Genomic DNA, 241,562 nt, shown 5'->3' on the forward strand with positions numbered 1-241,562 from the left:
CCCCAATTCCAGGTGAAGATACCAGAGGAAAAGCCCCTGGATGGATCAGAGGGACTAGGGTAAAATTCAGAGATTTTGGAACCTCTCTTCAGCTTTATTGCAGAGCAGGAGTCAGTTGAAAGGCATCAGCAGTCACTGTTGAGTCCATGGGATGAATCTACCACCTCCTGCTTCTTATCCAGGTTGGCTAAGGATGTATGTGTGTTGGGTGACCAGAGCAGACCAGGAAATGGAGACAATCCCACCTTTGTTCATTACTAGCCCTAAAGAAATGTTCCCAGACCCAGGAGGAGGCAAACTGGAGCAGCTGTGCATGGAGGGCACTTTGCACAAATCCTGCCTAACTCTAGAAAGGGAAAGGTTTAATCACAGATTTGCTGTGATCACAAAAGAGGTCCCACTCTTCTTTCCACCATGAGGAACATGTCCTGGTCCATGGTCAGTATCAATCTCTGCCTTTCTCTCAAGGAAAGGGGGATGTATCTGTGGGGAGGATGACACAGAAGCTCAGGCAACAGCAGCAGCAGACAAACGCAGTGTTGCTGTTGCCTGTCTCAGGACAGACACCAAAGAGCTGAGGAGAAGAAAAGCTGAGAAAAGAAAAGGGAAGCCCAAGAGGACCAACAAGTCAGTGAGTGTTTCTCTGCCAATTTAACAACAGGCAGGCATCCTACAAGGTGAGCTCGTTTTTTCCCCCCATACAGCCTTTGCTTCATGCTCTCACACAAGCAATATTTACAGAATCTCCTGCCTGGGTTTGGTGAGCTACATCACCAGTGTGCACCTTTGCAGTGCCTTTGTAAAGCTACTTCTACACGCGCCATCCACTGTGCCAAAGGAACTGCCACCAAGGTGACACATCCTTCTCAGTTCTGTCCCTGCACTGTCTGTCCTCAGGTGGTCCCACCTGGTCTGAGCTGTTCTACAGCCAACAAACCAGGTCATCATGCAGTCTGTCCCACCATGAACTGTCCCCACCAGTGGAGAAGCACCAGTTCACACCAGCTGCAACCAGCTTGAGGTTCTAATGCACTCTGACCCTCTTGCTACCCACAATGACTGTGAGATAGACATTAGGCCTGCCAAAAATTTCCTGCCTGCCTCTGCTGCGAGGGCGCTCAGCTCCTCGGGGCATCACTGCCTGTAGTGCACTTGCTGAGCAGTGCACTCCAGAGGACATTGCACTGCAATGGCACTTGTTCCCTTCAGCTGTTCTCATTCTCTTCCCAGGGCTTTTCTTTCTCTGCTGGATCTCCAGGAGGGAAGGAGCAGCCACAGAAGAGCTGGCTCTGCTCAGCAGGGCCTCTGCTCATTTCCTGAGCACTTTTTGACGCGTTCCGTTTGTGACCAAGCTTGGGCTGGGATCCCAGCTGATATTTTAACTTCAGCCACTGTAAATAATTCCCTGACATGCACTCTGCCTGAATTTTGGCACTTCTGCTTGTGTACAGTATTTTTAATTTTTTTCTAAAGTTTCTTAGCATTCTCTGTGTCAGCTGTAAAGAAGAATATAGCATATTGGTGAAACTGCCTGATCCTTGGTGAAGTCTAGAGACACCAGATTGGTTTGACAATTCCATGCATAAAAACAATCACATTCTCTACTTAACAAGAGACAGATAAAGTGTTGTGCCATGTTCTTAGAGATGTTTACAGGACAGAGAATACTGGAACAACCACATGGCTTCAAACCAGGGAGAGATCAACATGAGGAACCTTGTTTCAGCAGTCATCAAGACCAGAAACTAAGCAGTCTGTAAACAAAAAGGGATGTAAAAATCCTCCCTCTGTTGAGGGAGTCAATAAGAAATTCTACCCTCTCAGGGTGCTTATTTCTAAGTCTTCTCAGAGTTGACTTATGCCTTAAGACATCAGAATTCCTCACTGAGCCTTGCAAAGCACTTAAGTATTTATTTAGCTTATGCTTATTTTTACACATGCAGCCAGCTCCAATGGGAAAATTAGTGTGTTAAAAGTTTGTCAATTCATTGCTAAGAAATCATCCAGTCTGGATTCTGCTTAACAAGTGAGAGATATTTTACACTTTCTTCTATGTTTTTATGTTTCTGTCATGTTTGTGATAGATGAGAATGAATCCTCTCATACAAAGTATAGATGGATACAGACCACCTGGCTCAGCCTTTACGTTCTGCCACGGTGCAGGTGACAACACTGGGGAACACAGCACTGAAGAGGTTAACAGACACTAGCCTTCCCCTCACAACCACCTTTCCTGGCCATCACAAGGAGGATTAGATTCTCTGGAAACAAGGATTCCACAGCAAAAAGCAATCAGAAGGGCTGCACATGCCTTTCATTGGGTATCATCCATCCCACTGCCTCAACCTTTCATCAGGGGTCCTTTCACAGCATATATGAGTTGTGCAGACATCTGAGGCCTCCTTCCAGGCTCTCCCTTCTCCTGGGGCTTGATCTGAGGGCAAAGAGTGGAAATTCAAAACAAACAGTAAACAAAACCAAGCTCTCCTAAGTGTAAGCCACACATTTGTTTGGAAGATTCTTGGCTAATTTTACTTGCTGTTTCCTGCTCACTCTGGAATCTCTTTTTCTTTTTTTTTTTTTTTTTCCCCTTCCCTGACTTGGTTACAAGAAAAACAAAGGGAAGTGGGGGAACCCAGAAAAACATTAAAGGAAAAAAAATATGTGTATACTCCCTCAAGAATCTCTTGTCCTATGTAAGGGGCCTACCCAGCTCTGTAACTCTCTGTAACTGTACAGTTAGTGGACACATCAGGGTAGTATTTTCTCCTCCTGCTTGTCCATCAGGAGGCAAACCCCTTCAAACATTGCTGTTTCTTCCAGATTCAATAGGTAGATCTATTTATGGATGGCCCAAGCCTAAGCCCCAAACATCTGCAGGACTTGGCTCCAAGTCAAGGTCTGATCTGAGCTATCCTAGAAACTCCAGTTTTGTCTGACCCCAAAGTTGTTGGCCATCTGCAGAGTGGAAATATGACTGGAAACCTGTCATCACAAGATAGGGGGAATTGGAGTGAATTGTAGGCAAGCTACTTTAAGGTCTTCAGGATGGTTCCCAGCTGGCAGAAAACTAGCTTAGCTGCAAGAATCAGTAAAACCACATTGGGTTCACATCACCAAAGATTCTAGCCTGCTTCAGAAAAATTCATGGAATTCCAGGGTCCAATGGACAGCTGAGAAAAAACTTGCTATTCATTAAATTTAAAATAAAAGTCTTATGCTTTCAGGTTAGAGCGGGAGGATATTCCTGGCACCCATGAGAAAGCTCCAAGAAGGCCTCCAACAAGTTCAAATTCCTGACACCTGTACCAGGCACATCATCTGGGCACTCAACCCCTGCTGTGCTCACTGTGTCTCCAGCAGAGAGGAAATAGATTCTCCTCCCAGAAACTGAAAACCCAATTTACAGGACATTTCTTTGTACATCATAAAGAAGCAAAGAAATACAGAACCCTCTCCTCTTGTACCAGTGGCATGACTTGAGGACCTGTCAAACAGTCCATGCCCATGATATTGAACCATTTCCTTAAGGGCATTGTAAAGGGGGAAAGAAGGCTTTTGAGGCAGCTATTTTTAAGCCAGGAGAGTGTCAATCACATTGTATTACTTCCAGTTTCAGTCAAAGGTCAAAGCATTTTGGTGTCACCTTTTTCATATCTCTTATAGCTTGTACTGTCCCAGGTGAAGCTGTCACAACCTTCATGTCTCCTAACCCTTTTTCCGTGATGGGAAGGATTATTTGAATGAGGATTCTCTGACACTAAAGAAAATCTCTAAGGTCTGACTCCTTAAAATAAATAAACAATAAACAATAAAGCAACTAACTATACAAGGTGACTCTCCATTAAGGCCATAGTTGTTTGCACAGTTAAGACATAATTAATGTACAGAGTCAGGAAGAAAGGTGCCTGTCATTGAGCTGTCATTGAAGTGAAAGCACAAACAGAGGCAGCAGTGTTGAAAATTAAAGGGAATAGAGTGTGCAATGATTTTTTCCAGGGGTGAAGGGCAAGCCAGCAACATATCAATGCCACTCTCACAGGCCTTCCTGGATGTCCTTCACTACATATTTCTGTGTCAATAGCTTCTTTCAAAGTTTGGTCACCAACAAAGAAGTGCAACTGTTTGGTCTGCCTTGGCATTCTATTGCCCATGGGTTCTGGAGGAGAGTCCTAACTGAGATCTTTAAAGTACCTAAGCCTTGCAGAAGTTGTCATAAGCTGTTTTCCATTATCCCTGATTCATCAGCAGGGAAACTGAGGCAGCAGGACGTAATGTACAACACGGTGGTAGATGAGAAGAGAATGCCTTGCCCCAGACTTCCAGCCGTTTGGCTTTGCCTACCAGACAATGTTGGATCCTGGGTAAATAATGGAGCTGTCACACCCAAATGTTATTTTTAAACTGCGGGTATGGGGTTTGGCTCAAGCTCCAGCAAAGCACAGCAGACCAAGGGAGTCCTGAGGAACAAGTGCCCTGCACCGATGGAGCTGCTTTGGGGAAACCTTGTTGTTGTGCTACATTTATGCAATCAGCTGAATGGGAGCCCAGGCCCCAACCTGTCAGCAGCAGCAGCAGAGCAGGGAGAGCCCAAAGGGGAAGGACATGGCAGGACAGAGCAGTTGGCTCCACCAGCCACCACCTCCTCCACCCTGGTGCCCTGGCCCGGGCCGCGCCAGTCAAATCCATAGGGGGGCAGCAAACCCTTTGCAGTCATGGGACTACATTCCCAAAATGATCCTCTTGCAGGCTCGGTCCCTGTGCAGCTGGAGAGCCCCACACACAGAGCACCCTTTGGAAGGCCAGCATGGACTCTGCAAGCTCGGGGGAAGGAAGATGGCCCTCCAGAGTCTCTTTGAACTGGATGTGGGCGGCCAGCTCAGCTCAGCAACCCAGCTGGGGGGGCATGACTTGTGCCTGAGCCCATCAGCTGGGCTGGCAGGGCTCTGGAGAAGCAGACAACACACAGCTAGTTTCAGGTTTTGATAGGAAAACCTACACTTCCATCTAAGACTGCCAGAACCCTTTCGTGGGTCAATGGAAGCAGAGTCACTTTAGAGATTTGGGGCATGGAGGATCCAAGGTGCTTGAGGCTTTTACAATTGCACTGGAACGTGACAGCACAGGGACAGCCACGCTGGCTCTGCACAGAGGTCCCTCTGGCTACATGTCCAGCTTCCATGGTGGTCAACAACAGGAATGGAGGAAAGACCATAAGAAAAAAAGCACACATGGACTTACTCCACCCCCAGGTTGCTCCCTGCCTCCAGAGGTACACAACTTCAGTCAAATTTATGGTACCCCATGTCCTCATGCCCCCCTCTCACAGCTGCAGCTTTAGCATAAAGCAATCCTGAGTTTAAGGAAGGGGCCAGAACTTACATTTAGTCTGTTCATGTAGACAGAGCTCAGATGCAGAAGTAGGTGAAATTGTACCCCAGTGAGCAAAAACCCCTTGTCAATCATAACTAATTAGCTCTTTAGTGACCTTGAATCTCAGGGCACCAACTTTGCTTTGAAATCCACACTAGCCCTGCACACCCCCCCCCCCCCCCCCTCAGATTTCTGGTCAAGCATCTCTACAAACTTACATTTGTGTTATACTCAGTCACCCAAAAAAACTGAGAGACCGATTTGCTCTCGGACAGGTCAGGGAGAACAGACTAGAAAGGCACACAGGTGACTTACCCAGTATCCCACAGGCAGCCAGTGGTGAAGCTGGGATTAGCCCAAGCATTTTCCACTTCTCCCCTCCCAAGCTCCAGCCCTTTCCTGCTTGATTTTTGCATTCTCCACCCAGCTGTCTTTACTGAACAGTGCCTTTTAGGCAGCTGTCAGGTTTGGATGAGTGTCTCCACTCCATCGAATGGGCTGTCCCCCTTTCTGCTGTTAACCCTGATTTCCCACTGGAATGAACAAAGTAAAACAAGGCAGATACCTCCATGGCAGCTGGATAGGAGTTCCCCTCTCTCTGTCTCTACTGGAGACAATTTTCTCCTCCTTTCCCCCTCTCCACTAACAGCTTTCCTAGGGACCCTTTTGACTTCAGCTCCCTCCAGAAAAAAAAAAAAAAAAAAAAGAAAAAAAAGAAAATTTCCTTGTTTTCCCTCTATCCTTCTAAAAAAAGAGTTGGGACTTCCAGGTCTTAATCCCTCCAACAGCCCTAGGGAGTGGTGGACAGGTGAAAAACAGTTCAGCCCTTGTTTCTACTTTCCTCCTTAAAGAGAAAAAAAAAAAACTTTGTAAATCAGTTCTACCCATTCCTTTAAGCTGCTCCATCTTAACACAGACATTTCCCATTCCTCAGCCCCTGAGCACCCTCTCTTCTTGCCTCCACTTATAACATCCCAGACTAAACAACTCCATCCCTCTTTCAGTGGTTCACCTGCCTGCCCTGGCTACTGCCTGCCTGAGCTCAGGGAAGAGACACCAGTTGCTAAGCTCTACACAGCTCCCAGAGGGGAGGGGGAAAAAAATCCTGGGAAGTGAAAAGAAAGGAAAAGGAAGAGGATTTGGTAGCAGGTTAAGAAATGGACATGCAGGTACAGGGAGATGCAGCCCTAACAGAAGAGTGCCTTATAAAAAACCTCAACCATGCTGGCCTTTAGCAGGGGAGTCCCTGATTTATGCCAACAGATTAATCTCAACATCTCTGCAGCAGTAACCTATCCAGCCACACCTCCTTCTTTCTTTTACCTTACAACAGCATCCTTCCCTCAGGATCCCAAACAGTGAGGTTTAAAAAGCCCTTTGTCAGGCCCAGCTGCCAAATGAACAAATGTAGAAGCAAAGGGGAGACTGCCTGATCCCAACACAAACCTCTGTGATCAGTGCTGCAGTGTGTCAGACTAAATGATCAGACTTTGTGATCACTTCTGGCCATGAGGATCATCACTGAGGGAGAGGATGGGAATCCATGCTGGAAGCTTGCAAAGCATTTGCCTGAAGATACCTGAGTTGTAATTCTCCAAAACTTCACAAGCAGAAAACTGTCCAGAGAAATACTAAAACAACAAACCCTGAGCTCTGAAGTTTAAATAGCAAAGGTAGGGCTAGATAAAATTTTCCTTGGTGTTACTCCCTGTGGTGAAGTATGAGGCTAGCTACCTGATGGATGGAGGAGAAAACAGGCTCCAGAACTCAACTGTGAAAAAACCTGGGGTTGGATCCAAGAGGAGGGCTGTACAGAGTCCTCTGCAGGAAAGGAAGTTTTATCAAGGTCTTTTCTGTCTGCTCAGAAGCTGGTTTCGATTAAAGAAAGAATCGCCACCAGCTCCCTTGCCTTACCCCAGTAACACATAACATACCATCCCTGTTTCCTTCCCTGCCAGTTTGCTCTAATAAGAAGCAGAATTGTGCCTGAAAAGCATGCTGCTCAAAGATGGCCCCGCCAGGCAGTCCAGGAGATGCACTCGCCAGCAGCCAGTCAGACACACGCACACCCAAATCCCCCACTCGCCTGTAAACAAGACAGATCGCTTCCTCAGCTGCTCTATAGCAATTTCAAGCTGCTGTAGGAGAAACCTCTCTCCTCCTGGCTTTTAGTGCTGTGTGCAAGGTGATCAGGGAGGGCAGGCATAGCTGTCTTTGTAAATCTGAGGTGGTGATACCTCCTGGTCTGTGAAAGCTTTCCATGAAGGCCAGTGTTTTAATTTCAGATGCTAGCATTTCAATTATCTTCCCCTGAACGACCATGCAAGTCAGCAGCAAGCAGACACCACCTCAGTGGCATTTATGTGACACCTGGCAGTGTCAGCCCAATATTAGAACAACACCACCAGTGATGCAGCAAGACCTTGCCATCATATGAAGCAGGCTTAGTTAAGTTAAGCACTTAAAATGTCATGCTTCTCAGACACCAGCTATTTAGCTATTTATTATACCAAGAATTACAAAGGGGCTGAAAGGAAAGTGAGGGATGGTTTCCTCCAGGGCTCTCCTGAGTAACTAGCAGCAGAAAATCTGTGACAGAGTCAGATAGAGTAAAAGCCTTGACAACAGCCATTTCCACCGTGCTACAAGTTTACAGCCTTGGGTTTAACATTTGAAAACCATTCAGCAGCATCTGCCAGAGAGAAAAGAGGAACGAATTGTGCTGAATCCAGACCCGATGACACTGTAATGCATGACAGCAAATCAACGAGGCAGAGAACAGACTCTAAATTATTTGTAGTGATATGGGGGACAAACATGAAGCAAGACAACCAAGTGGCACGAGACCTCCCTGGTGAGGAACACCTGCACAGACAGTGGCAAGCAGCAGGAAAACTTGGCAGGACAGTGAGTGCTCCCACCCCAGGCAGGCAGAAGGAGAGAAGACTGTGAACCATGCACACTCCCAAGCACTGCTGCTATCCCAGAGCAGTCTGCTCTCTCCAGTCACCAGTGGGGATAGAGCCACTACAGCAATGCAGAAGAGATGCTCTAGGAGCACGTGCCAGCTGCACAGCACACAGACAGATTCACAGAACCTGTATTCTTTCACTCAGGGCAGCCAGCAGCTCCTTGTCCCTCAAAGGCCACCAGTAGAGAAGTAGCTGTCCATCACCTGGAGGTGGGGACAATGGCTAGGAGGGGCAGAGGCTTGTGTGCAACATAGTGGCAGTGCTAGACACACCAAAACCAGCATAAAATAAAGAATCAGACAATTTGCTCTGATCTGTGCTCCTGCCCTGGACCTCAGACTCATGTCAGGCACAGCCCAGCCATGGGCAGTTGAAGGCTAAGGGAGGAAGGTCTGGGCAGCCCAACTGCAGAGGCTGTGGGGGAGCCAAAGCAACCCTGAGAAATTGTCACATCTTTCCCTCCAATCCTTTCCGGCTCCTCTCCCCCCCTCCTCATCAGGAAGCATATCTGAGGGGTCAGGAACACATCAAAGCCCTCCGTCCAGCAAGCCAGCTCTCCTCCCGTGGGACAAGCCCCAAGGACCACTGCAAAGGGCATTTCCCCCCTCCAGCCACCCTCTGCTGCACGCAGGCAAAAACAGTGGCTCTTCCCACTCTTTCATCTCCCTGTTTGATTTTCCTTGCTCTGGTTCTCAGAGCTTGAAGTCAGTGGATGGTTCGCTCAAAGAGAGGGAATACAAGCCATCCCAATGCTTGCATGGCTTTACAGCAAGACTCCCTCATGGAAAGCATGACTGAACATATGAGAGGTTTTTTAATCTAGCTTTGAAACGTAGGTGAGGGTTACACCCTGGGTTTTATTATACTGCCTACAGCAAGGCATGTTCTAGGGAGCAATCTAGGTATTTTATAGGTGCCTGGTCAGCATTGCCAGTTCCACCCATCCAAATGTCACAAGACACGTTCAAAACACAGAGACCAGCTTTAAATAATCACAAGCCCTTTATTATTTAAAACCCCAAAAGACAGACCTTCCTTTCTTTGCCATCTGTTTTTCTGAGGTTTTAAGATTTATGCCATCAAACTCTGCGTGTATAAAGGCGCGGTTTGGTTGCTTTTTTTTTCTGAACTCAAACGTACAGATCTCATATAAATCCTTTGACCCCAGGAACTTAGTCTTTGGAGAAGAAAAAACATCAAACACAGGAAGATTGCCCCAGAATTGACAACCCTTGTTGCTAGTTTCCTTACCAATAAATTTTTTTGCATCTTTCTGACAGCAGGTCACAGGTTGCCCTAATCATACAGCCACAGCTATCTAGGAGGGGAAGGCATCTGGGACAAGGTTTTGAAGAGGAACACTTATGGACCATCCATCAGAACAATGAAGTTGACATGTTCACCCAAAGGGTATCTCTCCCTCTGCTGTTCCAAGACACATCACACATGATAAGATTATGCACACTGCATACATCCTCTTAGTATTTGGGTGTGCCTAATTTCCTCTCGACATTGCAATGGCACCACAGATAAAAGGAGAAATCAAGATGGACTCTGCTCTCACTGCTACTACTGTCCTACTGGAGAGCTCCACAAATTGTCCAGCCTTACACTGGTTCAGGGAGCATAAAATCCACTCTGCCCTGGACAACATTGCTAAACCTGGCCACAAACAGGACACCCACGTGCCTTAAACAGGATTTGGCCCTGCCTAAACCTTGCAGTCCATTTTCAGAAATTTAGAGACAAGTGTTGTAACAAGACCTGGGCAGCAAAAAGCAGACACGTAATGCTGTCTTCCTCCATAGGTCAAGGATCTTCCCAAAAAATAGAAACCAACAAGGCATAGAGTCACTGTGATACCTAAACTTAATTCAGCCCCAGAAAAGAAAAGAAGCTGTGGCTGAACTGTTTTTTTTATTTCTCTTTGATCTGTGTCTGAGTCTCCAGGAGTCACCAGTAACCAGGAGTAATTTATAATAAGCTTTAGGCTGATCTGATTTATTCTGAGCACTGAAGCCAGGTGCAAGGAAGTTCAATAGCCAGCATTTCTCGGCTTTCATTGGGGGGAGCAAAACACTAAACACTAAAAATCCCCAGTGTGGCATACTTTGGTCTTCGATACAATGGGCAAAGACAGCATATTCAGAAAGCATGTAAAAAGGAATCAGACTTTTTCCAAGTAGGATGCACTAATTGCTTCTTGAGAGCCCTTTTTCTAGCTGCAAATCCTGACCCTGAAACAGCACTCAAATCACACTGTGGCATTAGCAACAGAAAAGTAAAAAACATTGACAAAATTAAGGGTGGAAAACAATAACCTTGATGAGTTTCAAAAGGAAATGAATGAGGTGGATGCTCCCCATCTATTTTCAACTTCCTGACGTGACATGCAAAAAAAAATGGGCAACCCAAAGTTTGATTCAGAGAGCAGAACTGCAGAAGTTATTCATTATCAGCAGGACTGATGGGAAATTCAGCCACTGGCTGGGCTTTTCCTTACACTTACAGATTGTAAACAAACAGATCCAAATTCTGCCCAAGTAAATCTACAAATTTCAAAACTATATCCCCGCAGGTTAGGAAGTCCACAACTATAATGGGTCAGCGTCACCTAACTCCCTTTGACTTCTTTGAATAACCCAGCCTTCACCAGCCCATTGAACAAACCCAGCTGCTCCCTTGGAGCTACTCACATGCCTTTTTTGCTTGGATTTTCACTTCTTGCTACTCAGGGCATGTGGCTGCTCACCTGCACTGCATGGTTTGATTCTACGGCACAAATGGATGACTAAAGACTTTTAATATAAGAGAACAAACAAGGCTGAATGATGAAGAAGTCACAGTTCACTTTTTTTTTTTGACAAAAAATGCTTTTGTGCTAGAGTTTGTAAAGCCTTTTAGATTCATAAACATTTTCTCCACTGCCCAAAGGTCATCTGCATACTCATAAAGAGCCAATAATATAACTCTTGGAGACCAGCAAAGCCAAGTCAAATTGAGATTTTGCCAACATGTCCACAACACTGTTTACTCCATTAGTGCACCAGACCCTGCAATTGAGCACTTGACTCTGTCCCTTCCAAATTAAATGAAAGAAATGTAAAAAAAAAAAAAAAAAAAAAAAAAAAAAAAAGCAGCAAAGAGAAACCAAAATCCATCTGAATGAGTCAGAGCACCATGTGATAGCTATAGCTGTCCCCTTGCAGACCGCTCCGCAGCATGTGCTTCCACCAGACTGTATATGAGATGTCAAACCATTCAGTCTATAAACCCACTTTATAATAAAATACCAGCATCCTCTCCCAGTGGATTTGAGGTTGATTTTCTTTTTAAGTTTTAATTCAAGCCTAGCTCCATCAAAACAGCAATGCTACAATATTTCAGATGCAAGTGGGTTTGATTTCAAGCACGCCAAAAGGCAGAGGGAGGGAGATTGTAAAGGGGAACAGCTAAATCTTTTCGGTTTTTCTCCTCAGCACCATTGCGAAATCTTTCTCCAAAACATAAGAATGAAGTCAAGTTTCCATGTTTTAAACAAACCATGGTGTGTTATTGTACTACACTTCTGCAACAGGGAATATAGGTCAAGAACTTTTGGACCTTTCAGATTTTAAGGTATACAAACTCTGGCAGCATTGCTATCTGTACTTTTCCTTTTCCCTTCTTGCCCCAGCCTTTTTCTCTCCACCCCTGCTCTTTTCCCTCTACTCTGTTCCTCTTTTCTCTCCCTATCTTATCCTAACACTGGAAAGCTGCTTCAAGAGGCAGCTTCAAATCAAAGGCCCTGAAAAGCTCCCTTATGTTTATCAACACATTTTCCTCTCTCGGGTTTTCATCCGGTGGGATACAAGTATCCAAAAAATGCATATGTGTGTGCAGATGAGCAGGCATAAATGTCTGCATGCACACGTAGTGTGTGAAAACACATGAACGGCGTGTTTGCGTGCATGTCCTTATGCTTGCAGGTTATTTTTATTTTTTTCCCCCCCTTCTGCAGCCTTGGGGAAATTTGCAGGCTGGATGCCGCAGGCTGGCTCTGTGCATTGCGAAGTGTGTCAGGATGAATAATGGGGGCAAGCGGCTCTGCCAGCGGGTCAGGGAACAGCAAGTGCGTAAAGAGGCGGGATTGTCCAGGAAGCGCACGCAATATCGGCCGGGGCTCAAAACGCGCGGCCAGGCAGACACCAAGATCGAGCCACGGGCCCCCAGGCCAGGAGAAGCACGCTGCCCATTTCTGCTGACCCCTTGCACGGGTGTGAATTACAGATTGCCACCCAGGAATACCAGTAACTTTTTCCCAGCAGCTCAAAGTACAAAAGCACTTCAGCAGATGTTTAAAATCAAGCTGTACCTTGGACCTTGTAACAGGCTGCACTTGGTCTCATTGAGCTGGATGATCAGGGGCAGGTCTTCTGCTCTTTAAAACTCCTTGATTTTAACCATTTGCTTAATAATCATTGAGATGAAGATCCAGGCACAATGCTGACACCCCACACAGGGCTATCAGCTGTAAAGGAATGATTGTTTCCTAATGAAGAGGTGACAGGCTCGTCCTGATACTTTCAAGGGTATTTTTCCTGGAAATCATTTTCATACATACCTTTACTCCAGTCAGTGAAAGATGAGCATGCTTCTCTCAATATTTCAAACCATTTGAACAGCGTATGTTTGAGAGTTCAGCATAAACCTCTTGGGCTCAAAGTTTGCTCATGAAAGGCTAGAAAAAGCAGTAGAGAAAAACAACAAGGAAAGGTTAGTGCGAGAAATAGAGTGGAGAGAAAAATCCAGATTAAAATATATATTCAGTCTATACAGTATTATATCCACAAAGAACATTATATCCCAAGAGCTAGAAGTCCCATAAGTGCCAAAATCCAGGCTGCCACTCACATAGCAGTAACTGGTTCCCCTGAACATGGTTGTGACACAGTCAGTGTTTTCTACAGGACACCCCCAATCATTCTTCCCTGGTGCCCATTCAAGTCTGAATTTTTCTGCCTGTCTGCCACAGCCTTTGTCCTCCTTATTCTGTGCATCTGCCTCCACAACTTAATTTCTCATCATCTAGGACTTGGTCTTTCTTGAATTTTGACTCTCTGCTTACTATCCTGAAATTCCTTGCCCCCTCAACAGCCTCAGATGCCTTCCCTTCTCACATGTGCAATTCCCATCTCACTTTCCATCTGTACAGTTCCTTTCCTGGTATCAGTCTCCCCTTCCCTTCTCACTTTCAGTAGCATTTCAAGTCCCAGGCCTCCTGCAGGTCCTCACTTCCCCCCTTGTTTTCCCATGCCACACTTGTTGTGTCCAGCTGCTCCCTTTGCTTCCTTCTCCCCCACATTCAGCTCCCAGCAGTCCTTCTGCATTTGAAGTTTGGTTGCACACCTCCTCCCTGCCTCCTGGGCACCACCAGAAATGAAGCCACCGAGACTGTAGGAAAGACAGACAATTTTTTCACCACCTCCCTAGAATCCTGGTGCCATGAGAATCATTAGGAAGGTTCAGGGATGAAATGCACTCCCTTGCTTTTGGGATAAGTGCCACAGCAATGCACTATTCAAGTGGATTCATCAAAGCGTTTACCAGACTCTCACCACCATGAGCAGACTGAGATATATTTTTGGTTTTCTCTTCTCCAAAACATATAACACAGCTGAAAACAATCAGCTTTTCATAGGAAAAACAGCAGGCTCTTCCTCAGTCTCAGAGGGTTGAACTCATCTGTCTAAAAATGAGGAGTCTGTTTTAATCAATTTTTCTAAACTACCTCTGTCATGAACCCCCAGGATGCAATTCATTTCACTACTATTAGGTACCTATTTTCACATTGGCTGATTGAACACCCTCATCTTTCTCCACAGAGGATGGAGAAAGCTTAGTTCAGACAAATTACATGTAATGAATGTCTAATAAACAGCCAGCACTAAGAAGGAGACGAGTTCTACCTCCTAGTGATTCCTCAACAACATCTCAGATTCATTCAGAAAGAAGAAATCAGCTGCCTCGGTGAAGCAACAAAAAAAAAAAAAAAATCTTGCATTTTGTCTTCAATCACAAAAGGAAAACTAATGGATGGAATTTTCTCCTCATCTTGTTCCTGGAAATGAGCGAACTATTTCAGATTACACCATCCCAAGAAAAATCTATCCTGAGTCATATGTGTGGCACTGTAAGTGACAGTGAGAACAGTTTGAGATTGTCAAAATCATGAGTAAATTAGAACAGGATCTTATGATAAGTATGGAACAACTTTCCAAGATATATCAGTCCCATTTGCAGCTCAGGTAGGATACAAGGAAACAACTCTCCCTTGCTTTGATTTACAATCATTCTTCAATGTCACCTTCGCTTCCCTTCAGAGAGAAGATGGCTGTATCTTCCTTTAAATGTCCCTTTAGGAAAGGTTAGCCTTTAGGAAGGTACAACCATCCTTCCCTTTAGGATGGTTGTATCTTCCTTTAAATGTCCCTTTAGGAGAGAGGGATGAGGACAAGAAAGGGGAGGCAGAGTTGCTAAAAAACTTGGAATTCAGTTACAGGAAAAAATGTGCCTGAAAAGCGATTTTCCAAAGCCAAGAGCTTCACAGCATTCAACAGTTCTTCCAGAGCTATAGGATATACAGATACATATCACTCACAGTAACATTCTGCAGGCTCCAGACTCCACCAAATTATCAGGCAGTCTTTCCAACAATTAATGAGGGGGTTGTCAAATATTTAAAACAGAGCACAGTGATTCCTTCCAACACAGCCTGCAGAGGTGCACAGCACATCTGCATATTTCAGCATGGGGAAAAGAGCAAATTTTGTCTCTTATATGAAACTAAAAGACTATTATCTTTTAGGACCAAGGAAACAACATTCCTCCTTACTCCCTTCTGAGCTAGGTCACTACAGTAAGTAACAAAATGCAACACTGCAGGCCCACCCCTGCCTTCAGCTTCACCAGGAGAGGAGTTCTGGCTTTAACCTCAGGTTTTTTTGTTGGCAATGGCTTTGCCAGATACTTGGCCTTCCTCTGCAGCACTGTGGCCCACTGGCAACACAAGCATTAGCCAGGAGAAGCTTTGGGAAACCTAAACCTAGAATCAATTCAAAAGAGACAAAGAGCAAGAAAGAGCCCTCTTTGCTGCCTTTCTGTGGAGATGGCGCCAGACAAACACCCAGCCACGGTGGTGAGTCCTATCCATAACTTCCGTGGGTATCCATCCCTTGTTACCAGTAGGAAATGGAAAGTCCATGACATGCTGATTCTGGATGTTACCAGACAATATCAGACAGCTTTACACATGCCTTGCCAAGGCAGGACAGCCCTGGCCCTCAACAGCAGCTGCATACAAGCTGCTCTGGCAGCCAAGACTCAGCTACCAGCCTTCTTAGCTCTTCTTCCTACTGAAGGGGACCAATAGTGGGTCTAAGGTCTCCTCTACAAGAAGGGACACCCAACAGCATTACAGGGGAAGGTGGAGAACCTGGGAAATCCATAGATGCAGGCTTATGGCAGGTTTGAAACACTTCTGCTTCACAATAACAGAGCAAGACAACAGGTGTGTGGGTAAAAGTCCAGAGAGCTGAGCTGGGAGAAAGCAGTAGATGCCAGGGAGAGGGGAACACCTGCCAACATCACAATCTTGCACTAGTGAAAAAGCTTTGGATATAACCCTTGCCAAGAAATCCCTTTTGGAGGAATAGACCTGTTCTTTTAGCAGCCTTCCCCTAGCAACCTTGGCTCTACACTCTGTAGCTGGTCCAAAGCATTTGTCTTAGAAGATGCGGCCTTTGACAATCAAATTACCAGACACTTCAGGTTTTATTGCAAGCCCTCCTGTCTTGGAAAGAGCTAATGAAGATCCCACTGTGTTCCTGGGCCTCTGAGCTCCAATACCTCATGCTTGTGGCTTGGTGGAATGTAGGTCTGCTTATAGCAGCCACGCTTTGCAGCCTCACCCCACCCTCCCTGTAATCCCACAGCCTCGGGAGGAACCCTCTTTCTGACTCACAGCAGACACTTCTTTCTCTCTTCTCCCTCTTTCTTTTCCCCTGCATAGTTTGCTGACTAACTATGCAGAAAAAGGGCTTTTACGTCCCAGAAGACAGGGCATTTCCCAAGGGCTGCCAGCTGCAAGCATGGGATGACTTCCCTTCCTGTCTCAACAACCGGTGACAAGGCGTGGGTGTGTGGGGATAGGGTGGGGATCACCGGAACGCCACAGCTGCTCTTCAGACAGTGCAGCAAGCTTTCACAGGCTGTGCCTGGGAGGCACATGCAGGCACACTTGGTGGGACCTGGCACCTGACCAACACCTCACAGAGCCACCAAGAGATTGTCCCCAGATCACAGCTTTCATGGAACCCTCAAGGGCAGCACTCTCCATCCTCTTGCCAGCTCTGCTGGCTTATTTTCTCCCTGGATTTGGGAGAGATGCAAAAAGGCTAGATCACCACTTGCCTTGCTCAAAGGCACGGGTCCTTCACCTAAAGCTAAACCAAGCTAACCCCTCACCATGCTCTTGGAATTGTCTGGAAGCAAAAGAGCCACATGCTATGCCTATGCCCTACTTTTTGACATCTCCAAGCCTTCCTCTCCCAGATCTGCTCTGGTTATTATGTTCTTCTACAATTCCCTGAAAGGAATATTCATTATGCAAGACAAGGGGGCTGTGGGAAAAGCTAACATTTTAAAAGGAAAGGGCAACATCTTTAAGGTGTTGGGTTTTTTGGTAATCGCTCCAAACTTCCCTAGGTATGAACTCTGGGTAAGACCCTCCCTACTTCACATTGCTGGAGTCAGGGACCCTCTTCATCCTCCAGAAACTGTGCAGCTTGCTCCCCCCTAGCAGGTGGGAAACTTGCCCAGTTGAGTGGACAAAAACTCAGCAAGGGTAGAACTGTCACAAAGCAGGGATCTCAGGCAGTTTTGTAGCCAAGCTCCACCATGACTGTCACAGGGGAGGTCACTGTCCTGAAGGTCACCCCTTGATTCTGTTCTATCCAGAGCACGCCATGAGCTGGAGGCAGAAGGAGGTCTCTACCCATTCCTGCAGGAGCTTAATCCCAATCCCTGCACTACCCTACTAGAGGAGCACAGGCTGCAAACAAGAGGCTGTCGGGAGAGGACTCCCCAGCCACACAGTGTGGGCATCTGTACCGCAGGGAGGCTATTCCTCGTCAACAACAGCCACCAAAAAAAAAAAAAAGGTCATTTTTCTTCTCCCCCCGCTCCTCCCTCCTTCCAGAAAGCCTTGGTTTCATCCCACTGTGGAACAAAAACAAATGCTCTAAACCACAACATTTTTCACAAACCGGAATTTCTTGCAGTCTGGCCAGCCTTGGTGGATCAATACCAGGCATTTCTTTCCTCCTCTGCTCTGGCCTTTCCCTTCCAGCCTCCTCCCCCCCACCCCACTCACCGAAGGGAATAAGGGAGCCAGAGGTGTCAAATGGAGGAGTCAGGAACACTCCAGCTTGGTTTAAAAAGGGACAGAAAAAACACTGGCGTCAGCCAGAGCACCAGGGCAGGCGCTGAGACCTTGTTTTGGATTTTGCAGAGACTATCCCTCGGGAGAGCTGCCTTTTTTTTCTTTTCCTTTTTTTTTTTTTTTTTAATGCATGGTTTTGTTTGTAAGTTAAAAGTCTCGGGATTTGCAGTCTTTGAAGCATGGTCAGCCTGCCAGATGGAATTAGTCAGTGCCTTTCTGTCGGAAATCCCAGGCAGATGAAGCGGGATGGAAGGACAGCGTTTTTCTCATTTATCAGGAAACCCCCTGCGTTGACACCCACAAATTCAGCCAGAGAGCTCTGCAGGACCCAAAAAGCAGGCAGGACTGAAGGCAGGAAGGCGAGCAGAGGCCCAAAGCTTTCATGTGCATAGATCAGTGTGGCACCACTGAAGGCAGTGGCCCCCAAGCAGATTTACACTGCTCAAGATCCAGCCCAGATGTTTTTGCTGGTCCTTGCCTGAAGCTATAAGATGTCAGCGGAGTTTCCTCTACTTAAAAGTGGTGCTGAATTTGGCTGTCCCTGCCTCTGACTCACACCATCTTTCCATTTCTTCCCACCATGGCCTGTTTCAAATCTTCCTATTTGTGCACTCCTCACAGTGAGCACTCTCACTCCCAGGTGAGCAGTCTCCTTCTGCCGTATTCCACAGCGAGCTTTTGCCTTCCTTCACACACACCCTCAATCTCACATCTAAGCCCAAGAACCCAAGGGTCATCTTTGGCATTCTACCAATCTCTTTTCTCCTCTCCTATTTGTCTCTTTCCTGAGCCCACCATTTGAGTGGGGCTCAACTATTCAACCACTGGATCTCTTTCCTGAGCTCCCTATGTCTCTGCTAAAAGCTTCAGGTCATTCCTCAGGCAGACTGCTGACAAAATTACACTTGGAGAACATGCACTTATTTCCACATCACCTAAAGCACCACCCAAGAGGAGAGTTAGTACCGCTTGTTCCAAACACGAAATGTATGGGTGACAGCCCATCACAAAAACATCAATGGTTGTGGGAAGAGTTCCTGAGTGCTAGACTGGAACTGACAGTCTCCTTGCAAGAGAGACCAGAGCTAATCACTCACCAGCTGGGACCTCAGCTTCATTTCTCACAAGGTCTGGAAGGGGCAGAGAGGCTTGCCGTGGTGTTGGTGCACAGCAGGGCTGTCAAAGCAACCATGCAGACAAATGCACAGAGCCTGCACATTTCACCTTTGAGCTCTTCAAATCTCCCAGCAGCACAATGGTTACACCATCAGGATGGTCCAAGAAGCACATCGCCTAAGTGACCACAGTGCTCAAATACTTGAGGAATGGATGGATCTCTGTGACTGACGGATGGATTCCAGTGATGGGTCTCTGAGCAAGGTCTTTTTTAACAAGAAAGACGCAGTATCTCAAGAGCAACAATCATGAGGCAACTAGCATATGCAATTTATTACTGGTTTTATAATAAATAACTGAACAACCAAAATCAAGGCCAGTTTTTGAAACCATTTTCAAAAGCCTTGCAACTCCTCTACCATCACACTAGCAGCAGCCAGTCTGTGGGATAAATGCTGGCTATCTGCAGTGATGAACATCTTCCTTCCAGCTCCTACCACCCTCTGTACCAGGCCCTCTGAAGCCCACAGTACATCCACAGGGTAACACTGCCCTGTGGTGATTAAACACAGCTCCAGTCACCTGAACAACCACATCCCAAAGTCACCTGCACAACATGTCCAACCTCCCTGCTCAAGCAGGGTCAGCCCAGAGCACATGGCACAGGATTGTGTCCAGATGGTTCTTGAGTATCTCCAGGGAGGAAAACTCCTCAGCCCCTCTGGGCAATCTGTTCCAGTGCTCAGTCACCTGCACAGAAAGAAGTTCTTCCTCATATTCAGGTGGAACTCCCAGTGCATCAGTTTCTGCCCATTGCTTGGCACCACTGAGACGAGCCTGGTTCCACTCTCTTAACACCCTCCCTTCAGATATTTACAGACATTGATGAAGTCCCCACTCAGTCATCTCTACTCAAGACTGATCTGGCCCAGCTCCCTCATGCATTCCTCATAGGAGAGATGCTCCAGACCCTTAGCCATCTTTGCACTCCTCCACTGGACCCACTCCAGGAGCTCAATGTCTCTCTTGTACTGGGGAGCCCAGAGCTCAGCACAGTATCCTAAGGGAGCCCTCACCAGGGCTGAGCAGAGGGACAGAACCACCTTCCTGACCTGCTGGCAATGCTTCTCCTAACGCCCCCCAGGATACCATTGGCCTTCCTGGCCACAAGGACACACTGATGGCTCATGGACAGCTTGTTGTCCAAGCAGGACTCCTGGGTCCCAGTAGTGGAGAAAGCCACACCTAGGCAGGGGCTGCCCTTACCAGCCTGCAGAGGGGCCCACATGGGCTTTGTTTCATTGCTGCAGACAGAAGGGGACACAGACAATGGGAGTGATTTCATTTACTGGAGGTCTGGCCCCATTATGTACTACTTTGTGCATATTTAAGGGATGCTATGAAGCTGCCAGCATGGCCCACAGCTGGGCAGAACATGAGTAACCCTAGTTTAGAGGAAGAGGTAACAAAAGAAGCTAAGAGAGGTCTGAAACCAGGAAAACAGGCTTGTTTATGAAGCCAAAAAGAGAGTGCAGCATATTCCAAGACCAAGGGAATTTTTCTCGCAACATTACTTTGCCTTGGCTACCTGGCCACTCTCACATAAACAATGGAGACACACCAAGAAAGCAAGGAGACTTCACAGAGGTTATAAAAATATCACTTGTGTAATTAGACTGAATCAAAACTCATGACTTTCTGGTTGGAAGGAATGCGTGTGTTTCCCCTCTCGTTTCTTTTTCTCCTCTTTTCAGTTTTTTTCCCTCATAAAAATCTAGATAAACAAAAGCCCTAGGATATTGGATGGTTCCCTGCATATTGTTTTAAAAGCAGAAACAACAACAACAGCAACCACCGTGGTGAGGAGGAGAGTCCGCGACTGACGCTGCGCAGCCCCCGTTTCCCTCTGTTTGCAGGAACTCTTCTCACCCTTGCTCTGCCCCGCACAATGTCCATCCATGTGTCCTGTCCCAGGACAGGATGAGGCACCTTCCCATTGCTATGTGCCTTCCCACTCTTCCCTCAGCCACAGCAGCACTCCGTCAAGGGTCACGTATATAACTAAGTGTGGCAAATTGGATTTACATTCCTCCCTCTCTCCTCGGCTTCACGGGCAGTTCACTGCCTCCGTACAGACAGATAACTGTAAACAGAAGAGGGGAAAAACACCCCCCTAGACACCCTTGCCTCCTCCATGACTAGTTCATGAACTCTGCAAGGCAGGGACTTCCCACTGCCATGCACAAGGAGCCCACGGGGCTGCGAGACAGCGCCTGCAAGGTCACCCCCACACATTCTCATTCACGATAGCCACCAACATTCACCCACTTTCTAAAATGCTTTGGATAAAAAGCATGAGTGTTGCCAGCTTTCAGCTTCAAAAATGTTGTGTGTGGCCCTAGAACAGAACGATATAGGCTTCAAAATAATAAGACTTAACCAACCCAAAAGTATTTGGAGTATTTTTCATCTGTTTTCTTATTTGGACCCTTGAGGCTTCATATTTTCAAGTGAAGTTGTTTTCTTCCAGGATCAAGAGAGCTGGAAATGCTAGTCTGAAAAAATAAAAATAAATAGAAAGCTGAGAATCTCATTCAGCCTCTTGATTCCAAGAGCTCAAATAAAGACCACAAGTCTCAAATAAAATCCACAAACACCATAAGCTTCACGATGATATTCAACAAGGGATGCCAATGTTTAGAAGCATGAAATGATAATTCCCACCTCACTGGATCTGGTTCTATTTTCTTTTTCTCACCTCAAATTCAATGACTGTTTTTCTGTTCCTGTAGGGACTCTATTTCTAGACAAACAAATCAATTTCTTCCCATACATCAGAGGGTGTAATCTATCTGCTAACTGCTTTTGAAATTCTTTAGTCCTTGATGCTTCATGAAAACAAAGAATTCAACAGAAGAAAAAACCCAAGTAATGGTCTTAAGGATAAGCATGCATAAGTTCCATGTTTATCCTTTCTGTTAGTTTACTACTGTTCAATCAGCTCTTGTGTGCCCCTAGGCTGTTCTCTCCTGAGCCAACAGAAGATGGATATAGAGTCAGGGGACTGGAGGGCAAACTCCTAGAAAACAGAATGGGAGAAACCCCAAATTCTTCTGAGCCTCCCAAGCTTTGGGGGGTCAGAAAAAGATAGTGGTTTTAGCAGGAAGCTTCATGGTTCCCAGCACCACACAAAGGATTTATTTTTTTCTTTTCTCTTTTTTTGGCCCAACTATCATAGATAAGGACAAAAAAAAAAAAAAAACACACCAAAAAAAACCCACAAAACTATTTAGAACAACAAACTTCCTTTTTTCCTCCTGTCATCAGAGTAGCCAAAGCTCCCTCTTAGAAGAGGGTTTAGAAAAATGGTGATCCCTGCCTCCTTCTTACATTTGCTGTAAACACACTCTAAAATCATGCTGTGTTCCTTTGGTGCACATTTGGCAGTACACAGATAGAGGACCTACGTTGAGAGGGGCATAGAGGCACACACTTCAGTTGGGTGACTGTGTGTAGACACATCATCACTGCCTTCTAGAGGTGAAACCAAGAAGAGATAGCAGTGTGACACACTGTCGCCAACTATGCAAATTCAAGCAGCTTCAACTGCTCTCAAAAGGTGTAGATCCAAAGAAAACATGAAATAGAAGTCAATGGATCTGAGTGGAAAATATTATAGCAGTCAAACAGGCTGCTCCAATAACACCACCTCTACCCACAGGTATGTTTGAAGGGGATGGGGAGAGAAGGGGAAAAGAGAGAAGGTTCTGTACTGAAGATCTGAGAAGTTTGGGCTTGTTTGGGCATGAGGTTTTTTCCTGCAGAAATCCCTACCGCTACTAGGGAGCTGTGCAAGTCCCAGAATGCCAGAGGCTGAGATGGAAATATACGTCATGAACTGTTGCAAGCAGCCACAGGGCTTTCCATAAATCACTGCAAGCTCAAATTGGGGTCATTAACATATAAGGAGGTCATGGCCCCGTCATTACTGAATGCTCACAGCAGAGCTGTGATGAGTAAAGTGATGCAGCATCACACTCCACTACTGGTTATCTATGCCCACCAATCCCCAGCATCCTGCCAAGGGGCAGCCCTCTGGATAGAACAATCACGTGCAAAAACTTGTTCCACAAACAAATCAGAACAAATTTTAGGGCCAAAAAACTTCGTTTACAGGCTCTCTCACTCCAGGGAGCAACAAAATCAGTTTTGCAACCAGTAGAAGTCACCCACTTTCTAATATCTTCACACACATGCACAGATATCCACACCAAGCCAGACACCCCCCCAGCACATGCCATGTGTTTGCATTAAGACATCCAGAGAGCAACTCTGCAACAACCTCCGGGATCCATCGGCCAGCAGAGATGGCCGAGACACTTTGCAAGAAGAAAAACTCTGCTTGTGCAGCAAGGAAGCACAGCTGCTGTGGCAATGGCATTTCAGCAGGTCAGATCCGAGTCTGGAAAGCAACATTCCCTCTTGACTCATCCCTGCCTGGAGGGTTAGCAGTTCACAAGAGGCCTGGTAGCACGAGGCTGCAATAGTTGTGCAGCACATCTGCTCCGTTATCTCAACACATGGACAGCTCCCACTAGTACGATCCACCCCTTATTTTTTCATCCACCAAAATACATTGAATTCCTTCCTTCCCCCTCAGAAATCCAGTGCTGGCCTAGCTCACCACCTTCTTGTTGGACAGCTCAATCACTCCAAATTCATCCCGCCAATGCTGATGAGAGATGAAACCAGATCCTGGGGCTCCAGAGCCGAAAGCTGGTCCTCCTCCAGGTCCCTGAGAAATCCTTTGCGGTCGCAGGGACGTCACTGCTGAGGTGGGATCTACCTCAGACTGAGGAGGCTGCCTCTGGTTGTTATTAGCTGTACTAAGGATTTGAAGGACATGGAGGCATCAAGCCAGCTTCTACTCCAAAATGCAGAGAGATCCTACATTTGCAGAACATGCATCTGGCCTTCATTAATGCTTAAATGGTCCAACGTGGAATCGGAGTGGGGGGCAGGGAGGGAGCTAACACACTCCACACTGAACAAGGGACATTCAGGCAACAGGACATTTGGCTTTGAAGATGTTTCTGATCGGGGAGTGTCTTATCCAACAAGTTCCTGCTGCAGCATCAGCAGGACCATGCATGGCCCCGGGTTTTGTGTGGGACAGATAGCCTCCAGCAAGGGCTTGCCTCAAAGTTTATCATGGTGGTCATCACACACCTTAGGATGTTAGCCAGGGGGCCAGGCCAAGATGGGAGATTGGAAATTCAGCCATGAAAAGGTGATGAGATGGTCTTTTACCCTGACAAAAGCAGGAGCTGGACTCAAACATATTGCCAACCCTCGAAGAGCAGATCTCAGAGCATGGGCAGGCTAGAGAAATGAGGTGTCAACATTCATCCTTTCCCTCCACACGTCTGAAGGCACAACCATCTTTTCCCTAAGGACCTGAGAATAAACAGATAATTAAACAAACACACTACAAAGATCTATGTTTCCCCCAAGAGGGAAGAGCATCCCCTGTCTGGAAGCCACAGGGGTGGCAGATTGAAGGAGAGTTTCAGTCTGGCTCACAAGAATCAGAATCCATCTGTGAGCGTGGCTATGAGTGTACACGAAGAGTGATTCAGCACGTATGAATATCTAGATAGGTGGGTCGCTGAGCACGCAGCTGAGCATGCTTGTGTGGGCAGCACAGCACATGGCAGAATGTCAGGACACAAGCAGCCTGTGGATAAACAAGTGTGTCAGAAGTGAAAGGACGCAGCAGAGCAGGGGATATGTTTGGAGGAAGGAGTCAAGAACTGTGCCAACTTCTATCTTCCATTAAACCTGGAACATTCCCTCACTTTGCTGTGGCACAGCAGCCTACAGGGAGAAGCAGCCAATAGCCTGTATCTCGTTGGTGGCATCAGATAGTAACACTTTCACTGATTTGGTGCTCAGAAGTGGGGCAGACCTTGGGCTGACCTGACCTCTAAATGAGCAGAACAGGAACTGCGGGGAAATGACGGTGTAAACAGGAAGAGATGAGATAAATAAGAGATGGGAGGGAAGACATCCATTTAAAGTGGCAGCTGCTTTTTAGCTTCATTTCACCTCTTCTGCTCAGCTAGAAATCAAGGCTCCCACCCTTTTTTGCTCACCTGTCAGAACAGCATACACTTACTACTTACAGCTCTTTCCTAGCTGGTGCAAAGCTTGCTCCACACCCCTGTTAACACCACGGCTGAGGTTGTCCAGGAAACTGGGGAGAACATGTCTATGTGCCCCAACAACTTGAAGGAGAAGACTGGCTACAAGGTTTCCAGCTAGCTGCTGTCTTGGGAGAGCCAGAGCTGTTATATGCAACACAACAATGCCCAGTGATCTCTCCTCCTCCTCCAGCTGAGATTGTGGTAGATGCTGGACAATCATGTGATATGAGGCCTCCTCCAAAGCATTTAGGGCAGTTAGAGGGAACAAAATACATCAGGGAGGAGAGATCAGCTCCAAGTGATGTAGTGTAATGGAACAGAGGGAAGAAGTGGGAAAAAGCTCTCTTCTAGCTCCAACCAGGGCCAGGGTCTCTAGGAACTGAATGTTGCTGAGCATCAGTCCAACCTCACCTTCTGCAAGGTGTAATCTGTGCCTTTTAGGGACAGTACTCTGCCCTGGTGGTCTCAGAAGAGAGATCACACTTTAGTTTCTGCAGCCTGATGCAGCTCCATTTTTAAGCCACTTTTAACATAGCAAATCTACATTTAGATATTAGACATTCAGAGCTCTGTGCTCCCACTCCCAGGTCACAAACCCGCTTTTCCCATTCTGATGGCCTAATAACCAGTAAAAAAGGATGGGGAACCTTCTGGTCAGCCTAAGCATTTTTGTTTTCTCTTCAGAACTGAATGTTCCTTGCCTAGAATGAGATTTTAGTCCTGCAATTTCTGATCACTCCTACTGGCAACCTCCTTTCCGTTTGCTCAGCTCTCCCCTTATCCCTTCTATTAGGGAAGTGGCAGAAGGCTGTGCCCTCCATTTCCAGGGCAAAATACAGAACTGTCACAGGACACTGTAGAAGGGATCAGCCCCATTTATCTGGAAAGGAAAAAAAAAAAAAAAAACCAAACCCAACCAACTCAGCCCTGTTACAGAAACCCAGTTAAGTACACAAGCTAAACAAAACACAATTAGGTTTCCTTTGGCCAGCCTGGAACATATGGTATTCGTCAGCCAGTCGTGTTCCTCTCTCAGTTCTGGCAGGAGATAGCTAACTTGTTCCAAGCACTGAGAAAGCTCCTGGAAAGTCAGCATGCTGAGCAAACTTTTGGAGGGGGGCTAGCTGGGAATATAATAGCTCACACAGACTCAGATTTGACAGCATTTCTTCCACATTGTTCAGTGCAGCTCTAGGTTACAGTGCCTCTGGCTTTAGTACATTCCTGGTTCACATTGTTCCCACTGGTATTGCATCTCTACACCCTCATTTGCTAAGCACACACACACAGTTTTGGGGTTGAGGGCTCCTATCAAGTAGCAAGACAAAGGTGTGGAAGGAAGAGAGGTTCCTGTGGATTTGGGCTCATAAAGAAACCCCAAAAGGACAAATTGCTTCCATGAACAGCACAGCAATACCTTTTTTACCCTACCTTTCCAATGTAGGCTGAAAATGGCTGCTGCCATCCAAAATGGATTGATGAGCAGTTTCCCAGCAAGAAAATGACAATAAATACTGTGGTGTCACAGAGATTGGTGGCTGCAGAAAGAAATAGCCTCTGAATTTGGTCATCAACCAGAAAACTGCTTGAGGAGTCTGGCTCTGTGCTAGGCATAGTCTGCTCTGCTGCAGTTTACAAAGCAGTTAGCAAAGAGCTGATTCACAGAGGAATGAGCCCATGTTCTAATACAAGGAACTGGAAAGTGTGCTGCAGTACAGTAATGTCTGCAAAACAACTGTCACAGCAAAACCAGTTATGTCTATGGGAAAAGGAAGATGATAAAGGACCACTGATTTATTCTAGTTTCAGACTGGAAGTGAGCAGAGTGCTTCCCACTGCACAGTCTGGGCCTGCATGAGAGTTTCAGCTGGTTTTTGTGTCCTCATAGTTTAGCCTCATCCTTGCCAGGGCTGATCTGATACCTCTTGCATAGGTTTGCTTGGTCTGCTGGAGGCCTTTTGTCAGCAAGGAAGCCAATTTATTCCCTCCAGTGCAGTTACAAGCCAGCACTGCCTCCAAGTTTCTGCACTACCTTTTATCTTCCCATACACCCTTGGCCTTACTGCAGATCTGTTCCTCCCCTGTCCCTGTTGATGGACAGCCTGGTTGGCTCAGGCCACTACAGACTCAGCCTAGCTTTCTTCAGGCAGTAAAAAAGTGGGAAATGTGGTTGCAAAGTAGAGCAAGAGGATTTCTTCTCATCACTTCTGTGCTCTTTGGCCCACCTGTTTGCTGCCAGAGTCTGGCTTCCTTCCTCATTTACCTGCTAGGCACAGCCATTCTTGTTCCTTCATTGCAGAAGACCAGGGTATTTCAACTCCCTAATACACAGCTTTTCAGGGACATTCTTGCCACATCAGTAGCACTTCAGAGTTGCATGGGTTTTTTTTTACATGCCCCTTGTAACCCTATACTCTCTGTAGCAGGAGGTATTCCCTCACTTCCATTTCCAGCTTTTTGCCATCTAAGATCTGGCTTGGGCAATAAGCTTCTGTGTGTCCTCACTGCATTCACCACTTGTCAAGTTTACTGGAAATAAATGCATTGGGAAAGGATATTCCATTATTTTGGGTTGCTCTTATAAAGCAGCCATGCTTGTCATGCTGACCACTTATGTGCTGGGGCACATCAAGGACTGAAGTGCCTGCAGAAAATGTTTGCATTTGTTTCTCTTAGCCCCACCACATTCAGAAATTTTGCCGGAACTCACAGCTCCAATGTGGCATTGTGCAGGTGCCCTTGGTCAGCTCATCTCTGGCCTGACAGACATTTTGCTCTTGCCCTACATTAATAACAACAGGAGTGCATCTCCACCCAGCTCTGTGGAGTGAAGCAACAGTGCATCACCATCCCCTCCCCACAGCAAGGACAAGTGTGGCTGGCTTGTGTTCTTATCCACATCACAGACTTCAGTGGGGCCTGATCACTGAGGGCCATTCATCTCTTTTGCTCTCAGGTCCTGCTCAGCAATACCCTGCTGGGCTTTCCCCATCCATCATTAGTGGCAATTTCATCTCTGTCCCTTGCTGGGCACTTCCTCCCCTTGCCTTTGAATCAGAGGGTTTTTTCCCCCTTCCTCAGAGGAGCTTGTAACATTTACTGCATAGTATTGGAATCTTTGGACTGAACCGAGTCACAGTTCAGTAAAATTAGACTGGTTTCAGCTTCCTCACAGTAGGAAACTGGTCATCCTGCAGCTGTCTCTGTTTTCCTGTTTAAACCATCCCATCTTCTTAAGATTCTGTCCTCAGTGGCAGAGGAGTTTCGTGGCTTGAAACAGGAGATGGCAGTTGCCAAAGGTCATTTGCAAAGCCATTAAAAGCAAGAGGGTGCTTCACAATGTTTCCATCAGTAAGCAGAGTTACAGCATTTGGCTCCTTCCTGCAGTCTCCCAGTATCTCTCATTAACACCGGTTCACTACTGCTCCTCTGGGAGCCAAGTGAAATTTCTCTGGCTTCCAGGATGGAGCTTTCTAATGCAAACCTGGAGCAATGTCCCTGCATGCCCTGTTCCAGGCTGTGTGACTTCCCCAGCGCCACAGCAGACCGCAGCATCCTTCGCTTGCTACTTTCAGCACCATAGGACTCCTTGTGTTATTTAGGTTATCTCAGATGTTGGAAAGTATCACACAGTATTTTACAGGTCTTCAAAACCGTCCAACAGACAAACAATGAAACCACACATACACAGAGATCTCAAAGGGCGCCGTTATGTTGCCTAAGCCTCTGCTGACAGCTTTCAACCTGCCATGCATCCAGAATTCCTCCCCTTCCCTGTGAGTTCATTGAAGCCACACAATTTTACATGAAAGAGCACGGTGCCAAATATTCAGGGCTGCCCAGCACAGGTTACTCATTGGCACGATCCAGATAGGCACAGCAGACAAGCTGTCCTTTCATGCAGCAGTGAAGAGAGCTCTCAAAAATGGACATGTGCAAACATATGCCACGTTTGTTTTCTTGTACTGGCATTACTCAGTAGTACCTGCTACGGGAGGAGCACTTCTGTGCTGTGAAAACACCTAAGCATGAACATTACTTTTATGTACAGGAACACAAGAATTTGAGAGCCCGTGTCAGCCACTTGTAAATGAGTGTGCCCACCTCGCTTGAAAAGCTGGCGCAGCATGCAAGTAAATGTAAGCATAATAAAAAATAATAGGAAACAGACAGGCAATAGAATTAAGAGCAGCAGCCAGCTGGGATCTTCTAACCAGTGACATCAAGGGATTGCTGAGGTAATACACTGATGGGTTTTAAATTAACTGTAACCACTCAGGAAAAAGATCTAGGCGTCACTGCGGACAGCTCAATGAAAACATCTGCTCTGTGCACAGAGGCCATCAGGAAAAAAAGAACCAAAAAATGTTAGGTTGAATAGGATAAAGAACAATACCAAAAACGTTATAAATGCCACCACATAAATCAATGACACATTCACACTTTGAGAATGAGCTGAAGCCTGCTCACCCATTTCAGAGCAGGGATAACAGGAACAGAGGCCAGAGAAGGATGCCAAAAAATCGTTAGAGGCACAGAAAGGTTTCCAAGGTTGTTAGGAGGAAAGATCAAGGTCCAAATGGTTCAATAGCTTGCACTAGAAGTGCATAAAATGATGAGTGAGACAGGGCGAATTAAAATAAATGGTGGCCACTTAAAAACACTCCAAAAACATTATTGCAACAGGAAAAAGAAAGCCCATGAATATTTTGCAGATTGCCCAGTTAACATGTGGAGCTCGATGCCACAAGATGTCAGAGAGTTAAGTTCTCACCACATTGCCATCACAAAACAGTGAATGAAATGTATAGGATACACACATGCATCCTGGCTGGAGGGCCTGAGCAGGCACTGAACTCCTGGGCTGGGAAGAGACAGTGAAACCAATGGCAGTGAAGAAAGCCAGGGAGGAACTTGATACTAGCAGGAATGCAAGAAGAAGGTTAAAGAGAAAAAGGTGAATGGGAGATAAAGTTCTTGTAATAATCTGAAAAAGGTTAAGAGAGGTGTTTTTTGGGATTTAATCTTTCAGTCTCCAAGTGATAGAGGGGAAATTTTTTTAAGGTACTGCTGGGCTGTGTCAGAGCATGTGCTCCAGTCTCTGATTAGAGGAAAAACGGAGGATGCTGATCACAGGTGAAAGTTTACAGCTGCAGCCAGCTGGGCTGCAGACAGAGCAGCCAAGCCATGAAGAGCTGTCCCATTCAAGCCTATGCTCCAAACACCAACATCCTGGTCCATCCCCAGGTACTGCATTCCCCTTGCAACCCAGTTCACCATTCAAACTTCAAAAATAAACATCTGAATATCCTGCAGATGGGGAATTTCAGGCAGCATTGAGTAGTTTCAGTCTATGATTTGATTTAGGCTGGCACAGAGAGACCAGCCACAGTGGTGCACATTTTGAGCAGCAGGAGGAAAGAGTATTTTTTCCTGTGTTATCCACTGTGCCTCCAGCTCAACCATCCTGGAGCCTCAGAGCCTAAATGTATTTAGTATGTATAGAACTGGGGGATTTTCCACCACAGAAGGACTTGTGACAGCACAAAGCCTCATCAGGTGCCTGCAACTCCACAAATGGCAAAGCTTGCAGATCACTGAGCACAATCTGAGCAGGTACTCCAACTACGAGGGCTAACAAATCTCTTCAGACAGTATGTTTGTTATGAGGGTCATCCTGATCTGCACGTGGCTCTGATTTCCTTTTCAAGAGCAAGCAGATGGACAAGGACAACAGAAATGGACTCTTATGGCCACTGAAACAGAGCAATCTTTCCTTCATGTTCAGGCATTTCACTCAAGTTCTCCCCAGCTGCAGTAACAAGAGCAGTTGGGGTGGTAACTTGAACACATGGGAAGCATTAAAGCACAACATCACACAGCACTTGGGCCCATCCAGACTACTCATATGTTACAGGGCACGAGGTTGCCTGCTCCTCTGTCCATCAATGTGCCTGCAGGATGCCCACTGCAGGGCTTTCCTCTGCTTATGCAGGCCTGGCACTGGGGATTTTTGCTCCACTATGCATGACTGGTGGTGTGGATGCCGAGCCAGACATGGGCCTAAGCTGGAAATGCGACACCAGGCAAGCAATCACACAGATTTATGGCAGTGGATGTACCAGCACGGGCACATCGAGCAGCAGTCCTAGTATTGGAAACAGCAGATGGGTAAGAATTTGCCCTACAGTCCTGGGGCAGTAGGACATATTTTTCTGCCTTTCTCTCCCAAGTGTTCCCCTCCACCTACCCTTCTCCCTGGAAGCATGGAGCATCACAACCAGAAATTAAATAAACAAAGATGCAAAACACACCAATAATGCCATGGCTACTTGCACAACCTTTGACATCAGCTGCCTGCTCCTGGTCTCCCTTTTCAGCATGGGAAGCAGGAGCCCCAGCACAGCAACCACAGCACACATCACCCACTGCTCCAGCTGCTTTTCTCCACACCTCCTACTCCCAATCCCACCCACCCTCCTTCCCCACCCAGTGGGGAACCCCACCACCAACATACTGTGCACACAACATAATAAAGCAACAGAGTACAGTGTTAAGCAAGGCTTTTATGTGCAGCCAACATTTCAAAATGCACAGTACACGCTGTATGCTCGGTGCCGTCAGACTCCAAGACTGGATTCTCCAGTGTTTTAGGAAAAAGGTAAGGCAGGAGGAGAGTGTGAGGGGGGGGAACAGACCAAGCTTTGTGGAATTCTTTTTAAGAGTGTATGCATGAGTGTATAAAAGGGCATTTTTTTCCTGACCTCAAAGAGACAATATTATTTCACACAGACCTGTTTCCAAGCACTGCCAAGCTATTTCTACATGAACCAGTGCCTGGTTAAGGCAGTGACTGTGAAGGGGAAACCCTCTCTCCAAGTACGACATGGAAATTCCTTGACCTCAGCTGCAAAGCCAATCAACACGTGTGCAACGGGCCAATGAAAAAGAAATTAAAATACCAGAGTGGCCAACACAGATGAGGGCAGGTGTGTAAGGGAGAAGGCACAGCCTGCTTTTTCCAGTCAAAAGGCCTGGCAAAAAAAAACAGGGACATGCCAGGCAAGGAAGAAGAGGAAAGCAGGGCAAAACCAAGAGCACTGAGACATTGGTTAGAAAAGCAAAGATGTAAAATGCCAGGCAAACAGGTTCTGAATCATATTCTAAAGCCCAAAGGTAGAAAGGCAGGGCAAACAGGCATGGAAGGCAGAAATAAATATTTATCTTAGGCCATGCTATCATTTGCTGTGCTTCACGGAAAAGTTTGGGTGTTCACGACGAGCCCAGACAGAGCCAAATAAGTTCATCATCAGTCTAGACCTGGTCACACCAAGTAGTGACTACACCACAGACCTGCACCCTACTCTAAAGCTGTGTTTGCTTCCTCCAGGCCATTGGAGAAAACACCTCCAGAGTGAAACATTAAGGACACACCAACATACTGTTTCCAGCAAAAGTCCCACAAACAAGACACCACTGGACAAAGAGTTGAACAGCAACAACTGACCCATGTCAGCTTTCCAGCCAGGGGAGACAGAGCCCTTTAGTTTCTTTCTTGGAGAGCTGGACAGCTAGAATTAAAGCATCTGAACCCTAGAAAACACTTGTGATCAGGGCTGAACCCTTTAGGCTAGGCAAAGCAGCATCCCCCCCACAGCAGCAAACTGATGCCTAACCCAAGCCCTCCATGACTCCACAATGGGATTAATAATGTTCCACAGTCAGGTGTGAACATGAGCTCACAGCACTCCTGTGCCACACCAGATGCACAGCCTGCTCTCACCATGGGATAGATGTCAGCCAGAAGGGATCTCCCACTGCCAGAATAATTTGTCTTTTTCATGGCCCGCTCCCAGGTTAACAGCAGGAAAGATGACTGCAAGGTCTGGGCCACAGACCTTCCAAGCAACCTGCACGCAGCAGAACAGCAAACATCAGAAGTACTCGTGGAATCCATGGGTCAGTTTAAGTGCACACACAAAGATGGGGATGCACAGCTTTTTCAGGGCCATGAGCCTCTAAGATCAGCCATGGATACAAGCCACAGCTACAAGCCTTATTTTAACAGTGTCTGTTTTTAGGGGAAGTAAGAGCAGTCCATATACTTTCATCCTTTTCAGAGTCCCAAGAAGCTCCACTTAACAAAAAACATTCACTCCTTGCAGCAAGGGTGACATGCACTGAATACAACAATTTTGCTGGTGCTTAGATACTCTATATTAAAGATAAAAGCAATCAGACCCGAGTGACTCCTGTGCTCCAAGACCTAAAACTGGGTCATAACCCACTCCATCCTCAATTAGTTCTCAGGGACCCCAAACTGCTGTAGTTTCAGTGCCTGCTGGGTTTTCCCAGTCAAAGATAAGCCTTTGAAAAACAAGGGTGACATCCAAGGAACTTGATTCTTACTGATCTCCAACATGAATTTCTTTGCACACAACACCAGTTTGGGATATATGGCCTTTCCTATTAGACATCTAGAGGAATCATGGGTGCCAATCCAGTCTCTCCTCTTCTCCCCTGGTCACCTGCCCTTCTCCTGCTAACGTCAAACTTTCCAAGGTCCCCCAGCACTCGTGGTCTAGGACAGAAATGTATTTATTAGGCCAAAATGAACAGAGTGTGCATGGATTAGAAAATGAGTCCTGTCTGTTCAACTAGGGTTGGGCAAGCTTGTTTTGCCTGATTTAGAGGCCATTCAAACATTGTGGGTTTGAACATTACTGCATTAGTATTTCACTTAGGAAAAACTGTGAAAAAAAAAAAAAAGAAACGTGAAGAGAAGGGGAAAAAATCCAGTGGAAACACAAATAGTGTATAACGTATATGGGGTCCCCACTTGTGCCAGCACAGATCTTCTAAGCCCTAATACATTGCACAGGCTTCCCGTCAGATAGACGTTCCTTTGGTGGAGGCAAAAAAAAAAATTAAAAAAAAAAAAAAAAAAAAAATCCTGAATCACCGTAGAGAGATGGAACAGGTCAAAAGAAATGGATATACATACCCACTACAGCTGGTCCTAAACTCTGACCTGTCTTCATTTAGACTTTGAAATCAAGACCATGTAGATCAAGAAAGGAGAACTAATTTGCAAAGCTCCAAGCCACTCAGACCACCTTGACTGAATCACTACAGCCTTCTGTATCAACAGGACATGCTGCAAACTCCTCACAGCTCCACAGCTCCTGCAGTTGGTTCATTAGCTTCTTCCTCCCTCAGCTGCACCTGGCTGCATGTAGGACTCCCAATAGCTCAGCTTTCTAGAGATAATTAGCAGTGGTCATTTTAAATCCCTCTGGGGACAGGACTCCCTGACAGGTGACATTATATTAGGGCTCATCAACTAAAGAACAAGTCCTTCAGGTTCAAGCGCTAACCCTGAGAGGACAGGTGGTCTCCTTCCAAACTTCACCTCAACAGCAGCAGAAGGGAAAGGTGTGAGACATTCGTAGAGCAGGGAGTAAAAGCAAGCAGAGGATACATGATGGAAAAGAAAATTGGGCACCAGGGAAGAAACTTAAGGTACTGAACAAACAAGGCAGCAAGGCTCTCTTTACCAATCTGACCACTTTAAACCACCTGCTCTATCACCCATCTCCATTTCAAAAGCAAAAAACCCATAAGGAACCAAGTGGAAACCAAACTGAGACTAGCCTACCTCCAGAGGCATTGACTCCAAATCCTGACGGTTGATTTAGGTGAAAATAGAGGCAAGAAACAAAGGGGTGGGATGCTGGCAATGGACATTGCTTACCTGCATGCAAGCAAGATCCAACAGCAGAGAGCATATCCTGACTGAGCAGTACCCCCAGCACCCTGCAGCCTGAGATCTGCCAGCCCCAGAGAACTCACTCAGGTGATTAACTCCATCTAAAACACCATTCCCTCTGCCTCCCCCTTCTCCATCAAGCACTTCAAAGCACCACAACTATATGGGTTCATCCTCTGCTCCTCGCTAGCAGGTCCCATAAGCTGCACTAATGAGAGAGAGGTTGTGTTTGTATCAAGAAACCACACACAAGGTACCACCATCATGCTGGGCCATCTTTTCACCCTGTCTCTGGGCCCCCTGTGCCCAGAGGATAGTCTCAAGACAAGCACAGTTGCACAGATGTCAACAGGACTGCCCTGGCCCTGCCCCTGCCTGCAGTGCAGAGGAAGATGCTGTGAGCCCTATATGGCATTGACCTCGCACAGGAGGAATCCCTTTTCTTCTCCATAACATCTCTGACTTCCCCCCCACCTAATCTATATTTTTTTTCCGGCCCATGTATACTTTCCAGCTCGTTTCCTCTTGCGGTTCTCATTTCCCGCTCCTAGGAGGTGAGCTCATGCGTTTCTCAATTACCAGCCAAAGAAAGAGAGAGGGAGAAAGCAATCTTATGGAAACAGATGAAGTCACGCCTGTATAAGGCCACATTGCAACTTGTGCTCACAGAGCCATGATGCAGACATTGCTGCCCCCCAACCCAGGCAGGGCAGTCCAGCTTCCCAGTCCACAGCTGAGCTTGTTCCCCCTTGTACCGAGGGAAGATGCTCCACCAACATGCAGGGAGCACGGCGCGAGTTTCTCTCGCTGGTTTTTCCCCCTCGTCCCCCCTCCAGCCCTGCTTTCGATCCTGCCACCCTTTTGTCCACCCCCAGCGATCCCCATGGATCTTTGACTCACTCACAGCACGCCACTGAGTCAACAGCGAGCCCACAGACCATGTGCAAGGCTCCCAGCACTGCGTGCTCTGCCTACGGCTATGCGGACGCCGGAGAACTTACACCAGGGAAATCTAAAGGCAATTAAAAGCATAATACAAGTGGTTGTTTAGAAAAGGTGGTGGGGAGGAGAGAATAAAATTAAAATAAATAAAGGAATGTTTTAATGAGTGCAGCAGTGAAAGCGGGATTAGAGGTGCCTGAATGGCATCTCTATATTTCCCGTATGGAAGGGAGGGCCGCCCAGTGCAACCAGAGCTGACAAAAAAAATTAGCTGGGCCTCAGGCTCAGAGAAACATTTGGCTAGAAAGGAAAGAAGGTAATTGCTGCAAATGTAGACTAATTCAGGAAGCAGCCAGCCCTACACGGGGCCGGTTTTTATGCTGCTAGACTGCTACGGACACTTTGTGAGTGCTGGCTTGAGGGGTGGAAAAAAGCACAAGGAAGTAGTAGGAAAAAACAAACCAAAACAAGACAGAAAACAACAAATTTCTCCTTTCCACAGCTCACGCGTGCTTAGTGTTTTTCTTCCCTCGTCTCTCGCTCTCCAAGGACACTTAGGACCTGCTGTGTGTCCTACTCAGCCTTGCCTTCCCCAGTCTATCCGATGGCCATGGAGGGAGCGATCCCAGTGGCTCCCAAAGTGTGGACCATATCCCTCCCTCCCCCCTGCCCCAGGAGAGGAGCGGGCTGGAAGGTGAGGCGCAGGGCACGGAGGATGTGTTTACTCTCATAACACTCCTGTGAGGTGGGGAAGTCATAGCCTCATCTGACAGATGAGGAACAGAGGCAAAGTGAGATTAAAGGATTAGCCCAAGGTCACACAGGAAAAGTTTGTAGCAGAAGTGGAAATTAAACCCAGGTCTCTCGGTCCAAAATCAGTGCCTTAAGCGCAAGACCAGACTTTCCTAGAGTTGGTCAACCTTTTATATTTGATAGTTTAATTTCAAACAGAAAAACAGTTTATTTTCTAAATACATATTTTCATAGAAAAGGGAGATGGAGGAGCTCATTTCCTGGAGGCAGGAGCTGCTTAAGATCTTATTTATTTCTGTTTAAGTTAATTTCTTTTAGGCTTTAGCATTTCTGATGGTAAAAAAAATGCTGCAGAAATTTCAAAGCACAGGAACACATTTCTTTTTGTTAATAATTCATCACGGGAAATATTTTCCATTTTCCAGCCAGTTCTGCCGTGCCTCTCTTTGCCTTACCAGGTTTTTAATACCTTTTTATTATTATTTTTTCATAGCCTCAACTAGCTTAGAAAGCCCACATCTAAACAGAGGCCTTTGTGGGACAACACTAGAACCCTGTGGCTCACAAAGGTACTTTACTAATGAATACAGGCAACAAGTCCATGCCTGGACATATGTAAGCTGCAAGACAAATCTTGAGTTAGACCCCAGCTGCTGCTGACTCTGCTCATCCAGTCCCTGCCCAGACCATGCCTCCCTCTGCTTCTGGCTCTGAAACTCCCTATTTTCTTCCTTTTTATTGTGCTGCCAAGCCCAGTCCTTCCAAAAAACATCTTCCTCTTGGCTCTGAAAGCCCCCTGGCAGGGGAAGGCAGTCCCACACCTCCTCACACATGGGCCAGCTGAGGTCCATGGAGGAGCAACCACTTGTCCACAACCAACTAGAAGACCGTCAGCCGAGCAGGGGAAAGTAGATGGGTTTCATTAATACAGAGCCTCTCTCCATTTAGACATGAGAAATCCAGCCCTCACAGAGGCCCCTCGGAATTTACCATCTCTATCCAAAAGGGGAGGTTTTTCACCCTGAGACACTAAACAGCAAGAAAGCTACATGAAGCAAACATGACCTGAGGCTGGCATATTTAAAGGTGACTTAAGGACCCAGACATTCAATTCCCATGAAAACAAATGAGAATCAGTTGGCAGAAAAGGGCTGTCTTATATTCATGCCAACCAAACGGTTAAAATTAGTTACAATTGGTAAAGCATTCTGAAGAAAATGTGGAACACTTATATAAAAGCTGAGTGTTGCTCAGAAACAAAGATCTCTTTTCCTGTAATTGTGTTTAATGATCTCTGAAGAACAAGCAGACAATCCACAAGGATGACTAGCACCATCACATATGTTCCTGTGACAATGAGGGAATTAGGCTGAAACAAAGACTAATATGCTATCCTTACAAGGCAGTTTTCACTTCTAGTCTGGCTCCCTCTTTACTTAAATACTTATTTATAAAAGCAGGCAAACCCTGTGCATCAATGATGAAGTATTCTACCAGCACAAAATTAAAGTATTATGACTGGTATCAGTCCAGTTTGCCCTGAAGTATCTAAACACTCACCTACCACACAAAAAAGATTTCAGTCTCCTCTCTCACTCCCAGCTGGGTTGTGTCTGGTCCACAGTAGCCACCTCTTTCCTCTGAGCTGGGGAAGGCCAACCTAAGAGCAGAGCTTCAGCAGCATTGTGAGGGCAGGTCCTGGATCATTTCACTGACCTTCATGCACAGAAAACTCAGCTTTGAGCTCCTTTTTGACTTGTTTCAGTCCCGAGGAAGGGCTGTTTGTCCCCTCTGGGACAAGCTCTTTGAGGCTGGCTGACTTCTGCAGCAGTCCAGAGCACCCTGCACTGCCAAACTAAGAGCTCACTCACAAATTTTGACTCACCTCTGTCGGCACAGATAACCAGAGCAGCATAGACCAGTGTGTGCTATCCAAAAAGATGTTCAAGACCACCTGGATATTTTTGCATCTGGGCTGTGACTGAACCCTCTTTTTGTTTCACTGCTTCCCCCCATTATCACCTTAGTTAACCGTGGGTAAGAAACTAATTTTACCTGTAAGTCCATGTGCTCACACACAGGTAGCACAAGGGCAGGGTTCTTCGGCAGCCCAGATGATTTGTTGTGGTTTGTCCCGTTTGGTCAATGTTTATCAGCTTCCTGAGGATATGCCCACAGGGAAGAGGTGCAGAGAGGCCTGAACACACCCACAGCCCTGCCTGGAAGCTTTGGGTGCAGCTGGTCCAGGCAGGTGCTAATGAGCTGGTCTTCATCCTGTTTTACAGGTCAGGTCTGAACCCAGGACAGAAATACCCAGAGGAAAACTCCTCTAGGCTGGAGCTAACATTATACAGGCAGAATGTGGTTTTCACTTCTTTGTCGCAAGTTCTGGGTAAGGTGAAGCGAATTCCTGGAAACTGAAGGGTTTGGCCACTGGAGTTGTAGACTTGGAAAAATACTACTTCTGGCTATGATGATTTATTTATAGTTGCAATTAAAGACAAAAAGCCTCTTCAGAGAGGGAGGATGAAGTGGAAACAAGGCCAGGCCTAGAAACCTAAGACTACAGGGATTCCCAGAGCAAAATTAATCAGGGAACTGAGTTGTTTTCTGGGGTTTTGTTTTTTTTTTTTTTTTTTTCCTAAAGGGCTATCTCTTTATTTTGCTTATCTGACTCTCAGCTTTGCAACAACCACATTTCTGGACCTTCCCCACGAGCTTTGGAAACAGGCCAAACACTAGAATTGAGGCTGGGGATGGGTGTCAAACTCCCAAGAAAGAATTGTAAGCCTTCAGCCACAAAGGCTGTCCTACACCTTACCCCTGGAGCTGTTGTCTGCCTGGCCACAACAAAGGTAGTGACAGCTTTGGGATGCGGCAGTGGAGGCAAAGAGGAGAGCCCAAAATCACCAGCTGCTTGGAAGAGCAAGGAAGTACAAGAAGGCAAGAAAGAGGCCAAAAGTTCTTACATCTACAAAAAGAAATGTGTGTGGTAGGATTTTTCTCTGTGCCGGCCTTTGATTTACAGCCTGTCAGGGTATATATTATTCCAGCTCTTAAAAGAGTGGGTGTGGTGCAAACCCCCAGACAACCTTTTGAGAAGGAGCTCTGTAGATGTCTCTTCATTCCTTTTAGATCCAGTTTTCGGCCCTTTTATTCATCCCCTGATGAATAAAAGATCTGGCTCCAGCCACCATGACTTGGATAACAAATGAGGTGGGGAACTGCAGATCAATTCAAACAAGCAAGATAAGTCAAAGGGGGTTCTTCTTTGCTGTCCCAGTGCTCTCCCACTCCTTCTGACCAGGGGCTCCAATCAAGACTTCCAGGCTAGACAGAACCTCTGATCACTGCAGCAATCAGAAAAGTGCCCAGGCAGACCAAAACTAGGGACAGTTTCTCACACAGAACAGCCAGGGCTGCTTTGCTGTAGGAGACACTGAAGTCAGCTCTGTCTGTTCATCCCCAAGTCTGGACTCTCAGGCCTCAACTTCCCTCTCCAGACTGCAGCAAGAGCCCTAGACAGCCTCCCATGCCATCACCATGTGTAAGCACCTCCAACTAAAAGGCTGCCACAGGTTTCCCCTTCAGCCTGCATTGCCCCATTTACTTACTGCATTCCAGCCTGGAAGAAGAGTTTGCTACTCCCTGTTTACATACACTTTGCTCCAAGAGAGGTTTTTCAGTCTCTTGGAGCTGCCTGACTTTCAAACTGTGACAAGGAGCTGCACTGCACCCCCCTTCATGCAACTTTTCATGCAACTTTCCCCCACTCTGCATCTACTGAAACATGCATGGTCTACTAGCAGCAGTTATCTTTAGACAGGTACAAGAAGCACAGCTAAAACCCATGGCAGAGAGGCAGTACCTCTCCCTAAAATGGGGAAGAAGCAAGAGTGGATGAACTTTAATTCACAGGATTTATAGGACTAGCTGAAAAAATTAGCAATTACCTATTTGTCTGTTATCAAGGATGTCTGAGGTGCATAACAGAGAGAGCAAAGCAAACTTTATGCCTAAAATTAAATAAGCTTGTGGATTGCAAAAGGAAGAGAAGTCAGGTTAGCTACAATTCCCAGGAGAAAAAGTCTGAAACATAAATAAATAATGAATAAATACCACAAAGTATTCATAAGCATGGAAGATAACAAAGCAAAGTCTTAGGCTAATATGGATTTAATCAGAACTAATTTGGATCCAGCTAAGCTAATTTCCCTCTATGACAGGCTGCATGGATAGCAGAGAAGCCATTACATGTCTTGACTTATAAAGCTTCAGATGCATAACATCCTCTTAAGAGATGAAATAAATGGTCTCAAATAAACTTTCACAGAGCAGATGCAAAAGTGACTAGAAATATGATACTTGGATGCTAACTATCGATGGGTCACTGTCAAAATGGAGGGATTAACCCAGCAGAGCTGTACTGTGTTTGTTGTGAGTCCAGATTTCTTCAAAGTTTTCTCTAACAACTTAAGCCATTAGATAGATTGCACGCTTGTAAAATACACAGCTGCTATGTAGCTGGGAAGAACTGCCTAAAGACAGGCTTGAATTCTGATCTTGACAGTGGGGAAAATGCCTGAAAAAAAATTGGACCCCATTCAGTACAGATAAGGATAGGGAAAACCTGTCCACAATTCCTCAGAAAATTATGGAGAGCTTTGAGATGGACTGCAAGCTTAATAGGAGTCACCCATGTCTCATGACTATAGACAAAAGACAAATGTTGTCCTGGGTAGTACAAACAGCCTGACCCCAGCCTGTAAAACATGTGCCCTTCTGCTCTGGTCCACCTGGCAAGGCTCCAGCCAGAGAGTTCATCTAGTCTCAGGACAGTGAACTCCAAGAAGATGTACATTGACAGGAAATAATCTGGAGGAAAGCAACACAATCAAAGACTTAGGACAACCTCACCTGTGTGGAGAGCTTTGAACAAAATGGGATTGTCCATCACAAAAGAGAAACTCATAAAGAGATCATATACAACGAGAGTTTTCAGATTCCTGAAGGTCTCACCTGCCTTTCTAAGCCCAGGCACTGGACACCCTTCACTTCAGAAACACGGAGCAGGTAATCAACACACACTTCAGGAAAACATGGCATGGGATGGAGGGTGGTCCAGTGAAGACCACAGTGTGAGCAAGAACTTTTGGCCCACAAAGAGCAGAAGCTACTGAATAGCCTTTGCCTCCAACAGCCCACCCAAAAGGCATCACAGTGGAAGGCAGTTTCTGCATCCTGCAAGAGCAGCTGGGCCAGAGTGCGTGTGAGACCTTGATTAAAAACAGGCTGCTGTTCACATTTCAGCTCTGCTTCTGGCAATCTGTGAGAACTTCCTCATTCCTAGAGGGTCTCCTCATCCCAGATGAGGGAGCTGGTGTCTGGGGAAGACCTTTAGTATTCATTACAAAAATGTTTCAACCCTCTTGTCGGTCTCTCCTCACTTCCCCAAAGCATGCAGACAATCCTGTTCTTCAGAAGCACCCACCAGCTCTCCCTTGAATGGCTCTGCTGCTCAGATGCCTGACTCACCCCTACTGCTGTCAAAGGAAAACGCTTCCATCCATGTAAAGCACTCCACAGGTTTCAGTGGAACCTGTACAGGACCCCAGAGCAGTGGTACTGAAACGTGAGGAACCCACAGCTTCCACAAGTGACTCATGAGACTGAAGAGGGGGGAAATCCCTGAAATACAAGTGGGAGAGCATTATGCTGGACCACAATCATGCCGAAGGCACAGCAAGAGCAAACCACAGAGCTCTGCAGGTTTGGGAGTGATGTCCCCTCCCCAGGCACACCAAAATGCAGAGGCAGCATGGCTGCTCTCCTGGGGAAAAGATGGAATGCCAGTCCCTGGTAGAGCTGCAGGTTCCCATCTCCAGTGACAGTGGGTGAAACATGCCATGCTCCCAGCTAGAGGGAGAGAAGCATCCCCAAACACCCAGGGAGGGGCATCTCCAGTGCCTAAAAAGCCTAGAGGAAGGTCCAGACAACAAGAACAGCAAACACCAAGCAAAGCTCTGTGGAATATGAAAGGAAGAAATAAGTAAAAGCAGATGGAGTTGTGCCACAGAGGGCTTTTCCCTTACATCTCTGGCATTCCACAAACAGTCACCTCCCCTGCCCAGATGGTCTCTGTCCTCACTGAACTGGGCAACTCTGCTCTCAGCTCTGTCTGGCAGCCCTTGTCCATGGGGAATGCTAAACCTCAGAGTCCCAACACACACATTGCAGACAAATTTTTAACTGCTTCCCTCGCTCCAAAGCAAAGCCAACTGCACTGGAGTCCCAGCACAATGAAAGCATAACATGGGTACAAAGTTGAACAGGCCAAAAACCTTCGAAATTTCATATATTTTGTTATCCCCCTTGTTTTTTCAGGTAGGTTCAAACGTGGTCACATGTATTATGATCTAACCATTAATTCAAATAACACTTAATGCAGAAGTTCACATTGGTTCAGTTACATCAGGGCAAAGACTGATCTGAGCAGGGTCTGCAGGGTCCATTTGACCCAAACCATTTCCTGATTCATCCACAGAGTGTTACTCAGGGATCTAACTGAGTTCTTTAATAATAACTTCCACTTAACAGATGAAAGTTTTCATACAGCTCAATTCTAACCAGTACCTGGTCTGGACTGGAAAGGTCTCTGCATGTTGCATACCCTGCTGTAGACCTGTTTCTAGTATAAAGATGGCATCCCAAGCACACACAGACCATGCTTGTACTCTCAGTGAAATACTGGTATTACTGCATCATGAAAAGAAGTTATACTGCTTTCAAGGCAGCAGTACAGAGCAGTATAAATTTTTGCACAAACTCTCAGATCTTTCCCTGAAAGCAGGGGACAGCAATTACTCCTGAACCAAAACAACCATGCAACAGTGGCAGTAAATTATTTTATTTGTTTTTTGGAAAATGTTATGTGCAAGCCACGCTAATAAAAGTGATGTAGTATCCAAGGCATTTTTGCCACTTGTTAAAAATGCCGAATTGTCCTTCCAGCTAATTTACTAGCATAAAATCCAGTACATTTTAATTGCTGAATAATTTGCAGAGATCTTACTGGGTCTGTTTCTTAGGTCTGCTCTGAAGAAAGAAACTAACAAAAGTGTCTGGGAAAGACCAACATGGCCTGCAGCCATCGGGAAGACACCTCACCAGCATGAGAAGTTTGGCTGTATCTTGTTGGCAGCTGATGGAAGTCCATGAAGAAGTAAGTGCCTTCATGAATGTAACTCCACACAAGTCATTGCCCAGTTGAAGGTGAGGAAACTGCTGCACATTGCAGAGCTGACAGACTTCTTCAAAGAACAGACACAAACCATTCCCAGGCTGAGCATTTTATATGCACACGCAGCATTGCAAAGTCCACTATTATAATTTGGTTTCAGTAAAAACAATGGCTTCTGAGGGATATAGATGTGGGCTCCAAAAAAAAAACACTAAACACTCCCACTTGGCTATTAATCATTTTTAGCAGATTTTAGGTGACAGTAGCTATGACTTTTCTGATCATGACTTAACACACCCCTTTTACCAAAAGATGACTAGCCAAATGTCAGGCTAGAACCAATTGCTGTCGTTCCACCGCCTTTGTTGCTGATCCCCACTAACCATCAATACAGGACAATGTTTTACAGGACAAATAGAGAGCAGCTGCTCTCTATATAAACAACGTTTTCAAAATGGGCATACAGAGAAATTTCAGGTATGACTTATGGTTATCACAAGGGTGAAGGTAATTGACATTCCTGATGTTGCTCACTGCTATGCAGATGTGGAAGAGATGAGTCCGGGTGCATCAAGCCTAGAATATATATGTGCCTGGAAGACAAAGCCAAGAAATAAACAGCTCAGGAGAATCACCTACCAACTTCTGGCCACCAGGGATTCACATGCTCAGCTCACAGGAGCAGCAGCTCCTCACTGAGATTCCCTGAGCTGACTCCAGACAAGCTGGGACAGCCATCTGGAGTGACAGAGGCCTGTGTGGAGAGACCAGATTACTCTGAAGAGCAAGGAGAGCCACATCCACATGGCCCAAAGCCGAGCCCAGCCAGCCTCCTGAGCCACTTGGCTTAGCTGTGGTGTCACACTGACACAGCCACAGCCCTCCGAGGGCTGGAGCCACTCTGGCACTGCATCACAGCAGGCAGAGGTGCTCAGAGGGATCACATCTAACAGAGAAAGGGCTGGGAAAGGGAACAGGGCCTTGGAGTCACTTACCTGGGTTACAGAGCTGGTCAGCCACTTGGACAGGTGCTGCACCCAGCCCCAGCCTGCTGTCCACTTGCCCACGCTGTCAGTCTGCCAGTGGAGAGTCCAAAGGACAGTTTCAGCTGCTCACACACATATGGTTGCTGACACGTGGCTCAGGAGGAGGAAAATAATAACAGATCATCTAAGGATAACATAGTGTGTGTCAGATCATGCTGAAAGGGGCCCAAGAAAGTAAGCTTTCTTCCCCTCTTCAAGGGAATTTCCTCGTGCATGCATGTTTTATTCTGAAGATGACATTTGCCTAGAAGAGAAGATTATTCTGCAGACAATTTTCTTTAAAGAAAAAAAAATTAAGAGTCTTTCAGAGGTTACTAGAAAAATTTACAAGTTTTTTTTTTTAAAGGAGGGACCAAATGCAAGAAAGGCACATAGTAAGCATGAAGAGAAATAATGGGAATAAATTAATCCTTTAGGTTTGGAGATTAACCCTGCATTTCTCAGCCATGCTTAATTCATTTATGTCTTAATATCTTGGTTCTCTTCTTCATCTAAGTCCACCTGGCACTGCTAGGGAAGTTCCTACCACACTTCCCCTGAACAGAGAAACACAGGTGAGAAGTTTTCATGGGTTTTATATTTTCAGCCAAAAGCACACCTTCTACTCATTTATCTCTAGTCCCTGTCCCCATAGTCAAATCACAAACTCATCAGGGACAGGCATGTGCATGGGAATAAAAAGGCCATAAGAACAGTCTCCCCCACAGCACTTTACCGAGGTCATTTGGGCTGCACCCTCACTGTATCTCAGCCTGAAGAGTCCTACTTGATGTTTCAGTCCTTTTTGACTGCTAAAGGTTCTTCCAGTAGACACATCTTCTGCAAAAGGAAATTCACAGACAATATATTTACTTTTCTTTTTGTCAACCTTTCACCCCTAAACTGAAGGCTTTTCAAACACAAGTCAAAAACTGCTTATCTAGTTTCTTTCCCTCACATCCTTCCAGTGCTCATGCTTGTCAACCATGACTGAACCTTGTATAACTTTGCAATTAAGAACTATTTGTGATCTCAGCAGATTCATCCTCTACACCCCAAAAAGTGGTGCACCTTGGTATCAGAGACCATTCCAAGCCTCAAATGACCCCTTGAAATCATTCAGTCCTACATCGTGTTTGAAGCAGGGCCAGCTGAGAAGAGTTTGTGCTAGACCTTGCCCATTCAGGTTCAGAATATCCCCAAGGATATCAATCCCACATCGTCTGTGGGCTCCTACTCTTGTGTTCCACAATTCTTGAAGTGGCAGGCATGTTTTTCCTAATACCTAAAAGAAGTTGCTAGTTTTGGAACTTGTATCTGCTGCCAACCATATCACTGTCCATCTCTGACTCAAACAGCGTGGTTTTCCAGGCTCCTTTTTGGGTACTTCTAATGAGTATAATGCTCACACAGCAATTTCAGTCTCAAATTTGGACTTGACTAGGAAATTAGAGCAGTTCTTTCCACAGCAGCAAAGGAAAGCTGAATAGTAGAAGGACAATGAAATCAAAGTTAGTGAAGTATCTAGGAGTCCTCCCATCACAGTCAATGAGCCTGGAGTTAAATCTAGGAGGTGGACAGATAGCACAGTGAGAGAAGGTTTGGAGATACATTTTCTTAATGGCTTGAGGCAAACTGGTTTTAAAATTTGTCCCTGCGTGCACGGATTGGATATCAGATCCCTTTTTAATTCCTACTGCAAAACCAAGAAGTAAAAAAAAAAAAAATCTTCCAAAATTCTCATTTGGTACTCAAAGAATGCTTGGCATAAGTTGGAGAGGATATGGTATAATTTTTCATGAGTAATGAATGTTTAAGTCATGCTTGAAGCACAAAATTCAATTCAGCTTTAATTAGAGAGGCGTCACTAAAGCTCTTATTATGATTTTATAGGCCACAGAGGAGATCAGATCAAATTCTCGAGTTACGCTGAACAGGGCAGGAAAGGCAAAGGAGAGATCACGTGCAGGACGACTCAGCTCATCCACTCTCTGCTATTTGTGTGTTACTATTAAAATCTGCCTGATTCAGAGATGACTGATTTTTCAGGATCCCTAGTACAGGCTGTAATGTAACTACACATTAGGGCTTCAATAGTATTGTCCCCTGGCCTACACCATGCCATGGACTGAATCTTTGGGAGGAGCTGGGGCATGCTGAGCAAACTCTGCTAGACTATTAACCAAGTATGATCAGATACCTTTCCAGCTGCAGCAGCATCAGCTTTGCCAAACTCTAAGGCTGTTCGTATGTGTCTCTTTTTTAATTTTTTTTTCCTCTCCCCAAAATAAAAAGGACAGACCTGCAGAGCAAAATCAAAAACAATCGAGGTGATCCTCCAATGTGCAGAGTCAAAACCCCAGCAAATGCTGTCAAGGGAAAGATATAGAAAATTTATCACAATTCACTATCTGGATTGTTTGCTGAGATTGGGAGATAATATTTCTGTTTAAAAATTAAAAGCTGGGACCACAGGGACACAGCTTCAGGTGTGACATCTCTCGTGACCTCCAGAACTCAGGTGTTAGAGGGAAATATGGTTCCATCATTTTTTCTTTTCTTCTGCCACTTAAGGCAATAATTAATCTGTTAACACTGGCTGAAGACACATGATTTTACGGAAAACACAAATCAAGACACTACAGGTTTTAAAGGCAGACAGGATTTTTTTTTAATATTAAATATATTTATTTTGAAAATATTTGCAGCAAAATGGCCATGGAGCCACATCAAGTCCTGCAATAATTTTTGTTCACTTTTTTGCATGTGTTGCAAGAATAGCTGGAGTATAGGAAGAAAAAAGAAAAAGAAAGCAGAGAAATGTATAGTAAACATAGAAAACAGCAGAAAAATGGCACAGAAAATACACCAGTAGGTGTAACTGTGACCCAGACAGGCCAGATATGGTAAGAAACCATCCCTTGGACAGGTCCCATTAAAAACAGAGGGGTTCATGTTGCACAGGCCTATTCTGCAATTCTTGAGAAGTCAGGCAGTGAAGTGGGCTATCCCTGGCTCCTGGGCTCCAAAAAATGTAACAGGACAGCTGAAACAAAACAAAGATTGAAGGAAGGGAAGACTGGAGGAAAAAAAAAAAAAAAAGAGGAAAACCACACACTCTCTGCTATTAATGCCTTGAAAGACACTACATAAAGAGGTGGAATTGTCCACAGGTAAAATCGGGGAATCACAGATTAAAATCCTTCCCTTCATGATAAGGGCAGACTCCTAGGAGCAGCAGTAGTACCACAGCCATGGAGTCTAGAGAGCAAGGTGTGGGAGGAGATACAAATAACTTATTTTGCATATAGGTCACACCTGCATGCTATGTCCACGGTCTTTACTTTGAAGAAGCCATCTACAAGGAGAAGACACTGAAGACCATACCAGGAAGGATGTTTCCTTTCAGTTACTCCCCTTTCTCATCACGCGCCTTTGCAGTCAGTGTTTGCTCAGTGGCACAATCCCTAGCAAGTAAGTATTGACAGCAGTGTAGATCAGGAAGGTTATTCCCACGAAGATTTACCTTGGAAGAAGCTGGCCTCCAAGCTGGAGGTGCCTTGTCCCATTCCACACACATATGCGTGTTCAGCACGTTTCCTTGGCAAAGGAAGATCTGCAAATTTTGCTATCAAAACAGGTAATAAGGCACCAGGGGTTATCAGGCACCAGAGCCAGGAGGAGAACTCAGTGCTTTGATCCATCTCAGCCATCTAGATCCCACTGCAACTTACCACACTTCATGGTGTCTTCAAGGGTAACTTCATGGTGTGCCTTCCTTCTCCCATCCCACATGCCGTTCTCCTCTCGGTTAAATGCTGTGCTCCTACATCCCCTCTCTGCTGCTTAGATGAGGACCAATTAAAGCAATCCATTGAAACAATTAGGCAACTTGCTCACCTAATCCAGGAGAGATCGCTAGTAAAAGAGGACTAATGAAAACTTTGCAGACAGATATGTAAGAAAGATCAGTGTTTCTTACCCAATCTTTCTCCTGGGATCAGAGTACAGTTGTGAAATATATCAGAATTCTGTTTTCTTCTTTCCTTTCCTAAGTTTGTGTCTGAGGGCTTAATTTTTATTGGGATGGTGTTGCAAACAAGCCAGCCAGGGGCTTCAGAAAATGTCTCTATCCCTGATCCTTCACAAGTGAGTCCAAACATTCTTCAGATGGTCTTTGGAAATTATCTGAAGCAAAGGGGCTCTAACTCTGATGTGGACGTGGTTAAAAGCTGTAAGAAGCTCCCTGGGCTGGAATGGCACCTACAGGCTTAACGTATTTACATTAATCAAGATTCAATCAAAGGCTTATTGGCACTCTCAGTCTGTGTGCCTGCATTACAAATAGCAATACAGATTTCTGGGAAGGTTTAGTCAAGGCCTTAGCATAACTTGCTGCTACAGTACAAAAATACATAAACCATATAAGGTTACACAGTTCATTAAATGTTAGCAATATGCTTAAAACTAAAACTAAGGCATGCACTTTATATACAATTTTGATTGTCTATAATCCGTGTCAACACAGCTGTGCTACAGACCTCCTAAGTCACTGTTAGCAAGTCCATCTGCTTCACTGAACTGTGTCTAGTTCTCAAATAATAGCAATTTCTTTAACATTTTATGATTCCTGACTGTGAAAACTGCCTCTTGCGTGAGCCTGTGTCAAAATCTGACTAATGTTGCAAACTGTGTGGTGCAATGAGATTTTGTTGGCAGTTGGAGAAACATAAAAATGTTAAGACACTTCGCAAAAGTTTCACAAAGGAGTCACTGAATAAATCTTTTAATCTCAAGTAGCACGTACTTCATTACATCAGCATTTTTCAAGGAATGTTCCTATTGTCAATGAAAATTAGCTCCAAGAATCTGAAAGCAGGAGGACTTAACAAGGGAACCAGAATCCCAGAATTATGGCTTGTGTGTCAAGCATTCTGTAAAAAAACAGACTTCTGAAAAGCTGGCTCTTCCGCTTTACAAACACAGGCCTTTACTACCCCAGTAAGACCAAAGCAGATAATCTTTACTGGAAGGTTTTGGATAGTTCTCAGTTAGAGAAATGTCATCATTCCCATCTGTTTTGCTGTGTACTATATCCACGGAAACTTCCCATCATTGGTGACAGGACTAGCTCTGGGACCTTAACTCCCAGGCTAGATTCCCTACACGTTCTGTAAGAGTGAGTGAGGATTTATAATGGCGCACAGATTTTTGTATTCTCCTCAACAGTAGTTACTATCCAAGTTAATGAGGAGATTTAACGATGCAAAAACCTTGAGGAGCTGGTGATAAGTTGTTTCTGAGTAGAATGAACACAAATATCAGATGCCTAAATCAGAATAATTTTTCATAACTTACTGACTGATGAGCTACTTTCTTCCCTCCCCTGACTTCATTCAAGTACTGTCATTTGCCTTCAGAATGGTCTGGCAAGTCTAAAACAAAACCTGGTTTTCCCAAGGACAGAGAAAAACTGTAACAGAACACTGCATACAAGCAGGTTGTAACCTGCCTTACAGAAAAGTCAGCATTTCCCCCTAACATTAAGGTCTTTAAATAATTCAGTCACATAAAACAAGAGGCCACGTAGCTGCCACCTCCTAAAAGTACCCTTTATGTGGCAAACAAAACAACAGATCCAACCTATTTGCAGACTCAGCAATGGCTGTTTCCTCTGCCTGATGTACGGGCCCTAGTCAATGCTGTAGGCGTGTTCTTAGACAGTCTCTTGCACATTTACCTTGTGCCTTTTGGACTTCATCTGTTCCTTACAGGAAGCCTAGACATTTATATGTTCAGCAGACATCTCAAATAAAATGAATAATATCTGGCCAGCTCACTGCTGAAATGAGAAAACCAAGAAAAGTGATGTGAGTGAGTCAGCAGCTACAGCTATTGCTCATATGTGGATATCGAGTCTACGCCTGAGCCCAGGGTAATGCACGCATGGAGGGAGGTCTGTCTCTCTGTGCCATGCACATGGTGGGCTGATCATTACTAAAAGGGCCTTTTTCCTTGCCAGGGACTGACCTGCAGGGTGACAAAAGTTCTCTTGGTGTGAAGGCCAAGATGATGCTGCAAGAGCTTCACAACTTGGCAGGAGGCACCATCAAGCACAGAGCAACTCTGGGGGAGAGGGTGTTTCAGCCACCCCTCCGCTCTCACCCCATTTCCTTCCTCTCAAGAGAAAGACTCCATTGCTTCACCCTTTTATGCAAAACAACTCCCCCCACCAGGCCCTCTACTCTTCTCCTTGGGAAAAGAGCAGCAGAGCAGAGGCCGTCTTCTCTCCTGCACCCACGTGACTCACAGTCAGGAGACATCCTATCCGTCCAGCTGTGCTGTGACCAGCCCTGTGCTCAGAGCAGGAGAGCAGAGGTAGCTGCTGTCCAGCTGGCACAGCTGTCAGATGTCCCAACGCAGCCCTTTACTACATCTGCTTTGTTGCACCCTAATTTCTTCCCTGAGTGCACACAAAGACAAGCTAGACCATTAAAAATGGATCATTCAGGGAACAAATTACTTAAATGTCTACCTCTCTTGTGCTCCTCTACTTTCTCCACCCTTCTCCCCTGGGAATGAATCTATCTGTAACTTCCCTTACCCTAACATTTTGGACACTCAAGGCAAACAGCTCCAGGGGATCCCAGCATGACTGGGTGCTGGGAAAACATCAAGCACCCAGCTCTGTCACAAACCATAAAATCACCTCACCAAAAGGCTCTTGCAGTTCTCAGAAAGGGGATGTACTTGGAGTAACTGGAAAGACCTTGACCTGGATGCAATGGCCCAGTGGTACTGCTCAGGCTGGGATCAGAGAGAGGCAGAGGCAGCACTCCAAGAGGACAGTGCTGCGAGCCAAGATACACACTGAGACTTGGGACCTGTTTTAATTATTGTTTCATTTTTTTCACTGCTCAGGAACATGTAACAAGCTGAAATGTGCGTTGTGCCTGTAAACATTTACTTTCTTTTGGTCTTGTGCAATGCTATGTCTCATTCTTTTGGATGGTGCCTGGAATGCAGGAATAGCCATAACAGATCAGCTGAATGACTGTCAACTCAACCGTCCATCTCCAACAGTGACCAGCACAAGCTGCTTTGAAGGAAGTTGCTAGAAACCCCACATCAGGCAGCTGTGGATTAAGTTGCCTCCAAGGGAAGTTTCTCCTTTCTGCCATGCAATTTGTGTTTGATTCACGCTCCAAAAACATCAGGGAAGCCTGCCTGCCCATCCAAGAACTATTTTTTTTCCCCCATGCCAATTCATGCACTCGGGGTGCTGTGCATGGTGCCAGCTCCTGTTGGTGGAGCACGACACGGGGCTGTGCAGGTTAGTCACAGCCCGTAGAACCGCGGCCGTCGCACGGTCACACACGTGGGGCTGCAGTTGCTGTAAGCCTGATGGCTCACAGACCCAGAAGGCTGAGTCAGTGCCGGCACACTCTCTGCAGATGCACTCTGGCCCTTTGTACTCACAGCCTGGGAGCACGAGGCGTTTGGGGATCCTGCCCCTCTTGCTTGCAGGAACAGTTGTTTTTGAACAGCACAAGAGAAGGGGCAAGCACGCCATCAACTACTTGTGATCTTCCCCAGGCCTTTGGCAGAGAAATTATCCTGCAATTTGGCAAAGCTCACCAGATGCACAAGAGGCCGGCTGGGGCTACAGCAAAGAGTAGGCCAGTCCAGGAGAGCCAGCCTCCCCCAGCCCTCCGGCTGCAGGGCTATCTGCTGTGCACCATAAAGGAAAAGAACCTTTGCCCCTTCTTCTGGGTCCGAAGGAGCATCTGCAGGACTGAAACCAATCAAAGCCAGCTGTGAAAAATGAAGGGGAGAAGGCAGGGAAGCACTGATTATTATGACTAGGAAAAACGCTATTAAAAAAAAAATAAAGAAAAGGGAAAAACTGATCCCATATGGGAGGCAAATGAAATACAAATTCAAAACAGGCCATTACACAGCGTCTCTCATAAGGCTGCCACACTGGGGGCTGTGTTCACGTGTGGAGATGCAGTGCCCCTGGGACCTCAGGAGACACCCCTCTGCTCGGCAGCAGGATTAGTGTAACCTCAGAGCATCCTGGGCTGAGACTGACACAGGACTGTTGATTAGGCAGCCCCTGCAGATTGAGCAAGGAGTTACTTGACTCCCCCGCAGACACACATAGAGTAACCTCAGGTCTGATCATTCCACCAAGCCTTTTCTGCATCAGCCTCATATTCCAGGCAATTTTGCTGCTGAGTCCTTGCTCCTTTTGAGATGAGTTCTTCCCCTCCTCCACTTTCACAGGGTCAACCACACGGCTGCCCTTTTGTCACTCATCTTCTCATTCCACTCTTCTCTTTCTTCAGCAGATCATCTCCATCACCCACTCCATCTGCCTACCTGACACGTGCCCTTAAAGCTGTTTCTGAGCTACAGCCAAGCCCCTCTCAGGGGAAAAATATCTTCACTGACAAGGAAGCTTTTGGGGTGCAGTCTGAGCTCAATCCCCTTTTACACTCCTAGGAGGGAGGGAAATGCCCACCCTGTATCAGCCATACTGTGAGGCTCATTCACAATGTCACTGGACCAAAGGGGCCAAAAGCCAGTTCTCTTTTTATTCTCAGCTTAGAATAAAAAGAGATGTTTCTTCCACTGCTCTTGAAGCACAAGGACATTCAGCACAATGGGGGCTTATTTCTTTAGATAGTGCTGACAATTATTCAACAACACAAGAAAAGCTGGAGGACTGCAACATGACTTCCCATGTCTGTGGCCTGTGCTCCTCAAAGATAACAGACTCTCCAGATCTTGAGGGACAGGTGGTTAAAGGGTGCATTGCTTAGTCTGCCCTGCTCCTGTGATTCTGTCAAAGATAGAAAATATTTGGTACTTACTTCTTTTTCTTTTTTTTTTTTCAAGAGGCCCCTGCTCATAAGTGAGTCTCAGTGTCTATTTAAAAGACAAAGTAATTTCTTGCATACTGTAATGGAGAGAAAACATACAAAAATGTGAACTTCAGGGTTCAAACCACAGAAAGAGAAATTAATCCCTTTAAGAAAATTCATAGGAAAACCTCCCACTACAGGTCAGTCTCACATTTTTGGAGTCCAGCTCAGATGGAGTAAAATCCCCATGTCTGCTAATATGAGAATAGGATGCACCTCAGCTATTCAGAGCTCTACAGACCTCCCCCAGCCTGGGCTTCTTTGCCCACCCTGTGCCAGGGCCTGGGCAACATGGAGCTGCTTTTTGAGAGCCATCTCTCTAGTGTCTGAATCTTGGGGAAAAGCAGGAAGAGAGGGGGCCCCGAAGGCACTCTATTTCTCAGTAGTAGAGTGATCCACAACATACCCAGGGCCACAGCCAAATGCATTAGTCCACAGCACTCCCAGATCCTACTCAAGAGTCTTCATAATTCCTCTTCTCAAGCCAAGAAAAACAGAAAGCAGAAAACAAATAACAGTGGGCAAGCAGGAGTATTTGTCCTTTACTACAATGTCCTTAAGCAATCAGAGAGGTAGGGCTGATGAACCTTTAATTACTTGTGCAATAATGACCTCTGTTTCCAGCATTCCTTGGCAGGCAGGAAGTGGCTGGAGCAGTCAGGGACCTGTTATGCTCTCTTCTCCACAGGCTTGAAATTGATATGAAGGCCCCTCACCCAGCTGGTCGAAAGTTTCAGGATATGCTCCACACAGAGGTTGTTTATAGCTATTAAAAGCAGTGAAAAGAAAACACAATAAAAACAAAACAGCTCTTTTACTGAGAAGTTAATGTTGAACAGCACAGCCCTACAGCTAAGGTGTTCAAAGTTCCTCTGGTACTTTTTTCAGATAGCTAAAAGAGTGACTTTTTAAAAAAAGCAAATTATGAAACCAGCTTTCGACCTCAGTACATCAATATTTTGTGTGGTGTGTCTTACTCCACCAAAGAAGGAAAGGAGGGGCCCTTTTCTAAGGACACCTAGATCTTAGCCAGAAAGACAAGAGGGGTCCAGAGGACAGTGATCACCACTAGATAATTTCTATGGCACAAAGTGAAGGCAGAAAGATGTTATGGAATTGACTCAAGCTCAGCTGAACCCAGTTTGGGAGTTCACTCTCCCCATTCCCAGGCCACAGAAACAAGTTTCTTCTGGGGGCAGGGGGAAATCATGACGTTCACAACTGGCAGCTGAAGAATGCAGAAGGGTGCTCTACCTCCCCACAGGGTCTACCACATCACTGGATGTACTGTAGCTGAGACAGCTGCCAAGCCTGATGTCTTTCCCAAGCTCCATCTCGGCTGGGATTCTGCAACACAACAGAGGCTGATCCAGAGGTCAGAAAAAGAAACCCTGCAAGAGGCAGCTCACAGACTATTTCACTTCCGAAATAAGTAAGTCTCTTCCTATCCCCATCTCCCATCTGCTGGAGTCAGCTTGTGCCTTGACGCACGTGGCACCGACAACTTCCCAAAACTCTTGTTCTTTTAATATTACCATTAGCTCTCTGATATCTTGGTTATCCACAGAAACAGTCAGTGTGTCTGCATCCAGCAAAGTTCTTGGCCCTGATATTTTGTGGCAAAGAATTGCACAACACTAATCTAACCCACTCTTGAGTGAAAACATTTTATGTCAGTTTCTATCTTCTTTTTTGTTTCTGACAGTCCCCATTCCCATCTATCATAAAGGGACTTCTGCATAGTCCATCTCTAATTATAATTTCTTCTCATTTTTCCCTCTTCTAGAATTAGTATTTTACAGGCTTTTCAATGTCTTTTCACAAGGGGTCTTTCTACAATCACAGCTGGCTTCTTCACTCCCCCTCCTCTTGGAGACAAAGTGGCCAAAACAACACGGTGTGTCCCGGTATTTAAGGGAATGTTTGCAACAGAGAAAGATGTCCTGGGATTGCTGAGCAGCTTTCCCATCAATTAAAACAGGGAACATGGAAATGAAAGGAGTCAACTCCTTCTGTTGATTGAAACCTCTGCTCTGAGACACATTAGGGCAAATAGAACTGACTTGGGTCAGAAAACAGCTGCTTTGAACATAAGACTGAGGCTATAGGCAGATCCATCAGTTCCTTTCCTCTTTCACCAGTCAAAAAGGATAAGAAAAATTCCAAATGGCAGAACACCACTTAGCTCTAAAGCCTGCTCCAGTGGAATTATCCATTGCTTTCATGAGCTGTTCCCTTGCCCTGCCTCACACTGCAGAACTCTGCTGGCCACAAGCCACTGCTTTCAGTGCCCAGAATGTAGGAAAATGTACATGCAAAAAATATTGGATGTGCCCATTTGTTAATCTAAAGGCATTCACCCCGCTTGTGCAGCTTCCTTAGTTTCTTTTCTAGTTGCTTCAGCACTGTAAGATATGAAGAAGATCCAGCCAGACAAAGCAGCCTCATCCACTGAGATGCCAGCAAGCAAAAGCAACAGATCTCCACTTTCCTTCCTCTGTTGGATCTCCAGTCAGGTCACAATCACTATTAAGCCCATCTGGAGAAACTGAAGCATTCAGAAGTTCACTGAGTCATCAAAAGCAACAAAGAGCAGCAGCAGTCTGCCACACAGCTCTGGAAAAGTCCCCTTCAAAACACTAAATCCCTGGAATGAAGGGCTGCCTTGCTTCATCCATGACATTATTTTAATGGCACGTTCATGAATTCATCCCAAACTTCATTCAGAAGAGTCAACAGGGAGGTGCTGGGAGAGAGGAGCATCATCTCCAGTTTGAAAGCAACCTACCAGGAGAGATCCCATGGGCAGAGCGGGAGCACCACAGTGTTAGAGCAACTCAGAGATTCAACATCAAGTCTTAGGGCATCTTAGGCCTCCTCACACTCACCCTGTAGAGATTTGCCTGATCAGCCCTTAACAACAGGACCCATCTTCAAAGCCCAGGGCCCAGCTACGTCTGCACGAGCAGTAGCAGCATCAGGCCCAACATACATTGGGCAAAGAAGCAAAAGAAACAGCCCACCTCTGCTCCAAAAGGCTTGAAAGTTCCTGCCCTTCTCTTCCTCTAGCCCCTTCCATAAAAACTTTGCACGCAGAGCAGTGTCTCTTGGGTCCCTCATTCTCTTGAGCAAAGTAAACAGACCTCCAGTGCAGTGACAAATGAACAAACAGAGGGAGAAGAAGAAAAAAAATCTTGCTGCCAACTCGAAGTTTTTTTTCTTGGCATGTTTAATTAAAAAAAAAATTAAAAATGTGCAAGCTATACCCCAAGGGTGACCCTGCATAAAGCATTCTGGCAGCTCCAATGTCTGCCATTTTCCCCTCACATCACCACAGACACCCCATCTCTTCCTGTGCTCTTACCCTGATGCACACACACATACAGAGAGAGCCCTGAGAATCCTGGCACCCAGACGGCTTTTTCTTTTTCAAGCATGCCAAAACAAGCTCAGCTCCTAAATCCCTTTTAGAATTTGGGCTTGTGTGGAAATGTGTTTGCCTCCATTCTATGTTTATTTTCTTTTGTTTTCAGGTTTGTTAGCCCAAGGGCAAATGTTGTTCCTAGCACCAGTTTTGGGGTTGGGTTTTGTTTTGTTGTTGATTTTTTTTCTTTTTTTTCCTTTTCTTTTTTTTTTTTTTGGTATTTATCTTTCAATCAAGTGTTCCTCCTTGCAAGGATAAACAGGATGTTTAGAGACTCTGGGTATGATGACCAGTCTTTGACAGCTGTTGTGAGACACCACACACTGGGTTTACCATGTGTGCAAGCACTGGCATGGCTCAATCTGCAGCAGGCTCTTTTCATGACCTAAGAAACCTTCAGCAGCTCTGTGTTTTCAGCACAGGCTCATGAGAAGTGCACCACACAGACATGATCCAGAACAACTCCCTGGCTTCTCCCTCCATTTAGGAGGATAACACCTGCCCACATCACAGCCATTCCCTTTCTAGGCTGCTCATTTCACTTTTTTAGCTACACTAAACTATGCTCTGCCTCTGAGAATATTTTCTTTTCCAGGTGCATACAGACAGGCAAGAGTCAAAATACTTCTAAATCACAAATCAACACAGGGAGTTTCCCAAGCCTTTTTTTTTTTTTGGAATGGAAGTTTTCCAAGCCTTGAATCACTGACATTGGTCGGACTCCTAAAACAAGAACTTTGCAAAATGAAACATAGATAGCACCAAGGGCCAGACTCCAAGCAAGACCTACCTGTCTAAAACACTGTGTGTGACCTCTCCAACATCCCAGTCACCACAGAAGAAAATGCACTGCCTAATTCTCCACAGCACAAATTCTCCAAAATCTTAATCACTTTTTATTTGCAGCATTTTCTAATAGCGGAAGGCAGAAAAGGCTAAGAGACTGAAAATTAGTCCTGTTTTGTAATTAAAAACAATGAGTTTTGGACCAGGCCCTAATTACTATGTTCTCAAGCCACAGAATAAGTGACTGTGATATATTTCCCAAATTCTGAAAGCTGGGTGTGTCCGCAACAGCAGCACACACTTTGATAAGCCATACTATACACAAAGAGCTAAACGCTGTCTAAACAGTCATAAATCACTTCAGAAGAAATGGCTCAACCACTATGTCATCTTATCTAGTCTAAAACCTTTTGCATTTAAAGAAAATAATATTTACAGAAATTACTTCCCTTCTCTACAAACACATGATTCCTGAGCAGCAACGCTCGGTTTTCCCTTTTACCACCCCTCTGCGTAATTCACAGGACAAATGACAACATGCTGGTGACTTTCATGCTGTTTGGGCCCAGCTTATTCAAGGAAAATTACTTGGTCCTGCAATGCTGGTCAAGTTCAAACCTTGAAATCTATTCCAGGTAACACTCAACCACAAGCTTCTGGCCTATGCACAGAAAATACAGCATGAAATTGTATGCGTGTGTCATTCAGGAGGTCGAAAGGGATTATCACAATGCTCCTTTTAAGCCATGGTACCTACAAGCCTTGGCATAAAAGCCACCCTGGAAAGCCATTCTCAGACAACTGCTTTAAATTGGCTTCCTTGGCCAATGAGCAGTCCTTGAACTCTACTTCAGGAGAAAGCAGCATTGTCAAGATAATGGTTTTACAAGCTTTCAGAACTCCCAGGAAAAATAGTGTTTGTTTTATGTCCCCTGCTCTGTTGCACACACTGAGCAGACATCCCCTCTCCAACCCTCACCACTCTCCGTGAGCCATTCCACAAACACAGCAGAGCTGAAGAGGCAATAGTCTGTCCTACAGCCTGAAAATTCAAATAAGTCAAACAGTTGTCCTGAAATAAAAACCTCAGGTTTGATACCACTGGGATAGCCTGGAAGGAGCAGGAATTCCCCAGCCATGAAGATATTTTCCACAGCAAATCCACCTTGGATAAAGTAAGCCAAATTTTCCTACTGCTTCATTCACTCAGCACTGCTAATGGCAGTGGGTCAAGAGTAGATCAAATAGATCAAATCATTGACTCCATTCTTCTGTCACCTGATGCATAATTTGGGGGGTCACAGTTGGGGCTCCCAACTAATTTGGGAGCTGAGTGATGCATTGACAAACCTGAGGGATGGGATGCCATTCAGAGGGATCTGGACAAGATCAAGAAGTAGGAATCTTGTGAGATTCAGCAAGACCAGGTGCAAGGTCCTGCTCCTGAATTGGGGCATGATGAGATTAGATGGATGGACCACCTCTCCCGTGAGGAAAGGCTGAGCGAGTTGGGGTTGTTCAGCCTGGAGTGGACTCTGTGGAGACCTCACTACAGTCTTTCAGTATTGAAAGGGGGCATATAAGAAAGATGGGGATAGACTTTTTAGCAGGGTCTGTTGAAATAGGACCAGGGAAAATGACTTGAAACTAAAAGAGGGTCAGTGCAGATTAGATATAAGGAAGATTTTTACCATGTGGATGGTACAGGCTTCCCAGAGGAAAACCTGTGGTGGATGTCCCATTCCTAGAAACATTCAAGGACGTGTTGGACTGCGCTCTGAACAACCTGATCTAGCTGAAGACATCCCTGTTCATTGCAAGATTGATGGACTAGATTTTTAAAGCTCCCTTCCAATCCAAACCAATCTATGATTCTATAGTCTGGGTAACACAGAAGATAAAGCTGCCACACCTGTCTAACCATTTACAGCTGTCCTGAACCTTTTGCGGTCACATAGCAAGGCTCAGGTGATAACAAATGGTTACAAGACTTGGTAACTTTGTTATCTGCAGGAACCTGCCCCTAGCGCTTACCACAGCACCATCTACAACCCAAAACTCATTTCTAAGGTGTAATGTTAAGGGAGTCACTTAGATAGCACTGTCTCTGCAATTCATTTTGGTTTGTTTAAAAAAAAAAACAGAAGCAATTGCACGTTCCCTGTGAAGTGTCCTGGTACTGCTGGGATAGTTGGATGGTATTGCTGGGATAGCACCCACTTAGCAAAGCCAGATGCCTTTCTCCACCAGACCAGCCAGCACAGCCAACTGCACATCTGCTGGCTGTTCCAGCACTTTACTCTCTTTGGGGGGTTGCACACGTTCAGAGAGGAAAGAAACTGCGTTGAGCACCTCCCTTGCACGTCAGAGAAAGCAGCAGCTGCAGAGCTGCGCACGCCAAGGGCAGGACCTGGCTTCTCCTGCACCACAGTGAACATCACTCTCTTCAACCAAGTCATTACTCTGGCCCTCAGAGAAGTTGTTCATGTGTATATGCACATCCTTGGCCCACAGGTATGGACACTGACATAGCCAAGGGCAGCTCAACACCTCAGACAGCAGGGCTAGATGTGACTTCAGGAGCTGCTGACCCTTTACATCACCCAAAAGAAACATCAGGATGTGCTGGAAGGAGCACACACATTGAACAAAACTCAGAAAAAACTCTGAATCCCTGTCCTAGTTTCAGCACTGGTTTGCTGTACTTCTCTCTGGTACACCTGATACAATCTGTGCCTTTGTATAAAAGTATCCTCTCCGTTATCTTTCAGCCCACCTGTACAGCTTGGGGGATGGGATTTGTGAAGCACTGAAGCACCAGATCATATTAACCACTAGCATTTCCTCAGAAACACTGCTCAACAAGGGACTGGGAAAGACTCAAATTTTTTTAATCCCACTTCCATAGCAATTGGGAGCATTAAAGCAAAATAATGCTGGCTCTTTTTTTTTAATCCTACCTTAATTTCACAGGAATACTGTTTTAGAGGTAGCTGGTAACATCAAGGAATGAGTCCCTGCCCAGTAACAGTGGCTTGGAACTAGGTGATTTTTAGGTTCCTTCCAACTCAAACCTTTCTATAGGATTACATGATTGCTCTCTTATGCAGCTCAAGTATTTGCCAGAATTTGGTTACAGCAGCCTCATACAGATATGGATGTATTTGCATCTCTTCCCTTTTGTGCTACTCTAAACAGAAACCCGCCTTGAACATGAGCTAGAAATTAATTGCCCATGGAGAAATCACAGAGTAGCAAAGCATGGTAGACCTGCACAGAGGCTTTGGATACTCACAGAGCCTAGAGCGCATTTGGGACTGCAAATAAATTTCACTCATCTTGGGTCCTCAACACCAGTACAGAAGCTGGCAACTCCAACATCTCCTGACATTAATAGGGAAGGCAGAGGATGATGGTTCAATCTATCTTTGCTGTTACTCCTAATGCAGCCTCATTGATCCAGAACTAATATACCTGAATGTTTGCTTGCTGACCAACCACTTAGGAAGATGTATGGCAGCACTAGATGAGCCCTTACTATCTTCACTTTCTATCTTCAATGTGGATCAAGTTATCTACATTGGAAATAACCACAAAGGACAGTGAAGAACAAAGCAAATTCCATAATATTATATTGAAGGAACATAGCCCAAGTTGCAACGTAGGTCATCTCCATCCTGATCTCTGAGTTTGAGAAACAGATCCTTTAAAAAATGTATTAAACAAAAGAAGGGGGAGGAGGAGACTGTGTACAGCAGAGAGACCCTTGTACCCAGACAAATTCAGTCACCCTACTTTAAATCTGCAGGCCAGCTCCTGATTTAACCTGGAGTTTCATGTGTCACTACAAAACTCTGGAAATGTTGCCTTTGCAGATATGCCAAACACATGAACTGTTTTCAGTGAAGTCAGTATTTTTCCATATCTGTTATTGTAACTCTGATGGCAGGCTGGGAGTAGCAAATCCTCCCTTATCTCCCTCCTCTCTAAGTGCATCTCTCTGTTTAACTACCAGCTAACTTAGATCATACACGATCCCCCTTGGAAAGTGGACAAAGAGGGGGGTGTAAGCAACAAACCACAGAAGGAGGTGGACTGTCATGCACAAGGAAAGTAGCAGGGATAAAGAGGTGACTAATGAACAGAAGGGGGTGCATAAAATCCTACTTGGATTGACTCTCTGGAGAACAGCTGTTTCCTTGTAAACATCTTGCTAGCTGTCCAAACAAGAAGTTCAGACACAGAACAATAAAGGAGAGCACCCGGGTAGAAGCGTTGAAGGCATGGGCTCACTCACTATCCTGCCAATTGCTCCAAGTGGCAGAATTCAAATGCCAGGGGAACATTAGCTATACATTTAACCCTGCATGTGCTGTGTTGCAGCAAACAGCCTCCCGAGACACTCTTCTCAATCTGTGAATTCCTTCCTAGCCCTCCTTTTCCCCCACTATTTCTGACACAACAGCAGAGCACATTACTTGACAATGAAAAAGTGGAAATACCCTCATCAGAGCGAGGAGAAACAGCCACAGAGCCAAGAAATGAAAACACTGAACGTGGCAGCCCAGAAGGCCGAGAAAAGTTCTACCACTATGTAGAACTTGGAAGTACAGGGAGTTACATGAGAAAAAGTAAAAAGAGTCTTTTTATTAGTCCTCAGCACAACACAGGCTACACTGGCAGAAGCATTTCTATGCCAATACACTGTGTCCACACAGGACACTTGCCAGTACTGCAAGGTAGCTGTGGAGTGGGGAAGGAAACCAGCACAATTATGCCAGTAAACATTCCTAAGGCAGGCTGGTCACAGAGGACAGCTACCTTGCACTGCACAACAGCAAGCAGAGACATGCATCACCTTTGTCTGCTTCTTGATGCTTAAGGGGATCAAACGCATATGTGTGCAATCACAAACCTGTCCTATAAACCCTGTCCCCAAAATGCCACACAAATGTTACAAGAGTACACTAAGATCACATGCATTTCTTCAGGACAGGAGGGATTACTGCAAGGAAGGCAATAAGAGTAGGACACATTAAGTGACAATAGGAGAACCCTATATCCTGAGCCTATAGTCCAGTTTTGTACACTTTCATGTCCACCCCTGGCTAACCTATTCTGTCTTTTAGACATTCTAGTCAATACAAACTGCACGTATCCTAGGAAATTAAATACCCTATTTCTACTCAAAACAACCCGCAGCAGCACGAGAAAGGTAAGCAAAATGACACTCTCATAGTCAGAAATGACAAGGAATTCCACATTTTAGAAATAGTCCACAAGTTCACACAAAAGACCTGGTGCAGTCAGATTTATTTTACCTTTTTATTTCTTCAGGGCCATTTTGTTGTAGTCATGTACAAACAGCCAGAAAAAAGACAATGCTAGCAAGGGCTGCTCAAGAATAAACATTCGGTCATTACAAGAAGAGAAGAGTGCAAGTTGTGCTAATCAAAATCCCTCTGAGCCTAAGGAAGGCAGCTGGCTTGTTGCATCAAAGTCCAAACCAGTCAGGGACTCCACCTCGTCTGGGATCACCTTCCTGCTTCTGCTCCTCTTTCTCCATAAATTTATCCCTGAAGTCATCAAAAGAGCGAGTTTCTGCGTCTTGTTCTTTCTCTGGAAATAGGTTGGGAAACTGAAAGGTTTGTCCTTGGCCCTAAAGAGAAAACAAATGGTCAGAGAGACATTCCAGCCTTTCTGCTGTAGCTATGATCTTAGGGTGAAACATTACTCTGAATTTTCAGCTAGTGCAGAATGGTACCTCGTGACCTCCCAAAATCTCTTTCCACCCATGTCCCCAAGATATATGTACGTCCCTTCTCCTCAAAAGCTAACTTTCAGCCTCTCCTCCTGAGTGCTACTTAAGATACTGACATCTTGGTTTTTTTAACAGATGAATGATCAGGAGATGGACATCTCTTCAAAGACTTTGAATCATTTCAGAGATGTTGTGTGAGTCATACAGTAAAAGCAAGATGAGCAAAATAAGTGATTTTGTTAAAGTACCACCACGAGGGAAATACACAGTGGAGCAGGCATTCATTATGTTAACACTCAGGATATGAGTAGTGGTTGTAGTTGTTTAGATCTCAGCTAAGGATAAGAGAGAGCAGTCCTAGCAGCTGTTATTGGAGGATGTAATGTGGGAATACAGAATAACAGATATCAGAGGTCTCTTATCAACAGACATAAAGACTATGGTGTAAAACAATTATAGTGGGAACAATCTGTCTAATATATCACTAATGAGATTAAAGTGATTACATCTGCATCAGTCATTCTGCCTAACAGACAAGTCATTTTAGTGAAACATCATCATCAGATCTATGTCTCCCACTTGGAAAATAAACATTTGCTTGGTCTCTGGTTTTTATCTAACAGCAGGAAACCATTTTTCTGTGGAAATGTACTATCCCTATTAACATTACCTTCTTATTTTTAGTGGTGTTTTCTCTAAGCATTAAACTCAACAATATCAGCCCTTCCATTCTGTATGGGACTTTGCATAATAAAACTTGTAACTGGTCGCCCATAACTCTAAAATTACTCTCCAAAACACTTACAAACATTACAATACATTAACTTCTTTGGCAGCATTCTACATACAAAATGCTCAAGAAAAGCATTTATCTGCTTCAGATGAAAGCAGGTGGGTTTGGCTTTTTTTCAGATCAGCCAGTCTTTAAATTTATTCAGTAAATACATCCAAACAAGAGGCTCAGTTATGAAATGGTTCCATAAAGGACATGAAAGGAGCATTCCCCAGCATACCTACTCTGCATTCTGGGATCAGAAATATGACATAAATAAATCCAACAGAGCCATCACCATGTCTCTGACCCAGCCGAATGTCTGCTATGTTTTATTTAATCATATACACTCGACGTGGCAAATAACAGGTGTGAAAAAATCTAAACATCATATGCTTTGGAGAGAAAAAAGCATGTGTTATCCCAGATGAGATTATCCAGACTGGAATCTACAAAATTCCAACTCTACCCAGCAATGCTCCAGTTGTTTTTGTAGTGCATACTTCTTGGGGGTTTCCTAAGAGCCTGACCATACTACAAAAACAACAAGGGAACTGCTGTGTACATTGCTTTTTCCTTGATTCTAGCCTGGATAAGCTCAACTGGAACATATCAAGGTTTTCCTTTCCACTGGTGTACACTCTGGGGTTTCAGCTCTTTTGTACCTTTAAATTACCAACAGGTATCCTCATAATAGCTGTCCTTTGACAGCTAAAGCACAGTCCTATTTCATGGCACAGAAACTGGCCTAACCAGGGCCCTTGAGCAAGCCCAAAGCTGCAGCCTACTGAACCTCTTCCTGCAGTAGGATCAGCAACAAGTACCCTTGAGGCCAAGCACTGCCCTTGATTTTAGCACACTGAAGCATTTGGAAAGGAATTTGCTAGTATTACAAAAAATTGCTGTGTTTTAACTGCGCTGTGGGCAGGTCACTCAGCCCTGCAGGAGCTACAGAACAGACAGGGCCCATACTAGAGACCTGTGTGTCCTGGAGAGGAAGCCATTTCAGTTAAACAAGTCAGAAAACAACTCAGGCTAACATGGTAGGCACACCACCTCCACTGAAAATCTGAGAACTATTTATATTGGTAACAGTGTAGTAAGGGACTGTTCTTGTTATGCAGCTCTTTCCTTCTGGTATGCTTCCAGGACCGATGCATTTCCCTTATTGGAGAATGAAGGAAATTTGTCCCTAAAGCATACTAACAACATCCACGGTAATTCACTAAGCATTGCAAAACAGTTTTTATTTTAAAAAGAGGGAAGAAAACAAGAAAGATACACACAGAGGCTGTAGCAAAACCAGACAAACCTTTAAACTGTTTATCAAAGTGCTCACAGTTCCCATTTCAAGGCCGGTGGAAGTCAAATATTGAGCTGAAAATGTCAATCTGTATCTGGAGTCTTTTAATAAATCAAAATCAGCACAGACAAGTTGGCTCTTTCCAGCTCTTGTTTTGTGAAGAAATTCTGATTTTGGCTGGCAGCCAAACACGATTTGAAACAGCCAAGACATTACACCCTGAGAACTGAAGGTTGATAAATCTTAAGTAACAATACTCTGCAGTAATACTGCACTGTAAGGCTCTGGTGTGATGAAAGCTGTATGAAAAATAGCTATTGTGCATGCTCAGTAGCTAGTTTTCAGATGAAGCCTGTATCTTGGGTATTTCAAAATTTCAAAAATACCAAAAGGCATCAACTTACATAAAGGATTGTGAGTCTGTCCAGGCACATTTACACTCAATGCATCTTCCACATAATGCCAGAGGCTACTGAGGTTCAAGCTCATATGCCACCTCCTTTAAAAAAAACCTACCAAAGGGACAGAGGGATTGTCACTCCTTTACACAGTGCTGCTTTTCCTTAAACTTCTTTGCAAAAGCTTTTCCTTCTATACAGCAACCATCTGACAACCATATGATAAATGCATCCTCAATGAAATCCTCGCTGGAATAAAGCAAGCAATTTTTATCAAGTTCATCAAGGTTTATCTGGTTTACAAATTGCTAGAACATGAAGTGCTGGCATTTCCAACCAGAAAGGAAGATTCTGCCTTACTTGAAAACTTTTCATTTGTCCATAGTTTTACCTTTAGCAAGCTATTTATCCCTTTAATTGCTGAATTACTGAAATTATCATAAGCTGAAGCAAACTTTAAAAAGGCTAGAACTTGCTTCTGCTTTAGAACTTCTGCCAGCATAATTACCTTAGCTAGAAGCACAGAGAAAAGGGGAGAAGATAACACCACCTTTTTACTCAACACAGCTGTGCTAAAAGAAAATCCTGAGAAAAAGACAGACACTGGAAAAAAAGTAATTTTGCTAGGATAATTCAGTCTGTCATTGAACTGAGTGGTGCACTGACAGCAAAAGATCTTTTTCACCAATGTGAAGTGATCCCCTGATACTCTGGAATTTGTCAGGGTAAGCTCTACCACCATGTGTTCACCTTGCTCTCAAGCAAAGCCTTAACGATACTATTAAAAAAAGGAACAAAAAGCCCCAAACAAAACAAGTCAGAGGTGGCACTGAACACCTAAAAAAAGTAAAGGCAACATGATGATTTCACACGTTGTTCTCAGTTTGGGGGTCTTCCCAGAGACCTTTCTTTTTCCTACAAATTCTGAGGTTATGCACAAGTGAGATGTGCAGTCTCACAAGAGAGTGTTCAGATAACAGAAACAGGACCCATTAAACTGATACTCCTCTAATCCTCAATTCAGCATTACCCAAAAGTAAAAGTGAATTATATATAAGGCCTTATGAGGATTCATTTGTTAAATGCTAGTAACATCCTTCATGATAAAAAGTGACCTAAGCATCAAATACATATTTTCTCTTTAGATTTCAAGCCTTGTCCTAAGAAAGGGTGAAAACACACCTTGTTCTTGGAGTCTGTCTAAGGAGTTATCACAGGAGTAGTACAGATTGCCTCCGTTCATTTTAATGAGAGGTTAAGTGATCATAATTAAGCCTATGAAGTCAAGTGCTGGCCTTTCCACTGCTGAGCCTCACGTCAGAAAACTGCTGGAAGGATTACCCAGCACAAGTTCACTTATACTTCTCTGACCTTTGAGTCCCCTGAAAAGTTTAGAAATGGAAGATGAGCACAGATATTACTGTGCAGCAATGATGCAGCAAACCCTGATCATGTAAACAACTGTGAGATCTCCTGATTATTTGGATAATTGAAGCACTTACTACTGTCCTTCAGAATTAACAGAAAAGTGATGTTTATTGTATCATTAACGACAAAAATGTTGGACTCCCAAAAGCACGGGATGCAGTCCAGCAGTAGCAGCAAACGCAGCTAAGTTTAATAATCCAGGGCATTTGAACAATTCTACTACTACTGCAGTGGTAACATCTGATGCTAAAGCATATGCCAAAAAGGCACAGAAAGCAACTTCAAAAATCCACTCAGGAACAACACTGCATATGGATCATCCAAGTTTCCTCTGAATTCAAAAGAAAACTGTTGTCACATCTGATGTGCAAATAGGCTAACTACTGTGAATGTACAGGATACTCTAAACAGGGGTTGAAGGGAAAGCATTTGCAAAAATGTTCCCACCGGTGCCATCATTCAAGCAGCTAAATAGGTGCTAGTCCTAACACAGACAAGGTCAGACTCCTTTTTACAGCCATCTCCACTCCATTTCTCAAAACAGGTTTAATTAGAAATAGGTCTGGATTCCAGAGGCTTGTCTACAGTTGTGCTCCCATGGGTAATAACACCTGTTAAGCTAAACCAGTCAGAACACTGAAGGAGGAGAAGGAGGGGATGTTGTTGGTTTTTTTTAATTTCCCTGATGTTAAGGCAATTGCAAAGTTTACCACTGGCCTTCTTTTCTTTTTTTTTTTTATTTAATTTTCATTATAATAATTATAGCTGTATTGGAGCAAGGAGAAAAGCTGCTGTATTACACACATTTTATCTAGTTTGCAAAGATATAAAACTTGGGTTCAATTTAAAAAATAGAACAGTGTAGAAAAGTAGCATTTGATACACAGGGCAGTAAGTCTCTAACTTAAATCTTTTTCACCCCATTCTAAAAGGAGAAAAAGGCAAGCAGGCTCTGGAATGGCAAGATATTGTTGATCCACAGCCTTCTATGATTTGAGGTATTTTTTTAGTGTGAAAATATTATGCTTGGACAGATCACTTATTTGTCCAGTTACCGCCTGAGAAGAAAGTAAACAGCTCTGAATCTCCAAGAAATAGTATTTGGAAAAGAAAGGACGACAATGCTTACATGTGGAACAGCTGGGGCAACTAGTCTGACACCTAAGGGCATGTTGACTATGACTTCATACACCTTCCACCTTTGAGACACTTGCAGTAAGTGAAAGGATGTGTGTGTTGCACTGGGACACATAAGGTGATGCTTTATGAAGCAGAGAAACATAACTGCTCATGAGAATGAACTCAATTTCATTCAGGTGAACTGCACCACAGCTGCAATATCACACTGGAAAGAGCAACACTTCCACCTAGTGGGCAACAGAAAGATCAACCCAAGAGCTTCCAAAAACACATTCGTATTTTTCCAGTCATAAGCAGTTTTAACTTGAAACTGGATTAATGAGAGAAAACACAGCTGGTAAAAATGGTGGGAAAGCCCAGCTACTCTGACTCATGGCAGATGCAAACTAATTCTCATGAAAATAAGGATTTTACAGTGGTTACCAAAGACTTTCCTAAATTAGGCAGATAGTAACAATGGACTGCATGGGGCCTGTAACGGCCTGATCACACCAAGAATGAGAACGAAGGCAAACCCTTTAGATTCAGAAATGACACTGGGTTTCTGGCTTCACCCACTGTTTCAAGCTGGTGTGAACACAGAGCTGGGAGCTCATTGTCTGAGACATCAGAGCTAGTGATGAAAAGCAACAAACAAAAGTAAAAAGAGAAAGGGGGAGGAATAAAGAAACCTAAATGTTAAAGGAATTAACAGACCACAACAACAATAGGAAAAAAAATAGACCAAAGAGACCGGGAATGAGGTGAGGAAAAAACACAGTCATCAAGCTTCACAGTCAAGAGTTTAGTGAAAGGTCAGGATTCCCTCCCTTGACATGAAAAACACCACCAAAAAGTGTCCCCTGACCCTCCCTGTTCATGGAGGAGATGGAAAACATGGCATTCCTCAAGAACTCATTATAGTAACTACAGTGTAAGACAATAAGGGACTCTTGCTGTCCCATTTACTATGAAACCTCAGCCACAGTGCAACAGGGCTCCATGCTCTGCCCAGAAAACAAAATGGGAGGCTGGAGAAACAACCAAACTACTGTTGGTTGCCTCCAATACCAAGCTAGTTTAGGTAAATCTCCACACCTGGGCTGACCAACCCTTAAGGTTATGGGAACTATTCTAGGTTGAGAGGCTGAATGTGAAATGAATGCACAAAGGCACTGCCTTAAACATCTTGCTCCAACAGAGCAGTAGCATTCTGCTTCCCACTCCTTCACCCGGAGTATCTATGGGGTTGCAGACTATCTCCTTCTCACCTCAGCAGACACAGGACACAAGACTGCATTACAGTGAAACAGAATTTGAACTACAGTTCACTAGAGACCCGTGGCTGCTTCAGTCTTGGGAAACAAGTTTCTAAAAGCAAGGAAGTCACTAGCAGGAGGCGGTGGCAATGGAAAGTACCCGCAACTACCTACTAAAAGGAACAAAACTCAGAGAAAGCAACTTGTGAGATACAACATCATCAATTCAAGCATTCACTTTCTAATCATACAGTCCTACTCTCCAGCAAACAAAAAACCTAGCACGGACAATCCAGGAGGGAGAATTTGCTCAGCAAAGCAACTCTTCCTTGAAAAAGGAATGGGTGGTTTAGCCATAATAATGTAAAATCCTCACAGAGATAAGGTTGCCTTTAACTTCAGCAGATCAAATCAAATTAACTCCTCATCTAAATATAACTGTTACTTTTTAGTAACATTGCACTTTACACTATTCTCGTAAATTAGGTAAGGGCTGTCTAGAAAAACACTCCATCCTCACTTTTCTTTTTACTCCCTTTCCCAAAAGGGGCTCAGAAAAAAACTCCTCAGCATATTTAAACTTTGAAATATTAAAAATCAGACTTCCCATTGTTTGTCCCTCTTGAGTTTGACCCCAAGTCCATATGAAATCTTAGCCAGTCTTTAGGGTCACAGAGCATTCCTCCAACACTGAATCCTTGTCCCAAGACAGAGTTAACAGTGACGTTATGTTGCCAACTGCAATTTTGAGCTTATGGTTTTACAACCATAAATACCATCCCTTTAATGTCATTTTAGTATGTGAAGGGGTTTTCTGTCACTGGTTGCACTTCTTTTTTGCATAAAGACAGGTAAGCCTGACAGAAGTTTAAACTATAAATTGGTCCTGTTATGAAAGAAATTTACAAGAACATGAAGCTCCTTTTCCACTGAGCAATCAATGTATGTTTCAGAGTTCAGTTCAGCCACAAAGCAAGCTTGTTTAGACATGACTAAAGGCTCTCCAAGGAATAAGCCTTAGTCTTCTCTGAAATTCAAAGACCTTTAATAAGAAGTTCCCTACCCTCACAATATATTCTTTCACTTACTGGACATTTCAGCAGTCAACCACACAAGTTGTGAACCTTCCAGCACACAGAGTACAGGGTCAGCATGAAACTCTCTGGCAAAGCAGCACCCTATGACATCAGTCCACAACCTACAGACAGACCTCAAACCAACACGGGACTTATTTTGTTTAAATTTGATCTTTAGAGCAAGTCATTTAAATCTCTTTACATTCTGGAATGTGTCAAAGAAACTGTCACTATTAGAGGACTGGCAGAAATATTCAGCCAACCAGGACAACTCACTGGCCATTACTTTCAACTGGCTGGTTAACAGTGCCCTCCTCTTTCCTCACAAGTGTCCATGTTAACTCAACTCACCAGCTGTACATAGGCAACCTTGTAATCTGGCTTCTTCACTCTCTGATTCCTGTGGTTCCTCTTGTTGTTTGCACCTGCAGGAATGAAGAGAATCCCACCTTTTACTTCCCATGACTTCTGAGTTCTCCAAAGCAAGGCCAAGCTGAAGGAGGGACTTGGCTACCTCTGATTTATTGTTAAGAGGAATATTCTTCCTTCACTACCAGCACAGGACCACAACTATTAAAGGGTACTGAAACGAGTGGACACTGCTCTCCTCATTTACAAGCAGGGAAACAAGGCATCACCAGCCTGCTGCCACAGTGCCTTCACACACAAAGTCTGCAAAGCAAGGAGAAAAGTCTCCCAAGTAGGGGCCAGGGGTGATAAACTGTTCTCCCAACATCCACAGCTTCAGGAAGACAAGGAGAAAATTACCACTAAGTAGCCTTAAACTTGACAATTTGTACTATTCAGCTGATGAGCTGCATCTACTGTTTATGCACAAGGATATTATATTCCACATCCAAACAAACTAAAGTACCTCAACCATGCTGGTCACAACTGAAGTGGGAAGTACAACTCACCCCTTCATGTTAGGCAGACATTAAAGCTCTCAGATTATTAGGAGTTCTAACCCTCTTTAATCCCTGACTATATACCATCACCTAAAATTAGCAGAGGGGGACAAAATGGGCATAAGGACAAGCATGGCTATTTTTCAGTGCTGTTTGGAACTACATGTGTTTGGTATTTATGACTTAATTTAATTCTGGTTTTCACATAAGCATATGACAGATGATACTTCCAGGGTTTTTCCTTCCCTTGTAAATTAAGAGTTTTACAACCTTATTTTGAAGCTTTTTCTTTTATCCTCCATTTTTCACTACCACAGGTCTTTTTTCCTATTCCTTTTTAAATCTACCTTATCTTACCATCATAAACAGACAATTCCTTTCATAGAGTCACTACATGAAAAATGAAAAACCCAGCCATCAAAGCTGTCCTAACCAACAAGTCACTCTCCACCCAATAATTATACTGCCTGGTAATCAAAAATGTAAATTAACATGAAAAAAAAAATGAAAAACATTCCTGACTGCATCCAAACTGCAGTCAGAGAAGCTCTGGGGAAGGAAACATTCATAGGTAAAGGGGACATTACCTAAATTTGTCTTATTTCAGTTAGAGATGAGTCCCTCTGCCTCCAAGTCAGAATTCAGCACAGGTTAAACTAGGAATGTTTTTTCTTTTTCTCTTGGGTTGTTTTTTTGTTGGGCTTTTGGTGGACATTTGGGTGTTTTTTTGTTGTTGTTGCTGTTTCTAGGTGTTGGACAGGAGAGAAATACCACAAGTGGAAACATTCCAGACTGCAGCAGAAATTTGGTAACAACAGGTAAGAAAATCTAAAAGTTTGTCAAAATGTTTTCCTGACATTATCTACTGCTTCAACAGAGCACTTTTCTTTGCTCTACAAACTTTTCCTTTTGTTAGACCATAACACCTCCTGTGTGTAAATGCAAACTAATCTCAGCTCATTTCTTAAATGAAGGCTACAGCTGAATTTAAGTTTAATTACTACTTGCATTAAAACACATGAAGCAGTTCCTTCTGAAGGGAGACACCCACTGGTCTTCAAGGAGAAACAGTACCAACTACAAAAGCACAAGCTAGATAAATGTCAGGATGATCAGCACTTTTAAATTCAGAATTTTCTTTTTAGAGTGAAACTTACATCATCATTTAATAACAGCATTCAAATATGAAGTGATGCACGTTTATTTGAAGGGATGAATAAACAATTATGCTTCAAGACATCACCAGCTAAGCACCTGGAACCACTGCAACCAAAGTCTGCTGAAGCTAACAGACCTTTTGAAAGGCAAAAGTCTACTCTGGCTGCACAGGGATGCTGTAATCATCCCTGTGCATTACTCAACTGCACTTACCATACTGTATCCTGGTCCTCACAGCAGCTACTGGCACATTGTATATTCTTTCAAGGTAATTCCTGATATCCAATTTTGTCATTCTAAGCAATGAAAAAACATTTTGGGGAAAAAAAGAAAAAAAAGTGTAAATATTGAAACAAAATAAACTAGAGACTGGTTGATACTGAGGAATAAATATGTCTTCTTGCTTTAACCAAGACAGATTTACGACAAGTGTAAACTCAACCTAGACCACACACTGCTACAGCGATTTATGATCCATAAACTGTAACAACTGTCAAATATTTATCCTCTGTAGCCTCAAGATTCAAACTGCCAGGTATATTCTGTGTTCAGCAGGCTTTCTCACTGCCCAACCTGAGATGCCTTTCTTTATTCTGAGTAGGAACTGCTGATCTTACCAGAACCTGCCACAGTCTTATGGGTTCTAATGTGTGCCAGCAAACTGGTCAGGCTGAAAGAGTCCTGACAAATAACTGGATACCACCTAGCTTACTCTGGATCAAATTCTAAGCACCTCCTTCTTCCCAAGCCTTGGGAAGGCTGAGCCTCACTAACACTGGGGGAGAGGAGCCAGGCAAAGCTCCTCATTAAATCAGTGCCCTCACCGCCCTCTGCAAAGTCTGCCTGATGCAGGAGCCCCTTCCTTCCCTGCCGCGGCACTCGGCCCCCCCGGCCCTCAGCCCTCAGGCCAGCTGCCGTGCCCGCACTCACTCCATGGAGACGCGGAACTGCACGGTGTCCTCGGGCTGGGGCACACCGGGCCGCACCGCCAGCATGAAGAAGTTGGGACGGAAGATCCGCAGCTGCGGGCCGCCCCTCTGGAACAGCGGGTACCTGCGGGAACACGCCGCCGCTCACTGACCGGCCTGCCCCCCCACCCCGCTGCCCCGACTGAGCCCCCCCCCGCACCCCATCCCGCCGCTCTGCCGCCCGTCCCGCCCGCCCCGCTCCGCTCGGCTCACACTGCCCTCCTAGCGCCCGCCGCCATGGCCGAGCCCACGGAAGCAGCGGCGCCAGAGCGGCTCCGGCGGGGCGGCGGCGCCCCCTGGTGGCGCGGAGGAACGCGGCAGGGCCTCAGCCGGGCAGGGGCCGGGGGCCCGCGGAGCCGCGCGGTGCTGGGCCCTGCCCGGGGCTCCTCAGAGTGAGGAGGGCGAGGAGCCGCCTGAGAGGGTCCAGCGGAACGTCACGGAGATGAGGAGGGGTCTGGAGCATCTCTCTTAAGAAGAGAGACTGCGGGAGCTGGGGCTGTTTAGTCTGGAGAAGACAAGACTCGGAGGGGATCTCCTTATGCCATACAAATTTCTCAAAGGCGGGTGCCTGGAGGATGGTGCCAGACTTTTCAGCGCTGCCCAGCGACAGCACAAGGAGCAGTGGCCGTAAATGAAACACAAGAAGTTCCACCTCAACACGAGGAGGAACATCTTTTCACTGAGAGGGGCAGAGCACTGGAACAGGCTAGCCAAGGAAGAACAGAATCTCACTCCCTGGAGAGGCTGAAACCCGCCTGGACACATTCCTGCGTCACCTGCTCTGGGTGACACGGCCTTTGCAGGAGGGTTGGACTGAACAATCTCCAGAGGTCCCTTCCAACCCTAACAGTTCTGTGATTACGTGAAAATCTCATCTCTCTGGGACACTGCAGTGCTGTCTGCCTTTGCTGGGGTCCTGTTCTGGCTCTCCTCCTGTCCTCCACGCTGGTGAGACCCAGCACAACACACACAGGGCTGCTGGATCAGGTCCAGAGGAGGCCACAGGGATGCTGGAAGGGCTGGGACACCTCCCTTGTGAGGACAGGCAGACTGCTGGGCTTGGGCAGCCAGGAAAGGGGAAGGCTCTGTGGAGACCTGTTTGTGACCTTTCAGTATTTAAGGGGGTTTTATAAGAAAGACAGAGGCTTTTTACCATCCCATGACAGGACAAGGCACAACTGTTTTAAACTGAGAGAGGGCAGGTTTAGATTCGATGTTGGGATTAAATTCTTTACTGGGAGGGTGGTGAGGCACTGGAACAGGTTGCCCAGAGAAGCTGTGAATGCCCTATCCGTGGCAGTGTTCAAGTCCAAGATGGATGGAGTTATGAGGAACCTGGTCTAATGAGAGGTGTTCCTACCCATGGCAGGGGAGTTGGAACTTTATGATCTTTCAGGCCTCTTCACACCTTATCCACTCATAACTCCATTACAACTCTGCATGTGACAACAGAGAGACAGAGTGGGCACACAGCCAGAAAACAGAAACACAGAAACAGAAATTTGGAAACATGGGAGAGACTGTGATGGGCTTCCCTCCACCAGGGCAGTTCAAGGGTTGGCAAAGATAAGAGGCCCTACAGAATAACTTGCACCTCAAATTTAGTAACAGCCACTTGTGTTTTGACATCTACATTGAATCAACCAAGTAATTCACACTTCAGTATTGGACTTTAATATTGTATGCAGGCTAACAGCCTCAATAAATATTTTAATGTAATATTTGAATGAATCATTCTCTGTTGTGCTTGTTATTGCATTTAATAAAAGCTATGTGCTAAAAGCTACCACTTCTGTAGATTTGTTCCTTTATTCCCTATTCTTTGATTCACTTAATCACTCAAACTTTGAAGTCAATTTCAGCTACGTTTGGTAGCCAGATTATGAGCTCCCTGAGAGCAGCTGGCTCTTGGTATCTGCCTGTACAGGCCCCCAGTCCTGAGTCTTTGCTGATGACACTGACCCTATTCTCCCTTGTAGAGACAGACCAAATGACATTAAGTAAGGGCTTGGATCAACTCTCAAATCCTTGGAAAATGGGAAGATGTTAAATAAAACACAAAACACCATTCCAGAGGGCTGCTATTGGAGTAGGTACTGGTTGTGCTTTATTTACAAAATCCAAAGATTTGTACATAGCAATCTACAGGACAGCATAGGGCTGGTATCAGGAGGATAAGGGACATGCTCAGCAGGAATTGAAGATGCCAGCAAGGAGTCATCCCAGTTCCACAGGGAACCTGCTTCCCCTTGCCTGAGGAAGCCACCAGACCCCTCCAGGAAGAAAAGCAGCAGCAATAGCCAATCCAGGCTGATGTGATTTTTGTTATCATTAAGGCATGAGAACACAAGTGATCGGTGAAGGAGGAAAGAGGAGACCAGCAGGGGTTCAGCACATCATTAAAGGCCATCCTGCCTGGTTCTTTACTTCCAGCGCCCACCAACCTTGCCCTTGGCTCCTGCCTTCTTGCTGCTACAATGCAAAAGGAAAGAAAAACATGTCAGCATGATGGAAGCAGTGGGGCTCTGTGGCCACTCGGCATTTCTGACTCTTAGATTATCTTTTGGCTGCTTTCACTTCTCACATGTTTGGCACACCTGCCATTGACCACATCCTGAGAAAAATGTTGTTGATATTGTGGAAAAATATTCCTCCTGGGGCTCTTAGTCTGAAAGGTAGGATGTGCATCCTGAAAGAGATGGACCCTTCCAGACTCTTGGATTATCAGGGTAGAAATCTAGGTGGTCTCCAAATTAAGTGACAGGTCTATCTATGCAGGCACAAACTTGATATTTTCTGAATACAAATCTGCTATGCTCCGGATTTTAGGGTTTAGAGCTCTATCTAGAAATTTGCTCAGTATGAAAGAGCTCTAATCAAATTCCCCAGATGCTCCATTCAGTAGTGAAGGCAAAAAGCTGAACACTAATTTAAATACAACTAAGAAGTGCTTTGCTCTAGCAAAGACAGAGTGGCTATTTATATCATGAGAGCAAGAGCCTCCAGAACAATCCAAACAACTTTTTAAGCCTGCTCTCATATCAGTATCCCTGTCTTGTTGATGGTGTGTGGGAGCAGTCCAGCTACACTCCCCACTGAAAGCACCTGGGGCAAACTCTCTCCAAGAGTTCTTGCACACAGAAGGTCAATCCTACATGCAAGCCACTTACCTTCTGCCTGAGAAGCCTGAACTCAGAATGGGGCTAGGCAGGAAGTTAGTTGAGTTAGATTCTGCACTAGTTCCCATTAGCAGGACTTTGGTTTGTGGGGCTCGGCACACCCCCAAACCCTTCCAGCTCACAGACACAACAATGAGGCCGCTTCTTGAACCAAAGCACATGCAGAGTGTGGGGTTGGGACCAAGCACAAGGTAGAGGGGCCTTGGTGCCAACAGAGGCCTTTCTTCAGAACCACTGGTTCCTCCAGGGAGAAGGAAAACATGGGGACATCACACCTGGGGAGACTTTTATTGTGCTGCCTCATGGATTGGTTCAAGAGCATCAGCCATATTTACAGAAGGATGTAGCACAGTGACAGAGACACACACACAGAGTGGGTACTTTACCTTTGACCAAGACAGGCTAGGTATATTTGAAAAAATTGATGGTTTACATAAAAGAGACTATGCACTTTCTGCTTATCTTAAATTAAGCTCCACATTCCTTTTGCCAGCCTTTCTGAAGGTTCAAAACCCAGTGTAGGAACTTCATAGCTCCTCAAACAAAGACAGAGTCCTTTAATGTCCACAAGCACCTGTGATGTTTGATGTTACACCTAACCTTTAGAGTGTGCTTAAGGAGATTTAATAAAGTATGAAGCAAGAGACTTATTTGATCCTTGTATAACACACTGGCAGGCATTGCTTTGGAATGATAGTGTCTAGTGTGGATAGAAATTTAAGCACACAGAAATCTCATTAGCTCTGGGCTTCTCAGTGCAACATTTTCAAATGGTGTGCTGGGAGAATATCATGTCTTTTGGGGGAAAAAGCCTGTTGTGGATGGTGTGGTAACACCCCACAAGAGCAGGAACACCCAGACATACTCTGGCATCCTTCTGCAGCTGTGCATTCTGCTGAGGTTTATCAGCCTACAGCTCTGTACAGAAAATACCATGGGAAGGTCAAACTTTATGTTTGGCATAGCAGACAACCAAACCCCCAGTGTTATATTCATTTGATAAGCCAGGGTGTCTTGGGGAAGTGGGAAGGCAGTAACTGGTCACTCGTGTCATCCAAAGATATCACCAAAGACCACTGCTTCATTCCTGGCATGACTTAGGTAAAAAGATACAGATGCACAGAGAAGAGCAAACCCACCACTGGAGAGCTCTCCTCCCTTTCTGCCCTGCAGTTACTTCTCTGTGAGAGTTAGTTTTCTGCATGTTCCAACCCTCAAGCTGTGTCTACCCCTGGTATCTCATAAATCCATTAAAAATGCCTAGAATAAAGATAATAGACTCAAAAAAGTAATGGAATAGTCTTGTGGGGAAGGAAAGTGGGAGAGAGATGATGAGTGAAAAGAACTCACAACAGTAATCCCATTACGTTAGTCTTGTTACACACCATTCTTTGTAATCTTAGCAACCACTTGTTTATCCTTCATAAACAAGGGTTGCATTCCCTCAAGTATTCAAAGCACCTCAGTCAGGTGTTTGAAAAGTCCAACAATAAGCAGAGGAAATTTTTGAAGGTATGGTGTGAAGAAACATGATTTTTTCTTGTTAGGTGTTACATTCACTTCAGTTTCTCCTTCATTTTCTCAATGTGAGGCAGGATGGGAGTGGCCCTTCCATCTCTAGCCCCATTTCATTGCAACAAGAAAATGTCAGTGTTGAGGCTGAAGTGACACATTTGAACACTGAGAAGATATCCCCAAGCCAGGAGCTAGGAAGGGGATATAAATACTTACTGCTTCTGGGCCTGATCGATCCGGTTTCTGAGGGTGACAATCTGCAAACAACATACATGACCAGGGTTTTTAGAGACAAAGAAACCTTGTTCCCTCAAGGAGAGGAGCGTTTTACCTGCTGAAGTGCTCAAAACAGGCACCTGTAGGAGGAATTATTACTTCCTTGGAAATAAAAGCTCACCCATGGTTGAAGGACAGAAATGTTACTTCTTGGCAATAAATCTGCAAACCACCTTCACATGTCAAGGGACAGAAGAGCTAGAATTTTATAACCCTTAATAGAAGTGTTTCTACATATTAAAATTAATCTCCTATGAACTCACATGTCAAACTGCAGGCAGGTAAACTGGAATGAATGTCACTTTGGCCAACTGGAAAGCTCTCAGATGGCGCCATCACCTTCATGTTTCTCACTCTTCCCTTAGTCCTATACATCAGGTGTTTGTGTAAACCCAAAGATCTTCAGTGGTCTTTGGATGGGGACATCAGGAATGGAAGATGGGTATCACATTCTGCTGGAATACCTCTTACTGGCTGGCAGAGCAGGAGGTGAGGAACTTGCAGCACTCACCACTTTCCCAGCCACTCATTTAATAAGAGAAGATGACCTGGTGCATAGGAGAGGAAACACCTACCTTGCACAGGATAAACACGTTAAAGCCTGACTTAGTAACTCAGTTTGGTCTGTAGGCCTGGACTCATTACTGAAATCCTGGGACGCATGTACTGGAAAGGTCTACAAAGCACTAGGATATGATAGAGACTTTTGCCCCTTCATCTTCTAATTTGTAACTGACTCAGCATTTAACTCAGTTTTCCTGGGCTGAAGAAATGCTCTTGCCATGAGGTATGCTTTGCTTTTGGTGCAGTTCAAAATTCTGCAACGGCTCTGCCGGTCCAAGAATTGATGACCCAAATTTTGAATATTTAAAGTTACACTTGACATTCCCAGCGTGCAAAAAACAAGATAAACAAAAGTCATACATTCTGGTTGTCCCAAGAACTGGTAATTCCTGGTTCACGTCTTTCCATGGCAAACAGGAAAAACATAAGAGACTGAAATATTACTGAGAACAGGACAACACAAGCAAGGAAAGATAAACAGATCACTTGCTTTTCTACTTACTTGTGGAAGTTTTAGTATTTGTCACAGCAGTTTAGATTGCTATTTTCCAACCAAGTATCTTCCCCAAGTGTTGAGGAGAACCAGTTGTCTTCAGTTTGACCCAAGCACTTAAGACTTACCTTCAGTCATAACCTTATGATTGTGACTATGACACTCACTCTCCAATGAAGCACCAAAGAGCAACAGACACTAGAGCTAAAGAATGGCTCTACTTCTCTGTGTCTCACTTCCTTCCTTTTTCTCTCCCTTGCATCCTTGTGTCTCCTTCATTCTCTTTCCTATTTTCACTTACCTTTCTCCTCATTTTTTTCCTGCTGTTATCCTCCCTTTATTCTTCCATGTCTAGCTGTGCATTTTCCTTCTGCTTTGCTCATTCTTTGTACTTTGTCTCCTTGCTTTTCATCAGCAGGCACCCACCTTTTTGTTTATGCAGAGGATTCATTACCATAGCATGTTCCCCTCCCCTGGCACTGCCTAATTTCCTGTTTTTCCACACCCACTTGGCTGTTTATCATTAAGCTAGCCCTCTGCAGTGTTCTGGATCTAGATAACCATGTGCCACAAGGTGGAGAAGCTTTCCAATCCCCATACTATTCTCTATCTGCTGTAGTCTAAGCTATTACACATGTATCCCTAAGTTTCTGCAGGTACCCCAGGCTCATCAGGGTGATACTCCCATGCATGTAAGACCTGGTTTTGGATACAGAGTTTTGGATAGGGAATTATTTTAAGGTGTTCTCAATAGACTGCATGCTCAGTTCTTTAACCAAATCCCTGTTGAACTCTTGACTCTTTCTAAATTACCACTTTGCATCTTTTCAAAGAATGGAAAGGGAGAGAAAAGGGAAGTGAATGGAGAGACACAAGATCCATTTTTCTCTTTCTCTCTGCACTTGGAGCCAAGTGCCAGCTCCCGTCTGGCGCCTGGCTCTGACCATGCGACAGGCTCATGCATTTGGTAGCCTTTGCTGCTGCTGTGACACAGGCAAGTTCATTGTACTTACAACTTGGAAAGCTCCTGCAGCCTGCAACGCATTGTTAAAATCTAAGAGAGATTGAGATAGTTACATTGGTGTTGCTCACTGCCTGTCAGCAGGTGTCTGTGTGATTGGGAGTTAAAAGGAGAGTGAGACAGAGAGAGATCCAGTTGGATTTTTCAGCCACTGAAACCTAATGCGGGTGAGTGCCTCCCTATCCAGTGACTGTGTGAGGGAAACATGTCCACTTTCTGTTATCATATGACACTTCAGTCAGATGCTCCTGTCTGGAGACAGTTTTCAGTAACTCCAGAGAGCTCAGGCCACAGGTAATCTGTCTGAGATGGAATAAAACTTACAACATTCAAGTTTGAAATCAAGGCTGGATCTAAAAATATTACTTTGCAATGGAGGTGTGTGAACTGAGAGTTACTGAATTTTCAGGCCACAGTTACCTATAGATAAACAAGAATGAACAATGTTTCAGGAGAGGGCAGGATGTCCATTTTCCATTGGGATTGCCTTTCCATGGGGCACTGAAAACCTTAGAAGTGATCTATTCAATTTTATCCTAAAATGTGAAATCCAGTTCAAGTATGTATATTAGGGGAATGCAGTTCCAAGCATTTTGCTGCATAAATATTGCAAAGGGTCATTGTAGACCCAGATAATGTCACATGACCTTTGCCAGATGAATCAGAGAGATTTTTACATTTTGGACCCAGTGCCATTAGCAAAATAACCTCTCAACTCACCTCATATTTTTTCCTCTTGATCTGCTCTGTAAAGTCATACTTCTCAGTCTCCAGCTGATATAGCCAGTCCCACAGCTCCTTAGCTTTGTCCCTGTGTGTTTATGGAAAAAGACCAAAGAAACACATGACATCAGATATGTTCCATTGTTTTCACATGATTAATAATGAATTTTATTTAATGCCACTCACACATCTTCCTGTAAACCCTCTGTGTTCTCTTAAAGCTACTCATCATTTTCAAGTTCACATTTTTCTCACCTTCAAATCTTTTAGACTTGCAGTCTTGTATGTGTCACACATTAACATGATTCCTCTAATTTTCCCCCTAACTCTTAATGAAAGACAAGACTGCAGTGGAATCAGACAAGAAGGAAGGAGGACTCTGAAGGTCACCCAGATAAGCAGAGGAGTTGCCATTGTACAATCTCATCTGTGTCAGGGCTGAGGTGAGCCACCTTCATCTTTCAATCATGTATAAACTCCAACATGTGCAGTCCAGACTATCATCTGATGACTGCTCTGCACCAGAGCACTTAGCTTTCAAACCTCCAGCCTCCATGGAGATCCTATTCATACCTTAGCAGCATTAACTCACCCCTGGGAGTGCTACAGATACCAGTCTGTAGGCTTGTTCAGCTAATCCCAGAGCTAGCCCTGTAACCAAGTAATCCTAATTAGCAGGAGAGACTAACAGAACTATGCCAGGAGCACAGCTAGAGCGCTACCAAACCATTTCAACACTTCCCTACATTCCCATTTCTCCTCCATTCTCCAGGGTAAGCAAGGGCACAACTTAAGTGTGTCCCATGATAAATTTCAAGGAAGACCCCCTCCTCTACCTCATTTTATCACCAGAGGAGACTTCAGGACAGTAAAACCAAATATCAATATCATTCCATAAATTAGGATGAACATGTTACCTCAGCTTGTCTTCATTAAGGTGGTCAATGTTCAGGGGCTTGCGCCTCTCAGCCAGGACCTTCTTCTTCGTCTCTCTAGCTGTTTGCTTCTTCCCTCTCTTCTGGTCAGCCTATTTTCAGAACATCAATTAATGCCAGCATTCAGAAATTAAGCCTGAATGAAACAATTTCAACACTGGACCGTTTTCTCAACTTCTAATGAAGACTATTCCCAGTCAAATTAATGGTTTAATGTTTTAATTTTTTTTTTTTCATCAATCCACAACTTTTACCTTAGCCAGATAACTGCTGTATGTTGCACCCATGGAGGACAGAGCCTTCTTCTTCTTCAGGTCATCCTCAGCTTTTCTCTTGGCATCTTCCTCCTCTCTTCTTGCCTTTTCCTCCTGTGGAATGCAACACATAAAAGAAGTTAATACGGGGCAGACTCCCAGTTTCCCCAGCAGCCAGTGTCAGAGCAGGGAATGTGATCAGAGGAGTACATTGATGAGAATTAGCAACTCCTGTTTTCTGCTCTTGCTCTAAGAGAGCGGTCATTTCCCCTCTGAACTGGGGCAGGCAGAACCTGTAGTTTTTCTGTCTCTGGAGATCTCTCCAGTTGGATGCAGAGACAAGGAGAGGGAAGCAAAGACACTTACCGCAAGCCTTGCCTGACGCTCCTTCTCCTTCTCAGCCCGGATTCTCTGCTGCTCTGCTCTCTCAGCTCTGCGCTTCTCCTGCAGGGAGCAGTGGCAGAGGCAGTGCATCACCACCTTGGCTTTACCCCACTGCTACACCCCACTACCAAGAGCTTTGCTTCACTCAGTGAGCCACCTTCTCTCTTTCTAGAATGTGCAGAAAGGTCTCTTGTACAATTCTCAGATATAAAACAAGGGGCTGAGAGAGGGGACAGATGAGGGGAGAAGCCATTTGATCATGACTTGAACAGTCACTGTACATGACAGCACAGCTTTCTGTCAAAGCAGTTTCAGCTTCTCATCTGCAGATGATCTCTCAATCTAGTACAGGGAAATGCAGTACAAGGACTCACAATTCTCTCCTTGAGGGCAACCAGCTCTTCCTCTTCCTTTCTTCTGGCTTCAAAGTGGCTGTCAATCAAGGCTTGCAGTTCAATCAGGTCTTTGTTCTGCCTTTTCTTTTGGATGTCCTAGAAAAGCAGAGAAACTCATTAAGTCCATATTGCTCTTTTATTATGTCCTGGACATTACCAGCATCGTGCAATATACAGAGAAACAAAAGTGAAAAGTGTCTGTAGAATTCCATGGAAATCTATGGATTAATTTATATGGCTGTTGGTGCAATCTGACACTCATTCATGCAACAGTCAGGAGCTCAGAAGTGTAAAGAATCCAAATCTCCCATTTCTCTACACCATATTTTATCCCTTTTTATGGCTTTGCTTACACATCTATCTTTGCATATACTCAGCTGCTTCCACTTGGCTTTGTAATAGAAATCTTTACTAGAAAATATTCCTGCATTTTGGGCAAAGCAAAATTTCTGTGAACATTTTCAACACCAGAATTTCTTCATTTTTCTAGCAACTTCCTAGGAAGATATTTGACTCTCTACTTATTATTGTAATTTTAGCTAGTGTTTCTCAGCAACAGATGAGGGCCTGCAACTTTCAAGCCATTTGCAACACTGGGACAGAGGATCTGAGATCCCTAAAACACTTACATTCTCCTCCTTATAATGGCTTCAAAGATGCAAGGAGATAACAAAAAAAAAAAAAAAAGAAATACATAAGACTTTAGCTTAGTCACATTATCAGTGAATGCATTCAGTTTCAGAGAGTAGAGAGTAGCCTTTTGCTGAAATCAAATGGCAAATCAACCATACTTTTGTCTTTGCCTTTACCCTCAGCAGTATCCAATGCAGGAGGAGTTCTGTGGATTTGCACTCATGTATTATCAGGTACAAAGGACAAACACAGCCAGTCTCAGGAATACTTACATCAAAATCTACTTTCTCACCCTCTGGTATTTTAGGAGCAGTTAGTCTGCAGAGAGTCAAAAACAAAACAAAAAGAAAAGAAAAACAAAGGATTTTCATCTTAAAGAATATTCAGCTTTTTAAATAGCCTATCGTGCCCTGCCCTGCCCTCAGGAACCACACTGACAAGGAGGAATGTTGATGGAGATAGGGAAGGGTGAAAGAGCACATCAGTGGAAAACTACTCCAGAAAAGTCCTAAGGACCACTGTCCTTCCTGGAAGGTCATGCAGGACAGGGAGTTATCCCTAAAACCCCTCTTTATTCCCAAAGCCTGTGGTCATTCCCTACCACATGGAAAGATGTGCTTGTCTGTGAGTCTGCCTGTGCGGGGCTGTACACTCCACCCTGGGCAGCTGGCAGAGTGGGAAGGGAAGGTGCTGGGGCCCAGAGCCAGAAGGTCCATAGGAAACCTTAGTAAAGCTCAGCTCAGCCCAGCCCAACGTTTGCCACCCTTCCCATTGTCAGAGATCCTGGATGGAGAGGGCAGTTTCCCAGCCATAGACTATCACAGAGGATTTACTGTGGAGCTGCCTGTATTTTGGGGTATTGTGAGCCCTCTGCATCTCAGACAGTCCATGAATCCTCTGACTCTACCAGGAACAGGTCATAAGGCCCAGGCCAGTGATTGCTGCTAAGGCATCCTCTGAAGGAAGCAGCCCTCCGGGAAAGGCATGCAGGAGCAAACAGATGGATGTGCTGTGGGGCAGAGTTGGATAAAGGCTTCTGGTGGCCATTTGCCTATAGAGAATCTAAGGGCTTCTGCCAGATCAGGAAAATGATCCCTGGGTTTTGAAACCATACTTACTTTATTCTGGGCTTCTCCTCTGTATTTGGAAGGATGTAGCAAAACAGGAAGGGAAAAAGAGGAAGAAAGTTAAACCAACAGAGATCACGCCAGCTGCTGAAGTAAAAGCAGGGAAGGGAAATTTAATCTTAGGGGAAACATACAGAGAAACTGGTTAAATCTCAAGCACTTCCAAAATAAATACACACACACACACACCCCTTTTGCTAGGAGTGAATCTGTTTTTACCCTCGAAACAGAATTTGGCAGAAAAGAATCAAGAGACTGTGTAAAAGTCCCAAACGTAGCATCTGGAAAGCAGTGGTTTTATGTAAATGCAAAATGATTTTTCTCAAACCATACTGACCAAAGCTCTAAGGAGGCCAGCTGGGCTGGAGAGTAGAAGAAAGTGATGCCTTTTTCAATCAGCACTTTTTTTGTTGAAATTAACTCAAATTCACAATATCATATCTCAGTGATAACCAGGCTTCACCAGCTTTGTTCAAATACCTCACATGGAGGCCAGGAGGGGAAAACCTTTATGACACATGTTTTCTCCAAGTTCATTGGCTTCCAAGGCATCTTAGGGCACATGTCCCTGAGATACCTCGGTGCCATGGGCATGAAGCTTATTCTTCTGCACTGTGTGGTGCTCCTCAAACCCAGCTTGGAAAGGCCATCCTCTCTTAGCAAGCATCCTCTCCTGCTGAGGTACATGCAAACTTCCCATGGGCATTAATGGGAATGATCTTTCCATCTCCAGGAGAGGCATAATGCCCTGATAGGCAGGCCAAACCATCACAGAGACTGCCAGCCTGGGCCCTCTGGCAGAGAGAATTGTTCCCTTGCAAGTGACCTTTCCCTGTCCTTATGAGTTAATCACTTAACATTTGTGCTTGTGGTCAACTCCCCTCCCTGCTATTCTTTTTAAGCTTTAGTTGTTAACTCCAGTGCAATGCCAGCAAGTTCAGTGCTGTTACTCTCACAAACAGAAATAAATTAAACCTATGTGTTTATTCTGGCCCATTCTCTCAGAGACCCAGGTTGATTTCATAACCACACACTGCATTTGAACTTTCAGGGATGCTGACGGATTCTGTGGTACAAGACTCTCCCTGTGTTGGCTCAGTGGGAGGAACTGAGGTAAAAAACTCACAGCCTACTGAATCTGGTTAAAAAAAATAAATTGTAAAGTAAAAGTAAGAATAACCACTTCAGTAGCAGGTGCATGGACCCTATTATCAATATCATAATTCAGAAAGATATTAAATTTTTTTGAATGCTTGTTTTTATCCAGCAGTTTGGGGACTGATGGTGGAAATTTGGAATAGCAAATAGAAAAAAATAGGAAAAAGAAAGTGAAATATTATAAGAGGGGAAAATAGGAAAAAACTTACACAGGAAAAAAAATTTATTGAGGCAATCAGATGTAAGGGTGTTGGATAACAAAAAATTGAGACAGTGATTGGAAATGGGTTATTGAGATAATCAAGAGAAAAATGTGAGAGATGTGTAAAAGAAATCAGAAACCAACATTCCCTTTTTTTCACTCTTTCCCATACAAATTTCATTAGTGCCATTTTATGGGTAGACTTTTCTCATTTACTGCAAGAACACTGCCTGCCAAAACATATCTCAGTTGAGGCCTCCAGATGCCAGAGCAATGCTAAGAAAATAAACAGCATGTAATTACAAATGTGTTTTAGACTGCTCCACTATAAAGGAAGTCCCAAATCACTCCTGAAGAAAAATATCATTAGCCAACAGCGTGGTTTTGTATTCCTCCACTAATTTTTTTTTGTTTTGCTTTTCAAATAGCCAGTGAGCTTTTTAACATGTTAGTTAAATTGCCTTTTACCTGGAGAGAGGAAATGTAATTATAATTAACCAGTCTATCAGGTATGTTATTGACACAGGATTCCCTTTCTTCATGACATACCCAGATAATTTTCATAGACATTCCTGTTTGGCTTAAAGCTGCCAGTTAGTAACACTTCAAAGAGGAGAGGGAAAAAAGAATAGACAGGGAATAACTGGTTTTGTTTGTTGATCTTGGTTTCCAGGATCGACACCTGTCTGTCAATAACTGTGTGAATTTGGTTTCAGCTCCCACCAAATCAGCACTCCAACAAACAATTGTAAAAATGAAAAAATAAGGTTAGTTCTTGAAATAAGAAATTGTAGTTAGAATTCTTAAAGGTACCTCCAGAAAACCAGAAAAAGAGGTATTTTATTAAAAATTAAACAGTAAAAATAATCTATCCTGTGCAGTGCATAACCCAGCGTTTTTCCATACTATATGAACCAAAAGCAGTTCAGGGGTGGGATTTATTTTGAAATGCCCCTTCTTTCAAGACACCAAGTCAAGGAACTGGGCCAAAATTTGTTGACAAGCAGGAATTGTCATAGCAAATTCCTGTTCCTGTGGTGGATTTTGACTGACATTCCAGTCATTCAGACTGTGAGCCATGGAGCTGAGACAAAATCCCCACATAGAACCCTGCCAAAAGAAGGCAAGAGACACTGCAAATCCAAGTTCACTGCCCTGGTGATTAGAGAGCCTTTGAGTTTCTGGTTTCCTAAAGGCTTCGTGCAGAGAGAGGATACACCACCAAATTAGCACCACCCTGCTTGCTCCTGCCCAGTCTTTAGATATTCACACGGTGCTCTCCTTCTCTGGGAATCCATCTGAACTGCCTTTATTTCACTCAGAAATCCCTAAACACCCTCCCTTAATCCCACTTCTCAGAAGCAACATATCTAACTCACACTGTGTCCTTGGGAAAAAAAAGGAAATCGATATGCTATTAAAAATAAAAGAAAAGAATGAGAAAAAGAAAGAGAGGGGCTTGGGAAGGTCCTCAGGGTACTTCCCTAAATTAAAAAAGAAGCCTGAAAAGCGAGCAAGAAAATTAAAACAAAAGAACAACAACAAAAACCCTACAAAGGCAAAATTAAACAAAACAAGGAAACACAGAAAATGCAGGGTGTTTTCAAGTGACCTTGGGCTTTGTCTTTTGAAGCTGCTGACTTGGTGTTCTAGGGCTGGGGCGTTCAGGAAGAACCCAGTTACTTCAACAGCCTCTAAAACTCCATGAGAACTTTCTATATGCTTGAACTGGCTAAGTTATCTTCTACAAGAGCAACACTGACCCTGCACACATTTGGTACTTTCTTATGAGTCTTGTCCTTGTCTGTGTGCTCCAGCACCCACTCAACCAAGTATTACAACCAAGCTATATTTAGCTCCACCCATCTGAATAGATGTTTAATGTTTAGCACAATTGTAAGTGCATGGCTTAAGCAGAAGTTTACATTTCTGTAGATTCAGGCCTGGAGGCCAAGACCACCTAAGGCTGTGTGAGGGATGCATGTCTATTCAGGGCTCAGCTATATTTTCAAATATGCCACTATGATTTAAAAGAGTTTTTCCTGATTTTTTGGAGATAGAGATATTTTGCTGATGAGAGCTAGGACACAAACAGATTCTGGCTAAAAGACAAATCCAGAGCAAGCTTCTAGAGCTTGATTTTCACCATCTACTATCCTAATGAGGATGTAGAAGCTTCTCAACACACTAATGACTCCCCAAGGGTGATTGGATATGCACAGTGAGCGATTCTTTGCAGCAGAGATGTTTTGGCCCAGTTCCTGAATTTAAAATAAAGTGAGGAACAAAAACAGACACATAAAAGAGAGTGAGATGTTAGAAAGATGACTTTGTTGTCCTAAGACAACACTGAGCTACCATCATTGTATTCGCCTTCTTCATTGGCTGTAGGTTGGAGGACAAAAGAAAAAGAGAAGAAGCACAGCAGTCAATCCACAACCAGCACTGTTCTAAGAGCACTGTCCCCACTCCCTCCCTGTTATCCTGGGAACCTTGGACTCTCCAGATATGGAAAAAGAAGGAAAAACACCTTTTTGGTGATTTGACTTGGCTAACAAACATCCCTTTCTCCATGTTCATTGAAATCCTTCTAGAGAGATCATTTCCCTCCCATACTGTCTTTTCTCCTGAACAATGTCAGTTTTTTTGACACTGTTTCCCCAGCACTGAAAGAGAAAAAGGATGAGGGTCTGTAGGCACACCACATACCTTCCTCATGAGCTTCCTCTGCTGTTGTTGTGGTGCAAGCAGTGATGGAAAGACAGCAAATAGAAAAAAGAAAACAGAACAGTTAGTTAAAGCTCTTGGAATCCTGAGAAAGAGACCAGGGGAAAAAATCAAGGAATTAGTGGACTAAGGCAGGCAGAAAACTGGAGAGAATGTCAGAACTTGAAAATGCTGTAATGTTAAAGCAGCAGTAAGCACAGAGGTTAAAAGGAGGAGACAGCTGCAAATGATAATTGTGGTTAATGTTTGTTTCTCTTGTTTTCTTCTCTTTTACCAGCCCAGGACTCCTGTTCTCTCTCTCTCACGCACACATACACACTTTGGTGTTGCACCTAGGTGGAATAAACCAGAAGTTGTGTCACATACCTGGCTCATGAACTTCAGGTGTGAAGTGTCATGGAACAAGTTGCGATAGACAACAAGAGAATGAGAACAAGAGACCTGTTATTTCACACACCAAAAGAGCTTCTGAGCCAATGGGGAGAAGGGGCAGGGAGGAAAAGGGGAGCCAAGAATGAAGTTAAGAAGTAAAGAGGTAAAATATTTACATTTGAAATAAAACATAAAGAGAAGTCACAGAATAGGAAAGGTAAAAGGGGTACGATTTATGATAATAGTGCAGTGTTTAAAAAACACTTCTCATCATCATCATATGGCATAAAGCACAACCTGACAGCTCCGTGTACCGAGGTTTACCTTGATTGGAAATATGCACATGAACATATCCAGCACTCTCAAAGCACTATTGGACCCATCCTTTACTACAGCAGTATTTCAGCCATTTGAAATAAACAGAGTGTGGTTCAGAAACCTGCTGAAATACCTGCCATAACTCATCATCAACGTTCAGCCAACTTCCAAAGAAGCTCAGTTCCCTTCTAGATCTATGGCTCAGGCCATTTTCTTCCTTGAAGACAACACTGATGTCTGTATGAATGTACTGCTGTTCTTCAAATCCATTTGCAATGTAAAATTACAAACAGATTACTTCATAGGAAGAAAATGTTCATTAGAAGTCTGTGCAGGTCTACATGTCATTTTTCTGGGTTTTGGCAAAGCAGGAATAGATCAGCAATGTGAATTTGCAGAGCAGATTTTGCTTTTCAGCCATACACACACACACCACCAAATATTTTGCAAAGCAGGCATTAAAAAACCACAAACTCTCCTAGTGTTTATATTCCCCATATACAGTCAATGGGTCAAATTCTGCCCTGAGATTTTAAATAAATTCTCTCCTACAGGAAGAAATATTCATTCTCATATCACAGGGCAGAATTTAATGCATTCCACAAGGAGACTTTTTGCTGAGATATCCTTTCACAATAGCATATGTGTGTTCCCCCAGTTTCTAGTGAAATTTTCATGCAACAAGTAAGTTTCTTCCTCCTTACTGCTGATTACACTTTACTAAAAAAAATGTATTAAACCAAAATAGAACCACCCCAAAGGCATGCAAGTTATAATCCATCCTTAACTGATCAGTTGTTATTCCCTGTCACCTTGTATTCAGTTCTCACACACACCATCCCAGCAGACAGACACCAGGGAGTTTAGAAGTTAAATCACATACCTGGAGGGGGGGCTTCATTTAGTAGGATGTGTCAGGGGAAAAACACAGGAAAGGAAGATAAAATAATTAGAAATAAGTTATGCAGGAAGGGACCACCTCAAACTTTGGTAAGACTGGGTTGGAGGAGTATAATTTGCAGACCAAGTTATAGGGATGGACTGTTAATAAGAGTGGAAAAGGAGTGTAATTACAGTGGGGTATGAAGTAGATAGAAAGGAGATGCCATAGAAATAAAAGATAAAGGGAATTTGAATGTTGATGATTTGCAACAGTTTAAACCATGCGAATTTATAAACCGTGGGCAAGTGTAATAACACTGGTGATCCTTAAATTTGAAAGAAAACATACCCAAGAAGAGAGTTTTACAAGCATTTAGTGTAACCTAGGTTTCAGCTGCCCTTTTAGCTATCAGAGCTGGCATGAGGATGTGAGAGTTACTGAAGGAGGTACTGCTTTGGATGTATCCCTATGCCTGCATCCAAAGCTCCACCATCTAAGAACCTCTGCTAACAGATTCCAGGCTTAGCTCTGCAGAACTGGCAATGTTTGTGTCTGCACAGAGCTTGTCTTTGCTGCGAAGGACTGGAACTGCTTGAGTTTGTGTGCCAGAATCCTGCTGCAATCCACTCTCTGCAAGTGTAAGCAGCTTGGGTTTCTGCAGCTCAGGTACCCCCATAGCTCAGGGGCTGTGGGGTAATCACAGCCCTGAAAGTTTTCAGGGACACTAAAAGAGTTTGTTCTAAGGTTCTTAGATGGTGATCCTTCAGTTACAAACAATATTTATACTTTCCTATAGGGAAAATAAGTTTTAGGGAATTTCAAGAATGGATTGATTCTTCATGATTCTGGTATTCTTCAACATCTTCAAGTTCCTATGTACAGGAACACTTCAGATTAATACACAGGAATTTAGATGTCACAAACATGAGCTTAGTTAGGTGGAAGGAATCAAGAAGGAAAATGAAAGAATTAGAGCAAGAATTCCACATTAGCAACAACTATGACCTATGCAGGCCAAAGCTGTGACATAGAAGATGTGGTAGGCAGAGACAGCATTAATAACAGAGAAACTAATAATCATGCAGTTACATGAAAAGCTGGGACAGTCTCATTCTAGCATAAAAGTTTTTTTGTTAAGTTTGTTATATTTACATTCTCTTTTGGTTTTATTGTGCTTTATGTTACAGAGGGAAAAGAAAGCATGGGAAGGCTGTGGTTATGGCTTTATTTTGTATCATATTGTGTTAATACCTTGTGTTTTGCACAAATTTCAAGCTCATACACATCTGTCAATGCTGGAGAACTAGCTGTCAAGTAGCGAGTAGCAGTTCAATAAATATCATGGAAGAGAGGTACAGAGGCAGGCAAAGCAGCTCTGATGGAGGCAATGACCTTTAGTCGTGCAAATCAAAGTCAGAAAAACCTTAGGTGCAGATTAAGAGACAAAAATGAATGAGATTAAAAAGAGAAGGATGTGAAACAAGAAGCGATGAGAACAGGAGAGACATGAGGAGCAGTGAAGAGATGAATGTTGAAGTATTAAGTCATGTAAAAATCAATCTGCTTTCACCTCACTCCAGCCTTGGCAAAAGCACCAGTCTGCTCTGAACTAAGGAGCTGGTCTCCCTCTGTGGACAGCAGAGGAAAATAGCTGGGCTGGGAGGCTGCTGAGATGTGACTACTTTAGTAAAGCTACTCCAAATGGCACAGAATAATTTCCACAGACAGTTTAGAGGACCCTGCAAGTTCAGTTTCTGTTTTCCCAGGTAATGACCATTATAACATTCCCATACGCACTGTGAGGATGGCTCCAAGTCCCGTAAGTACCTGTTATTACAGCTCATACATTGAGATGTTTGTCTACAAAAAATGTTACTACATTTTTCATGCAGCAGTTAGCTCTATCCTCATTATTATGCATCACAGAGTGATGAGGAAATTATGACTGGTCAAAGGTGTGAGGAAGCTGCAAGTTACAGTTGATCGTTAATATTTGATTTTTATGTTTACTTCCACCGTCTTTGAATTCCTGAGTATAATACTAGAGTTACTGTTAAAATTTTCCAACATAAATCAGAGTTCCAATTAAATTTCAATATTTCAGAACTCACATAGCTGAGATTTTAGTTAAAAAAAAAATAGAAACGTTTCACAGTCATAAAGGCTGCAGAGATATTAACATCTCTGGTACAAAACTTTTCCACTTTTTGCCTTGTGGCAACTTCTTATTCCAGATTTGTTCTTGCATTACACTATATATACCCCACATTATCCATAAAGGCAATGCTTCAGAAGCATCTAAAATAGAATTTTCATTTCAAAATTTGGAAATCTTCCATAAAGGAGAGAGGGGAAAAAAGTTGGAACAAAATGTTTTAACTAAATAAAAACCATAATTTTCAAAAGCTGTCAACAAAGTGTTCCTCTTTTTTTTTTTTTTTTTTTGGTTGAAAAGTTTCCATTTTGTCCCAATTCAGCACATGACCCAGTTGTGAAACTGCCAAGTAGAATTGAATTTCCAGCACACAATAACCCTTCAGATTGACGCAGAGGAATTCAGAAGTCACATACCTGGTTCATGGACTTCTTTAAAAGGGAAGTAGCAGGGAAGGAGATGCAAAGAAAGATAAGAGAATTAGAGCAAGAAACAGAGGATAATTAAAAACCCTTACACTTTCCTTTGCCAAGGTGGTGGAGGCAGGGTTAAAGGGATAAAAACCATTAATAAGATTAAGTGAGAAATAGAGGGCACATGTGAATGTCAATTAGAATTGTGGAAAGGAAGGGTTGTTTCAATATAAAAATGCAGATGTCTAACATATCTATTCATAATGTCATAAATCAAATGCCACTGTAGCCTTTGGCTGACAAAAACATGACTTGTATTTAAATTAAGTCCATTACCCATAAGTTTGAATGTGCAAAAAGGGTATAGACAACCTGCTCTTATTCATGTGCATAGAAATCCCAGCCACTGTGGAAATCAATGGGCTCTGAGGAGCTGGCATTGATTTCCTTGGTGCCCAGGATTTCACCACTGGTGCATAGGGCTGCACTCCAATGTGGGTGGGTGAGTACGAGCATGTTACTGCTCCCAACCTGCAGGATAAAACATCCCATGGAAGCCTGGCTGGGCAAGCAGAGAGGGGCAGGCAGAAGGGTAATTGAAAGGTAAATGGGTTTGGGCTGCCAGGCTGATGCTTTAAGAAGCATGACCTTTTATTTTGCCAATCACAGAGATTGTCTTACCAGATCTGGACCTTAATTCCGGTTACAAAATCAAGTAAAAATACAGCCCTGCCACCCCCCTTTTTGCCTAATGCACATTAACCCAGAAACACCCCCAATAGTTCTGGAAAAAGCACACACTACATCTTTTCTCAAATACGCTCCAACCAAAATGATGGCACTTAGTCCAATCCTTACCCCAACAGTAAAAACTAGGTGTGACACTTGTTGAAACGCTCATGACTTTGGGTGCAAGTGTCCCCACATCTCCATACACTGCTGCAAAAGGGAGCTCTGTCTCTGTGCAGTGGCAGGGGAACTGGGGAAGAGGTGCACCCCGCTGAGGGACACAGTGTTGCCTGTGGACACGGCTGTCCCACCTCTAACCCTGGGGCGGGGCTCAGAGGAAATGGTTTGAGGAGCAGTACCCCTGTACCAACTGGTGTCCTTCTGAGCAGCCTGGCTATAGACATCTGGTGCTGGAGAATGCATAAGCAGTGCCCAGCCTGTGCCTCAGGCATTGTTTTCAAATAGCAGTCAGTACTCATTACTCATCACACCGTGGATCCTATGAGAGCAAAGCAACCGTGCAGAGGATATTTTTTGCATCGGCTCATCTTCAACCACCTCCAGAATTCCTGCATGAGTTACTGCTCCAGACAGAAACAGAGGAATTCACAAGTCATGGCACATACCTTCCTCATGAGCTTTAGCGTGTGGGAAGAGTCACAGAGCAAGATGCAAAGGAGATGAGAGCGTTAGGAGCATCAGAACAGATTTTCACTTGGGCAAAATGGAGGGGGAGGGAAAGACTAAGAATACGTTGCAAGGAAATAAAATGAGTATGGATACTAAAAGCAGTACTGGAAGGGAGGGTGCAAAAGGTCTGAGATATTAGAAACATAAAGCTGATTTAAGCAGCCATATCAGATTGCATTTGTCTTACACAGCCATTCCTGCAGTCCTGCCCAAAGCCAGGAGCAGCACTCTGTTTCATAACCCTGATGCTTGCCCAAGTGGATTTACAACCTGAGGCCGGCAAGTTTTGGGTAGCTGCAAGTACTGCCATGAAACAGTGGCCTAGAAACTCCATTATATGAACAAGAATACCATCTTCAATAATTTGCAAAGCTGAAGCATCAAATTTATCACCATTTGCTTTATACCACAGGGCTGAAAAAAAGACGTGTGGAAAGGCTATTGTAAGAGTATCAGCCAATCATGAGCATTTCTGCATACAGTCTGCAGGCCAGATCCACCCCAAATAGTCCAAAACAAGCCTGCCAAGGAGACCCAACCAATCTCATAGTAAAGACTTTTCAACATTCATTCTTTTAAGAGGTTTACATTTCCCAGTACTTTACAAGATTTTATTTCATGCGACAGTTACCACGTACATCAACAGTACATTCAATGTCAAGACAGAACATGATGGCAGACAGTACAAAAAACAAAGTATTGGCAAGTTTTGTCTGTATTAATATGCCTGTTTGTAACTCCTGCTTCCTTTTGCCATCTTATGGTTTGCTGGCTAAGCCAAAGCTTACTCTTAAAGGCAAGAATTCAGGAGTCGTGTCACATACCTTCCTCCTGAGCTTCTTTAGGTGTGAACAGCCACGGGACAGGATGCAAAGGAACATTAGGAGAAATACATTATTACATGAGCTGAAATAGGCTGAAAACCTTTCATAGGCTGAAAATTCTGCTCAGGGGGAAAAGTTTTATCCCAGTAAAGAACATGCTAATGGCCAGAAGGGGAAAGGAATTTGTGGCTGGAAGACAACTTCCCTTCATGTGAAGGGAAGAAGAAAAAATATATCAGACAGGGGAAATCTCACAGTAAGTTCAAATATCACGTGCTGGAATTTCTCTCTGGTTCCAGTTTTAGAGGACAGCTCCTGCCCTTGCCCAGATGGGCTTTATGGTGAGCCCTGCACGGGGCAGGGGTGGCAGAGGCCAACTCTGCCAGACCTCGCACGGAGATTATTCCTGCGTGTTCCAGCAGCAGAGCCCGTCACAGAGGGAATGTGGAAGCAAAGACAGCAGAAGCAAAATGGCAAAGTAATTGGTACTGCTCCTCTTGCTCTATCCTTGAGGCCCCACCACCACCACCAAGGAGACAGCAGGGAGCAGTTTGGAAGGTGATGGCACATACCTGCTGGAGGAGCTTCGTCAGGAGGGATGTGGCAGGAAGCAAAAGCAATGAGATGGAAAATGAGAACAGTTAGACTAAAGAGTGTGTGAATGCAACAGAGGGTTTAAAAAAAAAAAGCACAGATGTATGAAATAAGGAAACAGATGAGGAGATGGAGACATGTGACTAGAGCACACACAGATACAAGAAATGTAAAACCATCTGGACCTGGATGCTGTAAAAACTCTGCAAACTGCTCAGAGTGGGTCTATCGTGGCACTACAGACAGGTTTACCCCCGTTTAAAGTATGCCCACAGCACAAAGCTTTGCAAATATGGAACCAACACACCCTTTGGCTCCTTGCACCTGGAGCACCACATCCCAAACCTCTCGAGTGCAAAGGGTGAGTTTCTGTTCCAGCCCCTCTTCCACCCTGTCTGTCCCACCTTGCCAATGTGGGGAGCCAGCTGGGGTTATTTGCCAGCATCTACATGGTTATCATTCTGCAGTATTATGTATATTATATATCATATGTTATAGCTTATAAACTGATATATTTTATACATAATACATTATAGCATATGTACTATATAACATAGGGCTAAGCACATATTTTATCACAGATGGATTTTGACTTCAAAATTCATCTGATCATGATCTGCCAAGCTATGTAGGAGAAACCAGTTGACACCTGATAGATAGTCTTTCTAGCCAGACCCCAGATATTCCATGGCACACAAATACCCAGGGCTGAAAATCAGCCCCAGAGCAGGTTGTGTCTTGGATAAAGGGATAGTATTCATATTTTCTGTGCTGCTTCCTCCCCAGAACTGGAACAGATGTGTCTGCACAGATAGTCAGGGATGTGGGGTACCCTTAGTGAAATTTGTACAAGGATCAAGAAAATCCCTCTGCCTGCAGATAGTTTGTCCCAGCATCTTTCTCTTGTCTCTTGTTTTCTTCTATCACCTTGCAAAGTCGAGGGGCACATCATCCTGCTGGTGCAGGAACCAGCAGGGCTGAGATGCTGCTTCACCTACCTTCTTCCTGAGCCTCTTCTGTGGGTGGGAAACATCACACAGCAAAAGAAATGGGAGGAGAAAAATTAAAACAGGAAATATGTTATTGGAACATTCCTGAGGTTTGCCAAGCTCCCAGGCCGTTATGGGTAAGAGTACACAATGACGGAGTTACAGGGTGAAAGAGAATTAAAAATAACATTTTTATGGGCACATTATGGGGTTATAAATGTTACTGGAATATGGGAATATGACCACAAGTGAAAACCACATAAAAAGGCACCCAATATGTTATTCTTTATTAGAGCTGGCTAAAATACCCTAAACCCAACTTTTGGTGAATTTTTAACCAAAAATAAAACTGTTGCATTTCTTTTGCTTTACATTTTTTTCTCATATGGTTAAAATTTTTCACCAACATTTATCAATTTTTGAAATTTCAAAGAAATTTATTCCTGAATTTTCCCCAATGAATATAAATTTTGCAGGGTGTTTCCCTCCCTTTAAAATACTCATTTTGAAACCATTGTGCCAAAAATAAGCCAAACAGCTCAGTATACAAAGTGCAATAAAACAAATAAATATATGTTTGCTTTCATACACATATATGCATATACACATATATATATTTATATTTATGTGTGTATATTATATACATTTTTATGCATATATCAATGCATTTTATTTCTTTCATATATACAAATGCTTCAGTTTGTTTTTTTTAAAAAATAAATAAAATAATTTTTTAAAATAAAACGGGCCAAATTTCCTGCCAGCTCAATAAACAACATCAATGTCCGCTATTGCATTGATGTCTGTGGCTCAAGACAGAGTCCTGACACTGGGTGTGAAATATTTGCTCTGGATTTCTTTACACACATTCTCCCTCCACACTGAGAGAGAAAGAAAGAAGAAGCCATGTCACATACCTTCTTCCTGAGCTTCAGGTGGCAAGTGTCATGGAACAAGAAGCAACAGCAAGCAGGAAAATGAAAACAGAAAACTGTTAGAAACTGGTGCTGGGGTGAGCTAAGGCCTGGAGAAAAAAGGGGGTTAGAAAGTGATGGAGAAAAGTTACATGGAAAAGAAATGGATGACATCAGAAAGAGACACAAAGGTCAAGCAAAAGTATGGAGCAAAGAGAAGATACACCTCAGAGGAGCCAGTCATGCAGATTAAAAAGAAATTCACCTGCCTATTAATGTCATATCAGTCATTAAATTCTTGAAAACAAAAAGTAGGCAGTTAGGGAAGAAAGGAGAAAGGAAAAAAAATGCTTTTCCTTTAAAGCCTTCCTTTAAGGAAGGCTTGTCTGTAGGAGCAACACCCTTCGCTTGCTCTTTTGACATTTGACAAGACGTAAAGGATGGAGCATGAAAAATGCCTTCAACCTTCCTGGCTCTGCCACTCCATGCAGGACCAGAGAGACAGATGATGACTGAAGGCAGCTTTACAACCTATTTAGTGTTTCTATTTTATTTTTCTTTTTTTTTTTTTTGAGCCCTTGGTCCCTTCAGAAGCAATGCCAGGGGAAATAGTTACTTAAGGCTGATGTACCTCATAGCAGTAGCAGAAACTAGTCTGACCATGGCCACAGCTGCACCTCTGTTCCCACCACCACTGATGGGAATTTGCCTGTTGTAGCAACTTGGAGGAATCCATTAAAAAAATAAAAATACAAATAAAAAATTTTTTAAAAATTAAAAAAAAAAAAGCGCTCTGCTGTGTGTAAATCCCCAAAATGGACATTTCTACACAGGGACAACTCTCTGTCTCTGAGCTGGTCCCTCCATGTGCAAATATTCCACCTCCAGTAAAGGAGGTTCAACCCTTAGAAGATGCCTTAGGCACTAAGGGCAGGTCCTGGGAGAAATTCCAAGAGTTTGGCCCTTAGCTCTGTTCCAGACACCTTGGGAAAATGAAGGATGACAACTGGCATCTACACTTGCCTGAACTGAAGCCAGTGTGTCAAAAGTGCCCAGCAATGACAGTGATACATCTCCAAATTATCTTATCCCTGCTGCCTACAAAAGGTGAAACAACTTGGGTGAGAAGGGTTTTTCATGCTCCATCTTTCCAGATCAGCACTCTGTCTCTCACAGCTTGTCAAATTACATTTTGCCAGCTAAAGGCATGGTAAGAAACTTCATCTTTGCCAGTTGGTTCTCTGCCTTGCCTTTTCTGTCCTCAGCAGTGCCCTGTCAGCTGCTCCTCAGGAGCTGGACAACCTGCTCTTCTTTTCAATTTCAAAATTTAAATGCAATCTGTGGACACTGCCAAAATGAGAATGGCAGGATTTCACCAATGAAATGTTTTGGGGGCTCTGCACCAGTCCCTGTTCTGAAAAGTTCCAAGTTTATGGACAGATGAGCCCCCAGCTTGTTCACCATCCCCTCATACAAATACTGCGTTTCACTGTGACATGAAGGCTCTACACATCACAGCCCCAAAAATCTTGATTGTTTTTTTTTTGTTTTCCAACTGGTTTACTGATCAAGTGTTTCAGATCGCCTTTAGCAGCAAGCACCAAAGAGAAGGGTGAAATGTAGACAAGAGAAAAGCAGGACCAAGAATCAAAGAAAGATAAATTACGTTCCGCTTTTTTTGTTACCTTCTTCTTCGTACTCCTCTGCATTGAAATGGGAGAGGGGGAAAAAAGCAGACAAATCAACCATCAGCCTTGACACATCAGTAGGACATTACCCATGGCAGAGCCCTCTGTGCTCACAGGGATGCCGGGCAAGATGGTTTCTGAGAGGCCACTTGCAAACCAGCACGTCAAATAACAGATTAAATTACTTTGAAAATAAAAAAAGGAGAAGAAGATAATAAAAGTACTGGATTTTTCCTTGGGCAATGGAAACTCAAGGTTAGACGTGCATTAGAAGGGAAAAGGTACCAGAGAGGGCCTCTGAATATAAGAAAAATGTCTATGTATATTGCTTATAAACATTGTGGGGATTTATGTTCTAAAACCAGAATAGATTACCCATACAGAAGCTTCAAAATAAATTGCCAGCAGATGGCAGTGCCCTTACAAAAAAACTAGCAGCGTCCCCTCCCACCAGGGCATCAATTTGGGGCTGAAGCCCCACGGGCTGCCTGCAGCACGGACACGGCCAGGGTGCTACAGGTATTGCAAAAAACCCCAGAAGCTGGTGACAGTCAGACAGACAGAAGCACAAAAAAGAAACTTCAGATTTGTCTAATCATACCAGCTGACACAGCCAGCAAATGTTGCAGGCTTGCACAGGAGAAATTACAGATAGATTTAAGACTTACCCTCTCCTTGTTCCCTGTGAGAGAGGAAAAAAGGATATTGAAACGAGGTAAGTATTTCTCCCGCTCTATACTGATGTCAAGCTTTAAACCATACACTGAAGCAACCCAATGCAATGTTGCCTAAATTCTGTTGTCTGCAGGTCTGTCCATGACTCCTCTGATCCCATGACTGCCCTAAATCTCCCCTCTGTGCTACTGATGCAAAAATGTCAAATGATCCCATTGGGTTGGGTCATACTACTCTGGATTTGTTAAACCAAGGCAGAAACCACTGCAGTGTGGGTTCTCCGGCCCCTCCTCCAGGAGCAGTGCCACAGCCACGGAGGGCAGGCTGAGTGGGGTGGAGGTGTTTGGAGAATGTCCTCTGTTGGACAGAGAGGGGTCTTTGATGCTCTGAGTCAAGATGCTCCTTCTCCACTGCCCCAGGGGGCTTCAGGCTGAGCACAGAGCAGCACCCTGCAGGGATGCCCTGGCTCTGCTGTGCGGAGCCAAGCTGAGCAGATAAACAGGCAGACAACTCTCTACTTACACTTCCTCGGTATCAGACATGTTGGCAATTAGTTTCTAGACAAAAGAGAAGAAAAGGAAAACAAACAAGAAAAAGAAGAAAAAAGGCGTTATTAGTGAGTGCACTTCATAAAAAAATACCAAGGCAGAAGCAGATGGATTGACATTCGAGGACAAAAAAAGCCAAGCACCTGCTTTCCCACACACCAACCAGCTCCCCACCAACACTGACATTTTGGGAGAAGCACAAACCTTTGCCACCCATGTCAGAGGACAAAGGGTGGCCGGGGGGTGCAGAAAAAGATTATCTGGAAAGATATATCCCATCAATTCATCTGCCTCCCACAGGCAGACCCAGGGGCTGCCCAGTCCCAGCTTTGAATTACAAAATCCCCAGAGCTCAGGGAGACAGGCAAGGCCAGGGTGTCCTCCTGCACCCATCTGACATTTCCATCGCTCCAGCAAGATCAGAGGAATTTTTCCTTCTTTTGTGCCACCACAGGAGGGAAGGTGCCAGCTCCAAAGCCTCAGTCAGTTACAAAAATAACTGAAACTACCAATAAACCTATAGATAAGTACTTATTTGTCAGCACCCAAAAGTGTGTCTGGTTTATACAACTGATGAGTGAGCAAACAATAACCTGATGATTAGTTTAAGATGAAAACCAGCCACATGCCTAGTTAGGCAGTTCCCATTGATATAACCATTTCTGTGTAATGCAACACTGGCTTTCCTAACAGCATCAGCTGCCCTGAGGCCAGGGGAGAAGATGAGGAAAGGCCCCTTTCTCCAAATCCTCAGCAGATCTTAAATTAGAAAGCCAGTCTTCTCCTTGCTGGCCCCAAACCTGACTTTCATGACTTCGTTATTCAGCTGATATATGAGAGATGTCTTGAAGGAGCAGGTGGGCTGACTTAGGTTCAAAAGGAACAACTGCAGCTCAGCAGCTTTCTATTTCAGAGGAAGGCAGTAATCCCCCAGGCTCCAACCCTGCCCTATAAGGGATTCTCTCCATTCCCCAGCAATGACCTTGGGCACCATACGTTAACATCAACAGGATTAAAAACCCCCATGTTGCAAGGAGAGATAAACAGCCAAGATTTTTTCTTCTAGTTCCTCATTTATTCTCTTTCAGAAACCCAGCATTGCCCTGGAAGTCGTGCTAGCAGTGTCTGTGTTATGACCTGAACTGGGGTGCTGGATGGGAGGGGTATTCTACTGGCAGGTCACATGAGATTTGGGTTCAGTGGTCTCTTGGTCCCAGGCTGCTTTTAACTTCATAGCTGTGTTTGCAACAGCCATCCCAAGGATGACTCTGAGGACTCTACCAGGCAGAGGGAACAGGGGGAATTTTGTGTTTGGGAGGAATTTTCTGCTCACCAATTTACACTGCTTCTTCTGTTAATTACTTGAATGCTACAACACTGCTGGTCTCGCTCTCCTGCTCTTTTCAGTTTAGATTTCATAAAATCTTCAGGATGAAGATTTGCACTTGCTATCTCCTCAGTGGCTAACATGTTAGTAGTCTCATTTCAGCCTTCAAAAATTATTCAAGCTATTAGTAGTAATGCTTGACAGCATGTTGGTTTAAGCAACAGGACAGCAGAGCTTCTCCAGGCAAAAGCCTGCAGAGGGAACCTGCCTAATGCCCAGCTGTTGGCTTCTTCCAAAATACATGTTCTGTAAAGATGCAGGGCAATGGCCAATCCTCCCATGGATTAAGCCTTTATAAATGCAGCTTTCCTTCTTCCCAAGGTGAAGGATTAAAAAAAAAAATAAGAGGACTTTTAAAAGGCTGTGGGCTGAAGTCCTCTCTCTAGTAAGAAGAAGAGTAATACCACTAAATGGTGAAGAAATCAACTTGAGAACCCTCTGTGTGCAGACAGAGAGTGTCTGCTCAGTGCAGGGCAGGCACGTAGCGCAGTGCACGCTGTTCTTTCCAAGGCAATTGAAGTCAATGGGAGCCTTTGCAATCAGGCTTTCCATTAGCAGTTATTGGAATGAGCTCATCTCGTCTCCAATTTAGCTCTAAGGACATCTTGCTGAGAGTTGTCACACTGGCTGTTCCCCTGCCCCCTTCCATATTTGTTAATCCAAGCGCTGCAAATGCGAATGGGATTTTGCATGGCATCTGTCCGTGTGCTATAAAAGCAGAGGGAGAATGCCAGCATCCCTAGCACCATAAGATTCCAACCCTGAGGGGATTTCTTGGCCCCAGATAAAATGAATTAATAACAAGTGCATTGGCAGACTCTGAACAAAGATGAGCCAGATGCAGGAAGCCATAGGTAAGGGCAGGGGGGACAAAAAAATCCAAGGGAAGATCACTGATTTCAGCCTTGCAAGGACCAAACATTCAGCCAGGTTTGGTCTCTGTCAAGAGAAGCTAGCATTTACAGCAGTACCTGACTGCCACTACCATGGCTGGAAAGATAAAAAGGTTTAGCTTCAAGAAGAGCAAGGTGTCTGTCCACTTCATGGCATTCAAAAGCCATCTGGTCCCTTAAAGCCAGGGGCAAAATGCAGACTGGCACAGCTACAGCCACCAAAGACTAGAAAGGCTCTTTGATGCCCAGCACTACCCACATAGCCATCAAAGCAGCCAGGAAAATTGGACTATATTTACATCCAAAAGGCAATAAAGAAAGCAATCTGTTAAGAGCGGCAGTTTTTGCAGTTAGGATTAAGTCTGCCCGAAGGCAATGGAAAGTCTCCAGCTGGCCCGGGATTAGCCTTTGGTGGAAATTACTTTACACACAGCAAATGCAGCCCAGGATTAAGGCTGTTAGCACCTTCAGGCAATAATTGGCCTTTGTTTGTATAGTGGCAGAAAAATGGATTCTGGTCTTGACTGAGGTTTAAGGATGTAATAAAATCAATTAGTTAATACTGCCCACCCTTTGGAAGGAAATCAAAACACATGGGAAAGTTTCACCAGACAGAAAACTTCCTGCCTGCTCCCACCCCTTAAAGGTGAAAGCAAAGGTTATTCTGCATTTTGCTGAAGCCAAGCAGGTCACTGGAAGGACAAATACACCAATCCTTAGCCCCAGATGGGCAGGAATACCATGTCCCTTTTGGCCCCAAATGCTCCTGGCCTCAGCTGAAAGAGCAGAGCCAGCACATCCCAAGAAGCCTCTTAGCAGCTGAGAATGCACCCGGGAGGGGGAATGGGCTGCCTTGCACCTCCAGGCCGTCCCTGGAAATAACCCACCCATCAATCATCCCCTCCCAAGCCAGGCCATACAAGGTAGGCAAGGTGGCAAGAGCCACATGGAAAGGGGGCAGCACAGAAGTGGCCATGCATGGGCAATGGGACCTGGCAGGGACAGCTCTGGGGCAAGGGCTGGGGCTATGATCCACCAAGCACCACACAGCCACTCTTCCCAGCAGCAGCCACTGCAAACCCACTGCATGGATTTTTTCATATACATACTTATATTATATATAATACCTATCTCTTTTGATATGATATCTAGTAAATATATAAACATATGCAAACACTTCTCTCTAATGCTGGAGTAGCAAGACTCCAGCACTGCTGCAGGCTCATAGCAAAATCCCAACTCCCTGTCCCAAAATGTACCCTTTATCTTGGTCTGCAGGGTAGTATGAGCTGTCTGATCCCTGCAAGGGGTTTTCTAGGGATAACAAAGCCAAGGCAGAGAACAAAAAGCCAATGACTGTGCCCAGCTTACATCCCCTGCCTTTCCCTGGTCTTAGAATCACCAAGGTAGGAACAGACCTACAAGATCTTCCAGTCCAACCATGCACCAGGCACTCCCACTGTAACCCCTAAAGCACTCAACCAGGTGCCTCTTGAACATCTCAGGGACCCCACCACCTCCCCGAGTCTTGCCCCCCTGAGGGATGGCTGCCTGCCCTGGCAGTCACCTACAGCCTCACTGGAGCTCCCCCCCATCAGCAGCACAGCTCCCACCCAAATTGCTGGCCCCAGAGTCACCTGTGCTGGTGTCCCTCCTGCCCTTGTGGGATACCCACCACCTGACAGCAAGAAGCGAATCCAAGAAATATAAATATGGTCATGGAAAACTTTCCACTCTCACAGAAAATGAGAAAATTGAGAGAGAAATTCCTTGTGTGTGCGGAGGGGCAGGAGGAGGGGGTTAAATTCAGAGTGGTGATGGGATACTCTTCATGTTCATGACTTCAAACTCTTTCACTTTGCTAGCCTGACCATGCAAGGCTCACAATTTTCTCAATTCCTGTGGGAGGGGACAGTTTTCCATGGCCCCATTTTTTCCCCCAGATGTCCCTCTAGACCTACAGCCCTTTTCATCCACAGAAGCTCCCCGATGCTCTGCCCTTCATGCCTCCTGCCTCAGCCATCCATTTCTCCAGGTGACAGAGCAGGGAAGGTCAGCACTTTCTTCCTGCTGCTTGAGGGAACTTTCCCTGATTGCCCCAAGAGACAGCAATTTCCAGTCCCAAATCTTGCTTTGGAAGGATCTATTGTCCCACTACTCATCCTTGAGACTTCAAAGCACCCAAACCTCCGTGGGCAACGTGAGACTTGTGAGATGCCCAACTAAAGCTCAGACCTTCAAGTGCCTTTTCCTTAGGGTCCTGCATCAGATCCCAGATCCTGTGGACCCCAACCCTCCCCTGGTGCTTCTCCATTCAAACCAAGGCTCATCCCTCCTGTAGTGTTGCTCCCCTTGCCAGAGATCCCACTTACCTAGAAGGAGTGGAGAGAAGCACCAAGCTCCTGTCGGAGGGGACGGGCAGGCTGGGATCTGCGAGCGTCCCAAGGTGATGCAGCTCTCAACTTATGGTGACATTTGATCGTTTGGAAGAGCTGATTGGCCCCAGGCTCCCTGTGCTGGGCAGGGAAGGGAGCAGGGATGGGCGGGCAAGGGGTGAGATGGAGGGGGAAGCAAGGGAAGGGGGAAAAAAAGGTCATACCATGTATAGGAGCAGCTGGAGGAATTGCACAGATGATGCTAAGATGGGAGGGACATGTTTGGAGAAAAAAACCTCCAGGGCTTATGTTTCTATATTTACAGCCAGGCAGGCAGGGCTCAAAGAGGGGTATCTGAGGCAAAGGCACCACAGGAACAAACTGGGGGGCTCCCATAGCTCTGTCATGCACAATCACTGCTAAAAACCTGGCTGTGGCAGCCTGGATCTGACAGTCTCCACACACAGCAGCAACCTCCATCTCCCCCTGGGCAGGGCCTCTTCCCAACTGCCCTTCCACATGCAAAGGGGCTTGGCTGTGCTGCAGGGTGAGAGCTTTGGGAAGGCCTGTGGATCTTCCACATCCTAGGCTCCTGGAAACCAGCAGTCACAGGTGCACAAGAAGGCAGAGGCACTTGGCACATGTGTTGCCTTAAGTGCATCTGTGTGTGAGTGCTGTGTGTCTCACACCCACCTCTCACTGACACTGCTGGGGCTCTGCCATGCACCGGAGCTGGAGGGGACCTGGAACAAAAGCAAGAGGGCAGAAATGAAGCAAAAGAGCTCATAAGCCTTTCTTAGCATGACACGAAAGCATTAATAAAGTAAGGACTTCTTAGGGAAGGCAACCCCAGGTGGCTGGAGCTGGGATGCCTGGAGTGGTTTTGCTGCCAGAGCACTCCCCACAGTTGCCTGACTATTCCAGCAGAGGATTGCAGTGCCTCGCACAACCCTCTGGTTCAGGGTTTCCATTTCACTAAATAATATCCCAGGCTTCAGCTTCCCGTCCCCTCCCTCCTGCCCCTCTCCCTTGGCAGGGCTCCCCAGCAACAGAGTGTGTGCCCTCCTGTGTGCCTGGCAGCTCCAGCACCCCCTTCCTCCCCGCCTGCAGGAGCAGAGAAGTTGTTCAGGAGCTGTGGGGCAGGAGATATTTTTGGCTCAGGTCACAGATTGATTCCTGCCCACTCTTTCCCTGCTGCTTGCAAGAAAGGGTCCCCAGCTGAGGATGTAGAGACAAGCTTTCAAAGCCGTGGAATGGGAGCACAGTGCTGCAGCCTCCGAGTCACCAGGTAACATGCACGAGCTAAAATCTCCCATCCAGCTTGCCTTTTCCAGCTGTCCTGCAGCTTATCCCCTCGCCCCCCTCCAGCCAATGCTTTTGTTATTCCTCAGGTGGGAGGGGGGCAGTGCATCCATCTTCAGCATGCCGGCTCCATGTGGGAGCTTGCTGGGTGGGGTGGGGAGATGGGTGGGCACGCTGTGCTGCTGAGGAGAGCAGCAGCTGCATGGGAACACATGGCCAGCCCTGGTATCATCCCCTGCACACCCCCTGCAGCCGTGCCCGAAGCACTAACACGGCAAAGCGGCTTTCACACTGTGCTTTCAGAACCACGGAGCAGTTTTGCTGTCTTCCACCGGCTCCTCTCCCTCGAGCTCTCCACCAGCTGGGCATGCCTCCAAGAAATACCATATTTGCCCAAACTAGCAGCAGAGTGGGGATGCACGGGAGGAGAGGCTCCCAGCTGTTTCTCTTTCCATGCCTGTGGTGGGCCCAGTTTGGCAATAGCCTTCACCAGCCCCCTGTGCCCGCCTGCCAGCTGTAGCCTGTCCCTGCTGAACTCAGGCCTGCCACACCAAGGACTGGGTCAATCAGCTCAAAAGAAAGCGTGTGTGCATGTGTGTGTGTGCCCAAGTGCATGCAGAGCCTGGGCTGACAGCAGGGTGCTTCCCAGCAGATGTGGGCTGAGTGCCCCCCTGGGCCCATGTGCTGCCCGCCGTTTGGCAGGAGCAGTGTGAGCATCTTGCAGGGCTGCACAGCCTCCACCAGAGTGGTGCTGCTGTAGGCAGAGGAGTGCTCACATCACTCAGGTTTCACTCTAAGCATCCTGACAAACGTGCAGCTGGTACAAGCAATGGGAAGGGCAGGTAATCAGACCTGTCTGCTGCAGCTCCGTTTGCAAATGGATGAGAAGCAGATATTGCTGCCTGCAGGATCCACTCAGTTCCTGCACTCAGCTCAGTTCCTGTCAAGCAACAGCTCCAGACATCCATCCTTAGATCAGGTGTCCTGTCCATGCTCTGTCCTCCCCATCACCATACCCTGGGAGAATGGCCTTTCTGCTCAGTGCTGTCCCAAAGGTCATCTGTGCAGCCCATGGGCTGCCTCTGTCAGAACTCATGTCCATGTCATGCATCTCATTTCCAGTCCCAGCATGATCTGGATCCCTCCTCCCATGGGACAGAGGGTACCTTCTCCATCCCTCAGTAAAGAGGGCTTGTCTGATGCACATCTCTTACATTTGCTCTGCTGACACCTGGTTCACAACCAAGGCTCATTCCCCACAGCCCAATTTGTGGCTGTCCTTTCTTCCCTTTGTGGGTCTCTCTATCCAGTTTAGCATGTAACTACAGGCCTCTCCAACATTTGTTTCATAGCTTAGCCACATACCGTGCTTTTCACACCTTCTCTGTCACATCCTAATTTCCCTTCTTGATTCCATCACACAGCATTTTTGTTCACAACCTGCCACCTTTTCCTCATCAGCTTCATCTCTTGGTACTTTAGATGCTCCTGCTCTAATATATAATTTTTGGATATATAATTTTTTTTTTGTCTTGACATCATCTGATCTCTCTGCATCAGCAGCAAGGTGTCTGGGGCTCTCCTCTGAGCTCCACAGCACAGCCTAGAGAGTGAGCAAGCACCACCAAGTACTTCACACTCCCTACTGATCACAGAGAGCAGATGAGGGGGAGATGGTCCCAGCTGTGCCTGCCCAGCTGCCAAAAGCTACCCAGTTTTATTAGGTGAGGGTGCAGCAAGCACCTGCCATGGGAGAAGCCCCTCTCTCCCACCAGCTGGCAGGTGAAAGAGCACACCTGAGGTCACAGACACAAACCAAGGTCTCAAACCACAAAAAGTCCCTCTGCCAGCTGACCTCAAGGCAGAGCCTGGCATGCTTTTACTGTGACAGCATACAGCAAACCAGTGTCCCTCCCTGAACAGGAACCAGGGGCTGGGGCAGAGATCTAGACAAGTTTCCATGGCCCAATGTCAGATTTTTTCTTGGTAAGTAGGAACACCCAGAATGGCTACTAGAGATGGGCCACAGGAATTTATTGTGTTGCTGGGCCACTTGCAGGGAAGCTGTAATCAACTCTTCTCATCTTTTCTGGCTTTTGGCTGAGCTATTGCAGCAGGCAGTGCACTCAGGGGAGATGATTTTACACACAATATGCAAACACATTAGTCCAGATAATTTCATAAACTGCATAAAGATGTGCACCTTGGTCAAAGGCTGGTGTGTGGGGGTTTTTTTGGGTTTGTGTTTTTTTAAATATCCTTTCCCTGTGCTCATTGCACATCAGGCAGCAGGCAGCATTTTCATGGATCATTGCCTCCAGGGCTGGCTAATACTCAGCCAGCAAGCTGAAATAGCACTGGGAAAGTTCATCTGAAAACCTCTACAGCCCTGCAAGTCTGAAATCCTACACGTTCATTAAAGACTACAGAGTTTGTAAATAAAATCAGCTACATCCTTTCCATAAAACTGCCCAGGAGAGATCCAATTTCTGAGATAAAGCAATACCTATCCCTATTACTCTCCAACAAACAGATCTACTTCCAAAGCAGACTTTGCTTCGCCCTGGAGTTGGGCAAGAGGAGATCCTGAGGTCCTTCCTCACCCAGACTTGCCCATGACTGCACTTACACCTTCATGGTAGAGCTACAGAGGAACTTTGACTGACACCTTCTGTCATTCTAAAATGGTTAAGTTCTCCAAAGTGAATTTAGTTACGAGGAAAAGGTGTTTTACTTGAGTTTGCAGTCTGAATGATTCTTTATACTCCCTTCTCTCCAAAGTCATGTTTGAATGCTTTCAAAACAACATCTTTTACTCTTTTGCATGATGTAGATATTTTGGGTTTGGCATGTTAGTCTGCTTCTACAAATAACAGCCTTGAAATAATTGAAGGTATCCAGAAAAATGTATTAAGCTGACTGGGAAAGTGTGGGAATGTATTTTTCTGCTCTGTGACATTCAGTTATAAGCCTTTTACCATGATTCAGGGCAGAGGGGAAATGGGAATCACAAAAGCCATTTAAGAAGGCAAAGTAAATTTTATACAGTTCCCCTACACCCTTTCTTCTCTTCATCCCACCCCAGAGAAAGGGATTCTGCAGGGGGGTTTATTCAGCAGTTCAAGGTTACAGTAGATGCCCTAAGTTCATTGAACAGTCTTTCCAAGTTAATTGAAGTAGCTGTCAATAAAAAGGCAGATCAGATAGTGGCTAAGTAAGTACATTCAGAGAAAGGACAGAATATAAATACCTATATATATAATTATTTTCTGTTCCTGGGCAAAATCCAATGACCTGTTTTATGCAGCCAGTCAAGAAGAGATCAGAATAGCCTTAAACTTTATAACCAGCTCCTCTGAGTTATCAGCAGACCACTATCATTTTACTGGTGATAATGGGATCCTGGGGAATATAAAACAGCCCAAAGGGGTTGAGCAAAGACCATCTTCTCTCCCAGGCTCCTCTAATACCATCCTCTTGGCACTTGGGCTCAGGATCTCTGTCCTTGGTTGCCTCTCCTTTCCCCAGAAGTGCCCTGGTGCAGGGTTTGCCATGCACAGCAATGCACCTCTTGCAGCAGTCGTTCAGAAAACAAGGAGAGCAAACGATTGCCAAGCTCTGGGTTCACCTACCTGAATCTTGGAAGGTGGCTGGGGAACATCAATGTGCCAACACCTCCTGGTTGTGGCTTCATGAAATTGCAGAAGGAGAATAAAAGGCAACAAACTAGCATTCTGTTATTGATGACCACGTTACCTACATACAGCTCCATTTAGCTTCCTGGCACTGCTGCTCTCCTCCTTGCATCTGGTGAGAGGGAATCAACCAGTATTTCCATGGAGGTCTCTAGTGTGTCATCCCTTCTGGGTAACTTGGTTGATAGAAATATCTGCCTGTCTCATCCCCTCAGCCTGTAAGAACAGAAACTCTACATCTTTGTTGAGAAATAGGAAGGGATCTGAACACTCCCTACTTCAGCATGTGCAAACACAAGCCAGCCCTTTGCATCATTCATGCAGCCTGTGCTGCAAATACATGCATTAGGCTGGTGAGGTTTCAGTGGTGACAGTGGCAGGGCAGGGTACAATGTGTCCTTGGGCATTTCTGAAGTCTGTTAAAATATTCTTATTCAGAATATGGGGGTGCTTACGTTTCCAGTTGGCTTGTTATTGCCTAGGTTTTCTTCCCCCCCAGCAACATCTTCAGTGTTGGGGACACACAAAGTCACTAGCACTCCTAAAAGACAAGAGCATTTTTGAGACATTGAAGTTGTCGGTCAAAGAGGAATTAATTGCATTAGGGTATTGGTGTGAAGGACCAAGCACCTACCCCAAATCCTCCCAGAGGTCTGCACTGCAATAAGGAGCAGTGTGTCCTGCAGAGCCAGGCAGGAGCTCACCAGTCATCAGGGAGGCAGAGGGAAGAAGGGAAATGGAAAGCTCACCTGTGACACCCACTCAAAGCACCAGCACATGCCCTCCTTCCCACAAGAACCAGCCTCATCAGATGGACCTCTGATGGATGAAGGAAGAGCTTTGCTACCTTGATCCATGATGGAGTAACTCAGAGTAGAGAGGAGTCAGTGGGCAGCAAGGCTTAGCAGGGAGAAGCAGAAGGAATTTGCCTTCAGAGCTGGCTTTGTGGAGTGGCTCATCAATCAAATGCCATATGAAACAGCCCAAGCTAAACCTGGGCATAAAGCTGCTTTGTAGACCTCCAGGAAACAGCTCTCATGTGCCCCCATCTTCCTGGGAACGTGTTTAACCCCCCAGCTGCCATGGCATTCACACTTAAAGGCTCCTGAAAGGCTGGGAAAAAGCAGAACCTGAGAAGTCAGCTGGAAAACAGGATGAAATGCCTCAAGGCCAAGAGGCAGCAAAAGTACCTGCATGGTGTCTGAGCAGCTCACAGGCTGCCCAGGACAAAGGCAGGCGCTGACACCATCCTTACCAGCTCACTTCAGCAGTCTTAGCTGAGATCTTGGAGTCAAATGCACATAAACCCCTCAACCAAAATTCACCAAAGTAATCAACTCCAAACCCTCTCTGCTCCCACTGCAGCATTTTCTACACTTGCATCCTCTGCACACAGCATGTCCCTTGCTAGGAGCAAGTGAAGACAGAGCCAGAGTTTGCTTTCCTCTTCTCTTGGGAAGGTAACAATCAAACACAGCTCCAAATTTGCATTTTACAACCCTGACTTTTGCAAAACAGTAAATCTTACCAGCCAACTTGAAAAGCCTCCAACTGGTTTCATTGCCTGGAGCTACTCTGCTAGAATAGCTGTCCTGGCAACATCACCATCCTCTGCCCTTCACCTCTCCAGTTCTTCAGATGCTGAACTTTGCAGAGCCAAAGTTGGGAGCACACAAGGGTGACACTTGATAGCCCCTCTTCACGCTAATTTTAGGTGGTGGAACTTTTCATGCTTTAAAAAGTCCCTTTATTTATTTTTGAGAAACCTCTTTTACTTGGTGGCTACCATAAACACTGTTCTATCTGATGTTTTGAACTTACTTGCAGGGCTCTAGAAAGTCACAAACAACCAGCACCTGGCATGATCTCAAAGGAACAATCACCTGTAAATTTTGTAAACTGGACTGAGTAGCATGATGCTCCCAACATGCAAATGATTTCAGATGGAACCAAATTACACATCAGTAAGTAATGCATTTCTTTTTGGTTTTGGTTTTTTTTCCAGTTAATATTGATTTTTGAGGTAGACTGCTGTCCATCACTCATTTGTTTGCCCTGGGACATGTCCTTGCTGCATCTGCTTTAGACAACTAAGGTACCATCCCTATGGGATGCAGGAGATCCTGCTTGGACACCCTAGATCTAGGCTATGTATCTCTCCAAAGACAACAAATCAAGTTTGGCCATTCAAGACAGGGACTGGATCCCATCCTCACACTACTTACACCTAAATGGATGAGACAGGCTGACAGTGAGGATGATGACTGAGCAGCAGGATGGGAGTCAGGACCAATGCCTGGAGCTGCTGTTTTGTGTCCCCAGAGGAGGTGAGCAAGGCAGGAGACCAGTCAAGGAGCTCACAGCTGCCTTGGGGAAGACCCACCCATCCAACCAAGCATCTCATTGGATAATTACCCTTGCAATTTGCTGCTTTCATGCCTTAAAGGGCTCACTTGTGTGAATCCAGTGGGATCTCCCCCTCACCTTTACTCAACCTTTCCCCATTCTTCCCATCATTCTCACAAGTCCCATTACACTTTTTTCTATTTATTTAATGCCTGTCTTCAGCATTGCTAAGCCACTATTTCTGAGAGTTATCAGGAAGAGATGAAGCACCTTCCTGAAAATTTGTGATCTAAATCAAATCACTCCACTGCAACCAGTGCAAAATCCCAGGGAAATCACCTGTCTCACCACCAGGAGCCTTGGAATGGTTCCACTTCTAAAGTACATCCTAGCTCCAACTGCACTTTTGTCAATGTGAAATACATTTTTTCTCTTAACCTGCTTATATACAGATATATCTATATCTATAAAATGCAGCATCAGGGAAAGTGTCTTGAGCTGGCAAGGAGTTACCAACAGACCAACCTCAGAGCCTTGTTCAGCAGCATATCAGCTGCCCCCTCAGTATTTATAGCCACCCTGCTCTTTGAGCTTGTTTATTTTCCTTCCCAAAGGTGGTGGTGGCAGGAGGCAAAGCTCTGATGTTCAGGCTCAGGTGTCCCCGAGGCTGACCTTTCCTTCAAAGAGCAGAAGCTGCAGACACATTTCAAGGAACAAAGTCATTTGGAAACTCTAGACTCTTGTGTCCATTACCACCCAGTGCAGAGCTGCAAACAAGGGTTGAGCAGAGATCTGTTAATTAGCATGCACACATATACATTGGGATGTATGTATAAATGAGCCTGTTTTATACTTGGAAAGAGAACCAGATGAAGTCCAGCCCACAGTCTTGAGGCAGAACAAATGCCACATAAAGACATGACACTCAAAACAGACTTGAGCTTTCCATTATTTAAGTCTCCCCCAAGTTGAAATAATGCTGTTTTACAGCATCACAGTAGTCATGGAGCACATTTTTCAATTCCATCTTGCATACATTCACCTAGAATTCATCTGTTAGACCCTGTTGGGGAAAAAAGCAGCCCTGAAGCCTGCCACAGAAAGACAAGCAGCACGTTTCAGCATCACTGGAGCCTCCACAGATTTATTTCAGAGCTGATGCTGCCGAAATGATATTCCCCTTCAGCATAATCTAGACAAGATGGGTAAAGAAGAAATTGTAGTGAACCAACACCTCAAGGTATGCCACCAGTTCAGAGCACTGAGCCCACACAGAGGTTCCCAGTCCCTCTTTTTGGACACTGCCAACCTGCCAAGGGGATGGTAATTTGGGGAAGCATGGCAGCACGGGGATGCAGGGACCAGGAAAGCATCACTCTTCTCCACCAGGCTTTGAGGGTAAGACTAATCCTGCAAGACTCACTCAGTGTGACAATTTGTCCTTGTTATGCTCAAAATGCAGCAGTCTCAGGAGAAGACAGAGCTAAGGTCTCATAGCAAAAGCCTCTGAGATGCCAGTGCTGCAGAAACCACAGTGCTGTGGAAAATGAACAGAGGAAAGATAGGAAGCAGTCAGCTACTGACTCACCCCAGACCAGCAAGTGCTGCAGAGTGGCACCAGCCTGCTCTCCCTCACTCACAAAGTCCTACAGGTTCCTGCTGAGGGAAGAGATGAGCCTCCATGCCCTCATCCCCTCTTAGCATTGCCCAAAATGCACATCCAGCAATTCTGGGCTGCAGCATCCCTTTTTTCATTTTGGGAAAGGTTTCACCATTCTGGTAACCCCACTGCCAGTCCCACCATCCTGTGCACACCATGTTACTTTGGGAGGAGAAACAGCACATCATCGAGTTAATTTAGCTGGGGGAACATTTCCCCTGGCAGATATAAGTACCTCAAAGAGCAGCACACATTTACTCTGAGCAGTTCTCTCCCTGGTTCCTGACCACCACTAGAGAGCTCTGGTCTCCCATAACCTGCTCACTTCTCTGCTGTCACCACAACCTGAATTATAGCAGTTGTTTATTGAAACCACATCTAGGTCCCTGTGGGCTTTAAGTGGAGAAAATATACTCTGCAAATTAACTCTCCTTAGAGAGGGAATCTCACACAAACAGCCTTTGTGGCCTTCTCTGCCCTCTCCAAACTGGCAGGGCACAGGAATAGTAACTGGAGAAGTTTTCAGCCATCATTTCTACCAGCCAGCTGCAGAATGTGTTGAAAAAATCAGTGCAACCAGTCTGCACACAGGCAAAGCAGTGTTATTTTCACCTCCAGCCAGGACATCTCTCTGCACCACAGTGCTACTGTTCAGCCCCACTTGAAAATCTCAGCATAGCAGAGGAAGGGCTGAAGGGAAGAAAATGGGGCCATGCTGCTCAGTGCTTTGAGGACTCCTTGAATTCCTACCTCCCTGAACTGAAGCAGAGGATGGAAAGAACAAGGGTACCAATCAGCAGAAAGATAAAAGCAAGAAGTTATATTTGGAATTATCTCCTTCCTCACCTACACCTTCCTAAAGTGTTAGGATAGCAGAAACTCTTCATTGTCTCTACACCATAAAAGTGTTATTACTTGGAAGGTCACCCCCATAAAAAGGTTTTTCCATAAAAAGGTAGATGGTTCCAGATAGAGCCATCAGCTCATTAGTGGGCTGGGTTATAGCACAGACAGCTATACTGACCTTATCAAAGCTGGATGAGCAGGATACAGAAGAATTTATTTCATGTTTTTATTGCTGACACCACCAGTGATGTTGGTTGAAGCCTGTGATGTTGCTCAGGTCTGTTACCTGGGGAGTGCAGCTCTGTGCTTCTCCGAGCTGATCACACTCCCCAGGAAGGCTCTGCAGGCTGCTCCATTGCTCACCCAGGCATCACTCCTTCCCCTTTTAGAGGGGAATGACAATTACTCCCAATGAAAAGTACAGCAAAATAACATGGATGTAAATGGGACAGGCACACAGAAAACCCCTTTCCTGCATAAGTCAAGCTCCTTTTCTTCTTGTCACTCAGATTGATGCTTCTCCTCCACCTCACATTCAAGCAGAGTTTCAAGGAAAACAGCTTTGCTGCAGACTCCTACATGAACAAAATTCTCAGAGCTGCCATCGTTACAACATCATCTTCAAATTTTATTAAATGCTTACAAAAAACAAAAAGAAAATCCAGGGGGCAGAAAATTTTAAGCAGAAAGCACACTTATGCAGGAGAAAAAACAAGGTGCCCTCCCTCCTCCAGGAGGGTAGAAACAAGTTGCAAAATTATGTTGACATGGGAAGACAGTAGGAATGAGACCAAAGAGGGGATGAGGGACATGTTAACACCATGAAGAGACAGGAGAGTTCAGAAACAACCCTAGAAGCTGATTTGAAGACCTCAGGCCCAAGGCCAGAAATGCCACTCTTGAGGGACTCAGTTTCCTCAAGTTCACAGCAAGCCTTGGTCTCCCCAAACAATTCACTTGGATGCCATTTCACCAAGACAGCTTCCAGCAGCAGCCCTTCCCCAGATATCCTGCTCAGCTCCAGGAACACAGCTCACAAGGATATCAAGGTGCCACCACATCTGACTTTTAGAAGCGTTTCAGTCACTGGCACCGCAGCCCACAGGTCAGAGAATAAGCAAATCACTTTCCCCAAGAAGGGAGATAACACCAGGGCCAGTGCTCCTCACCTGGGAAAGGAGATCTCCAATCCATCTTAGACAGGAGAGGAAGGCAGCAGCTATTTGAAACAAAGCTGCCATTGCCCTGAGACAGAAAAGTGGCAGGAACATTTTGGCAAGGGTACATAACTGTGATTAAAGAATGATCTGGGAACTAAAAAAAAAAAAAACCAAGACTAAATTGAACACAATTTGGTGTACACAGACCAGAGATGGAAGTCCCTCCAAGCAGAGGATGTAGAGGGACAGAGGCTGCATCATAAACAGGGCAAGACTTTACCCACAGCTGGCACCAGCAGAGTGACAAGTGATCCTTGCACTCTCATCACACTCTCCTTGCAGTCTTTTTACACTCAGGACCTGCCCACTGCCCTCCTTTCAAACACCAATTCTTCACCAGATTTCTCTTGAGTTCCCTTCTCTGCCACCACCCACCCACCAAGGGCCACAAAAAGAGAAATTCCTAATCACATAACAAAAGCCTTGCCTGCTCAGCAGGGCAGCAGATCCCTCTCTTCCAACACTTAAGGTGAGGAAACAGAGCCTCTCATCTCCATAGCAGAGACAGATTAAAGAAAAAGAAAATAAAAAAAAGCCAAAGAGTCACATAGAAAGTTAAAACAGGGATGAGTTTTGTCAGCTGATCTAGTTCCTTTCATCCATCTGGAGGCAGTGTGGGGTATTGCACAAACCCCAAGAGGAGTCAGGCTGTACCCAAAGCAGACTGACAGCAGTCAGGAGAAGAGAAACATCCTTCAATTATCTTCTGTGGAGCAGAGGAAATAGTGGCATGGAGGGTCGCAATGAGTCGGGATCAAGCTCAGCTGCAAGACAAGAAAACAATGTTACAGATAGCATTTGGCCTCTCATGAGCAACACCCTGGGCTACACAGAAACTATCTGGTGGGTTTCTCCCACCCATTTTCACCAAGCCCTGGGAATCAGCCCACCCATAAGGCTTTGGCACAAGTGAACCATGCTGGGAATGCCCATGCCCACGGCAGAGGAGATGCTGAGGGCTGCACACCCCGCAGAGGCCATGGCTGCACTCCTGCCACGCTGTCTCCTACCAAAAAGGAGATTTTCAGGCTTCCTCCCAGGCCCAAGAAAGCCACTAAAGCAGAGAGTGCCCCCACAGCCCCGAGAGCCGCAGCTCTGCTGGGGACCATCTGCAGCAGGGCTGGGTTCCTGCAGCTCTCCATCTGCTCCACGCACGACAGCTGGTGCAGCCAAGGGGCTCCAGCACACAAATGACTTTTCCATCACTTGATAAATGACTCCTGCGTGCTGACACTCTCCCCTCTATTCCTGATTTGGGGCTGATTGCAAATGGAGCCAAGTCAGGAGAACAGTTGGGGTCCAAGAGTGGATGAGCGCCCATCCACCCATGGGGGCTCAACCAGCAGCAGAGAAACTTAACCCTTTAAAAGCCTCCTGACTTCTAGATTCACTTCTTTCCAGCTTGTCACAAACCCACACAAGTTTCCCAGGCAGTGCTTCCCCTATTGTCCCCAGGCTTTCAGCTCCAGCCTTTCCACTGGCAATAAAGCAAGTTTGTCTGCCCCTTTATTTTTGCTTCATTAGGTGGCAAGGGGGAAGACAAATCTTCCTTGTTGAAAATTTCTCCTGAGCACACAAAGCTCTGAAGGAGACTCAAAACAAAGCCAGGCATGACAGGGAAGACAAATAAATTAACAGCTGATTTCCTTTTGCCATCTCTCAGCATCTCACTGCTCCATTAGTCAAGCACACAGATTCCAGTACAGTCACATGCCATGGAAGCCACCACCCATAAGGACCCCAAGACCCACAGCACAGCAGGTTTCAAGTCAGATGGGATGCTGAGATAGCAGCAAGAATGATTTTAAAAGCACAGACTCTTTGTAAGAGACAACAAATCTTGAGCTTGTACAGCATGAAGCAGCATCTAACTTTGGGAGCAGAGGGATTTTCCTGGTGTGTGCATACTGAACTCTGAGAGCCCCCATGCCCTCCTCAGCAGCATCTGGCAGCTTGCAGCAAATCCCAGGCAAGATCCTTCTCCGACTCATGTGGGGAGCTGCATTTTTCTGGAGTGCAGCAGTCCATAGGACAAGGAAAACACTGAGAGCTGATCAGTAGCTGGGAAGTTCACTGCCCTGCCTCTTTAGTATTCCCTACACAAGCCTGAAGCAGGTCAACCTTATAAATCTGGTTTACCAGTGCTGCTGGACCATAGCTCATCTTGTAGTACAGCCTGTCCATGGGACCACATTAAACAGGAGCAGATTAAGTCCTTCCACAATAAATCCTACCATGAAGTGCAGGTATTGCTCACCCTTCAGCAGACTTTAAAAAGGCACAAAAAACCCCACAAGCAATTACCAATTCCTACACAAACAGAGCCAGAGCAGTGTCACACAGAAGTACCTACATGTCCCTCCCAACTGAGACATTTTGGCTTTCTGACCCAGAAGAATCTAAAACACCCACGAGGCTGGGGAGGAAAGCAGGTATATGACAAAGGAATGGGCTCTCAGCCTTTTTTTGGAACAGTGCAGACTTGCCCCTAAGAGTAGCTCCTGGAACAAAGCAAATCCTAATGACAGCCTTGTGCCCAAGGAATGAAGCTGATAAGACACAGGGAATGTCCAACAGTTGTCACCTCCAGCTGACACAAATCCCCTCCAAGCCCCCTCACAGAAAACAGCAGGTCTCTCATGCCTACAGCTAAAGTAAATCATAGAATGATAGAATAGCTTGAATGGGACCTTTAGTTGAAAGGGACCTTTAAAGGTCATCTAATCCAACACCCATGCAATGAACAGGGACATCTGCAACTAAATTAGGCTGCCCAGACCCCCATCCAGCCTGACCTGGAATGTTTCCAGGGATAAGGCATGCACCACCTCTCTGAGAAACCTGTTCCAGTGTTTCACCACCCTCATCATAAAAAAAAGAAATAAAAACCCCACAAACTTCTTCCTTATATCTAGTGTGAATTTACCCTCTTTGTTCAAAAGCTTTACCCGTTGTCCTATTTCAACAAGTCCTACTAAAATGCCTGTGCCCCATCTCTCTTATGAGCCACCTTTACATACTTAAAGGTCACAATAAGTCTCCCCAAAGGCTTCTCTTCTCCAGGATGAACAACCTAACTCTCTCAAGCCTGTCCTCATACTCACAGAAGTGTTCTAACCCTCTGTTCATTTTTGTGGTCCTCCTCAGCAGTTGCTCCAACAGATCCACATCTCTCTGGTACTGAATGCACAGGCTAGACACTGCCTGTACCCTGCCCACCACAGCCTCTGCTCTGGAGGGCAGCTCATCCACCACACTGAGGGCTTGACCTTGAAGTTTTTAAGCTCAACATGCCACCTCTTGAGTGCTTTTATTTGCTGCTGCCTTTAAAAAAAAAAATCTAAAAAAAAAAAAAAAATCATCCTTTTCCCCACACCATGCCCAACCAGTTTTGGCAGACACCACCTGCTTGCTGGGTATGGATCACCTTCCCAGCTTCCCAGCCCAGTGCTGACAGCAGCACTGCAAGCCCAAAGCCAGCACTGGGCACTCAAGCACAAATAGCTGTTCCACACTTCCCAGAGTTCTATTCAGGATAGTTTTCCTGCACAGTAGGTATCACATTACACACCCACACTAACCAGAGCAGGCTGGCAGCCACCAGGAGCAGAACACAGTACACAAAATAAACAGCCCCCCAGGCAAGCCTGACATCACCCTGCCCTCCTCTTCCTTGTTTCAGGATGCTCAGTTGCATCCAGCACCAGGGATTAAGGGGCTCAGTGATTTATGCCTCATTTCATAGCAAAACTCAGCAACTCTGTGCTGAGCAAGAGCCAGGATAGAGTCAGATTTCCTTCCTGGGGCTGCCAAAGAGTCACTGCAGGTCAGAGGCTGTTTGGTGCTCCTCAGCTTGCTCAGGAAGAGAAAAGAGAGAAGTGAGAGGAGTTTTATCTTTGTATCCCCAACACAAACCCTTAGCTCCACTGTGCTCACCTGACCTGCGGTCACCAAAAAGGAGGCAGTGATGAGTTAGCAATAAAGAGGAGGAAAAGCAGCCAAGCATCCCTGCAGGAGCAGCCCAGCACTGGCCAAAGGGCTGCAATTGCCATTGGAGATCAGACCTGACAGAGAGCACAAGCCATTTCTGCTTCATTCAAGAATGAGTGATAAAGGCAAGATGGGGGCAAAGCCTCCCAAGGGAAAGAGAAAACTTGGTTTTATCTTGGAGGAAAATGTTATCCCTGGGCTTCATGCAGCAAGAGAAGACCAGCCAGAGTCAGTGCTGTGACAAAGCACTTCCTCACTGATAAACAAATCTTCTGAGAAGCCCTGTATTTCACAGGGGTGTCTTCATGCCAGCTGAAATGAATCAAGGCCAGCCCTGACTCTGATTCAAAAGACACATGTAGTTTATGGCTGTTCTGTTGTATGTAACATTGTATCAGAGTATTAATAACCAAAATTTGGAAAGCCATGAAACATTCCTGCTTTTTGCCTCTGGAGTTGTTTCAAAGCTTCAAAATTTCAAACCCACTTTGTTTCCCTTGACATTTCCTTCCAAATCCCATTAGGACTTGCCAAGACACGAACATCTGGGGTCCCCAGGAGCTCTCACTGTGCTAATGCCAGGAGCAGAAGGGCTCTAGGTTTGGCAATACAGCTTCCCCCCAGGACATCTCTTGCCCTGCCACACCCACCCTCAAGACTGGCTGAGGTTACCTCAGGAGAGTAACAAAACAAAGACTGGTGCTCTTCCCCCACAATACCAACTCCATACTCATAGCTTTTAGAGAGAGGAAGAGGAGGACTCGTATATAAATATTTCAGAATCCAGCCCGGGGCTAAGCCCACACCAACTCTAAACTTGGTCTTTTCTTGCAGGAAATGACAATGCTGATAACAGTATCATCCTCCACCCAGCCTGTTTCCAATCACCACCCCCTTTCTCCCCCTCCCACCCTACCAAAGCCTGGGAAGGACAACCTGCGCCTGCAGCGGCTGCTGAAGAAGGCAGCGAGGAAGAACGCCATCCTCACCTCGGAGCAGGGCAAGTCCTTCCGCTCCAGCCTTTCGCCTGTGAACGAAGCCAGCCCCGACCAAGAGCGTGCAGAGAGCGCTGCCCCAGCAGCGGAGACCCCTGAAGCCACAGCAGCCCCCTCTGCCCCCCTGCCAACCCAGCTCTCCATCAGGCCCGTCAGCCACCGCGCCCTCTCCCCGTTCCGAAAGGGGAAGCCTTTCGCGCTGAAGGTCACCGAGCAGCGGCGCATCGCTGAGCATGTCAAGCTCACGGCCTCCTCGGCCATGCCCCTGCTACAGAAGCCAGAAGCTCTTGAGACTCCACAGCAGCCTGAAGGCATGGGCTCCCACCTTCCCTCTCCATCTGACCCTTCAGAATCTGTTTTCCCCCAGCCTCCTCCTTCCAGTACACCCAGCAAAGAAAGGGCACCAGAGGTTACCTATGTCACCAAGGTGAACACTTATTTCCACAGCGTCAAGCCACCCAGGGCTAAGACTCCCACACCAAACCCGACCCAAGGAACTGTCAGCCACGAAGACAAAAGGCCTACTTCCCCAGCACCTCAAACAAGCAGCTCTGAACCACCTCCAGAGCAGACACCCACCTCACTTAAAGACAGCAAGGCCGCTCCCCCTTTGCCAAAACCTCCCCTCGTTCCTGCTGCAGAGACAGAGTCTCCTGATCAAGCTCCCAAGCCTGCTCCTACTGAGAAGCCCAGCACCTCTGATGCCCACACCAATAAGCCTACAACCCATGGAAGCAACACTGAATGCAAGACAGCTCCTGAATTACCAGAGCAAGACAGAGACATCCCAGAACCATCAACATCCAGCGCTCCCTGGAGGCAAGCACGCCCAGCAACAGCAGCTCCAGCACAAGCTGATGGTACCGGGTCCACCTCCACAGACACCAAGGCAGAACATGTCACTGAACCCCAGATGACTCCCAGCTCACCCAACACCAGCTGTCCTCCCAAGGCTGAGCCAGCACCATCACCAGGAGAAGCACCAAGGCCTCCTGGAAGCAGTGCCAGTGGCTGGCATCGCCTCAAGAAGCACTTGATGGTGCAGCCAGAAGCAACCAACTTCCCAGAGTCCAAGCCAGAAAAGCAGGGACAGGAGGAAGGGAATAAAGAGGACGCTGCTCAAGCAGTCATCAAGCAAGACTGCATGCTGGTTAAATCCAAAGCCATGAGAATGTGGGATGCCATTTTATACCAGGTGGCACTCAGCAAGGAGAAGAAGCAGCAGGCAGAAGAGAAGAAGCCACAAAAGGAAGAAAGCCTCTTTCTTCCCCGCCGCCTACCCATCCTTCTACACAAGCCACGCTTTGATGCCCGGAAGCTGAAGGAACTGGCTGCCAAGCCCATGACAAAGATCAGCACCATGTTTGAGGTGCGCCACTTCCGGCCCAAAGGGGCTGAGGAGCACACCAAGAGCTTTAACAGAACGGCGTCAGGATGGTCTGTCCACTGAAGCCAGGCTGCTGCACGCCTCTGGAGGTGCACCAACCTCTGACCAAGCCCAGTGGAGCCAAGTATAAGGAAAAAAGGAATTAAATAAAACTCCTCCAAGCCAGCACCCCGTGCTGCAGGTTTAAGGGTTACTCTCCATACATTTAAAAGCTCAAATGCGTAACTACCACATCCACAGGTGACAGAAAACAAACATTTTTCTTGTTTGTTTTAAGAAGAGTCAACAGCAATCACTGGAGGAAATAAGAGTGAAGGCACATGGCAAAGAGGACAAGCTGCCTATAGAAAAAAGACCAGTTTAGAGTAGGATAATGGAATCTGATTTTTTTTGTTGCATTTATCTAAGAGATTGATCCTAGGAACAACAGCAGTTGCATCTAAAATGAAGGCATCTGGGTTGCTCCATGTCTCTAGGAAGTGTCTTAGAAACCAAACTCAAAGAGGATACATATAGCCTCTAACTCCTCCACTGAAAGTGTACTCCACACCCATTTGCTGAGAACAAAATGGAAACTCATCCTTTCACCCAAGGCACAGACAAGAGACAAAGATGTCCTGCTCTCACCAAGCAGTTCATCTGTCTATCAAAATGGGCACCATCTGACAGCCTCCTCGGCCAGTCTACTAAATAACAATGCACACAAGAATAATTTTGTTTCAATAATCAAGTTCTGTTATGTATTTTACCGTGTTTTGTCCACAATAGCTGATGGTTAATGTTTCCACGATAACCAACAAGACCCTGCTTTAGCATGTGGGTATCCAACTCTGTATTTAACAAGGTGCTGGTTTCTGAGGGGTTCTGCTAACCACATGTAGTCTCATTTTCAGGGTGAACATCATGACAGTTGCACCCTGCTTGTCCCTGATGTCCTGAAAAAGGGGCATTTAAAGGAAATCCCCAACTCTGCCCACTCACAGAGACAACTGGGCTTTCCAGTATTGCCCTCTGCAACTCCACTGGCAGCAGGCTTGTGAGCATTGGGAGATTGGTTATTTCTGTTTCACAAGGGACTTGGTTATGTGCTGGGGTGTTCCTACACAGCTAATATAGGATTGCTATGTTTAGCCCAAGTAGAATATAAAGAGCTGGGCACAGAGTTTCCTTTTACACGTGCAGAGGTTATGGAGAACTGACCAACAGTTCCTCAGGTCAAACTGCAAACAGACTTAGAAACAAAGAGTCCCTTCTGCCTTTTTTGAAGTCTTCCTGTTTTGCAGTGGTGCTGTAAGAGCAGTTCATTTAGCAAACCTTCACTTAAGACTGGTAAAGTGAAAACTTATTTCTATTGTGTAACCCCTTCCCTACTGAAAGGGCCAAAAGCAAGTAGGAAGAATAACCCAATTATCTAAGGTGGGGATTTCTTCAAACCCCCAGTTTTCAAAGAAAAAGGTAACAAGAGGTTGGAAATGTGCAACAATCACAAGGGAATTCCAGGTAAGCCTCTGCAGGATAATTTAACATCACTGCAAGAGAAGGCTACAGAGAAGAAGGCTACAGACAAACATCCATGCAGCAGCACAGCCATAAAAATTTAAATAGTGTAGCATAAAACATGTAAAGCAGATAAAGGCAACCTTACCAGAGAGTGATAAATGGCACCTTACTGCAGCACAGCCAGGTGGATGCCTCTGCACAAAGCTCTGGATGCACAAGGGCCACAGTACTGGCATGAAGCAGAGCAGCCAACATCAATTACATTTGGGAGACTCAGGTGAAAGTGGTTTAAGAAGCACTTGTGTTTTAAAACAGCTTTTGTCCTGCACCAAGGACAACCACCCAGAGCAATCCAGCAACTCTCACCTAAGGCTTAGGTTTTGCATCTGCTAGGTTTCCAGTCTGGCAGCACTCACACCCCAGCCCCACTGCACATGGATGAAGGATGGGGAAATGCCACTGGGGAGAGCAATTCCTACAAGCAGAAGGAAGGAGACAGAGGAAGGCAGGTCTGGGTGCACGGTTTAGCTCTTTTACCCCATAAAGGGCAGAGGCACACAGCAAGTATGGCAAGTCCTGCAGAGACAGACCCTGACATGAGAGTACCACAGACAGGAGGACATATCCCTGTAGGCAGCAATGGCTGATCACTGGAAGTCATTGTGGTGTGTTCCAGCCTGAGCTGTCGTGCTGAGGAAGAGAAGGGGAATGCTACTGGGCACAGAATTTGCCTATTTTTCAATGCCAAATGACATCAGGCAGTTGCTAAATGCCCAAATTGACACCTACAGAAAAACCCTTGTTCCATAGCCTGCAGTGAGGTCCTGCAGCCCAGGAAGGGAGGGAAGGAAAGAAGAGAGAAAAAAAAAAACAACAAACAAACAAAAAAAAAAAACCAAAAACACCACATCACACCTGTGTTTAAGCAACTAGAGAGCTGCAAAGGTGGTGTAAAGCAAGTGACAGGGGTGAGCCAGAAGGGTTTGAGAGCAAGAAGGCCATGACAGTGATCCAGCAGTAGGGAAAAAGGATGAACATAGTTCAAAGGGGTACAGAGGAGCTAGAGAGCAGCTCCCCAGGGAGTTCAGAGCATACAAAACAGACAGCTAAGAACCTAAGTACAGAAACAAGCCAAGCTCCTTCAGCTATCACAGCCATTTTGCTATTCACAGTAGAACAAACCCCAATACTTCCATGTGAACAAACCCAGAGAGCAACAGTGTGGTGCCATGGCTGTGTGGAGGGCTGGGTGGATCCTAGAGGACATCCTGTGACAGAGCCTTGCCTTTCAGGAAAGGCTGCTGGACAAAGAGCAGAGCCAAAGGCACTTTCATTTGAGCTGCTCAGAGAAACCCAGGTAGGGCAAACAAAACCTGCTGACAACCTAGCAAAACCTGTTTGCTGCAGAGAACTGAAGCTCACTAGGTTCCACCTGGTGCAATGAAACAGACATCAGGAGAAAGAGGAGACTGATCAGAGGGGAGACCTTATAATAGGTTTCTCAAAGTCACAGGCAGAGAAGCAAGTTGAGGGTGGAAGTTCTGTGGACTAAAAACACAGCTTCAGGCAGTCTTGGGGTTACTGCTGCCCATCTCAAACAGCATTCAAAAGGGCATCTCCTCTAAATGGGCACTACAAAAGGAAAAAAACAAGCCAAAACAAACAAAACACTCAGAAGCCAGCTCCTTGAGGGTGGGAGGGAGGGGAAAGAAGGAACCCAAGCCCCAGAAGAATTCAGAAACAAAAGGTGTTTTGTAGCAGGCAGAGCTATTTTAACCTTGGCAATGAAATAAAGCTTCTTTTTTATAGTAGGGAAAAAAAAAAAAAAAGAGAATGAGCTTGTTTTCACCCTCAACTTCCTCTCCACTCACTGTGCCAGATGCTGCCCAGTTGGATCCAACCAGTTATCACCTCCCTCTACACCATTCCTCTCCATTGCCACAACCCTCTACTATCATCCACTCAAGATAACACCAGGATATCTAAGAGCCTAAACACAATAGGAACATGAGATCCAAAGGCCATTTCAGGAGAGCAGAGAGACAGCAACCCAGCTCTGCTTTGCCCTTGCTGCACACCAGAGAACAGTCCTTTCTGCTCTGTTGTTCTACCCAGTACAGCAGATGTTCACATCCTTCCTGCTACAACCTTACTATAGACTGGTTCCAAGAGGTTACTGAAGTCATTAAAAGTTTTCTCCCTGATTAATTCAGTAAATCTGGGAATCAAACCCCAGAAACATTTGAATTTCAGAAGTACATCAGCCCCCATGCTCAGCCAGAATTATCTCCAGCTCTCTCTCTCTACTCCTTGCAACTTAAGAGAGCATAAGCAAAGACAGCAGATAGAGACCATTCCTTTGAACTAGCAAAGGCAAACACATCTTCACCCAAACAGCAGCAGCTAAGGGACTTGCCCTGCAGATTAAACTAACAGAGGTATCCAGCAGCATCAGAAAGGCAGAGACCAAAACAAACCCCTGCTGTGTACCCACTCTGTTCCAGCCCAGACAGTCAGGCCCAGAAGCCAGGCTCCAGCTGTTCCCATAGAGCACCTTCCAACTCACCCAAAGTGCTGCTGGCAGACACAGCCCCAGCATGCTGCCAGAACAGCCCAGGAGGTTGTTACACAGAGCAGAGCCATATCCCACCTACCTGGTTAATGAGTTCTCCAGACATACTATTGCTCTGCAGCATCGTCTATCAACACCTTCTTGTACTGGCCATGGCCTGTTGCAACAAATTTGTACTTTTTGCCAGAAGGAATGGACTGAACAGGAGAGAAAGGAAGAGCCAAAGTCAGCATTTTCCTCTGTTAAATAGGCAGTCAAAAATCAGGTAACTGAAGCCAGAGGAGCAGATGATACAGTGGCCTTTAATCCCAGAGGGCTGGGAGACAGCCCATTCTGTACTGCCTTCTTGCCCCCTTCACACAAACTCTCTGCACAGATCCAGCACCACCTTCTTTAAGCATGAGGCAGCACAAGAACAGGATATGCAACAGCAAAGTAGATGCAATGCAGGCATTGTGAGGGAGGGCTCATCTAAGAGCCCAGACCCCCAAGCCAGGGTTGTTTTATCCATGACAGGAGACTGTGGGATTTACCAGGTACTGGCAGCTGCAACACAGGCACTGACAAGATACTTTGATCTTCCTCTCCCAGCCTAGACAGTTTGAGCAGTAGCTGCTTGCTGCTTTTTAGAAGACATTCCCAAAACCTACTCACAAAACCCCAGATCCATCTGCAAGTGATACTGTCTTAGGTTCAGTTCCACTTAGTTTTGCACATTTTGTTTACTCTCAGTGCCAAAAAGCATAACAAGAGCAGAATTGCTCAAATTTGCAGTTCCATTTGAGCCTAGAAGGCTGGGACTCCCAGTTCACAGGCTGAAAACAACATGCTATTCAAGAGAGACCTTTCAGAATTACTGGATATAAAAGTATTTTTGCCCCCATTTTCACTAGAGCTGAACCAATAGCAATTCACTGTTAGGAAGAGCTCTTAAGCATGACATTGTGTTGACCGACACAGGTAGCCCTTGTCCCTACATCATCTTCTCAATACTGCCAACCCAGCCACCAGCTCTGTTCTTTTTCAGCAGATCAAGTGCTCTCACACTCACAGACACCAACTCACCTTGATACTGCTCTCAGGTTTGGGATTCCCCTTCTGTTCCCAAAGGCTTCTTTTACTCACGATGTCTCCAGCCACGATATCCTGAGAAAATGATGCTTTCATTACCCTTCACTGCTAACGCTGCTGAACGTGTCTTTGTTCACATCCATTTCCAACCCACACATCTGACCTCCTTTTTTTTATTTATAATATCACATCTGACCTAAAACAGCTGCTACTAAAACCCATGACTGTGAAAATGTCTTCCTGTTCCCAGTGTACCCTATGTTTTCCTATCACTCTTCCACAAGAGTCTGAATTAGCTCCAAGATGTTTATTTTCTTAAGTTTGTTAACTATTTAGGACATGTAAACATGAAGGCTTCTCAACCAAAAGGAATTCTACTCTTATAAACAGACTTGCAACCTCCATATTACAGAACCAGCCTCACCCACAGCAGCCAGAAAGTGAAATCACTGAGAGCAATACGTAATGCTCTCTTGCATTTTCCAAGTTTACAAGATTTATCACCTTGGTACTAAATACAAGGTCATGCTTGACAACTGGAGCTCAGCCCTAGCCCCTGTAGGAGACACATGCATTCTCCCCACCAGCTGATTTTATTCCCATTTCAAATCAGAGCTTCAACTGCCAACACAGAGGTTTTCCTGCACGTACCACCAAGGAACAACTGGGGACCCTGTCAGAAAAATTGCATCTCCAAGGTGCAAAGCCTTACAACACACTGGAAGACCTCTAATATCTATGCCTTTGGAGTCTGGAAGCCCCACAAACAAGATGTACCAAGAGGATAAACAAGGACAATGCACCTTGTGCCCAGGGACCAATCCCTGCCCCTGGCACAAGCAAGGCAAGTCCTCCAAGGGCTGTACCTTACAGGCTGAGGGCTTCACAGCAGATTGGGCTGTGACCTCCCCAGTCTCCCAGAGGCTTTTTGTGCTGGCCACCATCATGCTTGTGGTGGGAAGGTCAAGAGAGGGCTGCCGGACAGGTTTTGGAGCCTTTGAGGAGGTCTGGAAAATAAATGGAGACAGTTTGCCATCAGAGTGTGCCTCTTGTTTTTAACCCTGGAAGGTCCTTGGAGATAAGGGGGTGTAAAAGGAGACTTGTTGAGTCCTATAGGTTCCTGTCAGATACTCCCACTCTTTAAGCACAGAACATGAAAAAAGCACAGGACAGCTTGCCAAGGTACCCACTTTATGCTGTGGAGGGACATAGAGACAGGAGCAAGGAGTGCTCCCACCCAAGGGAACGCCCACAATTTAGTTGTCATCTCACAGGTGCTAAGGCTGAGAGGCATGGTGAGGGAGCAACACCAGCAAAGAGGGCTCCTGGGAGGGTGGGGGCAGAGACAGCACAGCAACCCACCTCAATAGCCTGTGTGTACTGCTCCAGCCTGTCATCAATCTTCGACACAGGGAGAGGAGGCTGACTCTTCTTTATGCTGTTGCTGCAGAACAGAGAGGAGAATTAAGGTGTTCCCCCAGTGCCTCAGGCAGAAGGGAGGACTTTGTGAGCCACAGGCAGCCTGTCACTCCTGCCCTTCCCCACAGCAGGACCTGCTGACCATCCCCCTTTGCAGCAAGCGAGCTGCCTTCCCCTGAGGCCAACCCAGAATTACCTTTTCTGTATCGAGCGGTTCAGCGACTCAGTTCTGTCCGTGATCTAAAGGGGACAAAGAAGACAAAGATATGACTTTTGTCCAGGGACCTCAGATGGATGCAGGCCACCTTTGCTGACCATTCCTTGGCCCTCATCTCTCACCCATATTTTGGTTAGACATGACTCACTCAGGCCCCATGTTCCCCTACAGATCAGAGAGTCAGTGAGCACTCCCTTTCTTCCTTCTTTCCAAGCAGGGGAAGAGAATCCCAACCAATTTCAGGGGCAAACCAACCATATGTGAATTGACTAACAGCTGAAACACCAACCAAGACCATTTTTTCCACTCCCTCTGGTGAAGGAGAAGGTCTCTCTCAGACCTTTGGTTTCCGAGCCAGACGCAAAAAGGGAAATGGCAAGTACAGAAACACAAGGGGGAAGACTAGAGACCACATCTGCAGAAGAGAAGCCAAGCATGGGAGCAGCACAGGCATGGGTTAGGTCAGCTTATCCACACCAGAGAAGCACACAGACAGGACAGATCAGCACATGGAGCCACCTGTGAGGCAGCTCCTCATGTCAAGCCATCAGGTGAAAGAGTTTTGCACCAGAGGCTCCTGCGCAATAACTCTTTGGCCAAGACAGGAAGGCAAGCAAACAGTTCACAACCACTGCAGGAAAGGAAAGCTGAAATGTTGCTAAACCTTGTGACTCTTTCATGCCCCAGAAAACAAGCAAACAGAGAGAAAAATCACCTTGAAGCCAAAGGGGGGGCTTCCTTAACACCAGCTCCCACAGAGTCAAGGAGCAGCAACCAAGTAAAAAGGAGCCTTCTCCCCCTGTAAAACTGCTGCCTGTGCCACAGGAAACATCACCTACCAAGTTAGCAGATAAAAAACAACACTAAATGATCCTTTAAGATGCTTTCAGGATGCCAGTGCTAAATTTCAGCTAAAGACAAGACAGTGTCACATAGAGGACACATTTACCATCTGTGCCCAGGAGCACGAGGCCCATTAGAGAACAACCAAACAGTGCAACCCTGGCTAACAGAGATGACCTGGGGAGAGCCACTCTGCAGGGTCCCCCCAGAGCAAAAGCCCGTCAGCCAGCTCTGTCTGCAGGGCAGGCTGTCTGCCTGCTGCCAGCTCACTCCTCTGCAGGAGCTGCTGCTTGTCTCTGAGCCACGACTTCAGAGACTTCACCTTGCTCACTGATGGGCAGGCTGGTACCTGACAGGGCACAGCACCAACCTGAAAGGGGAATCTGGTAGATCTTTGCCTCAGCTTCCCAAACACAAGTACATGTCAATAGGAAAAAGCCTTGCCCACCCTGCCAGGGAGATGGTGTGCAGGTGCAAACCACACAGAGGCACTTCTGAAAGGTAATGAACAAGCACCAGGTTAAACACAGTGGGGGGCAGAAAAAGCTCTAAGTAGCAATGTAACTCAGTATGACAGGGAGGAACAAACTTTCACTGTGCTATTTGGAGACCATCTCCCCCGATCCCTGGCATTTCTCTGCAGTGAGAATTGTGCATTTCCCTGGTCCCAAGCACTTTGTGAGGGCCAGAAGAAACCAAAGCTGCTCATTCAGCCAGCCTCAAAGCTCAGGGCTCACTAGCAGCCTGTGACAAAACAGGACTGGTACAAGACCTCCCCCTTGCCTCCATTCCCCCTATTTCAGCCCTGAGGCCACACTGGCCCTCTGAAGCCCTGACACCCCACCAGCATCAGCCTGCCCCAGGTGTGCACCCAGCCCCCACCAGCCACATCTGGCAGGGGCACACTCCCCTGACTGCAGGTGCTTTTGCCTTTCCACTACAAGCAGGGCTTCTGCTGAGCTTCCTGTGCCAAAACACCTTCTTGGTGGCCAGTGTGCTTAGTTCTCAGTGCTCACAGAGCCCTGCTAGCTGGGGTGTAAAGATCATCCTCCCTCTGGAAAGATTCCAAGCACATATTTTTCCTGAACAGTTTTACATCCAGCTGAGTGTGCGGGTGAGCTCTGACATCAGCACTACAAAACAGAGACTGCATTTCTAAACCTTCCCCTGGGCTAATCCTAGCAGCACCAGTCAAGCTGAGGTCGAGAAGCTATCTGTGTTTTGGGGTTGTAACGACAGAAGGTTCAGCACACAAAAGTTGCTGAAAGCACTTTCCACATTTTCCCACCAGTCCCACTTCAGGAATATGCTTTGGCTATCCCCACCACTTTTCAAACCTGGCATTAGCACCCAGCCTGCATCCACACCTACTCTGTCTCCCCTCTTTTAATTTGACTATGAAATGGATTCTCTGCTAAGAGCAAGAATCTGATGGCTGCAGATGATGAAACCTTCCTCTTGCCATCTATTTAGTGACTGGAAAGAGTACTCATGCAATCATTCCTACTCAGGAAATATTAAGTAAGCCACAAATAGTGCAAAACTAAATTTTAAAAAAAGCAAATCTAGCTCTAATAGCAGACTAACAGGCTGCACAAACTCCTCACCATCTCCCTCACTGCTACAATCAAAAAGGTTAGGGCTTACAAAGGCAGAAAAAACCCATTCAGTACAGAAACACTTATCTGTATCTATTGTATTCAAAAGCACACAAACAGAACTGAGGATCTGTAGTAAATGCAACACAAATCACAAGATGCAATTCAGGTGGTGTTAATCATGGGAATTTCACAAGAGCACCAATGCAAACAGATGTGATTGGGTAGGACACAATGCTTCAGAGATCAGAAATCCCCATTTGTTTAAACAACTTAAGTCATATATTTTGTTCTAATTAAGAAAGAAATGCCACTGTTTCAGTTATTGGGGCTTTTTCCCTTTGGAAGGGAAATTTCATTAAGATTAAGTTCTTGTGAATTTTGTTAAAGGTATCTGAGTATCACAATATTCCCTGGAGTCCTCAATGAGCTTTAGACTTTTAGAGTGACTGCTACAGCCTCCAACAGCTCATGCAGGCAAAGCAGGAGGAGAGGAGGTTGACAGCCATGAAAGATGAGGCAAGCTGCTCAGGTGGTTTGTCTCAGCTTGCAGCAGGACAGGTAACGGGATTCACAGCCCACACTGCTGCAAACCCTGGATAATCCTCATCGTTGGCTGGGCGCTCTGCTGTGACAGGTGTCACACATCCAGAGGGGCCTCAGGAACACAAACCTTGGTGGAGCACACCGCAGTGTGGTCAGAGCACAGCTCCTCCTCTTCCAGGCTGGCAAGGCTTGGGGCCTTCTGGCGTTTCTCTGGGGTCTCTTCTTTCCCTCCATCATTTCGCCTTCTTTTTTTTTCCTGAGTGCAGAAAAAGAACAAGCCAGGAAGTGAGCTGGTCAAACTGCTTATTATGCAACAACAGTGATTTTTCCCGTCTCCCAGGCTTCCTGCTTTACACTAAATAAACACAAAAGTACAGAAACTTCGAGTTAACATTATCTAATTTGGAAACGTTCAGGAAGAAGCTCATATGTCATTTAGAAGGGAGGGCAGAAATCAGGAATTTTGAAGGTTCGAGATTCCCAAATGCTATGAAAAGGGGTCCTTGCATCAGTTATAAAGATCTGTTACCACAACTGAGATAGGAAAACATTAAGTCCTCTTTTAGAGGCCAAAAGGAAAGAGAAGCTGCCTTTAGAAGAAAGGGCTGTAAAGGGTAACACACAGTTCAAATGCAAGCATCTTACTAGTTCCAGACAGCCAAAGTCTATTAATGACAAATGACATTTGAAGCTCAGCCCCCTGACTTGCACACCACTTGAATTCCAGCTTTGTCCCTCTCTCCCCCTCCCCTTAACCAGGAATTATCAGAGCAAAAAAACCTCAGCTGGGAGCAATGCAAGGCTGAGAGATCTATCAAGACTAAGAGCTTCAAAGGTGTGATAAAGGCTGGGGAGAGGAAAACAAGCAGTATAATTTAGATTTGAGTTCTCCTGTAAAGCTACTCACTGCCCACAAAGCCACAGGAGAAATAGCACTTTCCTCCTCAGCACAACAGGGACATGGCAAAGCCACCACAAACTCTGAGAGCAACCTCAACCCCCCTCACAAAAGGGCAGAGGCTGCCTGCAGTGACCACAACAAGGCACAGCACACAGGCAAAAGTGGCACCAGCCCGAGGTTATGCCATGAAATCACATCTAACATCTGCATGGGCTCAGTTTCCAGCAGCAATGGTGAGCCAGGACATGGGAGAGCAGCCCCCAGCACCAGCTCTCCCATCACCCTCTGGAAAGAAGGTCAGCTCCTCCTGATCCCACCTCTTGCTCAGCTTGTTCCTCTTCCTCTGGCTCTTGAACCTCTTCTTCCTGCTGGCACAGCCTCTCTTCCTCTCTGATAACCATATTCTCCTCTGGGCTTTCCTGATCCAGCTGGATCTGCTCCAGTTTGACTTCAGCTTCTCTCACACCACTGTCCTCTTCTTCGTAGGACTGCCTTGGAGACCTACAGATGGGGAGAGAGCAAAGAATAAAAGCAAATTATGAGTCTACAGACACCATGAGGTACCTCACACCCTAGAAATCCAATTTTATCAGTTCCCCAAGCCTACAGCATGCTGGGTATTCCACACCAGGGCTCACAGCCAGTTCCAGGCACCCAGATGCAACAGCAGTCACATCTCACTCCCCCGCTAAAGTGTCCAAGACTCAGCTCATCTAGGAGCTGTGGCAGAGCTGAAGGGATCTGCCCATCACCAGCATCATGATGGCCAAAGCCCATAGGAAAGCAGAGAAGAGCCCTCTGCTCAAACCCCTGGCAGAGAGGACACTGCTGCCATGATGTGGTGCTGGCTCAATTCCCTGCCTGGCTACAGCTAAAATTCCAGGTGCACATCCTGCAGTCAAACACAAATCTGATGCTGCTCCCATGGTTCCAAGCACTAATTCCAAGTGGGGCGCTGCCACCATCATATTTTCTGGAAAAATCCCCTTGCCCAGGATTTCTCTCCTGGGAAGATGAGAAACCTCACAGGAAAAGGAAAACAATAATTATCTGATTTGCTTCCCCTGTGTTTTGCTGCTTTGGAAGGTGCTTGGACATTGTTTACCAACAGATGGTTGTCTCACTGGTTTCGTGTGAATTGTTTTGACTTAATGGCCAATCACGGCCAAGCTGTGTCAGGGCTCTGGAAAGAGACAAATTTCCATTACTATCTTTTTAGCTTTCTGCAAGTAGCCTTTCTCTATTCTCTAGTACAGTACTCTTTAATATAATACAGTATCATAAAAAAAAAAATTAGCCTTCTAAGAACATGGAGTCAGATGCATCATTCCTCTCCCCATCTGGGGAACCCTGCAAATACAAGAGGGCACCAAACACAGCCTTTCTCTGCCTAAACTCATCTTCCATGTTAGCAGAGTCTCTTGCTGCAGGAGAGCCCAACCAACAACACATGAACTTGCTTCTGAAGCTGAACTCTAGGGCAAGGCTGCAGAGCCACTCCCCTGGAATCATTCCATGGGCAAGGCACAGGGCTTCACAAGCAATGCTGTACTGACACTTGGTCCCAAGCCTCAGTTTTGCCCACTGGAAAAAATTACACCTCTACTCACACCACTCATCTCATAGCCCAGCAAAACAAAGGAGTTCCAAAGCAGATGGGGTCACCCCCCTGCTCAGGGGTTTAAAAGCCACAATGGGTTTGCTACAAGAGAATTGCTGCAGGTCTCCAAGGCTGCAAGAGGAGACCCAGGAGTATGTTTATGCAATCAGCTTCACAAGAGCAGAGCAGCCCATGCCTTTGGGCACAGGGACACTGGGAGTACAGAGCCCCAGAACTCTCACTGGCTCACAGCCATGCACCAAGCTGTTATTGCCATCTTACTCTCCCCAGCCAAAAGAGCTTTCTCCTCCCACCCAGTTCTTAGAAAATTGCCTGGCTAGAGAGAGCATGGCTAGAGAGCTGGCTAGCAGGCAGCTGCCAAAGGGCAAGGCTGACTCACTGCCCCTCCCTCAACAGGCAGCACCAAAACACAAAAACAAGTTCCAACAAGACCTTTCCACCCACCTCCCTGCTGCTGGGAAGGCAGCTCACAGGTCAGCACCCATCCAGCCCTCTGCATTGACTACATGGGGAAAAAGATGATGCATATGCTGGCTCACTTGACTTGCTTCTCATCATCCTCTCACCAAGAGCAAACAGGCTCTGAAGGCCCAGGAAGCTTGCAGCTCTCCACCAGGATGGCAGCAATGTCTCCAGCTCAAGTGCAAGCTCATATTAAAAATTAAGGCCAGCAAACACAGTGCAGCCTATAGGATGCCTTTCACACCACAGCAACGTTGTATGGGGGGCAGCTAGGCTGGCACAGCTTCACCTCCTTGCATACAGCTAATAGCTCCTCAAAGAGGAGAGCCAGGACCAAAAAGAAAATGTGCCTCAGCACCAAGGCCCTCAGGGAATACAGGACCTGGTTTAGCTCCATCCAACAGAGAGCAGCTGTCTCCATCCACACTTTCACAGCCACCACTTAAAACCCAGGATTTGCCCCATCTCCAGTTAAACAGGAGCAAAGGGAGCTGGGAAAGCCTGAGCACAGCACTGCTTGTCCCAGCACAGGGCAGCACAGGCAGACACACAACCAACCTGTGCTCTCAGCACCCTCCAGGCTGCCCCTTGGATGAAGCAGCTCCCCAGGGAGAAAGCTGCTGCAAGGACCTTACAGGGCACAGCCCCTGCTGTGAGAGCAAGCCCAGCCTTTACAAAGGCTCACCCCCTGCCAGCCCACAGAACCTGAGCTCCTTCAGCTGCTTCTCCCAACCAGCCTCCACCTACAGCTCCTGCTTTTAAAGTACCACCTCTCACTGATGGGCTTCACCTGCCATGAACAGCACCTCCCCTGCTCAGCTACAGGATAAACACATAAAAACACAACGAGAAATACCAGGGGAGCATAATGTCAATTCCAACTAATTCCCTTTTGAAAGCCAAGGAGAGAAAAGCAGTAGCCTTTCTTTCCAGAAAAGCTCTTTGCAAGGAGGGCTGGAAAAAGAGGCAGCAAACCAAAAAGCAGATGATTTCTAATTGCTCCCACAGATGTTATAATTACATTGTGCTAGGCCTTGGAGGTGCTTGAGAAGTGCTTGTGGGGCCAGGGCTGCAAAGGTACAGCTTGCAACGTGGTTCAACCACAAGGTCTGGAGAAAAGTAACAAAACTTTGAGCTCATTTTTATTTATTCAGCAGTAAATATTAATCTTAAGCATTTTTTCAGTCACAGAATAGTTTGGGTTGGAAAGGACCTTTAAAGGTCATCTAGTCCAATCCATCTGAAATAAGCCGGAACCTTTTCAATCAGATCAGGTTTCTCAGAGCCCTATCCAACCTGACCTTAAATGTTTCCAGGGAAGGGGCATCCACCACCTCTCTGTGCAAAGAATTCTTCAGGCTAAAGAAGAGGCTATGTCAAAAATTCCCTACAAAATCAAGCTGCCAAGAGAGCTGAGTCACAGAGTTCATGTGCAGGTAGGCAGTATCCAAGGGAAGTGGTTAAGGCAGGAGTTCTGTAAGGGAGGAGTGATGGGAGGGCTCCCAGGGCTCTTTGCTGCCTGTTTTTCCCTGCTCAAAGAGGAGTCAGGCACAAGGTGGGCTGGGGCCATAACACCCACTATGCTGACATGAGCCAGGAAGCAGCAATAACTTAGAACAGCTTTTTAGGCTGGCCTGGATTATGTTAGAGACCATTTCAGCCCCTGCAGCAGCTCAGGTGGCTTAAATCTGCTGTTGTCACTCCTCCAAACCCAGGAGTCCTGGCAGGCTGCCACTGCTTGGAGCACAAAGCTCAATCCAAACATCCCCAAGCCTGGGGCAGTCCCTGGGCCATTCCCCCCTGCCAGCCCAAAGGGCAGGCAGAGAGCATCTGTCCCAGTGCTGTGGGGCCTGCTCTGTCCTGCTGATGGCCTCATTCTTACACATGCTAGACTTGACCTGGGCTTGGTCACCCCTCCTCAGGACAGTCCTTTTGCTGGGGACAGGGGTACCCCTCCCCTTGGTTCATCTGTGTCCGACCCACCTCTGCCTGCGCTGCTCGAGCTTCTGGGACCAGTCACTGAACCCCTCGTCTTCCTCCAGCTCCGAAGTCCCAGATGGCTTAAAGTCATAGCTGAAACACAGCAAGAAGGAAAATTAGCATGAGAGGCGTGCAAAAAGGCCTAAGCCTGGCCTGGAAGAGCCACAGCCTGACACAGTCCTTCTCCTTTCAGTTATTCCACTCATTCTTCTCCGGGTGAGCTGTACTGTTGAAGATAGCCATGGCAAAATCATTCCAGCACCTGTGGCCCTGGCCACAAATGTGTGCTCAGGATAACAGAAAAGCTCCCAGGGAGCAAGGGAGACTGACTGGCTGAACGCTGTCAGAAAACTGGCAGCTTCCCTGTGTCCCTCTGCAAACCCAGCCCCAGGAGAAGCACAGAGCCAGCACAGCCCCATCATCACCACTTCAGCTGATGTCCATCCCTCTGGCTCCCAAGAACACTCCTGCCTTTTTCCTGCAAACCCTCTGTTCTCCTGACTGTTCCTGGCTTTCTCTAGTGGGGGTAAGGAAGAGCAGAAGGGTCACTCTGTCCCTTTGGAGCAAGAAAATGCAAGGGTGGGTTTGAACTAAGGGGAGTGACATGGATAGGACAAGTCCCAGCGTGGGAAGAGCCACAGGAAGGAGGGGGCAGGATTTACACAAGAGAGAATGAAGCTTTTCAGAAGATTAATAGCCAGGGCTGACCCTGGCTGCATGAGCAAGCCCAGGTGGCTGTCAGCAGCTGTAAACAAAACCAGGGAATGGCCAGAGAAGAAGAAACATCCTTGGGGTTGAGCCTGGCCCAGCAAGCTTCGGCATCATGGAGCAGGGAGCAAAACCCTTCGTTTTAGGAGTTGTTCTTGTCATTGTCCACTTAAGCACTCAATGTCAGTGTCAGTGACATTGTCATTGTTCCTGTCATTGTCCTCTTAAGCACTCAATTGAATTTGGGCCATGCCAGTGGTGCTGTGGGGCCAGCAGCACGGCTGTGCCCGTGCCAACAGGACTGGAGCCTGCAGGCTGGGTTACTGCACACTGCTCTGGGCCTGAGCCTGCTCACAGCACCAACCAGCAAAGCAGAGACCAGAGATCTCATCTGCTGTTTTAAACACCTTTTCAAATTATTTCCTAGCCCCCACGTGAGGGTGGGGGTTTGGAAAAGCTAATGACTATTCTTACTTTCCAGACCTTCTGTTTGCTTTTAGAGCAGACTGCAGCAGCTTTGTCTGCAGAATATCACCGTGTGTATTTCCACAAAAGATTGTGAAGGTGTTTTGCAATGCTTTTATATTAAAAAAAAAAGTCCTGAATAATTTTGGAAGCATCTTGGGAAAAAAAAATGATCTTTCAATGGAAAAAAAAATAGGTTTTCATAAATAACTTCTGCTTTTTTCTCAGTAAAATGAAGATGTTGCTTCTCTGTGACTATAACTCCAAATCCTGCCACCACTTTTCCATTGTGTTCAATAGATTTAGAAATAACACTTGAATAGTGGTAACACTGAGGACTTTGAGACAAGAATTTGGCAATTCAGAGTGCAGACTAGATTTTGTGCTAGCCCCAGTGCTGCACAGCATCTGGACTGCTGCACCATGGACGTGGGGAGGCTGCAGTAGGATGTGTCGTGGGATGCTGGGGATGTCATCCTATCCCTGCTCCAGGTGTTTCCTCTTTGACAGCAGAGAGCTCAGCATCTCCATAGATGCCTCCTGAGCTATTTCCATCTAGGACTTGCCCCATTAAAACACAAAGTCAATTTTAACCCTTGGAGCTCTGAACTGCACCAGCTCAGGTGCTGCTTCATGCTTCCCAGTGCCAGGACAGCATCCTCCAAGGAAGGAATGGGAAGCTTAGCAAGGATAGGTGACTGCTTGCACTGTGATCTGCCTGGGATTGTGTGCACCTCCTCAGGCACATCTGTCTTTCCATGTATCAGGAAACTCCATTACTTTCAGTGTAGGACGACTCCCAAGTTGAAATTTACCCAAGCACTGAAATCACTGGCAATGGGGACTCCCTACCAGAGCCCAGCCTGCCCCAAGCTGTCCCAGTGCAAACTCTCAGGACAGTAAAACCCTCAGCCTCCAGCCAAGAAAACAATCCAAGCAGGACCTGTGGGGTTTTCTGCCCTAAGAAGAAAGCACACCATTTGCTAGTGCCTGCAAATCCCCCAGCCCAAACCTGTCAGGGAACTTCCCCATCTTCCCCAAACACCAGGGACACACACTCAGTGGCTGCAGGAGGGGTTTGCTGCAGGGAAAACGTGCATTGCTGGAGGATTTATCCACGGGTATTTCTTACTGGTTCTGCTGTGCCAGCGCGGCGCTCTCGGGGCAGGGGACGGTGCCATTCAGGCTCTCCTCTGCCTGGGACCGCAGCTGCTTCTCCCGCTCCCGCCGCCGCCGCTCTCTCGCCGCCTCCTCCTCATCTTCCACGCTCCACTGTGCTGTCAGCCTGCCAAGCCAGAGGGAAAACCCATCTTTAATGCCATCAGGCAGTCCTGTGAAACCTGGTAACAATCCTCTGAGGTGTCTGGGGTCGCCCCAGCAAGCAGGAGCCTTCTGCAGAGGAGCGCTCCCGCCACCTCCAAGCGGCATCCTCACCTCCACCAGCACAGCTCCGCAGTGGGACAGACTGATGGGCAAGGACAAGGTGGGACACAGGCACTGGGAGAGGGGGGCAGGAGAGCCTGCAAGTCTCTAGAAGGAAGATGTGGTACATATCCTCTTCCCACCTGCCTGTGGGCTGAAGCCCACTGCAAAGCACCATTCCCTGCAAAAACAGCTTTGCACCCCCCATTTGGAAGGGTTTGGAAGTGGTCCTGCAATGCTGCAAGGTGTCTGAAGGGTTTGTAAAGGGTCTTGCAGTGCTGCAAGACATCCAACACCACCCTCTCAAGCTTTGGCCCACAGAAGGCAAGATCTGTACCCTGGGGATGAGTTTCCTTAGGCAGCTGAGCTGCTCCTGCCTGACCAGGAGCCACAGAAACAGCGGCGGATGGCAGCACCTATGTCCTGCCCTGCTCTGCCCTGACTGGCCTCCTGCCAACCCTGCAGAGAAGAAAAACCTGCCCTGGCTTCTCCCAGACATCTCAACTGCTGCACAATAATGCCTCTGTCAACAGAACAGCCTCCTGCATCCCCAAGGAAGCGATAAGGCGGATGCCACATTCCTTCTCCGGTGATAACGCCAGTCCAGGCGCCCCCCACGTGGGATCAGCTCCTGCTCCACTGGCAGCACCAGCTGAGATTCAGGCAGGAAGGGACATGCCATGGGGTGGCCACCACTCCCCCAAAGGGCCTGTGATGGCAGCTGGAGCTGGGCAGGTCTGATCTGTGGTACGCAGGACTGATGCTGGGGCTGATGCCTCCTTCACCCCACTCACACCTGGCTCAGCCAGGTCCAAAGCAGACACAAAAGCTGTTTCCCCTGGCATTTTCAAGCCTGTTTACAGAAATGTCTTTCAGGAAGGCACACAAATGTGAGCTGGGAAGTCGGTTTCCCACCAGCAGCAGGACCCAGACCAACCTGCACTTCCCCACCTCAGGCACACCCTGAGGAGCACAGCTCTCTGAGGATGAACCTGCTCAATGGGAGATACAGAGCAACATTATTCAGAATGGAACAAAGAGCCTGTGGAAGAGAAAATGAAGGGAAATAATCCAAACAGAAATGCCTTAGTTGAGAGGTGTTTCAGCCCAGTTTGAGTGAATGAGGGACAGGTTTCAGCTGGCCCCAGGAGTGCCACTCTGCCAGCCTGCCTGGCTATGCCCTCAGTGTGGACTATCAAGCACGTAAGAGGGCCTCACTTCTCCATGGGTCTCACCAAAAAGCTGTTTTCTTTTGAAGTTCAGGGCATATACCTCCCTATCCAGCAATGGGGGCGGGGGGGGGGGGGGGAAGCCCATTGGGATTAACTGATGAAAAACGTAGCCTTTCTAATTACACTGTGAACCTTGTTAGCCTTTCCATGGAAGACTCACTCAGAGCCTATTTTCCTCTGCAGTGCGAGCAGGACTGTTGAGCTTAGCCCCAGTAGCATCCCTTTGCACAGTGGTCCCACCACCATCCTGTCAGGAAGCTGGGGACGACTCCAAATCCCTGCCCTCCCAAACTCCCACCTGCCCCAAGGCAGCAAAGCCAGGTTGTGAGCCCAGTGAAGAAAGGTTGCCTGTGCCTGCTGTGCCCACAGAGGAGCAGGGAACAAAGCAGACCCCAGGACTCGCCCAAGAGAATGCTCCACTGCAGTGTAGCCACTGCCTGCCTTATTTTGGGTGGGGTCTTTCTGCAAGCACCAAATTCAGCTCTTTCCCTTTTTACCCCGTCATCGCCCCTTGCCACCTTGGTCTCCATGAGGAACAAAGCAGACCCAGACCCGAGCCTGAGCTCCCCTCCTCCCTTCCCTACTCATCCCACACTCCTATTTATTATTTTTCCTCAGGTTCCCATAGAAACCCTTGTCTGTGGACCTGGCAGGAAGCCACCATGTTGTTGTTGGTTTTTTTTTTTTAATATATAAATGAAGTCATTCATTAAACTCTGCCATGATCTCCCTCCCTTGTGCGACAGCTCCAGATAGTCTCCAATTCGGAAAGGCTCTTAACCCCCTCTCGCCCATATCGCCCCAGTTATGAGAAGCAAAGTCCACGTTCATGCCAGAAAAAGTTTTTGATTAAAATCTTTCACTCCTTCCACCAGTTCCTTGGGAAGCTGCTTCAGAGGCGGTGCTCCACCAACATCCCCAGCTTGGCCAGGGTGCTCTCTCTGGAGGGGGGGGTCCCTTCTGAACCACATGAGCTTTCCACACTGTGAGAGCAACACTGGTTGGCAGCGCTCTCCCTTTCCCAGTTGGATGTGACTAACTCTCTCCCCATGACCTCACCGGCTCGCTATTCTGTCCCTGCATCCTCCGAGCAGGCTGAGGACAGAGCCGGGGGCGACCGTTCTGGGGAGAAGGATTTTTCTGCAAAAGCAGAGAAATAACTTTCCCAGCTCCCCTTGTCACAGAGCAATCCAGCTTTGTCACAGAGCAATCCCAGCTTCCAGGTTGCCCGCTGCTGTGCTGGGATGTGCCTCAGACACTCCGAGCATCCTGGGGGGGCTGCGATGCTGAGAACACCATGCCTCTGCTCAGCAAAAAGGGCTGCAGGTAAAGCCCCCACAGATTCAAAGATACCAGCACACTCCAGCAAACACCTAAACTGAATTTATTTTCAGATTCTGAGCTCTCTGTCATGCTCAAATAGGCTGGTAGGGGAGGGAGGTTTAATAAGTGATGTGTTGGGGTTCAGTAATCACACTGACAAGCAAAGGAAAAAGGATGATTACTTTTGGACTGACCGAGCAGCACAAATATTTGTCTTTAGTGAAAAACAAACAAAACAAAATGAAGCAAAAAAACACAAGCAAATGAGAAACTAAGCCTTGCCAAAGTCCTTGTGTTTGGGTCAGCTACAGGGGTTTGTTGGACCCCAGACAAAATGTGCCATTTCAATTTGGACAAGCACAAGTGTGAGCAGGGGGTCAGCTGTTAAATTGCCTTTCGAAGCAAAAAGGTGGAAAGATTTAATTTCCAAATGGTTCCATTTACTAGAACGGGGCCATGGTCTCCCATTTGCTCTAATTGTTCACAACCCCATTCAGTAACTCAGCGTGCTCAGCCCACAGTGGTATTTCACAACCGTCTTTCCCAATCCTAGAAATAATTACCCAGTGCTTCAGGACAAGGCTGATCCCACGTACCTTCACCTCCAGCCAGCACTGCCCCAGGTTGGTCCCAAGCTGGGCAGGTCTGGGGAAGAAGCAGACTCATAGCTGCCAGTGGGACCAAAACTTCATTTCACCCATCACAGGATAGGGAAATGGAAAGCAAGGCTTGAAGCTTGAGGAGCTGCAAGATGAGCTACAGCATGCTACATGCCTGAATCCAGCCATCTGCCTTCATAAAACCCCTCTGCAGAGGGATTTTCATGCAATGTGAAAGGAAATTCCCCCCCTTAAACAGACTTTAGTGTGACTGGAGAAGGGAGGAGAAAAGGTAGAGAGACCTCAGTGGCCCCAGCAGCCCAGAGCTGTGGCAAGATTTGCTCCAGCAAGAGCTCATCACAGGGCTGGGTCATTTCTCTTACACGGTCCCTACATCTCTGCCAACAGCTTTTGGATGGCTTGGTTGAGCCAAACACGCTTTGTGGAATGGGCTCCTCTCTTCCTGAGGACATCCTGCAGGCGTGAGGATGAGCTGAAAGCACCTTGGTTCAGCTGTGCCCACAGAGACCGTGCCTGCCAAGCATTTGGGATGCTTAGATTTCTGCTCTGACCAGGGCCAGCTGCCTCTTTCAGATCCAGCTCCTGACCTCACCTCCCTCTGGACCCCCAGCCAAGGGAGGGGCTTTATTTCTGTTTGCACTGCAGAACACCTCTTCCTGCACAGCAGTACAGGCACCCACACTCTGGCTGCCCTGCTCCACACGGCCACAAAAGCCCACTCCAGACAAGCCAGCATGGCTGGGAAGGTCACGTTTCCTTCGGGCAATTCCTCACCAGCACTTGAGGAGATTTTAATATTCAGGCAAGGGAAATTTCTGGCAGCAGATGAGCTGTGTTTAAGGGAAACTCTGCAGACTCAAGGAGTCTTTTGCATGGTTGACGGCTCAAAGGAAGCTTTGCTGGCCCAAGCCCAACCTTCAGCACTAAAGCTAATTCCAGAAAGGAAAATCAAATGCCTCCCAGAGGCTTTGGGCTTTACAGAGCAGCGCCAGAAAAATTCAGGAACCCTCTACCAATACACTGGACATTCCTGTCTCCTGAGCTCACTGGGGTACCAGGCCAGGAGTGTGCTGGCTTTGGTTGCCACCTCTGTTGGGTAGGTTGCTCCCACAAAGCCAGGGCACAAGAGGGAAGAGGTTTTGGGAACAGGATGCAGGAGGAGCCATGTGCAGCCCCAGAAGATAAATTACCCTATCACCTCTGAAAAACCCAGCGTCCACCACAGCTAGAGATATCCCTGGGAGCCATGGGGCTGCATGAATTGGAGGAGAACTGGGAAGGGCAGCCATCCCATCTCCTCTCTGTGGAGGTTTGGGAAAGGGAGATGCCAGAACCAATGCAAGGGACCTTCCCCTTCCATGCAGCCTGCACTGCCCTATCACAGTGGGAGATACCACATCAGTGCAGAACATGGCCTAGGACCATCCACAAATTCATCTGCTGCCGAGCAGAGCTGCCAGGCTTTATTTCATATTGCATTTATCACACATTTATAAAGGGCCCTGACTGCTGGCAGGAGATGTGCAGCTCACCCTGTCACACGAAAGGGAAGAGCACACCCTCTGAAGGCTACAGCTCCCTCAGCCACTTGACTTTCTGCCAACAAATTAATCACTTATTAGTGGCATATAATGGCTCTGTGTGACTGAGTCAAGTATGCTGAAATCCACAGATAAAGCCTCCACTCATGTCATTCAGGACCACTGGTGTCAGGCCACCACAGAAGTCATAGGTTTCCATGCCTTAGGAGTAACGTGGCTGGATAGCAAAGATTACAGCTGGGTCATCGTCCCACTGAATAAGGAACGGGGTGAGGATAGCAGCACAAGACAGGGAGACTGAGAAAAGAAATAAAATCAAGAATTATTATGTCACATCCTGAAGTTTATTTCAGCCTCGCCTCAGGAGAGTTATTCTAGTTCCGAAACAGCAGCGTGTCAGTCAAAGGCAGCCAGAGATACTCCACAAGCCTCTCCCTCCCATACATTCATGTAATTCCTCAGCTGCATTGCTCCGTTCAGAGCCCAGGCTACAGAGTTTGAACAAGAAGGGGGGCAGGGGGAGAGGAAAAAATGCATCTATGTGCTTCACCCTCAGCCTTGTTCTCATACCAAGCTTCCCCACCCCGCACGGAGCTGTGCCGTCTTGGCCACGTTTCCCCATTTCTCCTTTAAATCATGGGTCACCTTCAGGATGTGAACAGCAGGACAGAGCTGCTTCACACCCAGGAGTGGCCACAGAGCCCATCTCCAGCTCCTGCTGGAACTCTGGGGCTGTGGAGAGGGAGCACGTATGGGGAGATAAGGACACACCAAGGCATCTGAACAGAACATGATACATCCCAAACTTTCATCAAGCAGAAATAAAAGGAAGACCACATTTAGCATCGCAGAGACCTATCTCCCTTATAAAAATAAAAGCAACTCTTCTTTTTTTAAACAGATCTTGGATTTCCTCTGCACAAGCACATCCCTTTTTTGCCCTGAGAAGGATGTGCAGATGTACAGCCACGCATCACATGTGCCACATATAAAACTCTGCCTAGTTTAGCCTTCATAAAATCCCCTGCAAAGATTGACCTGTCACTGTGGCATGACAGGCAGGGAAAGCCCCAGGATAGTAATTTACTGCTCCCACAAGCAAAACAAGATACACTTGAGAAAGCTGGTGGCAAATGGCAGGAGCAGACCCTGGAGGAGGGATGAAAGCAGGGCTGGTCCTTCATCTGTCCCCTCATGCCACTCACAGGACTGTGGCTACAGCAAAATACATGGAATGCTCCATGCTTCCAGACGCCATAGGTGATGCACAACCCCTCACAGGGGCACCAGGCAACCAGGGGGAACAACTGTTTCTTTTTATTATTATTGATTTTAATCACGGCAGACAGAATCCAAACGAATGGCCTCCAAGATGATGAATTGCACCCTCAGGACCGTGGGTCCTTAGCACACAGATAGGCTGGTGCAAAATGTATCAACATCACCGGCCAGGAATTTGGCAGGGGGAGGAAAGGGCTGGAGCCAGAGCCCTCCCAGCACTCCACTGCATTCAGTAGGTGTGAGAAATCAGTGCTGGGTACGACCTCCAACCATGGCTCTTTCTCACGGTCTCTCCATCTCAGCCCGAAGGTTCAAGGAATTGGAGGGTTTTTTCTACAGGGCAGGAAGTCTGGCCTCTGTTTTTGCAAGGGAGAAGCATGTCAGAGGAGAAAACAGACTTGCCAAAGAGATGCAGACTGCCTTACCCAGCTTTTGTATTTTATTTTTCTCCTCCTTAAGAGGGAAGCAAGACTCCACAGCCTCCCTGCCTCGGCTACTCAGCCAGCATCCTTCCAGGATTCTGCTGGAAAACAAGTCTGAGCCTAGAAAGGTGAGCAATTGCCTTATCCCTGCTCCAAACCGGGATTAAGAGCAAGATTTGTATCAGTGTGGTGTTTTTTATAGCACAGCTGGCTCAGCCCTCCCTCGGCAGCCCCGGGGCCAGGCGGTCCCCCCAGCAGCAGGAGGGAGTTTGCTGTCTGAGAGGCCGTGAGAACGTGAGAACGCTGCTGCTCCACGCCCTGGGAGCGCTGGGATCTCCTCCTCTACGGCCATCACTGACGGGCTGTGCTGCAGCAGGATCCACATGCACAGCAAGCCCTCACTCCCTCTGTGCTAGGACAGAGCATCTTCATGAGGAAAAAGAGTCTGCCCCAAAATACTGATCCCAAAATCCTGTGTTTGAGGGCATGGCATCCCAGCTTCTTGCTGAGGCACTTGGCAGCCCCAGTTGCCTTTTGCCCACCATAGAGCTGAGGGATGGTGCTGATGCTATTTGATGTTCCATCAAAAGAGTTAGAAATGGAGGGAGAAGGAGAAATCAAAAAAATCTGGAAGCTGAAAATTAGTTTTTAGACACCATCCCAGCTGCAAAGTCTCAGGCCTCAGCTTCTCCAACCAGCGCTCTTCCGAGCTGAGCCACGCTCAGATACACATGGTGGTCCTTCTCCACACCATCAGAGGAGGCCAATGACCTGTGGTTGCAGCCCTGATGGGCTCAAAGGCTCACTACAGCTTCCCAAAATTTCCATAGGCTCAAAGTTCAGGCCCTGAACATCCAATTGCCTGAAAGCAGGTAAAAAATCTGGGTCAGGACAGGCTAAAGGCAAACAAAACCCATGCACTGGTTTCTGGGAAAGGTCAGTGGTAGGTGGAGTTCTGACAAAGCAAACCCCAGGGCTGGAAAAAATCTGGGAATGTATCCACAGAGTACTCAGAGGGGACAGATGAGCTGCTTCCACTGGAGGGAAAGGATGAGCTGTTATCCTTGGGGTGAAAGCTGAGGGTGGGCACCCCACAAGGCACCCAGGGAGGGACTTACCCACCACGCACCGGCTTAGCCCTTACCCTCATCCTGCCCCACAGCTCTGCTGGGCTGCAAATCCCCAGGCTCCTCCTGGGTTACAGAACACGGTGGCATCACCCTGCAAGCAGCTGGCACCACAGAAGGCACCCTGGGATGTGGAAATCCCCCAGGCATGCCATCAGTCAGGCCCAAAGGGCTCTCCTGGATGCTCCTCCCTGCCAGCAGCCTCTGCTCATGTCTCCCTTTCCATCTACCCTCCACTTGTGGGGTCCACAAAGGTGCCCATCTGTTCTGCCCTGGCCAAGCCAATGGGGCACAGAGAGATAAAGAAATGAATGCCACTAATAAAAACATCAAAATAGGGAAGACTCAAGAAGGGAAGCACATAGGCTCCTCATGACACATTGAGGCAGCATTGCAAAGCATGAATCACATTGATGGAGGCCCTGTGTCCCCTGGTGTCCCCATGCAGGTATCCCTCCTCTTCCCACACAACTGCTCTGCTACTGGCTCGTTCCTACACGTTTCAGTTTCCCCATCTTCCCCTAAAGAGCTGCCCCACTTCTTCGCAGCAAGAATTCCTTGCTCCCTACACCTATCTGGGAGCCAGGGACTTGAAGCAAAGGGGTGCTGCAATAGCCCCTGGAAGCAGTAGCTATCTCCCAGGCAACAAACTGTGCCCAGACCACATCCTGGCATCAACCACACACTCCCCCACCCCACAAAAAATGTTCTTCCCCTTCAAAGCGCCATCCAGCCCTCCCAAGTGCTTCCAGCTCCTTGTTCCCAGCTCAGCACTCAGGAGGTCAAGACAAAAATACTGGAGTAGCATCTTCCCTGCTGAGACACATCCTGGCAAGCTTTGGGAAACATCGAATGCAGGCAGAAAGGAAGGCGTCCCACAGAGCTGGGCAGAGCCCCCATATCCTGACCAAACCAAATATTACACTCATGACACGCACCAAAATTCAAGTTCAGGGAATTTTAAAGCTACCATAGTGCTGAGGAACTCTAAGCATCACCAAGAGCACTGCTTGGACACGCAGTAACGCGTTGCAGGGAGAAAGAAGGGGCCTTGCAGCACCTCATGGGTGCCAGGACCCACGAGTGCTGGAGGTGGCAGGCATCTCATCACATACAGCAGGCCAAAACACAGCACTGTGCAAGATTCATTTCACATCTCACATTCTGGCTTCCCATGTTAATGACTCCACAGAAGATAACAAAGCAAAAATCCCATCCTACAGAGTAAATAATTAGCTCTATCCCGTGATCAAATTTTCTGACTTGTTTTCTTCCCCTGAGCTTTTTCATCCTCAAGATCCAGCCCCCTTTTCCCACAGGATTATTTGTACTTCAAACTCCATGGCATAGCAAAGACATACAATTAGAGACACTGGCTTATTTGTTGCTCTGCAGCAGCCATGCTCTGGAGCCCCTGCTCTGGACCAGGTCCCCGTTGTGCTGGCAAGCAAAGGGGTGATGTAGCATGTAAGAACACTGTCCTTTTTCCCCAAGAACAAATCACAGCTCGCTTCCTAATGGCACCCCAGATTCAGCCACGTGCCAGATAAAAGAGACAAGAGCAGCAGTGCTCCCAACTCACATCCATATGCCCACACACTGCTCCCCAGGGCAGCACATCCCAGCCAGGCACCCAGAGCCCAGCAAAGGGGACACCACTGCAGCAAGCCACCACAGCACCCGGGGGAGCAGTGTCAGCCACCAGGCCCAATAATCCAGTTCCAAGGAGCAGCACAGCTGCTTTACAGAGAGGCTGATTTGTAGGTTAATTAAACAGCCATATTCTTTTGTGAAACACTTCAGGCTCGATAAATAGAGGGAGAGTAAAATTCCAGCAGGAGCAGATAATGAAGTGAATGAATCGACATGACAGGTGCTGGATCCCTATCTTATTTATAGGAATTCATTAGAAGGATAAGGAGAAAGAGATCGTGATAACAAGATAAAGTGGCTCATGTTTGGAGAGGACTTTGAAAAAATACAAAGCCTTGTGGGCGTGTGAGGGATCATCGCTGTAAGCTTGCTACAAAGGGGGAAATACTTCCCCAGTGATATCCTGATAGAGAAACTATGCTGGACAAGGGGAGTGCCTGGGCACACGGGCCAAAGCAGGGAAGCTAGATAGCCCTGCAATTGCCCATTCTTCTCATTCCCAGGTAATTACTCAGCCACTCGTGCTCTGCAGTTGCAAAGCCTCACCCTGGGCTCTTTTCAGCCTCCAGATGTCAATGGAACATCCCTGCCTGCACCTTCTGCAAAGCCAGTGAGGAAGAAGGAGGGCTGATTTTTCCAGCCCACCTCCTGGCTGGGCAGAGGTGAAAGATGTTTCCTTGAGTACTGGCTGAGTGCTTCAGCCTCCAGGTGTCTCCAATGTGTCCTAGTGATCCCAAGCACACCAAACCACTCCGGAGCACTGTGTGCACTAAGCCTGCCAGAGGTCAGTGGAAAAGCCATTTAATGCAAATCTGACTCCTGGGACTGATATCTGGGTGATGCTTCACCCAAGGGCCCCTTTGTCTGAGATGCTGGGGTTTTGTATCAAGCACAAAGCAGGATGCTTAAAGCATTGGGACTCAGCTCTTCAACCCAAAATCCACAAGACTTACACTGGTTTTAGCTCAGGAACCCTTAGCCCAGCTGTTGGACAGCTGGCTAGCAGCTCCTGTAGCTGAGCAGTGCTCAGAGAAGGTAACTCCCTGGTTCTCCCTGCTGTTGCCCTGCAGCAGGAGCAGCCAGGTAAATCCTGACACCACACTGATCTCCCCAGAGCTCGTGGTTAGGGCTCTGAGCAGCTGTTTTCACTGTGTGCTCCAGGTCTCCAAAGCACTCGGGACACACCAGAAGAGCTCAGGACCTACACAGTGTAACCACTCTGTGGCAGCCACCTTGGGACAGAAAAAAGCAGAGCACAGCAATCATGACAGCCACATATCTTAAAGGCAGGAGCCTCGAGCCATCCCCTAGAGAAGCTCCTTCCTTCCTGCAGCCAAGCTGGCAGGACTTGCAGAGCCAGCCCCACAGCTGATCTCAGGAACTCCAGGAGAAACTGCTCGAGGAGAAAAAATGCAGCTGCAAAATGGGCTATGGTGTGTATGGAGCAGACCCTGCCTGTTCCACTTTTGAATCCTGTGAGCATAAGTGAGGCTTTTTGTGTGCAAACCATGGAAATCCCTCACTCCATTCCTTATCTGTAAGCAGGACTGGAAAAACACAGCCACAAAGCTAAACCTCAATCAGGTTAAATGTAATAACCCTACTCAGGAAACATGTCACCTTGTAAAAAAAGTCCCTGTGAGTCTCAGGGACACCAAAAGTCCCTTATCCAAAGCAGGAGGAACTTGGAGATGTCACTGAGGACAGGAAAACACCCCTGGTTTAGGCTATGCTGAGGACAGTCCTTTGGGCACCCCTTTTCTCTGAATGAAGCACATGTGCTTCCCCTCGCTCCCCCCATCTGTCACCCTGCGAAATAAATTGCTACCCAGCTGTAAGCAGGCGATTCCCACCCCAGTTCATTTCCCTGGTCCTCCTCAGTACCAGCTGGCCCCAAATCTGAGCTCATCCCTGCCGAATGCACACCCCAGAGGTTTGCTGACAAAGCCCTGCTCTGAAACAGGGACGTGTAACTCAGATCCCATCCCCCTGGGCTGAGACCAGGGAATGGGTCCAACAGGCCAAACAAAAGATGAACCGAGAGGAGTCAGCTCCTCCTGCCCATTTTCCACCCCAGGGGCCTGTGCAACCACTGGGAGCTTTCCTGCCAACTTCCCTGGGTCCAGAAGGGCAGAAAGTGGCAAGGACTGGATGGGCTGTAGGCGCCCATTTACCTTCCAAGGCAAGGAACTTATTGAGAGGTGAGGTTTAGAGGCTGCGTTACCAATCAAGGAGATCCCAAACTGACTGGAAAACGCCCGGTGAAATAAACCCCACCGTGACATCCTCCACCTCTCAGCTGGAGACCAGCAGTCACAGAGAGCACAAGGGAGCCAAGAGGCACCCGAGGTGCAGAATGTGAGTCCACCTCTGCCTAATCCCACCTCTCACCCACCCAATCTGCTCAACTAAATATGAAAAAGGTGAGAAGTGCCTCTCTTCAGCCCAGTCAGGGCCACCAGTGTGGCACACCACCATCATCCAGGGATGGATCCCAGAGACCCACGGAGGGAAGCAGCGATTCCAGCCCCCAGGGAAGAGCACAGTGGCCGCATGGCAGGGAATCTCAAAGCCAGCAGACAATGTAGCCGTCCTCCCGGGCTCAGCGCACGGCTGACAAACGGGAGCAAGCCCAACTGAGCCATCCACCTCCCTGCCCTGGCAATTATGCTCTGAGGGAAAGGTTCAAAGCACTATTGTGATCAATTAAATCGAAAAAAGAGCGGTGTCAGCTTGCAGCCCTGGGAGGATCCAGCCCTGTACTGATCTCTGAATTAAAAACGCGCATCACAGCGTGCACAACGTACAGATCCTGCGGGGAAAAAAGAAAAATCCTTTTTCTAGGCAGAAGCGTTCAGCACTCGGGAGACACAAAAAGCCACGTACTGAGGCATCCCTTGCAGGGAGAGGGGAAACCAGCGGCTCAGGTGAGTGTCACAGTACAGTTGTGCTCAGTTATTTCAGTTGGGAGCTCCTGGAAAAGCCATCAGTAAGTTCAAATCTGCTTTTCTCATACAGCTTTAGGGGAGGAGAGGGAGGGTTATCTATTATCCTTCCTTCCAATGCATGGGGTCTGCTGGAAAACCAGGGTAAGGACGAAATTCCGCCGATTTAAAGGGACACGAAGATGGTCGGTCTGGAACACGCTCCCTTTCCCCCCGGCGTCCCCCTCCGCGCCCCTGGGCGCGGGCACATCCCGCCGGAGCCGGCAGCGGGTCCGCGGGCAGGTGGGCGCTCACCTGATGAGGTTCTGCAGGCCCTGCTTGCTGGAGTTCCGCCTCAGGATCGCGCTGGTCATGGTGGCGGAGCCGCGGCGGGCAGGGTCCCGCTGCCGCCCCCTCCCCAGCGCCGCAGGAGCCGCCCGGCACTGCGCGCTCCGCGGCCCCCTCTCCGCCTTCAGGAAGTTCTGCAGCTGGTTTCCTTTTGTTTCTGCTCGCCCCCCCTGCTCCACACCCCCGGCTTGTCTCCTCCACCTCTACCTCCTCCTCCTCCTCCCCCTCTGCCTCGTGGAAGTGTCACGGGAGAATCTCTGGGGGCGCAGCCGCCGGCGGGCCCCGCAGCACAAAGCCCGGCGCTCCCCACTCCCCTGCCAGGGGCATTCTCTCCTGCCTTTAACTCTTCTCTCCTTCCTTCATCTTCTCCAGCCCCCTCCTCTCCCCCGCCCTTTTTTCCTTTTTTTTTTTTCCCTTCTGTTTTTTTCGCACCTTTACCACTGTTTTTCTGATTACACAAAGCAACTAGGGAGCAGACATCCAGGTTGGCAACTTGCACTCGACGGGCTGTAAATCACTCCTGCTCCATTCACAGCAGAAGTCTTGCGTGAAGGTCTCACCTCCAAACAGTCCCTGCACGTCCGAAGGTGAGCCAAGAGTCAGATTAACATGAAAAAGGGGCTTAGCACTGGGAAATGCCACACCAGAGGAAAATGTTCTCCTGGGATGGAGACAGCAGCAAGATTTTGGGGGAAGCCACAGAGCTGCAGCCTCAGGCAGGCAAGCAGCCTACACCCTGCTTCTGCTCTCAAACATTGCCCCTCACCGAGTCACCGAGTCATCCATGCCTCAGTTTTCCCAGCCATCAAATGGGGCAAGAGGCAAAAAATTTGGCTAAATCTGGCTTGCCTCCATGAAACACTGATATTTCAGGAGATAAAAGAAGAGCAAGAGTGTTTGATGAAGGACTAAGATTGTCACCTGCTAAAACAAAATGCCCATCTGCTACACATTCAGATGGTTGTTCTTCATGCTGCCTCCTCATGGGAGTAGTCTTGGGAGGAAAAAAACAGAAGAGTCTTTCTCCCTAAACTGCATCTCCTGGTCCACGTGTGCTTTTTGGGTGAAAAGAGAACCTCTACTATGCCAAACCAACAGGTGCCTGGACTTGTACCCAGCAAGTTCCAGCCCTGCCTTAGACTTGAACATTATGGTGCTGATGGCATGGCCTGCCCAGGGTGCCCAAGGTAAGTGGGAATATTCCTCTGGCTGCCTGCAAAATGGGAGCAGTTATGATGGAACCACTCTGCTGAAACCCTCACCTCCTTTCTGCTTCCAGTCCCTCTCATTTCATTCACACGTTTCCTTTCGATCTCTTCTGCACAAATGTTTCTTGACTCCTCGTAAGCTGAAATGGGGAAGTTGCCCATGAAATACACCAAGAAATCTCAATTAAAAAAAGGAAGTACCTGCCCTCCCTTCCACTGTCTCTTCATTTCAAAACAGCTTGGTTTTTCCCCTGCAGGTATTTACTAAGCATCACCTAAGTGATTATGAACAACAAAATCCACAAAGGGCAGACATTGATGCTGGCCTCGCTCTGTGGGCTGCTCACATGATATCACCCTGCATATTTTTCTTTCTAAATTCAGTGAGAAGATGCAAGAGATCTACCACAAAAGATCTCTTGCTAAAAAAAAGCTTGTCCCAGCCCTGCAAGTGCTTGCAGGAGTAATTAGGTTTAAGCATGTGAGCGTTCCTATTGACTTCACCACAGTTGGCCAGAGTTGAAATGAAGCGTGCACCTTGAGGGTTTTCATTTTGGAGAGAATCAGCCCAAACCTGCCCCTGACTCCCATGGTCCGAGCCAGGCAAGGAGGCAACTTGAAGGAGCCCTGGCAGGCAGAGATGTAGCTCAGCAGCCATGGGCCAGCAGCAACTGGGGCTTGAATGAGATCACTGCAAGCATTCTTCATTCAGGCAGAGATGCCAGGCAATCCTCAGGGAGCCCAGGAGGGGCAAGGAGGAAGGCAGCCACTGTCACCGGGAGAAGGCAGGAGCCTCTGGAGGTAACAGGATGCTGCTACCTCTGGGAGGTGAAAGTCTCTGTGTAAATGGGCAGAGGAAAAGCTGTTAATTCCCCCAGCAAGAGAGCCTTGGCTCCACACTGGGTTTGACTCCCAGAGGATGCCAGCATGAGCTCCTTGTCTTGAAAGCACTTGGCAGACTTCCACCCCAGTTCCAGGACTGACTGCCTCTCAGAGATGGGGATTTCAATGAACAGAGCTGACAGAAACCATACTTGGATGATGAAATGCAGGACTAGGGAGAGGTCATGACATTAGCTCTTAATGGTCTAAGGTGCTAAGATAATTTGGACACACCAAAAGTGAGGCAGTGAGGAAGGGGGTCCCTTAACTGCAACAGGCAGCAGGCTGAGCTCTGTGTTGCTCCCAGGCAGAGAAATTCCTAGTACTGAACTCTGCCTGGAAAAATATTTCAAGGTGGCTGGGCCACTTGACCTCTGGGGAAGGCTTCCTGCCCTTCATCTTTGAGAAAGATATTAAATATGACAGGAAAACTCATCCTTCCTCCAGGATCAGTGGGGTCCTGCAGGACCACAGGGGGAAGAGAGCAGGGCAGGACCCACAGCTTGCAAGAAGGGGAATGGACAGAGTCACTATCCCCATCTCTGTGGGGCAGGGAGCATTTAAACCCACTACTCAAAAGCACAAAGGACATGCCCACAGAGAAAGAGCAGTGCAGGAGAAATCCCACACCACTGCCTTGGAGTGCAGAGGCACCTTGGGTCCCCTCTCCTCTCCTGCCCCTCACTGCCACGTGCATCAGTGTGAGTCATACCATGTGTCCAGGAACAGTAAGGTCAGCATCAGTCCCACAGCTGCTTGGATCCTTTCACAGAAACAACCCCCCTGGGCCCACCAGGAAGTGGGTAGGAGTACAGTGGACACAGGAAGAAAAAGAAAATAATTAATTCATCTGTTATTTTTTGGCACAGTTTAAGCTAGGAGAACCACCATAAATCTCTGCAGCAAAACACCAGCCCAGTACAGGAACTGGAGCACCCAGGAGCACATGGTGTGGCACTGGAGTTCCCCAAAGCTCTTCCCAGCAGCAGGGAAGGCAGAGAAGGTGAAATGCAGTGAGAGAGAGTGGGTCTGCCTCCATCCCTGTGGGAAGGAGGGCTGGAGTCCCAGAGAGATAGGGCTGCACCAGTTCCTGTTAATTACACAATCATTCTGCTATGTAGCACTAGTTGCAAAATCAGTTGAAGGCTCACACATGGTCAAGGGAAAGAAAAAAAAATGAAACAAAAATACCCTAGTCCTGCTAAATACAGCTCAAGCATTTCTCTCCAATACTGCTGGGATGTCAAGCACTGTCAGCATAAGCCCCAAAGCACAGTCCCTGCAAGGGCCAGTCCTTTACGAGTGCCACCATCTGCCAGCATGGTTCCCAGAGGTCCATGCCTGCATGTCAGTGGTGAGGTCCCACCCGAGAAGATGTTCTCACAGGGACAGCCTCACATCTTCAGCAAGGACTAAGAGCCCTGTCTCAGCTGGAGACCCTGTGCCTCCACCAGTAGCCCCTAGGACAATGGAATAATGGGGGGTAGGTCTGGTTTTCCTTTCAAACTCCTTTTAGACCAGGTAGTCTCTGGTTTTCCTTTTAAACTCTGCCATCCCACACCTCTCGCCCAATCCTGACATCCCACCAGCCTCTCCTCACCAGCCACATGCATCCACCACTTTGAAACTGGCCTGGCAGGCATCAGCATTTGCCCAGCTCCTCCTCAGGAGCCCCAGTTCAGGGAAAAGGGCACCCCACTGGTCCATCAGCTGCACAGATGGTGTGCTTTACACGCTGGCCTGCGGGGTAGGGTTTGCCCACCTCACCTTCACCCTGAACTCCCACTTAACTCAGTCCACCTTACTCTGCCAGCACTCACTTTCAGGCGGCCAAATACAGAGACCAAGACAGACAAACAAGAGATAATCCTGAGGAGACAGCAGGACTAGCAGCCAAAAGCAGCACATTGTCTCCTTCTCACCAGAGCAGCTCTTTACAAGCACCAAAGTGTGGTGGGCAGGGCGCCCCACCTCTGCAATTAGCTCAGGGTGCAGGGCAAGGAGTCCAGTCCCAGTGGTGCTCCCCAGCAAGCCTTCCTCTGTCCTGGCATGAGTCAGGAGAGGATATTCCCAGGGCAGTGCACGACCCCGTGGGTGTTCAGGGAGGGGGTGCTGTAGGCAGGAGCCAACTCTGTTGGCTCAGAGATGTTGCCAGGCCGAGGAGCTCAGAGGAGCACCATGAAAAACATGTATAATTGTGGGTCTAAACAGCCAACAAACACTGTGTCATACTAAGTCTGAAATATTTGGCATGGGATCAGTGATGACTTTCTTCTTCTGATATCCAAAGAGGCAGAAATGAGAGGGAATCAGAAGCTGGATCTAGAAGGAGCATTCTTCTTCCTCTACCCCACGGCCACCTCTCACCATCACACAGAATGGAAAACAGACACTCCCTGGGGAATGTAAGGGGTACATCCATAAACCTAAAATCACTAGGTTCCATTGTGATGTTTGCCTCAGTTATCAGTGAGAGGGCAAGATGCAAGCTCACAAGCCTTGTAAGAGAAGATGCTTTTGCCCCAGGAGTGACACACACAAGGACAAAGGATGGATTTAAAAAGCAGAGGAAGGAGAGAAGCATTACCAGGGCAGCCCAGCCCAGTAAAGGAGATCTGGGCTCCTGTTGCACCAAGGGCTGGGCAAACAGCAAGAGACCCCCTGAGCCACTGCAGTGAGCCACCATCCAGGTATCCCAGAGCAGGGCCAAGGCCAAGTGACTGAGCCAAGCCCTGGAGGAGTGCAGCTGGTCCAGCATGTCAAGCCAGCACCATCACTGATACTGTGCACTGCTATCTATATATTATGTTAAATCAACAAAGCCATTGGGTAAGAGACAGGAAGACAAAACAATGGCTGCAGATAAGACACTCCCATCCCACACAGGAGGGTCATTACAGGACAAGAGGAGAACTATTGGCCCTCAGGAGACAGGCTCCATCTCTTAGGGATGCTTGTCTACTGCAAGGCCAAGAGGCAGGACAAAGGACTCCAGCCAGGATGGATAAGATGCAGGCAGCTGCTGCCAAGAGGTTGTCTTCCCCCAGCAGACACTGTAGGAAAAATCTTAAAAAGGCCTTTATATAGCATCACACTGCTTCATCACGAGTCTCTGCTCACCAAGATTTGGACAGCTGCTGAATGAATTTGAATTTTGAAAGTTTATTCAAAATAAATAGAATGGTCTTTGCTTTGCTTAGGTGGATTAGATGGCACTGGGCAGCTGAAGACACCTTCAGACACCTCTCAGGCTGGGTATAAGAGGTGCACTAGCAGTAACAGAGGCACCACCTTCCTTCACCAGGTGGCATCTGTGTGACACGTTTAAGCAGTGCCCAAAGCCCTGCAGCACGGTTTGTGGATGGGCCTGTAGGTGAGCTCCACTGCACCAGTGCAGCCCTGTGTCGAGCCATGCTGCTCAGCTGACCACACAGCTTTCAAGAAGTAAAATACAGCTTCTGCCCAAGATAAACTTATTAGCTCATCTGCAGCTGGCTCCAGGCTCTGATGCAGCACCGTGTTGTGCAACACAAGCAGTTTTAGCAACCATTAATCTCTGCTTTACACCGCCGGGCTGTCACTCCAGCTGGGGTCAGGGGACACTAAGTGGATAAGAAGGAACTCCCAAGCACCATCAGACAGTTCCTGCATCCCTCACTTCAAGTTGCTCCTTGTCCCAGGGAAAGGCATCTGATATCAGCTTGCCCATATCCATCCATGCTCCCCTAGCTAAGCTGGGCAAAAGAGAGGAGCTGTTTGGACAGGGCTCGCAAAACATCATCGTGTATTCAGGAAGCTTGAAGGCACATGGCTCCATCAAGGGGGAATAGTCATTAATGCTCCAAAGTGAGGCCCAAAAAAGAGCTGAGGAGCCTTTCTGCACAAAGGGCAGCTAATGCTGTATGCAGGAAGATGGCAACTGGGATGCAGAAGCAGCAGAAGAGACAAGTGCCACCCCCAGGAAGAGGTCCCACCAGAGCAGGGGTGCACAGCCTGTGTATCACAGTAGTCTGCCCTTCAAGACAGCTCAGCTTGGGCACAGTGCTGCCAGCTCCTGGTATGGGAAGTTATGTAACAACAGCAAGGAGGCACTTATTTCAAAAGGGAATTATTATTGTCATCAATTTTATTGGGAGAGAACTCTGCCCCTCCTAAATAGCTGGCAGCTGTGATTGTTTGGGGTCTGTCAATAATTCAGAGTTTGTCAATGCTAATGGCTCCAAAGCAAGCTTGCACTGGAAAGGAAACTGCTTCTGCAGCAGAAAAGCACAAGCATGCACAAGCACAGAAGAGGAGATCATATTTTCCAAGCTATCTGGCAAAGACTTGATAAAAGGCACTGCACAAACTGTCTAGTCAGCTGCAGCAAGCAACAGATACCTAGAGCTGGGAGAGAGGCTTCCTTGGTAATGCAGAATGAATCCCTAACAAAAAAAAAAAAAAAAAAAAAAAATCTGTTTTCAAAATGAGTGCATAAGCAAAAGAACCAAAGAGCTCCAGCTGATGCAAACTGGCAGAGCTTTCTCTATGGCAGGCCGAGGGGTGGTGCTGACATGCACTGACAAAAGCATTTGGGCCTACATGTCTGCTCAGTAGCAAGAGAAATCCAAATGAACTGAGCTCCAGCTAATCTGAGTCTTGCACTTCTCAGATCAATTGCTTGCAGATTGCCCCATGTTTTCAGACCACTGGATGGAAGTCACCAACTAAGCCGATAGAAGCCCACTGACTGCCATTTCCATTCATTAAATAAATCCAGCTGGGTTTGCTCGTGCATCTTCCTCTTTATCCATGTATTTCTGGACAGTTACCAGATGCAGCAGGCTGCTGGGAACCACCGCTGCTCATGTGAGACAGGCTGAACCCAAGTAGCTCCTGGGTTTGGCACTCCCAGGTGTGACTGAAGATGGAGTTCTGCTGCCAGCCCCAGCAGCCCATCCCAGGAGGGACTTGCTTAAAGTAGCAAAAACCAGGAGATGTTTTGTCCTGCCTTGCTGCCAGTTCTCCTGCAGGGGATGGGGGCTGCAGGAGTGGAGCCCCCAGAATGGCACTGGAGACCTGCCTGTGAGAAAGACAACTCTGAGTGCTGAAACCTGGGATTAAGACACTTCAAAGGCTGCCTCACACATCTGGTGTGTGTTAGGATGGATGCACTGGCAGGGAAAACATACATGGGCTCCAAGTGGGGCTGGTTAACCCACTCATGACTGAGCCTCTGTGGAACATGGGGACAGGACTGCGAGACACCTGGCCAAGCCTCAGGAGAGCTGGGCTCAAGTCTCACAAGTGGCCTGTGCTTCCTAGCTGATTCTGGGAAATCAGGGAGCGATTCAGGTGCCTGAACACAGGTGTCAAGTGTGGGATGCCTTGGCCTGGCAGATGTCACACAAGTCCAGTAGGAAACACCTCTTCTGGGTACCAAACCCACAGTGGGCAAGTTCTACAGCCAGGGCATCCCTTCCCCTCCCTGAACATCTCAACTCAGCTGTCTGGCCTTGCAGTAGCCACCTGTCCTCTATCCCTGAGGCAGTAGCCACAGAACCCACCATGGTGACACCCTGAACTTGGCTGGGCACCGTGGGTATTCCTCTTGCACTGATCACACCAAATTCATGTCTTGCAGGACAGCTGCTTTCCCAGAGTGTGCAGCACCTCCTAGGACATATTTTTTGACCCATACCAGATGGCCATGATCCAGAACATGACCTGGGTAAAGAGGCCTGAGCCCCTATCACACACCCTTGTGTTTTCCTTCCATTGATGTACATCCCCAAGGCTTCTCCTCATAGCTTTAGAACAGAACCACACCGTGGAGATCCATTCCCTGTGCATTTGGCTTCAAAGGATGCCAAAGCACCCCCTCAGTAATCCCAAAGACAGCCTGATCAGGAGTTTATTGGACTCATAAAGAGAAGAGGAACTGCAGCTACAGGAGCTCCAAGCTGCTGTGCAGGCTGGGGGAGCAGAGCCCTCCCTCACCTGTTCCAGGTGAGCAGGCACGGTCCCTCCCAGGCAGGTGTGCAAAGCTGGACTGTGCCAGGAGGGCAGCATGGAGAGCACCAAATCCTTGTGATGTTCCCTCTGAGCCCCTGAGCACCACTGCAGGTTTGCAGTCACTCAGAGCCAGATTACAGTCTCAGGAGCCTGGTGTTCATACCAATGCCTCCTGGAGCCTGAGCAACAACTTTCTTCGGGTCAGGATTCCCACCCCCCTCAAAGAAAAAGCTGTTCCCAACAAAAACATGACACTGAGGAGGTCTTGGAGCACCTCCTGGCCAGGTGGTCTGTCCAGATGTGAGTCAATGTCCTGACAGAGGCAGCAGCCAGGCTGGATGAGTGCCTAGCTGGGAGGAAGCCCAGCTCTGAAGAGAGCACCAGGGCGGCAAGGAGTCAGCTCAGCCCCCAGGCAGACCCCACAGTTGGGCATGTGGGTCACAGGGGTGACAGATGCAAAGGGGGATGCAGGCAGAGCATCAGGCAGGGCTGGATTAGCAAGGTCAGTGAAGGTCAGAGCAGAGGGGCCCAGGATCCCCAGGGCATACCAAGGTTAAGCACTTCCCTGCTCCACAGCCAGCCCTTCCAGTTATCACAGGGTTTTCAGATTTGGGGGAAAGCCCTAAACCCTCTGAAGTAAGTTCACCTTACAAAATCCAGGGGCAAGGGATTCCCACAAGCTTCAGAGCCAGACTTCACACCAATAGTTTTTAAAAAGCCAGCTTTTCAGCCAGCAGAGAGTCTTCTGTGTTTTAGAAAGAAAAGTGCAATTCAAATGAAGGCTGCTGGGCAATCCCCTGCTTTAACACACACTCCTCCAAACCCATAGCTTTACATAGCAAAATAAGCCTGGAAGCAAGGCGAGGCAAGCCAGGCTTAATTTATTTTTTTTTCCTCAAGGAGAAAAGGACAGTGAAGGCACCTGATACCTCCTATAATTAGAGACAGTTTTTTATCCCTAATGCCACTGCCAGACCACCTATATCCAATTTGGAAACCAGAAGTATAACCCAGCTTCATTAAATAATCCATCTGGTCCTCCCCTGTTAATTTCCCTACTATTTTTTTCCACTTTAATGAGCCCAGCTGGGTCAAACTGTGACCAGTTACTCCTGAGCAGGGATCAGCCATCCCTCCATTCTACCCCCAAGGAATCTGGTGTACTGAGGGGTCCAAAAACTCTCCAAGTATCAGTTTTCCCAAACAACCTCCTTCCAACCATGGGTATACTTAGCAACAGCAGTCACTTCAGCAAAGACCCTTGAGACTCCTCTAAGGATCTGGAGAATTCAAGACAGCTGGGGATGGACGGGGCAAGGAAAAGCCTGGGGCTTGCTGGCACAGCAGAGCCTCTCCCCAGGCAGTGACCATACATGGGCTGCCTGCCCTGCAGCTCATGGGGAGGGAAGCCCCAGGAGGACAGAGACAGGGAATGTGGGAAAATCCAAATCCAATCTGCCTCCCAGGTGCAGATATCCTGCAGATCACAGCCCAAGGGACATGCCTGGCCATGGGTGTAGGAACTAGGGGCAGGAGTTACCTGGAGCCTCCAGAGCTTTACAGAGAGCTCTGAGTAACAGACCCTGTGCATACTGGGCTCCCAACCCCTCCCCATCAAGGCAGGACAACCCAAGAAGTCACCTCTCCCAAGCTCCCCCCAGCTTCTCACGTATTTGGGAAGGCTCACACCACAGCAGTTTCCCATACAGCAATTCTAGTTCACGGAAGAGAGCATAACACAGGTCTGGTTTAAGCAGAGTTACACCAGCATCAGCAGGACTTTGCCAGTATGTCCCAGTTTGTATGAGGAAACAGAGAAGGCTGTGTTCAAATTAATATTTCTAGGACCTTTTCTAATGCATGCTTCTATATACACTGGGCACAGTTAAATAGACGAGGTTCATTGTCTACAGAAACTCAGCACCAATATTTTTCTCCTGACATCTCCCACTCTGCAATACACCCAGGAACCTTGGGATTTGCTTTCCTGGCAGCTCCATCATAAAACTGTTTGCTCTGACATCCATCATGCTTTAGGTGTCCTTAGAGCCTTGTCCTGCCTCCAACCATACATGGGTCAGCCTGAAAAGAGCTTTTTCATCAAGGAGAGGAGATCAGGGAGATAAGCTAGCCACAGGGTGAGAAAAGGTAGACCCAAACAGCAAATAAACACTTCCTTCCTCCATTTTGGGAGTGGAAATCACCAGAGTCTAGCAAGCATTTAAACAGTAGAAGGAAAAGCAAGAGAAGTTTAGAGGTGCACGTGAAACAATTATACAAATTGTAAGGGAAAGTAATTCTTCGTATTTTTGAAACAAAGAGGAACTCATTTCTGCTCACTATTTTTGCCATCAATTTTCATAATTCATTAAGATTCTAAAACACAGCTAGAGAGGAAAGGATGTGCCACCCTGCTGTCGGCGTTCACACTCTTTTTAAACAAGGCTGTAAGGGTCTGCGTGCCACAGAACAGACTCCTCCAAACAGCCTTTTATTTAGCTGAAACTCCAGCAGGAAACAGAAAAGGGAACAAGATGACCCAGCCCCACCAGCAGACCCCAGTGGTGGCCCTGCATGCACCAAAGTAGCTGCAGTCACTGTAGCAAGAGGGGAGCAGGAAGGTTTGCTTGCCTTGGGCCACACACAGCACCTGCTCCTTGCTGCTGCAAGGTGAGCTGAGCCTGCAGCACAGGCACAGCCAGGAGCAATGCTGGGAATCACATCGATCCCGGTGCTGAGGAAACCCCTGTGCTCCCCCAGCAGCCAAGGCTTCCCCTTTGTTTCAGCACCAAGTCATGTACAGAGCCTTCCAGCACCTTTTGAAGCTTCCAGTCAAATCTTCAGCCCAGGCTAATTGCTGTCAGGTGTCAGCCGAAGCACTCACTGCAACCACTGATGACAGGAGATGACACACCTTTCTCCTCTCATTGTCACTCAAGGGGTTTTTTTCCCCACCAACATTAGCTGTGCCAGCTCTCAGAAGCCTTGGGGAGAAATGCTAATGTGAGCTTTGAAGCTGGAGGTGAAAAATCAGGCAACCTGCTAAGCTCCCTGGATGCTCAGCCTGAATCCAGTCCAAATCTGAGCACTTCTGGGTGATGCACTTTGGCCAAGCTTATCTATCTGCAGATGTGGTCTCTGCTACTGATCTGTCTTCTTTTAGCCCTCATGGAAAGCTGTCTGTATTCAAGTGAAAGACCCCAAATTTTGCAGTCACTGCTGATAGAGCAATAAAGCAGAGCAGAGGCACAGGGAGATGTATAATTTTACAGCAGCCAGCCTGAAACATTGCCAGGTTAATTCGGCTGGAGAGTAGGGGATGCAGCAAGAAATCAGATGTGCCCAGCAAGGAGAGAAGGCAGCTGATCTCCAGATTAGAGAGGGCTTAGAGATGGGGCTGATTTCAGCTGCAGAGAAGGTCCAGGTCATCAGACCACTCACTTGAGCTTTCCTGCTTCTGGAGCTGGGGTTCCCACTCAATCAACCCCTTCCCAAGGGCTTTGAAGTTCAAAGGGGATGAGACCTTCAGGAAATCTAAGTCTCATCCTACCTGGAGAAGCTTGTCAAAAGCCTGATGGAATATCTGACCTATTTCAGCCTCATGGGTCATCATTGTTCTGGCTGCACATCCTCCTTTCCCTCTGTGCCCCCCCAGCTTCCCAGCTTCCCAGTATCCTGGGTCTGGAAGGCAGCTGTGGTGTCCCCAAGCCTCACCTCTCGTTCTCCTCAGGGGATTCATCTCCCACTTGGCTCACTCCTTCTGCACCCTCCTGGCACCCCTCCGAGTCTGACATCTTCTGCCCTGGTTGGCACAGCAGCCCCACAGACAGCTCCAGCACCAGGGTGCTGCCACTGTTTCGCTTTTCCTGTGCTCAGCAGAAGTGAGCTGTGCCGGAAACTTCATGGGCTGAGGGTTTGGGGGGATGGGAGGGGGCAGAAGGAAGGTGAATTTTAGGGTTTGTTTTGTTCTCTTTTAAAAACCATTGAGACTGATTTAAGATTTTACTTGCCAGCAGCTAAAATTTTGGAAGTCCTGGGCTAACCCAAAAGAAAAGTGGGTGGAATGGACATCCCCACCACGGCAGGGAAAGGAGTGACCCACTGTTCCCCCCAGCTCCCCATGCCACTCTGGTGATAGCCATCATCTCTAAACCACAGCACCCTACACCATACCAGTCCCGGGGTGCTGCTGTAGGTGCTGCCAAGGTTCTCCTGACTTTGCAACTCTCAAATCCCACTGGAGCCAAAGGGTCTGCTTCTGCCCTGCAGATGCCACCCCACTCCCCTCCTCTCAGCTCTTCCCCACAGCTTCCTGCTGATGCCATCATGGGCTGGGGTTCTGCAATGCCTCCTGGGGCTTGGATTGTTGTCTCTTTGTCTCTTCACCACTGGGGAAGGGCATGGGCATCTGCAGCTTTGGACAGGGACCAGCAGAGAGGTCCCCCACGTCCTCAGCACAGCCCCTGCCAAAGCCTCCCCAATCCCCACCAGGACTGCCACAGTGAGGCCGTCCCTGCTGGCACCATGGCATGAGTCGGGGTCTGGCCACCCAGGCAGGCAACACCCACCTCTCCCACCAAAGCTTTATTTACATCACTGCTGCCATGATGCAGCTCTTCGCAAAACTAGAGAGAAAGGGCACCCAGTCAGTGCCCCTGAGCCTGGCAGGGCAGCAGGGACAGCGGGGAGAGGAGGACTGCTGTGGAGACACAGGTGCTTAGGACTCGCCAGCCTCAAACATCTTCTTTCTGCCCTCCATGCCAGACTTCTCCTCAATGTTCTTCCTCCAGTCACCGACATCACGTAGATCCTTCTCCTGGGGAGGGATGGTTGTGTTGGTGTGAATGGTGCCGTGGTAAGAACCCACCCGGCCCAGGGCCCACACCAGTCCACCCATGGAAACCCCCATGTCAGCTAGAGGAGCCCAGTTCCACCCATGCTGTACATCTTTTTGAACTGCACCCTCCTGTTTCAACATCATGGGTTCCAGAGAAGGAAACACAGAGCAGGAAGAAGGACATTATGGAGAAAGAGTCATTCTCAACCCTGTCTATCTTACAGGGAGGTGTGACCCTGAAGGGTGGGGGCAACTCTTGTTAGGGAAAAAAGGAAGAGGGAAGGATACCTTCTCAGTGTCCTCCTTCTTCACTTGCTTCAAGTTGGCTCGGAGGTCCATGCAGACCTTGTGCTTGGAGCCCAGCAGGGCCCGCAGCATGGCGTCAGCCGACATGCGCACCCTGCGCAGCGGCGGCCGCTTGAACTTGCCACGCAGGTCAAAGAGTTTCTGGCTCAAGTCTTCCAGCTGGGGGGGATGAAATGGGGGGGGGGGGGGGGCAGAGAGAGAGAAGGGCATGGGTTTAATGAGATGGACCCAAGCAGTGCAGGGAGGCATGAGGAATGGGCTGCAGACTCCCCAGAAGGATGTCTCCAGAGGAAACTCACCTCCTTTGTAGTCTTCTGTAGCTTCACCTCTGTGTCATACCTCTCCTCATCCACTGACTCTATCTTGGCATGAAGCTTTTTGCACAGCTCCTGGGAAGAAAGCAAAGAGGGATGTTGACTGCTAGGATCCAGACATGATTCCTCTCTCCTGACCGCTCCGGCTCTGAAAGCCCTCAGTCCTGAAGACTAGATGGGACTAAGGTGAAGAAGGCTTGTCAGCCAGCTCCCTGCTACTGGCTGCATGCAAATGCTGCCTCAACACATCATTTAAAACACATCTTTCCTGCCAGCCTTTTCCAACCCTTCTGTTTGCAGAGAGACCCCACCTGCCTCTCAAGCCAGCTGCATGTTCATCAGGCTCCAGGGTAACCCAGGTGAGGAGAGAGTCAAGATGGGAAGGTCAGTCTAGATCCACCAGGCTGACTGATGGAGTCAAATATTTTCTGCTCCAGCACAGAAGGGGTTAAAGAAGCCTGTACCTGAAGTTCCTGCATGGATCCTGGGAGCGACAGAGGAGGGCAATGTTCCGCCAGGTAGTTTTGCTTCTCCACTTCTTTAGCAGCTGCTTCCTTTTCTATTTCAGTGACAGCAAGCTGGAGCATAGCACTCTGGAAGGCAGCAGGAGAAGTGTCAGTGCAGGATGGAAGCAAGGAAGGAGGGTAGGGGGGGTCATCAGGGAGTGGGAATCCTGATGGAGAGGGGAGTTCCCATAAATACCACCATTTCCAAGCAAGGGATAAGATAGAGACCCAGTAAGGAGTGGGGTGGGAGGCCCCTATGTTGTGCATCGTGGCCTCTTCTAGCAGGGAGAGTGCTGAGAGCTGGCTGGCTTGGGATGGGAGGTGGGAAGGTCGGGACATGCATCCCACAGCCACAGCAGTGCCACGTACCTTCAGGTGCTGCCGACGGGCAGTGGCTGCCCTCCTCTTTTTCTGCAAGTGGAAGAAAAAAGAGAAAAGGTTATCAGGTGCCCATTCCCCTTTTCCATTGCCCTTCCCCATGCCCTTCCCCACAGTCCACCAAGGACCTGCAGCCCTGCCAGGGAGATGGCTCCATCTTGACACAGAGTTTCTCCCCAAACCAGCACCACTCAAGGAAGTAGCTCCCTGCTGAACCCAGCTTTGCCAACCTCAGGTAGCTAAAAAACAGAGTCCCAGAGGAAAAGATAACAAGGGTGATGAACTTGAAAATATATGTATAAAATATGCCTTCAAACTTGGCTTCTTGGGACTTTTAGCCTTTTCTCTAATTTCCTCTTCACTCCGATGTGTTTTACTTTGTGCTCAAGCTAATGACCCCCATGTTCCTGGGCACTCAGGAGCTGTGGGATGTCTTTCTGAGCAGTCCAGGGCACGTGTCCTTCTGACACTCTGGTGACAAGGATAACCAGGCAGGTGAAAACATGAAGGCTGTGTAATTTCCAGGCTGGAGTTGGAAAGACCAAGTGATGCTGAAGCAGAGGTTCATCACAGCTGGAGGGCAGACCCAACCACAGGCTGCCCTTCTGTCCTTGCCATGCTGGACCAGCAGCCACAGGACTCCAATTTATAAAAAACCCACAACTTCTTTATTTCAGCTGTTTCCTGAGCATTTCAGCCAGAAGACAGGGCATGGCTGAGTTGGGCTGGCCCAGGGGAAACACATCTGAGATGCTGAGGGGAGAGGAGTAGAAAGCAGCACTCAGGTGTGGGTCTGTGCTGTGGAGAGGAGGAAGTGGATAAGGATGTGCAGAGTGAAATATAACAAAACCTGACACTTCTCACATATGTAAATGGGGCCAAGGCCCTCCTGACAGGGCTGAAGGGCTCTGCAGAAAAAAGACACCCAGCTCAGAGATGCAGCACACTATTCACCATCAGATAATCCAATCCCTCGAGAGCTGTTAGTCCAGGGCTCATTCTCCATCTGAAAACCAGTACCTTAGCAAAGAGTGCCCTCCCAGCCTCTTCTGGGAGGCCTGGGTTTGATGGGGAGTAAAAGAACATGTTGGATATCGGCACCATTGTGTGGCATTTCTGTGTGTCCCTGACATCCTCTTTTCTCTCAGTGAGAACAAACTGGAGCTTGTGGTGTTGCAGACATATGGGGAGATGCCAAGCAGAAATGAAGGGTGGAGCAATTTGCTAAGAGGAAATGTGGAGTGACAAAGCCACAAACAATCCTCCCACACCTTCCCCTGCACTTCTCCAGACACCCCCAGCCCCACCTGGCTTTGCCAGAAGCCAGAGAAAACTTGCTAAGAATGAAACTTCCACCCTGCTCAAACTCCCCCAGATCCAGGTCTCCTTGAATTGCCTTTGAGAAGGGATTTGTCAGTGCTCAGTGGGTAGAAAACGAAGGGCTAGATGCAGGGAAGGAGGAGAGGGTGCTAGGCCAAGGGCGGGATGATGGATGGATGATGGAGGAGAGGCGGCTCTGGACCACTGCCTTCCCAGCACCATCTCGTGGCCGGCTGGGAAAGCAGGAATGGAGGGGGAAAAGCATCTAACTCCAAGCCAGGGGACAAAAAAAAGTCTTTCAAAAGGGATTTTTCTTCTCCTTCACGTGTTACCAGGAGGAGTCAGCAAGAAAACAACCATGAGCCATTCTTCCCACATGCCCACTCAGCAGCTGATTTTCCTAAGGAGGAATGGTGAAGCCAGGACTGCTGCCATAAGCATTGCTAAAGGAAAACCCCAGCAAAACACACTTACCTCTTCACTGTTCAGGAAAAGCAGATGGACAAGGAAAGGATGGAAGAGAAAGGGGAAGAGGAAAAAAAGGCAGTTAGTTAGCATCCTAACTGGAAACAAGCAGAAGAATTTTAACAAGCATAAAAGTTGGTGGTTGAACAAAAGTTTTTAAATGCCAGCAGTGTATTAGAGACAGAAAAATGGGAACTTACTCAGACATCTTGGTTTAGATGGTTGTCAGCCTGAAATGAAAACCAAGAGAAAAAGTTCACAATTATTCATCTTGTGGTCACTTTTTTTGTGAGTTTTAAATACACTTTTTTTTGTAGTTTTAAAAACAAAGCAAGACTCCTCTAGAAAATAAAAAGAGGAACAGGTCTGTTCTTATTTCCCAACTTCACCAATTTTTCATCATATAGGGAACTAGCTGCAGTTTGTAGACAACAGGCAAACATCTCCTCATAGCAACACAAACCACAGCATCAAGGGACTTTTGGGAAAGACCAAATGGGGTTGAGCCAGAAAAAGAGTGATTTGTGACAGTGATTCCTGCAGGTATGTTTCCTATCTGACCCCCACAAAACCATTTTATTCAATGAGGGAAGAAAAGGCAAAAACTATTTTCAGTTCACTGCTTCACTTTGCCATTCAACCTTACTTCACTTCATAAACAAGAAATATCCCAAAGCCTGCAAAGGGTTGGCAATGACCCCAGGTGACAAGGAAGGACTTCAGAGGATGCTGCTGCCAGTGTGTGCACTCATCCTGTGGGACAGGTGAGCCTGTTGCAGCAGCCTCAGCACAGCTGGAAGTTGTGGTTGTGTTGATACAAGCACAAAAAAATTCCCCAGGCAATCCCTTATATTTGCTTTAAGTGGAAATTTTACACATGCAACACAGTGTATTACGGAAGAGATGGAAGAGCACCTTTGGTTTGTTGTAAATGATTTACACATAAATAGAATTTTACTCTTCTCTCAGAGCAATATCTACTTGCATCTCCTAAGCCTGTCCTTTGCAGAGCAGACAAGGCTCCCAAACGCAGCCTGGGAGGCTCTGTCAGGAGGGGAAGTGTTAATGGGGGCTCATGCCCGAGGCAGGAGGCACAGCTTGCAGGGCCAAGGAAACTTTATCCTGGAAAATGTGCGGGCCCATCACATTACTTCAGAGAGGAGGGGGGGGAAAGTGCTTCTAAAAATGGCCAGGGAGCTGCAGAAGGAGCTGCAGCTGTCTCCTGGGACGGCCGCCTTTCCGCGGTGCCAGCCCCGTGACTCGGGAGGCGGCGGCGATGCGGAGCGGCCGCCGCAGGTGGCGGGGCTGCAGCCGCGGCCGGGGCGGCACAGGAACGCGGGCTATGCTCGCTGACACCCATCCCTGCCCCGCACACACACCGCGGCCCAGGAACGCGGGCTGTGCTCGCTGACACCCATCCCAGCCCCGCACACACACCGCGGCCCAGGAACGCGGGCTGTGCTCGCTGACACCCATCCCAGCCCCGCACACACACCGCGGCCCAGGAACGCGGGCTGTGCTCGCTGACACCCATCCCAGCCCCGCACACACACCGCGGCTCAGGAACGCGGGCTGTGCTCGCTGACACCCACCCCTGCCCCGCACACACACCGCGGCTCAGGAACGCGGGCTGTGCTCGCTGACACCCACCCCTGCCCCGCACACACACCGCGGCTCAGGAACGCGGGCTGTGCTCGCTGACACCCACCCCTGCCCCGCACACACGCTCCCGCTCCGGCCGCAGCGACGCCGGGAGTCAAAGAGGACAGCGCCAGGCTGCAGCTCGCTGCCCACGACGTGGGCTTCGAATCGCCTGTTCTGCGGAGAGGACATCATAAATTTGGATGTCGGCGCGTGTCCGAGGGTGGTTTTGGGCAAGAGGGCACCGCGAGGAAGGGCTGTTAGTAGCGAGCACAGCCGAGGCACAGCAGGCAAGGATCCTGAATCCTATAGCCCTGCGGAGGTCAGCGCTAGGCTCCACTTGCCCTCGCCACTCAAACTGAGAGAACCTGCCAAGGCAGGGGAAAGCATGAAATCGGAAAGAGAAAAGCTCACTGGAAGAGACAGAGCAAACTTTTCCAATGCACAGACCCTCTCCAATAAGCAAAGGATGGAGAAAGTGTTATTCCCTGCTTCTCCCAGCAGGCCACCCCCACCTGGTATTTGTCTCCTTAATACTCTGGTAAGTAAATCTCCTCCCCCATCACTCCCTAAGAGCAAGCTGGGTCGTTAGATATGCAAAAAGGCTCACCCAAGACTGGAGAAAATCAGAGTCGTGCTGGCTGGATGGGATGGACAGACGAGCCGCAGGCAGCTGGCTGAGTAAGGAGGTATAAAAGGGCTTCTCGGATGGCTCAGCAGAAAATCCACCTTCTCTTTAAGGGCATGGAGACCTTCTCAGACCAATGATGTGCAAGAGTCCGCTGTGCACCTCCCTTGGCTGGGGCAGGCCAGGCCAGCAGGAGAACAGGAGAGGGCAGCCCCCAGGGAAGGAGGGGTGGGGAGGAGGAGGAGAACATCTTCTACCCGTGGGATCCAGAGGAGCTGGGGAGGTGTTTTTCCTCAGAAGTGCCAAGTAGGAAGCCTTCCTCTCCCTTCTCCTGCCACCAACCAGTCAAAATAGATATGGCTTCAAATCTGTGGGGAGCCCAGGCTCCCTGCACACAGCCATCTATCTGCAAGGCCTCTAATTAAAATTTCCCCTTGGATACACAGTGTGGCTTATCCATGGACAAGGGCATGACTCAATTTGCCTTCAAGGGCTTGGGAACAGCTCTGCCCTTCAGGAAGGGAGGAAAGAACTTGCATCCCAAATATCCACTGCCGACAGCATAGGCAAGAACAATCCCTTCATAAGCCATCCAGCGCTAGCATGCTTTTTTAACCTCAATTATTTCCCTCACACAGTAAATACTTGTAGTTCTTCCCTGTGTGAAATATTTCAACACAATCCAGAGGTTTTTTTTTTTTTTTTAAACAAGCTGTGGATCTGCTGCAGGTAGCCTCAAGCCCCAAATCCAGTCAGGGGCTGGGTAGAGGCAGCAAAGCATGGGGGAGCAGCCCCATGCTGACAGCAAGAAGGGTAATCCCCTCTGTGGGATGACCCAGACCAATATCTCCATGGATCTGAAGGAGAAGCAGGTGGAAACGTGGCTGGAAATATTCCCCAGCTCTTGTCAGAGCACATGTAGAGCGTGTGTGTAGGGGATCCCATGGAGACAGGGACCCAAACAGCTCTGGCTCTCCTCCCCCAGGCCAGGCGCTCCCTCCTCTTCCAGCCGGGGTTTTTTAGGCTGATTCAGACATGGCCCCGACAATATTTTGCAGGCGCCTCCCAGACATTATATAGATAGCAAATCCCTTGCTGCAGGCTTCTTGTTTCACCATGCTCAGCACCACACAAGCAGTGCTGCAGGTGCTGCTGAAGGACAAGCAAGTCCTTGGTATGGGGCTGGTGTCTTGCAGGGGTTTGCCTGGTAGCGGGTGGAGGAGGGAGAAACCCCTGGCATGGGGAAGGCTGGGTCTGCTTGGACCCACACATCCCACTTGGGAAATGTCCCTTTGGAATGCTGCAGCTACACATTCTGGCCCCTGCTGGCCCATCAGTCCTGAGCCACTTAGCTCTTGGTAGAGGAATCAAAACTAGGGGAGTTCTCCATTCAAAATTCCCCGCAGGCAGGGAGTTTCCTTCAGCTCTGTGAGAGGAAGGCATCCTGGACCTCCTGGAGTCCAGGCATGCAGCACAACAAAAGAGATCTGCTCAGAATTTCAAGGGAGTGGTTATCACCTTGTGGCAGGAAAGTGTTGGCCTGATATAGTGGAAGAATGAAGTTCAAAGAAAGAAGTCTCATGACCAAAATATTGGCCAACAGGAGTGTTTGTAGGATACATAAGTGGATGGTGAGGTGTGATAACAGGATGAGCAGAAGGTCGAGTCTCCAAGTCTGCAGAAGGCTTTCCATGGAGCTGCCTTCCACAGGGGTGAACTGTAAGGCAGGTCTCCAAGAAAAAGAAAGAAGCAGCAGAATTAAATGGCATGAGGAAGAAACCCAGTGAGGAGAAGGAAGAACAGAAAAACAAATCCGTGTCAAAGTTAAAGCCATGGTTAGCATTAGGAAATAGAGAAGTTTCCAAAGGAATTATTTAAGCGTTTGAGTGATGAAAGAACAAGTTTCTTGCAGAAAAGCTCAATGAAGACATAAAGAAGCTCCAGGCACATCCTGCAAAGAGGTGTTTGGCTCTGAATATTAGGTGTGGTAATTAGGCAGGGGCCAGGAATGGATGCACTGTTCATACTTGGGTACTTTCCTATGGAGCATCTGACCTTGTTCCCTTCCCTCATTTCCCCCCACACGAGCTAGAGGAAATGCACCATGGGTGTGGGCCACCATTCCCAGAGCACTTCCACCATCCTGTGAAGTCAGACAGAGGGGAGATCTGTCACACACAGGAGGTTCTGCACAATGTTTTAGAGACTCAGGTGTGGCTTTTTTGGGCCAGGATCCTCCACAGAATCACCACGTGTTGGAAGGATGAGGCTGGTGAATCCACGCAAGCTGTTCCTCATGACATTCTCCTACACTTTACACCTTGCATCCTCTTCAGCATCCCACAAGGATCAAGTGGGAAGGCACTATGACACCAGATGATGCTATGCCTTATTTCCAAGGATGACACTGTTAGTAAAACACAAGCATGCTACTCAGCAGCAATGGTGATCACAGTAAAAGTTCAGGCAAGATCACTGGAGAAACCTGTCTGTATTTGACTGCCCTTTGCTTTCCCAAAATCGCATTGCACCAAAGCAAAGCACATGGCTCCCATCCTGCCCAGGACATACCCACTCCCCTGCAGTGTGTCCCTAAAAGAGCTCCCCATTTCCCTGCTTCTGCTGACACCAACCCCCAGGAACTCCACCATCTCTTTTACATCTTTGTGCCAGTACTGTCCTATGTCCCACAGCTACAGTCACCTCATTTGCCCATGAAATGGGATTAAGGTTTTTGGCTGTTCCTGTACAGGGCAGATGCCAACCAACACAGTCACCCTGTCCACTTCCTTGACAGGGAGTGCTTCAGGCTCATGATGTTGACGCCCTTAGGCTCCAAACCCACCAGCAGGTCCTGATGACACTCTGCATGTTCAGCAGATAAATCACAAACTCATGAGTTGACAGCTGCTTCATGCTGTGTTTGACTATCAGCTACACAATGATGCACACAGGACCCTGGGAGAAGCCATCCCAGCAGTAAATGAGGACACAATTCCCTTTTTCTGGCAAGACTTTGATGTCCCACAAACAGGGCTGCCCCTGACAGTCCCCATGGAGCAGAGCCCAGATGTCAGCCTTGAGGTGTGAGTGGAACCCTCTCTGTGGCAGAGGTAGGGGATGACACTCAGGCTGCCCTTTGGGCAGGCAGCTCATGTCAGGGAAGCTGTCACTGCTGAAGCTGTCACTGCTGAAGCTGTCAGTGCTGTTCAGGCACAGCCCTGCCCACTGCTGATGTTCCCCAGGTGGATGCAGTCAGTTACCCAAGTGATGATGGGTCCTGTGAAGGGGAACACACAGGTTTCTGACCAGTGGGTTCCTTGGGACGCAGCTTTTTCTTGTTCCTCCTGAGGAAGTTCTTGGACATGTAGTGCAGGAGGCTGAAATTGGGCTCACAACAGCAGCAAGAAGAGGGACAAGTGAAAGGAGAGCTCGGCCTTGAAGGGGAGTCTGCTGGAGAAGGCAGGGGAGGAGCAGGAGTGGGACAGGATCTGTGGGCCTGCATTAGGGACCCCATGTTGTGGACTGACCCTCTGCTCTCAGCCTCTTCCATCTGCCAAACAGTATTTAAAAAAGGTCTGGTGAGACCACAAAGACTCATCTCTGCAGCTGCATGAGCAAGGAGACATGCAGACCAATCTTGCTGAAGCAGTCATTGCCTCCTGCTGAGGGTGCTAAGAAGAGTGACCAGGGTATCTTTCCGTGTTGCAGGATTATGAACATCACATCCCCACCCTTCATTCACTTCACTTTTATACTCACCAACTTTGGACAAGTGCCTGTAGGAACAGAACAACTCCCTATGAACACACAGTACTCACACATGGCTGCTTTCGATATAAACACTGGCCTTGAAGAGAAACAAGGCATTTTAATGATCCCTTCCACTCCAAAGGGACACTCTTTGGTGTGGCCTTCCAGAAGAGTTTGCAGCTCACTGCAAGCTGGAGCCTGGAGGAAAGGTAGCATTTCAAAATGAAAACACAAAAAGGGTGAAGAGAGGCTTGAGGGAGAGGGCAAAAACCAGGAAACTCCTCTGGATGAAGTCCCTTCTGACCTTGGTAGCAAACAGGGGCTTCAGTCTCCAGTGATGGAGAGTCTGTGTTCATAGCCAGGGTTAGGATCACACAGTTCCCAGCACAGCCCTGGGCACAAACCTCCCTCCTCTGAGGAGCTTTTCTCAGTTCTGCCCAGGACAAGAAGCCTTGGACTCTTCCACAGCGTGGCCCTTCCTCCATGACCCCAGGCTGAGTTGGCAGCCCCCTGGAAAGAGAACACCTCTGACAGGCACGGGTCCGTGCCCAGGCCTTCAGCATTTAATGTGTACAGGAGGTGATCCCTCTGGAATTTCCACCCGGCTTGCCCCTGGATAGGATTACCCAAGTGACCCAACACCTGATCACAATCCTTCATGTGTATGCACATCCTCAAAGCCTGGTTAAGACCAGGGTATGACCCAGAACGTGTCTGGAGAACAAGCTGAGACCTCTGTGTGCTCAAATGAGTATGGCTGAAACATGTCTTTGCTCTCAAAAGGTCTTTCAGGCTCTCTGTGCCAAGACAAAGCAAGAACATGGTGTTAGTTAAAAAAAAAAAGGCCACAGAGCTGAAGAAAACTGATAAATCACAAAGCTCTTCTCTCCCCAAGGTCAGCAATTGCTCTACAAACCAGTAGCCATGGAAGGAATGATTCTCCAGAATTTATCCATTCCAAGCACACTGGCTTTTTCTAAATGCTGTGTGATCCCAGAGACCTCATTTTACAAAAAAAGCTGTCAGCTGCAAAGACCCTTGGCAGCCTCACCTACCTGCACACGTTGAGAAAGCCTTGGGAGAAGACAGCTACAAGGAGATGGACCTCTGGAAGCTCTTGTGGAAGTGCTGCTCATTCAGGTTTGGCAATGGAGGGGATGAGCTCAGAGTAGGAGAGGGCTGCACCAGGAAAACTCAACACCCAGCCCCACTGAGCATCTCTCAAGAACATCCCCAAAGCCAATTAATTCACAGAGTACCTGGGACATGAATGTTCTTTCATGAAGGCAGACCTCAGTTTAGCACATGTGCAGAAGTTGGGGATGGTGTGGGATGAGTGCATCCAAAGCAGAGAAACCTTCAGCAGAGGCCTTTGCAGGTATGAACACATCCTCTGTCACACCCAGAGTGAACACCAAAGCCAATTGTTTTAACTGGACTGTGTTAAGTTAAAACCTTCATGCCAAGATTCATGCTTCTATGTCTAAACTGCTCTGACTTGTATGTAAAAGTTAAGAGGAAAATGCTCTCTATCCAGGGCAAAACCAGATGCCAACTAGGCTGGTTTCCACAGGCAGGCATCTCTTTCATGGGCACTGGACTCTTCACTGGCTCTTCCAAGGGGCAGTGTTTCTTTTACTAAGTCAGCAATGACTGATTCACAACTCCAAGTGCCTGTTTCCCACTGGGAGTTTTTCAGGCTCAGACAAGGACATCTGCAATGCCCATGTTCACGAGCAGGGTGATGAAACACTCGTTTGCAAACCCACCATCATCCCAGATGCTGCTCACAGAACGTAAAACATGATATGGGTTGGGTTGTTTGCAGGTCAAGGCCTCTCTTCAGCTCAGTTAAACTCCTCTTCCTAACTGACTCTGTGCTTGTTTCTGCAGTTGAGCAGCAATGAGTGCCTGCAGGGGTTTCAGCACCTCTCTGTGAAGTCAGCAAAGTTGGTTGAGAAATTCCCATCCTGTTGACATGAAACAAGTCATCACTGATGGGTATCCATTCACCCAGAATGCTGAACTTCTTCAGGGAGTATTTTTTGCCCGGCAGCATGAAAGCTATGAAATCCTCGTGCTGCTTCTCCTTTAGTTCCCTCCTACCTAGACCTGAAATCTGGAGAAATGAGAAGTCTGTTTTTTCCAGATCTGCCCACAAAGTTCAAATTGGAACTTTGGGAAGCACCTCTGTGCACCCATTATTGTTCCTGTTTCTCAGACTGGACTGTCCAGGCCTTCTACCCCTCCCTTCCTGCCCATGCAGGGCAAGGTGCATTGAGATGTAAAGTGGTCCAAACAATATTTCTGTATCCAGAAGCAAAACAAGCCCAACTAGGGGCAGGAACGAGCCCACAATAGCCCCAGCAGCAGTCAGAGTGGGGGAAAGTGGCTGGGGAAAGGGAATAGGAAAAAGGGGGAGAAAAAGGTAGGAGAATGAGGATAGAGAAAGGAAACTAGGGATAAGGATCCAGGAGCTTTTAAAAAATAAGCCCATGCATGACAAAAGTACACATTTTGCCCATAAAATTGCAAGGCATAAAGATGCTAGCTAAGGAATATTTATAAAGCAGGCATGCTTGCTCCTAGTGAGAAGAGCTTAGATGCTCTCCAGCTCTCAAAAACTCTAAGACTAGCCAAAAAATCTGTGGCTGGAGGACAGCCAGCCCATACCCAGGCCGAACGATGACAGCCCATAATCATTTTTGTCTCACTGCAGACGACTGGTGATAAGCACATATGAGGCTCAGCCTTCTCCTTGTGCAGCCCTCCCATTTGATTTCCTTGAGTGCAGGGACAAATAGCAAAACAAAAAATCACTGAATGAGGGAATAATTAACTTTGGGAGGGGCTACTGGAGGTCAGAAGTCTTGGATCTGGATGTAAATAATTGAGATTATAAATCTTAATAACAAATACCTCAATTTTCAGTGCTTCTTGTCTCTTTTAACAGACCTCTGCTTGGCCCAAGCTGTGATTTTTACCCTGCCACTGACCTGCAAAGCTGCTAATTAAATGCAGAGAGACAAACTCCCCAGCCACCACCTGGGCACCTCGGATGGATTGGATACCTGCTTTTGCCCCCCTTAACCACCAGCAAAACCCTCTTTGCCCCTGTGGTGCAGGATCAGGCAAGGGCTGGCTCCTGCCTCCTGGAAAAAGCCGCTCAGACACCTCCAGCATTGCCACATGGCTACCAAAGGGCTGTGCAGCCATGGGAGCGGGCTTGCACAGCATCACTGCTTTCTCTCCTTCTTGAACACGGGCTCCATCTCCAGAAGAGGAAATCTTGGCTGGTGAGACTCTTACGGGGACCACAGACCAGAAGACACAGAGACCCAGCTCAGAGCACGTACTGCCCTGCCCTCTAGATGCAGACACGGGAACACAGCACAGACAAAAGCTGAGGAGGAGCTAGTTTCCCCCCTCCTTTACTTCTCTTCGGGTCGCATCTTCCACCCTCCGAGTGCAGGAGGTGCATTGGTGAGGCAGAAGATGCTCAGACATCTGGCTTTGATCGGTGAGGGACAACCACACCCGCCAAGGCCACAGGGAGGTGAAAAGGAGATGGCCTGCACATGAGACAGGGCTGTCTGCCTTCCTGCAAACAGGCTCCCGAGCAGGCTGTGTTCATTTAGGGTGAAATAAGGCATGAAATGAAGCCCAGATCCACCAGCCCTGCTTCAAACAGCTGCCAGCAGATACTAAGAGGATCCTGCCAGAAGAGGAGAGTGCTCAAAGCCGTGCTGTAAGCACACAAGACTTACTGAGAAGGAGAAATGATGACAGAGGGAAAAAGCAGCCTTGGCAGTGCATTAAAAACTGGAGCTGGGTGGAGGACATCCCCACCTGCTCGCCTCTCCCTCCTGAACAAACAACTCGGTTTGCTGAGATTTACTGCACAAAGGCTCACTCCAGGTTGCTCAGAGCCAGCCCAGCTGGGTGCTCACTCCCACATTCCCTGGCCTTTCCCCTAAAAGCACCATGGGTTCCCTCTCCAGCTCTGCTCACCCAGCACCGCACTGCCGATCCAGGCACTGAGTAAGGCCAGAGCTGGAGAGAGAAGGGGCAGGCACTTGTATGGGGAGTAAGTAAAGTTTCTCAAGGAGGGGCTGTCTCTGCACCTCCTTCAACTGCATCTGTTTTGGGACTAATATGCACATACTTTTATGCCCAGCTCCATAAATTATGCAGTGAACCTCAAGGCTATGACTTCAAAATAGGGGGACTGGAAAAAGCACACACACACACACACACACACACACAAAAATAAGAACTGCCTGTTCCAAAAGCCATTTCTGGATGCTGCATGGTCCTAAATCACCACAACAGCATCACCAAAAACCAACCTGGCAATAGATTTGGAACCTCAAACCCAATTCAGAGATGTTCCCTTCTGCACAGCCTGTTCTAGGCTGATTCTAATGTTGAAACTGAAGGCTTTAAAACCTCCCTCTACAAGTCTTTCTCAGGTGACTGATTTCCACCTCCATCTCATTAGCGGCTGCCAGCAGATGCTGTTTCCCCAGCAGAAGCCACACTTCACTTGTTACAGTCATCTCAAAACCACCCTGTCATTTCTTCCCTCCTCACAGCCACAGCGAAGCCTGGAGAATATTCATCAAGAGGCAGACACAGCAGCAGCTTTTTATGGTTAAGCTCAGGTCATTAATCTCTATCGAGACTTTTCATAATCTTCCTCAGCTTCATGTTTGTTTAACTCTTGGATAGTTGCTCTGTGGAGCTCTGGGTAATCACAGATTAAGTGCTTTTTAATATTAATAGCTTTTCATTAATGCGCCAGGCTCTCTCCCCTCCAGAGTCCAGGCAATAGCTATTAGCACTGAGCCTGCAGCTCCCTGTGGTGAAAAGGACTTTTTTCTTTGGGGCCAAAATTCCACAGCATGAGCCCAGATCTTGTGTTCTGCGGCTGCCTTGTAGCAGAAGGATTTTAGAACAGGAGGAATTCCCAGTGCAGGGAGCTTCCTCCTGCAGATGGCTCAGAGAAGCTGCTCTGGAGTCACCCCAAACTGCAGCATACTCAAGGGCATGTAGCAGCACCACACCAATGCCCTCATCCTTGTAGGAGAGATCCTTGCTTATGCAGCCCCAACACAAAGGCTCCACAAAGCAGGGTGGGGCAGGACATGTGGTCACAAAAACCTCCCAGATTCAACATGAAACCTGCCCAGAAGTGATGTGAGGGCTGCAAGCCAGCCTTTACCAGGGTGGTGTGATCACAGTGTGAAAGCAAGAGCCTCAGCCCCTCCACCCTGGCAGGACCTGCAGGTGCCAGAGGTGCCAACCTTGCTGTGCCACTCCTGTAGGACCGTGTGAGGTGAAAGGAGCTGACACTGTGCATCTTCATCCATGTGAGCATGGGGTTGGCCACTGGTGAGTCCCAGAGCCTGAGTCACATCTTAGTGTGCACAAATCATCATGGGCTGAGAAGGAGCTAAGTGTGAAGCCACATTGCTTCTCATTTAGCCTCTAGCCAGGACACAGAGCACACATTGCAGAGGCACTACAGAGCTAGTCCAACATCTCCAACACCTTCCTCATCCACCTGTATTCCTTCTCTCAAGCCCCTTACGTTCTTCAATATCTTGGTCTTGTTTAAAAGCCTTCACAGGAAACATGAACACACTTCTTGCCAAGTTATTCACCACTAAAGAAATCTCCCATCCATGCCACCAGCACATTAACCATGTGCTTTATAAATATCAATGGACTCTGTTTTGCATGAGCCTGGAGCTCTGTGTATTTCTGCCCCCAGCCCACGAGCAGTTGGGATGAGCTGGCTCCTACGCCCATGACATTCCCTCTAGCACCCTCTGCTCCAGCCTTGCCCTGGGATGCCGAGCTGCCCTGTCCCAGGTGTGACACAGAGCACGAGCTGCACCAGCAGCCAGATCATCTCTTGGCCAGAAGCAGTCCCAGTCCCCTCTTTACTGACAATGAGCTGGGACCAACATGTCTAGAGCTTGCTGAGCAGAAGCCCCTCACTCCTCCACAAGCCCACCATCCTGCTCCCTGGGTGGAGGAGGAGACCCCCACTATCTGGAGTGCAGGGGCAGCTTGAGGTGGGACTTGAGTCCCAGGGCTTTGTCCACCATCTCTGGGGGCTGCAGGATGTGCCACTGGGCGAGGGGCCGGCGTGGGTTGGACAGCATGTCGGACCAGTGCCGCAGCTGGTTGCCCGTGGCTCGGCAGCCCAGGAAGAGTTTGCCAATGGGCTCATTCTTGGTCACTTTGTCATGATCCCAGACGGAGATGACCACGTCCACATTCTGGGGGGGACACAAGAAAAAGGGTCAGTGGGAATAGGTTTGCTGCAGTGGGGACCTGCTCAGAGAACTTCAGGGAAACCCACCTGGATCTGACTGAAAGGCACCTCAAAAACAAACACCTCATTGAAGTAAGGGCTTAAGGTGTTTTTCTTCACACTTGTCCTTTTTTTCTTCCATTTCTTCCTGTTCAGTATGAGATGCACCTTGACAAAAGGATCTGAAGAGAGAGAGGGCACATCTGGCACAAGTGGCAGTTTTTGACTGAAGAACTCAGCCACAAAACAGCTTTCCTCAGCCATTTCCAAGGAGACCACGGCATCCCACTTGTCACTCCTCATGGTGAGACAGCCACCTCAGAGCTTGCTTCCTCCTGCCAAGCTCCCTGTACAATCCAGCCATGACATCTCCTCCTGGGAGACACCTCCAGTACTGCCCAAAGCTGGAGTACCTGTGTTGGGAGTCAGTCAAGGGCTGAATATGGTGGTCGCAGCAGGAAGCAGGTCTTAACACCAAGAGTTTTCAAGGCTTTGCAGCTCTAGGTGCCTGGGCAAGAGTAGGAAGGTCTGAGCACAAGCAGCCCCCACTGACCTGAGAGGCCATCAGAGTCCATCCGCTTCAGCTGCTTGGCTTCCAGGATGAGCACAGTCAGCTTGCCAGTGCTGGGGACGTAGCGCAGCGAGAAGCAGATCTCACCCAGATGCTCTTCCTGATGGAGAGATGCCAGTAGTTAGTACCAGGCAGAGGAGCCAGCTCATCTGAAGCTGGAGCACCAGGCTGGCCCCAGGTTTCCTGAGTCTCCCCCACTCTCATGCTTGCCCCTAAGGGCTTGCTTCTTGGGGAGATGGCAAGCCAAGCAACGGCACATCCCTCCCAGCAGATTCCCACCCACCAGGACCAACCTCCACTTTACTGGCCACCACCAGGTCACTCCATTGCTCAATGACATGCTGCAGGTCGACACTGGCCAGGGGCAGCCGGACCTCACCAATGATGTCATGCTTGGAAAACCGGTTGAAGTCATAGATCTGCATCACCAGTGTGGATTCAGACACCTCAGCCTGGGGTACCTGCAGGGGAGGATCCAAAAGCCTGAACTCACTCCTCAGTGGCAGCCCTACCCCATGAGGGTATTCCTCTCTCACATTTCCCAGTCCTGATTGCACAAACATCTCCTAGAACAGAGAGGTTTGTCTATACAACACTCTTGATGGGACCAGAAAAACATCATTGGCTTTGGTTTGTACCTGGAAAGTGAAGCTCTCGTTGAAGATGGGGTTCAGGGTTTTGCGGTAAACCTTGGTCTCGTATCTCTTCTTCCTATCGAATGTTAGGTAGACAATCGCATATGGGTCAGATGTGCCTCCGCTGTCCATGGCCTTCAGCTCAACTGCCTGCTTCATGCCAACCTTCAGCTGGAGAGGAGTGAGGCACAAGGTCACTGGGTTGGAGAAGGATGGAGTCAGGCAGCTCAGTGGGGGCACAGTGGGAAGTGAGTGCAACAGTGAGGAACGCCTTGACACCATTCAGGTATGAGAGCTAGTGGGCTGCAGGCAGGTGGGAGAGGGCACGTCCACCTCAGTGGGCAGCAGAGTGACCATGCAAGAGCATGGCTTTTCCCTGCTGTGCCATGGCCATTGGCATCCCCACCTCCTGCAGGCGGGAGTTGTACTCCAGGGAGTACTGCAGCTTTCCTCGCCGCTTCTGCTCTACTTCCCGCTCCAGGTCTTCCATCTCAGGCTGGACCTGGGGCAGAGAGCAACACTCAGCCATGTCCCCGCCATGCTGTGCTCCCACCATCCCTGGGGCTAGGCAGTGTAGCAGCAAACCCCTCAGGGGGGAGGGAGGGGGGATGGAGGGGAAGGCAGGACGCACAAGGTTGATTGTGGTGGGGTTGCTGACAGTGCACAAGGCGATTCTCTCCTTCTTCTTGGGCTTCTTCTTGGTACAGCAGCACTTGATGATGCAGATGAGGAAGAGAAGGAGGAGAATGGCCCCTGCCACAGCCACAGTGATGAGAGCCCATTTGGGTACTGGTGCGATGTTCAGGGAGCGGAGTTGGATAGAAGAGTTAAAACCAAGCAAAACATACAGAGTACATTTAAACCTCTTCCTGGTCCTTCAGCATTAAGGAGTTGTACTTTCAAAACTGCCCCTAGAATCCTGGACAGGCCCCATGCAGGGAGACAGAGGCTGAAAACCATTCCACAGATGGGTAGCAAAGATACCCTCTGCTCCTGAGGCAGAGTGGTACTACTGTGCAGTATTACCTCCCTGATGGAGCCTACTAGAAAATGGAATTTGAAGGGAGGGTGAAGTGAATACACAGCCTCAGAGTCCAGCAGCCCCACCAGGTAATGCTACCTGGGAAAGGAGGGCAAGAGCAAGTACAGCTGTACTCACACGGAATCCAGCTAAGCCAGCTGTCCAGGGAGCCTGGCCAAGCTGTGGTGGTGATGCTGGTGTGTGGGAAGGCTGTAGTCCTGCCTTTCCTGGCTGCCACTGCCATGGCTAATCTGGGGTGACCTGGGAACACAGGAAAAATTAACAGGGTGGGGGATTTCCTCTCCAGTAGCACGTGTGCTGCCTGTAGCCCAGGGCTCTAATGAGAGCAAACACAATTAAAATATAGAGCTCAGGGTAAGCGATTAGAGCTTGGCCACATTGACAATGAGATGTGAAATGGAGCGGGAGGGAGCTGCTGGCAGGGAGGGCTCTGCGCCAGCCGGCCCCTCCCATGCAGCCTTCTCCTTCATATCCTTGCAAGTCTGCCTGCTGAAAGCACAGAGATTGGGGCTCCAGGGCATTTTGAGAAGAGGAATCACTTGGCGGTAGGGTACAAAAACCAAGACCTGTTTTGTGCTGGCTCCTCCCCGGCCAGGCAGAGTGAGCTGAAGGGTTTGCTCAGCTCCAGGAAAGCCCCATCATCAGCTAACACCCCTTTTCGGCTATTTTCCCTCCTGTCGCAGGGCTGAGGAGCGGTAAGGTTGGCTCCTGGGCTTGCAGCAGGGCTGGTGCCCTCGTTGCCGGTGGCAGTGCTGCCACCAGGCTGGGGCCACACCGGCTCAGAAACTTTCCGTGAGCTCGGCCTGTGCACATGGCAACGCTGACACAGCCTAAGGGAAGGCTTCAAATTTAAAGCAGGATGGTTTTACAGCATTCCTTTCCCCGTGGCAAAGCTTTTATTCTAGCGTGAACACTTCCTCATAGCCAAGTTCCTTTCGCGTCAGCGGGACAGGTGTGCCCGGAGCGGTGCTGCGCGGTGAGCGGGTCTGCAGCCACCAGGATGCGGGTGGCACCCAGCCCCGGTGCCCGGGCTGGCAGCTGTGTGCCTGTGGCTGCCCAGCCTCCTGCCCGGCCTGGGTCCCTGCTCGAGCAGCCAACTCCACCTCGCTCTGCCCATCCCAAGGTGCTCATTGCATGGGGATCTTCCCTGGGAGCAGGAAACCACGTCTGCACTTCCCTTCGCTGAGCCTGCAAAGCCAGCAAGCACCCTTTCTTTTTCCAGCAGTGTGTTTTGCTGCATGTGGGCATGGGGCTGGAGAAACGTGGGAATTGCTGTCACCCTTGTGCTGTCATTGCTGGGACAATTAGGTGCAGGTTAAATGACTTGTCCAGGGCCACCTGGGACTTCTGTGTCATTGGACACCCGAAGCATCGCTCAGGTATTTTAGAGGTGCTAGGCTGCAGCTCTAGAGTGAAGGATGGACAGGACAGCACAGGGGGGCAGGCATCCACCCAGCACAGAATTAGGAGTTCCAGTACATTTTGCCTGCCACAGGCTGTGTCATATTAGTCTAACATCGACCCTGGTTTAAAAAAACCCTTTATCCTGACCCCAAAGAATGAACTAAGGCACCACTTTGGGAACGATGGGGACAGCCCTGCTGCGGTCTGGCACAGGAGGCATAGTCTCAGTGAGCAGTCTGCTGGGAGCATCGAGCATCCAAGTTCCTGGAAAAGGGGCTGGGGGAACCCTGACTGCCGCTCCCACCCTGCGCTGACTGGGTTCCCAAATCCAGACTTACCGACAAGTGTCCTTCCCAGCATCAGCCTCCCCTCCCTGCCACCCAGGCTCCAGTCAAGCCAGCACGTGTGGCAGGGGCATGCTGTGGGCTGAGATGGGAGCCCAGCGGGCACGCAGCTGAGGGTGCAGAAGGGATGGTGGCTGCACTGCACAGCCCAAACAGGAAAGTCTGCTTTGCCAGCTCAGGAGGCAGGTGGCCCCAGCAGCCCCACCGGCCCCACCTCGCTGCTGACCCAAGCAGCGTTCATGCAGGCGAAAAGCCAGCAGGGAACTCCCTGCTGGACCAGGAAGCAAAACCTGCCCTCCTGCCTACAAGAAGCTGGAGGGCATTGCTGCCCAGCTCCATGCACTGGGAAAGTCGCTCCTCCAAGTTATCCCTGCAGCGATGCTGGGCTGGACTGTGTGACTGCAGGCACTTAGCACAAGGCAATGGACACTTTCAAGGGGATGGATGCATGACTGCATCCATCCCTGGTGAGCTCTGCCCTTGGGAAGCCCAGCTCCTTGGCCCACAAGGCATGCACCGTGTGAGGGCCAGCAAATGTGTGTGTGGATGAACAGGAATGCTCTGCTGCAACACGGCAGGGAGGACAGACAGGACAAGGGGATACTGCTTGGGTGGTTTCATCCTCCAGCACCAACAGAAGCACCAGGCACACAGCCAGGAGCAATTTCACAAGCTTCCATTGCATTAAATTTATGCTTGTAGACTTCTTCCCTTGCTGCCAGTTCAGCAAAGTCTGCCCAAAACCTGCCTTATTGCCACGTAAATTTGGGGTGGTGTCAGAAGCAGGGAGCCATACTGCAAAACTGCCAGTGTCTAGTGGCTGATATAGTGATGGGAGGAGATGCCCCAGAAACCAGACCTGTCCCAGCTCTGCCCCACCACCCTGACTCACCAAATTTTCAGATTTTCACACAGCCACAAAGGTGTTTCATAGTGGGTGCCTAGCCACAGAAGAGGAGCTAAGGCTGCCCTTCAGCCACCCAAAAAATAGCCACATTCACAAGGGCCTTGCGCTCCTGCTGTTCAGAAAAGCACTATCTCCAGGAGCAAGAGATGCAGGAATGACGCTGCAGCAAACCTCTGGGGGAACTTTCTGCTCTAAACTGGAAGTCCCAAGGGATGCCCAAGAGAAATGCATTATGGGGATGGGGGAATAAGGAATATTAAAATCCTCCAGGGAAAGGGGGTCTGTATATGCACACTAAAAGCTGAGCATGTAAGTAGCCTTTTCAACAGGTTGTTTGATAGAGACAGCTAAAAGAGAAGAGATTCAGATCTTAGGAAGAAATTCTTTACTCAGAGGGTAATGAGGCACTGGAACACATTGCCCAAAGAAGATGTGGCCTCGTCCCTGAAGGCCAGGTTGTATGGGGCTCTGAGCAAGCTAATCTGGTGCATGGCATCCCAGCCCTGGTGGAAGGGGCTGGAACTAAATCATCTTTAGGACCCTTCCAACCAAAATCATTCCATGATTCTATGATCTCAGTGAGACCAAGCTGCACAGGACCCCGGTGCCTTCCCACATTTGGGAGGAGATTTGGTGATCCTGGTGATAGCCTGATGTCATGCAGGTGAACAACTGCTCAGCCTTAGTGCAGGTGAGTTTGGTTTCCATTTGGTCTCCAAGGCTGGGCAGGCTGCAGCAGCCTTGGAGACCAAGTGGGAAGGTACAAGGGACCCCTTGTTCCAGCAGTGGGGCAAGGGAAAAGCTGCAGGATGGTCCTGGGTCCCTAAGCCCCTCTCCCCTCACCCTCTCCCCCCCAACATCCCTGACAGTCTCAGTCTTGGACAGAAAAGGGGTGTTGAACTGTCCTGGCACCATGAGCCCCACAGGCCTGGGTGCCACACAGCCTACTCAGAAAAGTAAAATCCTAGCCCCAAAATCAACCCTGCTCAGGACAGCATGTGAGACATGGCTTTCAGAAAATTAGAGAAAAGAGACCCAAGAACATTACAGTAAAATTGCAAGCGTGCTGCAGCCACCCACACTCTGCACCTGCCTTTGCTCCCCGCATCCCTGCATCCGCCGCGAGTCACCCAGGACAGGTACCCCTATTTTTTTCGGTCAAAAATACAACCATTCAGGGGCTGGGAAATGAGAGGACTAGAGGCACGTAATTAATACTGCAGCTGCAGAAAAAAAGACATCACGGCTTGCGGACGGCGATCAGCCACCGAGCACAATCGCCGAGAGGGCTCCGGAAGCAGGAACAGCGCCGAGTCCCCTCCCCAGGGTGACCGCCGCCGTGTCCGAAGCCAGGCCCAGGTGACCGCGATCCTGTGCAATGCCAGCTGGGAAATGCAGTCTGGCTCGGGCACGACGCCAACCAGCTGTGCCTACAAATCCCAGCGCGCCGGGGAGCGGAGCTGCGCCCGTCCCGGCTCCCGCCTGCTTCCTGCAGCGCGGCAGGGGGAAATATAAACAGCGGCGCCGGGGCACCGAGGGGATGCTGCCGCTGGACGGGCCGGGCCGGGGAGCAGAGGCAGCGCTCGAGGTGAGTGAGGGTGGGCTTTTCTCTCTGGCACAACCCTGTCTGTGTGCAGGGGGTAACATCTGCTCCCTGCTAGGCAGCCGTAGGAAGAGCTGCGGGGACCAGCAGCACCCTCCTGGAATGTTTTCCTGGGGTCTCGCAGCGACCCGTGTGCCTGGATGCGAACAGCTCTGCGGGTTGTCGGGGCAGGGAGATGGAAAGGAGAAGTTGGGCTTGGTTTGCACTGGAAGAGCGAAGCAGAAATTAGAGGTGGATTCTCCCACCAGGAAGGGCTGCTCAGCTCCGTTGCCTCCTTGCATTTAGTTTTGACTTTCAGAGAATACTTAGCTGAGATTATGTCAGAGAAAAGCTTCTGCCTGCGCTGGGCTGGTGTTTGCCACCCTCTCTGGGAGGAGACCCCCTTCCCAGCATGGGGCAGGGGGTGGAGGAAGCAGAGGGATGCTCAGCATTTCCTGGCTTTCCAGGCAGCCCTGGCTGGGGGAGTAGCCCTGCTGCAGGACTCTCTACTCCTCGGGCAGTCGGGCAATGCACATGCAAGCTCTGAGCCCCCCGTGGCAAGGCTGTGGCTCTCACGGCTGGCATTAGCCAGTGGTGCCTACTGGCCCAGGCAACATTTTGCCGTCCCTGAACAATAAACATTAATTAAATACAACTGGGGCACAAGGCAGGTCTCTGTGGATACCCTGACTTGTCCTTTACACTGCATGTTGGCTTTGCTCTTCACTTGCCCAGTCCCCCAGTATTGTAATCAGGTAGGGCCTGACTGGCTCACAGGGCTGTGGAGGGGCAGACCAACCCCATCACAGGGGTCTCAGCCTTTATCCAAGCCCTCACCATACTCTTCAACTTACTCTGGCCTTTTACAGCTGCAAATGAGCTGCTGATGCAGTGAACTCTTTCATTTGTAGGTACAAATTCATCATTCAAGCAAAAGTGGCAAAAAAGACAACAAGGATGTGAACTAGAAACCTAACTATAAGATCTAACCTACTTGGGCTTTTAAAGACAGCCTTATTTTGCTTGGAAGAGAGCTCCACAACAGCTTTCAGCAGTTCCAGACAGAGAAAAAATGCTCTTTACAGAGAAAAAGTATAGTAAAAATACAGAGAAAAAGTAAAGTAAAAATAAAGTAGTGATCTGTGTTTGAAAAGCCACTTTTCCATCACATTTAATTGGAGCTATTAGAACCGTTTTTCTCGGAGCAAAGCTTCTGTCAGCAGAAACAGGTTCATTTGAGCTGCTATACCTGGTGTGTAGCATGTTTTCTGTCTCCTTTCCACTCTTCCCCTCTCAAGAATGACTATAGATTGGCTACATTATAATGTGTCAGTTTAATCTTGTATTTTCTCTTAAAGGCTAAGAGTTGAAGATGGCAGAGGTGGAAAGCACAGTCATAAACACCAATGTAAAACAGGTAAAAGGCTGTCCATTACAAAACATACATCCTGTATTTCCACACCAAGTCTTGAAATGCCACCACAGAAGAGGACACACCACAACCCAGAACTGTCGTGGCCTGAATTGCTCATGCCTGGGTTTCAGCAGAAGTGGCTGTCCCAGTGAAGTCCATGTGATGTCCAGTTGCTTGGACTGGGCAGGTACATTTGCTAACACTTAAATTTTGGAGCAGCCAGGGAGAAAGCAGCTTCTCTACATACACAGAGACTTTATTCAGCTGTCCAGAACAGCCACAAACGAAGGGTAGTACCACTAGTGTGTGCAGAGAAACCCAGCACAAACAGATGATTGTGGCTCTGTTGTCCCCACAAAGAACAAAATTATGGAGCAGTCCCCTCTGCGTGAGCTGTCCTCAGAGCATGTGGCACTTATCAGACAGGTTAGAGTTTCACAACTGCCAGCCCCATCCTTGGTGGCCTGAAGATGAAGACTGGGTGTGGTACCTCTGGCATCAGGAACTGTGACACAGAGGTGATACCTCCAGCACCCAACCCTACCCTCTTGTTGGTGCCCCCTGCTCACCCCACCTCCCTGAGCTCCTTCTCTGCTGTCCCCTGACTCCTCTTTCCTCCCCGTCCTGCAGAAAGACCCCAGCACAGCGCTGGTCATTGCTGTGACCACCAGAGCCATCTTCAACCTGGAGGAGGAGCACAAGCTCTACCTGGAGAAAGGCAAGGAGGAGTACACAAGGCACCAGCAGGCCAACCAGGACAAGCCCCTGCCACCAGGCACAGCCTTTGCCTTCATCCAGGTGAGCCTCACACCTGGCTTTGGGCACATGCAGACACTTCACAGGATGGGGTGAAAGCTCAGCTTCCCCAACTTCAGGTCTCAACTGCCATCACAGGGTGTAGTTATGCCTGTGCTGATCTCTTGGCCTCATTGCAGGGCACTGAGACCAGTTCTCCTGACCAGTCCATCTCCCCCTGGCTTTTCCAGGATGGTTGCTCTGTCTGGCTTCCACAACATGCCACCCTTGCCATAGCTGACAGATGCAGCACAAGCCACTAACCGTAACTGCAAAAGAACCCCTGCAAAGGTACTGCAGTCATGCCTCTTTAAAAGAGTCCCATCTCCTCCCAGGCAGTGCAGTATGTTAACAAGAAGATCCTGGAGAGCAACCCAGCAGAGAGGGACCTCTTTGACATCCTGGTGCTCTCCAACAACAGCCCAGAGAGCGGCGTGCGTATCATCAACAGCGCCAAGCACTACGGTAAGGGGGACCCATCCCTGGCAGTGCCTGATGCCCCTGGGAGGCTGCAGGGCAGATGTGGCACCACAGTGGACCATCAGTGGCAAACAGAGAGCCAGGGGATACAAGGGGAAGTGGGGAAGGGGTTCTCTTGGAGCCCAGCTCCCCTCGGCCATATCTTTCACACCAGGAAGTCGCAGCATTTTGCACGGCCCAGGCATGTTCAGGCAGGTACTGGAAATAAAAAAAATTGTTTAAAAAAACCACCCTAAATCCCAGAGTGCTATCAGGAGGAATGCTCATTTAAGGGAGGGATGGAGGGAATATTTCCCTGCACTTCATAGTTTTATCGGAGCAACAACAGGTCAAGAAGATGCAGCAAGGACACAGGCTGGTTCTCCAGACATCACTGGGAAATTCATTGCCCTGAGCTCTTACAGAAAAGCACACTGAGACCCTGGGAGGGAGTGACCAGGGAGACGAGGGAGGGGCTGTGATGAGAATGTTGATCTATAAGACTTCACTCACATCCCTTGTCCTGAAGGCCTGGAGATCTCCAAGTTCTGCTTCGTCAGTGACGACGACTCCACACAGTACCTGAAGTCCCACGGCGTCAAGCTGTTCCTCTCAGCTGACAGGACAGATGTCTGCAATGCCCTCCAGAGAGGTACGTTCTCCCCTCCATCCCATGTCCCCAAACCTACCACACTTTTTCCAAGCAGCTCAGTACCAAGAGGCAACACCAGAGCCTGTGATTTCATAGGGACAAGGGGTGAATGGCACATTGATTACCAGTACAGTCCTGAACAGTTCAGTCTCCTTTTCTGTCCTTACCATTAGCCTGCAAACACACCAGGCTTGCTCAGATGCCCTCACAAGTCACTGAGTGCATTATGCATCATTTTGAGCACAGCTCTGCCATTGGCTGGTCATTCCCTGCCTGACATTTAAGCTCTTCTAACCAAAAATGCAATTCCATTCATCAATGAGAGTTTATCAGTGATTCCCTGACTCACTGAGGATGCCACAGAAATTTGCTGTCTTGGTACATGCAGAGTTACTGTGTGCTCAGTAAACACATGTCTGACCTCAATCAGACAAGTACAGTCTCCCCAACTCCTCTAATGGGGTTAATCACCTTCTTATTAATTCACTTGGGTATGAGCACATCAGCTGGCCACCGTCCTTCAAGGTCAGGAGCAAGCCATCTGCAACTTTCCTTCACTACACAGCACATTCCTGGAACCTCCTTGAGAGAATCATTGCTCTGACAAGTGTCTCCCATCTGGGAGCCTGGGTCCACATATGAGGGTGGGCAGGGAGCAGCTTGTAGGAAGAGACTGTAATTAAGCAAATTACCACAATCAATGGAGATGCCAGCCCATATTATTCACACCACAGTGTGCTAAATCTGGGCATTAAAGATTGAAGCTTGGCAGGGTGAGCAAGTACCAGGAGGAGGGCTGCTCATGCCTTGACAACCACCCACCATCTCTTACCACACTTCAGTATCTCCCCAGACCTCGGTTTCTGATTAGCAGCACTTTCTCAAGGGATAACAAAGCCATGGAAAGGCTGGGCTGATTCCCCCGGAAAGTTCCTTGGAACTTTCCATCTTGGAACTTTCCAGTTGGATGCCTGGCATGGTAATGTGGGTCAGGGCTGCAACAGATGTGTGGGGAGCAGCTGGCCATGCATGAGCTGCCCCAGGGAGGGGTGTCCCTCCTGACCCCAGCTTGCTCTGCCTCACAGGGGTCTCAGCGGCACTCGTCTTCCAGCAAGAGGTGCAGGCCCCCAGCACCCCACTCCGTGTGGTGTTTGACGGGGATGCCGTGCTCTTCTCGGACGAGACAGACCAGATCTTCCAGGAGCAGGGCCTGGAGGGGGCAGTGCAGTATGAGCGGGCGATGGAGGCCGTCCCCATAGGAGAGGTGAGCATGACATCTCGCTTCCATGGGCATCCACAGGCTCTGCCATCTTGCCTGCTAGGGCTTTGGCATGAACAGTCACAAAAGCAGAAATCCTTACAGAGTCCCTATGCATCCACTACTCAGTCCCTGGTATGGGCCTGATCTGGAATCTCACTAGAAATGGATGTGTTATCTCCTGTAAAAAAGCCCTAAATATCTAGGATTGGGGCTAATCCCAATGCCACCTTTTTGTAGGCTGTGACCTCTTGCTATCCAAGTTCCTGCAGGACTCAGACCCAGAGGCACTGCTTGCTGGGATGTACCTTGCTGGTCACTTTGGGATTACGATGAGCACGACAAGGCTCACCTTCCTCCCAGGGACCACAGTGCACAGCCCCAGTCCCAGCGTTGCCCGGTCCTGGAGCCCACAGGCATTGTGTGCTCTGCAGAGCCCTGAGAACACCTGGGGGAGGAGCAAGTGACTTGTACAGGCAGAGTAGGTGTTTCCTTGTTTCCCACACACTCCCAACTGTCTTGCTGTCCTTCCAGGGTCCCCTGAAGGCTTTTGCCATGCACCTTGGGAAGATGCGGAAGAAGTTTGGCCGGGAAGAATCCCCCATCCGCACCTACCTGGTGACAGCGCGCAGCGGCCGGGACATGGGCGTCCGAGCCATCAAAACACTCCGGGAATGGGGTCTGCCCATCGACGAGGCTTTCTTCATGGATGGGGCTCCCAAAGGCCCCATCCTCGCCCAGATCCAGCCTCACATTTTCTTTGATGATGGGCTTCATAACATCCAAGGGGCTCAAAATGTGGGGGTACCCTCTGCCTGGGTCCCTTCCTGCTGCTGATGGGCTGCGGGCCAAGTCCTCCCTCCCAGCAACACAGGGGACTGGGTCAGTTGGAGGCAAAACTTCTGGTGGAGAAGGAAAGATCTCCTAATGTGCAGCAAGCAAATCTCAGGGAAAGGGGACGAGAGCATGGACTCTCATGCAAAGCTTGATGCATATTTCTGCTCCTCATAAGAGGTTCTCTATGTCTTAGGATAAAGCCAAAAGATACAACTGTTCCAGGTGGGAGGACACCTTTGCTGTGACACTGAGGACTACACCTACCTGCCTGGGGACTTTTCTCAAAGAAATTAGTGAAGCTAATGCCACACACACAAGATGAAAGAAGCAAGAAAAAAATGCTAGTTTTGGCTGTGCTCAGACGGTCTCCAAGATTGAGCAACACAGGAAGGACATCAGCCTGTTGAGCTGAGTCCAGAGGAGGCAGACCAAGATGATTAAAGGGACAGAGCACCTCTCCTGTGAGGAAAGGCTGAGAGAATTGGCATTGTTCAGCCTGGAAAAGAGAAGGCTTCAGGGTAACCTAACTATGGCCTTCCAGGACCTGAAGGGAACCTACAGGAAAGATGGAGAGGGATTATTTACAAAAGCATGTAGTGACAGGACAAGAGGGGATGGCTTCAAACAGAGCAAAGGCAGGTTTAGATCAGATAGTAGGAAGACATTCTTTTCTGTGTGGGTGATGAGGCACTGAAATAGGTTGCCCAGGGAAGTTGTGGATGCCCCATCCCTGGGAGTGTCAAAGGTCAGGTTGGATGGAGCTCTGCATAACCTGGTATAGTGAAAGGTGTCCCTGCTCACACCAGGGTGGCTGAAACTGGATGATCTTTAAGGTCTCTTCCAACCCAAACCATTCTATTATTCTATGATTCTATGATTTATTCCCATCTGCCTAAAGGGAGCTTTCAAGACCCTGCCTCACCAGACCTCATCTTTGTTTCCTGAGGAGACTGATCTGCTAATGAGTGCTTCAGGCAGCTCCAGCCAAACTCAGAAGAGGGAGAAAGACTTCAAAACTGTAAAGGACCTACAAACCTTTTAGAAATGGGTGAATGGGTTGAAGAAAGAAAGCCCAAGCTATTCCTCCTCATAAAAGAGATTATAGCACAAGACAGATTTCCTTAGACATGCATACTGCTCAGAATGCTTTTAGGAGACAGACCTGTGGGACACACAGCTCCTGGAGCTGCAGGACAGGGACAAGGCTACAGCCCAGCACTGAGGTTCCACCAGGAGGGGGCACTGGAGATAGGCTGCCTGCAGCGCAAGCCGTGGAGGGGCCCGGGCTGCACACCGGCACTACGGGGGCTGGGGCAGGACTGGGAACTGTGGCCAACCTTAAATGGATCTCCAGAGCCGTGGGTGGAGGGCATGGGTGGGGGTCTCAGGAGCAAATGCTCCTTGCACACGGGGTACGTGGGTGTGCTCGGTTCCCTGCCTGACATCACACCACACCCCAAACAGGGATGCCTCACCTCTGGCAGTTTGGACTCAATTTTCCTAGGGAACAAGGATCCTGCAAGGCTCATCTGCAGGTTTCTTTCCCCAGGGCTGGATGTGAGTTGCCACTAGAGGCCACTGTGCTGCCTGGGGACATGGCACCTCAAATCCCTGCCAGCTGTCCAGAAACACTTGTAAAAAAGCACAAACTGGCTGCTCAGGTGGCAGCGGGATTATGGATGAGGAGATAAAGACGATGCTGGCTTAGTTTTTTTTTAATCTCAGTGTAATGAGAAAATAATTATTTAAAAGGCTTCACAAGTGTTGCTCTCACCAAAGCTTATTTCCCCTCCAATAAATAAATAAATAAACAAACAAGCATCCCACTGCGCTTGTTCCTCGTGCCTGTGTCTAGCAGTGTCGGAGGAGGGGTGGGATAACTCAGTGCTCCTTTACATACATTCATTTATTTATCAGACATTTGGCATGTTCATCAAAATGGCTTAAATACACAAGAAACCTTCAGGGCTTTGGATTAGGTCCCTGAATGTCATCTTGTATCTGTCTCCAAGCTCAGTCCTGCTACCTTGAGCATGAGATTCTGCACTTCTTGCCTTAGCAAGCGTAACTGCTGGCCCTGACATGCCACTGGCAGAGGTCCTGTCCCTGCCTTTGTGGTCACCGTTTGGGTCCAAACCCGGGGCTGCTAGGGCAGGGCATGGATGCCAATGTGCACAGATTTGATAGGAAGCCATCTCCAAAGAAGTAAAGCCTGGCAGGGTCTTGGCACCAGCCATCTGGCCCATGGCCCTTTTGCTCAGTGCAGATGCTGAAATTAGATGTTTCGAGGTAGCAACATCAACAACATCAGCCGCTCATCATTCCCTAATAATGCTAAGCAGCCGTCAGCTGAGCAAACATTAATTACAGGATGCTCCAAACATGCTCAGTAAGCAGGTGCAGACATTCGTCCCACTTTTGTGCAGGTCAGATACCACCGGGCTCAGTGCAGGGATCCAAGCCCCCACCTCCAGCCCTGCCTGCCACACACAGCCAGCTGCTTCCATGGCAACTGCTGCTGGGGACACAGACACAGTGCTGGAGGTGACAGTGGTCCTGGGCATCTTCCACCACCCTGACCCATCACATTTGCTGATGCCTGGACGAGGCCAGCAGGAGCTTGGTCACCGCCTTGGGTGAGAGGAAATTAGCTGAGTCAAGGGTGGTGGGGACAGGCCCATGTGAGCCGCTGCAGTGTGTGGGATGCTAGGGCAGCGGGAAAGTGCCACATGCCTTCCTCCAGCACTGTCAGCACAGTGGGGGATGACAGGGCAAAACGTGACCAAAATAGGAAAAAAAAGGAAGGAAACTCGGGGCTTGTGGGGTTGCATCATATAGGGCCAAGTACAGCTGCTTCAGGCCATAGTTCAACCTTGTAGCATCAAAACTGCCCTTATTGCCCTGCTCCAGTGATGTGCCATCGAAACCACCCTCTGTCAAGGGCTGCTGCAGCTTCATGTCCTGCTGAAAGGACAAACTTGCTGTTTCTGTCTTAGAGGCAGCTGTAATTAGTTCATTTGTGCTTGGGATGCTCCTCAGGTTTTGGCTTTCTGAGGCATCTTAAGCTCCCTCTTTCAAGGGATTGCTGATGCTCCAAGGTCTTGTGCCGCTGCTGCAACCTGAAGAGGGTTTAGCTGGTGGGGCTGCTCATGGCATGCTTCTCTGATACCCATCTCAGGTTTTTCTGGCCAGGGCAAGGCAGGAGCAGACCACACTGCCATGTCACCACCACAGACAGGCTCCCTTTGAGCCCTGCTGGGTTTCATACCTTTGCAATCTGGGAAGAGAAGTGCATGGGGGCTCTGAGGACCTGCACTTGATTCTGACCATTGCTTTCCAACAACCTCCCACAACCCCAGCCAAAGCCTGGTGTCTGGGTTCCCCTCTGAGACACCCTTCTGGTCCAGAAAAGGAAGTGGGCCCCTACTCTTCTCAGCCACAGGCAGGCCAGCTGCCTCCTCTGCAGGGCCCAGTTCTGCCAGCAATGCCAAACAAGTGGCCCTTGTTTCAGGGTGGGGCGCGTGACCCCAGGGATCAGAGGCTGCAGCTGGTTGGCCCCGAGGAGTTACGGGAGAACTTTGCCCAGGACCGTGCCCTTAATCCCTCTCTCACTGCACCACTCAATTTAGGGTTGCAATGCTAAAAACAAAACAACTCAGTGCTAAGCAAGAGAAAGGGTTTTATGAAATGGTGGAGCTGCAGGGAGGGAAGATTGGTAGGTATTTATCTGCTAATAGAGATCTGCAGTGGCAGTGTCCGAGCTGTTCAGCTTCATTGACTCCTGGCAGCAGAGGGAGAGGATGCTGGAGGCTGCAGGACCTGGGCGCAGCTGCAGTGTCTGCCAAGGATGCTCCCACACCTCCCTAACCTACAAGTACCTCTGATCATGCACAATGAGCGAGGAATCTTTACTTTTTTTACCATAACCTTAACCCTAAGTCACCCTGGTGGCAGTGTACCTTGAGAAACACTCAGGAGTTCTCAGCCAGAGAGGCCGAGATGCCACGTCCCACGCTGCAAAAAATTATTAACAGGCTGTTGTGCATGTAGAAGGTCAGAGAGGGTGTGCAAAGCCACAGACTGTGTTTGCCAACGTGCTTAAAACTGGTTTCAAATCTTAACCCCAGGCAGTCGCACTTAAAATAGTGGCTGTGGTGGCAAGTAAAGATGGAGCTTAGCAGAAAGGTGACAATAAATTAGAATTCAGAGCCTTTGTGGAAATACTGACACAGCAGAAACTGCCCCAGGGGGTCCAGACTGACTCACCAAATCACCAGTAGAGAGCTGGTTGCTCCCACTCCAAAAAACACATTGCAACTTTTAAGCTGACTCTTGGCTTGCAATGGGGTGTTGACCCTCATCTTTCTGAGCCCACACTCCTTTCAGGATGAGAAGTGTCAATTGCTTCAGTGTTTTGTTATGTGGAAGAGACATGATTGTATAAATGATGATTGTCTTAGGGCAGCTTCTGCTGGAAACTAAAGGAAATAATTAAATGGCATCCAGTGCTGGCAAAGGAAATTAGATGTGTGCTTGGATGTGGCTGGAGGCGCTTCTCTGCATCATGATGGAAATCCCACCAGCATGCCAATACTCCCTGTCCCAAGTCAGGCTTACATGGGGGACAGAAGCAGGAATTGCTCAAGATGGTGACAAGGTGAGTTGGGTCCCTGTGTTCCCCATCACATCCTGGCGTGGGTGGGGATGAATCAATACCATCATTGTCACTTATCACCCCCATCCTGTCAGCCACAGGTCACGCTGCCTTGCTGCCAGGGTCTGCCAGGATTGTTGTTGCCCATCCCTGGCAATTTCAGCCTGCTGCAAAATAACTCAGGTGAGGCAAACAACATGAGATCCCTGCCCTGAGGAGCAGACAGGGCCGGCAGCCAGGGAGAGGCAGGTCTCTTCCTCCCCAAGGTGGGTGCCAGGTGTGTCACTAGCCATGGGGGAGGATGGGCCAGGCGATGACGAAGAACATCCAATGCCGAGCAGGGTCAGGAGCGGGCAGGTGGTGTGGGGGTGGCAAGGATTTGGGCAGGGCCATGAAATGTGTGGGACACAGGGACAGGCAATGTCAAGCTTGGCAACAGCCCACTGAGACAAAGTAGTGTGTAAGTAAACCCTAGTGAAGACACCAGAGCAACTCAGAATCTTAAAATATACTTCACTTATGAAATCCTTTCTGGGTTTTGTTTTAAATAGCTAGGAAAAAGATGGAAGAGCAAGATGTGACGAAAACACTCCACGTTTGAAGGCTGCTGCAAATGGCCCTGATGAGGATGGAGCCATGCTCAGGGCTCATGCCTGTTATGACATCCAGTTGTGTCACATGGCCACCAGTGAGCCCCCCTCACCTGCCAGCAGGATCACGGTTTGCAGCGTGAGGGACACCAAAGAAAAAAATACCAGCGTTGGCCTTTTGCAACTCCACTTAGCATTTCCCCAAGGTCACTGCAGCCCATGATGGCAGACAGAACATGTTTCAGCAGGCTGCTGGCCAGCTGTGCCTCCAAACCAGCTCCAGCCAGCCAGCATGAATGGACTGGGGATTGCCACCACCCATGATGCCAAAGACATCTTCCCCAGTGCCCACAGCACTGGGACACAATGGCCAGGGCCTCCATGAGTCACCTTGTTGTGCTCAGTGCAACCCCTCCTCTGCTCCCAGGTTTCCCACCACCCAGAGCTGCTACTAAACCATCTTTTAGTCTTGCTATTGTGGGTGTTACCCTGAAAAAGGGTGTAGTTTGGGATGTGCCAGTGCCACTGCAAAACGCACCCTCACCTTGTGAATTGTACATCAGTTTAGGAAACGGTGTAGGGAGTGGGCGAAGTCCTGGCACCGTGCCGGGAAAAAGTTACCACTGCTTCCCTCAGGATCTCAGGGATGGTGAATCAGGCTCCACTAATGAGCTGCATCCAGCACCTTCACACCAGCACTGGCACCAGCAGAGGCAGGCTGCTTGAAACCAGACTTGCCCAGGCTTGCGCATCCGTAGGCTCTGCTCAGCTCAGACAGGAGAATGATTTTCTTTTCTTTTAGCAACGAGTTTCAAAATCAGAAATTCATTTTCTTGAATTTAAAGATGCCCTCTAAAAATCCCACCCACAGCTGAGCAAAAAAATAATCTTCATCTCTGAGCTGAAGCTTTCCTTGCCCTGCAGGTCATTGCAGTTCACAATATTAGTGCTGCTGCAATAAATAAATTTAGGGAAAAAACACTGAGGAAAGGGTGAAGGCAAACACACAGCCATGTGTAAGGACAAAGAGGCCACTGTAGCAACCCTGGCAGAGGTCTGCCAAACTGTAAATGGGAGACCTGCTAGAGCCCCCCAAAAATAAGGCATTTGAAACTGAATGTGAGCCAGTGTGCTCTGGTGGCCAAGGAAACCAGTGGCATCCTGGTCTGTATCAAAAATAGTGTGGCCAGCAGGGTGAGGGCAGTGATTGTCCCTCTGTACTGGTGCTGGTGAGGCTGTACCTCAAATCCTGTGTCCAGTGCTGGGCCCCTCACTGCAAGGAAGTCATTGAGGTGCTGAAGCATGTCCAGAGAAGGGTAGTGGTGAAGGGTCTGGAGCACAAGTCCTATGAGGAGAGGCTGAGGGAGCTGGGGGTGTTTAGTCTGGAGAAAAGGAGGCTCAGGAGAGACCTCATCACTCTCTACAACTGCTTGAAAGGGGACTACAGTGAGGTGGGGGCTTGTTTTCCCAGGTAACAGATAACAGGATGAGAGAAAATAGCCTCAAGTTGTGCCAGGGAAGCTTTAGACTGGATATTGGAAAAATTTATTCCCTGAAATGGTGATCAGGCACTGGAACAGACCGGCCAGGAAAATGGTGGAATCACCATTGCCAAAGGCATTTAAAAGTCATGCAAATGTGGCACTTAGAGACATGGTTTAGTGGGGGACTTGGCAGTGCTGGGTTACTGGTTGGACTCGCTGATCTTGCAGGTCTTTTCCAATCTAAAGGATTCTATGTTTACAAACTAAGCTGCATCAGGTCCCTGCCTGTGGGGCAAAGGGCAGATGGGACAGCCAAGTGTCACTCGCAGAGGAGACCCCAATCTCCCAGGGCTGGGGTGCTCTTCCCAGCTGGAGCTATTGGAGCTGAGTCATTTGACCCCACCTTGGGAATCCTCTCAAGCAGGCAGGGAGGTTGTGAAAGCGTGGCTGGGCCCCAGGGGCGTGTCACCCCACACCCACAGCTGGGGCTGCAGGGGAAGATGTGCTGGTTCACCCCTGGAGCCACAGGGGATGCAGGGGGCTAGGGAGACAGAGCAGCAGGGAAAGGGGTTCATCCACTGTGACAAAAATAGGAGTGAGGAGGGATAGATCCCTCCATTGTGTCTCAAATGTTCTCTAGATACCTCAGCCATGGCACTCCCTGTTTGCTCCACAAACAAGGAAAAGTGTGTAAAAAACCCTAAGCCCAGGCTTGTGCTACTCTATCTTTTTAAGATAATATGGTGCAACTTTCACGTCCCAGCCTATAATTACCCAAACGTGCTCCCAGCTCCTGGTTAAACATACCCACTGTACTTCTCAAGGCTTTAACATCAGGGCAAACATTCCACAGAGGTGCTGAGGGAGCCTGAATGCAGAAATCCTGTCTCCTTGCGAGAGCCACCGGCCTCCCAGCATGCAGGCATTGCAGTGTCAGCTCCAAAACTACTGGTGCCAAGGGACAGAGAGATTAAAAACTCGGAGGATAAGACACCCAGTCTCTCCCCATCCTGCAAGCACCCAGGAGAGGATCACTATTGTAACATTACCTGACACAGCCCCACTCTCCCTTTTTCCCAGTAAACCATTGGAAACATGGGACATGTAAGTCACTTAGAACAGCTCAAAAAGCAGCGACCCTCTTGCACCTGTATGAGAGCAGTCCCAGATGAGGACACAAGCTTTGCTACCAGGAAGTTCAAGCAAAGGCTCATTCATAACAGCAAAGCTTGCCTTTAATCCCTTGGAATCAAAAAAAACAGAGAGCCTGGGTCCAGAGTTCCTTGCTGAAGCACTTTGCTGTGTGATGGTACGTGACTAGTATGCTGTACTCACTGGCCCATCCCTGCACACTGGAGCCCACTCCATAGCCATGGGATTCTAGCAGAGACTGGCCAGACTGGAAACGCTCAAGGAGGAGCTACCATAGGTGCCTCAGCCTGGAGGCCAAGGTACAGGTTTTCTGGCCAGCTACAGTTTCCCAGCCACTTCAAAGAGAAGGGAGGAGGACTGGTACTTCACTTGCTCTGCCACAGGCTCCAAGAAAGCCTATAAGGGACATAGGGGACACCTGGGCCTGGAGTCAGGGCTGTCCTTTTTGTCTGCAAAGCACATTTGTAAAGGGGTTTAGAGCCCTTCATGAGGGTGGGTTTGCTCGGATTGGGCCACAGTGGGGCTGGTTTATGTCTGACCCACTCCTGCCCATGAGCATCCAGGGGGATGAGAGGAGGAGACCTGTGAGCTGGAGCCTGCAGCAGCAGCAGCAGCAGCAGCAGCAGCAGCAGCAGCAGCAGCAGCAGCAGCAGCAGCGATGCCTCTGGGGTCAGGCTACCGGTGCTGCAGACCCGCTATGCCTTGGCCCCTTGCCCGAATGAGCCACACGGGATTTTGCTGAGTCATGCAGTGCCTCAGGGCCGGGAGGGCAACGGGTTTTGCTGACTCATGGTCAGTGGCACTCAGCTTGACCACACACCCGCAGGGGCAGGAGGGAAGCAGGTGCTGGCCGAAATAACGGGACCCAGCAGGTTCAACAAGTGCCTCCAGAGATCACTCCAGAAATCCTCATCCCAATGGTAGCTGTGTCCCACAAGCAGGCGGCAGGTTTCCTGAAGCCCATCAGCTTGACCAAGACGTGGCACTTCGGAGAGCTTGTGGGATAAGATACAGCCCAGGGCAGAAATGCTCTCTGAAAATACTCGGGATGGATCACGGCTGGGGGGGTAGCATGCACGGACCCAGGGCAGCAGGGTCCTGTGTGAGGCCATGGGAGGATGGAAGAGGCTTCGGGACGGAGTGTGGGAAGGAGTTGGTGCAAGTGAGGTGCCAGTGACATGACCCAGCAATTTTACAGAAGTTTCATGAACACGAACGTGATGGGAGAGGGATAGGATCCTCATTGCAAAGCTAGGGGTCCCCCACTCCAGCAGTGCCCAGCTCATCCCCCAGGCTGATACTTTCCCATCCCCACAACTAGGCACAAGCAGAGCAGAAAACAAGCCCCCCCAGCCCTCAGGATTTGGAACAGAAAATGTCTGTAAATCCGATTTAATTTTTATTGTTTTTCCAGCAGGTCTCGTGGCTCTGTAGAAGCTCTGTCCGGGCAAAGCGGGCAGAAATTAGCTGTGGCCTCCTGAGTTGGTGGGGTGACACCTCTGAACTCTGGTGGTGGTGAAGAGCCCATCCCGGTACTCCTCGATGCTCAGTCTGCATTTTGAGGAAGGGGCAGAACTCAGGGACTGCTGGTGGCTGGTGTCCCCCCGGGCTCTGCCCAGCACCAACATCGTTCTCGATGGCTGCAGGTGGCACAGTACCACCACGGTGCATTTTGAGGGGTGGCAGATATGGCTTGACATCCCCTCCCGGCCCCCCACCTCCCAAAAAAGCTGTGGCCTAGGATATGCCCATCTTCTCAAGAAACACCCAGCTCGGAGGGATTGGAGGGATGAGTGCCCCAAACTGGAGGTGTCCTGGGGCCAGGGAGAAACACGGGGCTGGGGGTCTGCCACGGCCCCCTGGGCGGGGGTGCACAGTGAAAGCCCCGTGGTGACAGCGGGTGACAGGGTGGCCGAGGTCCGTGAGCAGCCGAGCCCCGCGAGGAACTGGGGGTCTGCTGCCTGGGGCTGTGCGTGTGTCCTGCACCCCCCCCCCCTCCACTCCCCTGGGAGAAAAAACAGCAGATAACCTGGAAAGAACAAAATTAAACAGCCAGCAGAAGGAAGTTAAAGGCAGTCCAGAACGGGGCACGAGTGGCCGGGCAGGCATCTCGTGATTGATTTCATAGTGTTTATTCCCCTTTCCCGGGGGCTGAGTCACGGCCCGAGGCGCCGGGGGTCAGCTCGGGGGGAGCCGTGAGGCGGCGTCCCCGGCCCCGCACCCGCTCCCCGCTCCCCGCCCCGGCCCGCCCTCACGTGACGCCGCTGGTTGCAATTTTAGACCGTCAGCTGACTCCAGAAATCCGTGGAGAGGGGCCGCTCTGCCTACAAAAACAGGGACGGAAAGCGGGAGCGGCGTCGCGGCCTCTCAGCGTCGGGACCTCCAGCCTCTGACCCCTCGGCACCGCCGCCAGCAGCGCCATCGCCGCCATGGGCCCCCGCGGCCTCCTCCTGCTGCTCGCCCTGGCCGGGTCCTGCGCCGCCCTCATCAGGTGAGAGGAGGGGGTTCCTCAGGGGCTGCTGAGCCCCCCGGGTTGGGGGAGACATGGGAAAAGCACCCCCGGTGCTGCTGAAACGGTGGCCTCCGAGCTCCTCTCACAGCCCTCCATAGCGGGTGCTCCCCCTCCATCAGAGCAAGGAGAGGAAGGTTCGGAACATTCCCCCCCATCCTGCGCATGGAGGGGCCTCGCCCCAGCTTCCCCTGCACCTGGTGACCCTCTGGCAGCCCGCCGGCCTTTCCCCCCATGCCCCGGCTTTGGGAAAAACACTGAACGCAGCGCGGCGAGGGGGATCTAGCATAGAGTGCTGGCAGGAGCCCAAACCTCACCCACCTCTTACTGGCGCGTTCCCTGTTTTGAGTGGAGCCCTGCTGCCCCCCTTCTCTAGGTATCCCTGCCATACACACCCCTTTTAACAGGTGTGTGTTTGCCGTTCCCCACACAGGATCCCCCTGACCAAGTTCCCTTCCATGCGGCGGATCCTGAGAGAGGCGGGCAGTGAGATCCCAGATATGTATGCCGTCACCGAGGCCATCAAGTACAAGCTGGGCTTTGCCGAGGATGGTAAGCCCACTCCGGAGATTTTGAAGAACTACATGGATGTGAGTAACAACCCCCCTGCAGACCATCCCCTGCACTGCAGCGGACCCCAGCACAATGTCACTTGTAGGGGTACTCATCCCCGGGGGGGGGGTGAGACATGCCAGCCTCCCATCAGGCAGGAAGGCAAAGGAGGGAGAGATGTTGATCCTGTAGGACAGATTCATGCACCCCCGTGGCTTAGTGAGTGGGTACCAAAAGGTGCTTCCCATTATTACTAAACTGAAAATACTAATACTAGTAATTATAACAACAACAAACAACCCACTGCCACCCAAGCAGGAGCTTTTCGGTTTGTGACCTATTTCCTTTCCCCTTTGTCACTAATTAACAATCATAAATAGGGGCCTGCTCACTTACAGTCCTTCCTGGCATCTTCTGGCCATTTGGACTCTACTTCTGGCAAGACAGGGCCATAAAAATCATGCTCCACTCCTTGAGGACGTTAGCTTACTATGGTCCTGGGGATGCAGGACCCTTCCTCTCACTATCTTTTGCACTGTCCTGGGAAAAACCACCCTTTATCTCCACTTTCTTGTCAGCAACTTAGGAAGCAAAGCAACCTGGGTGGTGGCGGAAAGAGAAGCCAGATAAAGGGCATGAAGTTTGCCCTTGCCCTGCTGCCAGACACGTGTGGGGTTTACTATTTCAAGGTTCCTTACTGGGCAGTGTAGGATATGAGCATTAGCTGGCAGAATAAAAAAACAAAACAAAACAAAAAAAAAAAAAAAAAAAAAACTGGGCCCAGGTATTTAGGCATTAATTCAGCATATGTTCCCCCTGCTGCCCTTCCCCAGCCACTCTTGTCACCCAGCCAGCGCCGTCCTGTCCTGGGATGGGCCACCGGTGTTCAGTTGGCAGTGTTGAAAGCCAGGGTGAGCGGTTGTGTCACGGTGCTGTCTCTTGCAGCCACAGCTCAGACCGCCACTCAGGGCAGCACTGTTTTCCCTTGTCACAGAGGCACCAATCCAACCTGTGGTGGCAGATAAGGGACCACTGGGTCCCTCCTAGCCTGGCTGAGAATATTTTTACTGCCAAATGAATTCTTGGGACAACAGCACCTCGTGTGCTTCCTGCCCTGGGACCCTTCATGGATCTTTGTATATGAGAAACGGAGCCCCTCTACTGGGGGTTAATTTTCAAGCCCCAGCAATAATTACAGAACCACTGGAAGCAAGTGCTGCCTCCCCATTATGGCTAATTGCTATGTTGCAATGGATTGTTAATTACTTAGTGAGCAAGCCTTGCAAACTAAGCGCACAGGAGGTGAACAGCTTTGATAATCCTGTTTTCTTCCCTTCCCCCCTGTCCCCCCTCTTAATTAAGTACACGTGGGGTTTGGAAAGGCTACTGGCTGACTTCCCTTGCTAGCAGCCTTCTCTCCAGAACCCTGAACCAGCTGCTCACCAGGCAGAACATAGCTCCCTGCTGTTTGGGAGGACTGGGGAAAAATGAGTCCGTGTAGCACCTGCCTAGCATTCTCCATTCGTCCTCTCCTCTGTGGAGAGAGGCATACTTTGCCAACAACTCAGCCATTCAGGTTTCTTCCAATCCCAGCAGAAATGTAGTCTTAGAGCAAAGGTGTATCCATCAGATACCTGTGCTGCAGGGACTTCTCCCAGTCTTTCACCCTGGAGGCCTAAATCGATCTCTGGTGGTTCTGCTCATGCTCTTTGCTCCCACCACTCCTCCAGTCTTCCACCTCTCGAGACTGAGCATTTGATTATTGCCCCCCCATTCCCGGAGCTCACCAGCAAGCCCCAAAACCCCCAGCAGCTGTACCTCTACCTGCAGCGGGCAGTGCTGCTGCTTGCTGCAACCCACAGTTTCTCTGCAAACCCACAAGCAAAGCAGCTTCCTAGCCAGTTTCAGCTTTTCAATAACGCAGGTGTTTTGCTTGGCTTCCTTCCATCATTTTTTCTCATCCTTGTAGTGAACTGCATGCTAACCTGCAGACCTTCCCCTTTCTCTTCTTCTCTGTCTCTGTGCCCCAAATGTCCTCCCCCGCACACACCCATCCCACTTGTCCTCAATTTATCCTTTTCACACCCGCTGTAATGAATGCTGAAGGGGAACCTCCCTTCCAGAGGACAGAGGCTGGGAACCCATCAGTGCCAAAACCAAGAGGAGGGCAATGTCTAGATAAGAAGTTGATCCTCTGTTCAACCCTAAGAGATTTTTTTATCTTTAATCCCTGCTTTTAGCCAGCTGCCTCTGCTCATGGTTCCCTTCTTCTGCTTTGCAGGCCCAGTATTTCGGTGTGATCGGTATCGGAACACCCCCCCAGAATTTCACTGTGATCTTTGACACTGGCTCCTCCAACCTCTGGGTGCCATCCGTGCACTGTTCCTTGCTGGACATCGCCTGCAGTAAGTGTCACGGTGCCAGAAGCTGCTAAAGAGCTTCTCCTTCCCCGCAAAATGCAGAGCCTTGCATTGCAAGAGGAGAAACTGAGGCAGCAGCATGAAAAGACTTACCAGAGGCTGATGGGCTTTTTAGGGTGAGAGCTGGAAATACAATCCCAGCTTCCTTCATTCATATTCATTAGTCCTTTCCTGGGTTTTTTCTTTTCCAAGTAACCCCTATACAGGGCCAAATCTTCTCCAACAGCTTCAGCCCTACAGCAGGGGAGCAGCATCATCGGCTGTGATGTTTCTCCCCAAATTATAGACCAGTGCTGCTGTTATCCCATTGCGCAAGGCTGACTTTTTTTAAGTCATCCTCTTGCCAGATCTGATACAAACTGTCCTAGTTTCTGGTTCATTGCTGCACATAGCATGTGTGTGCATGTTTATAGAGTTATAATTAACGAGAGCCAGGTAGGCACAATGAAATGAGAATGTCTTAGGGACTACAAATTGTTTTTTTTTTTGTAATTCTGTGGCATTCCTATGCAATAAACTTCCACAGCTGAAGATGTCAAACCAGGCTACGGCAAAATGCCATTCAGAAGGTGCTGGTTGTGCTGCTTTAGCAAAGTGGAGAAACCTGTGGAGTCAACAAATGCAACCATGAAAGACATTCCACAGAGCTCATTGGGAGTGGAATGGGAATTTGGAGTTCTTGTACAGACACCTTCTCTTTGCATATGTGAAACGAGATTTAGGACACTGACAGGGTGGTGAGGTTCAGACCTGGTATGCCTAGCGGGTTCCTGATTTGTAGCAGGGAGATGGTTTCTCAAGGCAGTGCCTCGGGAGGTGCTGGGACCAAAGGGCTCATTTTATGAATATAAAAGGAGCTTAACTTCCTGCCAGACAGGAATCCAAACTGGGACCCAGACAGCCGAGCTGGGAAACTCCTTGTGTAGCTCTGTTACTTTGTGCAGGGCTCAGCTGGTTCATCCTCAGCTGCTGTCTGCACCACTCAGCAACCAGCCATGGGACTGCACTGGCCAGCTCGTGACTCGGGAGGAGTCTCGGGAGGAGGAATCTGCCTGCTCATAAACCCAGGGATATCCTACAGCTTCCATCCCAGCCAAGGGGAAAAGCAGCTTAGGCTAGGGGAAAGCCCTTCTCCTCTGCAAATAAAGGAATATTTTGAGTTCTTTCTGTACTAAAAACAATTTTTGAAAACTTTCCAGCTACTTCTAGTAAAAGAAGCAGATAAGTCCCTGAGGTGAAAACGTTTCTGCCCAGAGCAGACTATTTAAAACCACCCTGGCTCTCCATGGCATGCGGAGGGATATGTTTTGCTCTGCTGACTAACACACCACACCAACCACATAACCTCTAGGCTTTTAATATCCAGTGGCCAAATCGGATTTAACAGCCTGAATTGGATCTGCCCACCTAATTCCCCAGACACTGGAAATGCTTTATTAAGCAATCTGGGCTTGGCAAACCCTGGGTTCAGGCCCACCTTCACATCGTTGAATGTCCATTTGTCTGGATAAACTGGATGGTGTGGGGTTAGATTTTGGGGAACCATAGGTATAAAGGAGCACTAATGCTATGTGTCCCTTTGTGTCCCCTTTCCCAACTGCAGTGGTGCACCACAAGTATGACTCTGCTAAATCCAGCACCTATGTGAAGAACGGCACCAAGTTTGCCATCCGCTATGGAACAGGGAGCCTTTCCGGGTTCCTCAGCCAAGACGTAGTCACGGTGAGTCACAACTGCCCCAGACTGCTTTCAGTAGAGTGCTCAGAGCTGTAAGATTTCAATGGATCTCCTTTCCTGAGTGTCCTACTCGTATAGAACATCCTTCAGTGCTGTGTTTCCAAGTCCTTTGAAATGACATGGTAATGATGACTGTTAAGGTAGCAATAACCATGGCAGACTGAGAAGAGAGAAGGTATTAGTCTGCAGGTCAGCAGGCTGGGAGTGGGAACACGGTGCCCCTGCAGACATGGTCTCTGGCCATCCCTCCAACCCTTTCCTGGTGACCCCAAAAACTTAGCAGTTCAAGATATGCCAACACCACTGCACAGACTGCTGGTGGTGCCCAGCTTGTTCTTGGCCAATATCCACATATTAGTGGGTGCCCACATGGGCAGCTGCCCAAACACAGACCAGAAAAGGTCTCTTTACTGCCCCATCCTGGTCCCACGTCACAAACTGGTGCTTATGCTTATGAAAGCTAGGTAACACCCTGGGGGTATTCAGTGTGCAGCTTGAGTTAGCTGTGTGGTGGTTGCTTCACAGTTTGCTTTTCAGCAAGCAAAGACTGAGCTTTCTGTCCTGTGAAGGACAAGTGCCTTTCATGATATCCTCCCAGGTACAGATGCTCGGGAGAGTTTGCCAGCTGCCAAACATCAGGGGTGCATGTGCTCTCAGATTACTTGCTCTCCTGGCAGGGATAAGAGCATATGTTTGCTTTGCGGGGGGGAGAAACAAAGCAAAAGTTTTGAATAAGCACATAAATCTGGGGATTTGGAGGTTTCTGTTTAGGTTCAGCTGAAAAGTATTGGCTTACCAATTTCATCGGAATCAAAAAGTATCCAGGAAAAGCTTAAAGTGCGTGTTTCTTGCAGGATGCACTCTTTAGCCCATCCTTACAGCATGAAGATTTCAGGCTAGCCTGGAAGCATCAGCTGTTGCCTCTATGCTGCATCCAGAGATGCAGTAAGGCAAACGGCAAACTTCATTGTCCTTAGAAAGTGTGGGCTTAATGCAAGGGCTGAAATGAGTCAGAAAGAAAATTGCCATTTTTTCCATTTTTTCGATTTGTAATTTTCACCCTAATGCCTGTTTGCTGATTAGTTCTCCATTTCCCAGCAGCTCAGAGGAAGGATTTTGTGCCTCAGTTTGTTTGGGACGTGGGGATGGCTCTTGTGAGAGAGCACAGCTTGTACCGTTTGGTTTCTGTCTACAAGAAGGGAAACCTCTTCCATGGAGCTGAGCAATGTCCCACTTGTCATAGGCAGGACCCGGGGTGACTGAAGGTCAGGGACTTTCAGCTTGGACACAAGGATGCATCCTCTGATGCACAACATGTTGTGGGCAAGCTCCCAGTCAGGTATAGTTTTGAAAGAAAGACATTGAAATAACCTTCAGGGTGACCCTCTTGGCTCCTGCTTCCACCCAGCCATTCTGGTGGGTGGAAGCAGCCACAGCAACCTCTGGTAGCACTGACATGGGATCAAAAGATGCTTGTTAGCAGGTAGTCCAGAGTCCCTCAGCCCTAATGGTTTTTTGAGAAGGTGATGGGCTCATGTCAAACATCCTCTCTCGTTCTGTGGAGGAGCAATGCCCTGTAGCTCTGCACTCCGCAGAGCTGCTTGCTCTCCAAAGCGCAGCAGGTTCAGCCAGCCCTCTGCTGCTCAGACATCTCATCTCTTTATCACAGCCCAACCTTGGGATGTCCTTCAAGAACAGCAGAGAAACTTAGCTGGCCATGGGGCACAGTGTCTCTCCCATGACTGCAGTGCAGATACACCTCACAGAAGATTACTTTCCTTGCCTGTCCCTTGTGCCTCTATGTCCCAAGTCCTGGTGCCAAGCTGTGCCTTAGAGGCCCTCACGTCTTGGTCTGCCTTTACCATCCAGCGCTTAACTGCTGGTTGAGGCCCCTAACAAGGAGGCCAGGCGAGCTGAGGAGTGCTGACGCCCGTCTGCAAAGTGCTGGAGGGTGGCCACCACACAGCCATCCACTGGTCATGATTTTTGGTTGCTCAGTGTCAGGCAAGAGCCAGGCAAGAGTCAGAGACAAAGGATCTGTGACCTGGCAGGAGCACTCTGCTAAAGATGATCTTGTGTTTCAGCCCTGCTGTGGACCAAGTGCAGGCAGGGTCTGTTGCGAATCCATGACTGGGCAGAAATCTGCCTCCCCCTTGGGATGTGCAAGCAGAGCAATATTCAAACAAACCTGACACTCAGCGTTATCAGTCCATTGCGTTTTACTTTTTTTTTAAAGTAGAAGCTTCATTGAACTTCCTGAGCCGCTAAGGATCAGTGGTGCCAAGAGTGGCTTTTGTAAACCTGGAGTGCACAAGTGGGGCAGGCGCTGGCAAGCGGATGCGTTGCTGTGCACGCTTTCCCCCACATCCTGCCCTGTGGCTTTCAGCTTTCGCAAGGCTCGATCGCCCTTTCCTAGTGCAGTCCTCCAATACCATTAAAGGCAGCACTGCTGTCCCAGTCTTGCGCTGTCTAACCCTGGGGGGATATTAGTAATTTACAGGGATCGTTATCTGCCATCAGGTAGGAGAGGCCAGCTTGTCAGTCCAGCCTGGCTCACTACAGGGCTGCTAGCTGCAGGCTGAGAGGCTGAAATTGTCCTAGTGTGGATGCTAAAATTGCCTGTGGTCAGCCAGAAGCTCACAAGCCTCCTGAACTGCTAGAGCCAGAAGCCAGCAGATGCACCCTGCTCCCCATCAGCAGAGCTATCCTCCTTTCTCTGATCATCCTCTTTCTGGGGATCTGCCCTTGGAAGGCGTTTCAGCTTTCCAGTGGGGAATACCAGTCCTTCTCATGGCTGGCAAGGGAGGTGACCTTTGAATTCTCAGTACTCTGCTTGCTATTTTCATGCTTCATGCTCAACCTCACTTTCTTGGCTAGGTCTTCTCTGCTTTCATGGGAGGTTTCTGCAGGCTGGTGGGTCTTCCAAGAGATTCAGCAATATCCCAGGGATGTTTCTTATGTAGGGGAGATCACAGAGGTTGTGAGCAGAGGTGGGAGGGATTTGTGCTCCCATCCGAGGATGGGTGCAGCACCCAAGGAGGTAGGATACACAGATGACTTAGAAGATGTCCAGAGTGGAGAAGAGGAAAAAAGGAACAGCACAAGAGCTTTTTCAAACTGGGAGGAAATTATGAAGTAGGTGATAGAGGAGGAAATGGAGGAGGGACAAATGGATATGGGTCCTCTGTGCAAAGAGGAGGGGCTGCAGAACAGCAAGGCCAGTGTTGGGACGCTGCAAAAAGCTAAAGGGATTTTCCTGCCCTTAAAAGTATGCTGGGCTTTGCAGGGATTTGGGAGGTTCCACTGTGCCAGAGCTGCCAGTCTCCTCCCCTGACAAGAGTGGCACCAGGGTATCTGGTTTCTGCAGCTGCCTACAAATGCAATGGTGGAAGCAGGAAGGAGCGTGGCAGCATATTGAGGGATGTGCTACAGCCTGTGTTCAGTGAGGTTCTGTTACCACCCAGGTCCCCCGAGTCCGTTTTCTTTACAATCTGCTTTTCCCTTCCCTCCTCATCTCCCCGCAGCTTGGTGACTTGAAAATCCAGGATCAGACCTTTGGGGAGGCCACGAAGCAGCCAGGCATAACATTCATCGCCGCCAAGTTTGATGGCATCCTGGGCCTGGCATTCCCAAAGATCTCTGTGGAGGGCGCCGAGCCTTTCTTCGATAACGTCATGAAACAGAAGCTGGTTGACAAAAATATGTTCTCTTTCTACCTAAACAGGTAGTGTTGGGTTTGGTGGCACATCCCTGGTTGCGAGGGCAAGCCCAGTGGGCTTTTCTCTGTTTTCCAGTAGCACCTCTTGTCATCTGCTGTTTTACATTCTGGACAGCACTTCCCAGTTGGGGAAGTCACAGCAAGTTCTGCTTGCAGGAGCAGTCAGGCCAAAATCTCTTACATTTGCTGCTCTGAAGTAAAGAGAAGGGAAGTAGAAATGCAGTTCTTTTACTGATAAAAAGCTGGGTGGATCTGTGACCAGATTTCTTAACTGATGAATAGACAGAGGATGTTTCCAGAGGAAAGAGAAATAAAAATGAACAGGGCTGTGTTCATGAGATTGATATTAGTGCCGTCCCCTTTAGAGAAGTAAACAGTCCCGATCTGCTGCCAAAATCCGTAAGCCATGTGGTCACCACCATGTCGCCTCCCTGGCAAAGGTGCCCCCCATCAGTCATCACTAATGAGGGGGGCAGTGCTCTCTCACCACCCTGGGAAATTCTCCTGTGCAGCTGCCAGCACCTTCCCACCCACTGCTGCTCTCTGCAGAACACCCCAACACTTTTCTGGCACCACAGCAGCAACTCTGAACTGCTTCAGCCCAAAAAGTAGCATGCCAAGAGCAGGTAGGGCAGAGAGGGCTGCTGCTGGCCATTCAAGTATCAGCCCTCCCCCATCACCATATTTCTTCCCATCTGCTCAGCAGTGAGCTCTTATCTAATGGTAACCTTGAGGATTCACTTCAAGGCTGCTGGTTGGCAGAGTCGAGTGCAGATAACCTAACCCTGCATCAGCTGTGTCCAGCCCTGCACAGGCACTTTTTACAAGCTGATTTAGGAAGTCCCTGTGTCAGTCCTTAGTTCCCCTTTGCCATCCCCCTTCCCTGCCATGAGTTTCTTCGGGTTTCTGTGAGAAAGTACCAGGTGAAAAGCTGCAGGATGCTTTGGCTGGGACAAAATATTCCCATTTCCCCATCCCAGCCTATTTCACAGTAGCTGTCCCTATATTGATAGAACATAGCATAAGTTATCTGTCTCCAGTACTGTTAATTCTGTGCTTCACCTCCAAGCACCCCAGCACGTGTTTTGGGAGGCACTTGAAGCAGGTTGTTCTCGCCCTGCCCTTGATGTTCACAGGTTTGGTTATTGTTTTTCAGAGATCCCTCTGGTGTCCCTGGCGGTGAGATGGTCCTGGGAGGGACCGACCCCAAGTATTACAAGGGCGAGTTCAGCTGGTTTAATGTGACACGCAAGGCCTACTGGCAGATCCATATGGATTCGTAAGTTCCCCATCCACCTGACTACATGCATGGGGTCACATGTGCTGACAGCACATGCCTGAGGCTTCAGTGAGACCTTCCTCGAAAAGGAATCATCCCTGCAACACATCCACACCAAACAAAGCAGATTAAATCTGACCCTAGGGCTGGGTTGTTTGTCCCTGGAAGGAGACAAAAGGCAGAAGCCATAAGGAGATGTTCTGCAAAATTCTTTCCTCTTGTTTGTGGCTTGACCCTTGACCTTTGAAAGGATGCCTGTTGCATCCCTGCGAAGCAGAGAAGAATGCCAGTGTGTCCTCCTTGCAGTCAGGGCGAGCCCCATAGGTTAAACCCCAGTTGTGCTGAGCTCTCAGCGAAGCCTGAGCTGCATGGCTGTCCTGCACACAGCTCCGGAGGAGCAGGATGAGGCCTCAGGAAGCCAGCCCTTGACTGAAGGGCACGGCGCAGCAATCAGCGCGCATTGTTGGAGGCAGAGGGGAGGAGAGCAGGCTGAGCTGACGGCCGCCAGCCCCACAGTCTATTCTGAGCTCTCCCACGTGATGGGAACTTAAAAGTGCCCTGTGATCAGAGTGTGTCCTTTTCCTGGGAATTGCATCCCTCCCCAGCGCGGTGTTTCAGTTCTCATTTTCCCCCAGAGCTGCAGCGTTGGCAAAGTATGGCAGACCCTTGGCTAGAAGGCTTTGTCTTTCTGCACTGCTGTGAAATGCAATGCGGGCGAGGAGGCCAAGCAGCTCCTGGCTTGCTTTTTCTCTGCACAGGAACCCTTCCCTTGCCCATGGCTGTCACACCACTCCTTTAACCCTTTTTTTTCTGCAGTAGCACAGGCCATAAAAGTACATAATTCATTGTCCTTAGCTGTTTCCCATGTCCATTAGCTGTGGCACTAGCTCTGGAGTGCAGGTAGCAGGCAGGGTATGCAGGCAACATCCAGGCTCTCTGCAGAAATGCAGTTACATTTCAAAGCACCTGCTCAGTCACGAGCAGACAACAGAGAGCCAGGGGGTCTGTGCATTGAGTTGGTGCTGCATCAGTGTTTCTGAACATCTGTCCTTCCTGGGTGTCTGTTACAGCCCTCCCTTGCCGGCCTGCATACTGCTTCCTGCAGCCTTCTCTGGGAGGCCTTTAAGTGTTGTCTAATGTCTGGGCATCTCTCCCCAGGGTGGATGTTGCCGACGGGCCAAGTGTGTGTGAGGGGGGCTGTGAGGCCATTGTGGACACAGGAACTTCACTCATCACTGGCCCCACCAAAGAAGTGAAGAAGATACAGCAGGCCATTGGTGCAAAACCACTCATAAAAGGCGAGGTGAGGCTGGGCTGAAACTGTGGGGGTCTATGGCCATCACAGCACTTATGCTTGCACCCTACTTTGTACCCAAATGCTTGTTGAGACCCCAGTCTTCTGCTCCCTCTCATCTTTGTTCCCAGCCTGTGCTCCTGGAAAAGCCACTGGCACAGCAGGGACCCCTTCATCTTTTCACCCCGGGCAGCATTCACTACCCTACTCATGCTCACAGTAGAAAACCCAGGTCCCATGAACTTTGGGAAGCTTTGAGTCACCTCTGCCACCCATCTCTGGAAGGTGGAAGAGAAGGGATCTGAGTTGCAGCTGAGATGAAGGATTCACATTAATATGAGTCCAGAGACACTTTAATAAAAGTATATTTCATGCAAATGGCAACCCTTTGCATGAAAGTTTTTAACCATCAAAGCTAATCCCACAAGGCTCTCTTCCCTCCCTAAAATTGTGAAAGAATTTTATAAAGATTATAAAGACCCTGTCTTTATAATCTTTTCTTTAAGAAAAAAATTGCCACCTCTGAAAGCCCTCCCAAATCAGAGCCATGAGCATTTGTTGGGCTTTTCTACAGGGTCAGAGACCCTAAGCTGCAGCAACAGTTGGCTTAGACCTGCCATCATCCCCAAGACTTGCCATTTTTAATGAAACTGGCTTTGTCTGTGTACTGAGCCACAGCTGCCTCTCCTCTGGTAAAAGCCCCCAGCCATGCCACATCAGCTGTGGCACCCTGAGACTCAGCAGAGCCAAAAGCTGAATCCAACATCCTTTGGCTCCATGCCTATCCATAAAGCCCTCTTTCCCCTCAGCTTCGAGCCCTAGGCAGGGAGCAGCCTACTTATCCCAGCTCGAGCTTCTGCACTCTGAGCTGTGCTGGTTTTAGGGAAAACCACAGCAAAGATGTGACTGTGCTCAAGGAAGACTGTGGGAAAATGTGGGGGGTCCAATCTAAAGCCTTTACTGTTGCAATTTCAGTACATGGTCCCCTGTGAAAAAGTGCCAACGCTGCCTGTCATCTCAATGAAATTAGGAGGGAAGTCCTTCAGCCTCACAGGAGACCAGTATATCCTCAAGGTACGTCCAGGTGGATTTTTCCAGCCTTATGCTTCTTCCCCAAGGCCTGGCTTTTGCTTCCACTGCAACAAAACACGAGAACAGCCAAAGCAGTGCTGGAGCTGGTGCTCAGGAAGAAATCTGAAAGGTTGGGATGTCAGGGTGGTGGCACTGCAGATGGATCCAGGTAACCTCATCAAAGTCTTACAGGAATAAAACCCCCCGCATAGTGCTCGTGAGGGATAGAAGGATGGTTAAGGAAGGGGAGGCAAGCTGTTGCATCACTTTCCACAAACATGTAGCTCTTTTCTGCTGCATTCTGGTGCCATGTAGCCAGCCTTATTATAGCAGAGGCCACCAGCCTGTCATTTAAGCCATCAGAATCAACTCGCAAAGACCATCTTGTGCAGACCTTCACCAGTGGCTCTAATTCAGAGCTGTGTGGGCTGGGAGGTTTATGGCCATGTGCAGCTTTGCTTGATGCTTTAGTGCTTAAGGGAGGGGCAGCTGGGTTTGCAGGCAGAGAAGCGGTAGGTTGGGAGTCACTTTGGCAATCTGTGGATCTCTCTGGGAGAGGCTGAAGCAAAGGCAGCCTTGCAGGTGTTCTTGCCAAGACTGCAAGGTTGAGGAATGGGAATGGCCTGCTTAAATTGAAGCTCTAACTCTTCTTTCTAGATGGGTGTACAAGGAGAGACTATCTGCATGAGCGGCTTTTCAGGCCTGGACATCCCACCCCCCGGGGGCCCACTCTGGATCCTGGGAGATGTCTTTATTGGACCCTACTACTCTGCCTTTGACCGTGATAACAACCGTGTTGGCTTTGCCACAAGTGCCTAAACAGCTGCCCCCCACTGCCTCTGCCACACACACACTTAAACACACACACACGGGAGCCGTAGAGAAAGGTTATCAGTATTAGAAGTCCAGTGAGTGGAAAGGAGAAAAGAAAAAAAAAAAAGGAAAAAGAAATGGAACTAGATTTAAAATTACATGGAAAATAGTCATTAGTGCCCTGCTAGCTACTTTTTCCACTCTGAGTAAGTGGTGCTGGGAGGTCTCTAGCTGACAACTCCAGCTGGAGTAGTCCCTTGCTTTACTGCTAGGTCTTCCAGTAGTTCTTTTTGAGAATGATTCTCAGAGCTGAACAAGGCCCTCTCACATCTCCCAGCACTGGTGTCCTTCCTGGGGGGAGGGGGGGCAGCTGGCTGAAGCCAGTCCCTGGCACGTCTGTTCGTGCAGAGAGGCTGTGCTACAGCTCTTGGGTTTGGTCTTCTGTGCTGGGGGAGAGGGACAAGGGAAGGCTGTCCTGCACATTAGTTCTTACTGCTTTTTCACTCATCAAGTGGGGGAGTGGATGGCCTGGGAGAATCTGTCTTTATGACTTCTTCCTGGCAGGTTGAAGCAGTAACCAGTAGGTCATTTCTCAAGGATTTTGTGCTGGCTTGGTCCTAGGAGAGCATGTCCTGGGCTGCAGCAATGGGAAAGCATGGTAATGTGCCCTGAGGATGAGTTTCAGAGCCTAAGGGCTGTGGTGGTGTGTTTTGTTTAGTGATGGCATTAATGAGAGAGCTGGGAGGCATGGTGTCACATCGCTGACATAATGGGACATGGGTTTGTAGGGGGGCTCTAGGCAGTGGGGCTTTTCAGTCAGTATGAATATTAAGGGGGTCAAGATAGGTTATGATAGAGGTTACTTGAATTCAGGGCCATGAAGGTCCAGCCTTCTGCTGAGCAAAGTCATGTGGCACAAGTTCTCTTGAGTTTAGTGACCTTCTCCTAGGTTCCCCAAACAGCAAATCTTCCCAGCTTCAACCACAGCCAGTGAGTTGAGAATAGTGTTTCCTCAAGCAACTAAGTGATCTACAAGCTGAAATCATACTGGTAAAATCTGTGTTTGTCAGCCACATAAGAGCTTTTGGAAACATGATTCATAGCATTTTGAACTGCCCAAAACTCAAGAGACAGTTGGCAGAGCCAGCAAACCTTCTGGGCAGGAGGATGCCATGGTAGCTGCTGGACTTATATTCACTTTCCCTGCTGCCCTGTCCCAAAATCCAGCTGCCTTTAACACCCTCTGTACCTGCTTTCCACTTCACTAACACTGGTGAGGTCTGTTCATGTCCAGCTGTGTTGCAGAGAGAGTGAGGCACAATCCTGCTTCGTATTTAGCTGATTTAGCTGTGCACACAGATTGTCCCAGAGAGCCGGGATCTGTGCATGTGGAGCCACTTGCTGGGCTGGCACTGGTAGGCAAACACTGGTGGAGCTGGGAGGATGATAAAATTAGTTTTAAGCAGTACTGGAAAGCAGAAGAGAGCCTGCCAAGAATCCCAGCCCCTGTGCTGGGAGTAAAAGACTCTCTTCGTTTTCCCAGTGTGCTGGATCAGGTCCTGAAGTTAAGGGAGTGGCAGCAGATAAGGAACAAAGCTTGGAGTGGCAAAAAGATAAGATCAGTGGCGGCCATGACTTCAAACCAGGCTAAACAGATGGCAAAATCTGGCTACCCAAAATAGTTGATTACCCTGCCAGCAGTAGCAGTGGGGCCAAGAAATTTTTTGAGAAAGGTCTTTGGGCAGTGAGAGAATAGACAGTTTTGCCCAGTGGAATAAGTTTGGCATTATAACCATGCTTCACCTTGGAGGGGTCTGGCATGGACAGTGGGGACTGGCATAGGCACACGTGGGATACATGCATTGTCCCCTACAACCCCAGATGTGACAAATGCTGCTCCCCAAAGCTTGCTTCTGCCTCCTCATAATCTTCACCTGGAGCTCTGCATCTGAACACCAAAGGACATCTGTTTTAGACTGGTCAGAGAGCAGTAGCATGTTACCAAAAAAAAATTTTCAGTAGCTGCTCCTGAATTAGCAAATATTCAGCACCTCTGCAGAGATCTTCAGTTTTACACCAGTTAAGTGCCCCGAGCTACTCCAAGTTCTGCTACATCCTTTCCCAGCTGCAGGATTTCTTCAGCATGGGAAGACAGAGTTGGCTTCTTGGGTACCTGCTGAACAGACCTGATGTGAGGTGGAAGCTTGACATGGACCTGGCAGTGGCTTTTGAACATCTTCAGCATCAGATTGAAGTGGGATGTGCAGCAGAGCCCCAGATGGAGCCCTTGTGCTGGGCGTGACTCCAGGGGGGCCGGGGTCTGTCAGCAGGCAGGAGGCAGCTGCCTGGGAAAGCATGGCTCAGAGTGATGCCCTGAGTGACACACTAGGATAGGCTGGAGGACCAGTTCACTGCAGTCTTCCCTGAATAGGTCTCCTCCCCCTGTTCTGTTATTTACGTTTTTAAACCCATCTCTAATCGTGTGACTGGTTTTTTAAAATTATTTTGCTGTCAGGATTAATTGTCTCTTCATAGAAAATTGGAAAAAAAAATACAGTATTTTCCCCATTAACTCTGAGAGTGGTCATTCCTTTTGCAGTTTGAGATGCCAGACTTTGTGGGTGTGCAGAGACTGTGTCTCCCTGAGCTGTTGTTCCTGGACATATGGTCATCCTCTTGTGTGGACTCCTGTGTGTTTCAGAAGGGCTTCTCCCCTTCTCTCTGATAAGGAAACATGCTAGGACCTTGTTGGATTAGTCTTTTTCAATGGATTAAAACACAACTCAGCCTCTGCAAGGTGATGTGACAATGCCTGACCCATCCCCACCGGGGTGGCAGGCACTCCCAGCGTCCCTGCTAGCCTACAGCCTTCTCCTGGGGCCACACCTCCCCAGCTGAGTATTGCCAAGGGTAGTCCATTAACAGGGAACTCAAGCTGTCCTCTGATCTTCTGGACCCATTAGAACAAGCTCCTGCTTAGGATGTGGAGTGGTCCTGTAGCAGCCAAAGTGGAACTTCAGTTTCTAAGTTTGGCCTAAAATCAACTAAGGTGTGAAGTCTGGGGAAGTCCTGTAGCCCAGTGATGAACATGGTGTAGGGTTTTTTCAACAATGTAGGAAAAATCCATCCCTCTTGCCCAGCTGTGTAATTTTTAGTCCTAGCTCTGCTGTGTGGGAGCTGGAGACTGAAGCGGAATAAAGGCCCCATGTGCCAGGTGGAAGATAAGAGCTAATCCCTACTTTGAAAAAAGCATCATCTACATAAGCAAGATGGATGCAGCCAAGTCCCATCCCATCTTCTGAGCACAGATCTAAGCACACAGCTTAGCTGATCTCCCTTTTGGCAAGTCCTGAGCCTCTGTTCCCCCAGGATGCCTAAATTCCCCAATCAGCTGTTTCCCTATGTTAAAGAGATGGATTTAACCCAAAAGGGCTGGCTGGATCCTGAAAACCAATCATGCAGCCCACTGTTCCTCAATAGCCCAAGGGGAGAACAAGTCATCTGCTGCCAAATATTTATTGACAGGAATATGAGGGCCCTATTTCTGCTGGGGGGATTCTGCCTAAGTCTTCAATCGTGCCTTGTGTACAGAACATTACATCCCAGTGGGAACAATCACAGCCTTGATCTTGGCCAAGAGCAGGAGAAGCCAAGAGCTGGAATTGCCCACCCATGGTTTTCCAGCAGGGAGCAAAGCACACCTCCTGCTCTAGGAGCAGCCTGAATGCAGCCCCACACTATCTTCCCAGAAAGTCCTCAAGTTTACTTCAGCCCCCCTGTTTACTGCATCATCTCTGCAGAATTTCATGCACATGACAATTTGGTACATTAAATGTCTCCATTGGTGCAAAAAACCATCAAATTTTTCATTACATGTCCCCTTAAGTAGTAGGGGGCTTAGCACTGACCCCTAGGGCTGTCTTCATGGACTAGATCCTTCTCCAGTTCAGCTTAGGATTTTACCAAAAGCCCATTAAACCAGGGGTTTTCTTCTCCTGCCCAAAGAGAGGGAAGATGAGACCCCTCATTTATGGAGATGACTTGCTCATCTGGTTGGCTCAGCAATTTGTTCATTTGGGAAACTATTTTTACTCACCCTGAATGACTAAGCACATCGTTTTGGGGGCTGATGGCTTTTCCTTTTTCCGCTCTTTTTTGGATTTATTTATTTTTAGGTTTCTTTGGGAGGGAAGGGAAGCAGAATGCAGAATGAAAGCTCAGAGAATAGGAGACAGAGATCAAGGGAGAGTGGGAAGATTGGATTTACCCCTCCAAGTCTCAGGCTGCCTTACTGCTTATGGAACATAGCAATCCACTGAGCAATTTTATAGGGGTAATAGGAAAGGAGCATTCAGGAGGCTGTGGACTTTGTTCTTCAGAAATAAAAAAAAAAGCAGGGTCAGGTTCTGCTAATGGTTTCTGAAGAGCTTGAGTAGGATTTGAGACAGAAGATTTTCTCACAGGTCTTACAGCACTTGATGATGCTACAGCCCACATGTCTCTAATGTGATTATGGGAGAATTGCTTTGGGGCAGCAAGCATCCTTCTGTTCTGTTTGTCCCGTGCTTAGCACAAGGGGAAGCCGGCCTTGATGCTGGCCACAGTAATGCAGGCAATTATTCATACTCACCCCACCTTTTATTTGAGAGGAAAGTAGTCCTAGACCATATGGTTGAGGGTGTGCATGCATGACCTTTGAAGGTGCCCAGAAAATTGGAGGTGGGTTAAAATAATGTAGAATATTGAGGGGTCTTATTCCTTCCATTTTTTATGTCAGTTCCCTGGGGTCACCTGAATGGTTGTTGGACCAGTGACGCTGCATACATGCCACTGTGGTCCATATAATAAACCTCTCACCACTCACACTTAACATTGAGGAAGATGATGAATCACTCACCCAAAGACGAAAAAGTGTTCTGCAAACTGTAGGGATGACCTGGTACCTGGAGAAGAGGAAAAGCAACCATTCAACCTCCCTGACCTTTCAGTCCTATTCATACCAGGGAATGTGACTGTTTCTGTTGATCTCACGTTCCCCTAGACCACCCTGCTGCCTCCTCTTGCCTGCTCCAAACCTCCTCTGACCTTTTTCTCTGATAACCCTCCATCCCTGCCTGACATTAAGAGGAGCAGCCACACAACTTTTCCCAGACAAACAAACAGCAGGCTCATCCATAGCTCCAGTCTGCATCCACGGGGTTTCATTGTTCCTCCTGAGCCGGCAGGGAGGATGCTCTGCACAGCTCAGTTTGTCCAAGCCCTCTAGAAAAGCTGACGACAGCTGGCCATGGCTCTGCCTCTCCTGCAAACCTCTTAATCCCACAGGAGCATCACTCTCACCCTAGCACTGCCTCTGTTTCTTAGCAGCTTCTTGGAGAGAGATCTGGATCTCATCACGGGCAGCCATAGCAGTAATAAAACCTTCTTTACTTTGGCAGGACCCAACACCACTCCAGCAGTAATAAATCCTGAACCAGAGGGCAATTTGTCCTTTTTTTAACCACTGCAGGCTTCAGAAGGATTAAGTTGGTCTCATGGAAACTGGACTTCCTCCAGTCCCAGAGACCTGTGGATGTGCAAGAAGTTCCCCTACATCAGACCAACCCACAGGGATGAACACAGGCTGGGTGCCCCTACACTGAAGCCAAACCTGCCTGTGAAGAGCTGAGTGAATTACCATCCTTATTTCTTAGCTCAGCACTTTGTGGGTAGGCTTAAGGCTTTTCCAGAGGATTTCCCTTCCCTTGCAGTTTCTGCTCACATGAACTTTTGTTCTACCCACCCCGTTTCCAGTATTCTGGGAATTTCTCTGCTCCCCTTCCCCAGCACTGCAGCTGAACTGCCTGCTGCAACAAGGCCACCTGCACCAGGCTATGTCACTGTGGGGTGACACAGCGTGTCCTTGTGTCCTCACCCTCCCTGTGCATCCTTCTGAATGACCTGCAAGCTGTCCCTGCGCGCCACCAGCTGCTCTCCGTCATCATGTCCCTGAGGGGACTCTACCGCAGCACCCTAGACCTAGGATTCCGTGCAGCTTCCAGAGTGTTATCAATGAGAGGTAGCAAGCACATCCCTGATCCTGTGCTAAGCCTGGGCACAGCCAAATCCTCCCGGGCTTGACCAGCCTTCGTGACAACCCCACCCCTCTCCCCTAAAACAGCCACATGCCGTGCATCCTGCTGCCGGAGTGCTCCCACCCCTCCCTGCGCTGGGATTTGCTCCATGCCAGCAGGATCTATTACCTCACACACAGAATTTATCCCCTTTCCATTCATCCCCTCACCACCAGAGCCCGTTTTTCCCCACAGCATTGCATCACCACCACCTCCCCTCGTTAATTCCGTTCGTCCCCACGCACTCCTGCCACACTTATTTTAGTTTTTCACCCAGGTCCATAGCGGAGAACCCGCAAACAAGGCTGCAGCGAGTCCCCGCTGCAAATGTCTCTGCGGGTGACACTGGGGAGAGCAGGGCCGAGCATCCCCTTCTGCTGCTCGGGGAAGCCGCTCGGCCGGGGCCCAGGAGGTGCCCTTCTCCAGCGGGGCGCTACCAGGATGCTCCAAGCAGGAGGTGACGTCCCAGTGGGGGGGACACGAGGAGAAGGGCTGAGACACAGAGGAGCTCTCCTGCGTGAAGCATGTTCGGGGGAAGACGGGGGGCTGCAGGTTGACCTTCCCATCCCCTAACTCCCTCCCTGCCCATCCCTAGTCCATGGGTGCCCCTCTCCCCGCCCTCCCCTCCTCCTTCAACTCCAGCGCCGAGGAAGCCGAGCCGGAGGCAGTGCTGAGCCGGATATGCAGCGACTCCCCGCATCCCTCCTTGTGAGTATCCCTCGCTCCTCCTGATGCCTTCGGAGGAGACCGATGGACGGACGGACGGGCAGCCAGAGGTGGACTAGTCTCTCCTATTTGCAAAGCTAGGGTAGAGGGGAACTTATTCTAATATCCCCTTCCCCATCCTCTGTCTTCATCCCCTCTTCCCCTCCTCCTCTTTCTCCACCTCCTCAGGCATGATACCCTTAAAAAAAAAAAAAAAAAAGGTGGAGGGAGGGGGGTATGGGAAACCTGCTGGCAGGTGGAAGGAACCGGGAAATGGAATCACCGTAAAGACTAGGACACAGGGAAAAAAATCCCCCCAAAATGCCCACCCCCCTAAGGAAGGAGGGAGGGAGGGAGGCAGGGCGGAGGGGCGGGCTGCTCTGCCGCACCGGGAGACCCGCTCCGCCCGCAGCCGAGCCACCGGCTCCCATCCCGGCATGGGACAGAAAGGAGAAGGCCCCGACAGACCGACAGACAGACAGGCGGCGGGGAGGGCTGCGGGGGGCTGCAGCGCGGCCGGCTGGCAACTCCCTCGCAGCCCCCCGGCGCCTCCCAAGTGTTTCTTTCTGCTTTTATTTGTCTCCTTTTTTAAAAAGAGATGATTTCCCCAGCGGTGCCTGGAAGGCGGGTCACGCAGGCCAGCAGGCAGCGGCGGGGGGGGCCGTGGCAGGGGGGGAGGGATGCTGCCCGCCCTGCCCGCGCCTCTGCCCCCGCCGCGGGGCCGGGGCCGGCGGCAGCTCCGCGCCGAGGCGGCGGCGTCGTGGTCCCCGGGTGTAGCGGTGCTCCCTCCTCCCTCTCCTGCCTGCCCTACTCTCCTCCCTCTCTCCTCTGCCCACTCCCTCACTCCTCTCCCTGCTCTCTCCTCGGTCTCCCGGTCCCTCTCTGTCTCTCCTGCCTTCCCCCCACGTCTGCCCTTCTCTGTTCCTTCCCCTCTTTCTCTTCTCCCTCTGCCCCCGGCCTTTCCATCCCCTCACCCCTATTTTTGACGGGGGCGCTTTTCGCTTTGCCAGGGCAGAGCGCGGTGACGCCGCGGCAGCCACCACGGAGAGGACACAGGACCCCCCCTTGGGCCCGCCATGCCCCTTTGAGGGGGTGGCCTGGACCCCGAGACCCCCGCAAGGCCCCCCGCAGGGCTGCTTCGCCTGCATCGCCAAGCCCCCAGCCCTCCGGCAAGCTTCGCCCGTCCTGTCTCCTTCTTCTGCCGTTTATCTCATGGAGAGCAAGAGCTGCAAAGGGGACAGCCTGCGGCCGGCGGTCCCGTGCAAGCACTCGGTGGAGAAAAAGACGATGACCAACCCCACCACTGTCATCGAAATCTACCCCGACACCACCGAGGTGAACGACTACTATCTCTGGTCCATCTTCAACTTTGTATACCTCAACTTCTGCTGCCTCGGCTTCATCGCCTTGGCCTATTCATTGAAAGTGAGTACTGAGCGCGGGGCTCGGGCTGCGGGGTGACCAGGCAGGGGGGAAGCATTCGGGGGTTGTGCCTGGTGTGAAATCCCACTTTGCCGCCCAAAGGAGAGGCTGCAGACAATGGGGATGGGGGTGGGAAGAGCTGAGGAGCCAGGGATGTTACTTCAGGTGGGGAAGAGGTGCTTTCACTTGCTCCAAGTACCCTCAGAGGCTCGTCTGTACCGCGGTGCAGGGTGACAGGCAGGCAACACAGGGCTGCTTTGGCTCACGCTGCACCTGCAGGCACGCTGGCATTAGGTCCTTTATTTGGGATCCTGGCTGTTAGAGATCATCAGGATAGGACCCAGCAGCATTGGATGGTCGGGCAGGAACAGTAAGAAGCAGCCAGCCAGGATAAGCCATGAGCTGGTAAGTTGCAGGGGGTAAGAAGCTTACAAAGTGCAGGGCAATCCTGCCTGTTTCTTTCTTGCCCTCTCCGTAATTAAAACATCAGAGCTCGTGGCCAGCTTCTCCCAGCCCAAGTCCTATAAATCCCAAAACAAGGCCTGGAGACCTGCCAGCATCCTGGGAATGGTGAGAAGGTGGAAGAGAGTGCAGGGGGCTTCTCACAGTGTAGGGCTGGGGGAATAGAGAGCTGTGTTGTTGGAGAGGGTGATGGTGTGGAGCACAGCCCATGATGGGAATGGGACCAGGTTATTATTCCTGATAGCTGCAGGGGAGAGCAGCCCGGCAGGGATGGTGCCTGGCAAACAGGCAGCATCTTGGCAGCTGCCAGGAGAGAGGGGCCTGGGTTGCCCTCCCCTTCCCTGCCTGCCAGATGTAAAACTAACTGAATGGATGTGCAGAGAGCCCGGGGCGGCTGGGTGGCCCGGAGAGGAGCTGGCTGATTTGTTTTGGCAGGCAGCATTTAGAGGAAGGCCAGGGTGCAGACAGGCTTCGTCACAGAAGCAGATCAATTAACCTCATACAGCTCCTGTGAGCTGGACTGTGAGCACCCAGCACTGCAAGGAGGCTGCTCCCAACACGATCAGGCTCATCAGAAAGGCTCAGGGAGAAGTCTGCAGCCCCCTGTCTTGGGCTCACCGAGCACTGGCCTGGTGGTGCCTGTCTCAGTTTCTCATTCCCCAGGATGGGATGTGAGCTCTCATCCATTGCCTGTGCAGAGGGCTCTGCTGCTGCCTGGGTGAGGCACTTAATAACTTAAATCATCCGGGAGCGAAGCATCACCATAAGCAAAGGGTAAATCCAGTCAGCAGCAGGCTAGTATGAGTGGGGGGAGCAAGTCCCTTAACACCCCCTACACCTTGATCCAGCAAGGGAAGAAAGAAAAAACTGGCTTCCTCCTTGTTTTTCTAAGCCTTTCCTTGTCTGTATTTGCCTTTAACATTTGATGTCTTTCCTGTGGAAGAGGCTACCATGGGTGTCTGGGTACATGTGGTTCCTTGCTGCTGCAGCAGTGAGGGCAGGACAGCCTGAGAACAGGGCTGACCCATCCCCTGGTGACAAGGTAGAGTAGTGTCTGCCCCCCATAGAGTTTTTAGAGGCTGGACCCTTCACTATCCTTAACATGGGATGGAAGGAAGGGCAAAGCCCAGAAATAACCTGGGGCCTTGCACTGGGACAGAGGTGTGGGCTTGGCATCTGTCTGCAGAGACCTAGAGGACACAAACTCAAGCATGAAAAAAAGAGGCAGTGGTGAGGGAAGGCAAATGGGCAAATCTGCTCCAAATCAGAGAAAGAAGAAAGGAAGATGGCTGTCAAAAACCAGCCTTGCTTGGCTTTCGGGCTGAGAAGGCGGTAGCTGATGGGATGTAACTGCGGTACCCAAACAGAGGCAACGCTGAGCGGGTAGAAATAACTCTGTTCTGGTTTTGGAGCTCCCCAGTGACTGTGACTCTGTGGCAGGGGGAAAATAGAAACAAAATGTCCCTCAGAGGAAGAGGACAGAGCTAGCAAGTGGCTGAAGGGATGCCGAGTGCTCTCATGAGCTGCTGTTGGGGTGGGTGGTGAGAGGCAATGCAGATGCTGGGGCAGTAGCAGGTGTGTCCTGGGGAAGACTGGGATGTTCAGAAAGGCAGCAGTTTTCCTTACCCACAGCTGCTGCAGGAATCTTCACAACACCCTAGCCAGGCTGGGTGTTATGGTTATTTCTCCAGAAACATTTTTTCTTCTCTTTTACTGTCAATAATGTTTTTCCCAGAAGTTCAGAGAAAACAGGAGCAAGAAATGCCCTGGGAACACATATCCCTTTAAACAGACTTCTCTTGTTCCTCTGCAATTAAATGTAAGGACATTTGAGCAGTAGGCACTTAAGTCTGGCCTTTCTAGGATGTCTGTGCTCTGAAGGGACTGACTAAGGGGTAGTATGAAGAAGAATGAAGCTGCACCTTCCACTCCCTGAGCCTCTTCTGGGACCCCTGACAGCAGAGCCCTCAGCCAGTGGAACACAGGTTTCCTCAAGAGCCATCAGTGCACTGACACTATTAAGTGGTTCCTAGGTTATAGCTTTTACACTTCCTTTAAATAACTGAAACATCTAGCAACTTCAGGAATTACTGTTTTCATTATCAGAAATAGCATTTTCAATTCCCTGTCATAAAGGTCATCTGCTTCTGACAGATTCATGCTGTTAATAAAGCAGTATCTCCTTGGTGACCCGGGTCCATGAGATGTTTCAGTGTATATCTTAGCACACCCGAGCATTTCCTCTGGTTTCAGCAGCATAATGCCCACACTGGAAGACAGATATATCCTTGGTACACTTGAATATTACTGTGAAGCTGTCTCCTTCCTCATGCCCTATTTTATTGCTTTCAGCCACATCTGGGAAAACGGGCATGTCTGCCTGGCCTTTTTCATGCTAGCTACAGCCTTCTAGATTTCTTTCTGCAGGGAAATGCTATTTTGTCGTGATAACCATTTACTAAAAAATGTCAAAAACTCTCACCCCAGCACCAAAGAATTTGTGAAGAAAGAAACACGTGTTTTCAGGTGAGGGCAGAAACTGTGACATACAAGGCAGGTTCTGTGTGTGACAGATGTCACAGCCAAGTACTCTGAACGGGAGTGTGGCAGCATGCCTCATCTTTATTTACCCCCATAGCAGGCCAGATCCTTGGCAAACACAGCTTGCTGGGCTACAGCGGGGTCACACAACTCATGGATCCCTCCAGGGGTCATTTCTAGCATGTCAGGCTTCTCAAGGTCAGCCTCCCAGAGTGCAAGCAAGGCACTTGCATCTAATCATATGTGCTGGACGCTGGGGGAGGAGAGATCAACAGCAGGACCAGGGAAGTTAGAAAAACCCTAAAGTAACCCTAACCCCAGCCCAGCACAGATAAAAGTATCACTCCAACAGCAACTCTCTGAATTCAGTTGATTTTGATCAGAAGCAAATGTTGTGGTCTGATATTCAGCAGCTCCCTCCCTTCCGCTTTCCCAGCTCCAAGTGGTAATGAATGATGCATCAGTGCCTGGTGGCAGGAGATCTCACTTCAGTTGTTCAGAGCTTCATCTCTGGAGACTGTTGGGGTGAGCCAAGTCCTCTGTACCCATTGTGCCATGAGGCAGTAGATCAGAGGAGCTGGGATCTGAGATGAGCTGCAGTATGGATGCCTCGCTGTGGCTCTAAAGAGATGAAGATGCCAAGCAGTCTTGCTGGCTTTTTAAGCCTCCCCAGCAGCCCACAGCATTGCTTGCAGAGTTTTCTTGCCCCTCGAGGTCATGGAAATATGCCAAGCTCTCTTGCCTGCTCTCTGCCCAGCCCTTAGCACACAGCTGTGGGCACAACTGTTTGCCCTCCTCTCTTGCCACTTGTTGATCTTCCTTGTTTCGAGTGGAAGCAGACCAGCACAAATCCACAGCTATTTATTAACCTGAGAGGCTGCCGCACCCAGCCTCTCAGGCAGGCTCTCCTGCTTTGTGGAAGGAGCAATGGTTTACCGACGTGGGTGAAATGCAGGGGTGACAGTCCCGTGATGCCAGTGCCGGTGTGGTGGAGGCACGTGGGCTGGAGAGCTCTTGAGCAATTCACAGAGCAAATAAATCCAAGGATCGCCTCCAGAGCTCCTTCTGTGCAGGGACATGGAGCTCTGAATAGAAATGGGTTTACTGACAACCAGCTGTGGACTTCCAGGCTGCCTTAAAAACAGCCTCTTTAGACTCGTTATCAACAAACCATTTGTCTCCTTCTGCAAGCTGAGGCTGCACTTTTTACTAGAGCAGCAAGTTTGCTGCTCCCGAAAAGGAGAGGGGCTGAGAGAGGGGAGGTGACTGCTGGGGGTGGTAGGAGACACTTGGAGAGGAAGCAGAATGTAAAACCCCAAGGAAACAAAGGGCAGAGGACGGTGAGGAGAGGGAGGAGAGAAATAACCCTTGGGCACTGACATGCTGGAGGTGTGGGAGGACATAGTGAGATGGAGATATTGGAAAACAAGGTGAGCAGCAGGGAGGTGACAGGCAAATAGGGATGGATGGATGGATGGATGGATGGATGGATGGATGAATGGATGGATGGATGGATGGATGGATGGATGGATGGATGGATGGACGGACGGACGGACGGATGGAAAGGCCACACCACCTTTTGTTGGTGGGAAAGGAGAGGAGGAAGGTTTGCATGTTAGAGCACAAAAGCTGGCTGTGTTTCACGTAAGGATAGGCATGGAAGAAGAAAGAAATTGTGTAAGTTCCCAGCCTGGATCCGAGGTGAGCTCTGCCTTGTCCATGGGGGGATTTCCAAAGATGCCACCACACAGTGCTTGGAGGTGCCCAGGGAAACCCCAGTCAGCAGATGTAATTATCCTCACATTCCAGTCATCTCAGTGCAAAGCAGGGCCAAAAGTCCCCATCTAGTTTTAGGCAAGGTGAGAAGGGTCAAAGGGATGATGAGAAGAGCCTGTGGCTAAGAAAACACCACACCTTGGTCTGGGTGGGGGTTCAGCCTTGTGACCTTGAGGACCTGTCCCTCACTATGTTCATCTCTCTGGCTATAGAAAGAATCAGCTTCCAGGGCTCCCAGAAGCTCATGCACCAGCTGCCAGCACATTATGATGATGGTGGCCACAGGAGCATGAAAATAGGAAAAGCTGAAGCTGGGCTATAAGACACCAGCATCTCCTTAAGGACAAAACAGGGAAGGAGCTGAAACATTTATCTGCTCTCCAGGAGAGCTCCTCCAAAGCCTGGCTCAGTTGCCACAGCAGGACATTAAAGAGAGACATCTGGAAGCATCTGGGAGTGCAAAGCCATGCAGGAGGAGGCAAGGCTGCCCTGCAGAGATGTGGGAGGTTGGAGCTGTGAGTGGTGTGTAAGGAGAAACTCCTTTTCATTGCACTTTTATGCCATGGGGGCCCTTGTACTTGTCTGGTGCTTAGAGGCTCCATTTCAGTGTAAATGATTATGGGCAATCAGGGATGATTTTCATGAGGGTGACCACTGAAGCCACAGGGATTAGCAGGGGTGTGTGGGTGGAACCAGCTGGAGGTGCAGGGAGAGGAGGCAGCTGGGTACCCTTTGGTAGGAGTCAAAGGCAGCCACTGTTTGGACTCAAACAATAGGAAAGAGAAGAGATAGAAGGGATAAAAAAAGGAACTGTGGGGAAATGGTGTCACTGGGGAGGGGGCAGCCCCAGGCACCCCTCGCCACAGCAGCAGCAGCATGACAGGAGCAGGGCCAAAGGGAGAGCCATGGGAAAGTCAAGGAGAGGTTCTGCTGAAGTGTGTTGTGGGAATAGGCTAAGGCACCAGCCACGAGTGTGAGCTGGTGCCAGGTGGGGATGCTGCTGGGAGAGGCTGCTGGGAGCACTGGAGAAGGCTGAGCATGGAAATTAGGGTTGTAGGGCGCCCCAGAGAGAGGAGGAATAGGAGGTGAGGAGTAGGAGACAGCTCCTGGGGCCAAGAGGAACTGGGCTCACAAAGGTAAAGTGGCTTGGCTGCGGGAGGGTTGCAGAGCTCGGTGTGCCGGCCATGCCGGTCTGCTGGAGAAAGCTCTGTCTGACAGCAAACGCTGACAGCAAACGCCAGCTTGCCTGCGGCAGAGAGCACCGGGTTACAGTGCAGGAAGGGGCAAAAGGCATGTGCTCCATGTCGGTTTTGCCTGAGGCAGCCTCACCACTGGGAAGAGGAAAGTGTGTGAGAGCTTCAAAGAGTCTGCTGGGAGCAGCAAGCGGGGATTTCTGGCCTGAATCCAGCACCTCTGGGGCTTCTCACCAGTGCGTGAGGAGGTGCCAAATGTCTGGTGCTGCTGAGCCCAGGGGTTTTTGGGAGGATGTTAAACTCACTGAATAATTTCAAATGTGAGTCATCCCGGACATTCAGCTGACACAGAAAGGCATATGGGCTCCCAAGCTGCCGGCTTGATGCTTTCCCGGAGATCATCTCCTCTGCTGAGAGCTCCAGCCAAGTGTGCCCCAAAGACACATGCAGTTTGAGACTGTCCCTCTTCCCAGTCCCAGAAGGATGCTGAGCTGAGCATTCCACAGCAGGGCCATGGCCCCAGCTTCAGCTCCAGGCTCCAACAAGCAGAGCACATCAGAGGCCGAGAACATGGCACAGTTTGATTTAATACAAGTATGAAAAATAGGCTCATTCTTGCCTATGTGCCTGCCAGCACCAGATCCTGTGGGTCTCATGCCAACAGCAGCTTCCCTACCCACAGTACAGAAGATCACGGGTTGCTTGTGCAGAGAGGTCCTCAGTGGTGTCATGGAGAGGGATAATGTTGCTTGAGGGTCTGAAATGCAGTTTTGGAGGACCTGTGAACCAGCACAGGTCAGTGAGAATGAGGGGTGCAGCAGCCCTTCCCCATGTCCAGCAGAAGGCTTTCAGGACAGCCCTGCAGGTAAGCACTGCAGGAGGAAGAGAAAAAAGTCTGTAAGATGCGGTCTGAATCTGTTGCAGTGTCTTTTCGGAAAGCTCCTAATCGATAAAAGCCTTTTAATATTCCTCAGTCTGACTCTGGTGCTGGTTTTTGCAGCTTGCCACCCACATCTGGTGTCCAGCCAGCAGTGTCCAGCGGGGCTCTCACTGTTGGCAGCAGGGCAAGCCAAGGGCTCGCAGCCCCAGTCCCCACAACCCCCACCCAAGAGAGAGCAGTGGGGCAGGCCCTGCCACACCTTGGGCACCCTGCTTGGATACGGGAGATGGATGAGGGGTCAACTGTCCTGGTCCTTTTGTCCAGGTCCTTTTGTTCATCCTTGTGGCTCCAGCTGCCTGAGTCTGCTGAGTGCTGGCTGAAGGGACAGCCTGGGGACAGGGACATATCTCTGCTAGGAAACAGTGGAGTCTGACCCCTCCTCTGCTGGGATCCAACTGCAGAGCTGCTGCCGGTGGACAGTGCCATCAGCTGCCTGGCTGTGCCATCACTGCCTGCCTGTCTGTGCTGTTGCTGCTTGGCTGTGCCATCCACTGCCTCGTAGTGCCATCTCTGCCTGCTGGTAGCATCATTGCCTGGCTGTGCCATCTGCTGCCATGCAATGCCATCGTGTCCTTACAGTGCCATGTGCTGCCTGGCTATGCCTTCTGCCGCCTGGCAGTGCCATCCACTGCCTGGTAATGCCACATGCTGCCTGGTAATGCCATTGCTGCCTGGCAGTGTCATCTGTTGTCTTGCAGTGCCATCTGCTGCCTGGTAATGTTGTCGCTAGTGCATCGGCAATGCCCGCTAGTGGCATTGCTGCTGGCAGTGCGGTGCACTGCCTGGCAGCCTGGAAGAGGTGGGGACAGGCCAGTGACATGGACATGCACACTCTTCGCCCACTGCAGAGCTGTCCCAAGGAAAGCCCATAAAGTCCCATAAAGCCTGTGGGATAATGAAGAGAGCAGACTGTGCTGTCAGAATGGAAAACTGCCTGTGGCAGATATGCTACACAATCCGCATAAGACCTGCAAAAGGAAGGGAACTCATTAACCCAGGACTACTTAATATGCTGGAGGCTCGTGCACAGCCCTGGAGCTGCAGTAGGATGCCGAGCCAGCTTTCACCCGCTCGGCCCCTCAGTGCAGATGGAGGCACAGGGATGCACACCAGACCTGCAGCCTTCTCCCTTGTGGGCTGGGTGAGCCCAGCCTGGCACTGCAGGGCCAGAGTGCTGTGACACGGTGGGAAGTGTGCTTTAGTGCCTGTGTGCCTGCGGTGTACAATGGCATCTCAGTTCCTTTGTGCACCTTCAGGCTCCAAATGACACTGCCCCACTCTGGGGACCGTGGGGCTCTGGTTTGCCTGGTTGGTAATAGCAACGAGTCACTCTTTCAGGTCTTCTCTGCTTCCAAGAATTTCCAACCCACAAGTATTACAGTGTTTGGCTTCACAGGCTCAATCCATAGCAGAGACGGGGGGCAAACCTCACCTCGGGGTGTTTTATGGCACCCCAAGTGCTCAAACACAGAGGCCCAGCCCAGCCCTCACAGTGCACCTGTACAGGTAACCACGTACGGTACACTGGGTTTTGTGGCTGTTGCTTGAAACAAATTATGTCTTTCATACATGTTGCAATTAATTTATTTAATAATCTTTTTGTCTCAGGTCCGGGATAAGAAACTCCTCAATGACTTAAATGGAGCAGTTGAAGATGCCAAGACAGCCCGGCTTTTTAACATCACCAGCTCAGCCCTTGCCACCTTCTGTATCATCCTTATCTTCATTTTCCTGCGATACCCTCTCACTGACTACTGAGTGAGGCCAACAGCAGCTGCTGCCGCCAAAATGCCTCTATGCCAGAAGTGTCTGCAGTTTCTTGTAGCAAGGACACACAAAACAAGCCAACCACTACACCTTGATTACAAAAAAAAAAAAAAAAAGTCAATTAAATACATAAATAAATGTTAAATTAGTTTATCAGCCCAGCTGAGCATACCTTTCTTGCCCTGAAATGGTATGTGAACAGCAGAAGGAAAGGGTCTCACTCTTACACATGTACAGGAAGAAAAACAGACCAAGAAATATTTGTTTTATGGCCAAGAAACTGCGTGAAAAGGGTGTGTGAAGCCCAGAGCTACGCACACTTAGTGGCAGACAGCTGAGCTCTAGGAAGCAGTGGGGTCCTCTGGAGCTGGAGACACATGCAGTGATGGATGGGGATCATGGCAGGGCTGGCTTACAACATATCAGGTGTGTTCAGACCGCCCCACCACCCCCAGCTTGTGGGGGTTTCTTTTCCTTTTTTCTTCTCTTGAATTTCATCCACTGGTTCAAACAACTCCCAACCCCTGGAGAGCTGAAGGTGTTAGGAAATTTCTGCTGGGGAGCCTCAAAGCCTCCCGAGAAACCCCGAAGTGTTAAAGGGCAGGTTACTCCTTGGGATCTCCCAGCAGTGCTGAGAAGGACAGCACCTTCTGGAGAACTCGCCTAAGCCACCTAATCGGAGTGCTACTGTATTTCTGTAAACAGTCAATAAAAAAATACCTCTGATATGTGATGCTGCTGGGTTAATTCCTTCCTTAGCAGAGCTGGTCTCTATGGGCTGGCAAGAGAAAATGCTTATGTCCCCAGCAGCTGCTGGGAGAGATTTAAAGCAGGAGTGAGGGATGCTGCTGCAGGTCGGGGCCGCACGCAGCCGTGAAGGAGAGCGCAGACCCAGATTTAAGAGCAGAGACCTCAGTGACTCCTTGCTAGAAGATCTATGGCAAGCAGGCAAAGGCAGTCCAGCAGGCAGGGCCCGCTCCCCTGCTAGGACTAACGATGAAGAGGGAAATAAATGGCCGCAGTCTGAACCTGCTGCTACTGCAGCACTTCCCAGGGTCATTTATGAAGAGGCAGATTTCAGAGACGACGTGTGTTTGCCACTGAAACAGGCAGGAGCTCAGAGCCCTGCCCAATAGCTGCCTGCAGCTGCCTGTCATGCTGCAAATCAACACACCCTGACTTGAAATGAATGACAAGACCAGGACTAAAATACAGCCTATCAGCCCCTCTGACCCTTCATCTCATCTCATATGCCATAGCTGCCTCATCTTTTTCCAGCTGTAAGATGACCTCATGCCAAGGGGCACCAATCACTGCAGACCAGCCATGGAGCTGGGAGAAGGCATCAGGATACACCTTTGCACCCACCCTGAAAGCAGAGGTGAAGCAAGAGATGGGGAATGCAGACAGGCTGTCGTGGGACACTTCATCTGCTGAATGCATGGTTTAATCAGCAGGCTGTCTCTGAGCTGTGCTTAGTGAGGGATGTGCCCTAGTGAGTTGTGAGGACAGATCATGAAGATGCTTCCCTGAAAGCATCATGAGATGTCACCTCCTTCCTGCCCAGGTCTCCACACCTTCATCCTGTTGCAGGCTTCATTTATCAGGGGAGCTATGGGCAGAAAGACCTGCAGTCCTCCCTGCCCCCACTCACTAGAGAGCATTTCCACACCAGACCAGATCAGGGGTCTGTTTTGCAGCAAAGTTTCAGTTGGCAGTGCAGTGCATGATGCCCTGAAAGTATCTCAGCCATGAACAGCTCTATGATCACTCATTCAGAGGTCAATACTCTTCCCAGCCTCTCTTGGTTACTTCTTGCTCCCTTCCCTGAAGCAAGACCTGAGGGATCATGGACGTAGGCATTTCCATCCTAATATATGTAGGGGCTGTAGCCAGTCCTCGTCCCAGGCTGAGGGAGGAGGTGGCCTGTCACAATGGCAATGCCCCCAAAGAGGGTACAGCAAAAATGACTCACATTGCAGCCACCCTCAACTGGCAAATTATATCCACTGGGACAGTGCTACCTTAGGCAAGACCCAGACCAGTCATCCCAGGATCCTCCGAGGTGAGGAGGGGCACAGAGATGAATTTGCATCCCCTTTTCCCTCCCCCTGTACCTGCACCAAGCTCACACTGGCTGTGTCTGAGGCCTTGGCCTGGTATCCTTCTCCATCACACCTCTCAAGTTTTTGAGCTCAAACACAAGCACAGCTGGGTGGGCTCGGGGGCTGACTCAGACAGGGTCACCCTGTGTGTGTAGTGCCAGGGGTTCTGAGCTGCAGGTTTAGATCCCCGTGGGACCAGTGGCATCTCTTGCAATAATGAGTGCGTTCCTTTCTATGAGCTGGGACTCATGTCAGCCACATTGCAAGTGCTTTTGCACTCAGAGACCACCCCCAGCTCTAGGAAATCTTGCAGGGACAATGCCACTGTCCCCATCTCCTGTGCTACAGAGGAGAGAGCCGCCCTGCTTGGCATGCAGGCATGGGGCTGTTCAGATAAAGGCAGAGCTGACACAAAACTAGAAGTGACCCAAAGCCAGCCTATTCTACATTTAACAAGTGTGACAAATGAGTTATCATCATCCCTTCCCCTGACGGACTGTCTTATCTGCAGGAAAATGGATGCTGGCTTAATGAACCAGGGGAATATTGAACTGACTCAGCAGCATTTTTTACATCTATAACCCATCGGGGATACTATGGGAGGGTTACTATTAGCAGCCATCATATTTATTGTTTGTTACCCTTGTTGCAGGAGGTGAAATTGCTGCAGCAGCTTGGAGGTCTACCCAGACCCACCATGGACAAGAACAGGGTAGCAAGAAGGATGCTCAGCATCATGCTCAGCTCCACCACAGCCCTTGCCTTGGCTCCACCTGCAGCTCTGGGCTGTGGGACAACAAAACTCCTGTGCTCTCCCTTCCTCTCTCTTAGTGTCTCCCCTTTAATGGAGTCCCTCCAAACCCACAGCAGAAGGAAAGCACATCCAAAATGGGGGAAATAAGGGGGACCCGTAGATTTCCAATCTTTTGGGGGAGAAAAAGTTTGCATGGGTCTTCCAAGTGAAGCAACATCAAGGTATTCAGCATTCATTTCTCATCTTGTCAGTGTCAGGGAACCCCAAACTGAGACAGCAAAACTACATCCCCATATACTGTCAGGCAAGTACATCCCAGATTGCACCAACTGTGCTGTTAAGCAAAAGAAAGAACTTTTTTGATTTTGAGGGAACAAGGGAAAGAAAAGCAGCAGCCAAATCCGACAGGTCCTCTAATTGCCTTTTTTTTTTTTTCCCTTTTAATTTTGCAAGAAAATTCTGGAAGTTCAGGTTTTGCCAAGGCTGACACCCGCCGCGGCAGAAGGCAGGCTTTCAGGAGTTGCTTCTCTGCCTTTTCACTTCTGCCACTCACAACGTCGCGCCGCGCTCTCCAAATCGCACTTTTTTTTGGCTGCGAAGCCGCAGCCTCTGTTGCACTCCGCGGCGGGAAGGAAAACTGTGAGGAGGGGGTGGAAGAGAGGAACAGCCGAACGCAGCTTGAGAAGCATCTTTTGAGATGGGGAAGAACTGATGGTCACGTTGCCATTTAAAGATTTAATTGTATTCCTTCAGGAAACTGAGCCTGACAGCTTGATGAGGATTGCTTTTTGGTTTTTGTTTAGCTCGGGGGGAGTGATTGTTCCCTGACAGGCGGCATCGTGCAATTGTGCCTAAAACACCTGTGCCGATTTTGTGTCTCTGGTAGCTGAAAGGCGTTCGGGGTGAGCCTGGGGAAAGGCCACCGAGGCTGGTGAGGGTCACCCTCGTCCGGAGAGGAGATGCGGGGCTCGTTCGGCCCCGCGATGAAAAGGCTGCGGGGGGGACCCTGAGGGCAGTGCCAGCAGCCAGGAGGAGGTCCCGGAGGCAGGGAGCGGGGTGTCGGAGCCCGCTGGAGCTGCCGGGCTGCGGCAGGCAGGCAGAGGGCTCTCTCTCACCGCTGCACGCAGCCGGCAGCGCTCCGCCCATCGCCGCGGCCTCCGGGAGCCGGCAGCTGGGGCGCCTTGCCCCTAGCAAGGAGCGCAGGTCCATCCACACTTCTCCGGGACCCCCGCCAACAGCCCCAGCACCGAGCAAGAGATGGCTTGTGCAGGAAGCGGCTGTGAAGTGAGGATGGCTCCCAAAACCAGCCAGGAGCGGGTCCCCATCCCTCGGCAGGGATGTGCCCCTCCGTGCCAGCCGGGAGGTGTGCGTGTCAGGCCCGGGCAGCGGGGCACATTTACTCTCCACGCTGGCAGGGGAAAGGTGGCTGGGAGCCAGGCAGTGCGTGAGCAAACCTTGCCGTGCTTACGCAAGTCTCAGTGCCCGGCCGAGCCTCTGTGCCCACTGCCACGCCGGGCTCAGGGGTGCCTCCTTTGCACAAGTGCCACCAACACAGTTTGCATACAGCAGCCCATCGAGTCCTAGCTGGGGTGAACTGGTTTGGGTTTGGCTGGTAAACACGACTCCACAGTTCTCCTTTATCTATGGGCCGACAGTAATAAACATGAGATGGAGCTCATTCAGGTAAGGACCTCCAGGGCCGGTGCTGACATCCACCGGTTCCCCTGCCTGGGATGAGCTGCCAGGCAGAGCATGGTGAGTCAGGCCTGGAGCAGCCATCAGCCTGGATACCCAAATTAACTGTCAGAGAGAGATGCAAATGGCAACCTCTATTCTGCTGTGGGGTGTGTAATCCTCCAGCAAAGCTGACTATGCTGTAGCATCACAGCCCTGCTTCCCAGGTACTCCATGGGTCAGGAGGCAGTCATGCTGCCAGCAAGTAGCAACTCTCACCTCCCTTCCCAGCCATGTGCTGATGTCCTGGCTGACCTTACCAAGGCCCTTTCATCCCTGTTTTCTCCTCCAACACTGTCTAAGGGTTTCTCAAAGGCAGAACCGCAGCCTTGCTCAGAGCCACCAAATTCTGGGACCTTGGCACTGTGGGTGTCCTGTGATGGGTACAATTGCAGGAGAGCCCAGCTACAGTTGGCAAACACTGGGGGAGAGCTGGACACCGAGGGAGCTGCCTCTTCCCTCCTCTCCATCCCCTCATCCGTGTGCAGGTTGGACACTGAAGAGCGCCTGGCTCTGCAGGCAGACCACGGCGGTGTGCAGCCCTGCTGGGGGGAGGAGGGGGAGGCACAGATGGCAGCAGATGCTCTCATCAGTGAAAATGATTGAAGCAAAACAAAAAAAAACCCTAGCAACTGGTGAGCAGCCTAAGAAAAACCAGCACAAGGGTACAGAGAAAGGGTCTGGACCTGACAGACCCTTGCATGGAGCCTAGCTCCATGCTGCCTTCTGGCCCAGGGTAATGTTTTTCCCGTCTCCAACTCACAAAGAAAAAAGACTATGCCTTGTCCCAGAGCACTGGGCAGTGATTATTTTTTAAGACTTGGATATATTAAAATGAAACCATTTGGTTTCTCTGCCATTCCCCTATTCCTATCCTCTCTCTTGTCCTTTCCCCTCTGCCTTCAAAGAAGTGACTATGACCCTGGACAGCTTCTAAGCACATCTAAGCCCCTCGCCTACCCTCACTACCCATGGCAAGTCTTAATGTGGGCCAACATGGCAATCCATTTCAGCAGTGGGGGTAAAGGAGCAGGAACGCTTCCAGCCTCTGTGCAGCTTGGCTGCTGCTGCCAGCCTCAGCTCCTCTGTTGTGATAGCCTCATGCCAGTGCAAAGGTCCTGCTCCTCCACCCTCCCATCCCCTGACTTTGACCCATCGTGCCAGCATGCAGCAGCCATGCCCCATGTTTGGCACATCTCCATGTTTCTGCCCAGCTTTCCTCCAGTATGTCCAGGCCGGAGGGAATCAGAGGGACTTTATTCCCTGTATGATGATTTACTTTTCCTTTTCCACTTTGGCAGGAGTGCCTTGTGGCACAGTCAGAGCTACAGAATGAATGCTTCTGCAGCATGTGCTGAGCTGAATGGCACAGCATGCAGCCCTCCAGCCTGCTCCTTCTGCGATTAATTGCGCAGGAGCTGCTCCTGCGCCGTGCACGCACAGCCCTGCACGCTGTGAGGGCTGAGCCTCGCTGCACACAGGCAGATACTTCTATCAGCAAAATGGAGACAGATCCAGGGCAGCCCCTGTGTGAGCAACACACCTGCCTGGTGATGCTGTAAGTGTCTTTTGCCTGCTCAAGCATGTCAGCTCTCTTCACTGAGTGACACCATTTTGCGCTTTGCAGGAAGAAAGTGGTGTGCACAGGGATCTGTGCGTCCATCGCAGCCAAGAGGTGGGAGAGCTGAGGAGAACATGGGCAGGCACCAAAGAAGGGAATGATGTCAAAGTCGATGTGGAGTTCACCACAGTCAATACATTTCTTTACGGAACAGAACAAGGCGCTACAAAGCCTGACAAGACCCTTCCTCCAGCACCCCACTGTGCCCCACTCCAGGATGTCACAGCAAGGGTGACAGGCAAGCACGTGGTGGAACCAACCAAGCCTGGAAGAAGCAGAGCCATACCAGCTCCAGGGCTGACTCTGGCCTCAGCTATCAGCACAGTTTTGAGGTGAAATGGGAATGCAGTGTCTTCTGCCACAGCCAGCCCTGCTGAGCGAGGGTGATGGGATACTGGCTCAGCCAGTGGTGCAAGCAACTGCATCTAAATAACTAGGATAGCTTAAAATAATATTACATGGCCATTTAAAGAAACTGCAAGTTTACAAAAGTCTCTCCTTTTGGATGGATAAGAAAGTTGGTTTGGCAGGAATTCCTTTTTCCTAGTTTTAGTTTCCTTCATGATCAGGTTCCAATTTTAATCCCTGCAGGATGCATGCAGAAGCCTCTGCTGCACTCTTCTGCACTTGGCCTGCCATGGCAATTAGGGGGCCTGGAAAACGTTTTAGCAAGAACTATTACGTGTACAAGCATAACTTGCATTTGAAACACATAGCTGGGATGCAATCCATCTTTGGATGTGCCTGAAATCTGGGAGAGAGGAAAAACCCGAGTGGGGTGAATTATTTTTTAAATGCTTTACCTGAAACAGAGTGTTTTCCTTTAGCCATAAGCAACTTGCTGTGTAATTTTTGCTCAGCTCATGATGGCTGTGACGGAGAGGGGGGTATGATGGCCCTGGGGCTGAGACAATAGATTCACATCTGGTAGATGGAGCTTAGAGACGAGGCTGCTTTGTTCTGCCTGCCTGACCATTACAGCATTGCCCTGGCTCTCCCAGCTTAATTTCCCCTGGGGAAAATAGGGGTAATAGGGATGACCTGAGCCATCCAGAGCTGACCAGGTGTGCTTGCAGCGCTGCCCTCACTCAGGCTGCCCTCTTCCATGCAGCCGTGGGTCCACACCCAAACGCCAGAATATCAGGTTGAGCGGGATTGGGATCTAAATAGGGTTAGTTCCCAGCTTTGGGAAGCAAGTGAGGTTTTGCAAGCCTCAGTTAACGCCTGCTTTTGGCCCCTGTGATCCCAGGAGCAGTTTAGCA

The 241,562-nt window shown here is 48.3% G+C and overlaps 9 protein-coding genes and 1 long non-coding RNA gene across 28 annotated transcripts; 4 read left to right on the forward strand and 6 right to left on the reverse strand.

Moving 5' to 3' along the window:
• Positions 1-43,503: 43,503 nt before the first annotated feature.
• LOC132328833 (uncharacterized) lies at positions 43,504-54,688 on the reverse strand. 2 transcript variants are annotated; one of them, XR_009486879.1, is made up of 5 exons: positions 48,612-54,688; positions 47,078-48,505; positions 45,614-45,717; positions 44,848-45,022; positions 43,504-44,445 (listed from the first exon to the last, which is right to left on the reverse strand). It is a non-coding gene; the product is annotated as an uncharacterized LOC132328833 (long non-coding RNA). The 2 variants fall into 2 exon arrangements; XR_009486878.1 differs by having other exon boundaries at positions 44,848-45,717.
• Positions 54,689-63,328: 8,640 nt separating this feature from the next.
• Positions 63,329-74,472, reverse strand: MRPL23 (mitochondrial ribosomal protein L23). 2 transcript variants are annotated; one of them, XM_059849061.1, is made up of 5 exons: positions 74,381-74,472; positions 74,130-74,252; positions 73,413-73,495; positions 71,485-71,558; positions 63,329-63,676 (listed from the first exon to the last, which is right to left on the reverse strand). In XM_059849061.1, exons 1-5 carry the CDS (start codon positions 74,404-74,406, stop codon positions 63,512-63,514), a joined length of 471 nt encoding a protein of 156 aa, XP_059705044.1. In that variant the 5' UTR covers positions 74,407-74,472; the 3' UTR covers positions 63,329-63,511. The 2 variants fall into 2 exon arrangements, with proteins under 2 accessions (XP_059705044.1, XP_059705045.1); XM_059849062.1 differs by lacking the exon at positions 74,130-74,252 and having other exon boundaries at positions 74,381-74,428.
• Positions 74,473-76,251: 1,779 nt separating this feature from the next.
• TNNT3 (troponin T3, fast skeletal type) lies at positions 76,252-106,351 on the reverse strand. 16 transcript variants are annotated; one of them, XM_059849045.1, is made up of 18 exons: positions 106,198-106,351; positions 101,520-101,554; positions 100,991-101,004; positions 100,320-100,337; positions 97,730-97,747; positions 93,898-93,912; positions 91,327-91,338; positions 89,736-89,756; positions 89,385-89,411; positions 85,658-85,676; positions 84,812-84,857; positions 83,886-84,002; positions 83,494-83,571; positions 83,128-83,241; positions 82,856-82,965; positions 81,936-82,026; positions 79,078-79,118; positions 76,252-76,639 (listed from the first exon to the last, which is right to left on the reverse strand). In XM_059849045.1, exons 2-18 carry the CDS (start codon positions 101,537-101,539, stop codon positions 76,591-76,593), a joined length of 810 nt encoding a protein of 269 aa, XP_059705028.1. In that variant the 5' UTR covers positions 101,540-101,554; positions 106,198-106,351; the 3' UTR covers positions 76,252-76,590. The 16 variants fall into 16 exon arrangements, with proteins under 16 accessions (XP_059705028.1, XP_059705026.1, XP_059705029.1 ...); XM_059849043.1 differs by lacking the exon at positions 91,327-91,338 and adding an exon at positions 96,138-96,152; XM_059849046.1 differs by lacking the exon at positions 89,385-89,411 and adding an exon at positions 96,138-96,152 and having other exon boundaries at positions 106,198-106,350.
• A 901-nt stretch (positions 106,352-107,252) lies between these two features.
• PRR33 (proline rich 33) lies at positions 107,253-126,974 on the forward strand. The gene is made up of 3 exons (XM_059849063.1): positions 107,253-107,488; positions 113,025-113,161; positions 122,094-126,974. Exons 2-3 carry the CDS (start codon positions 113,141-113,143, stop codon positions 123,702-123,704), a joined length of 1,632 nt encoding a protein of 543 aa, XP_059705046.1. The 5' UTR covers positions 107,253-107,488; positions 113,025-113,140; the 3' UTR covers positions 123,705-126,974.
• On the reverse strand, positions 116,657-165,405 carry LSP1 (lymphocyte specific protein 1). 2 transcript variants are annotated; one of them, XM_059849065.1, is made up of 11 exons: positions 165,236-165,405; positions 140,677-140,829; positions 138,375-138,464; positions 134,626-134,809; positions 133,535-133,663; positions 130,400-130,443; positions 130,147-130,228; positions 129,651-129,791; positions 128,779-128,859; positions 127,796-127,910; positions 116,657-118,033 (listed from the first exon to the last, which is right to left on the reverse strand). In XM_059849065.1, exons 1-10 carry the CDS (start codon positions 165,313-165,315, stop codon positions 127,821-127,823), a joined length of 1,074 nt encoding a protein of 357 aa, XP_059705048.1. In that variant the 5' UTR covers positions 165,316-165,405; the 3' UTR covers positions 116,657-118,033; positions 127,796-127,820. The 2 variants fall into 2 exon arrangements, with proteins under 2 accessions (XP_059705048.1, XP_059705049.1); XM_059849066.1 differs by lacking the exon at positions 165,236-165,405 and adding an exon at positions 153,405-153,630.
• Positions 165,406-166,090: 685 nt separating this feature from the next.
• Positions 166,091-168,005, reverse strand: TNNI2 (troponin I2, fast skeletal type). Its single transcript, XM_059849069.1, has 5 exons — positions 167,854-168,005; positions 167,443-167,571; positions 166,964-167,053; positions 166,647-166,823; positions 166,091-166,337 (listed from the first exon to the last, which is right to left on the reverse strand). Exons 1-5 carry the CDS (start codon positions 167,962-167,964, stop codon positions 166,239-166,241), a joined length of 606 nt encoding a protein of 201 aa, XP_059705052.1. The 5' UTR covers positions 167,965-168,005; the 3' UTR covers positions 166,091-166,238.
• Positions 168,006-169,842: 1,837 nt separating this feature from the next.
• SYT8 (synaptotagmin 8) lies at positions 169,843-186,240 on the reverse strand. The gene is made up of 10 exons (XM_059849064.1): positions 185,985-186,240; positions 184,360-184,482; positions 183,832-183,989; positions 183,607-183,702; positions 183,204-183,371; positions 182,859-183,026; positions 182,548-182,665; positions 182,043-182,176; positions 171,899-181,959; positions 169,843-169,877 (listed from the first exon to the last, which is right to left on the reverse strand). Exons 1-9 carry the CDS (start codon positions 186,004-186,006, stop codon positions 181,726-181,728), a joined length of 1,221 nt encoding a protein of 406 aa, XP_059705047.1. The 5' UTR covers positions 186,007-186,240; the 3' UTR covers positions 169,843-169,877; positions 171,899-181,725.
• A 2,087-nt stretch (positions 186,241-188,327) lies between these two features.
• Positions 188,328-195,720, forward strand: LOC132328840 (cytosolic 5'-nucleotidase 1A-like). The gene is made up of 7 exons (XM_059849067.1): positions 188,328-188,485; positions 189,838-189,896; positions 190,524-190,691; positions 191,024-191,153; positions 191,677-191,799; positions 192,885-193,063; positions 193,592-195,720. Exons 2-7 carry the CDS (start codon positions 189,852-189,854, stop codon positions 193,892-193,894), a joined length of 948 nt encoding a protein of 315 aa, XP_059705050.1. The 5' UTR covers positions 188,328-188,485; positions 189,838-189,851; the 3' UTR covers positions 193,895-195,720.
• An 8,320-nt stretch (positions 195,721-204,040) lies between these two features.
• Positions 204,041-219,739, forward strand: CTSD (cathepsin D). Its single transcript, XM_059849070.1, has 9 exons — positions 204,041-204,265; positions 204,717-204,873; positions 207,117-207,240; positions 208,859-208,977; positions 212,517-212,716; positions 213,867-213,989; positions 215,148-215,292; positions 216,259-216,357; positions 217,012-219,739. Exons 1-9 carry the CDS (start codon positions 204,204-204,206, stop codon positions 217,171-217,173), a joined length of 1,191 nt encoding a protein of 396 aa, XP_059705053.1. The 5' UTR covers positions 204,041-204,203; the 3' UTR covers positions 217,174-219,739.
• A 128-nt stretch (positions 219,740-219,867) lies between these two features.
• IFITM10 (interferon induced transmembrane protein 10) lies at positions 219,868-234,814 on the forward strand. The gene is made up of 3 exons (XM_059849071.1): positions 219,868-223,988; positions 224,996-225,410; positions 233,928-234,814. Exons 1-3 carry the CDS (start codon positions 223,879-223,881, stop codon positions 234,075-234,077), a joined length of 675 nt encoding a protein of 224 aa, XP_059705054.1. The 5' UTR covers positions 219,868-223,878; the 3' UTR covers positions 234,078-234,814.
• Positions 234,815-241,562: the final 6,748 nt, after the last annotated feature.

This window comes from Haemorhous mexicanus, chromosome 6, assembly GCF_027477595.1.
Source record: "Haemorhous mexicanus isolate bHaeMex1 chromosome 6, bHaeMex1.pri, whole genome shotgun sequence".
In the NCBI taxonomy this organism is placed as follows: Eukaryota; Metazoa; Chordata; class Aves; order Passeriformes; family Fringillidae; genus Haemorhous; species Haemorhous mexicanus.

Coding starts and splice junctions, on each gene's coding strand:
- MRPL23 (XM_059849061.1), bottom strand. CDS start 74,406: ATGGCGGCGGGCGCTAGGAGGGCAGT. Junction 73,496..74,129: donor CAGTTCCGCGTCTCCATGGA/GTGAGTGCGGGC, acceptor TTCATTGCTTAG/AATGACAAAATTGGATATCA. Junction 63,677..71,484: donor AGGTTGCCTATGTACAGCTG/GTGAGTTGAGTT, acceptor TTTTCTCTTTAG/GGCCAAGGACAAACCTTTCA.
- TNNT3 (XM_059849043.1), bottom strand. CDS start 101,539: ATGTCTGATACCGAGGAAGT. Junction 83,572..83,885: donor TTGCCCTCAAGGAGAGAATT/GTGAGTCCTTGT, acceptor TGCTCCCTGCAG/GAGAAGCGCAGAGCTGAGAG. Junction 82,027..82,855: donor CTTAATGAAGACAAGCTGAG/GTAACATGTTCA, acceptor ATAAACACACAG/GGACAAAGCTAAGGAGCTGT.
- PRR33 (XM_059849063.1), top strand. CDS start 113,141: ATGGAACCAAATTACACATCA. Junction 113,162..122,093: donor TGGAACCAAATTACACATCA/GTAAGTAATGCA, acceptor CTTTTCTTGCAG/GAAATGACAATGCTGATAAC.
- LSP1 (XM_059849065.1), bottom strand. CDS start 165,315: ATGTCAGACTCGGAGGGGTGCCAGGAGGGTGCAGAAGGAGTGAGCCAA. Junction 133,664..134,625: donor AGGAACAAGCTGAGCAAGAG/GTGGGATCAGGA, acceptor TTCTGCACTCAG/GAAAAAAAAAGAAGGCGAAA. Junction 130,444..133,534: donor CTGCGGTGTGCTCCACCAAG/GTTTGTGTTCCT, acceptor TGTCCCCTTTAG/ATCACGGACAGAACTGAGTC.
- TNNI2 (XM_059849069.1), bottom strand. CDS start 167,964: ATGGGGAAGGGCAATGGAAAAGGGGAATGGGCACCTGATAACCTTTTC. Junction 167,054..167,442: donor GATCCATGCAGGAACTTCAG/GTACAGGCTTCT, acceptor CTTTCTTCCCAG/GAGCTGTGCAAAAAGCTTCA. Junction 166,824..166,963: donor TACAGAAGACTACAAAGGAG/GTGAGTTTCCTC, acceptor CATCCCCCCCAG/CTGGAAGACTTGAGCCAGAA.
- SYT8 (XM_059849064.1), bottom strand. CDS start 186,006: ATGCTGGGAAGGACACTTGTCG. Junction 183,027..183,203: donor ACGAGAGCTTCACTTTCCAG/GTACAAACCAAA, acceptor CCTCCCCTGCAG/GTACCCCAGGCTGAGGTGTC. Junction 181,960..182,042: donor TGCCTTTCAGTCAGATCCAG/GTGGGTTTCCCT, acceptor TGTCCCCCCCAG/AATGTGGACGTGGTCATCTC.
- LOC132328840 (XM_059849067.1), top strand. CDS start 189,852: ATGGCAGAGGTGGAAAGCACAGTCATAAACACCAATGTAAAACAG. Junction 189,897..190,523: donor TAAACACCAATGTAAAACAG/GTAAAAGGCTGT, acceptor CCCGTCCTGCAG/AAAGACCCCAGCACAGCGCT. Junction 190,692..191,023: donor CAGCCTTTGCCTTCATCCAG/GTGAGCCTCACA, acceptor ATCTCCTCCCAG/GCAGTGCAGTATGTTAACAA.
- CTSD (XM_059849070.1), top strand. CDS start 204,204: ATGGGCCCCCGCGGCCTCCTCCTGCTGCTCGCCCTGGCCGGGTCCTGC. Junction 204,266..204,716: donor TCCTGCGCCGCCCTCATCAG/GTGAGAGGAGGG, acceptor TTCCCCACACAG/GATCCCCCTGACCAAGTTCC. Junction 207,241..208,858: donor CTTGCTGGACATCGCCTGCA/GTAAGTGTCACG, acceptor TCCCAACTGCAG/TGGTGCACCACAAGTATGAC.
- IFITM10 (XM_059849071.1), top strand. CDS start 223,879: ATGGGTGCCCCTCTCCCCGCCCTCCCCTCCTCCTTCAACTCCAGCGCC. Junction 223,989..224,995: donor GACTCCCCGCATCCCTCCTT/GTGAGTATCCCT, acceptor TCGCTTTGCCAG/GGCAGAGCGCGGTGACGCCG. Junction 225,411..233,927: donor CCTTGGCCTATTCATTGAAA/GTGAGTACTGAG, acceptor TTTTTGTCTCAG/GTCCGGGATAAGAAACTCCT.